This window comes from Podarcis gaigeae (assembly GCF_964106915.1).
Source record: "Podarcis gaigeae genome assembly, chromosome: 14".
NCBI classification, from domain to species: Eukaryota; Metazoa; Chordata; class Lepidosauria; order Squamata; family Lacertidae; genus Podarcis; species Podarcis gaigeae.
The window spans coordinates 26,907,908-27,115,637 of NC_139690.1; the positions used below are offsets into that span (position 1 = coordinate 26,907,908).

Genomic DNA, 207,730 nt, shown 5'->3' on the forward strand with positions numbered 1-207,730 from the left:
CCACTATGGGCGGCAGGCAGGGCTTTCCCTTTCCCTCCCTTCGAACCTGTAATGTCAGGACGAGGGTTTGGCTGGTCTGTGAGGCACAGGTTGGGCCCAGTAGCCTCCTGCCCGCCTCGCTCCCACTTTTCCCTCCAGTGGAAATGCAGTTGGCAGGGAGGGGTGCCCTTCTTAGTGCCTCTTTCCCTGTGGCTGTGGGATAGCGATGTCCCCGGTCTCCTGCCTGCTCCTGGCTGCTGCTGCTGCCCATACGGTTTCCCAGTCCATGAGGAGGATGCCCAAGGTAGGTTGCTTCTTCTCGGTCACATGTGTTATTTGGGGTGCTATCCTGGTCCTTTGCTATCCTAAAAATGTTTCGCGAGCAGTGGTGTAGCGTGGGGGGTGCAGGGGGGGCCGGCCGCACCGGGCGCAACATCTGGGGATTAGGGTTAGGGGCACAAATCCACGGGTTAGAGGGCGCAAATCCACGGGTTAGGGGGCACAAATTACTTGCCTTGCCCCGGGTGCTGACAACCCACGCTACGCCACTGTTCGCGAGGAAGGGCCAGTGAAATGTAGTTTGCTGCATTATCCTTTAACTAGTAGCAATGACTCCAAATTGCCATAGACAGTTTGGCGTACAGTGGTACCTCGGGTTACAGACCCTTCAGGTTACAGACTCCGCTAACCCAGAAAAAGTACCTTGGGTTAAGAACTTTGCTTCAGGATGAGAATAGAAATTGTCCTCCAGCAACACGGCGACAGCAGGAGGCCCCATTAGCTAAAGTGGTGCTTCAGGTTAAGAACAGTTTCAGGTTAAGAACGGACCTCTGGAATGAATTAAATATGTAACCAGAGGTAGTACTGTATTTGATTGAAACAGGTTACATTTCCATGGGCTCAAGATCATGGAATCATAGAATTGTATGATTGAGTTATGTAAAATAAGGAAGATACGTCTTTGATGTATAAAATAGATTTAATTATGGATAATAAAGCATGAAATAAATTTTAAAAAGTGTCCCCGGATTTATTGAAAAAAATCTGGTAACCATAGCCAACCCACTTTCTGCCTCAGTTCCAGCCCCCATCTATATCCCGATATTGGTACCACCTGAACCAGCTATTTTCATTCTGCTGCACAGCACCAGACCCAGATCACAGAGAACCAAATCGCCACCCAACGTCATGTGCATTGTTTACCACTAGAGGGCAGTCTTGCCCGCCTGACTATTCCCAAGTACCGCATGGTTGTTTACTTAAGATCGGGCTGGAGAGCGGAGGAGTTTTGTGCAATGTGTACCTGGCAGAGCTGGCGAAACCTTGCACAGCCCACACTCCGTCTCAAAACCTAATGAATCTTATTGGCAGGAGCAGGTTCCGTACTGATTAAAGAATGCACTACTTCGGGCATTTAAAAACAAGAAGTTTTTGTATTTTCTTGTTACAAAATTGCACGTGACATGACCAACAATATATGGGTCACTGGAAGGAGTGAAATACTGCACATATTATTCTGCAGTACATAGCAATGGTAAATGATTACAGCAAATCAGCAAAGTGAGTTCTTCAATAAATCAACTTGGGAAACACAGAGGAACAGAAGTGCTCTAATGAGTGGTGCAATTGGAGCAATTTGACCAAATTGGGTCCCTCGTGCCGCTCCTAAGGGGCCCCCACACCAGGGAAATCTAGATGGATTTTGCAGACTTTGGCTGTGAACTGGGGCCCTACCAAAAAAAAAAAAAAAATCAAGTTGCACCCTACTGCTTCAATTTGGGCCCCACTGGCTAGCCCTGAGTCCCATAGTTGCTGGGCCTGAGATGCCCTGCTCTTGCATGAAGACTTGGGTTTACAATTTTGGAAGAGGGGAGACTGCGAAAATGGGGAGAGGGCAGGTTGGCGAGGCCCCCTAGATTTAGAGGCCTGAGTTGCCCTGTCCTCACATGAAGTATTGGGTTTGCAATTTTGGGAGAGGGGAGACTGTGGCACTAGGGAGAGGGCAGGCTGGTGAGGCCCCCTAGACTTAGAGGCCCGAGTTGCCCTGGCCTTGCATGGTCTTGTGTTTGCAATTTTGGGAGAGGGGAGACTGCCCGCTGGGGAGTGGGTGGGCTGGAGAGGCCCCCTAGATTTAGAGGCCCTACTTATCCCATACATAAATACGGCACTGGGTCAAGGCGGCAGCGGCGACCCCTCAGCCACCGGCATCACTGCAGCATCAACGTCCCGTATGTGTACTGTAGTATTTATTTATTTATTTATTTAGCCACGCCCCCGCCGGCCAGCCGACCAGATTGGTCGACTCAAGGAGTGATACAGCCAGGGACTCCCTAATGGTGCCTGGGCAGGCGCTGGGGGGGGGGCACAAGAGATTGCTTTTTCAAAATTGCCTGGGGGGACGTTTGAAATCTGCGAGGGGGCTGCAAGTGACCTTCGGGCCAGACTTTGGATATGCCTGTCTTAATTGGTCCATGTCTGAAGTTTACAAATTAGAGAAGGCAAATGCTGGGGTTACTGTATATGGATTGTCTGAGCTGTAATCTCAAGTATCTCTTTAAAAAACTCCCTTCCACAGTAGCTCTATTTGTAGGCATTCCCATCACAGACATTGGCTACTACCTAGAATCTGGTATCCTCTCCAACATCATGAAGAGCTGTTGGGCTTTATAGAAGATAGGAGCCTTGGTGTTAAATACCACCCACACACAATTCCTAGCTGTTGCTGACAAAGATTTGTATGGTGGTTTTGTGCATAAATTGTCCCATTTATCCTCTTCAATGTTTATATCCCATCAGCTTTTTAGATTTTGTCGGGGCAAAACTGGTTCTTTAAAAGAGGGTTGTATGAAAGGGAAATTAATCCCTTAGTCAATATACCATCTCTTATTACTATCTTTTCATATTCTGTTAGTTTACTTTGTAGCTTCATTTTTAATCTGTGTATTTGTAAGAAATGATCTCAACTGACAGCCATGAAAACTGATTATTTTCTAAATGTGTTTGCATATTTGCTGTAGGATAGAATAGAATAGAATAGAATAGAATAGAATAGAATCATAGAGGTGGAAGAGACTCCAAGGGTCACCTAGGAGTCTCTTCCAGCTCTATGATTCTCTTCTATTCTATTTGTAAGAAAATGTCCTTTCCTATACTAATCTTTCAAGTGATCTAAATGGTGTTCTTTCCATACTTTCACATTACGTAATCTGTTTTTTAAAAATAATAATGAATGAATGAATTTATTAATACGGTCACAGACCAGTGTCAAAAAATAATAATAATAAAGGATGGTGTTATATCAGAATTATAGGTACTTATAGGCATTTACTGGCACAAGACGGACCTCAGCTCTAGGGGTAGAACATAGAATCATAGAACTGTAGAGTTGAGAGGGACCCCAAGGGTCATCTAGTCCAACCCTTGGCAATGGAGGAATCACAGCTAAAGAATCCCTGGCAGATGGCCATCCTGTTGGTTTCTGCTTCCTTCACTGAGCAGCGAAGTGCTTGTCACAAGACAATGTTTACATTCCACAGTCAAGTGCTGTTGGGTTTTCTCACGGGAAAGGAGACTGGATGTGACGTACACTGGTTTCCTGTTTTTCACTGTTCTTTGCAGTTCAGTGTGATTCTCTCCGTGCTTTAGAGGAGAGAGGATGCCTTTCTCTGCTCCGGCAGAGGGAAGATGTTTTTCTGTAAATTACCAGCTTTAAACTGTAAATAAAGTAATATAGAGCATGTTGGCACGTATTTTTCATCATTCCGCTGTGCACTGGACACTGCTTATCTCCAACATTTGGTTATGGGCCCAGAAAAACGCAGTGTTTTGAGAATGGACTCCAGAAGTCGGGCTCCTGGCAAAGGAACAAAGGAGCAAAGAATTGGAGTGCCGGCAAAGGATCGGAATGCTGAGGGCCGGATCGGACGATATCTCTGCGCGTCAAGATGATTGATGAGGTATGTGCTACTGCTCCGGGCAGCCTGCCAGCTTCTAATTAATGGCTTTATGGTTGGACTTTGAACTTTTATAGCCGGTTTTGCCGTGGCACAGGCAAAAGGCTAGAAGGATAAATTTTTCCTATGCTGGGGGAAATCGAAAGTAAAGCAGCTGCAGCAGTGTCGCAGCATGAATTTAAGACAGCAGAGAGAACTTTCACTTTTGAACTTGCCTTTGGAATGCGGTTTGAAGCAGCTGCAGATAAGCAAAGCAGATAAGCAGAGTGGCACAGGTTCACAAAGCAGAGGCTGTTTTTGAATTTGCTTTTGGATTGAAGCAGCTGTAAACAGACACAGCTTGTATGAAGCAGCCTGATTTAAAGCAGCAGAGATGACGCAGAAGGCTAATGCCAAAGTCATGATGGCTAGCTGCAGAAGGCTGGCTGATGCAAGTGGGGAATCTGATGCCAATCAGCCACATGCTCAGCTCAGAGTAGCCTGTGATACTGCCATGATTCAGAATGAAGCAGACCGCCAGGGTGATAGCTGCATGGGCAAGGGGGAGTCTTCACAGATGTCATCCCAGAGTGCAGTGGAACCACCAGATGGCGCCAAAGCTTTGAAGGCAGTGAAATGCTACACGTGTGGACGTCTAGGCCATATGAAGAGGGAATGCAGATATCCCAGGGCCAAGACAGAGCAGCGCAGCGAAAGCTCATCGCGTGGAAAAGGCCGAGGCAAAGGCAAAGGTCCGGTGTCCAGGCAGCACAAGGCAATGGTCTCACGCTTCACTCCAAAGGTTGCAGAGGTCCAGAAGACGTCTAGATCTTTCTTCGTTGTTGATTCAGCGGCGACCCACCACATGTGCAACGATAAGCGACTGTTCGTGTCTTTTACACCGCAGGAAGGTGCGATTCACCAGGCGGATGACCACACAATTCCCAGTAAAAGCTACGGAACTGTTGTTCTTCACAGTTTGGACTTATCGATACAGGATGTGCTTTATGTGCCAGATGCCAAGCATAATCTGCTCAGCGTTGGACAGCTGAATGAGCGGAAAATTGACGTTTCCTTTAAGAACAAAAGGTGCATCATCACAAAGAAAAATGATTATGTATTGCATGCTGAATATGTTGATCGTTTGTATGTTTTGTATTTTGATGATGTTGTGCAGGATGACACTTGTTGCATTGCAGGTTCTAACAAAAGTTTGCATGCAGAATGTATTCACGATTTTCATCGAAAATTTGGTCATTTGCATTTTGAGGCAGTATCTAAAATGCCTGCCTTGGTTGAAGGAATGACTATTAAACCCTGCAGGTACCACATGAAGTGCAAGGCATGCGCAGCAAACAAGGTAAAAATGGCTGCGAAAGGTAAGGTGTCTAGTAGGCAAGCTACAGAACCATACCAGGTTGTTCATGCTGATTTGGTTGGACCACTAGCGCCCTCTTTGGTGGAAACAGGTACTTCATGGTTCTCATTGATGCATTTTCCAGGTATATTTATGTGTACAATCTCAAGCAGAAATCAGAGGCTTTTCCAAGGTTCAAGGAATTCTGTGCTTGGTTGGAAAATGTGCATGGTAAGAAGATAAAAATTCTTTTCAGTGATCGCGGGGGAGAATTCACTTCTCAGCAGTTTGAAGCTTTTCTGACTGAGAAAGGAATTCAACACGATTTGTCTAGTCCTCGTTCGCCATGGCAGAATGGACTTGCGGAACGAGCAAATCAGACATTGCTTCAAGGGTTAAAAACCTTGCTGCATGATGCCAATCTTCCAGAGAGTTATTGGGCCGAAGCTCTCTCATGTTTCACTTACAGTTATAATCGCAGGTTATCTTCAGCGATTGGTTGTACCCCCTATGAGAAGATGTTTGGCAAGAAGCCATACATCAAACACATGAAAATTTTTGGTTCTGACATGTGGGTTCACTCACCACAAAACTCCAAGTTAGACAAGCGTGGATTGCATGGTATCTTTCTAGGTTATCAGAAAGGGTCTTACAGAATAATGATGACTGACTCTAAGGCAATTAAGCTCACAAGAAGTGTTGAGTACAATGCCAAGTGGGGGGAGAATGTGGGAATTTTCCAATGTTATCCTGATGACAGTGATGAGACTGAGGATAGTCAAAAGCAACCACAACAACCCACACCCACTGATGAAGGTTCTGATTCTGAGTCTGAAACTGAATCGGGTGATTCAGAGGATTTCAAGAGTGCGAAAGCCTCTATGCGACCCTCTGAAAGCTCTGATCAAGAATTAGAGGAACCATTGTTCACAATAGGTCACTTTTCTCCTAAGAAGGAAGAGGAGAGTATTGAAGACTTAAGGCTAATTCGCAGGTCACAGAGAGCCACAAAAGGCAGACCTCCAAAGAGATTTGCTGATGAGTTTGCTAAGATAGCAGTAACAGCTGTTAAAAGCTCCAAGAAGGTGTTTGAACCTTCAAGTTTCCAAGAAATCCAGGATTTGGATTCAAAGGAAGCTGAGCCATGGTTAAATGCCATGAAGGCTGAGCTTGATTCCTTGGAAAGGAACAAAACATGGGACCTTGTTCCAGTAGTTCCAGGAATGAAACTGCTTGGAAGCAAATGGGTCTTCAAAGCGAAGACTGATCAAAATGGCAAGATAGTCAGACACAAAGCCAGATTGGTAGCCAGAGGTTTTGCACAGGTACCAGGTGAAGACTATCACGAGACCTACTCACCCACCGTGAGGTATGAGAGCATTAGACTTATGCTCAAGCTAGCTGCAGAAGAGAATCTACACATTAGTCACCATGATGTGAATACAGCTTTTCTGTACGGATCTCTAGATGAATCACTTTATATGCTTCCACCTGATGGCGTACAGGTAAAACAGGGATTTGTTTGTGCTCTGAAGAAGTCCCTTTATGGTCTCAAACAAAGTGCACGGTGTTGGCACACAAAACTCACTGAAGTATTGTTTTCTCTAGGTTTTAAGCAAGGGAAAGCTGATCCATGCGTATTTGTCAAAGAGGAGGGGCAAAAGAAACTATTGTTTGTTTTATGTTGATGATCTTTTATTCTTTTGGGAAGATGTCACAATGTACAATAACGCCCTAGCTCAACTGAAAGAGCACTTTGACATAAAAGATCTTGGTGAGGTAAACAACTACCTATCTCTGGAAATAGAGAGAGATCAAGATGGTAACATTCTAGTACACCAGTCACGGAAAATTGCTGATGTGTTAAGCAAACTAAACCTGATGGATGCTAACCCTGTGGACACACCGATGACAACAGGTTATCAGGTAGATGACACTGGAGAAGCATTTTCTGACACTACACTGTACAGAAGTGTGCTAGGCAAGCTAAACTTCATTACCAGATGTTCAAGACCTGACATTGCTGTTAGCTGTAATTTGCTAAGCAGACAAGTCAACAATCCTACTGTTAAGGATTGGAAAGCTCTGAAACGCATAGCGCGGTATTTGAAAGGCACTATGCATTACAGACTGAGATTTAACAATCAAAAGTCTGGTGGTCTTGAGATATTTGCAGATGCAAGTTTTGGAAGTGACACTACAGACAGGAAAAGTACGTCTGGAGTTTGCTATAAGTACAATCAGGGTCTATTTGATTGGTCATGCAAGAAGCAAACAACAGTTAGCTTAAGTACTTGTGAAGCTGAACTGAATGCACTGTCTTATTCACTAAAGGATTGTGAATGGTTGTTACAATTGTGCAAAGACATGAAAATTCCTGTCAAATGTCCAATCCAGGTTTACCAGGACAACAAAGCATGTTTGGCTTTGCTGAATTCTGAAGGTTGTAAGCAAAGCACGAAGCACTTGCAATTGAAGTTGCAACATGCTAGGGAACGTATTCAGAAGGGACTCGTAACGGTGTCCTATATGCCAGGTAATGAAATTCCTGCTGATGTATTGTCCAAGATTGTATCAAGGGATCAACACTGTACCTATGTGCAGAAGTTGGGTTTGTACTGATATTGTACGAACACGCTGCCCAGTGATGTTCACAGAAAGGGGGAGGATGTTGGTTTCTGCTTCCTTCACTGAGCAGCGAAGTGCTTGTCACAAGACAATGTTTACATTCCACAGTCAAGTGCTGTTGGGTTTTCTCACGGGAAAGGAGACTGGATGTGACGTACACTGGTTTCCTGTTTTTCACTGTTCTTTGCAGTTCAGTGTGATTCTCTCCGTGCTTTAGAGGAGAGAGGATGCCTTTCTCTGCTCCGGCAGAGGGAAGATGTTTTTCTGTAAATTACCAGCTTTAAACTGTAAATAAAGTAATATAGAGCATGTTGGCACGTATTTTTCATCATTCCGCTGTGCACTGGACACTGCTTATCTCCAACCTCAGTTTAAGAAACTCCAATGAAAGTGAGTCCACCACTTTCTGAAGTTGTTCAGATTACATTTTCTAAGGCTTTAGGAAATTCACAGAGGATGGGCCCCTCAATGGCTATTGGTCATGAGACGTAAATGGAACCTCTTTGTTCAGATGCAGTCTACCTCTGCTTGGAGCCAAGAGCAAGAGGGGCTGCTGCTGTCATGCTGTCCTCATGAGCTTCCCGGTGGCATTTGCTTGATCTCCTTTGGAAACAGAAGGAGAAGGATGGGCATCCAACAGTTTGGATGGAGTGGGCCTCCAAGGTCTGGGACAGTTCTGTTCATTTCATTTCTCTTCTTTCCCCCTTTCATGTGCAAAGAACAGGCTCAGGAATCCAGATGTTGTGCCAGGCGCCAGATTCTGGGAAGCTTACACAAGTCAGAGCAGAGAAAGCAGAACTATCTCTGCCCTTCCTCGAGAGATAAGAGTGTCAGAACTCGCTCCTGCTGATGGTCTCCAGGCTGGCAATGGAGAAGTGGCTAATAATAATAATAATAATAATAATTTATTTATACCCCGCCCATCTGGCTGGGTTTCCCCAGCCACTCTTGGCGGCTTCCAACAGAATATTAAAATACAATAGTCTGTTATTAAAAGCTTCCCTAAACAGGGCTGCCTTCAGATGTCTTCTAAAAGTCTGGTGCCCTTTTCTCCCTGCAACGCACAATGCTGGAATGACATGGCTTTTGGCAGTGAGTTTCCTTGCGGGTGGTGCTGTGGGTTAAACCACAGAACCTAGGGCTTGCTGATCAGAAGGTCAGCAGTTCAAATCCCCGCGACGGGGTGAGCTCCCATTGCTCGGTCCCTGCTCCTGCCAACCTAGCAGTTCGAAAGCACATCAAGGTGCAAGTAGATAAATAGGTACTGCTCTAGCGGGAAGGTAAACGGCGTTTCCGTGCGCTGCTCTGGTTCGCCAGAAGTGGCTTAGTCATGCTGGCCACATGACCCGGAAGCTGTACGCCGGCTCCCTCAGCCAATAAAGCGAGATGAGCACCACAACCCCAGAGTCATCCGCGACTGGACCTAATGGTCAGGGGTCCCTTTACCTTTACCTTTTTCCTTGTGCAGGGCTAGCGAGAAGCAGAGAGCTCCATCCCTTCCCATCTCCTGATCTGTTGTCGCTTTAAACACAAACCCCGCACGCTCTCTCTCTCTCTTCCCCAAAGTGCACAGGCGTCCACACACCCACACGCCCCTTTGGAGACCCATCTCGGCTGTGTTTGTTCACCACATTCAGTTCATACTTGGCACGAGTAGAAAGGGCTCCAGAGCTTTCCTTTCAGCTCCCAAACCAAACAGGGATGAGATCTCCTTTAATCCAAAGCAGATGAGGGTGTTAATAGCCAGGGTTGTGGGAGCTGTTAAGATAAAGGCAATGGGTTCTTTCAAACAAGGTTTTGCTTTTGAGTGGGGAAACATCCTGCCTTGAGCAAAATTAGAACAGCTCCATGAATGTGGGGTGTGGGACAGACAGGGGTGTGCGTGATGCATCTGCTTTGATTCGGAAGGCAGCTGGGAGGCAGAGTGAACTAGACTGCCACAATATTCTCCTTGGGGGAAGATGGAGCCTGGAAAGGGGCTGGAAGTCAGCCGGAGACCCCAGGGTGAGGTCAAAGTCAGGATGGGAGAATCTGCCAATTTCAGTTTCTCTCACTTTCTCGTTTTTCCAATCTTAAATTCAGTTCTTCCGTTTTCTGGACCAGTTTGCAATTATTATTATTTTTTTTAAAAGGCCTCATTAAAATTCATCAAATTTCTCCTGCAGCACATGATTTATACAGTGGTACCTCAGGTTAAGTACTTAATTCGTTCCGGAGGTTCATTCTTAACCTGAAACTGTTCTTAACCTGAAGCAGCACTTTAGCTAATGGGGCCTCCTGCTGCCGCTGTGCTGCCGGAGCCTGATTTCTGTTCTTATCCTGAAGCAAAGTTCTTAACCTGAAGCACTATTTCTAGGTTAGTGGAGTCTCTAACCTAAAGCGTATGTAACCTGAAGCGTATGTAACCTGAGGTACCACTGTATATGCAATTTTGCCTAATATGCACATTTTTTGCAAAGGATTTCCCCCTAATACTATGCATGTTTGTGTTTTGTTTTTGCTAATACCGTCATACCTTGGTTCCCGAACAGCTTAGTTGCCGAACAAATCGGCTCCCGAACATCACAAACCCAGAATAAATGTTCCAGTTTGCAAACTTTTTCGGAAGTCAAATGTCTAACGCGGCTTCCATGGCTTCCGATTGAGTGCAGGAAGCTCCTGCAGCCAATCAGAAGCCGCAGCTTGGTTTTTGAATGGTTTCGGGAGTTGAACGGACTCCCGGAATGGATTAAGTTCGAGAACCAAGGTACCACTGTAGATGTGCTTATGTGCATGCTGCACCTTCCTTGGCTCTGTGCCCCATTGGGCAATTAGGCTTAACCCCCCACTCCAAAAAGAAAAAGAAAAAGCTCCCATAGCCAAGTGGGCAGCATTGGGGGGGCAGCTAGAAATGGAAACTGGGCTTAGGAAAAGGTCCCCTTCATGCAGGAACAGAGATAAAGACAGACAGACAAGCAGACAGACAGACAGACAGACAGACAGACAGAGAATATGAATACCCCCTACTCACTTTGGCCCTGTCCACATTTTTCTTTAGTCCTGCCCATTAAAAACTTTCACCCCGCCTATTCCTGGTATGTGCCTCCCAATGTCTTTCCCTTGAAGAAATAAGGCCAAAAAACATTCTCCATCCCTGGCCAATACATGCACTTTTTCTTTTCTTTCTAAAAGGAAGCTGGGATTCCTAGAAAGCCGGATTCTGTGCCCAACATCACAGTCTGTGCTACAAAACTGTATGAAACTAGAATAATCTTGGGTGGAATCTAGACACATATAAAATATGTTGTGAAAATGCTTCTTAAAAAAAAGTTTTGAAAAATATATTGAATTTGCCACAGCTCACCATCGCCATCTAGTGTCACATTTGTATAATGCACTTTACAACACACTTAAAACGTTTTATTTGCAGCTGTATAGTTGAGTCCTTAGATTAAGCTTCCCAGCCAAGAGAGCAATGAATGCTTGGAATGAGGTGCCCAGGAAAGAAAAGAAGACTGGGTGCTTGTTTGCAGAGGATGCAGTTGACATATTGCAGAAGGTAGGACCAAACTGCATCCTTTCCCCTTTGTCTTTCCAAGACCCAGCAACCCAGGCTGATGCAAAGCATGTACAAAGGAGACCTCCGCTGACAGCATTCTTCCTTGCAGAGAAGCCACAGCTCAGAGCTCTGCTTCCCCAGGAAAAAAGGCCCTGATGCTCCCAAGCCAAGCCAGACAGGCTGTCTCCAAGATCATTGATCATTAGGCCCTAATTGCTAGCATCCTCCATCGCTTCATCCTGTGCAGAAGCACTGCTGAGCAACAAGGATCTAGATGGAGAGCCGAAGTTCAAAAGTGCAAAGTGTAGCCCTGTTGGACTTTTGTTGGTGGCTGTTCGGAACAGGGAGAAAGAGGAAGAAAGAGCCACTGGTCTTCTTGCAAAGGCGGAGCAGATTTGAACCTCACTATCTTACTGCACATCTCTAAACCCTCTTTGCTGCCAATTGTAACTCAGAAGAACATAAGCAGAGCTTCGTAGATCAGGCCAATGGTCCACCTAGTCCAGCATCCTGTTCTCACAGTGGCCAACCAGATACCCCAATGGGAAACCCAAAAGCAGGATTTGAGCACAAGAGACCTCTCCCTTCCTGTGGTTTCCAGGAACAGTAATTCAGAAGCATTGCTGCCTCTGATTGTGCAGACATCATGGCTAGGAGTCATCAACAGCCCTCTCCACATATCTGTTTGCTGTTCTGGTTTTAGCCACACTGCTTCTACACCCTTTGGAATCGTCACTGTCTATGCACCAACTTTTTTGACAGGGCACCTTGATGATCTGTCATTGGCCTCTTGTAATTCTATGTTCTCTGGCTATTTCAAACTGGAGTTATGGTGACTTTTTAATTTGTTGTTGTTATTTTGTTACATTGATATCCCACCTTTCCTGCAAGGAGCTCGATAAGGTGTACGTACTTCTCCCCCCTTATTTTATCCTTAAACCCAGAGGCACCATCTAGGGGGCTGGGGGGTCAAGCCCCCCAATTTTCAAAGGGGGGCAGGCCCCCTCAATATTCCATAGCCTGCCAGGCTCCCTCAGGCCTACCTGCACTTAGCAGAAGGCTGCACTGGCTGTGAAGTACTGGGAGACACTGTGGGGACTGGCATGCCTGGCACAAGGTCACACTGGCCTGCGCAACATCTCCCGATGCAGGGACTAGTAAGGCCTAGCGTAGAGCTTTCCTTTTTATATGTATATAAAATTTTGATTAGTTTTTCAACATATCATTTTCAACAGTAATTAAACATACTTAATATCTTATACCATTTTTTTTACTTCCATCAATCACATCTGAAAATTTTCCAATCTATTCACTAAATATACATTTCTTACTTCCACAATTACATTTAACTCATAACTGATATCTCTATTCTTTCTCTACTTTGCAATGTTTCATACATCTCTCCTTACAAAACTTCTTGTAGTCCTACTAGCGTAATTTGTTGATTACAGTTGCTATTCAAATAGTTCATATATTTCTTCTAATCTTTTGTGAATCTCTGGTCCCACAGGTTTTGAATCCTTCCTGTTATTTTATCTAATTCTGCGTAGTCCATTAGAGTAGAGCTTTCCATGCTGTGTCGCGACACATTTGTGTGTGGCTGCAGTGTGTAGGTGTCATGCGAAAACTCCCCACGCTCCTCCTGGGGCTAGAAAGGGGTTAGTTTAACCTCTGGTTTGATAGTAAAACTGAACCACTGTGTCGCAAAATGATGCAAAACCAAATTACTGTGTCACAAAATTGAGCATGACTAAAAAGTGTGTCACCAGCGTGAAGTGTTTGGAAAGCTCTGGCCGAGTGGAAGCCTGCCCCAGCCTGCGCAGTGTTGGGAGATACATGTGACATCACTCGTCACATGTGTAATGTCACAAGTGCGCGCCAGGCCCCTTCAATCTTATGGGCAACCCAGTGCCTGTGCTCACAATAACAGCCCTGTGAGGTTGGTGAAGCCGAGAGGCAGTGACTGGCCCAAGGTCACCCAGTGAGCTTCATGGCCCAGTTCAAGATTTGATCCCTTGCCTCCCAAGTCCCTAGTTCATCATTCTAACCACTCAGTGGCGTAGCGTGGGGGGTGCAGGGGGGGCCGGCCGCACCGGGTGCAACATCTGGGGGGGGCGCGCTCGCACTCGAGTGCTAAAATCCACGGGTTAGGGGGGACCAATTACTTGCCTTGCCCCGGGTGCTGACAACCCACGCTACGCCACTGTAACCACTACACCACATTGACAGTCTCTCAGTGCAAAGAGGGAGGTGAAGTGCTATTGAGGCTTTCAAGGGCTCTGTGCCTCTAGTAAAGTGCTTCTTGCTTGCAGTTTTATTGCTTCGTGATGAGTATAGGAGCAAGATGAACGAGCAACAGCAGCTCTCCATTGCCTCACAGCTCCATTTTTCTCCCCAGTATTTCATTTTTTAAGGTTAAATGGTGAAGGGGAATGAGAGGAAATTAAAACCTATACACACACAAACACCCAGCAGCAACAGAAACTGACACTGGGACAAAATCAGCGGGAAAATTAGTACCCAACTGGACTGAATCTTTTACTTTAACATTGGCAGCAGACTTGACTGAGCCGCCACTCCTTCTCCCTCTCACTTCCGCCCCCAGGATGATGCCCCCGCATGGTGTCCCGGGTCCAGAGGTAAGAATGTTGGCCGGTTTGTACTGGAAGTTGTAGCCCAAATCATCTGAAGACTGAAGGAGGCTGCCCTAAGTTATGCAAGCATTGAACTTAACAACCTATAATACGAGACTGCCTCAACATTTATCACCTAGGATTTAAAAGCTGGCTTTCGAATCGCATTCCCAAAGGCCTGTTGGAAAGGCTTCAGCATGGGAATGTCTTGCATTGTTATTTTTTTTTTTGCAATTTTCTTCCTCCCTTTGGCTGTCAGTTTTGTTTCCACCCAGACAGGCATGATACAAGGAGGCAAAAAAAGCCGAGTTCCTTCCCTGCCAGAATCCTGGTATTCCGGGAATCCTGTCCAGCAACCCCGAGCTCATTTGTCGATAACGCCAAGCTGGTTCAAAGGCTCCTGGCAAGCAAAGTGCATTAGGCCACAATGACAGGAAAGGGGCCCTCGGCATCCGCTAGGAAGTCTTAAGTTATTTTGGTGGGAGAGGCAGGCACAGCCCAGGGAGGGAAGGGTCTATTTCTCCTCTAGTGTGAGCAATGGAAGGTGTGCTCCCACTTACTTTCTGCAGGGTTCCCAGTCTCTAGGGCAAGTGCGCAACTGGTTGATTTATTCAGCGAGTTGCATACACACATCCCTCTTTGGCCTTTGGGTAATGCAGTGCTGATTTGCTTATTTATTTAATATCTATTCCAACCTCTTTCTCTAAGGAGCTCAAGGTGGTGTATGTGGTTGTCCCCCTCCCCATTTAATCCCCACACAGCAACAACCCTGTTAGGTAAATTAGGCTGAGAGAAGCAGAGACTGGCCCAAAGTCTTCCAGTGAGATTCATGGATGGGATAGCTCAGTCAATAGAGCATCAGACTCCTGATCTCAAGGTCATGGGTTTGAGCCCCTTGTGGGAGAAAAGATTCCCACATTGCAGGGAATCAATTCTATGATTCTATGGCCAAGTGGGGCATTTGAGCTCTGGTCTCTCCCAGGTCCTACTCTAACCACCACACCACAATGGCTTTCTATCCATTAAAGCAAATGGAGCCCTGCCCCACCAACCTCAGCCAAATCACCACCTGCCTGCCTTCTTACTTATTATTATAATTAAACTCTTTCAACATGTAACATCATACAAGCCAGCATTTAGACAATACGTGTAAAATAACACCCAAATAACCTAATGTTCTTATCCCAGACTAAGGAAGGCGATAAACAGTTTATGTGAACCCAAAAGTTTTATAATGTGAGTCCTCTGTTTTCTTTTTTAGCCATGTACTAAATAAAACTGTTCCGATCAATTACAAAGAGTATTTGTGCTTTAAACCTTGTGCCAATTTTATTTTATTATTCAGTTTTCCCACAAATGCAATTTTGCCGTATTTTTGTTGCACCAGTTTGTCAGAGAAGCCCAATCTAAGTTCTTCCAGGATCCCGTCATAATAAGCCTGCCTGTTAGCAGAAGAGAATTTATTTGAGGTTTGAGTTGCAGGTTAATATGGTTTCTGGTGAAAGAGTTTAGGAGCAACAGCTCTGGACATTTAGAAACATTGTGTTGAGTAATTGCTTTTATGTGGACAAATACTTCCTCCCAGAATAATCAGTCTGGGGAGTGGCCCTGTCTGCCAGCTTCTTCCTCCTCCTTAGTCTCAAGTGTTGTAGAACTCAAGGATGGGGGCAAAACCAGAATTAGTTGAGTCCTCCTGTCGTTGACTCTGGCGCCACCTACTGTTGGGCTCCTTGCCTTCTGTCCTGTCAATGGACATCAGCTACCACTACCATATCTTGTAGGTTTTTATCTTGTTTCAAAAACCTGTTTCACTGGAGGGCAGGAGAGGGGCAGAAAAAAATGCATGTGCAGATAGCATAAGAAGGGAAGCTTCCCTCAAATCACTCCAGGTATTTGGCCTCCTTATCGGCAAGCAAAACATTAATGAGAACCGCTGCTAGATCTCTCTTTTCTGCGGTAAAGAAGCGAAAAGAGATTCTGCAAGTTTAATCCTAGCTGCACTGTTTTTCTCTTTCCCGTTTTAACCCGTTTCTGTTAGAATTTTTTTTTTGCATTTTGTTGTTTGTTCATTTATTTATCTATACAATTTATATAGTGCTTACCTACAATAGTCTCTAAGCGGTTTACATGATACAATCCAAAAATAATAATAATAACAAATCAAAACTATAAAAGCAAACATTAATTATTTGGTAGGCGCCGGAAGCCCAATAGGGAGGCAGCCTGCCTGATATCAGCTGGAAGGAGGTTGCATATAATTAATGGACCTATGAATGTGCATTACACAAGAACAGCCTTGGTCAACCTGGCACCCTCCAAGTGTTCTGAACTACAACTTCCATCAGCCCAGAGTTGTAGTCCAGAACATCAAGAGGCCACAAGGTTGGGGAAGGATGTGGAGGAACCTAAGAAGTTAGCTGCTGGATCAGGCCAGTGGCCCACGTAGTTCAGCACCCTGTTCTCATAGTGGACAAGCAGATGCCACAATGGGAAGCCTATAAGCAGAACCTGAAGTTGCAACAGCAGTGAGTATCTTATTTTCCCTTCTTTTAATAATTTCAATGGGGGGGGGGTACCACCTGACCTTGCTATGCCACTGGCAGTGTTTTCGCCACTTGATTGACTCCCTGCCCCCCAAGGGAGCTTAAGACAATGATGCCACTTATCAGGTGCTAAGGTTATATGTTTATAGGGAAGTGAAGGCCTGACCACCTTTCTCTTTGCCTGTTCCCATTTTACAGGTGGTAAAAGAAGGTCCGAGATTGGCGACCTAACCAAGCGCACAGGCAGACTTCTTGGCAGAGCAGTGCTTGAAGCTGGCTTCCCAGATCCAAGCTGAACATACTCTCAGTTTCATTTTTGGTTTTACCCCAGAGGCACACACAGCGGGAACTGCTTTCCACATGTCCCAAGGAGGAGGACTATATCCGCAAACACTTCCCCTGAGGCACAATTTCAAGCTGAGAGCCGGAAATGGCTGGGGCAGCTAATTTTTCACCCTCTCCATTTAATTGCTGCAAGACAAGTAGAAGTTCAGGAAGTGAAGCAAGGGCTTTGAATGATTGGGAAAGCTTGGCCTGCTGCCATTTGTCCACAGGGAAGAACTCTGGCTCAGTCACAGAGCACCTGCTATGCAGGCAGAAGGTCGCAGGTTCAATTCCCAGCAACATCTCCAGGTAGCACTGGGGAAATAATTATATTTGAAACTGTGGCAAGCCACTGCCTGTCAGAATAGGTGTACCAGTGGTCTGGTTTGGTATGGGAAACAGACAGCATCACAGGTATAAAAAGTGATTTATAATACGATTTGGAAAAACCAAGCAAGAAGTCTCAGTGAGATCTGTGGCAGCCAACTGAAAGGAACTATCCAGTTTTATTTCTGATGGAGCGTGAAACAGGATGTAGTCCAGGATATCTCATCTAACATTTCATATAGAATGGAATAGAATTGTATACATAGAATTGTAGATTTGGGAGGGACCACAAGGGTGGTCCAGTCCAACTCCCTGCAATGCAGGAATCACAGCTAAAGATTCCCTGACAGATGGCCATCCAACCTCTGATTAAAAACCTCCAGTGAAGGAGAGTCCATAACCTTCTGAGGGCGTCCATTCCACTGTCAAACAACCCTTACTGTAAGAGAGGTCTTCCTAGTGTCTAGTCACAATCTTCTTTCTTGTTAATTGAATCCCTTGGTTTGGGTCCTGCCCTCTGGAGCAGAAGAAAAGAAGCTCGCTCCATCTTCCATGTGACAGCCCTTCAGATGTTGGGAGATGGCTCTCATTTCACCTCTCAGGCTTCTCTTCTCCAGGCTAAACATGCCCAAGTCAACCCTTCCTCATAAGGCTGGGTTTCCAGATCCTTGATCATCTTGGTTGCCCTCCTATGTACAGACGTTTGAGATGTTTGGAGAAACTGTCACACAAACTGTGGCGTTCATATGCACACAGACACACAAACATTTTATATGTGGCCTTAAATTCTTCGCTTTATTTTTCAAAATATGTTCTCATTGCTTTGGGAGGCTCCTGAGGTCTTGTCTATTGTTTCTCATATGCCTGGGGACCTTCTCACTTGTTTTTGTTGGCTCAGTGTAAGGCAAGCTTCCTGTGTTCCTTTGTCATGTAGATATCAAACGCATGGCAGTCCCTGCCTGAAGGACATAAGCAGAGCCTGCTGGATCAGACAGATGGCCCATCTAGTCCAGCATCCTGTTCTCACAGGGGCCATCCAGATGTTTATGGGAAACCCATAAGGCTAAGCAGCACAGAAGCACCAGAGCCCTCTACCCTCCTGTGGTTGCCAGCAAGTGGTATACGGAAGCAATACTAGAGCATAGCCTTCTGGCTACTAGCCATTGATAGCCTCCTCCTCCATGAATTTGTCCAATCTCTTTAAAGCCTTCTAAGTTGGTAGCCATCACTGCCTCCTTTGGAGCGAGTTCTATACTTTAGCTCTGTGGTATATGAAGAAGTCCTTTCTTTTATCTGTCCTGAATCTTACAATATTCAGTTTTATTGGATATCCATGAGTTCTGGTGTTATGGAGAGAGGAAGAACAACTCCAGCTGCGCCGTGCATGATTTTATAAAGTTCTATCACGCCACCTCTTTGCTCACCTTTTCTCCAAGCTATAAAATCCCAAACTCTGCAACATTTCCCCTTAGGGGAGTTGCTCCATCCCTTCCATCCTAGCCAGTGTGGTGTAGTGGTTAAGAGTGGTAGTCTCGTAATCTGGGGAACCGGGTTCGCGTCTCTGCTCCTCCACATGCAGCTGCTGGGTGACCTTGGGCCAGTCACCCTTCTCTGAAGTCTCTCAGCCCCACTCACCTCACAGAGTGTTTGTTGTGGGGGAGGAAGGGAAAGGAGAATGTTAGCCGCTTTGAGGCTCCTTCGGGTAGTGATAAAGCGGGATATCAAATCCAAACTCTTCTTCTTCTTTGATCATTTTTGTTTGCCCTTTCCTCAACTTTTTCTAACTCTGCAACATCCTTTTGGAAGTGAGGTGTCCAGAGCTGTGCATAGTATTCTATGTGCTCTCACACCATATAGTTGCATAACGGCATTATGATGTCAGCAGTTTTGTTTTCGATTCCTTTCCAAAGATCCCCTACCATGGGATTTGCCTTGATAGGAAAGCTGGCCATCCCAGAGCAAGAGACGGGACTTTCCAAATGGGCAGACAGGAATGCTTGGCTGCTCAGGCCTCGGGTCCACAACACTTCAGTAAGCCAGGTGGCCAATGAATGCCTGGAGGCAAGGGTGTCTTCCACCTGGGCTTGCAAGTTACACAGCCAAATATTGCAGGATGCGAAGGACATTTTCCAACAGAAGGTAAAGTGGTCCCCAAATCGGACCTGAATGCAAATCCTAGGAGACAGACAGACAGACAGAAGAATGACACTCATCTAACCATTCAGAAGCAGCAGAGGCTTTGCTAGGAACTTCTCAGGGCAGAAGCCTCTAGACGAGGGGTCAGCAACCTTTTTCAGCCGTGGGCCGGTCCACCATCCCTCAGACCATGTGGGGGCCCGGACTATATTTTGAAAAAAACCAAACTGAACGAATTCCTATGCCCCACAAATAACCCAGAGATGGATTTTAAATAAAAGGACACATTCTACTCATGTAAAAACACGCTGATTCCCAGACCATCCATGGGCCGGATTGAGAAGGTGATTGGGCCGCATCCGGCCCCTGGGCCTTAGGTTGCCGACCCCTGCTCTAGACATCAACGTACATAAGCACTTCCATTATATGCTAATTCATACGTACAGAACCAAAGTTTAGAATTTAAATGTCAAAGAAGGCAAACGGGCTAATTCTCCATCCAGCTTAATTCTTCAATTAATTTGCACCCCAGATTAGTTCCTCTTAGGTGCCCCAAACCCTCTCAATTAGCTTCCCAACAGATTCTGTTCCAAATGAATTCAATTCCTGTTGCCCCCAGTAACCATTAATTACCGTTCATTAGTCCTATTCATTCCCCACCCCCACCCCAATATTTCAAGAAAAAGTCACCTTGAAGCAATTCATTTCCCAAACTAAAACCCTACCCAGTAAACCTCTCCCCCCAATCTAAAAGCAAGTTCCTTTGACTTTCCCACCCAAAAACAGTCAGGGCACTTACAAAAAAGATGTAAGATACAACCCTCTTAAGCCCATTCCTAGCAATGTTCCTGAGAGGCAGCCCTGACCTGGATATTAAGACGGGCACGGATCAAATTGATCACCTGGCATGGCCCCCACGCTTTGAGAATCTCAGCAGCAGAGGCCACTGAGGTTTCCCTCTAAGCTTCTCCACAGATACTGGTAAATCCAATTAGAGGGCCATAAGAGGGAGCTATAGGCAGCCCCCTTCTCCCCTCTGGCAGCCAAGGTGCTGGAGACCCACATTGCTTTGCAAAGGGGAGTTTAGTGCAATGCAGTCCGAGGAGATTTGGTGTCACTGCAGATTTCTGCTCAGGCGTGGTTGTCTGGCTTGCCAGGAGGGGACACACAGCAGATGCCAAAAACAGGATTAATTTCAGCAGCGGCGGCAGCAGCAACAGCAACATGCTTAAAAGTGCAGCTCAGGACTCCTAATCTGCACACACAGTCCTGGCTGGGTTTCATCATTCCTGCGAGGCTACAACAGCAGCCTTCCCCAGCCTGGTGCCCTCCAGATGTTCTGGACTCCAATTCCCATCAGACCCAACTGTAGGATGGTGGGGCTGATGGGGGAGGCAAAGCAATCCCATCGAAACATTAAAACACCCTCAGTTAAAATGTGCACCAAAACATGCCTGTCTAAACAGCACAACAGGTAAGACAACAATTTAAGCAGGTGGTTTGAGCCAGAAAACGAAAGGGATGTTTACCTAAACAGGTGCATCTTCAAGGGTCCGTGGAATGCCAATACTGATGGGGACTTTCCTATTTCAGCAAGGAAAGCATTCTGCATAACTGGTGCCACCACATTTTTGCAATTGATTTTACTTTCTAGTAGGCAACATTTCCAGGTTGATGAGCCCCATCTGCCCCTCATTAAAGTGAGGACCAAATTATTTTACAGTGGTACCTCGGGTTAAGTACTTAATTCGTTCCGGAGGTCCGTTCTTAACCTGAAACTGTTCTTAACCTGAAGCACCACTTTAGCTAACGGGGCCTCCTGCTGCTGCCGCGCCGCCAGAGCACGATTTCTGTTCTCATCCTGAAGCAAAGTTCTTAACCTGAAGCACTATTTCTGAGTTAGTGGAGTCTGTAACCTGAAGCGTATGTAACCTGAGGTACCACTGTACTCCTTTTTTATTTCTTCGTTTATTTTTTTCCCCTCCCCCTCTTTCTTTCTGAATATTGCTTTATAGATGTATAAATAATGTTTATGTGTATATGTATGAAATTTGTTCTGTATTTCTTTTCTTATTTTATATTCTTTTTTTTGTATTCAATAAAATTATTTTTTAAAAAATAAATAAATAAATAAATAAATAAATAAATAAACTGAGGACCACATCAGTTTTCTCTCCAATCTCTAACTAAGGCCCCTGTATCTTCGTGTATCAGGTTCACCAGTTCTTGAAATATTGAGGATAATGGGAAGTGCCGCATGGTGGAGCCACTGCATGTCCATTGTTATCGTCACAACAACCCTGTGAGGTAGGTTAGGTTGAGAGAATGTGATTGCCCCACGGTCATCTAGTGAGTGTCATGGCCAAACGGGGATTTGAACCCTGGTCTCCCCAGTCCAGGTTCAGCACTCTAACCACTACATCTCTGGTTCCTGCCCCTGACTCCATCCCCAAAGTGGTCTCAGTCCCACTGTGCCAAACACAATGCAATGCAAGCTCCCCTTTCTGAAGATCACAAACCCATCATGGCTTTCACAAAAAGAGTTGTCATCATCTGATATTTCTTTCTTCCCCCACCGAAAAAGAAAGACAAGAAAGTAGTTTTCTTGGCGTTCCTTCCCTATCAGGTCCAGGCAGATTTTATGAAATGCCTCAGCTCAGCAAGGATACACTTGGATCGTCTCCTTATGGAAAAAATACCCCTTTGTTTGCTGGCAAACTGAGGAGGGATTGAACGGACAGACAGAAAGGATTTAATTTTATTATTTTCTGTCCTCAGGCACTTCAGAATTTAGCACTGACAGTAAAAATAATAAAACCATTGTTCGTTTTTATCAGAGGTATTTGTAAATAGATTGGCAATTGCCAGCAATCGCTATTCCAGACAATGTTCATTTATCAAGATAAGAAAAAGAAGCCTAGGAACTGCTCACTTTACAATCGCTCATAGTTGACCTGGCGTGGCCTTGAATGTACTGGCTGGATCCTAACAGAAAGGGCATCAAGATAGCTGATACCATGAGCCAGTGTGATGGTAGCAGTTAGGGTAGTCCAACACATCAAGTTGCATGTAGCCCTCAAGGCCTTTTTTGGCAGCCCTCAACAACGATGGTGGCCCCATCTGACTTCTCCAGTAGCAGGGGCAGCTGAGCAAAGGTTCTCCCTGTGTTACTCACCACTGCTCAGCAGGGTCCAGGATCTCCCAGCCCAGCTGGTGGAACAGCAGTCCCAGCTTTGACCTCAAAGCTACCTTGCCAATGATCCGTCTCTGCAAACATCCTGCAAGGTGCCAATGGAGTAATTGAGCTCCACCAGGTGCCGCCCGGAAGGGACGCACATCACATTCCCCGGCGGAACTGATGCTCTGATAACGTGCAACAAAGAACACAGCTTGTACTTTTCTAAAGTTGGCACGAGTGATTCCTCCAAGTTTTTCTCGGGCTTGCTATCTTGCAAACTCAAGAGGCCCTCTCCTCTCTCAGTCCATGACTTTGGAGCCTTACAGAGATGTCAAGTTGAACAGTGGGTTCGACAGCCAGTTATCCCTGGACCAGAAAAGTTTGGCCATATTGTTCATGCATTGGCTACTTCAAGGCTGGATTACTGCAATGTGCTCTACGTGGGGCTTCCCTTGCGCTTGATCTGGAAACTGCAGTTAGTGCAGAATGCTGCAACGTGACTGCTGATAGGACTGAGATCTGTGCTCAGAGATCTGCACTGGTTGGCAGTTTGCTACCAAGTTCAAGGTCTTATAATTAGTGTATAAAGCCCTTAATAACTTGGGACCAGTTTACCTACGAGATCTCCTTACCCCAAATATGCCCCCTCAACCGCTTCTACTGATGGAACTAGCCCTGTTGCAGGTGCCACATAATACCCTTCCTGTTTTTGTAACAACTCAATCATTCTCAAGCTTTGGAACTCCTTGCCACTTGATGTCAGGCAGGCACCTTCACTGGACACTTCTTGGCACCTACTAAAAACATTTCTGTATAGCAAGCCAACTGAGATACTTAGAAATTTGGTGCGACTTTTAATCTTCTTTTCTATAGTCTATTGTTATTTTAACTTTTTGGAAGGCTTTAATCATTGATGTTGATTCTTCTCTAAAATTATATTATTGGTTTATCCTTTTTGGAAACCGCTTCGAGGTTTTGTGTTGTTTTACAATAAGCAGTGCGTAAATTTTATGAAAAAAATAAAATAATATAAAACAAATGCTCAGAAACAAAAGCTTCAGGAAGTGACTGTCTGGAGTGAGCAGAACTCCTCGGGGCCCTTCTACCATTTGCAAGCCATTCAGGTCTGAACCTAAAAAGAGAGAAGCTAGATTAGACTAAGGATTTGATGCCCTTTTCTGAGATCCTGGTTGCAATACAGTGCCTGGGAGAGATGCACCAGCAGAGGGCAAAAAGCCACACAACCCCACTGTTTGTTCCAGCATTGACTTTTCAGAGGTGTACAATACCTGTCCATGGAGGTTCCATTGATCTGCAGCTTGGCTCCCTCCAGATGTTTCAAAGCAGAACACCCATCAGACCCAGCCAGAGACGGCATATAGCAGCCTCCAGATGTTTTGTGCTGCATGCTGGCTGGGGCTCATAGGAGCTGAAGTTGAGAACAGCTGGAGGGCAGTGTATTGAGGGAGGCTGCTATAGATAATGCCTTCTCCATGACTGTGTCCATTTCTAATCAGACCACAAGAACATGCATGTGTAGTCAAGGCTGGGAGGCTTGCCAGCTTTTAAAGTATCGCACCAGGACCTAGGAAGCTAGGGTTCAAATTCCCGCTCACTGGGTGACTTTAAGGCCAGTCACTGCCTCTCAGCCTAGCCTACCTCACAAGGTTGTTGTGGGGATTAAATGAGAAGGGGTGAGCTATGTGACCACCCTGAGGTCCTTGGAAAAAAAGGTGGGATATAAAGGTGACATATAAATGCAACAAACAAGCAACGCCCCGCCCTCCCGGCTCCAGGATTGGGGGAGCAGATGTGCCCAACCTTGGCACTGAAACTTGTGGGTGTCTTGTTCCTTCCGCCCTCCCTCTCTGAAACTGCATCGGTTTATTCTTCCATCCAGCTGCATCGACCAAGGGCAGTCTGGGCCTTTGTGGCAAGCCTTTGAAGAGCATCCTCAAATCCCTCTGCCCAGATATTTGGTCCATCAAGAGTTAAGAGGAGGGTGTCGCAGGGGAGGCTGAATGTCGACCCCCGCCCTCCTGGGCTGCTGCTGCTTCTGCTCTCCCCCTGGAGTTTCATTTTGCTGGTTTCTCTCTCTCTCTCCGCTCCCCCCCCCCCCGCTTGGCTCTTTCCCCCTTTTCTTTCTTCCTGCCTCTCTTCCTGCAGAGGAGGCTCCGTCCCTTAGTACACAGTCGGACAGAATCACACACACACACCCCGGAATAAACTAAGGGCAGCTTAACCAGATTGTGCCAAAGGGGAGGGGAGGGGGGAGGGGTGGTCCTTTGCTCTTCCTGTAACCACTGACGCTGATTCCTCTGCAGGGGAAAATCCAGAGGCGGTTTCTCCGAGCCACCCCGCCCGCGTGCGCTCTCTCTCTCTCTCTTTCTCTCTCTCTCTCTCTCTCTCTCTCAGGAGGGGGGGAATAGCAGCGCCCTCCCGCTTCCCCGCTTGCCTGCTGGAGAGCTGCCTCACTCCTCCTAGACAACTTTCTGCATGACTGTCTCTAAGGTAAGGACCTGCCTTCCCTTGCCTCGGCTGTCATCCAGAGGTGGTGGTCAGGGTGGGGGGGGCTCTCTCCGTCAGCTCAGCGCCCGTTGCTGGGGTCCTCCCGGCGGCTGCCTGCCCGGGCTGGGGGTCCCTAGCAGAGGCGCCTTCCCGGCTGTAGACCGGCCTCCAGGTCCAGTCCTTTTCGCAGAGCTGGCATTGGGTGCCTCGTGATTTTCTGCAGCTCCCTTTTTCGCGAGGTGGTGTTTTTTTTTAAAAAAAACTGCAAAATCGGGAAGGATCTTTGGCCAGTTTTTCAAGGAAAGGCCCCCGAGTGTGAGCAAGCGAGGTGGTGTCGGTTAGGCTTCCTTGCACCAGCAGAGCTTTGCGAGCGCCTTTGCACAGGGGGAGATTGTGCAGTAGATATACTGCATTTTTAACCCTTTCGGAAGCGGCCAGCGTGCCCGCTCCACAGTGGCGGCAGCTGTTGCCCGGTGTGGTACGTGCGTTTTTGCATTGTGCAAGACTTCGTTGCTGCTCTCTCCGTTTGGCTTCCCGTGGTTGCTGTGACACGTCCCGCTTTGGCTTCGCATTAGCCCAGCAAGGGAAGGGAAAGCTCCCAGCTCTCCAAGTTCTGCTTCTGACGGAGATCCAGCGCGTTTTTCCCATTCCTGGGAGGGCGTTTTTGTAATATAAAAGCCTTCTGGGTAGGGTGCTTGGGGAGCCCTACAGGTGGCTGTTGGGGAAGGAAGTCTAATGGGGGGGGGCATGGAAGAGAGAGGGCAAGGGAGTTTGCCCTGGGATGGAGCAGCCTCTCACAGTTTAAACTAGCCTTGCCCAATCCTCCTGCTTCATTGGCACAAGTGTAAAACCTGCTCAGCTTTACATGCCAGTCAAATGATTAACTGCAGATACTTGGAGGTGAGTTCAAAATCCAGCCTTCCTGAGTTATAACCAGGGAGTCCCCTTGACCTCAGTTGATCAAAACTGCAAAATGGGATCATTCAGGGTTCTTATGACCTACGCAAGGATTGTATATCAGCACATTGAGTCCCAAAATATCTTAAGCAGTAACCAGTAGTTTCAAGGATGGTTCTGAGTTACTTTTAAATGTGTTTCATGTTGCTGTACTCTATCTTGATGTTTTGTGAGAGATCAGTATAGAAATACTTCTATAAATAAAGACGAATAGTGCATCCCTCAAAATCTGAGGGTTCTTGGAGTCAGTTCCCTTAACCTGGAAGAGTTTGCCCACACGTGTGGAATGAGAAAGCAGGGAAGGGAATTTGAAGGGAGATGACCCAGAGGTCCCTGCTTTCTGGAGATACTTTGCAAGGCTATACCATACAAAGGAGCCAGCTTTACTGTTTCAGTCTTGGGGATTTTTTATCACTTTCTTTGAGAGCGTGTGGTCTCTCCTCTCTGTTTATCAGGCTGAAAATTCCCTTTTCCTCACAAGTGAAAAGTTTTGCTTGGTGCTTCGGTCTGACTGTTTACTGGGGTCTGTGGCTTCTGTTCCAACGTGATATGAGAGAGGCCAGGTTAGCTGGGGAATTAGACAAAGCTCTCTCAAATTTGACAACCTTTACAGTGTCAGCAACCCTCCGGCCTCGTGCTAACTCTAGGAACACCTACTGAATTTAGTAGTTTTGTAGTCTTGTCTTCCGTTTTGCAGAGCTCTGCCCTTGCAAGTTGAAGGCCCTGCAAATCAGTACCCAGCAAGGGACTAAAAAGCAGCTGTTGGAAGTTAAAATCAGCTACTAGCCTGCCACGTGCTCTGGAAAAGTGTTTTGCACATGCACAGAGGCCTCTGTAGCTCAGGAAGAGGGAACCTATCCCTTTTCATTCCTTTGCATTTCTACCCACACAGCATCACCGATTCTCAAGGTGTGACACACTGCTGGATGTTCTCAGCTGGGCAATACTTTTTGTTGCCACGAGACACAGTGCAAGTGGGCAGGTATTGTAGAACAGGGGAAGCATTCATCTGTGATCCCATCATGTCCAGGTTCCTTCAGCATCTTTTCTGTATATGAGAGACAAGGTGAACCTGGATGTTAGGGCTGCCTGAGTCATACGTTCTGCCCACGCCCTGCTTCTTTTAATCTAAGTAGGGAACCTGCGACACACCCTGCTGGCCAGCCTCAGTCTGGTGCCCTCCAGATATTTGGAACTACAACTCCCAACAGCCCCACCCATCATGGGTCCTGTGGCTGATGAGAGCTGTAGTCCAGAACATCTGGAGGGCACCAGCTATGGGGAGGTGGTGCCATGCCTGCCATTGCAGACATTTTATGCTGCTGCTGCACTATCCATTCAATGAGGTTTCTGCAGGTGAACTTCCTGGGCAGCTGTGCTCAGCGTTTCACGGTCCTGTAATGAAGCAATCTTAGACTTCTCTGCAAATGAAGGCCTTGTTTCCTTTCCAGCGAAGCTTCCATTTACAATACAGTAGGCCTGCAGCTTACACAGGGGTTACATTTGGAGATCATACCTGAAGCCAAAATTGCATATAGTCAAAACCTACTGGGTTCAATGGCGGGTGGGATTGCCAAAGTCATTTTCGTTTTCATTTTGCTACCCTCATAAAGTTAAATGCATGCAAATTGCGGGCATAGTGTACCAATATGAACCCCCTCAGGAGAAATTTAACAGTTTGGCTTCTAAGTATTTACTTTTTTCATTTATTTTTTTAAAGAGTTTACCCTGCCCATGTTCTTTCTTTCTTTCTTTCTTTCTTTCTTTCTTTCTTTCTTTCTTTCTTTCTTTCTTAAGTGCTTTGCAAGCATTAACTACTTCCTCTCTGGTCAGATCATCTGTGGGCATATTTTCTTGTTCTTTGGGCCCAAAGGTGATCCTTGCATTTACCACAATCCCATTACTCCTCACATCTAATCCAAACATTAAAATGTAAGAACTGAAGCTTTTTCTGAAGTGTGATGAAAGCACTCGCTTTAATCCACACATCTTTATCTTCTACGCTTTGGTATCTGTTAAATTCCTTAAGCTGAGCAAATTATTATCTTTCACTTCCTTGGGTTAATTTTGACAGTTACTGCTGGTCTGGTCATATGCATGTTTACTTAGGAGCAAGTCCCACTGCTACATAGGATGTATGGCATTCTTAAGGGGCTAAAAAGCACAGCACTTCTGCAGTCAAATGAGTGTGTAGTTTAGTATCAGGCACACAAGGTGACTCCACCTTGGAATCTTTATTTTCACTTTAAAAAACACACCAAGTTTCTAGACCTTATGATTGAGGACAAAACTTAAAAATGGGTGAGCAATATCCAGAGAAGTCAAAGAATCTAGAAAGAAGCTTAGCAGGTTCTGGAGTGGGGAAGCCTTTTAACACTTTATAAAGCTCTTTCCTCCTCCCTAGCAGAGAACACCTGAGAGGTGACCACACCGAGTTAAAACTGTTAAGATGTCACCTATGATTAATCCTACCTTGACCTGGTACTGATAGCACACAGAGGCTAAAAATAAGAGGGCAACTTAGAATCTCTCAACAGAGAGGGTACTTCTATTGATGAAGCTCATTAGAAGAAATCTCCCAAGTTAAAAATGGAAACAGCCCTGGGAGATTGTCACCTAAACTGGCAGTGTGTGTGTGTTTGATGGTGAGCAGGGTTTACAAGACGAGCAAAACAGCCAGATTATTAGTAAAAACAATTAAAACATTTAAAAAAACCTTAAACTAGCAATAAACTAAAAACAAATCCGCGTTCTAAATATCTGGGTAGGCTTGTCTAAACAAAAATGTTTTCAGTAGGTGCCAAAAAGAGTCCGGTGAAGGCACCTACCTGATGTCAAGAGGCAGGGAGTTCCAAAGTGTAGGTGCTTCCACATTGATTTCTTGCAATGGAGAAAGGGTAGGGAAGGGAAGCTCATACCCTCCAACATTTCTCTGTTGAAAATAGGGAGGTTCTATTTAATAATAATAATAGTTTTATTTATAACCCGCCCATCTGCTTAGGGACTCATCTGCTTAGGGACGCGGGTGGCACTGTGGGTTAAACCACAGAGCCTAGGGCTTGCCGATCAGAAGGTTGGCGGTTCGAATCCCCGCAACGGGGTAAGCTCCTGTTGCTCGGTCCCAGCTCCTGCCAACCTAGCAGTTCGAAAGCACGTCAAAGTGCAAGTACTGTAGATAAATAGGTACCGCTCCGGCGGGAAGGTAAACAGCGTTTCCGTGTGCAGCTCTGGTTTGCCAGAAGCGACTTAGTCATGCTGGCCACATGACCCGGAAGCTGTCTGTGGACAAACGCTGGCTCCCTTGGCCAATAAAGCGAGATGAGCGCCCCAACCCCAGAGTCGGTCACTACTGGACCTAATGGTCAGGGGTCCCTTTACCTTTACCAGCTGCTCCAGCCACTCTGGGCGGCTTCCAACATATATTAAAACATTAAAAACTTCCCTATACAGGGCTGCCTTCATGTGTCTTTTAAAGGTTGTATAGTTACTTATCTCCTTGACTTGGGGGTCGCATAACTCCATACCCTCCAACATTTCTCTGGTGAAAATAGGGACATCCCAAGAAGATGTGGGACATTCCAGGATCAAATCAGAAACTAGGACAGCTTCTGTAAATCTAGGACTGTGCCTTGGAACACCTGGAGGGTCTGGGAGCTTCGGGGTTCACAAAACGCCTATCCTAGACTTTGCCTTTTCAGTGCTGGGGTTCAGCCACTGGTACAGATGAAACCGACTTCCGATTGGTCACTGCAAGAACAGGATGATGAACTAGCTAGGACTCCTTTGGCCTGATCCTGCATTCAGGCTCTTCTAATATTCTTGTTCTGGGGGAAAGGGGCACCAATTGCTCTTCCCCAGTCAGCAAAATGAGCCAGCTCACGAGCTGCAGGGAGACCCACCCAGGGATGACGTCCTACAAAGCAGAGTAGGAACGGTGATTTATCAGAAATAGGAAGAAGTGCTCTACCTGGTTTGATACTGGGGTGGGGGGGCAGGGGAAGGCATCCCATGTGGGTAGGAAATGCATCCAGAGAAGCTGGATGTGCTCCCTAAAATGTGCCCCACTAGTGGCATTAATCCATCAATGTTTAACTACTCATTGATCCATTAAAACTGCACCGTCAAAAGACCTAAATGGCATCCCAGTCTTTGGAACACCAACTTTCCCCTTTCCTCTTCTTATTTTATAAGATGGGCATGTATGGAGAAAGGCGTTTTTCCAGTGCATAGTTAAACTGTGGAACTCACTGCCACAGGAGGCAGTGATGACCACCAATCTAGATGGCTTTAAGAGGATTAAATAAATTCATGGAGGAGAGGGCTATTGATGGCTACCATCCATGATAGCTATGCTCTGCCTCTGCAATTGGAGGCAGTGATGCTTCTGAAAACCAGTTGCTGGAAACCACAGGAGGGGAGGGTGATCTTGTGCTCGAATCCTGCTTGTCAGTCTCCCAGAGGAGGCATCTGGTTGGCCACTGTGAGAAGAGGATGCCTGACTAGATGGGCCACTGGCCTGATCCAGTAGGCTCTTCTTATGTTCTTGTAGTGGGGAACCATGGTTTGCTCACTGACCCAAAGCTGTCAATGGGAAGGACCATGGCTCATTGGTAGAGCATCTGCTTGCATGCAAAAGATCCTGGGTTCAAACTCCTGCACTTCCAGGGAAGGCTGGGAGAAACCCCTGTCTGAAATCCCAGAGAGCTGCTGCCAGTCAGTGTAGACAATACTGAGCTAGATGGACCAATGATCTATCACACCCTACATATTGCAGTGAGCAGAACAGTGGAATGGGAAGCAATGGGGTTACTTTTCGTTCTTGTACGGGGGGGGGGGACCCAAATACACAAGACTGAGGCAGAAATGTATGGAGCGCCTTCTGGGCAAATTAAGATAGCTGGCAGAGGTATGTGTGGATGAACCAGTTTCTCTGAGTTTCTTCTTTTTCCAGTTCATTTCACACCATTTCTGTATTAACAAACTTCTTAAGACAGTGTTTTTATATGCATTTCTCCACCCTACGCATTTTTGCAAGCAATGTACTTTCCTCCCCACCATGAATACTTGCATTTTTTGTGCAAACTTTCTTCTAAAGACAGTTCCCCTGATCTGCCACTCCCTAACACTTTCAGAAGTCTGTAGGAGAAGTGAGGTCCAGCCTTTTGCTTATTTGCATAAGGGGTGCACCATATATTGAATCTCTCTTTCAGAAGGAAGGAGAGGGAGTTAGTCCTTCAGGACCTGCAAAGCAGCCTGCATAACAGCTCTGAAAACTCAGTCGTCCTGCACCCATCCCAGAGCCCACCCATTACTCCACCACTCTGCTTACTTCCCTGATTCCTCCTGGCAGCTTGCTTGCACTTCTGGCTTTGTGACTGGGTGTAGTGAGATACCTTATAAACAGAAAAGTCAGTTAAAGTAAAGGTAAAGGGACCCTTGACCATTAGGTCCAGTCGCAATAAAGCAGTGCTCATCTCGCTTTATTGGCCGAGGGAGCTGGCGTACAGCTTCTGGGTCATGTGGCCAGCTTGACTAAGCCGCTTCTGGTGAACCAGAGCAGCGCACGGAAACGCCGTTTACCTTCCCGCCGGAGTGATACCTATTTATCTACTTGCACTTTGATATGCTTTCGAACTGCTAGGTTGGCAGGAGCAGCGACCAAGCAACGGGAACTCACCTCGTTGTGGGGATTCGAATCGCCGACCTTCTGATCGGCAAGTCCTAGGTTCTGTGGTTTAACCCACAGAGCCACCCGCGTGCCAGAAAAGTCAGTTACCATACAGTAAATTTCAGCTGGTGCTTCTATAAAGCTCTACATCTGTGCCAGCTTTGGAAAGTTTGCATCCTAAGCTTTGGATGGGCAATTGAACTTCTCTGGCTGATATTTCTAACAACTAGCCCAGACTCCAGTCCCCATCAGCCCCAGCATCATATGGTCCAAAACATCTGGAAGGCACCAGGAGGGTAGAATAGTCACTTCTCCAGAGTTTCCGTAGCTACGTTCTCACATTTGCATCACATCTTCCGTACCTGGCTTTTATATTCCAATGTTGTGTCTGCCAAGAGGAGTTTGAGAGGATTGGGTGCACATCACCTGTGCCTTGTAGACTGAAAAACCAGAGCAAGGCAGCTTATTAGGGCATCCCAGCAGACCTAATGTGGACATGGCCAGATTTGCGCACAGCAACCCTTCTGTACAAAATAGTACACCCTTCTTCTTCTTATTTGCCCATCATATATCCGTACATATCTCAGTTGTCTGAGGGGATGGCTCTGAGCTTGGGGGACCTGGTACAGTTCTCCACTCGTTGCCCCTCTTTCATCAGTCCTGACTGACCCATTGTAACTTGTCAAATAATAGGCACAGTGTCTCCCTCCCATTCAGGCTGATCAGGCCTTTTCCTACACAGCCTTTGGGCATGGGGGTGGGGTGGACAAAGATCTCTGGGTAATCCTGCACCTTTCAAGTATGTTGAGAAGGATATACTCCAAGGACCCCTCCAGACTAGTGGGTGGGTTTTTTTGGGGGTGGAGTCCGCAGCATGTCATTGTTGACGTTCTTCCTCCTTCCTTGGAGGTTTTTTAACAGAAGTTGGTCATCTGTCATGGATGCTTTAGCTGAGATTCCTGCATTGGAGGGGGCTGGACTAAATGGCCCTTGGGGTCTCTTCCAACTGCAATTCTATGATTGAATAAGAGGGCATCTGGGGTGGGTTTATACTGGACCATCCACACATCAATCCACTTTACTGGTAGCTATGTGATCTTTCCCCATTGTTACCATGTTATTGCCATCTTGCACTGTAGTGTAACAAAAGTGGGACAACAGACAAACTGCAGAACATTTGTAGCATATAAATTGATAGGGTGGAAATCTGGAACTATACTTGACGATCAGATAACGTTGATAGTCTTCACTTGGACTTCGTTATTTCAGCTCATGAGCAGCTATTTATTCTACATGCCTACTTTATACTTTTGCTTTTCATATTTTAATTTTCATTTGTTGTTATAATTTTTCTTTGTTTTATATACATTATAAAATGAAATAATTATAATAATTATTCCTCCTCGCTGCCCACTCCCCCACCCCCTGTTACAGGATTTTAGCAGGGAACTATGGGATGTGCACTGAACGGAAACAAAGCTGTGTGTCTGCCCTGAATCTTTTGCAGGCACAACTAGTATTGAAAGCAGGATCATGTTCTCACATCCTCAATACTGTCATGAGCACAAATCATCATTGAACACACTATAAAAAGGATGCCAGGAGGAGAGGCCCTGATTCAGCGAGCGTTTGGTCCTCCTTACACCTTCCTGAATAGAATATTTCATGGGAAATGATGCTGTCTCTTTCCCTCAGTCTGTCCAGACTTTGTTATAAGCTGCTTTGTGTAGAAATGGTGGAGAGGGCGGGAAGACAACACCAATTGGGGACGAACAGGTCTTTCTAAACCTCAAGTGAAGAGAACAGAAAATGGATTCAGACTAGCAGATGTCAGTTTCTAGCTTCTGCACATAACTGATGCAAGCTAAGGGTACATTCCATGCAGGAGACTGCATGAAGTCATGTGTTGTCATGGGTAATGGGCATGCATGTACATCTCTCCCAGTGCGTCTTCCAAGCCTCTAAATTGCTGGTAGAGTTTCTGTGTATCTGTTGTTTTCTGCTCAGCTGCCCACGGAAAGGGAGAAAGGCTGGCCCAGTTAGATTCTCCAGGTGTTTGGGGAGGGTTCACATGGGACTGACCGCCATAAACGTAACTCTGTCCTGCTTATTTTCTCCTTCTTTAAAGTGGCTTGTAAATGGAACATAGTGATGGGCCTTTGTTGAGCTGAAGTGTTTCATTTCTCAAGCAATTTTGAATGCACATGTTCTGCTGTGAAACTGACGATGAGTGGATGTGAAGTTCCACTAAGATCAGCCTTCCTCTACCTACTGCCTTCCAGATGTGCTGGGCTACAACTCCCTTCAGCCCCAGCCAACATGGGAGTTGCCTGGGAGTTGTAGTCCAACATATCTGGAAGGCAGCCAGTGGGGGGGATGCCTGCCCTAAAAGTACAGTGCAAGTGTATTCATTAAATGAGGAATAGTTTGTGGATGTACCCTGAACAGCGATCCGGGTTCCAGCTCTCTGTTGCCAGCCCAAAACAAACGCTTTGCATGATCAGTTGCAGCAGCTGTAAGCTGATGTATGAGTGGCAGATGTGATAAGAACATATGAAGTTCCCGGCTGGATCAGACTATTGGGGGCTCATGTGGTCCAGCATCCTGTTCTCATAGTGGTCAACCAGATGCCCCAATGGGAAGCCTTCAACTGGGACCTGAACCCAAGAGCCCTCTCCCCTCTGTGGTTTCCAGCTAGTGGCATTCAGAAGCATTGTTGCCTCCAACCAAGCAGGCAGAGCACAGTAGCCCTTGATAACCTTTTCCTCCATAAATTGGTCTAATCCGCTTTTAAACCCATCACTACCTCCTGTGGGAGAGGGCTCCGTATAACGGTGTACTACTGCATGAAGATGTCCTTTCTTTTATATCTCCTGAATTTCCCAATGTTCATCTTGACAGTAAGAGCTGTTCGACAGTGGAATTTGCTGCCAAGGAGTGTGGTGGGGTCTCCTTCTTTGGTGGTCTTTAAGCAGAGGCTTGACAACCATATGTCAGGAGTGCTCTGATGGTGTTTCCTGCTTGGCAGGGGGTTGGACTCAATGGCCCTTGTGGTCTCTTCCAACTCTATGATTCTATGATTCTATGATCTTCATTGGATACCCACGAGTTCCAGTGTTATGAAAGGAGGAAGAAAACCTTTCTCTAGCTACTCTCTCCATGCCATGCATAATTTCATATGTGTCTATCATGTCACCTCTTACTTACCTTCCCTCTAAACTAAAAAATAAAGGCCCAAACTGCAACCTTCCCTTCTTAGGGGAGAGTCCATCTCCTTGATCTTTCGGTTGCCCTTTTCTGAACTTTTCCAAACTCAACAATATCCTTTTTGAGGTGAGGCGACCAGAACCGTACACAGTATCCCAAATAGCAACCCAGTCAGATGGGTGGGTTATAAGAAATATTATTATTATTATTAATCATTTTTATTAAAATTTCTGTTTTACTCATTTAAACATCCTTAAAATATCAATGATTTCTCTTCTCCTTCCATGGTTCATTTTGCATATCATGAATCCCTGCATATTTAACATAAAGTAAACCATTCAGCATTCCATTATTACATCCATCAAAACTTATTTACACTGTGGAATTTATCTTAATGCTGCCAACATTTTCAAGTGTACACAATTTCCCTCCATATATTCAATAAACATTTTCCAGTCTTTTCTAAACGTATGTATGGGTGAGTAATAATAATAATAATAATAATAATAATAATGTATACATAGCATTGTATAATAGCATTCAGATACTGGCAGTTTTATTTTCAATTCCTTTTGTAAATATCCCCAGCATGGAATTTGACATTTTCACTGGGTGGACATCTTCATCAAGCTATGGACTATGACCCCGAGGCCTTGTTCCTGACTTGGGGCTGGGAATCCCATTTCTCCCATTTTTATTTTGGTAGTTGCCGCTTCTGACACACCTATTTTGAAGGAAGCTCTCCAGCAAGTCTGTTGGCCATCTCTATCCTGTTGCCCCGGCAGCGATTCTGCTTGCCAGACTGAGTCTTTCTGAGGGATCTTTGGAGCAGCAGATCGTTGGCGCAGTTTGTCAAACCACTTCTATTTAAAAAGAGAAAGGAAGGGAGAAGCTCCTCAAAGGAAAAGGCCATTTTTCTTCCTGCTCACACCGCCTGGTGCTCAGCTGCTAAACATATCAAGGCAGCAGTTGTTCTGGGTTCAGCGTGGGGCTCACCAGCCCTAAGCTGGGCCTCTAGAAGATTCTTCTTATCCGTGGTCTACCATTGACACTTGAGCTGAATAATGACCGACTCCTGTTGAGGCACACAATAAATACACAAACAGAAGCAAACTTGGATGTTAAATTTGGGAGAGGCAGTGCTTGGCTGAAATCGCAGAGCTGTTTGTATAGTGCAGTCATTCACAGGCTGGGTTCCGTTCAGCCGGAAAAGATGCTCTTTGTAATACTAGCCAATGTTTTAACTGTACAGAGCGAATGTCGGTAGAGACCAGGATAAGGCGGGTCTGTACTCAGCCTCTTTGTCTGCAGTACAGTTGCCAGCATCTGTGAAGCAGGGGGTTGGTTGAGCATGCAAAATGCTGGCTTCTCCTGTTACCAAACCATTGGCTCATCTGTCCTGTATGGCCACACTCACACCAAACATTTAAAGCGCTATGGTACCACTCCAAACAGCCATGGCTTCGTCCAAGAATTGTGGGAGCTGTAGTTTGTTAAGGGTGCTGTTAGGACGCCCTGTTCCCCTCCCCAAACTACAATTCCCAGTCAGAGGAGCCACCTCCTAAGGCCCCGAGGTCCCTTCACACACCCCCATAAAATATCTGAGGGGGCTGGCTCGCCCTCAAAGTTGATGAGCATTGCCATTCAAATAGGGTGTCTGTGTGCCGCATCTTGTGATGGATTATACGGGATGGGCCTTACCTGCCACTCCCCTATGTTATTTATGTTTGACACCCCTGCCCACAGTGGTTTAACAATCAATCCTTCTTTCCATAGAACTCTGGGAATTGTAGCTTTGGGAGGGGAATAAGGGTGTCCTAAGAACTCTCAGCATCCTTAACAAACAACAGAACCCAGAATTCTTTGAGGGAAGCCATGATTGTTTCAAAGGATATCATAGTGCTTTAAATATATGGTGTTCATGTGGCCTAAATGCAGTATGTCCTGCTGGGGCTGATGGGAGTTGTAGTCAAAAACATCTGGAGGGCACCAGGTTGGGGAAGGCTGAAATATCCAGACTTGCAGGGGGCGGGGTCTCTAGGGTCATTCCTACCACCTGTTACCTGAATACTGAACCAAGGCTTTCTACTTGCAAAGTGCATAGTTAAACTATGGAACTTAAACCCACAAGAAACAGTGATAGCCATCAACCTAATAAAGGTAAAGGTAAAGGGACCCCTGACCATTAGGTCCAGTCGTGGCCGACTCTGGGGTTGCAGCGCTCATCTCGCTTTACTGGCCGAGGGAGCCGGCGTACAGCTTCTGGGTCATGTGGCCAGCAGGACTAAGCCGCTTCTGGCAAACCAGAGCAGCGCACAGAAACGCCATTTACCTTCCCACCGGAATGGTACCTATTTATCTACTTGCACTTTGACGTGCTTTCGAACTGCTAGGTTGGCAGGAGCTGGGACCGAGCAACAGGAGCTCACCCCGTCACGGGTATTCGAACCTTGACCTTATGATCCCCAAGTCCTAGGTTCTGTGGTTTAATCCACAGCGCCACCTGCGTCCCTCCAGCCATCAACCTAGATGGCTTTAAAAGAGGATTCGTGGAGGAGAGGGCTATCAATGGCTCCTAGCCACGATTATGCTCTGCATCCACACTTGGAGGCATTAGTGCTTTTGAAAACCGGTTGCTGGAAATGACAGGAGGGGAGAGTGCTCTTGTGCTCAAATTCTGCTTACAGGTTTCCCGAATCCCAGAGGCCTCTGGCTGACTCCTGTGAGAACAGTGTGGTGGACTGGATGGGCCATTGGCCTGACCCAGCACACTCTTCTTATGTTCTTAAAGCAAATGCTCTGTCCTTAACTGTGGCTCCTCCTCAGTAGCAGGGGACCCTGTTTGTGTGTGTGTGTGTGCGCGCACATCAGGCCACTCTCTGGACCTCCTGGCGCATCTCTTGCAAATGCATCATCAGCCTTGCTGCTGAAGGCAAAATTAAATCAATGAGTAGTTGATGTGCATTTGTGTGCGTGCGCATGAGGTGTGTTACCATAGGAACTGGGTTGCAGAGCACCCTAATTAACTCTGTCATGAACCTCATGCAACAAGGTTAGGAGGGCAGTTGCCGCAGGGGGGTGGGCAGGAGATACATGGTCTGCAGCACAAATGGGGGGGGGGGTAGCCTTGCCCAGATAGGTCTTGTGGGAGGGGGAGATTCCTGGCCTTCTGATGCTCACTGTTCCTGCTAGAAATAATGCTCTGTCTTTGATGTCTTTATTTTCCCACATTTCTTCCAACACGGAACTCGAAGCAGCGTATACATTTCTATATTTCCATGTTTGCATTTCAGTTTCCCCCTATTTATTGCATTCCTGTCCCACTTTTTCCTCCTGTGAGTTCATTTGCAGTTCTCTTCCTCCCACCCTCATTCTATGCTCACAAGAACCCTGTGAGGTAGAATAGGGTGAGAAGGGTCAGCTGGCTCAAAATACCATCACCCAGGGAGCTTCACGGCTCCCATTGGGATTTGAACCAGGGCCCCAGAGTCCAGCACTCAAACCACCATTTAAAAGGGGAGGGGGAATGGAAATGAAAATTGCAAGAAAGGAGATTCTGACTAAACAGTAGGAAGAACTTCCTGGCGGTAAAAACTGCTGGATTTCCGAAAGGCAGAGCTTTGTCCTGGATCTTCGGCAAGTCAATTGAAATTGTATATTTTTGGGGTTTCCTAAAAATAACTCAATACCTTTCGGGGTGTCCTGGTTTTTACTTTTTTGAAATATGGCAACCCTAAGTGGGATGGACTCCCTCAGAAGGTGGTGGACTCTACTTCATTGGAGGGTTTTCAACAGAGGTTGAATTCTACAATTGTGTGATGCAGGCCTGTTTGCTCATTTCCAATGGGCCCTACATGGACTGCATGTCTTCAGGGTGAAGCTGGAGAATGCTTGCCAGGATGTTTGTTTCGCAAGCCCTGCAGCAGAGCTGGCTGCTTCTGCCCGTAGACTGGCAATGGAAGTGGCACCCACACCCTGAGCCCGTATCATAGCCAGCTTGGCACAGGAAGTGGGGAATCTGTCCACTGGGTGCCAGCAGAGTGATGGAACCAGCCTCATCAAAATGGGCATCAGTGCCTTGGTGTATTAAGAAAACAATAGAAACATCTGCCCCCTCAATAAAAGGGGGGAAAGCCCACTATGCAGTTGTCCTTTTCCTGCTCCTTTTTGAGTTCCTAAACAGGGCTGCTGCTTCCCCATCCCCCCACAATCTTCGTATTACATTAAGGATTCGAATATCTTGAGTTGGAAAGTAAGCCTATTTGGCTACATCCAAATGCATTTGTAAAAATGTAGATGTAGCACATTCTTGTATGTTCAGGGATAGTTTCAGCCCTGCATGCACACCATTCATTTAAATCACACGGCTTTAAGGAGGATATTGACAAGCCGGAACGTGTGCAGAGGCGGGTGACCAAGATGATCAAGGGTCTAGAAGCCAAGCCTTGTGAGGAACAGTGGAGGGACTTGGGGATGTTTGGCTTGAGAGAAGAGAATGATCTCCGTCTTCAAATATCCAAAGGGTTGTCACATGGAAGATGGAGCAAGTTTGTTGCCTACTGCTACAAATGGTGGGACCTGAACCAAAGGGTTCAAATGACAAGAAAGGAAATTCTGACAGACCTTTCTGACAGAGCCATTTGTCAGTCAAATGGAGTACCTTGGAAGGTGGTGCACTCTCCCTCACTGGAGGTTGTTAAGCAGAGATTGAATGGCCATCTGCATTGCAGGGGGTTGCACTAGATGATATCAGATGCAGGAAACCACAGTGAGGGGAGAGAGGTCTTGTGTTTGAATCTCGCACACATCATGTTGGCCACTGTAAGAACAGGATGCTGGACTTGATGGGCCATTGGCCTGATCCAGCACACTCTTCTTATGTTCTTAGTTTTTAAAAATCCCACTATTCAGCCGGAAAAGGTTCTCAAGTAGCTTACAGATATCCATGAGAGAGAGCCTACCCTCAATCTATTTGAGATTGCTTATCTCAAGATGATACGTATCCAGTACTAATATTTGCCTTCTAATATTCCCTCTGGAGTGAAACATTAAAGAGGGAACTGGGTAACTTACAAAGCAGAATAACAAACCAGAGCCAGCCTCCTGCAATGAGGATCTTGTTGTTTTCTTTTAATATTTAAATGGTTGCAGATCATGAAAGAAACACACATCAGCCTGGCCAAAGGACTTTGCACCCTTATAAACCTGCATAGTTCCCCTCTGCCAAAAGAAACAGAAAAGTGAATTTCACAAAGACAGGATAACTACGGTAGTCAGTATCAGCCCATGACCGGGGAGGCTAGTTCCTTAGGCCCATGAAGGCCCATGGATGGTATCTGACATTTGCCCAGGAATTGGGGCCTCTCTCTCTCAGGCTGAAGGAGGAGGGAGGGAGCTTGAGAATAATATTTTCCACCATCTCTGTCTCAAGCTGTATACATGTTTTATTGTATAAAAGGCAGAAGGATTACAGTGAACTGCTGGAGGTGTAAATGCCTGTCAGAATTTGAAAAGCTGGTCTGACTGCATCAAGTTCATAAATTTTGTGGAATTAATTAAACTAAACAGTTTTAATTGGGTTTTGAACAAATGTTGAATTAATTGTTTGAAATTTCATTGTGTTTTTATCTTCCTTAGTGGGTCGTGCAAAATGCTATTCTGAATAATGCTATTTGTAGAGTAGGGGAAACTAGGGAACCCAACGGGCGGTGATCCGAAAGTTTGCTCCTTCTGAATCTATTGCCCTTTAGTTCTGTGTAGACCCTGAATTCCAGCCTGATGAGAGAAAGAAATCCCCCCTCTGCACTGTTCATGACTATGGACCTCTTTAGTTGTATTTTTTCCTAATCTAGAAAGGTGCCACGCTTAGATCAGCCTTTGCCAACCTGGTGCCTTCCAGATGTTTTGGACTACAGGTCTCCTGAGCCCCAGCCTGCATGACCATGCGCTTATCTGCCCCAGCATCATGTGACTGGTGGGATTATAGCCAGCGTTCAAAACTCCTATTGTTCTAGGTGCATTTTGCGACAGGGAATTTCATTAGGGCGAGCAGTTTCTGAGCTCTGGGTGCAGTACTGCGCCTAAGATTTCAGATTAAAACTGCAGAGTGGAAGGAAAGGAGGACCTTTTTCTACCTCCCCACTTCCAGCTCCTCTCTGAAGATTGGAGAAGAGACCCTCTTAAGAATAATAGGGGGGGTGGGCAGGGGAAGGACTAGACCATGTGAAAAATGAACATAATATTTTAGCTGCAGTTCATTCATTTTCAGCTTTGTATTCTTGTTATAAAAAGGCGCGCTTGTTCCGTTGTTGCACCCATAACCTAGGTTTAAGGTGCCATTTAGCTCCTAGCTTTCATATCTCAGTTTCTAACACAGATTATAGTGCAAAATACCTGGAGGACATGAGCTTTGCTTAACCAATAGTTTGCTGGACCCTGGGGGTCGACATCTTCTGCTTGCTCTGCCCTAGAATTGCTGTCGGGTCATCCTGAAACCTTCGCAATCTGTTTTCACAGGTTGATCTTTCAAAGGACATCACAGCTGCACTGGGGGTCTCTTCATTTTCCTTGTGGGGTGGTGTACATGATGCTGGTGGCCTCAGGGCTCTGTCTGGGGGCAGGGCGGGTTTCTACAGCAGATAGAGGGGGCAGTTGCATCAGGTCCACCCAGAGAGTCGGTTCCCTTTGCCCAGGCATCTCCCATCTGTCGTTCAAGGTCGCAGCATCAGATGGTGGAGACGCGGGCATTGTTGCGCAGACTGCAGAGCCAGCTTGGCGTGGGTAGAGTCACGTCGGCTTCCTGCCGACAGAGCATCTGGCTGTCTGTCACATCAGGAATGGTGGGGGTTTCCTCCCCCTCCTCCTCTGCTGGGGCACTGGAGGCTGCCAAAGGATGCTTAATTGCTAAAAGGAGATACATTGCAGCTCAGCGCTGTCTGGAAACAACAGAATACTCCACCCTGCAATCTCTGCTGTGTGATGACTCTCTCTGCTTACTCTGTGGTATTGGAGAAAGACCTTTGAAGCTCTCTACAAGGCCCCTTTCCATCCATTCATATCCTCCAGAGTTCAAAGACCCTGGTAAGCCCAGGAACTGGAACCCCACTGCCCCAGACCAGGCAGGTATAACCAACCTGTGTCCTACAGTTGTCATTGGACCACAACTTTCACCACCCCTGACCATTCATTGGGGCTGATGGGAGAGAGGCCCCTTCCAGAGGACCTGTTTATTGAGCATCCATCCTGATTTGCTTGTGGGAAGGTTAGAAGATACTGTAGCCAGCAAATTTCATCCCATACTTTCCAATGCATTGACCTGCCCCATTGCTTAGTGAAAAAAGTCGGATATTTTGAGGAAGACTTCAGTGTAGATGTTGATCCCTGTGACACGCTTAAGCAACTTTAGCTGTGATTCCTACATTGCAGGGGGTTGAACTTAATGACCCTTGGGATCCCTTTGTTGATCACACCTTCCAACTCTACAGTTCTATGTTTCTATAAGGGCCAGCTGGCAAGCTATGTTTTGTTTTGTTGTTTTGTTTTGTTTTAAAGGTAAAGGTACCCCTGCCCGTACGGGCCAGTCTTGCCAGACTCTAGGGTTGTGCGCCCATCTCACTTAAGAGGCCGGGGGCTGTCTGGAGACACTTCCGGGTCACGTGGCCAGCGTGACAAGCTGCATCTGGCGAGCCAGCGCAGCACACGGAAACGTGTTTTGTTTTGGAGGGGGACAAATCCAGTAGCCCTGAGCTGTGTCTCTTTCCACACTAGCCCTCCATTACTCATCTCTCTTAAGTTCCAGTCACAACCTGAATTCAATAAACGCAGATAAGCCATCGGTTTGCCGCCACCTCCCCTGGGCTTTTGCTGCTGCTTCCCTCTCCGCTCCATCAGCTCCCGCCCCACCCCTCCACCCCCCACCCCCGATGGCAATGAGATAATCCTTCTGGAACGTCTGCCCTGCCCGCCATGTCAAGCCAAGTGAAACAACAACACACACACTTTTTATTCGATTTCTTACCCCCCCCCCCCCACCGCCTTCCCTGTTCCCTGATCAGCTTATAACATAAGCATGGGACAAAAGCAGGCTAAAAGGAGCTTTTCACAATCAGTATGAATGCAAGTCCCGCCACCCATTGAGCGATGGACGAAGTGGGCAACAATCTGCCCTGCCTGGCAATGGGAGAGGACCCATGACTTGTTGCTGGCTCCAAATCTAGTCAGAGGGAAAATGTCTCCATGGGAGAGCTGTGCCAGTTTGGGGAGGAGGGCCAGTTATTGGCCTGGAAGGTGGCGGTTTTGCGGTGAATTTCTCCCTCAAACATAAGGCAAATTGGAAGACTTTGCTCCGAAACCTGGCTGGCTGGCATGCATGCCCCCTTGCTCTTCCACTTCACGGAGCTCCATGGGAATGGAGAATCGCCCTTTTCCCACCCTGAGAATATTATCCTTTGTCCACACGGGTTGGTGAGAATTCCTGTTGCCTGCCAGCTGAGGCCTTTGTATACTTAGGTCTTTTCAAACCAGGTTTTTTTATCTCTCTTCAGCGCAGCCACAGTGAAGTGAGGCTGACAGAATTCAGAGCATCCCAAAGCCAGGCGTGTTTGGTGCCTCGCCCAATACAAAAGGTCAAAGTGACTTGGATTTATGAAGCCAACCTGTGCACTACTTTTTCCCATTGATGACAGCAAAATTTGACAGAGATGGGGGGGGGGGATAATAGCTTGCCTTTCATACCCTCTTTTTCGATCTTTACATCCTTATGTACACCAGTGTGGTTTAGTGGTTAGCACACCAGACTAGGACCTGGGAGAGATCAGGGTTTGAATCCCCACCTGGCCATGAAGTTCACTAGATGACCTTGGGCCAGGCACTGCCTTTTTGTCAGGAGTGTGTGCCGGAGCCAGGCCCTGAGACCAGCAGGACTTTGCAGGACTGGGGCCTTCCTAAGTTTGTTCTGAAGAGGCAAGGCGTGGCCGCACAGGTGAGGCCAATTCATAACTCACAGCACCTGGTGGAAAGAGCTGGGAAGGGATATAAGGTCAGCATTTCCCTTCGGCTCTTTGCCACAGCCACACATTCCCTGCCTTGGGCTCCTTGACCCTCAGACCCTTGACTTCATGACTCCTTGCTTCCTGACCCTTGGGCCCTTGGCTTCTTGACTCCTGGCTCTCTGACCCTCAGACTCTGGGCTTCCTGACTCCTGGCTTCATGGTCTCCCATTCCTGCTCCCACTCCACCATCTTGCCCCCGGTCCCGACATCCCCAGCCAGGACTTCAATTGCCCGTGAACCGGACTGTGACACTTTTGGCCTGATCTACCTCACAGGGTTGTGAGAATTAGGTGAGAAGGGGAAGGACAATGGACACTGCAGTGGCCTCCTTGGAGAAAAGGGTGGGATACAAATGCCATAAAGAAATAAAATGAATAAGGTTCTAGAATAAGGGCAACCACTTCAGTAGGGTTGGACAACATCTTTGTCCTGTCAGTATGGTCCGAGAAGGTGCAGACAATACAGCCAAGCTTGACAGCGACTGAGGGGAGTTGTAATCCAGTATACCAGGAGACCAACAGGTTAAGAACAGAAGAAAAGTCTGCTGGATCAGGCCAGTTGTCCATGTAGTCTAGCATCCTGTTCTCACAGTGGCCAACCAGAGGCCTGTGGGAAGCCCTCAAGCAAGATTCGAGCCCAAGAAGCCTCTCCCCTCCTGTGGTTTCCAGCAACTGGTATTCAGAATCATACTGCCTCCAACAGTAGCCCTCAATATTTCCTGCATGAATTTGTCCAATCTTTTTTAAAGCCATCCAAGCAGCTGGCAGGCATCACTGCCTCCTGTGGGAGTGAGTTCCACAGATTAACTATGGACTGTGTAAAGGCTTTCCTTTCTCCGTTTTGAATCTTCCACCATTCAGCTTCATTTATGCCCAGAACCTGTTCTCCATCCACAGAGCCAGTTTGGTGTAGTGGTTAAGAGTGGTAGTCTCGTAATCTGGGGAACCGGGTTCGCGTCTCCGCTCCTCCACATGCAGCTGCTGGGTGACCTTGGGCCAGTCACACTTCTCTGAAGTCTCTCAGCCTCACTCACCTCACAGAGTGTTTGTTGTGGGGGAGGAAGGGAAAGGAGAATGTTAGCCGCTTTGAGACTCCTTCAGGTAGTGATAAAGCGGGATCTCAAATCCAAACTCTCATGTTCTCTATGCCACGCATATATATTTTTTTAAAAAAATTAATACTTTTATTTTGCTTTAAACAAATACAGATAAATATAAACAACCAAAATTACAAAAGAAAAATCAATAATGATAATAATAATAATAATAATAATAATAATAATAATAATAATAATAATAGAAAAAAGCTTAAAAACTGCAAAAAAATATCAAAGTACATGGCACAGAACATAAGCCATTATGGGAAAGAAAAAAGGAAAAAGGAAAAGGAAAGAAGGAGGGGGGGGGGAGAGAGAGAAAGGGAAAAAAGAAGAAAAAAAGAGGAAGATGAGCCAAAACACAAGAAGGCTCATCTATTGTATGCTTCCGTCAAGGTCACAACAGATCATTATTCTTATCAATTCTCTCTATCTGCATTCCATAGAATCCCTCATCTTGGTATCAGGGAACATTTCCCTATGCCATGCATAATTTTATAAACTTCCATCATGACAACTCTTACTTACAAGCTTTTCTCTGAGCAAAAATATGTCCCAAACGCTGCAGGCTTTCCTCAGGGGGGAGTCACTCCATTCCCTTGATCGTTTTGGTTGTCCTTTTCAGAATCTTTTCTAACTCTGCAATATCCTTTTTGAGGTGAAGTGAGACAAATGGCCACGCTTGGCTGGGACTGAAGGGAGTTGTGGTCCAATATATCAGGGAAAGGCTGTTTTAAACTCCAGCCCAGTTCTGAACTGGCTTCAAGATATTGTCTGCTTCCATGTTAGGACTCATTAGTGCTGCTGAGCTACTCATAGAATCATAAATTGTAGGCTTGGAAGGCACTCAAAGGGTTATCTAGTTCAACCGCCTGCAATGCAGGAATCACAACTAAAGAATTTTGGCGGCCCACTGCAAATGTCTTCAACCCCAGCAGTTTCACATGGCAATTAATGTAGTTCTCTGTCCCCCATCAAAATTTGGAAATGTCCTTTGCACAAGATGCAAATATATATATTTGTTCAGAAGTCCCATTCAGCCATGTCAATGCAACATTTCTTGCTGTTACTACTTCTTCTTTTTTTAAAAGTGGCTAATTGGTTTCTTCCTGTTCATTTGCCTTGTTGTGGTCTTCCTGACTTGCTGCTAATTAGTCAGTTTCTCTTCCTTGCTCAGGATAGGGGACCTTAATTACTGGTTTCCTCTTTGCAGCCAGAACAATTGCTTGCTAATTCAATGTATTCTATTTTGTAAAATTGCACTCATTTAAAGGGGGGGGGGGACGCTGCTGCAAGGAAGAAGCAAATAATTAAAGCTAACACCCCACCCCCATGGAACAGGAACTGACTAATAAGGGAAATTCGGAAATGCCACAACAATTGCATAAGAAGCAACTAAATATCTAACTTAATGGAAAGGGGTAAGCAGAGACCTACTAATTAAAGTCCTGAAAAGTCTCAATAGCAATTTGGGCAGATAATTGTGTTTGAATTAAAATAATACAATCGCCACTATCCAGGTCAGGAAAGTGATGAAAAGTCAATGTGGGAAAAGAGCGATGTGCAGGGATTGGTAGAGATGTCTAGTTCAGATAACAACCTTGAGTTAGGTTAAGAAGAAATGTCACTAGATCCAGGGGCAGTCCACATTTATATTGGTCTATTCTGACCTCTTTTTCTGAATGGTGACATGGACCATTCACAACGTAAAGATATTCTTCACAACTGTGAGCAGGGCAGCGGGGTGGGGTAAGTGAAGACAAACATATATATTGTTGTTCACTCCTGCTCCTGCTCAGGCTGCTGGGGAAAAGCAACTTGGTTCCCGGAATTCATTCTGATTGTGCAGAGAAAATATGACTGATAGAATTCTATAGGATGTGGTATTAGTGTGCGAAAACAGTCAAGATCCAGTGATCCTCAGGCATGCATCTCCAGATGACGAAGATGTCAGGTGCCATCCTGGTGCCCAGGCAGCTTCACTTGTTTGCAAGGGGTCAATAGGTAAAGGTAAAGGGACACCTGACCATTAGGTCCAGTCATGGCCGACTCTGGGGTTGCAGCGCTCATCTCACTTCCGGGTCATGTGGCCAGCATGACTAAGCCGCTTATGGCGAAACCAGAGCAGTGCACGGAAACGCCGTTTACCTTCCTGCCAGAGCAGTACCTATTTATCTTTCACTTTGACGTGCTTTCAAACTGCTAGGTTGGCAGGAGCAGGGACCGAGCAACGGGAGCTCACCACATCACAGGGATTTGAACCACCGACCTTCTGATCGGCAAGTCCTAGGCTCTGTGGTTTAACCCACAACGCCACCCGCGTCCCTAAGGGGTCAATAGTCAGATGCAAAATCCACCTGGTGCCTAGCTAATTTCGAACACTGCTTTTCACTATACTGTGGTCTATTAAGTCAGCCCTCCACAGCTGCAGGGGCAGGAGGCAAAAAAACCTGGTTCAGCCCTAGCCAGCAGCACTCCCTTGGCCAGAAGAAAGGTGGTGATGGGCTTTTTTCTACTGGAAGCAGTTGAGCTGTCTGCAGCTGCACCCTCATCCTCATAAGGAGCAATATCTATGACACGCAATAGTGCAGTGCATAATTATTATTATTATTATTATTATTATTATTATTATTATTATTATTATTTATATCCTGCCCATCTGGCTGGGTTCCCCCAGCCACCCTTGGTGGCTCTCAACAGAATACCAACAACAACAATAAAAAAGCAATAAAATGTCAAACATGAAAAACTTCCCTAAACAGGGCTGCCTTCAGATGTCTTCTAAAAGTCAGATAGTTGTTTATTTCCTTGACATCTGATGGGAGGGCATTCCACAAGGTGGGTGCCACCACCAAGAAGGCCCCCTGCCTGGTTCCCTGTAGCTTCCCTTTTCGCAATAAAACAAGATATGCCTACACATTGCCTTGAAACAGCTGTATAGAAGGCAATTAATAAATCAGTGATCATGGTGATAATGACAGTAGTAAGCATCTGAAGCAGCATGATCTTAAACTGTCAGTTACACCCTCAGGATGGAGTAGCACCCTCTTACACCAGGACAGCAAAATGGAACAGGAAAAGAAAACCCCCTGCTCTTGTGACCCCCATGTGCAAGTGGGACTCTGCCAGCACAAAGGAGGGAATCAGGTAGAGCTGGAATGTGTGGGAGACAGAGTGGATTTCTGACTGCCTCCTCCCGAAGGTGACCAAATGCTACGCTGTTCTATTCTGAGTGATGGCCACAACAATCTGAGGGTTTTAGCTCAATCAGGAGGTTCATGGCATACTTTGAGGGCCCAGCAAAGCAGAGTCAGGTGAGACAGAGGACAAAGCCCAGATTTCTGTGAGGCTGAGCAAGGTTAGGCCAGGCACAGTCCAGCTTCTTCTGATGAAGCAAGGTAACTACTGTAAAGCAAGGCAGGTATTTAGGATGCAGGTAGCACCCTGGACAGCTCCAGAAAGAGCTCAAGCCCAAGACTCCTAAGAGCAAGTCTCAGATATTGCTTCAGCAACACACGCTCCCAGATTGAGCCTTAAACAGAGCTGAAGTTACCCTCTGGTCAGCTAAAGAGATGTGGCCTGCTTCAATACCTGTTGACTCTTAAGGATGCAGAGAAGCAGGAATTCCACTGGGGTTTCTGTGCTTGGCTCCTTGGGAATCTCTTGTGCTGGAGCTAATGGGACCACAGAGGACATCCAGGGCCATGTCTGATGGCCATACACTCTCCCAGTTAGATACCTCCTCTGCATCCACAGCCTCTTCTTCTGAAGATGGTGAGTTGGACTGCAGGGCTATGGCATATAACCTCATTGGAGGTTTTTAGAAAGAGGTCAGAGATTCTTCAGATGTGATTTCTGCATTGTGGGGCAGGGGCTCTTGTGCTTGGGTCCTGCTGGCAGGTTTCCTGCAGGTATCTCATTGGCCATGTGAGAATAAGATGCTGGACTACATCGAGTCTAACAGGGGTTTAAAACAATGCCAAAATCTGCCAGCTCATTTGCCCAAAGCTGAAAATGGGGTGAGCTTAGATGCAATGAGCAAATATTCCTTTCCCGGCTGCTTTCAATTCGGTCAATTCCAGGATTGATTTGGTACCTGCCTGTGGCTTTATTAACTTGCAAAAGCATGATAAATGTTCTGTTCCTCTCCATTTTGTAAGCTGCACAGCTTTTAAAGCCGGAAGGAGGGCTTCGTAAGCTGTGCTTTCTGCAAGTCTGTGTGCCTGAGAACTAGAGAGAGACCCGTGCTGTTCTGAGGTTGCTAATGGTTCCAGTTCTGGTGGTTCTTTCTGCCGGAATTGCTTCCCAACCTGTTTGAAAAGGGAAGTGGGTGGCAGTGGTGCACAATTACAACACTGAAGTAGTTGCTGAAAAGCTGTCTCTCACCCAGGATAATAATGCAGTAGGATTGAGAGCGATTTCTGCCTGCTGGGAGGCAGAGCTGGCTCCGCAGGCTCCTTAAGAGCTTGCAGGCTTTGGCTTCGCTTCCCTGCCGATAAATCTGATTCAGCTAATGTGACATTTCCCTACAAAATGGCATTTGACAAGGTAGGGTGGGGCTCATTCAACACAGCATATATTGGTTGGGCTGTTCATGTCTTGGGCAAGTGCTTCTCCATGGGCCCTGCTCACTTACTGGGTCTACCTTCCTACCACCATTATCTCTACCTTCTCTTCTTCCTCATCACTGCTGTCGCTTGCTTGTCAGCCAGGCAGATGATCAAGGAGTGAACAAGCAGGGGCACCTCTTGCTCATATGATCTGGGCTAAGCCTGGTTGTCAAAAAGAAAGTTTTTGATTGGCCTGGCCTCCAAGCAGCCCTGGTCCCACAGTCTCCGTGCCCTTCCCAATTTTTTTATTAAATAACCTCTGTTGTTGTTTGGTTGGAGGGAGGTTTTGTAGGGGTTGCAGCCTGCTTTGTATGTGTGTGTTATTTTTTGCGACGGTGCAGGCATTTTGTCTGCTGCTCAAGGAGTGTCTCTGGGTATTGTCAGTTTTTCTTCTCTGAAATAGTTACTTTGTGGTGCCCACGACATTTTCTTAGGTTTCCAAATATGTGCCTAGGCCTAAAAAGTTTGCTGTAGTAGGAAGCCATGCCAGCATCTCTGTTGTTGTTGCAGCAGTTCTTCTAATCTAGAGGTCCTTGTGCCAAGATTTGTCTGTACTTGCAGCCTGCTTTAATTGGAAGCACAAGGCATTGATTGGTCCCAATTATTTTCGGTGGTGTTTGGAAGGTCTCCCCTTCCAGGGAACACTGGAGAGAAGCTGGCTACTCTTTAGAACATGAATTCCCCTGTTCTACACCTTCCTTCCTTTTCACACAGGATGCCATTGGTATAAGAAAGAGCAAAGGAAAGAAAATGCCGTCAGGCTGAACACAGAGGCTGTCGCCTGCTGAGGATGCAAAAGCATCCTCTGTGCTTTAAAAAGCAGCTTCTGCTCCCAAGAACTTGCAACCGACCTGAACCCTAGAGGGGCCTTTTGGGGTTTCATCAGTGCAAGGGCTTTTCACAAGGGGGATTTTTTTATATATAAAAAACAACAACCAAAAACTCACAGGGTTTTATGAACTCACTAAGCTGTTTGGCAGCTGGGTCCAGACAATGAAATACTTATAGACGGTTGCCCAGCTTTGGACCAGGAGAGCATCTGGGCCTTAGGCTAATGAGCCTTAGCCGTGTCTTGTCTTAAGGCTGGAGTTCGGTCTGAATGACCCACTGTCTCCAACCCCCAACCCTATAATCCAGTTAATAGAATTGGGTGGCTAGGAAAATGCCCAACATGTGTACATTCTCCCCTACCTTGCAATGCCGATAATCACAGAATCATATAATTGTAGAGTTGGAAGGGATCACAAGGGTCATCTAGTCCAGCTGCCTGCAATGCAGGAATATTTTGCCCAACATGGGGCTTGAACCCATGACTGTGAGATTAAGAGTCTCATGCTCTACTGTCTGAGATGTACCAGGGGCATCATCAACACTCAGGATTAGCTGTCACCATCTAGTTCTCTGTAATTTTCTGTTTTTTCTTGCCTTAATGTGTGTATATATACTGTTGTTTTAGGCTTTTTAAATGCTTTAGTAACCTGTTGTTTGCCTTTTGGACTGTACACTGCTTTTGGAAATATTAAGCAATTTGTAAATGCCTACACACACACACAGGGGACACGGATGGCACTGTGGGTTAAACCACAGAGCCTAGGACTTGCCAATCAGAAGGTCGGCGGTTCGAATCCCCACGATGGGGTGAGTTCCTGTTGCTCGGTCCCTGCTCCTGCCAACCTAGCAGTTCGAAAGCACGTCAAAGTGCAAGTAGATAAATAGGTACTGCTCCGGCAGGAAGGTAAACGGTGTTTCCGTGCGCTGCTCTGGTTTGCCAGAAGCGGCTTAGTCATGCTGGCCACATGCTCGGAAGCTGTACCCGGCCAATAAAGCGAGATGAGCGCCGCAACCCCAGAGTCGGCCACGACTAGACCTAATGGTCAGGGGTCCCTTTACCTTTACACACACACACACACACACACACACACACACACAAAGAGAGAGATGAGAAATGATAGGTGATAGATAGATGATAGAGATACATCTCTAGAAAGAGCTGCCTGTCTTCCACTCCAGCAGTGGTCTAGTGGAACAGGGACTTATTTCATAGCATGAGCCATGATGTCATCTCCTGAGATGCTCCTTGCCAATCTTCTGCATGCCAAGTGAATAAACTTTTCTCAAAGAGAAACCCGTCAGATAGGCTCTGCAGAGAAAGAGGCAGGTTACATCAGAAGGAAAGGCTCAGGGCTCAAATGGCAATGGCCACTTTTTGTTTTAAAAATCCCATTGTCCCTTTATGACAACCAACCAGGATGTCCTAAGCATTGGGGTCTGCCAAAACGCAAACGGTAAACAATCAAAACTTCTAAAATCAATTCCAGGACAGACACAGACCGGGCAAGATCTCTCTTCTTCTTCCTGCTGGAAGAAGAAGGTCTTCAGTAGGTGCCAAAAATACAAAGGGAGCCTGTGTGGTGTAGTGGTTAGAGTGTTGGACTAGGACCTCAAATTCCCCACTCAGCCATAAAGCTCAGTGGGTGTGACCTTGGGCCAGTCACTGCCTCTCAGCCAAACCTACCTCACAGGGTTGTTGTGGGGATCAAACGAGGAGGGGGAGGAACCATGCATGCCACCTTGAGTCCCTTGGAGAAAAAGGTGGGATATAAATGTTGTTTAGTCGTTTAGTCGTGTCCGACTCTTCATGACCCCATGGACCAGAGCACGCCAGGCACTCCTGTCTTCCACTGCCTCCCACAGTTTGGTCAGACTCATGTTTGTAGCTTCGAGAACACTGTCCAACCATCTCGTCCTCTGTTGTCCCCTTCTCCTTGTGCCCTCCATCTTTTCCAACATCAGGGTCTTTTCCAGGGATTCTTCTCTTCTCATGAGGTGGCCAAAGTATTGGAGCCTCAGCTTCATGACCTGTCTTTCCAGTGAGCACTCAGGGCTGGTTTCCTTCAGAATGGATAGGTTTGATCTTCTTGCAGTCCATGGGACTCTCACACAATGAAATAATAAACAGAGGTGGAGCCCGCCTAATATTTAATGGGAGGAAATCGCAAAGGGTAGGAGGTGCCATAACGCAAAAAAAACACTATGGCATTTTGTCCAGGACAGGTACTATCTGTGCTGTGTGAGTATTTAAGACCTCAGTGGCTGTGGTGTTGTGAATGTTACCCAGGAAACAACTGTGGGACGGCATGCCTCACCCCATCCCTCTTGGTCACTCTCTGCTGAACATCACAGCAAACGTGACTTTTGCAAGGGAGAGTTATTGACCACCCCCACCGCCTCCATTGGCTTAGCGGGTCAATCGATATCCCCCAATGTCACTCAGAGACGAGGCTGACCTTCCTCTTGAATAGAAAGTGGCTGGGATCCATTTCCATGGCCTGCGCGGGAGATGCCCTCCAAACTTGTCAAGCCCTCTCCTCTGCAGACCCAGATAGACCTCTCAGACTCAAACGCCCCCCTTGGTTCAACGGAGCCAGGCTCTGCTTTCAGTCCCCCTCCCTCTCTTGCCTTAGGAATCGGATTGCAGGCCCTTTGCTTGCCTTGCAAGGAAGGCCTGCCCATTGCTGGGGCCGCCCTTGCGGGAAAGCACTCTGTCTGGCGCAATGAATAATTGAAGCGGTATAGATTCCTTAAAGTGCTTTTCTGGAGGGTGGGGAGGCGTTTGTGGCAAGGTGGCAGCCGCCTGGCTCTTTCTGCCTGAAAGGTTTCGGTGGAGAGCACCGCAGTGCTTCGTGCTGTCTGTCCCACAGGCTGGAAGGTGAGCTGCCTGCCTGTTTAAAACGGGCAGATGCTCCGAGTTTCTTTTTTAAGTTACCTTCCCAGACAAATCCAGCAGCTGCAGTGTGTCCCCAGGGCTATGGTTCTGTCAATATCCAAAGCCACCACACACACACCCCGACTAGTGTGTTATTGTGGGTTTCTTGTACAACATGTTCCTGACACAATAACAGTGCATTAGCAGTGGATTTATTCTGCTTTATTAGTTGATCTCTGATGTTTCCCCAGTTATGCTACCATGTCATTGCTGTCTGGAAGGGCTATCAAAAGTCAGCCAACCCCCACCCACCCTCAGAAAATGTTCAGTATGCAAAGTTTCATATAATTGTAGAATTATAGAGCTGGAAGGGACCCTGAGGATCTAGGGTCCAATCCAGTGCAAGAATATGCAGTTGTCCCTCCACAGTTGAGACAGCAACGCTTCTGAATCTCAGGCGCTGGAAGCCGCAGGATGGAAGATAATTGAGTTTGAATCCTGTGTTTGTGCCCAGCAGCGTAGCAACGCTTTCAGCGTCTCCTGCTGTCCTGCAGTGTCCGTGTCGCCCAGCAACCCCCCTGCAGCCCAGCAACCCCCAGGCCACCCCACGGTCCCCTGTGGCACCTGGTGCACCCCTCCCCTCCCAGGCCTTCCTACTCTACTGCTTGCTCCTTTCCCACAGGCATCTGGTTGGCCACTGTGAGAAAAGGATGCTAGACTCAATGGGCCATGGGCCTGATTCAGCAGGGCTTGTCACATGTTCTTAAGGGGAATCAGGCCTGCTGGGACAACTCCCAACAGCTGCAGCTCTTGCCAAGCTGAACAGAAGAAGCTGCCTTGGACAGAGTCAGATCCTTGCATCAGCCAGCAGCTCATTGTCTCCATGTTCAAAGCTCTCCAGAAAAGAAAAACTTCTCTCTCAAACGTGTGGTGTATTCACAGTCCTCCCCATTGCCCTCTCCACCTTCCTTTGGTCATCCAGAAGGCTGAAGAATGCAGTGTGTGCAACAATATAATCTGCGCCAGCGTTTCCTTGTTGGCAAGAAGGAAATGGTAAGAAAGCATCAGCTGGAGAGAGAGAATAAGTGTTGTAAGGCCACAAACATCCCTTAATTAACATTCCTGAGTTCTGAGGTGTTTCTTCGGAGACAAATCACGCTGGACTCTTTCTCTCTCTTTGGTCCAAGCCAAAAATAAGCCAAGATCCCAGAAAAGAAGGTCTTGCGATGTGCCTTCAATGTGGAAAGCGGCTGTTTCTCTTGGGAAATGGAGAAGGGGCAAAAAGGACAGAAGCGACTCCCAAGCTCACCAGAAAGTCTGCCTGGAAAACTCAGTGCAAGGAGGCAAGGGATAAATTGTACTATCATGCCACCTCCAGAACATCCACATATTATCAGAAATATGTTTATTGGGACTGAAAAGCCCCCAAAGCCGACCAGGTACCAGATGGCAATTCTTAAAATATAAATGGGTGTTGATATAATCTCATTCCATTGAAAGAATCCATGGAAACCTTCTCTGTTGGGGTTGTGGGGAAGTTGGGGGCCTTGAAGTGAAACAACAAAATCTTATAAAAGGGAGTAAGATTACACTATGAGCTGTGAGTGGAGATAGATGACGCTGAGTCTGTTCTAGTTGTGGGATCTTAGGTTGCCTCCAAACTGGCACTGTTTTGCAGGAAACACTCAAGCACATACCAGAAATGTGTGTGGGGGGGTGTACAATCAAAGTGGGGGTGGCACAAATTGATTTCTTTAAACAATCCAATTCTTTAAAAAATCCCAGACTTTTTGCAGAGAACAGTGAGGGGGCAATGCACTGAAAAGTGTGGGATGAACAGGTGATTGATGAGAAGATTTATAAAGAAATCGGAATGAATGCCCATCGTCATAAATCAAATGAAGAGGAATGCTCAATAAAGATAGGACATTGTCTAATCTCAACGTAAGCTTTGTGAAAGCAAATCAAGATGAACGATGCCCAAGAAACAGGCTGTCTAAAGAAACCCTCAGCAAAATGATCTTTGAGGTGGCTCTCCCACCTTTCCCCCTACCATATACCGTATTTTTCACTCTATAAGACACACCAGACCACAAGACGCACCTAGTTTTTGGAGGAGGAAAACAAGAAAAAAAATATTCTGAATCTCAGAAGCCAGAACAGTTGCACAGTGAAAGCAGCAATCCCTCTTGCTGTTCTGGCTTCTGGTATAGCTGTGCAGCATGCATTCGCTCCATAAGACGCACACACATTTCCCCTTACTTTTTAGGAGGGAAAAAGTGAGTCTTATAGAGCAATAAATACAGTATTTCACCCTGTACATAGATCAGCCTTCTCCAGCCTGGTGTTTTAGACTACAATTCCCAGACACCATGACTGAGGAATGCTGCTAAAGAGTAAACAGCTTGCTCTGGGTGTGTGCAACTGCCACATTCTGTACTGGGTGCCAAAATACATTTCTCATCATTTGTAAGTTTCTAGTCCTTAATGACACTGGGAAAATGAGCTGGAGAAAGTGTGGACAATGCCTGTTGAGCTCTTGGGGCTGTGCAGACTTGATTCTGTTCAGCTTCTTGACCTTTCTAATATTTAGCAGAAATAAGCTATGCATAATTTTTTTTTTAATGCATTTGCTTCATATGCATAAACTCTTCAGGTTGCACAATCAGAGGCTTTTCTTGGCGTGCATTTTGGACGTGCAGAAAGTGAATCAGTCCAGCCCTGCCTCACAAGTGGCCAAGAATCCTGGTGGGGAGGTGGCAACAGGCAGAACTGGAAGGCTTCTATGGAGTTCTGCCTTCAGGCTCCTTGCTGTACATTCATATTTTTCTTATATAACGGGGTGGCACCGGAGAGAACAGCTTAGAAATCTGCCAGTGTGATGGAGCTCCTTTGTCCTCAGGCCCCTGCTGACTCACTGATGACAACTGACTTAAGTGCCCTACTTCATAAAACTCCTCTGTGTCAAGTAAGGACAGCTTCGTCCCAGGATGGTCTTGCTGATGCATGGTGTGATTGGGGAAATGTTTGCAGCTGAAACATAGCCGGCAAGGAAGCTCCCACTTTTGCATCCTTCTGGCCACCAGAGAGTGCCTCAGAATCTCAGTTACTTTGGAACAGAATTTGAGATTTTTTAATTTAAAAAATGCAGACCTGACACGCCCAAGGGCATGTGAAGAAACAAAGTACAGCTCCCATATTTGCAAAGAAAGGAGCATTTTAGCAGATGCAACTTGCTGTGGATGGGTAAGAAATGTGATTGGGTTGCTTTGTTCTATAATTTCCAGCCTTCCTTTCCAAATTAAGCTATTTTTATGATGATTTGCAACAGTGGATACAAGCCCTGTATTGTTTCTAGCAAATGGAAGACTCAAGACCAGACCTTATACTCTGGCTTCCCAGACTGCACCCTGACCCCAGCTGCTGGTAAAAAAGGAGTTCCAGGAATTGCTTACTCACAAGTAGGCAACTTACTCAAGAGTCACATGACAGCTCTGGGCTGGAAGGTGCATTTCGTGCCATCACTCTGGTGCCTGCCATCACTCTGGTGCCTGCGTTCTTGAAGCTCCAAGGCTTCTTCAGCAGATTTCCTGCTAGAGGGATCTCCAGGGGATCCTCAGCACTGGTCCAAGTGGAAGCTCTGCCTGCTCCCCAAGGCCTTTGACCTGTAGAGTGTCTGGTTTGTCCTCCATGGACTCAACAATAAATGTGGAAAGTATCTAGAGGTCTTAGTAGATCACAAGCTTAACTTGAGCCAACATTGTGGTGCAACAGCAAAGAAAACTAATGTGATTCTAGGCTGCATCATCAGAATAGTGACCAGATCAAGGGAAGTCATGGTTTCATTCTATTCTGCCTTGGTTAGACCACACCTGCAGTAATAGGTCCAGTTCTATGCACCACAATTTAAGAAGGATATTGACAAGCTGGAACATGTATAGAAGAGGGCAACCAAGATGATCAAGAGTCTGAAATCTCAGTCTTATGAAGAACTGTTGAGGGAGTTGGGTATGCTTCGCTTGCATAAGAGAAGATTGAGATGGATATGGGAACCATTTTCAAATCTCTGAAGGGCTGTCACATGGAAAATAGGGCAAGCTGCTCCAGAGGGTAGGACCCAAACCAATGGACTCAAAGGTGGTGAACTCTCCTTTATTGGAGGTTTTTAAGCAGAGGTTGGTGACCACCTGCTTGAGATTCTTTAGCTGTGATTCCTGCATTGCAAGGGTTACTCTTGTGGTTCTTTCTAACTCTACAATTCTATGATTCTATTACTTGGTGTCTGGCATCAGGTCAGGTCGAGGCATGACAGGCAGGTGGCAAACCATGAATGGCCTGGGCAGAGCCATGTTCCATTCACTTTGGGAGTGCAACAGTTTTACAAGGCAATGTGGATGAAGTTGCTGAATGATGAGCAACTTGTGTTCATTACCCCTTCTCCTCATGATAAGTTGCTTGTTTTCTGGGCAAGGAGGGGGCCTGTGTTGGCTCCAGAGTTCTTGTAATATAGGCCAGGTGTTTCAGCACCATGGAGAGCTCTGAGGGAGCCACTTGGCTCCAGCAGGGCCTAGAGGACCAGAGCCTCTGCCTCCCATCTGTTGCTCCTAAACTCCACCTACTTTGTGAGATTAGCAATCCTTAATGAACCAACCCTCTGGTCTACAGATGGGCATTTCTTCTGTGCTTCCTGGCCTTCCACCTGGCACGTATCCTGTGTCATGGAGTAGACTAAGAGACCAATGGATTCAAATGACAAGAAAGGAGATTCTAACTCACCATGAGGAAGAACTTCCTAACGTTAAGTGCTGTTTGATAGTGGAACAAGCTCCCTCAGAAAGCAATGGACTCTCTTTCAATTGAAGCTTTTAGTTAGAGGTTCAATAACCACCTGTCAGGAATTATTTAGCTGTGATTCCTGCATTGCTCCTGAGTTGGAGGAGAGTTGCAGTCCCTTCCAACTCTACAATTCTGTGATTTTGTGAACATGAAGAAGCTGCTGATCTGGAGTCAGGTGTTTCCATAGCTCTTTGGGCAGCTGACCTTCCTCCCAAAAAACACAGACACACATATACACACTCCAAGGACTTAACTGGATGGAGGTGGTCATTGGAATCCCTGGTGTTACACTGCCAATGTGACTTTCTTCAAGAGTCTCTACCACCACCTCTGACACCACCAGGTTAGTTTTAGAAACTTGATTCCTGCCACCAAAGAGCTGGGAAAACTGTGAGTCAGCTCAGACCTTTGAGCACGGAAAGCTGAACAAAACAGGCTGTCAGAATTTGAGCTACTTCATATGCAAGGCAAAGGAGGAAGCAGAGGAAATGGCTTTTGATATTATAATTTTTCTGAATGTGGATAAGACAGGCTTGGAATGCGCACCATTCATGAGGCTGGATTCAGCAAAATCAGGGGATAAATAGTGCTACATTACAATGGACTTAAGGTCTTTGACATGCAGTTAGCCTGCACCTAGACACAGTAGTTTATAAAAATGGTAAAGATTTGACTCAGAAATATCACTATGGCGTAGAACTGGCTCTGCTCCCTTACACTATCGGTAATTCAACGAAATCTTTCTTTGTTGACTTCATCAGGCGAGTGATAAATGGATAGAAGAAGAGAGCAATATATTCTCCCTTGTCACTTCCCAAGTGATGTTGCATAAATTAATATGTTTCTGCATATCCATAATAAACAAATGCAGAAGGCATGGAAGTCTGCCAGTCTTTCAGGTGCCACAAGCTCTATTGTTTAAACTCCATGTGGATTATCATTATTTTGAAAGTACCTAACAGTCTCCTAAGAGGTCATTAGTGATTTTAATTTTAAAAGTGATTAAAGTGCAATGACTGCCTAAGTCCTCTGTTGTGAGTGTACAAGCAGTGTGTACTCTGGACTACCCCCTCCCCCCAAAAAAAACCCTTATTTTTGTTGTTGTTGCCAAGATCCTGAGAATTTTCTGAAAAGCCTAAATTGTGAACCCAAATATTTCGCAGGTTAGAAGCAAATCAGTACAGATTGTCTTATCTTTCCTCATTTATCCTGGAGTCTCCTGGAGTCTTGGCAAGGCAAAACTGAAGCCGCCATCAATCTCTTCCACCTCCTCTCGCTTCTGACCTTTGGGTTTCAAGCTTACCTCTTCCCCCATATGGATTAGGACCTTGCTGAGTTCTATACTGATTGTACTGACTTTGGGGATTTCACAAAGCAGTTGCAGCACTTGAAGGCACAGCCATTGTGTGGGTTTGTGCATGGACTTGGATGGAGGCAGCTCTTCCTTTCGGCAATTCTTTTTACCATGGTAGGTGGGTGTGTTGGAATCATGAGTCACTCCCCAAAGTCTTGGAAACTGCTGGCTCGATGTGTGAGAGCCTCTGTCCTGAGACTCTCACATGACGCCAAGAACCCTTTTTGTGCAGGATGAACTTTCTTCCCATTCAGCCCCTAAAAGAGCCATTCATCTCTGGGTGCTCCAAGGGGCTGAGTCTCCTGCTGTTTCTGCCATACTGAGCAGCCTTCCAGGGGACCCGGTGCAAAAGTCACATCCAGCTGCAGCTGCAATCTTGCCTTTCCCAGCTTATGGCAGGCGCAGAAGCTTCAGAGTTGTTTACAGGAAATACAGAGGGGCGCGGAAGGGCCCCCTCTCCCCAACCCCCCTCCCTCCCCTTTCTCCCTGCTCTGACAAATTCACATGGGTTGCATATGGATGACTTCCGCTCTTTAGAATGGAAATCTGGGAGAGAGCTTGGCTGGGTGACCAAGTGCGTGGCTGTGTATGTGTAGATGAGAACACACATAATAAAAAGAGGGAATGAACTGCAGGCTCCTTGCTATCAGCTTTGTAGGTCAAGTGGGTGCATTGGCCAGCATTCTGAATATATATATTCAGAATACATACGCGGGTGGCGCTGTGATGCAAACCACTGAGCTTTGGGTTTGCCGATTGGAAGGTCGGTGGTTCAAATCCCCGTGCCAGGGTAAGCTCCCGTTGTTTGGTCCCAGCTCCTGCCAAACTAGCAGTTTGAAAGCACATCAAAGTGCAAGTAGATAAATAGGTACCACTCTGGCGGGAAGGTAAACGGCGTTTCTGTGCACTGCTCTGGTTTCGCCAGAAGCGGCTTAGTCATGCTGGCCACATGACCCAGAAAAACTGCCTGCAGACAAACGGACGGACGTCGGCTCCTTCAGCCAGCAAAGCGAGATGAGCGCTGAAACCCCAGTGTCGTTCGTGACTGGACTTAACTGTCAGGGGTCCTTTACCTTTATATATATATAATTGTGAATTCCACCCCATACCAACTGCCTTGAGGTACATCTTTGTGAGAAGAAAAGTCTATGGAGTAAACCCTTCACAAACCCAGAACCAAGTCCGTAAGATGGTTAGACGGCATCTTGTACGCCTCCTCCTGACAATGCCTGCAGACAAGTTGGTGCCAAACGTATTGCTCTGCTTTCCTTTGGACCACATCAGTGAGGCTGAGAGGGAGATCTTGTTGTCTGGGTAGCCCGGGACCTCCATACATACTGCTCAGCCTTGCACTCCATTGTTTCTCAAGACAGACTGATGCCAATAACAGTTACACCCCACCCCAATCTCATTGACAGCCAAACAGATCTTGCTTCCCCATTGGATCCAGCAAAGAGCAAGCATGTCTCTGCATCTCCTGCTTCCAGCTCACTCACTCACACCACTTTGGCTATTATTCTCCTACTGGTAGTTATATAAGGATGGTGGTGGTGGAAGAAATGCCCTCCCATTAGCCTGGATGGTACTATCCCCTAGTTTTAGCTCTTGCAACCTAGCTCACTATTTTGCGGTGCTGAAGAGGACTCTGAAGTAGCCAGTTAAGATCTTACATTGTCTTACAAAGAGTGAACTCCCTCCCTCCATGCATCTGGTGGGCTTGTTGTTCTTGGCAGACATGCAGGCTTGCTCTCTGGTGGGCAGCCGAGCTGTGAGTTTCAGCAGGATGTGAAGTCTGGTTTATTCTCTCCAGAGGCCGGGATCTGGCTGACACTAGATTCCCATAGACCAGAGGTTGGGAACCTCAAGCTCTGGGGGCCAAATGCAGCACTTCAGGACTCCCTATCCGGCCCAGGCTTCCCAGGCTATGCCCCTCACAGGCCCTGTGCTGCACACTCCTTGGGGGCATTTGGCTTGACTGGGGAGTGTCCTTGAACTCTGATACAATCCCCCTGGCTTGCCTGGATGACGGCTGCAGATGTCTGTGCAGGGCTGAAATATGAGTCCCACCTGTTGCTTGACCTCCTTTTTGCCTCCAGCCACACCCACTATTGACTCTGGCATGTGGCCCCTAGGAAGGAATGTGTCCCTTGGCTCCACGCCCCTGAGACAGGCTGTGGTCTGACCTTTATGGCATTACTATATTTTTTGTTCCATAAGACGCACCTGACCATAAGACGCACCTAGTTTTTAGAGGAGGAAAACAAAGGGGGGAAAATCTGAACGAAACAGTGGATGTATGATTTTTGTGGTTCATGCTGTGACCACAGACATGTGAGTTTGGAGTAGCCCAATGCAAAAATCCTGAGGATCCATGTGAATCCGTGCTTTGTAACCACATTTTTGCGCCATTGCGGCTCCAGGCAACTGTGGGTGGGTGATTTTTTGGTGCAGGCTATAGCCATGGACATGCTATGTGATCTGATGGTGAATTTGAGGTGACCCAATGTAAAAATCCTGAGGATCCATGGGCTTTTACCTCCCCCTCCCAGGCAGCCTTCTTTATTGCTAGCGTCCCTTATCTCCCTCCCCGATCGCTTACTAATCAGCTGCTTTCCTTTCAACACCCCCTTCCCTCTTGTTTTGCCTTAGTGTCTTTTCCTTAGCTGGAGCAGTTTTTTTGCTCCTCCTTTTCTTCTAATTTCTCTCCTCATTGCTTAAGCCTTCCTGTCTTCTCTCCTTGCAAGTTTGCTATCTTTACCTCCTCCCTCCCAGGCAGCCTCCTTTATTGCTAGTGTCCCTTATCTTGCTCCTGTTCGCTTGCCAATCAGTGGCTTTGTTTCAACACCCACTTCCCTCTTTCCAAAAAAAAAGAAGCAGCATGATCTTCATTTTGCCCCTGGGCAATTCAGCTCCAGGGACCACAGATTCACACCATAAGACGCACAGACATTTCCCCTTACTTTTTAGGAAGAAAAAAGTGCGTCTTATGGAGTGAAAAATACGGCATTAAGGGTGCCTAGGTGCCAAAACGGGGGGTGTACTTCTGTATCTTGTTGGGTCTCCCTTTCTGTTTTAAGTGTGGGAGCCTGAGGCACCACTCATAAAAGGTGACATTGCTATAACCCCCCCAAAAAACCCTCTATGTTTTCCCCTTTGCAGATGTCATGGCGGCCGCAGTATCGCAGCTCCAAGTTTCGAAACGTCTATGGCAAAGTGGCCAACCGAGAGCACTGCTTTGACGGGATCCCAATCACCAAGAATGTCCATGACAACCACTTCTGTGCGGTGAATACGAAGTTCCTTGCCATAGTAACGGAAAGTGCCGGAGGGGGCTCCTTTCTTGTCATTCCAGTGGAACAAGTAAGCGACTCTTTGTTTGATTATGATCAGCAGCGTCACATGCCACCACAATCTCCCAGTGCTGAGAGACTCTAGGGTTTCCAAAAGCTTACCACTGTCCTGTTTCCTTGGAAGGAAGGTCAGAGGAGATTGTGGGGTCTTCAGGATAGTTGATTTCATTTACTCATATATACAACCTTAGCTTCAGATGGAGGGGCTCACGGAATTAGCACCTCAACAGATCTTGCAGCTTTGGATCCAGCACTGAACAAGCAGGTCTCTGTGTCTCCAGCTTCCAGCCTACTTCCAGTTTAGCTCTCTCACACCTCACTGGTTAGTGTTCTCCTAGCTAGTAGCTAGGTGAGGGAGTGGAAGAAAGGCACATCCGCTTCCCCTCTGGCACACAGCAGCCTCTTTGGTTATGCTAATCCGTTTAACTAGTCAGCCACAATCTTTGCCAAACAAAAGGAATGGTTTGCCAACTTTGCTTCCATATATTCTACCCCCACAAGTATAGGATCCCATGAATTGGAAGGGATTTAGGGCATCATCCAGACCAGACGTAGGCAAACTCCGGCCCTCCAGATGTTTGGGACTACAATCCCCATCATCCCTAGCTAACAGGACCAGTGGTCAGGGATGATTGGAATTGTAGTCCCAAACATCTGGAGGGTTGTAGTTTGCCTATGCCTGATCCCCCCCCCCTGCATGCATATCATCATCATCATCATCATTATTGCTCAACAAGCTTATGTTAACCCCAGTTTATTGTCCTTCCAACATGGGGGAGGGACTTTCTTTGTTTTGCCTTCTGTTCTCCAGCTGCTGCCAACGGCAACTCAAATGGAGAATCTTTCTGCATGGGAAAAAGTGGAACCAGCATCTTGAAAACGTAAAACATTGGGGTGGGGGAGGGGGAATGTTTCACCCCCACATTTTCCTGCAAATGATTGCATGTGTTGACTTTGCCCTGTGGGATTTCCCTAAGATGCTTGTGTGGATTTTAAAAATTAAACATGAAAGTCTGGGTTATAAAATTTTAAACACCGAGTAATTTTAAACCGACTTCCTGGAAATGGGCCTCAGGGAGGATGCAGGGGCACCTGTCAGTCACGTTTATTTATGGTCCAAGGCTCTCAGGCAATGCTATAATAATTGCTATAGGGTTCAGGGTGTGGCTACAGCTTAGATGGATAGAAATGGGCTTGATTCCCTTTCCATGGAAAGGTGTTGGAGAGAGATTGATGCTGTGAACCAGCATTGCATTCACCCACAATCAATAGTGTGTGTATGTGTGTGAGAGAGACACAGGGGCGGGGGGGGGGGGAGAAAGAGAGAGAGATCCCTAACCCCAGAGCTGATAATCCCATCAGACTCTACTGGCTGGTCTGAATCTATAAACAGCCAGATATAGCCCTGGTGGGGATGTTCTTTATCTCATTTCAGCTGGGATTGTGCACCTTTCCAGGTGCCCTGCTTATCAAACATGCATCCTGACCTGTTTGCAAAACATTTCCAGGGAAATTCGATGATGTCAGCTATTCATTGAGCATATAGCCTCATTTATTTGAACAGAGATTACACAATGTTACATTGACAGTGCATTTCCCCATCACTTCCCCTATCATAAAACATTGTGTGTGTGTGTGTGTGTGTGTGTGTGTGAGAGAGAGAGAGAGAGAGAGAGAGAGAGAGAGAGAGAGAATGGCTTTGTTGCCCCAGAGTGCCAAATCAGCTTTACAACCTAAATTTGCTGGAGACCAGGGTTCAAATCATTACTTGGCCATGAAACTCACTGAGTGACCTTTGGGGGTTGTTGTGGGGATTCAAGAAAAAGGGGAAGAAAACCCTGTGCTCCACCTTTAGCATCTTGGAGAAAAAGGTGAGCTTTCAATGCAATCAATCAATCAATCAATCAATCAATCAAGCCCTCTGTTGCACAGAGTTTTTGCCAGTGCAACTGCTGTTGTGCAACATTAAAGCTCACCCTTCCATTTGTGTTAGCAGACAGAGAATTCTGGATTAAGTTCATGTTCTGGAAGCACCTAATATCTTTGCCACGGCATTAGCAATCAGTTATCCACCTGGTCTTCCATTGTCTGTGACCAACAGCCATCACAATGTAATACACAAAAACAATACAGTCCAAGAGTTGGGGTCCTCCAGATGGCCTTTCTCTTCAGATTTCATCCTGTTTTACATGCACAAAGTTTCGGTGGCAGTTAGATCATATCCAGCCTTCAGAGAGTATTTGTTCCGATTTGTTTGCAGGGAGGTTATATGGCAATGAACATTTGTCCTGCATTCATTCTGATTTCCTTGCAGGTGTTTATGCCTTGTCAATGGCCATTCATTCAACCTGCATTTTTCAAAGCATTTCCCGAGCCATAAAAATCTTTTGTGTGGATTAGAACACCTTATTCCACTTTAAACCTGGAAACCAGAAGTTCCAATATGTGACTGAATCACTCCCACAGAACACAGAGTCTGGAGGTAACCTATGTTAAACATGTCACATTTCAGAAATGCAAATGGTCAAAACATGGAATTGTAAAGCTTTCCTCCCAATTTGTTTAGGGCTTAGAACAATCCTCCTGGCAGTCAACATGGATTTGCATAAAAAGCAGTCCATAACTTTCTCACTGCTGGTGTATGTGAAGCTACCCTACAGGCAGCAAACCAATCTACATTCATAGAGTCATAGAATTGTAGAGCTGGAAGGAACACAAAGGGTCAGCCAGTTCAAGCCCCTGCACTGCAGAAAGTAGCCAGCAGCCATCTAATTTTGAAATCAGCTGAATGTCCACCTAAATAATTCTGGGATGAATGCATTACTTTAAATCAGCCATGCTAGCTAGGGCCTGATGAGCATTCTAGTCCAGGGGTAGGCAACCTAAGGCCTGGGGGCCGGATCTGGCCCGATCGCCTTCTAAATCTGGCCAACGGACCGTCCGGATATCAGTGTCTTTTTACATGAGTAGAATGTGTGATTTTATTTAAAATGCATCTCTAGGTTATTTGTGGGGCTTGCTTGGTGTTTTTACATGAGTAGAATATGTGCTTTTATTTAAAATGCATCTATGGGTTATTTGTGGGCCATAGGAATTGGTTCATTTCCCCCCAAAAGATATAGTCCAGCCCACCACATGGTCTGAGGGACGGTGGACTGAAAAAGGTTGCTGACCCCTGTTCTAGTCCAATGCATCTGGAGGGCACCAGGTTGAAGAAGGCTGGTGTCCTCTGTCCCTGCAGCCCCTGCCTGCATGAACTTTTAATTCCACCTGAGACAGATTTGAAATTGGATTGTGCTTGCCCACCACTGTCCATAAAATCATACTGATGGGCTGCCAGACTCTGCCCCTAACCCCACCCACCCATGTACAGGGAGTGGCCTTATGTGCATCTGTGAAATGGTGGAGGGAACAAGGTATTTGAACTCACTTGGAGAAGGGCCATAGTTCTGTGCAAAGTCCCAGATTCAATCATTGGTACTTCTAGGTAGAGCTAGGAATGTCTTGTGCTTCGAACCCCAAACAGCCATTGCCCGTCTGTGTAGACGGTACTGAGCTATTTGGAGCAACGGGTCTGACTTGGTATATATAATGCAGCTTCCTAGGTTTCTAGTTGCTGGAGCTAGATAAAATCAGGGGCGCACCTTGCTGCATTTGCATAATTAACAGGTGGGTTGGGAGAACAAAGAAGGATTGGATTCGTTTCTTTGCAATCAGCTGGAGTCTTTTGAAATGAACAGACCCCTAATTAATATGCTTCTATATTTAGCAGAAATAAATTGAGGTAGCCTAGAAACTACCGAGAGCAGCCGCTAAAGTCCTTGCTGCGATATTCTGGCGAGCTTTTATTAAAATGTCTTTCTTCCCCCTCATCCAGTACATTGCCTTCTCTCGGGGGACATATGTTCCCCTGCTGGCAGATCAGAAATCTTAGCTACTTATGATAAAAACCTGCTTCCCTGTTCTTACTGGAAGCCAGAAAAACTCCCACTCAGCAGACTGCAAGGCAGCTATTGGGGGGGGGGGGAAGCCCCACATGAGAAGTTTGGGGGAGAAGATGCGAGCTGCAAGAGACCTACCGATTCCTTAACCTAGAAACGGCCAGGATCAAGAGCGAGAAGAAGGGAGATTGGGAATCTACTGCAGTAGATTGCTGAGCATTTCAGTTTTCAGGCAGGATCCACTTTCATAGCTGGAAATTCAGGTTGCAGAATGTTAGGTGATTGGGAGGCTAAACGTTAGAATGTAAGAGAAGCTTGCTGGGTCAGGTGAAAGGGAGCCCAATTAGTCCAACATCCTGTTCTCACAGTGGCCAACCAAATTTGCCTGTGGGAAACCCACAAGCAGGATCTGAGCACAGCCCTGTTTAGGGAAGTTTTTAAAACTGATGTTTTAATGTATTTTTAACCTTCTGTTGGAAGCTGCCCAGAGTGGCTGGGGAAACCCAGTTGAATGGGCAGGGTAGAAATAATAAATTGTTGTTGGTTGTTGTTGTTGGTGGTGGTGCTGGACCATAAAGAAGGCTGATCGCCGAAGAATTGATGCTTTTGAATTATGGTGCTGGAGGAGACCCTTGAGAGTCCGATGGACTGCAAGAAGATCAAACCTCTCCATTCTTAAGGAAATCAGCCCTGAGTGCTCACTGGAAGGACAGGTCGTGAAGCTGAGGCTCCAATACTTTGGCCACCTCATGAGAAGAGAAGACTCCCTGGAAAAGACCCTGATGTTGGGAAAGATGAAGGGCACAAGGAGAAGGGGACAACAGAGGACGAGATGGTTGGACAGTGTTCTCAAAGCTACAAACATGAGTCTGACGAAACTGCAGGAGGCAGTGGAAGACAGAAGTGCCTGGCGTGCTCTGGTCCTTGGGGTCACGAAGAGTCAGACACGACTAAACGACTAAACAACAACAACAAGGTTTCTGGCAACTGGTATTCAGAAGCATTCAGGAGGCAGAGCATAGCCATCATGGCCAATAGCCACTGAAAGTCTTTTCCATGAATCTGTGCAATCCTCTTTTGAAGCCATCCAAGTTGCTAGCCACCACTGTTCCCTGCAGAAGTGAGTTCCATAGTTTAACCCTGCAGAGATTTCCTGCAACAAACCTGACTCCCCCTCCCTCCAATTGGCATTTGGGAAAGTGATGCAAAACTGTGCAGCGAAGTGTAGAATGGCACTTGCTTTGATGCAACCTCATCTAACCTGCCCCGCAAGCAGACCAGAACGAATGCTGATGAAATCGTCGGTGTCATCTCATCTCCCTGCAAAGAAAGCAGTGTGTGCATCCCCATTTACCAGCATCCATGGCGCTCCCACCACTGGTTACATTAGCTGCAGTCCATATCTACCTTGTATCTATCCTGTCCTTTCTTATAAAATGCTCTGTTTTCATGTTTTCCCCACCCCAAAACCCCCCAGCTTTGATCTGAATTGAGGAAAAGAATGGCCTGTCTGCATGTTAGGTTGGTAAAGTGTACATAGCCCAATTCCGGTTGAATGCTCAGTGAGTCTCAACTGCCCAACAGCAGCAATAAGGAAACAAATTTGCTCACCTGTATTAGACTGCTGAAATTAGGGGCGAACAGGAGTGGAGTTCTGTCTTAAAGGGTATGAGCTCAGTTCAGTTCTGATCAGCAAAAGAGACTTCTCCTGTACAGAAAGTGCTAGGAGGCATCCCTGTTCTTTAATTCTATCTGTAAGCCTTTTTGCACCTGGCTCAGGGTTGTACCATCGTAGAGTGCTGGGCTAAAACACAGCAAATCAGACAAGCGCTTCGGCTAAGAGCATGAGAAGACATTCGCTATGAATTTCCCAAGGAGTAAAGGATGTATGAGGAGAAAATACTCTCCTGGGTTGTAACTGTTTAAGCCCAGAGGGATTTCATTAGAACATAAGAAGAGTCTGCAGGATTGGACCAGTGGCCCATCTCGTCCAGCATCCTGTTCTCATGGCGGCCAAGCAGGGACTTGTGGGAAACCAGGAAGCAGGATTTGAGCACAAGAGCCCTCTCTCCCCTGCTGTGGTTTCCAGCAACTGGTCGTCAGAAGCATTGTTACCTCCAACTTTGGAGATAGAGCGTTGGCATCCTGGCAAGTAGCCATCGATAACCCTCTCCTCCATGAATTTATCCAATCCTCTTCTAAAGCCAACTAGATTGGTGGTCATCCCTGCCACCTGAGATTTGGATCCTTTGCCTAGAATCAGATGGAAAAGACACCTCAGTGAAATTATACGGTGGGAACTCAAGACACCATCTTCCCCAAGAGAAGGCTGAACAACCAGAAGTCACTGTTCTGTCTTCTGATGGTGGCACTGAAATTAGCAAGCTGCATCAGCGGTGAGGAAATGAGGCCAGCGAGAAAGAGAGAGGCAGCGTACTCGTTGAGATCTCGTAACTTGAGATTTCAGGCAGGCAGCAGAGTGGGGGCAGCAGTGGCAGGGAAGTGTAAGCAGGGTGCCCCCTCAAGCTCAGCAGTGCCCCCTCCATTTCCTAAGAATAAAGGCCCATTTCATTCCCCCAATTAGCTCCCCCGATGAACCTCTTCCTAAGCTGCCGCCTTTAATTGGGTTGACTACAGATGGAGGGAAGTACAATCAGCGTTCTAATTGTGAGACGCAGCTTGATTCCGATTAATATTCCAAAAACAAGGTACATGAGCTGCAATCGGGAGTGACTCTCCTGTCTCTTTGCCACTGAATCTCAAATCCAGAGTCATTAATATAGCACTTTAGCATCTTTTGTTGTTAACCCCTTGTGGTCAGAACAGAGCATCCATCTTGATCATCAAGATGTCCCACATCTCTGGTTTATGCATTTTTTCATACTTGCCAATATCATCTCCGGGGGGTTGATGTGGACTGGGTTAATGAAGGCGCTTGACTGGACACACTGAGCAAGCATCTTTGACTATTTGTACATGGAGACGACATCACACAATGCTCATGCAGATCTCCATAGGGATCCAAACACAAAAGAACCAAACTTGTCGGCCCTTCGCTTTAAAAGCAAACTATAGGTTCACTGTGCAATTTGTTGCCCCAATGCAGAGTTTGGTTCTAGGCTACATTCCCAGAAAGTGTACCATTTAGGGGTTCTGGAGCAGTGCTTGTAAACACTTAGAACCGTAGTATTGTAGAGTTGGAAGGGATCCCAAGGGTCATCTAGTCCAACCCCCTGCAATGCAGGAATCTCAGCTAAAGCATCCATGACAATCCAGTATCCTGTTTTCACAGGCGTCAGCCAGATGCCACAGATTTAGAGGGCATCTCATACCTGGAGAAGAATGTTTCTTTTGATTCAGCCTTTGACATTTCTATCTCCTCAGAAGTCACAGGACCAGAGGAGTCCATAATGCCAGCACCTTTCCAGTCTTAAGGCATTATAGACACCAGCTCAGATGCCATAATAGATGCAGGTAATTCCTTTGTAGCAGGACAGCCAGTCAAAAGAGGCATGATAATAGCCGTTGATTGTACAAGTCCTTCCTTGATGTGCTTATTTGTTCGATGGCTTCATCAGGGGTTACCATGATTTCAAAGGCAGAAGTGACGTCCAGGGAGAATTTCTGAAAGGTGGCGCTTTGTCCTGTACCTTAGGCAAGTCAATTCAAAAACCATATTTCTGTAAAAATAAAAAGCCAAATAATTTCAGGTTTTCCTTAAAAAGACTCAGCAATTTTGGGGTCTTCCTAAAAAGAGCTCAACAACTTTCAAGGTGTCCTGGCGCAACTTTTTGAAATATGGCAACCCTAGCTTCATGCTTGAATTTTCATTTTGTGGTTAACACCAGGAAAGTCTAATGGTGGAAAGTGTTCTACTGGTGCCCAGCTGAGTCACTGGAGAAGAGATGGCTTTGCGTGCAGACTATGTTCTTGGCTTGAGGCGAGCTAATTACGTTCCATCGTGGTGGGGAAAATAGGAGGGAGGGAAGGGCTGTTGCTGAGAGGCAGGCCAGCTGCTTTGCATGCAGAAGGTCCAACAGCATCTCAGGGACTGAATCTGGGAGTGTCCCCTCCCCGAAATCCTGGGCAGCCACATGTCTAGTCAGCGTGGACATTACATAGCTAGATGAACTGGTGGTCTCTGTATAAATAAGCTCCCTCTGTTTCTGATGTGTATCCTATCAGCTTTAACATGCTTGCTCCTTGCCTCTGAACAAAACCTCCAGCCCCTCTTTTCAGAGACACGTTGATTCACTGCTTGGCTCACGTGCCCTGAAGGTCGTAATTGCCCCACAAATTCAGATCCTGGAATCAGCATTTTGGAGCCATGGAGAGATTTGAAAGGATCCTGCAATTATCTATGTACTCTCTGTGGACTGTTTGACCTCTTCCATCCTGTTTTAATGTGTAGGCAGTGCTATTAATAACACACCCAGATGGGATTATATTTGCAGCAAGCTGAGTCAAATTTGGTGCAACGAAGAAGTCGTGTGCCCCCTTCCAGTCTTGAACATTCCGTATCTCACTTTTAAAACAGTTTTTTTTATTAAAAAAAAATGCATTTTATATCCCACCTTTTTCCTCCAAGGAACTCAAGATAGCATACGTGGTTCTCCCCTTCCTCATTTAATCCCCACAATGACCCTGGGAGGTAGGCTACGCTGAGAGGCAGTGACTGGTCCAAAGTCACCCAGCAAGCTTCATGGCTGAGTGGGGATTTGAACCCCAGTCTAACGCTCTAACCACTATGCCACACTAGCATGATACAAGCTGCTTTACGCATGGCATTCAAGCAGCAGGTGCTACTCTTGCCCTTCTGACTGCAAAAGCAAAGTGGAATATGTCAGTTGACCCCCATGTCAGAAGGCCAGACAAACTGAAACGAGTCTGTTAGCCGTGGTTACTGAATTGTGGGGGGTTAGACTAGTTGCCCCTTCAGCTCCCTTCTAAGTCCATGGTTCTATGAGTCATGTCACCACTGAAAGGTGCAGCAGTTCTTCTTTAGTCTCACAGATAAGAAAAACAAAGATAAGAACTGTTGGAAGAGACCCCAAGGATCATCTCGTCCAACCTACTTCACGGAAGAAGAAGAAGAGTTTGGATTTGATATCCCGCTTTATCACTACCCAAAGGAGTCTCAAAGCGGCTAACATTCTCCTTTCCCTTCCTCCCCCACAACAAACACTCTGTGAGGTGAGTGGGGCTGAGAGACTTCAGAGAAGGGTGACTGGCCCAAGGTCACCCAGCAGCTGCATGTGGAGGAGCAGAGACGCGAACCCGGTTCCCCAGATTACGAGTCTACCGCTCTTAACCACTACACCATGCTGGCTCTCAGGAATATGCAGCTGTCCTGTATGGGGATCGAAACCTGCAACCTTTTCAGCACTACTCTCTAACCAACAGAGCTATCCAGGCTGTCAAAGGCGAGAAGGACTGGGGAAATTAGGATATTTTGGGCAGCAGCATGCAAAGAGAAACAGGGTCTGCCTTGAGCATGTAGGCTGAATGACTGACAAGTGGGGATCCATTTGGATAATTGACGTCCACCCACGCAAGCAGCTCAGCGCTAGGAGCTGGAGGCAGAGGGGCATTTTTTGACCACATTTTGTAGTGTGTAAAATGTGCCATCTGGGTAAGAGAGGAGGATTGCTTTAACTTCGCAAGGTATGGCTCGTCTGCGCCAAGTGATGTCAAAGATAATTTTGTGTGCGTCCAATGAGGGTTTCCATAGCAACATTTAGAGGGATGGAGTGGGTACCCAGAATGGTTGTCATTATGGAAAGAAAGAGAAGAAGAAAACCTGGCTGCTAAGTGAGAGCATTTTGTTTTTAACCGTTTTAGTCTCCTTCCCATACAAAGGGAGGGGGGAACCCTAAGCTGTGGTTAATGTGATGTACAAACCATCACTGAAGAAACATAATGCCTTACAGGGGGTCACTAATGTCTTTGGCCCCAAGGTCACATTTGGAATTTGGAGAGTGGCCATGGGCACCACCCTCTCCAATTCCTTCTCCAACACAGCACCCTCACGAGGTCATGTTCTCTCGCAGATTCAAAGAGAGGAAGCACAATCCACCGACTCAGCTTCTCTAAGAAGCCTGGGCAGAAGTTAGAGCCAACAGAGTTTGCTTGGTTTTACATGAGATTATTCTCCCCTCCTAAGAGGCGACATGATAGCTATCTTCAGATACACAGAAGCTTGTTTTCTGCTTCTCCAAAAGAGAAGATCTAAGCCAACAGATTCAAATGACAAAGAAAAGAGATTCTGACTAAACATTCGGAAGAATTTCCGGAGGGTGCAAGCTGCTCAGCGGTGGAATGGATGACCTCGGAAGGAGGTGGACTCTCCTTAGTCAGAGGTTTTTAGGTAGAGATTAGGTGGTCATCTGTCAAGGATTCTTTAGCTGTGATTCCTGCATTGCGGACGCAGGTTGCGCTGTGGGTTAAACCAAAGAGCCTAGTGCGGTTGGCGGTTCAAATCCCCGTGATCGGGTGAGCTCCCATTGCTCGGTCCCTGCTCCTGCCAACCTAGCAGTTCGAAAGCATGTCAAAGTGCAAGTAGATAAATAGGCTCTGCTCCGGCGGGAAGGTAAATGGCATTTCCGTGAGCTGCTCTGGTTCACCAGAAGTAGCTTAGTCATGCTGGCCACATGACCCGGAAGCTGTATGTTGGCTCCCCCGGCCAATAAGGTGAGATGAGCACCGCAACCCCAGAGTCGGCCATGACTGGACCTAATGGTAAGGGGTCCCTTTACCTTTACCTTACCTGCATTGCAGGGGGTTGGACTAGATGACCCTCAGGATCCCTTCCAATTCTATAGTTCTATGATCTGCCTGAGATGTCATGTGATCCAGAGCCTTGGGCCTCTGGCTGTGTCAGGCTGGCCAAGTGGGTTTCCGGGGGGGGGGCAGGGATACCACTCCTTTGTGCTGGGATGGGCATGACCGTTCCCGTAGGGCGAGGAAGGCTCTTCCTCTGCTCTTCCTGCTGGAGCCATTCCTCTAATTTGACAAAGGCCAATTGTTCCCAGCACAGCTGCTGAAGAAATGAAGCTCTATCTCGTATCACTGCTGTAGCTCCATAGAAAAAGAGGCTACAAGTTTAGAAGATGTTTTACATACACTGCTCCCCTCAATCACTAAATTCCAGGGGGGAAATGATTTTAAAGCCTTTTTGAAAAGCTAAAGTGCTCTTCGTCAACTTGGTGCCTGCCAGATGTTTGGTGCTACAATTCTTATCAGCCCCAGATGGATGGGAGTTCCAGCCCAAAGCATCCAGGGGGATATTTTAAACTTGAAAGCAAAGTTCCAAATTTGAACTTCTCCAAATTTTGCAACAGAGTTCTCTAGCCAACCAAGGTGTTCAAAGGTGTATATACGTAAGAATATATGCAAGAAATCCATATATTCACGGAAATAGCATGCAAAGTTGCATTATATTAGGAGCCAATCCTTTGTAAAAATGTGTGCATCCATCCAAATTGCACAAAACATGCACATTGGGAGAAGTTTGCTGATGAATTTTCATAAGGACCTCTTTTTTAAAAGGGGGGAGGGGAAACAGAGGTGGAGAAGCAGAGAACTGAATTTCAGATTTGCAGAAAAACAGAGAAACAGCAAAAATCTGAAATGGAGAGCTCTGACCAATTCCTAACCCTACCCCCTCCCTTTTAAATATCCCATATCAAGATCCCTCTCCTTTTAATCATATTTCCTGAGAGAGGCTTGGGCACAAGTGTCCAAATTTAGCAACGCACACAAACACCAACCCAGCTTGACATTCCAAGAGGAAGAACTGCATGTCCAGGAAAGCAAGAAATAGAAATGGTCTGAAATGCAGCAAGGGGGTGTGGCTAGTGAAGACACACCCTCTTTCCTTCTTGCGCTGTCTCTGTAGTGCCTGCACAATCGAAGGGCTTGTTCTGCACGAAATGGTCCACAGCAATTCCTCCTGGGTGTGCCAAGGAAGTCAGCCTGATATGTTCCATGAGCTTCAGTTTCCGTCGCCTGCTGCCATTGGCCTCCTTCTGTTGCTGCTATGGCCCTAAGAGAATAGGAGAAGAGAAACAGAACATAGGAAGATCCCTGCTCGATCAGGCCTCTGGGGGCCATCCAGTCCAGCATCTTTTTCTCACAGTGCCGGCCGGGTGCCTCAATGGGGAGCCCATAAGCAGTGGCGGAGGAACCCTCTCTGGCACCCGGGGCGGGACGCCGAGGGGTGGGACGAACTGCCCGGTGATGCACGTGTGACATCCATATGGACTGTGCATGTGCGGCAGCCCGTGCACTCCGTAGAGGATGCCACACATGCACAGTCCGTACAGGCTGCTGCTCATGCACGCCATCCATATGGGCTGCCGCTTGCATGGTGACCGTACGGGCTGCTGCGCGAGTGGGATCCCATATGGACTGTGCATGTGCGGCATCCCATACAGACTGTGCATGTGCTGCATCCTGTATGGAGTGCGCACACACGGCAGCCAGTACGGATGTCCGTATGGATGGCGCACGAGAGCGGCAGCCCCCACACTGACTGCACGCGCCCTCGGCCACTCTACAGCTGGGGGGAGGCAGGGGCCATGTTCCATGAGCTTCAGTTTACATTGCCTGCTGTTTGGTCTGAATACCACACAATATTTTATTCATTTAGATATACATTTGTTCTTTACTTATTCTGTCTGAAAGCACAACTAGCATTTTTAAATGGGCACAAACTGCTTCAGGAACATTCCCCGGAATGGAATGATGTCGTAGACAGCAACCAACCTATGTTGTACACAGCCAACCTTGGCTGAAAATTTGCTGAGCTGCTTTTCTCTACACTTGACAGGTTGGGGTCCTGCCCACTTGTCAGGGTTGTCCCATCCCGGGGGGAGCTAAAGGGCTGGTCATCTAGGCCAAGAAGCTTGCCTGATTGCCCCCATTTGCAGCCTGATGCAACAAACCCACTTTTGTTTTTTAAGGACTATCTGTGGTTCGGAAGGGGACAGGGAAATAAATGCACTGGAAAGTGTGGGGTGAAGGAATTATTAACATGAAGATGGATCAGAATGAATGTCCAATATGCACCTCTTCATAAGCTTTGTACAGGCAAACCAGGTTGGATACCCAGTAAACTAGCCTGGAGGATCCCTTTGTGTTTTCTCTGGCCCTGATTCTGCTGCTCTCTGCAAGGAGAAGCTTAGACTCCTCAGTCAACTACTTCCTCCTGTGTCCCTTTGCCAGGCTCTGCAGTGAAGTTTTCTTCCAAGGCAGTAGCAAGGCAGCTGCAGAGCATCTTGAGAAGCAGGAGGGAAGGAACAGATGGATGTAGGCTGCTGCTCTCATTTCTGATGGACAACAGTCATGAAAGAGCAAAAAGGTCTCCCCCCTTTGCAGCTGCACTTGGAGCTCAGTGGATGTCTGGAAAATAATGTGCAGAATTTCAGGGTTGCTGGAAGCCAGGTGGCGATGGTTTGCTGCTTTCCGGCATAGGCTCCCTCTGGCCCTACTGATCTGGTACTGCAGGAAAGAGGCTCACAGGAGACTCTGGTGTTTGAATCAGGGATCAGAGCCTCCAAATATACAATGCTGCAGTCTGAAAGCGGCACACTAACTACAAGACAAATGATGAATGACTGCAGAGCATCTGCTTTGCATGCTGAAAGTGGGAGATCTCTGACTAAATCCCACTGCTAGTCAGCACAGAAACTACATGGTAGACAATGCTGAGCTGGTGTACCAAAGGATCTATTCAGTAGGAGATCATTTCCTCTATCCTTAAGCAATCATAAGAACATAAGAAAAGTAGCCCATCTCATCCAGCATCCTGTTCTCACAGTGCCCAACCAAACGTCTGTGCGAAACCCACAAGCAGAATGTGAGCGCAAGAGGTCTCTCCCCTCCTGAAGCTTCCAGCAACGGGTGTTGAAAAGCATTGCTGCATCTGATCATGGAAGCAGAGTATATAACCATCCTGGCTAGCAGCCATGGACAGCCCTCTCCTCCTTGCATTTATCTAATCTTCCTGTAAAGCCATTTAGGTTAGTGGCCATCGCTTCTTCCTGTGGGGGTGAGTTCCATCGTTTAGCCATGCGCTGCATAAAGAAGGACTTTATTTGATGTGCCCTGAAATCTCCCAGCATGCATCATCATCACTGGATGTCTGCAAGTTCTAGTATTAAATTAAACTTCAATACAAAGTGCTTGGTTTTCTCTCGTGGGGCTTCCATTCGTGGGTCATCATCTCCTACCCCTAATAAAATGGAATTAGCTTGTTAAGGGAGTGAGCAACAAAGGGGAAAGAAGGTCACGGAAATATTGCCAAATGTTTTCCTGCAACGATGCAGTCAAAGGAACTTGTTTAATCCTTTAAAAGCAAGCTGAATTCTGCACCAGGGAGCCAATGTCTCATGTCCACTGCACCCTTGGGGACCCGTGGTGTCCACACCGGCCTGCCCTTGTCATTCTGGAGTGACTCCCAAACCAAAACATCTCTGAGAGAAACAAGCATTTTCAAGAGGTTGGGGGCCCTCTTGGCCAGAGCTTGTATTTAGGTTGCTTGGCAGCAGACCTGACAGGCCACATGGTAGACGGGCTAATCTCTCGCCCCTTATCTCTGCTCCCCCATCTGCCAGGCATGTCCTCCTGTGTGACCTTGAATGCATCATTTTAGGGGAAGGGAGTGGGAAGGGGTGCAGAGAATGAAAAGTGCAGACATGCTCAGCTAGCAACTGTTTTAGCCTTTGCTGGCCTCTGCTGCATTTTCCTGCACTAGAGCAGGCATAGGCAAACTCCAGCCCTCCAGATGTCTGGGACTACAATTCCCATCATCCCTGACCACTGGTCCTATTGGCTAGGGATGATGGGAATTGTAGTCCCAAACATCTGGAGGGCCGGAGTTTGCCTATGCCTGCACTAGAGTGAAAAATGAGGCCAGCCATCAGCCTCTCTCTCTTTTCACCAGCAAGGCTGGAAACTGGCAGAACCTCCATGCCCAGGGACACTCTACCTCTAAATACCAAATAATGGGGAACAACAATTGGGAGAGTGGTTGTTGAGCTCAGTTCCTGAATCCAATCGGGGGCATCTGGCTGGCCACTGTGAGAAGATGCTGGACTAGTTGGTCCACTGGACTGATCTAGCTGCAAGGCTTTTCTGATCTGTGTAAGGCTTTTGCATTTCCCACATCTGTAAGCTGGTTGAAAAGGCTGCATTCCCATGCAGCTTAAGAAAGGCAATCGCACATTTCTTCTCTTCATTCCAGCTTACCTGGTTTCTTAGGCTTGCTGGTGAAACTCATGCTTGATTCTTTGTGACTAGGCTTGGATACCCAAGAGCAAAATCCAAGGGTGAAGGGACGGCGCTGATGCATTCCCAAGACCAGGCTCCCCCAAGATTTAGACAGCAGTGGGCCCCCACCATTTCCATGCATATGGTGGAAGGGAGGAACCAGCCATTTACTAATTTACTAACTGAAAGTTTAGCCCTTGATTCAGTTTTGTGGCTGCAAGCAGGTCAGGTTCCCTTTCCAGGCAGTTTATCACCTTTCTGGTGAGAGTGATGAATCCACGACTTTTGTGGTGACGAAGACTGCATTTCACGCTAGAGACAATAACAGTAGGTTAGATTTTCTCCTGATCTTATTTTTGCAAAGATGCTTTCCTGGAAAGGCTCGATGGACCTTGACCTGCAAGTGACTTTCCCCCTTGTCTTTTTAAATAATTTTTTTAAAGCAATCTAAAAACAGGACTGTCATTCAGGATTATATGAAAACATGACTGACCTTTTCTTGAATGTAACAGGATAGCTCAGTCGGTACAGCATAAGACTCTTAATCTCAGGGTTGTGGGTTCAAGTCCCACACTGGGCAAAAGATTCCTGCATTGAAGGGGTTGGACTAGATGGCCCTCGTGGTCCCTTCCAACTCCTATGATTCCATGATGCTATGATTCAGGAACGGTACCTGTTCAGTGGCCAGATATATCCTGTCAAAAGAGTTGGTGATTCTAAGGGTGCCTGATGGCACCCTCTGCTGGTTAAAACCTTGCTTAAACTATCCTCTCAAAAATTGTTTCTCTGTATACATTGATTCAGGCAAATAATCCAGTTTAATGTGGATTAAATATCTCTTTCTCAGCTTTTGAAAATAAAGCTTTGAAATTGCTGTCACTCCAGCCTGCATAGGACTTTTCAGGACAGATAAAATAAAGTCTTTATTCACACAGCACACAGTTGGTTAGAGCATGGTGCTGATAACACCAATGTTGCAAGTTCAATCCCCGTATGGGACAGCTGCATATTCCTGCATCTCAGGGGGTTGGGCTAGATGATCCTCAGGGTCCCTTCTGACTCTATGATTCTATGTCTATGGAATTTGCTCCCACAGGAGGCAGTGATGGTCACCAGCTTGGATGGCTTTAAAACAGAGGATTAGATAAAAACTCATGGAGGAGAAAGCAGTTTGATGGCTACTAGGGACACGGGTGGCTCTGTGGTCCAAACCACAGAGCCTAGGGCTTGCTGATCAGAAGGTCGGTGGTTCGAATCCCCGCGACGGGGTGAGCTCCCGTTCCTCGGTCCCTGCTCCTGCCAACCTAGCAGTTCAAAAGCACGTCAAAGTGCAAGTAGATAAATCGGTACCACCCTGGCGGGAAGGTAAACGGCATTTCTGTGCGCTGCTCTGGTTTCTCCAGAAGCGGCTTAGTCATGCTGGCCACATGAACCGGAAGCTGTACGCTGGCTCCCTCAGCCAATAAAGCGAGATGAGAGTTGCAACCCCAGAGTCGTCTGCGACTGGACCTAACGGTCAGGGGTCTTTACCTTTACCTTTTAGCCAGGATGGCTATGTTCTCCCTCCACTGTTGGAAGCAGTGATGCTTCTGAATACCAGTTGATGGTATTCCAAGAGGGGGAATTTGTCCTGTTTGGGGACTTTCCATTCATGCATCTGGTTGGCCATTGTGAGAAGAGAAATTGTTCTCTCTGGCTTGCTTCTGTAGGGTGATTTGAGGACCCAAGCCCTGAAGAAGAGCAGAATTTAGTTCTGCAAGTGGATTAAATCTTCCAGATGCCCCAGTGGGAATCCCACAAACTCAGCGGGGGGTGGGAGGAGAGGCTTCCCTCCCTTACCTTCACAAATGGAAGTCAGAAGCATTGCGATGGGACTGGATGAGACAATAAACAGGAGGGAGAGGGAGCCATGCAATGCTGGGGAGGAGAGAGTATTCCCCATGCTCCTTGCTCCAGAATAGCTTCCTCATTTAATACCTGGCCACTGCACCACTGCTGTCACCAACTGGGCTGGCAGCTTCAAGAGGTTTATCTTGATGCACAGCAAGCCCCTGGTTATGCATTTCCAGGGAGCTTGAGCATCTGCCGCTGGCTAGGTGTAGCCCATTTTGTGGTTGCAAGAGGCAGTGTGGCGTAGTGGTTAGAGCGTTGGACTAGGACCCTGGAGACCAGAGTCCTAATCCCCACTTGGCCCTGGAGTCCTTGGGGGCCAGCCACTGCCATCCCTCAGCCTAGCCTAGCCTACCTTACAGGGTTGTTGTGCAGATGAAATGAGGAGAAGCCACCTTTAACTCCTTGGAGGAAAAGGTGGGATATGAAGGCAGTGAATAAAACAAAGTCTAGCTGTCTTAGGGGAGAATATAGATCTGTGCTGCAACAGCAGCAGGGTGGGGAATATCAGGCCAGGGAGCAAAATGCCCCCAGAGCTCTCCACCTGGCCCTCCAAATTTTCCCAAGCCACACCCCCCTCTTTGCAGGCCTTGCCCCTCACCAGCCTCACATCACACTTTCCGCAAGTGCTTTTGCCTGGCTGGAATTTGCCCTTGACTTCTGAGGGTTCCCTTTGCTTCCCTGGAAGGATGAGGGGGTAACAGGGTGTCTAGAAACTGGCTTATGGCACAAAGGTAACATAGCCATCAGTTGCTCCACCCACTTTTGCCTCTGGTCCCACCCACAACCGCCATGCGGCCCCCCCAGAAGGTTGCCTAGTACGGAATGTGTCCCTTGGGACCACAAGGCTTTCCCATCCCTGTGCTAGAGGCAGGGCCAGATTTAGGTTTGATGAGACCCTAAGCTACTGAAGGCAATGGGGTCCTTTATATGTCCACCTGTCCTTTGTCAACAACAAATTGGCACTGTTTTTTGTGTTGAATATATGCTATATGGTAATTTATGGACCTAATAGGTATCTAAAACCATTTGCACATAACAAAATATGTATTTTATCAAAGTAATTGTTGAACTGAAATTTTATTTTATTGTTTTCTACCTTATATTTTGGAAATGTACATCCTTTACATTTTTTTAGGGGCCCCAAGAGAGTGGGGCCCTAAGCTATAGCTTGTTTAGCTTATACGTAAAACCGGCACTGGCTAGAGGGAGGGTTTTGTTTTTATTTTTCGAAAAGGAGAATTGTGGGAAGTCATGTGGTTTCGCCGAGAGGGGAGAGACTATTCAGAATCCGTCCCCCTTTCCATCCACCCACCTGGTCTGGTTTCATCTCCCTGCCTGTCTGCTCTCTGCCATCAGAACAGCACACTTCTGTGTATTTATAGATGGCAAGGCGCCCATCCCTGGACGAGGGGAGCTAGGGAACTTTGAAGCAGTGAGATGTGAAGCGATGAAAGGGGAGCCGCATTAAATGAGCCTGCCAGTGAAGCAGTGTCAAAACAGGATCCCTGGCACACAGTAGAAATTACCTGCAAGTCTGCCACTATCTCCAGCGAACCTTTGAAGCTCTTGACATTGACTGAACTTCAAAGCAGCCCTATCATCGCAAGAAGACCACCTCTTCCAAATCACAATCCGGCCGCTCCTTTCACCGTGACCTTGTTGTGCCTCAGCCAACCCAACAACCTCACCTAGACTTTGTGGAAATGACCGAAAAAGAGCCCGCTCAGACACAGGACTTTAAACATTTCCAGACTTGTGGCGCATCGTCTGGATGAGACCCCAGTAATAACGACACATAAATGCTTCTAAACCGAGCACTTCCAGTGCCTTATTTGGGTCACAGATGACTCCCTGTTAACGGCAGGCAGCAGTCTTGAAACATTTGTACTTGAATTGTTGAAAAGTTTCTGATCCCAGATTCTTGCTCTGTTTTTGCAGACTGGCCGGATTGAACCAAACTACCCCAAAGTGTGCGGCCATCAGGGGAACGTGCTCGACATCAAGTGGAACCCTTTTATTGAAAACGTCATTGCATCCTGCTCTGAAGACACCTCGGTAAGTAGAAAGCAGCAGAATGTACTGCTTGTTTCAGGGGAAGGGGGTTCAAAAGGATTAGTGGAGACCCTTCAGACTGGTAGAACTTTTGCAGGCATTTTCTGCAACACGTAATTGATGCAACAAGAGTGCTTTAGTGGTGGACTCATACTGGACCGCCCATACGTTCCGCAGCATTGCTGTGTGTGGAGGGGACCACGACAAAAGCTGGGCATTAGAACGTCAGAAGAGGCTGCAGGATGAGACCAAAGGCCCATCCAGTCCAGCGTCCTGTTCTCACGGCATCCTGTTCCCAATGGGAAACCCACAAGCAGGACCTGAGCACAAGGGTACTCTGCCCCACTGTGGTTTCCAGCAACTGGTATTCAGAGGTATCGCTGCCTCCATATATAGAGGAGGAGCCATCCTGGCCAGAAGCCATTGATAGTCCTCTCTGCCATGAATTTGTCTTATTCTCTTTTAAAGCCATCTAGGTTGGTGACCATCATTGTCTCCTATGAGACCGAGCTCCATAGTTGTTTGTTGTTGGTTGGTTAGATATTGAATTTATATACCGCCCTATACCCGGAGGGACACGGGTGGCGCTGTGAGTAAAATCTCAGTGCCTAGGACTTGTCGATCCTATGGTCGGCGATTCGAATCTCCGCAGCGGGGTGAGCTTCCGTCGTTCGGTTCCAGCTCCTTCCCACCTAACAGTTCGAAAGCACTTTTAAGTGCAAGTAGATAAATAGGGACCGCTTTATAGCGGGAAGGTAAACAGCGTTTCCGTGTGCTGCGCTGGTGCTGGCTTGCCAGCTGCAGCTTCGTCACGCTGGCCACGTGACCCGGAAGTGTCTTCGGATGGCGCCGGCTCACGACCTCTAGAGCGAGATGAGCACGCAACCCTAGAGTCGGACACAACTGGCCCGTAAGGGCAGGGGTACCTTTACCTTTACCTTACCTATACCCGGAGGTCTCAGGGCGGTTCGCAGAACAAAATCAAAATATAAAACCACAAAATATATAATCAAAATAAAAACAACAACCCAGTAATCACTTCCTTTTACCTGTCCTGAATCTTCCCACATTCAGCTTCATTGGATGTCCACAAGTTCTCGTGTTATGAGAGAGGGAAAACAACTTTTCTCTATCCATTTTCTTTAGGCTATGCATAATTTTATAAATCTCTATGATATCAATTTTTCCTTGCCTTTTCTCTTAACTTGAAAGGCCCAGAGGTTGCACCCTTTAACAAACGACAGCTCCCAAAATTCATTGGGTGTTTAAAGCAGTATCACAGTGCGTTAAATGTACAATATGGGGGCTCGTCTACATGTCCTCTTCTCCCACTGCTTTCCCCCAGTGAAAATGGCTCTTTAGTGCTCATTTGGAACAAATGGCAATTCGGGTTTCCCCCAGATTGCCATTTCTTCCAATCTATTGCTAAAGAGGGAGTTTTCCCTTGGAAGGGAGTGGCCAGTGACACCTCTTTTTTTAAAGAAAGGCAACGCTAGGAAAGGATAGACTATTTCTACATTGACATATAGCTCTCACCACCAACTTTGCCTTTCAGAAGTCTCTCCCCCCCCCCCGCCACTCCAAATTCTCACCCCAAGCTCTAAGCGAGGTTTCTGTGGGGGCAGCTCATCCCATTCCATCCCTCCCTCTCTGCCTGCCTTCCTATCTGAGCTGCCTCTGCAGTTCTGGAGTCTCCTCTCGACCTTCTCAAGGTCACCTGCATCCCTGCAGCAGAGAGAAGAAGGTGGGGCTCAGAGCAAGTGGCTGGCGCAGCAGGCAAGCTGGAGTGTCTTGTGTCAAAGCAGGTTTTCAGTGCTTGAGAGCGAGAGGGAAAGAGGAGGAGGCAGAGGCAGAGGCTAGCAGCCAGCCCAGTCTGCAATACAAGGGAGCTCCTGAGTACTTTACTATGGCAGGAACAACCCTCCCTGCCCCACACACTCTCTCTCAGTGGGGTGGATGCATGCCAGGACAGGGTCAGCAAAGCCTTCTGTCTGTGCACAGAAAACTTGCATCATGGAGGGGTGGAGCCGTCAAGGGAACATTTGCATGAAGGAGTCAAAGAAGATGCTGTTGGGGTGAAGGACCCAGGGGGATTGTCTTCCCTATACATTTCTCCTGAGGGGCCAATAAGCTGTCCAGGCAGGAGGATTTTTAGAGGAGGGGCATTTCTTTAAAAAGCCACTGCCAGGTCTGATCTCCAATTTGAGATGTGCAGCCAATGCATCTGAAAATGCCTCTTTATCCCACCAGCCTTTGACAGACAAAAGTATCTTGTTTTGTGTGACCCACCTCTCTGGCTAAGTCTATCCTCTTCTCTTTTGGTTGGAACAGTTTTACTTGTTTTGCTTGCTTATAGAAATGATTCCCTTGCTTTGATATCTGCCTATGATATTGTTGTTGCAAACCCGGGACCTTCTATCCACTTGTGCTGTGTTAAGTTTTGTGGGCCGTGTTTTGTGGAACTCCCTTCCACATGGGGCCACTCTTTGCCTTGTTACCAGCCAGATGCATCTTTCTTGTCCTGTATCTGAGAATCAGAAGTATACTGCTTCTAAATGTGGAGGCTTCGTCTGCCTCCGTTATGTTTGTCGGACATAGAGGCACTTGCAAAAAGGTCCACAGCATTGCAAAAAGGTCCACAGATGTTAAAGACTGCTTCACATTTTCATGCAAATCTTCAGCCGCTGTCCGGGGCTCTGCCTCTCCCGCCCTCTCGTTTCATGATGTCATGCATCTCCGTCAGCAGAAAGTGCTTTTTATAGCCTGTGGCTGCTGCAGTTGGGAAGCCATACAGCTGCAAGGAAGCGCATCCCCTCCACAGCAGCAGCTCCTGCTTCTCCTCCAAAGACCTCAGGGACTGCAGATCTTGGCATGTTCTATATGTATCAGACATACAAAAATATGGACCCACGTACCTACGGGACCGCCTCTCCTGGTATGCCCTGTGGAGGACCTTAAGGTCCACAAATGATAACACTTTGGAGGTCCCAAGTCGCAAGGTCTCAACTAGGGCCAGGGCCTTTTCAGTACTGGCCCCAACTTGGTGGAACGCTCTGTCACAAGAAACTAGGGCCCTGCGGGACTTGACATCTTTCAGCAGGGCCTACAAGACAGAGCTGTTCCACCTGGCCTTTGGTTTGAACTCAGTCTGACCCTTATGTTTTCCCTCCCCTTATGGTTTTGATCCATGGGCTACTTTTAAAATGAGGCTGCATTTTAAATTGCATTTTAACCTGTATTTTAAATTGTTCCCCCCCCCTATTATGTTTTTATTGTAATTTTACTGGTGTTAGCCACCCTGAGCCCTGCTCTGGCCAGGGAGGGCTGGGTATAAATAATATTTATTATTATTATTATTATTATTATTATTATTATTATTATTATTATATTAAGGAGCTCTGTCCTTAATCTGCAAGTTGACAACAACTCCATTCAGCTTCATACTGGTAACAGAAGCTGGTGTGGTGGAAACGCTAAAGAAGGGCAAATGCCAAGATTCAACAGCTTCTCCAGGTAGAGCTGACAAAGACCCCTGCCTAAATTCCTGGACAGCCGCTGCTGCCAATGAGGGCAGACATTCCTGAGCCAGGAGGACCAATATAGGAAGGCAGCTTCCTATACTTATGTGTGTTAAGGGGACAGTGGTGGCTCAGCGACAGAGCCTCTGTCTTGCAGGCAGAAGGCCCCCCAGTTGAATCTCCAATGGTATCTCCATGTAGGGCTTGCCTGAAATGTTGGAATGCCTTCCCATCAGATGTCAAGGAGATAAACAACTACAATACTTGAATAAGCCATTTGAAGGCAGCCCTGTATCAGGAAGTTTTTAATGTTTGACGTTTTATTATGTTTTTATATGTACTGGAAGCTGCAACCCAGCCAGATGGGCTGGTAATAATAATAATAATAATAATAATAATAATAATAATAATAATAATAATGCCACTGCCAGTGCTGACAATGCTTAGCAGGTTCTTGGGTTCCCATGCTTCTAACAAGGCTGTGATGCTTTATGGTTTCCATTTTTCATTCTTCGTTTATGTTTGTTTACTATGCTTGCCATTTTTGGTTAATAATAATAGTAATAAAGTATGGTGTGAGTGTGGCCCATGGGTCCTGAGACATTTTTAAAACATCTTTACTGTAGCAGAATGTTTCAGGGGGGTGTGTGTACTGTATAACAAACCTACTTCATCCAGGCAAGCCGCTGAGTTGACAAAGACACCCTCCTCACAGCATCCTTTTGCTCTCCTGTCCTTCAAGGTTCGGATATGGGAAATTCCAGACGGAGGACTGAAGCGCAACATGATGGAGGCGGTCCTGGAGTTGTACGGGCACAGCCGGCGTGTCGGCCTTGTTGAGTGGCACCCGACCACCAATAACATCCTGTTCAGTGCCGGCTATGACTATAAGGTGAGCTGGGCAAAGAGGCCCTCATGTATGAGAGCCAGTGTGGTGTGTAGTGGTGCATTGGTGTAGGACCTGGGAGACCAGGGTTCGAATCTCCACTCTGCCTTGAAGCTTGCTGGGTGCCCTTGGGCCAGTTGCTGCCTCTCAGCCTAGCCTACCTCACAGGGTTGTTGTTGTTGTTGGGACTAAATGAGGAGGAGAAGAACCATGGAGAAAAAGGTGGGGTATGAACGCAACAGTAAGCAAAACATTGCAGCCAGTGAGAGAGAGTTTGGATTTGATATCCCGCTTTATCACTACCCAGCGGAGTCTCAAAGCGGCTAACATTCTCCTTTCCCTTCCTCCCCCACAACAAACTCTCTGTGAGGTGAGTGGGGCTGAGAGACTTCAAAGAAGTGTGACTGGCCCAAGGTCACCCAGCAGCTGCATATGGAGGTGCAGATTTGCGAACCGGGTTCACCAGATTACGAGTCCACCGCTCTTAACCACTACACCACACTGGCTCTCTCCCCAGTGGTGGGAAGGCTGACCTTTGTTTTGCATTCCTGTCCTTGTTAGGTTCTCATCTGGAACCTGGACATCGGTGAGCCTGTGAAGATGATTGACTGCCACACCGACGTCATTCTCTGCATGTCCTTCAACACAGACGGGAGTTTGCTGGCCACCACTTGCAAAGACAAGAAGCTCCGCGTCATTGAGCCGCGCTCCGGCAAAGTCCTCCAGGCAAGGAGCTTCTTATAAGGGTCAAAAGAGAGAGGCGTTGGCAGAGAGCCATCATCCAACATCCTGACTGTTGTTGTTTTTTAAATCAGCTGCAGAAAGGGGTGTGCATGCCCAGTTTTTATCAGGACAACAACTCTGGGAGGAGGGGGTGCGGGATGTAGCGAAGGCAGTCAGGTGCTGTTGCGCTTGCTCGAGAGTAACCAGGCAGGACTCCGACCTGTCTTTTACAGGCTTTATTTTGGTGCAAACTATTTACAGTGAAGAGCGTCGTAAGTTCATGTCTGGCTCAATTGCTAGCAAAATCTGAGAGTGGTCGGTCCTTGTACCTCTCCCAACATAACAGTCGCGTGACCCCCAGCCTTCTCCGCCCCTCCCTGCGCTGAAACCTACTGCGCAGAATAGGCACTGGCAAAGGGGTACTTCCCTCCTCTCTAGTTTACCCAAGCTCAGTGTTGAGGCTCTCCCAAGCATCCCCTGGCTCCTGCACCTCCTCTCCACTGGAGGTGGGGCTTTCCTCCTCGCCAGAGCAGGAACTGCTTCGCAAGATTTTCGGAGGCTCCCTGTAACACAACTGCCCTTCTATCTCTCGCCTCTGAGCCGGACGGCAGTTCCCTGACAGACACCAGCCTGGATTACATTAAAAGAGAATTAGGCAGATTCAAAGAGGATCAGGCTGTCCATGCCTACTGCTAGCCACAATGGCTTTGCTCTGCCTCTGCGGTCAGAAGCAGCATGACTCTGAACACAATTGCTGGGAGGTTGCTTTGGTGCTGAGGCCCTGACTGCAGACTGGCTTTGTACTGGGACATCTGGTTGGCCGCAGCTGGACATCTAGATGGGCTACTGGTCTGATCCAGCCATCCAGACTCTTCTTATGCTTTTATGTTATTTGTTTGCATTTATTTATTTATTTCATAAAATTTATGCACCACTTGATGGCAAAAAAAGAACCTTCAAAGTAGAGCAGTTTACAAAACAGAAAGAGCAATAAAATTATCAACAAGAGGCAACAATTTAAGACCTTTGAAAAGTTAAACCAACAATGAAACTAGAAACAGATTAAAACTTCCATCAGCTTTCCTGTTTTTCCAGTCTGAATGCCCCACCAAAACAACAGTTATGCCTGCAGTGTGGATAGCAGCTTTGCGGGGGGGGGGGGGGGGGAGGGGCAATTTAGATTAAAGAAAATGCATAGGGGTGTAAGAAACTGCTCAGAAACAGAGGGGCTCCCCTGAGCAGCTTTTAGGTTGTTGTTTTTTAAGCTAATAAATTACAGATTACAATTAATTCATGTCCTGTATGTTTTGCAACCTCCACCTAAATTGCAACATCGTTGGTGTAAAAATTGCCTCCTCTCCTACTGCAGGACAAGCAAGTTGGTCCCTGTCCTTGTTGGATACGTTTTTGTTAGTAAGAATGCACAGCTCCTTCTTCCGACAATTAAGTTTCCAAAAGCAATCTTTTTATAAGCATGTGTCTATCTCCTAAGAAAGCAGCCTTTTTCCAAAAAAAATTTAAAAACTTCTTGATCTCTTGGTTAGAATATTTCCCACCCCCACCCCCCAAATGTCAACGTGCAAATTTTGACTGCAGATAAGCACAATTTCAACAGAGGGAACAGAAAGAATTCACTGTCTGCCATGTTTTTACGTCTAGCTTTAATCTTTTATTAATCACAAGTTGCATTGGATGAAATGAAAAGTGAGGCTTTTGAGTGGCGTATTTGAAAGAATGGTAAGCCAGCCTTTCCCAACCTGGTGCCCTCCTGATGTTTTGGACTACAACTCCCATAAGCCCCAACTGTCTCAGCTGGGATGGATGGTGATTGTGGTCCGAAACATCTGGAGCACAGCAGGGAAAGCTGCCTTAATCAATTGCCTACAGAAGTCTAGTGTCCAGGTCAAAGGAAGTCATAGTACTGCTCTATCCTGCCTTGGTCAGACCAAGCCTGGAGTCCTGTGTCCAGTTCTGGGTACTACAGCTTAAGAAGGATATTGAAAAGATGACCAAGGGTCTGGAAACCAAGCCTTATGAGGAATGGTTGAGGTAATTGGGTGTGTTTAGCCTGGAGAAGAGAAGATGGAGAGAGGATCTGACAGCCATCTTCAAATATCTGAAGTCTTGTCACATGGCAGTTGGAGCAAGCTTGCTTTCTGCTGCTCCAGAGGGCAGGACCCCAACCAATGAATTCAAATTACAGAAAAGGGGAGTCCTACATCAGGAAGAACTTTCTGACTTTAAGTGCCATTCAACAGTAGAATGGACTCCCACGGAAGGTGGTGGGCTCTCATTCACTGGAAGTTTTTAAGCTGCAGTTGGATGGTCATCTGTCAGGGATTCTTGATCTGTGATTCCTGCATTGAAGGGGGTTGGACTAGACTTTTGGACTAGACTTCCAACTCTGCAATTCTATGATTGATTTGAAGAGGGGAGCTGGAGGTTGCCAGGAGTGTAGCTGCCTGGCTGGGTAAATCTTGGTTGTCTTTCCAGGAGGCGAATTGTAAGAACCATCGCGTGAACCGGGTTGTCTTTTTAGGAAACATGAAGCGGCTTCTAACAACTGGAGTCTCGCGGTGGAACACGAGGCAGATTGCCCTCTGGGATCAGGTCAGGCCATGATATTTATTTACTTGTTCTGGAGGGTGGTAATGCAAGAACAGGCCTTTTCAGTGGTGGTTCCCTGTTTGCAGAATGCCCTCCTCAGGAAGGCTCGCCTGGCACCCTCATTATATATTTTAGGTGCCAGGCAAAAACTTTCCACTATAAGCAGGCCTTTGGCCTTGAACTATCTGTGACCTTTTTGATGTCATAGGGATGTTTTTGGTTTTAATATATCTGTGTGGGGTTTTTTGTTTTGTTTCGGTTGTAAGTCACTTTGTAATTTGCCACAGGCAAGAGAAAGCAACTAACAAATATAATAAATAATTATATAGTTTTAAAAATATTATTTTTTCAATCATCCCTTTTTGGGACCAAGCCCTGAGAGAAGAAACCTTTATTTATTTATATCCCAACGTTCCTCCAAGGTTCTCAAAGTGCCATACATATTTCTCCTCCCCATTTTATCCTCATAACAACACTGGGAGGTAGGTTAGGCTGAAAGGCAATGACTGGCCCAAATTTGTAGTCGAAAAGCATATTGAGGGCACCAGATTAGGGAAGGCTGGCCGCAGCTTTTTTAAAAGACACCTTTCTTCACATTTGTAATAACATTCCTAGTGTCAAGGTTATAGATGCAGCAGGTTTGAAAGCTTTTTTTTTTTAAAACCAACAAGAGTATCTTTGATTTCTGCAGGAAGATCTCGCCATGCCCTTAATAGAGGAGGAGATTGACGGGCTGTCTGGGCTCCTCTTCCCTTTCTACGATGCTGATACCCACATGCTGTACCTGGCTGGCAAGGTGAGTGGGCACAAAATGCTTATGGCATGGTGGAGTGGGCTTTGGCTACAGAATCCCAAAGGTTCTGTATCTTGCCATTAGGTACGCACTATGAACCAACGTATATTTGGAGTCACGTCATAGTCACTCCCTTGGACTAAAAAAATTAACAAACCATTTCCCTCAAAGTAGTTTTTTAAAAAGGCGTTCATCTGTTCATGTAGATGCTTAGCCAAAGCAATTTGTGTTGCTGTAGATTTAAATCTGCAGTCAAACCTCGGCTCCTGAACACATCCATTTTGGAATGTTTCAGCTCCCAAACACCGAAAACCTGGAAGTAAATGCTCTGGTTTTTGAACGTTTTTCGGAAGCCGAATGTCCAATGCGGCTTCTGCTTGAGTGCAGGGAGCTCCTGCAACCAATCAGAAGCCGCATCTCTGTTGTCGAACATTTCGGAAGCCAAACAGGCTTCCACAACGGATTATGTTCAACAACCGAGGTTTGACTGTATAAAGAGAAGATTGAGAGGCAATTTGGCAGCCAACTTCAAATATCTGAAGAGTTGTCAGATATTATAATTACTATTACTACTACTACTACTACTACTACTACTACTATTTTGCTAATATTAAGATGGAGTAAGCTTGTTTGCTGTTGCTCCAGAGGGTAGGACCTGAACTGATGGCGTCAAATTGCAAGAAAGGAGATTGCAACTCAACATTAGGAAGTACTTTTTGACAGTATGAGCTATTTGACAGTAGAATGGACTCCCTCGAAAGATGGTGGATTCTCCTTCGCTGGTGGTTTCCAAAGAGATTCTTTAGTTGTGATTCCTGCATTGCAGGGGTTGAACGAGATGACCAACTGTACACTTTTTTATTCTAAATTTTGGTCTTTTAGGGCTGAGATCCTGAGCATGCATACTCAGAAACAGGTTTTAATGAAATTAATATGCCTTGTTTCCATTCAGATGTATGAAGGACACATGCTCCATTTCCCGGCAGACCTAAAACCAGCCACCTTCTTTTCAGTAGATGTAGCTGAATCTGGGCTGACTGGAAATGGATCCATCCCAATTTGAGCACTGTGGAGATTATAGAATGTTAATCGGGGCTGCAGCCATGCCATTGTCCTTCAACCTTCAGTCCTTCTGCTAGAAAATGGAGATAAAGTCAGAATACCTCACAGGGTTGTTGTAAGCAAAAACAAGACAGCACCCAGAATCATAGAAGGGTAGAATTAGAAGGGACCCTGAGGTTCATCTAGTCCAATCCCCTGACAGAGGGCCATCCATGCTTTTAAGGGTGGGCCAAGTCAGAGTTCCTATGACAACCACCCCAACCTGGGGCCCTCCAGATGTTTTGTACTACAACTCCCCACAGCGCCTACTGGCACCACTATGTTAAACTGAGGATGATCGGAGTTGTAGGCCAAGAAACCTGGAAGGCACCAGGTTGGAGAAGGCTCTGCTATGACCTAAACTGTACAATGCTCTCTCCTTCCACCCCAATATTTCAAAAGTCCCACTAATTTACACCTCTTTCTCTTTCTCTCTCTCCCCCTAGGGAGATGGGAATATCCGCTACTATGAAATCAGTACAGAGAAGCCATACCTCACTTACCTCATGGAATTCCGTTCTCCGGCTCCACAAAAAGGCCTCGGTAAGGGGTGCTTATCGTCTGCGCTACAGCCTCAAAGGGAGGCAGCGTCTTTCCTTGGACTAGTCAGTGGCTACTAGCCACGATGGCTGTGCTCTGTCTCCACAATTGGAGACAGGCTCTGCATCAAGGCATGTGGTTGGCCACTCTGAGAACCAAATATTGGACTATTTTTGTACTGTACAGTGGTACCTCAGTTACATACGCTTCAGGTTACACACTCCACTAACCCAGAAATATTACCTCGGGTTAAGAACTTTGCTTCAGGATGTGAACAGAAATCGTGCTCTGGCGGCGCGCAGCAGCAGGAGGCCCCATTAGCTAAAGTGGTGCTTCAGGTTAAAAACAGTTTCAGGTTAAGTACGGACCTCCGGAACGAATTAAGTACTTAACCTGAGGTACCACTGTACTCTTTTTCCAGAGGCTTAGGAAGCTGAGGCAACTCTGATCTGTTTCAGTATTTTTACTTTCGGATTTTTAAAAAGTAGAGTTGTACTTTTTTCTTGATTTTTCTTTTTGTAAACCACTTTGAGGGGTTTTTTTTTATATATAACCAAGCGGCTTGTGAATTTTTATGAAATAAATCAAAGGGACATCGGCCTGATCCAGCAAGGCTCTTCTGGTGCTCTTGTGAAACCTCCAGACCTGGAGGCAGTCTATCTGGATACCTAGGTTCTTAGGGTCATTTGGTCATGGTGCAAACAAGTTGCTGGACTTGATGGGCTACTGGCTTGATCCAGAAGCTTCTTCTTATGTTATTTCATCTGTTCTGCCCTCTGTTCCCCAGCATAGTCACAGGCTCCCACACCTCCTCTAACTACTCTGCCCCTTTCTTCGGCCTCCTCCTGCAGGTCTGCTGCCTCCCTGACGCTCTCCCCAGTCCTTGCCCTCCCTACATTTCCAACATCTTGGCCTGCTCAGCCCCAGACATACTTCCCTCACTCCAAATAAAGTTCTGGCAGCCCTTGGTTCCAGTGCATGGTCTTCCCCTCAAGCCAAACCAACCCTTCCTCTTCAGTTGTGCACCGAGCCCTTTCCCCTCTGGATACGGAATGTTTATCAACATTCCCAGTACACTGGATCAGAGGGCCAGTAGCTAAGGACAGTGGATGGCACACTTTATAGAAACAGAGGTTGGTGCAAGAAGCAGGGGGTTTACCTAGCCGGGGGGGGGGGAGCAGCAGGAAGATCTCTGAGGAGATAAAATAAAAGGAAACAGAGAAAATCGTGCAGAACTGCTGTGTCACTCAGATGCCATGATAGAGGGTCGCCTTGCTACCTCTCCAAGGATTTGATTTTCTTTGTTATGTACAGGACAACAAACATCAGTTCTTCCTATTCCTTGTGTTTGTAGGAGTGATGCCAAAGCATGGCCTGGATGTCTCTGCCTGCGAGGTGTTCCGGTTCTATAAGCTCATCACGTTAAAAGGGCTGATTGAGCCCATCTCCATGATCGTGCCAAGGAGGGTGAGTAATCTGGCCCTCACAGGAAGCAGGTTTGCTCTCTAAGGCTGCCTACATGCCATACACAGGAATTCACACACACCCCAAGAACCCTGGGAACTGTAGTTTGTGAAGAATGCTGGTAACTGTAGCATGGGACGGGGAAAACTATAGTTCCCATGATTCTTTGAGGGGAGCCATGTGCTTTAAATGTGTGGTGGGACTGAGACTTTGAAGTTGGGTCCAGTTCACACAACTGTGGTTGCTTCCGGATGACCTGTTTACTGAGCATCATCCTGATTTGCTTGCGGGTCTGCTCTTACTATACATCAAGTAAGAGTTAGCTCCCATTTTGCAGGGCATTTCATTGCCACTTCCCAATTTTACTGCACAGCAACACCAAATCAGCACTCAACAGTACAACCTGAAATTTCTTACGCTGTTAAATTCCACCTCAAACCGCGGCGGCCTTGAAGCTCCCTTGGCTGATGTGCCACCTGCAGGTGGCCTTGGCAAGTGAAAAGGAGCCATGTGGGATTTGGCAGAGGCATGGGGGCATGGGGGTTGCTGCTCTAGATCAGGTTTAAGGTGCTGGTTTTAAGCTTTAAAGCCCTATACTGCCTAGGACCCTCGTACCTACGGGACCGCCTCTCCTGGCATGTCCCACAGAGGACCTTATAGTTTTCAAACAAAAACATCTTGGAGGTCCCGGACCACAGGGAGGTTAGGCTGGCCTCAACCAGAGCCCAGGGCTTTTTCGGCCATGGCCCCGATCCGGTGGAATGCTCTGTCACAAGAGACTGGGGCCCTGTGGGACCTGACATCTTTCTGCAGGGCCTGCAAGACAGAGCTGTTCCACCAGGCCTTTGGCCAAGGCAGTCTGACCCCCTCCTTTGGTAGTCCTCATAGAGCTCTGGCCCAATGGTTGCCATTAATTTGATTCTGAATTGATTTTAGAATGAATTGATTTTAGAATGCTGTGTTACTTTTACTGTTGTTAGCCGCTCTGAGCCTGGCTTCGGCTGGGGAGGGCGGGATATAAATAAAATTATTATTATTATTGTCAGGGGTTCAGAAGGAGAGACACAGGAGGGGGAGCAAATGGAGAGTGAGGAGGAGGAGTACGAGGGGGGCGCAGGCAGTGACAGTGGCCAGAGTTATTCCACAAGCCTCTCTAGCGAATCGGAGGACTCACAGAAGGGAGCGCCGGTGGCCAGAGCAAGGGAGATTCCAAGGGAGAAACCTCAAGAGGGAGGGGCCAGCGGGGAGTCTCTGAACAGCAGCTGGAGATCAGGGCCAGCGTCTCCACCAGAGCGCAGTGGGGAGGGGGAGTCCCAGGAGTCGGGACCAGTGTCCTCACCACCAGAGGGAGGAGAGGAGTCAGGTTTGGCAACACCCACATCAGGAAGCGGGGAAACGGTCAGAAGGAAAGTCACCGGCTGGGCGCGCGCGCCAAGTTCAAATGTACAGGAGCGCGGCACAGCGGGGAGCCCGGGAAGGGAGCCAGGTCCTAAAGCCCGCCGGAGGGAGGGGCAAGACTCAGGAGGCTCCGCGTCAGAGGAGTCCAGGAAGGAGGGAACCCCAGAGGGCAGAAGGACCCAACGCAGGAAAGAGCAGCGCAAGAGGTGGAGCCGGGCTAGAATCTTAAACTGGTGTGGGTGGAGCAGTGAGTCAGAGGGGACTTAGCCGGTCTAGCGTTAAGACGTGGGCCTGCGCGCCCAGAGCTTGGAAATGGAAACTAAACTTCAATAAAGACTTTTGTATATAATATCCACTGGGCGTTGGTCCTCTGTGAGCTGGGACCTAGCGGCAGTCCTGACAGTAAGTCCCCTCTCCATTTTCACCAATTTTGCAACCTCGTGGAGTCCGGGAAAGCAGCGAGGGGTGAAGATTGGTGCTTCGCGAGCTCACGAAAAACAGGGAAATGACTACCGAAGAGAGGATAGCGAGTTTGCAAAACGCAGTGACGCAGTTGACTGCAGAAATTGCGGCTTCCAGAAAGAAAGAACAGGGAGCAGCTGCTGCCTGCCAGGATCTGCGAACCAGGTTAGAAGTGCTAAGTACACAGAGGCTACCAGCCACCAGACCAGAAGGGATTGGGCTGGGAAACAGAGGAGGGAGCCTGGTATCTCACTTCAATGGGGACCTGCAGGAGTATCCTAACTTCAGAGCAGATGTGATTTATACATTGCAGCTGCTTGACAAAGACTTTAAAAATGAGGGAGAGAAAGTGGGATTTATTATTTCGCATTTGCGGGGGGAGGCAAAATCGTGGCTGCGCAATCTATGGAGAGACAAGGATCCAGCCCTCCAAAATGCGGCTGCCTTCATTAAAGTGATGGATGCGTGTTTTTTATCTGAGATTGATGTGGATATCGCTAGGAGGGAGATTCACGGACTAAGACAAGGTAAAGCCACTGTGAGGCAATATCATTCACGTTTTTTCGGATTGGTGAATGTACTAGCCTGGGAGAAAGAATCGCCTGCCGTCAGAGACCTGTTCTGGGAGGGGTTGAGCGGAGCTGTGAAAGATGAGATCGCAAGGGGGGGAAGACCCCAAACCACCAAGGAAGTGGTGGAACGGGCACTCTCCATTGGGGTTCGGTTGGAAGGACGCCCTTGGGGCAGGGAGGAAGGGCATTTGGGACGCACGCCAGCGAGAGGACTGCCTCCCTTCCCCAAGGAGGCGGCGCGCGCTCGATCCATGCCTCCGCTGGGAGGGGGAGAGGAGCCGATGGAGATAGGTGGTGCTAAGGCTCACTCCACAGTCGGAGCCCTAACTCCGGGAGCAGTCAAGATGAAGCCTCCTAGAGGAACCAGGAAGTGCTACATCTGCGACAGTGCTCAGCATATGGCAAAAGAGTGTCCCCAGCGGTTTCACAAGCATACTGCAGCCGCAGCGACAGTAACAGACGCAATTCAGCAGAGGGAGTCGCAGCAGGAAAACTCCACTGTCTGGCTGGAGATGGCGTCTCTGGGGACCAGCCAGACAAGTCAGTGAAGCAATCCCCAGGGATCTTACAGCCCACCGACCCCCTCCCACCCAAACCAGTAGTGCAGCTCACCGCATCCCTTCAGCTCCCCAATGGGCTACTTGTGGAAATTCCCATCACCATCGACTCGGGGAGCAATGCAGATTCTATAGACATGCAGTTCCTCCAGCAACATGGCATAGCCCTTCTGCCAGCGGCGGTACCTCTGAAAGTCGTCACAGTGGACGGCAGGGAGCTACTGGGAGGGCAAGTGCTACAGCAGACGCCGCCAATGGTGATGCGCATTGGAAACCACCGTGAGGTCATCAGCTTCAACGTCACCCGCCTGTCAGACACGCCCATAGTGTTGGGAATGAGTTGGCTGGATAGGCACAGCCCGGCATTAGCTTGGTACCAGCGGCAACTGACCTTCGGCTCCTCTTACTGCGCAGAACACTGCATCCTGGCGGACTTGGAAGATGAGGGGCACGAGGATGGACCACAGCTGAACTTGGGCATGTTGCAAGCGGTGCCTAACAAATACAAGGAGTTTTTGGAGGTCTTCTGCGAGAAAGAGGCGGATAAGCTGCCACCCCACAGACCCTACGACTGCAAGATCGACCTCCTGCCCGGGGCGACGCTCCCGACGGGGAAACTGTACTCCATGTCTGAGGATGAATTGCAAGAGCTCAGGGAGTTCATAGATCACAACCTGAAGCGGGGATTCATCCGGGAGTCCAAGGCGGCAGGAGGCAGTCCCGTGTTCTTTGTAAAGAAGCGGGACACGCCCCAAAAGAGGCTGGTCGTTGATTTCCGCTTCTTGAACCTCAAGACCAAGCCCTCAGCATTCCCTATGCCCAAGATCGATGACCTGCTGGCGACGGTGAGGAAGGGTCGCATCTTTACCAAGTTGGATCTGCGCGGAGCGTACAATCTCATTCGCGTACGGGAAGGCGACGAGTGGAAAACAACCATGTTTACGCCGCTGGGCACTTATGAATACAGAGTTATGCCTTTTGGATTAAAAAATGGTTCCCACTGCTTTCAAGCCTTCATGCATCATGTCTTGGCGGGTCTCCTCTACAAGAAGTGCGTCTGCTTCCTGGATGACATCCTAATCTTCTCGGAATCGCCGGAGGCTCACGAGAGAGATGTTAGGGAAGTTCTGCAGAGGCTGCGGGAGCACAGGCTGTACGCCAAGCTGGAGAAGTGCCAGTTCGACAAGACGGAGGTGGATTTCTTGGGCTACAAACTGTCCGACAAGGGACTGGCTATGGACGGTGCCAAGGTACGTGCAGTACTGGATTGGAAGAGCCCACGCAATAGGAAGGAAGTACAGAGGTTTGTCGGTTTTGCCAACTTTTATCGCAAGTTCATCAAGGGTTTCGCCATGCAGACAGCGGCCATCACCGACACCCTCAGTTCCAAGAAGAAGAGGTTCATCTGGACGGAGCAGGCAGAGCAGTCCTTTCAGAAGCTCAAGCAGCTCTTCGCTTCCGAAGAGAACCTACTGCACGTAAATCCCAGCAGGCCCATGAGAGTGGAGACGGACGCCTCAGACAGGGCCGTGGGAGCCGTTCTGTTGCAGCAAGACCACCAGGGGGACTGGAGGCCGTGCGCTTTCTACTCCAGAAAACTCAGCAAAGCGGAGCAGAACTACACCATTTGGGACAGGGAGTTGCTGGCCATACATGCAGCCTTCAAGGCGTGGCGGCACTTCCTCGTCGGAGCCAAGCACACGGTGCAGGTCCGCACAGACCATAAGAACTTGGAGTACTGGCGCACGGCGAGGTTCCTGAACCAGCGACACATCCGCTGGGCGGAGTTCTTTGCAGATTTCGACTTCAGAATTGAGTACATCCCAGGAAACAGCAACGTCTTGGCGGACGCGCTGTCCAGAAAACCGCAGTATCTGGAGGCAGAGGCACCGGCGGCGGCCAAGCACATTTTCACACCACAGGCGTGGGCATGCGCGTCAGCCACGGTGGACCTGGACGCGGTGCGCCGCGCGCTGCAAACGGACTCGTTCGCCCGAGCCAAGATGGAGGAGGTGTGCAGTGGCAAGGCGAGGGGCGACGAATTCCAAGTGCGAGACGGCCTGCTCCTACGCAAGGGAGTCCTCTACGTACCAGGAGACAGCCTCCGCGCGAAGGTCCTGCAACAGCTGCACGACGCGCCCAGCGCGGGGCACTTCGGCAAGGAGAAGACGGTGGACTTAGTAGCCAGAGACTTTTGGTGGCCTAAGATGCGGGGGGATGTCGCGGACTATGTCAATAGGTGCGACACCTGCCAAAGGGCTAAGCCTGTGCACCAGCCGCCGGCGGGCCTGTTGGAACCGCTACAGACACCGTTCGTACCGTGGGAGAGGGTAGCCCTGGACTTTGTCACAGATCTACCCAGCTCAAGGGGCAAGACGGCAGTGCTCATGGTAGTGGACCTGTTCACCAAGATGGCCCACTTCATTCCGTGCGCGAAGGTGGCCACGGCCGAGCAGACCGCTAAGATGTTCATAGACCACGTGTTCAAGGTGCACGGCCTACCACGGTCTATTTTGTCCGACCGGGGGCGCCAGTTCATCTCCAACTTCTGGCAAAAGCTGATGGGATTCCTGAACGTCAAGGTCAGCCTGGCGTCGGCGAGACACCCGCAAACTAACGGGCAGGCGGAAAGGGTCAACGCCATCATGCAGCAGTACCTGAGATGCTACGCGAACCAGCAGCCATCGACCTGGGTGGACTATCTACCGTTGGCCGAGTTTGCCTACAACAACACGAAGCACGGGTCCACGGGGGTGACCCCATTTTTTGCCAACTACGGGAGGCATCCCAGAACCTTCCCGGGTCTGGACACAGTGCGGGAGGGGGAGCCACAGGGAGCAGAGGAAGTGGCAGCGGAGTTGCAGGAGATCCACGAGCAGCTCAGGAGGCAGTTAGAGTTGGCAAAACAGGCTTACAAAGTGCAGGCAGATCGACACAGGAGGGTTGGGGAGGACATCCAGGTGGGAGACTGGGTCTGGTTGGCAGCACAAGCAGTTCCAGCCAGATCGTTAGCCAAGAAGAAACTAGGGCACAAGCAGCTAGGGCCTTACCAAGTAGAGGCGCAGATCAACCCAGTGGCCTTCCGGTTGACACTCCCGGAGGGTTCCAGAATGCACCCGGTCTTTCATAGATCAGTGCTCACGCCCTACAGAGAGCCCCACAGGTTTCAAGCACCGGGGAAGGCGCCAGACCCGCTCAGAGAAGCGCCCAAAAAAGGGGGGTCGCCGAAAGGGGAGCCACTTAATGAAGCCACTGAGATTTTAGACTCAAGGTGGGGGGAGGACGGGATTGAATATCTTCTCGCCACGGAGGACACCCCGGCCAGCGCCAACAGGTGGGTGCCGGATTACGCAGTGGAAGAGCAGTTGCTCAAGGAAGAATTCCACACACTTTTCCCGCACAAGCCTATGCCGGCGGGCTTTTTCGAGGATTGTTTGTTCACACCCACACTCTCGGCCAGCACTTTCCGGGGTTTCTCGTCAGCTGAGGACTCGGCTCCGGGAGGCAGCTCTCCGGAGGGATCACTTTCAGGTTTTGGCACGGGGGGATCTTATTGGTGGGAAGACCAACCCGAAGTGGGCTGGCGCAGAGACATGCCGAAGGGGCCCTGGGAGGTGGACCCCCATCAAACAACAGGGGGAGGAGGGCTCTTGGGTGATTTGGGGTCGAGCGCAGATTTCGAGCACACCGCGCAGGAGATGGAAGCGGAGGAGGTCGTCGTCGACGAGCCCATGGGGGACTTCCCGGACTTATCTCGATGGTTGCAAGCCTCAGGGGACGAGCTGTATCCTGGACTCACCCCTACAACAATGGAGCACCCGGAACCCGCACCGGAAGAGGGGGAGGGGGGAAGGGGGGGCTTCGAGGGGGGGATGGATGTCAGGGGTTCAGAAGGAGAGACACAGGAGGGGGAGCAAATGGAGAGTGAGGAGGAGGAGTACGAGGGGGGCGCAGGCAGTGACAGTGGCCAGAGTTATTCCACAAGCCTCTCTAGCGAATCGGAGGACTCACAGAAGGGAGCGCCGGTGGCCAGAGCAAGGGAGATTCCAAGGGAGAAACCTCAAGAGGGAGGGGCCAGCGGGGAGTCTCTGAACAGCAGCTGGAGATCAGGGCCAGCGTCTCCACCAGAGCGCAGTGGGGAGGGGGAGTCCCAGGAGTCGGGACCAGTGTCCTCACCACCAGAGGGAGGAGAGGAGTCAGGTTTGGCAACACCCACATCAGGAAGCGGGGAAACGGTCAGAAGGAAAGTCACCGGCTGGGCGCGCGCGCCAAGTTCAAATGTACAGGAGCGCGGCACAGCGGGGAGCCCGGGAAGGGAGCCAGGTCCTAAAGCCCGCCGGAGGGAGGGGCAAGACTCAGGAGGCTCCGCGTCAGAGGAGTCCAGGAAGGAGGGAACCCCAGAGGGCAGAAGGACCCAACGCAGGAAAGAGCAGCGCAAGAGGTGGAGCCGGGCTAGAATCTTAAACTGGTGTGGGTGGAGCAGTGAGTCAGAGGGGACTTAGCCGGTCTAGCGTTAAGACGTGGGCCTGCGCGCCCAGAGCTTGGAAATGGAAACTAAACTTCAATAAAGACTTTTGTATATAATATCCACTGGGCGTTGGTCCTCTGTGAGCTGGGACCTAGCGGCAGTCCTGACAATTATTATTATTATTATTATTATTATTATTATTATTATTATTATCATTACTGGGTCCCAGGTGGGAGAAGTCTGCTCTGCCTCAAACTATGGAACTTGCTTCCACAGGAGGCAGTGACGGCTACCAGCTTGGATGGTTTTAAAAGAGGATTAGACAAAGGGGAGGGCTATCGATGGCTACCAGCCCTGATAGCTACTAGACACGATGGCTATCCTCTGCCTCCATGGTTGGGGGCAGTAAACACATCTGAATACCTGTTGCTGGCTTCCCTCATCCATCTGGTTGGCCCCTGTGAGAACAGGATGCTGGACTAGACGGGCCATTGGCCTGATCCAGCAGACTCTCCTTGGGTTCTTATGCCTTAAAACATGTTGACCTTGTGCACAAGCTCTTTTTTTTTTTTGCATCAGTGTGTGCTCAGATGCAGGAGTGCCAACATGGCCCCGCAACCGTGGGTGCCCGTTGGCTCCCACTACGTTTCCGAGCACAATTCAAAGTGTTGGTGCTGACCTTTAAAGCCCTAAACGGCCTTGGTCCTGAAGGAGCGTCTCCATCCCCATCGTTCTGCCCAGACACTGAGGTCTAGCGCCGAGGGCCTTCTGGAGGTTCCCTCACTGCAAGAAGCCAAGTTACAGGGAACCAGGCAGAGAGCCTTCTCAGTAGTGGCACCCGTCCTTTGGAACGCCCTCCCACCAGATGTCAAAGAGAAGAACAACTACCACACTTTTAGAAAACATCTGAAGGCAGCCCTGTTTAGGGAAGCTTTTAATGTTTAACAGACCACTGTATTTTAATACTTTGTTGGAAGCCGCCCAGGGTTGCTGGGGAGATCCAGCCAGATACGCGGGGTATGTATGTATGTATGAATGAATAAATAAATAAATACACACCCAAATTTGTGGGTGTCCTGTTCCTTCATGGGGAATTTTGTGGGTGCTCAGGCAACCCAGAGCCCCAGGGAGTTGGCACTTGGTGTTGTAAAGGAAGGTTGCGATTCTGTCCCATTATTTCCGCACAAAGCCCCACAGGTCCATTCCCCTCACTCGTAGTCATTTTTCTCCACGCTCCACAAGCCCAAATGCCTTCTATTAAGCCTCTCCTGCCTTGATTGCCTCTCCTTTCAGACCGCAAACACACCGAGCTCCCTGCTGCATGGGTTCTTTTTCTGCAGCAGCGTGGAGCCAGATCTTCGGGGCAACAGGGATGTGCTTGAGAATGCTCTAATGCAACCTTCATCCCAAACTGCAATCCGACAAATGGTTAACCTGCTATGTTGCAATGCTTATGACTTCGCTTGGCTCAGAGAATGAGCCAAAAGTTTGTGCTGCTCCTGAGATAAATGTCCGCTCCTCGTTTTGGGGATGGGGGGGGAGTATGTTGAGTAGTTTAATTACTGCCATAGCATCAAAAATCTTTTTGATTTTTTGGGGGGGGGGGGGCAAAATGGAACTTAGTGGCTCGCAGACGGGGTTAAACCAGTAGTTACCCAAATGGGCAGTACCACCCTTGGGGGGGGGGGGCAATGAGGCCCCAAGAGGCAAGGATGCAGAAGGGGGGCACTGGAAGTGGGGCCTTCCAAACACATTGATTGCTAATTTATGGTTGACAGGGCTAGAACATGGAACAAAAAAACTTCCTTGTTTTGTATTTAAGGTTTTACTGCTTCTATCACTTTTAAATTGGGGTGAGGGGACTGATGATGAAATGATAATGATAATACTAATAATAATAATAATACCCTGCCCATCTGGCTGGGTTTCCTCAGCCACTTTGGGCAGTTTACGATTATGGAACCAAGGGGGTAGGTGCCCCAAATGGTTCGGGAACCACTGTTAAATGATTGTTTGCAACTGGGTCATTGCTGGTGTGTGTGTTACTTACTGAATTTTTCTTGGGAAAGATAAATCTAGATTATATTTGGTGGGGGGGGGGGATACAGGTTGGTATGCTGTACTGTTTTTAACACTTGATTGGGAGCTGCCCAGAGTGGCTGGGGAAACTCAGCCAGATGGGCAGGGTATAAATAATAAATTATTAGTAGTAGTATGCTGATGCCAGCAGCATTATGTGTTTGCTGCCTGCCTGGGGGCACCCTTCCCAGAACACCACCACCGCTCTGGAAGTCCTTTACTAATTATTTCAAATATGCTGTTTCTCTTCCTTCTGCATTCTAGTCGGAAACATACCAGGAAGATATTTACCCAATGACTCCAGGAACAGAGCCTGCTCTCACACCGGATGAATGGCTGAGTGGAACGAACCGGGGTAAATGCACTAGCTCTGCAATTTTGTGATGTGCAACCTGGTGGAAAATCAAACACCACCTAGGTTTTAAAAAGAAAAACAACTTTTAAAGTGGCCAGAAATTTGACTTCAAGCAAAACATGGCTAACACTGCTTGAAATCCCTAATATTTCCAAATATTGAAGTCTGGGCATTTACCATTTCAACATCTGGAAATGGTGAAGACTAAGTGATGCTCTCTTGTTTCTCTCCCCAGTGAAATCAACTGAAATGCTGGACCTGTCCCATCTCCTTGCCATATTAAAATATAGAATGAGGAATGTGTTAAAGCAATTGAGAATCTAACTGAAGAGCCAGTCTATTCAAAGCCTTATAGAGCTAGGTAGATCTCTGTAGGACCCATTTTGTCACCTGGGCACACCTGAGGTTGAACCACTTTCAGACCAGCAGTCCTGGTGGCACTAAAGCTCAAAAAAGGGCAGGCTCTTTTGGAAAGCTGGCATAGTGGCAGAGTAACAAAGGTGCCTGGGTTTCCCCAGCTTCAGAACCCTGATATTTGCAGTAGCTTCGATTGCACCTCTGAGATTATGGGCTGCTTCACTGCCACGCCAACGCAACCTCTTGGATTGTGTGTGATGTTCAGCAGGAGTTTCACAGGCGCTGCAGAGTAAAATGCAGCTTCACAAAGTTCCAGCACATTGTCCCAAATACAGAACACAAATGTTTGGTCCTTTAGCTAAAATAGGTAAAGGTAAAGGGACCCCTGACCATTAGATCCAGTCATGACTGACTCTGGGGTTGCGGCGCTCATCTCGCTTTATTGGCCGAGGGAGCCAGCGCACAGCTTCCAGGTCATGTGGCCAGCATGACTAAGCTGCTTCTGGCGAACCAGAGCAGCGCACGGAAATGCCACTTACCTTCCTGCTGGATTGGTACCTATTTATCTACTTGCACTTGATGTGCTTTCGAACTGCTAGGTTGGCAGGAGCAGGGACTGAGCAATGGGAGCTCACCCCATTGCGGGGATTCGAACCGCCGACCTTCTGATTGGCAAGTCCTAGGCTCTGTGGTTTAACCCACAGCGCCACCCGTGTCCCGGTTTTAGCTAACATAGGGTAGATTATTTGCTCGTTTCCAAAAAGTGTCTCTCTAGCCCTTTGGTTTAGCATTTGTTGTCTCTTGTTTTCTTTCTTTCTTAGATCCCATATTGATGTCTTTAAAGGAAGGCTATAAGAAAGCATCAAAAGTTGTTTTTAAGGCACCGATGAGAGAGAAGAAGAGTGTTGTTGTTAATGGGATCGACCTCTTAGAAAACGTGCCCCCCAGAACAGAGAATGAGGTAAGGAAAAAACAGCTACCCTCTGTCCAGATTGAGAGTTGTCATCATTAGGCCTGGGCAATGTATCCCATATGTTGCCCAGAACCAGTATGAGGGGCAGACCATGATGGCGGCTTTGCTTGGAGGTTAGCAAAGCCAGAAAAGCATCGGGGCTCCCTCAGCTGGGGGGTGGGAGCACTTTAACAGGCTTTTCTCTCCCTCTCTCATAATACTAGAACCCAGTGTGGTCATTCACAGAAGCTGAATGTTGGTAGGATTCGGCACAGACAAAAGAAAATACTTATATACACACACACCACACAGTTGAAACTGTGGAATTTGCTGCCACAGGTGGTAGTGAGGACCAGCTTTAAAAGAGATAAATTCATGGAGGACATACCTATCAACAATTACTAGTCATGATGGCTATTTACTCCTCTTATTGAAGGCAGGATGCATCTGATTCTGCAGATCATAAGTAGGAAAGTACTGTTGCATTCATGTCCTGCTTCCAGGCTTCCCATATGAATCTAGCTGGCAACTGTGGGAAAAGGATGCTGAATGATATGAGCCTTTGGCAGGGGTTTTTTTTGTACATGGCCCCCACAAATACTTGCCAGCTATGATATATCAAAGTACCATAATTTTTTCGAGAGTCAATATGGTACATTGGTCAGAGTGTCAGAAAAACAGGGTTCAAATCCCCACTCAGCCAGGAAGCTTGCTAGGTGACCTTGGGCCAATCGCTGCCTCTCAGACTAGCCTACCTCACAGGGTTGTTGCTTGGATGAAAAGATGGGATAATTAGTATTAGTACTGTATTAGTATTAGTAGTAGTAGTATTAATACCCTGCCCATCTGGCTGGGTTTCCTCATTAAACATTAAAAGCTTCCCTAAACAAGGCTGCCTTCAGATGTCTTCTAAAAGTCTGGTAGTTGTTTTTCTCTTTGACATCTGGTGGGAGGGTATTCCACAGGGCGGGTGCCAATACCGAGAAGGCCCTCTGCCTGGTTCCCTGTAACTTGACTTCTCGCAGCGAGGGAACTGCCAGAAGGCCCTTGGCGCTGGACCTCAGTGTCCAGGCAGAACGATGGGGGTTCATAAATAAATGAAGCAACAACACAATACGGAGGCCAACTCTTTCTCTCTCTTCCTCAACTTCAAGCTTCTCCGAATGTTCTTCCGGCAACAAGATGAGATCCGGCGGTTGAAAGCTGAGCTCTCGCAGAAGGACATCAAAATCCGACAGCTACAGCTGGAGCTGAAAAACTTGCGCAACAGCCCGAAGAACAATGAACTCTAAAGGACATTTTCTAAACAAGCTCTTTGTTTATACCCACTCTTTTAATTTTACTGTATCCACTTAACACACGATATGAGCCAGAGACCCCCATGGCCAGCCCCCAGGGAGCTCACCCGCTAACTGGAACTGTGTCCTTCTGTGGTCATTTCCTAGCACTAAAAGAAAGACGTGTTGTCTGTATGATGTTAACTGAGAAAACTACTGCATGAAACAAGCAAAGGGACCCATGTAGAGCCCGAGCTTCCCTTGGAGGAAGTAGAGGAGTCAATGCGTTTCCTGATGCTGCCAAGTCACGGGATTAGCTAAACGGGGCATTCGGTTTTCCATTCCATCCTTGAGCAGGAATGAAAAGGGAATTCTGCATGCCCCGCAGGAAGCAATGGCATTGATTAGTATTATTAATATTCTTTTTCTTTCCTATGCAAAGTGTGACTGACAATGCACACTGGATACAAAACTGGAATTCAGGTCCATGAAACTGGAAGGTACATGGGAGACCTGGACATTAATTCACCCCCTTCTCCCAGGAAGTTCCCCGCAATGTGCCGCGCAAGCAAAAGAGCAGAACCCCCAGGATCCCTTTAATGCTGCAGCGGATGTTGGGGGTTAAGGTCATGCACAGCTTTCTCAGTATTCCTTAAAAAAATGCCATTCCCCACCTCCCCACCCCATAGCCACTGGCATCATTTGTACTGTGGGGCCAGCTCTGCTTCAGCCATAGCCCAGTGGTTTTTCTATGCATCAACCCCTTGGTTGTTGTCCTATCGAAACAGGTGGCGCCAGTTTATAAGGGATACCCGCTCTTTGTATCTCTGTTTCCTAACCATTAATCCCAAGCCTTCACATATTATAGAACTTCGTATTTTCTCCTAGAATCATAGAATTGGAAGGGACACACACACCCCAGGAGTCATCTGGTCTAATCCCCTGCAATGCAGGAATCACATCTGAAGAATCCCTGGCAGATGGTCACCCAATCTCTGTTTAGAAACCTCCTATGAAGGAGAGTCCACCACCTTCTGAGGTGGTCCATTCCACTGTCTTAAACAGCTCTTGCTGTCAGATAGTGGTTATTAACACATGCCGTGACACGGGACTGCAAGGAAGGAGGAAATCTTGAAGGCAGGAGGTCCCGCTGTGGACGGATGCTGAGGTTCAGGCTGCAAGATGCTTCAGTCTGGCTGGATCCTACCAACATCTTCTGATGCATTTGCTAGCTCAGTTCTCTGCTGCTGCCAGTGAAGCTGTGCCCTAGGCCGAACCATTGGTGACTGCTGCGAGGCAGCAAAGGGAGGGACCAGTCCCCAAACCTCACTTTTATATGCTGGGGGACGGTGAGGTGTTGCTGCTAACACCACCCAAATGCAAGGTTGCCCAATGGGTGCTTGCTGCAAAAGGGGTACTGTGAGTCACACAGCAACTGGGACCTTCAGGGTGCTGGCTGTCATGCCCCTGTTGAGATTTATAGGTAAGAAGACTGGCCCCCCAAAAGGTTCCCATGCAATGAGCCCCTAGCATCACCTAGCAATCTGCCTTCCTACAGTCATCCGCTCCAAATTGGTCCATGGTCTGAAGAAAGAGCCCCAGGGAACTGGGTCCTGGAGACGGATATTCTAGAAGGTAAATCTATCCTGAATTTGGAATCACAGGTAGAGCCTCCTGCCAATGGAGTGTGCCGAAAGCATTTCACTTCCTTGCTAGCCATTAATGAAAATGGGACTTGCCACTATGGGTTTTAGTAAATGATGTGGGGGAAGTCCAAGTGGCAGTAAGATTGCTTCAGTATTTAGTTAGGGGCATTCCCTTCCTTCTGAAGACAATTGCCTTGCTGAGAAATTAGGAACGGGTAGTTTTCGCTTTGGAGTCCTGACTGCTAACATTCCCCTGCAGGGGGTGAAGAGACAGGATCCCGTGACTGAAATTCCTTTGCCCCCAGTCAACTATCCTGGAATAAGTTCACCATTGTGGTCTTGAGTGCAGGAACCCTATGATGAGGAGCTATCATGTATCTGGACCCTAGAATGGGAGGATAAAAAATAGGTGAGCCATTATGTCTGCAACACAGGGATAATTTGGGACACGGGTGGCACTGTGGGTTAAACCACTGAGCCTCTGGGGGTTGCCGCTTGAAAGGTTGGCGGTTCGAATCCCAGCGACGGGGTGAGCTTCCATTGCTCCGTCCCTGCTCCTACCAACCTAGCAGTTCAAAAGCACTTCAAGTGCAAGTAGATAAATAGGTACTGCTCCGGCGGGAAGGTAAATGGTGTTTCTGTGCGCTGCTCTGGTTTTGCCAGAAGCGGCTTAGTCATGCTGGCCACATGACCCAGAAGCTGTACACCGGCTCTCTCAGCCAGTAAAGCGAGATGAACGTTGTAACCCCAGAGTCGTCCGTAACTGGACCTAATAGTCAGGGGTCCCTTTACCTTTATGGGGATAATATATTAGGGCCTACCTTACGATTGATTTCACAGAGTTTGAGGCAACTAGAACACTCAGAAAGTGCTACGGTATATAGAATTGCTATGTTTAAATACATACATACGAGATTTGACTTCTGGGGCCAGAACTGGTAAAAAAAAAATGGCCTCTGAAAATGCCAACACCTGCAACTTGGTCCAAGATGATCCTCAGAGCTAGACTCAAGGTAGATCCAGTTCCGGGGGTCATATTTGAACATTTTGGATTGTTGGCCGCAAGAAATCATGTGTCTACCAAGACTGTCTTGAAACCACCCCGAATTTGTCCATGGCCACTGCCAACTGGATGTAGCAAATGTTCTGCAAAGCTGTTGTGGCCGTAGAATGAGCCGATCGAAAGGGTGAGGCTTTAGGTTGTAATACATCACCCACCTCAAGTTCCCTCTTGGATGCAGTGGCATCCAAGTCCTGCCGAATTCTTTCTGCATCTGTCGGCTGAAATCTAGACCCGAGTTGCTAGAGGTTCTGCACAGTGCTCATTCATGTGTGTGTGCCCCCCACCACACACATGCTTTAACCGCCAAGCACCATCCAAAAAGACAGGTGTGCTTTCTCTCCACCCGCCCCTCACATACTTCCCCATGTTCCCCCACCACACCACCAATGTTTACATTGTGTTCTGTGCCTAACGCTGACCCCACCCTGCTCCATTTCAGTGTTCTCTCACTCGCTTATTATTTATGCTGCCATAAAAATAGTGACAAAATAAAAAAAAAATTACCAAGATACCAAAACCAAATTTGGTGGTAAAGTCTCCCTTTGCCTTCGGTGGGAAGCTGGTCCTGAGCGATGGGGCTGGGGCAGGGGTAAAGAATCGTGTAGGGATGATCATGATGAATCTCTAAAGCAGCGTTTCCCAAACTTGGGTCTCCAGCTGTTTTTGGACTACAATTCCCATCATCCCTGACTGCTGGTCCTGCTAGGTAGGGATGATGGGAGTTGTAGTCCAAAAAAACTGAACAACAGCCAGTCCCAACTTTGGGAAACACTGCTCTAAAGCAACTTCTCTCTACACCTGCTGTCCTACAATTCCCATTGTTTCATGGCCGTGCTGTCTGGGAGTTGCAGTTCAAAACACCTGCAGGACAGCAGGCTAGAGAAGAGGCCTCTATAAAGTTTTGAATCCTCAAATACGAGTGTCTTGTAGAGTAAGGCTGGCTATTTCCTTTGCACACATTATATGCACACATGCACCAGGTCAAAATCCTATTTTGAGAAAGCTGCCTGAGTTAGGCGCCATAAAGTCAAACACCTTTATGGAGTCTCTTGTACCTTCGCAATACTCTAGGGATTACTTTACCTTGGCATGGAAAATGAATCTGCATCACCCTGCCGATTCAGACCGAAAAGGTCTGTCCCATGGAGATGGGACAATTGTTCCGCGGCATCTGGCACTTGAGAGGTATCATCCTTCTGTACGTGGGGGATCCTATTAGGCTGTCGTGATTTCTTTTGAAATAATGCACTAAGTGTTGCTAACAATGAATCAGAATGAGCTTCTTCAAAAAATGAAAACAGAAAAACACCCGTCTTTACAAGCGAGGAATGGATTCCGACGTGGCCCGTTTTACAGCAATAAGCCACAGGGGGAAAAAATTGTATAAAAAGATTTATTGAAATTCATCAATGACAAACAAGACATAAAACTGAAAAAGTTTGGCTCTTTGGGGAGCAAGAGGGAAGGTTGCAATATTCTTTTTTTTTTTTTTTTTTTTGCTTTTGTCTTTTATACACAGGTGAGATATTGACTAGGAAATACAAGTCACTTCTAACTATCTTTTTAAAGAGGGATATGAAATTAAAACTGTACATTCAACTAGGAATGTTGCACAGTCAATTTAAATGACTTCGCAACATGGTAAGAAAATACAACTTTTGCAATTAGCATTCCGTGCTTGAGTGTACGAAAGGAAACCAGCCTAGGCTAGACATGCGGCATTGTCCGTCCCCCCCCCCCTCCAGTATTTAAAGGTTTGTAAAAATCTTCAAGAGTATTACAGAGCACAAGTGGAAACAGATTCTCATTCACTTATCATTAAGGAGGTGTTAATATATCTATATATATAATATTTTACAGACCAAAATAGTACACACCTTAGTTAAAAGGGTTCAAACATTTTCTTTTTTATTACAACTGTCAGATTCATTTCACCAGTTAACTCAGGAAATTAGGAACACTTTTTATATATTTTTTTATATATATTTCAATGACTGCCGTTGACAGAGAACTTTTCCATATACCTGAAATAAAGAAAGGGCACAACTCAAGGGGAAGAATCCATGTCTGCCCGGCCATCTCCAAATCAAGGAAGATTCCCCTCAGGGGGTGGTTTGTGCTCTAAAAAATAATAACAACAAGTATGGGGGAAACCCACAACGGAAGATTTGCAAAGTCACCACCCCAAACCAAATTAAATGGTGGTAAAGGGCCAGGAGTCAGGGAAAGAGATTACGTATTTGGTCACTATTTACAAACAGCGAAAGTAAAAAGATACCTACAGGAAGTGGAGGAAATAGTGTGTGAGTGTGTGTGTGTGTGTGTGTGTGTTTTCCTGGGAACGGCAGCCATTCACAAACAGGCAACAAAGAAAAACACTTTTAACAAGATGCTGCTTGCACCCCCGCTGCTGTGGCTGGAATGCTTTCACTGCAAAAAATTGCTGCATCCAGAAGAAGTAGAATAAAAAATGCTCAGAGAGTGGCAAAAGCCATTCTCAGGACCCCAAAGATCTCACTTTTCAGATCACCTTTGCATCACATGTGGAAATTTACTCGCTCGTCTTTTCAAAAACAAAACAAAACTCAAGTTGTGTCCAGAATGATCCACTCCAAGAAACAAATTTACCACTTGCTTTATATTTGTTATTGCATTAACAGGAACTAATAATGGGCACAAAAGGAAATTATTCAGGAACAAAAAGTAGAGTGGCAGGTTGTTGTTGTTGTTTTTTAAAAATGATATTTTAATTCCTTCGCCCACCCAATTATGCATCTCCCGCTCGATCCCACAGCAACGTTACACTCCGGGGAGGGGGGGAGGGGTAAAATACAGGGTAGAAACAGTCAAATCACAGTAGGAAATTTATTCCCCACCCCCTCCCCACAACAGATTATTTTGAGTTTAATCATCTTCATCTTCTTCTCCTTCATCATCAGGTTCTCGTTTTCTCTTCTGTCCTTTTTCTTCTTCTGTGGAAAGAAATTAAAGGCCGTGTTATGGTTTTCCCAAGTGAGAGACCTAACGCCTCCCAGGCCCCATGGTTTTGGCACTTGTTCCATTGCAGGGATATTTTTGGCAAGCGCATTGAGCCGGCATGTTGAAGAAGCAGCACTGTAAAATTCTCCTTTCTGTGCCAGAGCATGGAATGACCTTGTTCCACATCAAATCCAGCACAGCTCAGGTCTGTGCTGGTCTTCGCATCTGAAGCAGGAAAACCTGAGCAGCAACTAGAGGGTCAGTCAGAGGGCAGACTGAGGGTGGAGGGCCAACAAATCCCAAATGCCGTCTACCAGCAGTGTCTCAGCAACCCACACTCAGATCCAACTACTGAAGGGCCAAATAGTGATGCACAGGCAGCTCTTCATCTCAGGGCTTTCGCACCCTAAGGGTCCAGAGCAGTTTACATAAACTAAACAATCACGTACAAAATAATCAACAAACAAAAACATAGAACAGCTAACAACAATTCCATACAGGAAAGGCAAGTAAAAAATTCTATTTCATTTCCAAAGGCCAGGATAAATAAAACCAACCAAAGGCACCAAGCGTCGACACAGATAACACACCTTTATGGGAGGGGAGTGCCACAGTTTGGGTGCCACCAGAAAGAAGACCCCATCGTCCTGTCTACCAAACGCTTATTATTAAAAAACAACTCTGCACCACATGAAGTATGTGCAAAGAATAAAAACATCTGCACAAAAATGATTTATCATTTGTCAAACAGCCACAACCGGCATGAGGAAGCCAGCAGCCTCTCTGCAGGGCTTGGGGGGAAACTGCACAGAAAGATCCGAAGTCAAGAATTTTGAAGGAATCTCTGTGAAAAGAGCCTCCATGTGAAATATCTCAAAATCTTATCACACTGCAGTCATGGATTTTCCTCCATGTGGCATTTTCTATCTCTTATTGGGCACAATGGCAGGAATGGGCTATTCAGACTCTAAGCTTGCGTTGCTGTAACCCTTTGCCATTCACAAGGAGGTGATTATTTTTCCTGTTTCAGTTCTGCGCTTACCAGCTTCTTCTTCCTCCTCTTCATCATCTACTTCACCATCGTTGAACCCTTCTTCATCCTCCTGTGGGAAAGAAAGCGGAAAATGCATGCTTTGTCCTTGTACAGAACTTTTTCAAGCTGGCAAAGCTATTGGGAAATACTGTAGAGATTTCAAAGGGGAGGGAAAGAATCCACAATGGTTCAGCAGTGAGACTCTCAGCTATATCCTCGCCCCTCCAAAATGACATTCTTACCTCATCTTCCCCGCTTACATCCTCCTCTTCTCCTTCCTCTTCTTCATCCTCATCTTCCTCATCTTCTACTACCTGAGCATCTTCATCATATTCCTCTTCTGCAAAAAGCAAGCAAGGTCACAAGGTCGATTTGCTGCAAGGACCTACTGGGGAGCAGTGCGGGTCTGCTTGAGAGCAGTTTGCCATCAAGTCTTCCTGCAGCCTGACATGCGCAAGCTGAGTAGGAAAAGCATTTCCTGGGCATGGCGATAGTCGCGGTGGGGAAAGATGCCACCTGCTTGATTTCTGCCTGCCAGGCTCACGATAAAATTCACAGGAGCTCCAGCCAAGTAAAGCCAAGTGGCAGCCGGAGGTCCTTCTCGTGCCAAGAGTTGGTGTAATTGATGGGAGCTAGGAAAAGACCGTGATGCTGCAGAATCAGGCTTTCTGCTCTTGTGACCTGATGCACCACAGCACTCACTGTCATGGGATGTGGCAAACCTCAGGCTCTTGTGGTACTTGAATGGGGAGGGGGGAGGGGCTAAGATACAAGAATGATAAAGAGCTAAAGTAGGCGACGCCGCAGAAATTCAAAGGGAGCATCTGAAAAAGCGATGTGCAGCTCACGAGGCTAAGGGGACTGAGGTAAATCTGGAGAATGAGGAGGAAAAGGTCTGTATCAGTGGCTATTCTCCATGACAGCTTAAGTGGAGCCTCTAAACGGCAGGTGTGAGCAACAACCAGCAAAAATGGATCATTGCCCTGACTTTCTGGGGAGCTTCCCAGAGGCATCTGCCTGCTGCTGTTGGACACAGACTAGTCAACGAGATGGATAGTTTCTGTCCAATCCAGAAAGTCTGTTCTTATATTTTACCAACCTTTTTCGGGATAAAACTAGAGTGCTGTTAAAGTACTGAGCTGCAGCAAATTTTGCCAAAGGTTCTTAATATAGAAACAACACAAGGACATTTGTTTCTACTCTTGGGAAACTCCACTAACAAGACAGAGGTAAGGAACAAAGTGACCTACCATCTTCCTCCTCCTCATCGTCATCAAAGCCTTCCGCATTGCCCTCAGCATCTGAATCGGGGGCCTCTTTATCATCCCGGTCATATCCATCGAGATACGTGAGTTGTGGGAGGAGTTTGAAGACGTTGTCTCTGTAGTCGTTCAAGTTAGTTACCTCGCAATTGAAAAGATCTAAACTCTTCAGGTTTTCTAACTTTTCCTGAAAGGCAAATGAAGGGTTTCACCTATCAGAATCAAATCTTCCCAAAGACCAAAGCTCACAAAGTATGTATTAAAAAGCAAATATGCTCCCAGAACAGGAAGGAAGGTCTTCTAGCTGACACATCAGGAGACACCTAGGAAATTTAAGCCCCTACAGAGACCAGGATGAGCTTGGTTGGGCTCTGGGAGGCTTGAGAAGGAAGGGTCCCAAATCTCTCAGACACATGGAAAGAGAAATAAACTTGCTGTGTCACCTGTGGCTGCCCTGAGAATTCAAAGCCTCACTCAAAGCAAGAGACCTTGCTTCTGGGCAATGTGCAACATCAACCCTTCAAAGGACCACCAGAGGGAGCTGTGGAAACAACTCTGCATGTCAATCAACAGCAAAAGGGAGCAAAAAGGCGGCAGCAGTAGCCGCAGCCAGATTTGCACCACTTCTGGAATTTTAAGAAGGCTCCCTCAGCTGTTGGGTTCAGAGGGTAGCAAACATTTTACTGGCTAATAAAATGATGGGAGGAAGGAGAACTTCAGCCCATCAGCTCTGGAATCAAGGGCCTGACATCTACTGCATCAAGGACCTGACACAACTCTACTGTTTTCTTGTTTTGTTTTTCACAAGCTTCATTTTGTGTTTGTTTTTAGTTGTAAGTCCCCCCCCCGGGGGGGGGAAAGCACCATATAAATGCAGCAAACAAAGTGCAGCAGCAGCAGCAGGTGGAGAAGAAATTCTGATAGTGTAGTGATGTTTGGGGGCTATGAGGGTGAACTACTGCTCAGATCTGGTCTTGGCCATAAACAGCTCATGCAGCCACAGGCAACCCTCCCTCCCTGCACCCAAGTTACAGGGCCCTGGCAAGGATGACTGACAGAATGTACGGTGTTAAATCTCTTGCAATGCACCACACACTATTCCATCCCCTTCCCTGTGTCACTAGCAGGCACACACACTCTACTGCTGAAGAGCCACCAGGAAACAAGAAAGGCAAATATGACAGGACGATCCTGGAAGCAGCAATGGCAAAAAGTAGACCAGGAACACCACTGGATGGATGAGGAAGTGGCCACTCATTGCTAGGCATTCCTGAGAGACAAACTCTGATGGGGATGGGCTAGAGAGCCACTGAAACAAAACTGGGTGGGCAAAGAGGTCATGGGGTGTAAGGTTTGGGCACCCACAATGCCAAGCAGGAGAGGAGAAACGGGCAGGAGGCACCCAAGAGGACCAATTGTTTTGTTGCTGTTATTTATAGTCCCACCTTTCCGTCAATGCAAACATTGTCCCCCTCCCCACTTTGACCCCCACAACAATTTGGTGAAGTGGGTTAGGCCAAGGACAGTGATGGGCCCCAAGTCAACTTCATGGCTGAGTGGTGGTGATTTTAAGCCGGAGGTGCCTCAGTTCCAGTCCAATACTCTGGTGACCACATCTGCGCCAGCGCCCCAAATGCAGCAGGCAAGGAAAGCCCCACCATGAATCATAGGCATTAGTGTGCGCCATGGCATCAAAAGCTGGCCTCAAGTGGCTCTCTGACAGCTTTGCACCGACTTACCAGAGGTTCTATTGTACTGAGATCCTTTATTTTGTTGCCACTTAGGTTTAGGTGTGTGAGGTTCGGACATTTTCCTGCCAATACTTCCAGTCCTCCTGAGATTCTATTGTCGCTTAACTCGAGCTGAGGGCAAAAAATATATATAAATGGTCCACACATTTTGCAGTTTTCAGGATTCAATCACATTTTAAAGTTTGGGGCTTTAAATGGCTCTGTGGAATGGCTTGCACTAACCTGAATTGCCTGGGGACAGCATAGACAGCAGAGGTGGGGGGGTGCCTCTCTGTCTGGCCCTTTGAACTCTCCTCAGGCCACGCCTCTCAAAGGCCCTGCTTAACACCGGAAGGTTTTTGCCTGGCTGGAATGTGCCCTTGCATAGGATGTGTATGAGTGTGTGTAGAAACAAGCCTACTATACAATACAGCTTTTGTTGCTCCACTCGCTTTTGCCTCTGGCCCCACCCACCACTGACATGTGGCCCTTGGAAAGTTTCCCAGAGAGGACTCTGACTATCAGGCTACAAAAGAAACCCAACCCTTGTTGTGGAGAGAGAAAATATAGTAGAGGACCTGAAGGACACAAACAGAGAGAAGGGAAGCAGAGGAAGAGCTCCCACCAGTGAAAACACTGAAGGAACTATTAAGACATGTAGGAAAAGATCCAGGAGGACAGCATCATGGAGATCCAGGGCATAAGGAGGCAAGCCAGGAGCAAGGGGTGGAGGGAATCAACTGTGTCAAAGGCAGCAGAAAGTCAAGAGGAACGTAGCACCTTTAGATCTTGCAATTATTTTTGAGACTGTAGAGTCAGCGGCGTTCAGGGGGCAGAACCCAGACTGGAGGGTGTCAAGAGCAGAGGTGAGGCAATAGGAGTAAGCAGCACGTGCACCAGGAGTTTGAGGGTAAGAGGTGGAAGGGAGAGGCACTTGGGAGAGTAAGGACGGGCCAAGGGAAACTGCAGGATGTTTAAGCATCATGGGGGAGAAGGGAAAAGCTGTATATGTGGAGGAGGGATAATGGTGCTGGAGAGGACAACTCCAAAAAGGGAGGAGATCACGGAAGCATGTGCTGAGAGGGGTTACCGGGCAGTCAACTCATCAAGCAATAACGGAAAGCAAAGAGGGAGGTGCAGGATGAAGGGCAGCCGAAAGAGGAGAGGCAGCAAGTAATCAGAGCTGCTGGTTTCCATTTCAGCACTGAATAAGGAGGAAAAGTCTTGGGCAGGGAGCAAGAAGGGGGTGGGGTGGGACGTGCATCAAAAGGAGGAAGACGGGAAGTGAAAATTCCTGCAGCTGGTGTGAATCAGAGAGGCAAAATGGTGCTGCTTGGGCAGGTAGACAGCAGATAAAGATGCAGAGGAGAATATGGGAACTTCTAATGGGCAAAGTTGGTCCCCTCTTTAGTTCTCCACAGGTAACTCAGCTTCACAAGGCCATTGAGAGAGGTATCAAACGGAGGGAATGAGCTAGGAGGGCTGAAAGGGGCAAAGAAAAACGCTGGGAAAGGGTTAAGGAAGTCAAGAGCAGATGAGACAGATGAAGCAAAGGTGCAAACACAGGAGTCTGGCAGGTATGGGGAAGAAGGGATACTGCAGGGAAGGCCACTGGATCAATAGATTGGAGGTCAGGGAAGGAGCACAAGGCAGAGCATAGTGGACAAGGTGCCGTGCTGAAAGGGAGCAGGGGATGAGTTGAGAGAGGGAATTTTACAGCAGACACAGCGGAGCACTTGGTGAAGGCAAGAGCAAAGGAGTGTCCAGGACAGGGCAGGAGAGAATCAGCCCAGAGGCAAAGATGGATGGAAGAGGCAGAGGAGGAGGAGATGAGAAGCAGTTGGGTCAAGGGAGTTTATGCTGAAAAGATTAAGGAGGAAAGAGTCGGCAATGTCAGAGATGAAGTTTAAGCATTAGGAACTCTTATTATGTAGAAATATGTGTCTTACTATTAATAACTTAAAATAAAACGCCACAACTTTGCTTTGCTCTTTTGCCACAAGGAAATCTAAACATCTGATGTAAAAGTTCCTCTTTGGCAAACTCATTCCATGCTTTAATAACAATGCCTTTCTTTTCTTTTTAAATAAAGACATCTACCTACCTTCTTAAGCTTGTTTAACTTTGGTAAGTTTGCAACTGAGGTGAGGCCTACGTTGATTGTACTTAAGAATTCGAGCTCTTCAAATTCATCTGTCAGACCTTCAATTTTGCCTTCATTTGATCTACAGTTGTCGAGAACAAGTTCTTTAACCTGCAGATAAAAATTAACAACAAAAATATTAAGTTAAATTATATTTAGTTGCAACCACCACCTTAAGCGAACATACAAGCTGTTTCGAGGCAAACTGCAACAGCACTTCAAGAATTATTGGTCTGTTTACCATAAAAAGCTACTAGGAAATCTCTCTCCATCTATTAAGCTAGATTACACTGTAGATCAACAAATGACTTGGCCCATTGACTCTTCTTTTACACTCACTCTATAGATTTCAGGATACTAGCTACCTTACAGAAGGAGACAACTCGCTATTTATGTACACTATGGTATAAAAATGAATAGAGAGATTGAAAGAGCCAGTAAGTGCAGTCGGCAGCCTGTTGGAAGTGGACTCAAATCCTCGCTCATCTGTGAAACAGGTGTCCTTGAACCAGTCACTCACTCGGCCTAGCCTACCTCACTGAGTTGTTGTGAGGATAAAATGGAGTTCATCTGCAAATATGCTGCTCTAAGCTCTGTGAATCAAACACACCTTCCCACAGCTGAATTGCTCCCGGCCCTCTAATTACACCAGAGTAAAACTATGACCCTAAACACACCAAAATCAATAGGGCATGCCTACAAATAAACGTTATGCATTTTAATGCCGCATCTAAGCAAAAACTGTTTCTTTGTAAATGCTGTACGTTTCTATAAAACTGCACCTTTAATTTTTTCCAGGAGTGACTGTTCTTAAGGTCCTCAATCTAATATAGTATGAATCAATTGCAGGTGGTGGGAGAGAGGAACATCCTACCACCAGGAAAGAAGCAACAGGCAGTGTTAGCATCACTCCAAAGCCTGAGCGTGCCCGATATCCTCATCATTCTGACATGCATCTTCAGCTGGTTTCATTTGGCAGATTTGATATGGAGCTTTTTTATTCTTGTAACTTTAACAGTGCCTAGCTAGGCCCCTGTGTGACCTCAGTAAGAATACCCCCAAGATCAGCACACAGCTGATCAAGACTGTTGTCTATCTGACCATATGCTGCCAGCTTCTGCTCAAGATAACAAAGAAGAAGGCTTAAGCAACTGATGTCGATAGTAGTGTGTGTGTGTGTGTGTGTGTGTGTGTGTGTGTGTGTGTGTGTGTGGAATTAAGAGCCTCAGAGGAATACAGCATCTTTTAGCAAAGACAAGGAGGGGAGAGAACCCTAAAGCAAAATGCACCTGCCACAGCCCCACTCCTTCCTCCACCTAGGCTAGGGAAGGTGAACCAGCCGCACCCCTCCAGATGTTGTTGGACCCCAGACCATTGGCCGTGCTGGTTGAGGCTGATGGGAGTTGGGAGACCAACAACATCTGGAGGGTGACAGTTGGTTCCCCCACCCGTCCTAGACTGACACAGTACCTACAGTGGTACCTCTGGTTAAGTACTTAATTCGTTCCAGAGGACTGTTCTTAACCTGAAGCACCACTTTAGCTAATGGGGCCTCCTGCTGCTGCCACGCCGCCAGAGCATGATTTCTGTTCTCATCCCGAAGCAAAGTTCTTAACCCAAGGTACTATTTCTGGGTTAGCAGCATCTGGACCTTGAAGCGTCTGTAACCCGAGGTACCACTGTATTAGAATCATAGAACTGTAGAGTTGGAAGGGGTGCAAAGGGTCATCTAGTCCAACACTTTCAATACAGGAATCTCTACTAAAGCAGCCATGGCATGCAGCCATCCAACCTCTGCTTAAAAACCTCCAAGGAAGAGAGTCCACCACGTCTCATGGGAGTCTGTTCAAACAGCTCTTACCAGTGCTTTTTTTCTATAAAAAAAATTGTTTAGGGGTACTCTCATTTTCCTACTCATATTGAAATACTGCCCCTCAATGAGGCCAAACCTAGATTCACAAAATACTTAGGGGTATGTGTACCCCTGCGCCCCCCTAGGGAAAAAAGCACTGGCTCTTACTGTCAGAAAGTTCTTCCTGGTGTTTAGTTGGAATCTTTTTCTTGTAACTTGAAGTCATTGGTTCGGATTCTACCGTCCAGAGCAAACAGGTTTGTGCCTTCTTCCATCTGACATCCCTATTTGAAGATGGCTCTCATATCTCCTCTCCGTCTCCTCTTTACCAGGCTAAACTCCCTCCACCATTCCTCTTAAAGCTTGGTTTCCAGACGCTTAATCTTCTTGGTTGCCCTCATTTGCACACGCTCCATCTTGTCAATATCCTTCTTATATTGTCGCACCCAGAAATGGACACTATACTCCAGGTGTGATCTGACATTAATATTCAAAGAGAGAAAAGCAGCCACGAGCTATGTCTGCAACTGTATCTTGATCCTCTATTATGCCTTACTACTTATATAAAAATGTATCTGCCATAACTATAAAAGATCCCGTTCTTCCATTATTATTATTATTATTATTATTAACCCCACCTTCTTCCCCTGACAGGGACTCAAGGCAGCTTAAAGCCATACTTTCACTTCCACAATAATTGCTTGGAAAGGACAGTTAAGCACATGTACTGGGGTTTTTCAGGATGGCCCATATCCAACCATGTGGAAATATCATTCTATGCACAAGAAATCTGCCATCAAATATAATTTAATTTTCTCCACCATTTAATATATTTTATATTAATTGTTTAATAAATTTGCCCAAGATACTCACTTCTGGGCAACTTTCTGGGCGCTATGTACCAGTGTTGGGTGGGGCTAGAGGGGAAAGTGGGCAGGGCAACAAGTATAAATTCTACCTTTGAACAGTAGGCTAGTTTCATCACGCTCACACCCCCTCCCTGCCCTCCATCCAAGCAAGCAAGCAAGAGACAGGATCAGATGTCAGTCTCTTTCCAGCCAGGTAAAAGTGCTCAAGGGGGAGATGGAGCAGGAGTTGCCTGGAAGTGGGTGTGTGGCTTTTTCATAGAGTGCCAAGGAACACAGACAGCCTGAGGTTTCCCACCCATTTTGATGGTTTAAAAGCCCCAGTGAAATTTGATGGCTGCTTAAAAAGTTTTTGGTTTTTTTATCATGTCCCCTTATCACGGGTCCTTCTCCAAATGATACATTCTGTTCCTTAAAACTGCCCTCAGGTGGTTTTGTGCTAGTTGCATTGAGGGCAGCTGAAACAGGCCTTTGCAACTTATTACAAAAGTGCACAGTGAGAAGAGCAGAGATCTCTAGTCAGCTTCTCTGCCTCCGCTTAAAGCACAGATCACCACACCCCTGCACTGCTGACGAATCCTGGCACCCCACAGCTTTGCTCTTCACTGAACCCAAAACTGCTTTCCAAACTGGTTTCTCTGGATCTTCCTTGCAATATGCCCCTCAGCTTCCTCCTTGGAGTTTGCTTTTGAAGGTTGCTGCTACTTGTCCCAGGAAGATCCCTGTTGTTACTGTTCTGCATCAACTAAGTGCTTCACATCGCAAAAGATCCTCCTTTTATAGCATGGGGAGGAATGAAATATGGGGCCACTCTCTAATACACACTCCTCCCTACATGAATGGCTTGCTGATAAGCCATCTGAATCTACCCACTGACCTTGCATGCCTGAGCCCAGCTGTGGTCCTGCAGTGCATTTCAGCCTAACCTTCCATATCGCCATCGCCCAGGGCCCAACATCCTGGCTATGATCTTGCATGAGAAGAGATTCGTTGTGGATTCAAAATGGCATTCTTTGCAATATATATATTTGGCCAGTGTAAGTATCTACACAAATAAATCAAACACCAGGGAGCTTTCTGTTCTTCCAGCCTCCTGGAATGGAGGCTTTGACTGGCCCTCCTAGCTTACAGAAGCCCCAGCAACTGACAACCAGGGTAGTTCAGTTGGCAGAGCATCCGACTATGACTGAGAACTAAGTTCAAACCTGCCTCTATCTGCTCTCATTGGGGGCCCTCGTTCTATCTCTCTGTGTGTCTAACCCATCTCACAAAGGGGACAGGGAGGAACTAGGCTCCTTGGAAGAAGGGTGCAACAGCAATTTAATAAACAAAATGGCATTTATTGTAATTTCCAGAAGGGTAACAGGGTTAGCCTATTGCAGAAAAAACAGCCAGAGACCTTAGAAGGGAGCACATTTATTATGCCCTAGGGTTTTGTGGGCTCAGGTCCATGAAACCTTTTGCCATAATATCTGTGTGAGAATTTAAGGTGTGGTGAGCCTCTAGTCCAAAACAGGAGGACTACCTTCAATGGCTAATTCACAGATGTGGACTTCCCATAAAAGTCTTCTTAGGCACCCTCCCTCTTCTCCCAGCCCAAATTAGGGAGGGAGGAGGTGGGGAGACAAAAGAAATCTCCAACGGTCTTGGTGCAACCTCAAAGCTGGCTTCACAACCACAGAGGGGATCCTCTGTTACTGGACAATCCACAGCTGTTATTTTGGGATGCCTGTAGCTTCCTTAATTTATGTCGAGTAGGAGGCACTATGTCTCTGAATCCCAGTTGCTGGTGTTTACAAAGAGGGAGAGCGCTGCTGTTGCACTCTTGTCCTGTTTTGAGGGCTTCCCATAGGTATTTAGTCAGTCACAGTGTGAGAACAGGGTGTTGGACTAGATAAGCCTTTGGCCTGAACTAGCAGGACTCTTCTTATGCCAAATTATGACTTTATTACAGATGGGATAGCTCAGCTGGTTGCTCTGGCACAGCTCTCATTCATGTCAAGGGATTTGTGCAGGTGTGCTATTTAGTACCAGACAGGGCACATAAAAGGGCATGTTGGGTTTTTTGAAAACATCATTGTGACCCATAAATAGTACCGTTAAGTAGAACAATGGGTGGAAACCTAGGAGTCATCGAATAAGAGGTTAGCACACTGAGGTACAGGGTCCCTCACATGAAAAACACCAGGCCAGTGACTGAAAAAAAAGTTGAACGAAAAACAATGCAGAACTAAGGTCAGGACCTGTTTGAAGGCCTCCCAGAGGCATCTAGTTGACCACTGTAAGAATAGGATGCTGGATTACATGGACCTTCGGCCTGATCCAACAGCCAGCTTCATGTTGCTCAGATGTCAGGTAGTAGACCAGAGAAAAACATATGGGGTGTGGGTGGGTGACTATGAAGATGTCACCAGAATATAGTTCACCATTAGGCAGTTTATAAGGAGGAGATGGAGGTGTACCTCCTTCTTCTCCATACAAAGCCAGCAGGTTATTATACTTCTAAAAAAATAGTGAATCCACCGTTTGCCTTTTCAGACAGTCTAACCTCTGTTCAACAATTACAATGAACAAACATGTTCTGAAATTGCCTCTGTGGTGTTCCCTCTGCAGGAACAGATACCTTCAGCACTGCTTACCTGGCTTGCAATGTGGAAATCACATCAGATAAAAACAAGCGGCGGCAGCAGCAGCAAAGAATTACATCTTGCAGGAATACTCTCCCTACAGAGTACCAAAGGAACCCCTCCCATCAAAGGCAGGCAGGCAGGCAGGCAGAGCCTCTGGGAGCCAGATGGCTGAAGAACTGCATTAAGCAAAGCCAGCACCTCCTTGCTGTCTCAGCAAAAGGAAGGTTATTGGAGAGAAACTGAACAGCAAAAGCATGTGGGCAAGGACTGAGCTCCCTGCTAAAGCACAGAAGTGCCTAGTACACATAATTGTATACTTAGGAGCCATCAACCACTCAACTGCCCTCCCTAGCAAGTGGCACGAGATCCTCCTTGTTGCACCAATATTTCCCCCCACCCTTTTCTCATCCTCTATTACAGCCAAGCTGGGGCTGAAGTCCAGCCAACTCTTCTCCACCAACCAGGCAACAGGCTCCCAGGATTTATCATACCAGATTTTGGGATGTGGAAAGAAAAGCGAAAAGCCACAAAGCTGCAAGATCAGATACTTTAAAAAACAACAAAATGTCTGAACAAATAAAATAGTGCAATTTTTAAAAATACAGTAGAGGTTGGATGGCCATCTGTCATGAATGCTTTAGCTAAGACTCCTGCATTGCAGGGGGTTGACTAGATGACCCTTGGGACCCCTTCCAACTCTACAAATCTACAATCATCCCATATTTCCAGGCTCACTCTTCTTCAGGGGATCAGCTACAACTGATCTCTTGGCACCCCTTCTTCTCAAAGTTTCCAGCTGGAATACAGAAGACCTGCAACTAATTGTTGCAGTGTCCTCCTGTTCGGTGTCCCAGTCAGTCAGTCATGCCCTTCGCCACAATACTCCATTCCATTAGCCCTCCACCCAGTTTTCAACCCCTCTACTCACATCTGACAGTAAGGGAAAGGACTGGGATCTTGTTTCTGTTATTACACAGAGCTTCAGACATGCTGCTGCAAGCCCATCATAAGTAAAACACCAGGCTGAAAATCCTCTAGCCCAGTTCCAAATGAATGAGGGCCTCTCCCCATGCACCTTGAAGATTATCCCCACCCCCCAGCACTCCTCTCCAGTTCCAGGCTCAGGTAGGTGGGGCTCATCTTGCTGCCCAGGGTGAGTTAGATTTCTTGCTCCTTGATTTTGCCATGAAATAAATAGCTTAAAAAATGGACTGCAATAGTCTTGCCCTCTATACCTATGTAAACGAACGTCTGTTGTGAACCAACAGGATTACCAGATCTCAAAAGTAACCGGCTGTGTTACAGCATAGGTAAGCATGCATGTAGTTTTTCCAATAAAGCCAACTCCTGTTTACAGAGACCCATGGAATATTGAGACAAGTGCAGAAACAAAAGAAAATTCTGCTAAATTAAACATTTCAGTTAAATGGGTCATATAGAATTGAAATTCACCAGGTCCAGGGCATAAGGAGTTAACATGAAAAACATCATATGGCAGCCTTCCCCAGCCTAGTGCCCTCCAGATATGTTAAACTACAATCCCCATCAGTCCCAGCCAGCACAGCTGTATTATGTTGGGCTGATGGAGCTGTAGTCCAAAACATCTGGTGGGCACCAGGTTGGGAAAGACTGGCATATGATACACCAGGTTAAAACCATCAACTTTGCCCTGGACACAATCCACTGGGCTCTCCTGCTGTAGCTAAGCTCCCATTCATATAAGGCAAGAGAACAGAAGCCCCAACAGAGGATTTGTTTGATTTTTAATGGACTCGGCTTGCATAATTTCAATCCTTGTAAAAAGAAAAAAAGAAAACCACCAGCAGCAACCCAATAAACCATACAGACTATTCCAAATACATCACCCTCAACAAAAAAATTATTGGAAGTTAATTTGTCTTGCTTTGGACACATTTGTAACCTATTTCCAAGCAAGCGTCTTTAATAAAACAAATCCAAATGCTTGGCTAGAACTTCATGAATAGTAAATATTCAAATGTCTAGCAAAAACCTAATGAATAGTAAATGAACAAAAGGTAGTTAGGTATAAAGCCACTTTTATACATGTCTGGAATGCCACACTATAAATAAATTCACTATATTCCAATGAATCAGCTAGATTAACAATACTTTCATTGTAACTGAGACATTTTTAAATAGATGATTATCTTTTCCATGACAAAATGTACCTATCTAGAAGTAATCTGATATTATTTTAAGAAATTGCAGAATACTGTGAAATTCTCATGATAAAATTATGTGGTCCCATGGCTAAAATTCTAGTTTTAAGGTATCATTGTTGTGGAAGACAGTAGCCAAACCTTCTACAAGAAATCCTTTAAGCAGCAGGCTCTGCTAGGGGACATAAAGTCTAAAGAATTCCCCCACTTATTTCTCTTCAGCAATAACTAGGATAGAGTGTAAATGAAAGTTTTGCAGCATTGCCTTCTCTTAAGGTGGGACTGTTGACAATCAATTGCTTTTTCGAAAGGAAAGGAGCTCCACGGTTCTTACTGGTAACTCAAATACAATAAAGTAAAAACCCAGAGCCTGTATTTTTGCCGCCAAAGAGAAAAGGAACCTTCCTGTCTCCCTAGGAAAGATGGCCTTGACTCTGCCTTCCCACATCTTCCACAATTCAAAGAAAATCCACTGACAACGGACGGTAGGAACGACTGTAGAATCTACAGGGCAGGAGCCCCAGACAGGCCCCCTCCCCAGATAGGATGGAAGGCCCTCGCTGCGTTTCGCCACAGCCCACCCTTCCTCCCGACCCAAATATTGTCTCTGTCGGGAAGCACTTTAAAATGACTGGCTGATTCCAAAAAGCCCCCCCCCCCTTCCCGCCAACAGCAAGCAGATGGGAAATTCCTGGGCCCCCGAAAGCAAGATCGTCCTTCAAACTACACCCCGCCCCGCAATCACCTTGGGTGCAACTTCCGTAATGCTTGTGCAAACCTCCTTTTCCTGGCCGTTTTGCCCGTCTAAACGGCGCGCCTCTCCCCCTCCCGCGTCAGTGACACCAGTGACAAAATGGCAGCCCCTGGAAGCTGGCAGTCATGTTCGGCTCGCTCGCACGCACGCACGGCGGAGGGAGGCAGGCGGGCGGCTGCCCCCTTTGGCTCCGAGGCGGCTAAGCGCCACCGTCCATCCCCCCACCCCGTCCGTTCCCGTGATCGGAGCCCAAGCGTGCGCACGGGGGGGGGGAGGAGGGCGCGGGGTGGGTGGAGGCGCTTCCCTGCTTCTCTCTCTCTCGCTCGCTCTGCTGCTCCCGCCGCCCGGGAAGGAAAAGGTAACCTTCTGCCTATGAATTATGCACCGCGCGCAGAGATTCCTGCGGGCGGGCGCCGCGATCCACAGACACTCCCCCGCCCAGCTTAAGAACGAGCATGTCCCCCCCCCCCATATTTTTTTGTTTTGTTTTCTAGGCGTCCGTGCAGATTGCGTTCTCCTCCTCCTCCTCCTCCTCGCGCGGATCCAGAGGGCTCCTCCGCTTCCCAGCCCAGCCTCTTCTCTCCTTTGCAGTTCGACGGGGGGAAAGATGGCGCCGTGTCCTACTTCGGAGTGTGTGTGGCCAGCGCCAGCTAGGAGACCCAAGTTAGGCAGAGGCTTTCCGCGGGGCGGAGGCAGAGAGAGAGAGAGAGAGACACCGAGGAGTGCGCTCTTCCGACGGAGCTCCCGACCCACAAGCAAGGCGGCTCCGGCGTCCCCACGAGCGCACACACAAAACACGCCCGCGGCCAGAGACGCGTCTGCCCGCACAAGCCTTAGTCAACACCCGCGACGGAGAGAGAGGGAGAAACAGAACTGCGCCGGTGTGTGGTCCATAAAAAGCGCCCCCCCTTTCCAGACTTCTTTCTTTTAAAGTTTAAAGAGCACGTTACATAAATCTGCAGGTCAGGTTCTTGCGCTTGTCTAGGGGCCCGAAATCGCAGAGAGCTGCAGCTGCTGCTGCTGCTTCCGAGGCAAGGGGTAGTAAGGGACATGGGGGCGAAAGGAGGCAGGTGACAGATCCATTTCCCCCACTACCGCCACCAGCACGGTGGAACCAAACTGCGTTATGATTTTAAAACCTTACGTAAATGCCCCCACCCCCGCGTTAGCGGAGGAAAACATCTTTAAAGAGGGTGGGGTTGGGGAGGGGGGGGGCACTTGCTTCCCCAGACACAGGCGAGTTCTTGCAAAAGAATGGGAGGGGGAGATGAGAGCTCGCACTCCGGTTCCGAAGCCATCGTCTTTACGCAGAGTAGAAGCCACCCAAATCTCTCCCCACGAAGACCAGCCTTCGAAACGGGCAACCTTAATTTCTCCTTGGGCGGCGGGGCGGGAAGGATGCAGCGCCTCAAGTTCTCTCTCTCCCCCCCCCCGCCCCAACCTTACACAGGCTGAAGTGTTTTCTTCTGTTGCAAATAGGCACGGGGGGGGGGGGGAACGGAGCCCTAGAAATCACCCGGGCGAGGCTGGGAGACTTTACAAAATGCAGCTCCCAACCTCTTCCTCGCTCGGACAAAGTTTCAGCTTTATTTAGAGGCAGAAGCAGAACAACATCCCAAGTCCAGCCCCGAGGAAAAGGGGGGTAACTCAACCAGTCAGCAACCCCCGCTTCCTTTCGCCCGCCTTTTTGTGTATCTTGTGTTTGCGTGAGGATGGTGGCTCCATCAGGGGCTGCTTCGGCCGCCAGCTTCTTTGCCCTCTTCGCTATATCGGAGGGTTTAAGCCCCCCACTCATCTTCCAACCCTTGTATTGAATGCAAACTCCCCCTACCCTCCCAAAAACTATGCCTGAGCTTCGCAACATCTGGGGAGGGGAGGATGAGAGGGAGAGAGAAAGGGCGCGTTCATGAGGACTACAAAGTTGCAAATATGGCTCCCCAGTCACCCTCGCCTGATCCGCTGCGAAGAGGCAATGAAAACTGGTGATCGCCCCCCAAGTCGCTCGCAGACCCCCCCCCCAACCTGCCCGGCTCCAGAACCTGATCCTAGCAAACTCCTCCAGTCCCCTCGGAGCGCAGCGCCAACTCGACAAGCCATTATTATGCCGAGGCTTTTGCGACGCGCTTTCCCGGGGCGCTATTTTCCCTGCCACCCGGGCAACCAAACGCGAAGGAGACTTGCCTTGGAAACCGGGTTAATTTTTCTTAACCCCCCCCCCCGCCCCATCTTTGGTCAGACTCGAACGCGTGAGCTTTTGCCCCCCCCCCCATGTGGGTACACACACAGCCACGCGCGCGCACACATACACACCGTGGGCACCTCAAGGGCAGCAAAAGCACCCACGACGGCAGCTGGCACAGACGGCGCCCACCTCTCCCCACGGCGAGCGCGCCCCCTTACTCCTGATGTATTGGCTCTCTTTTTTGCAAGCTGCCCCCGTACCAACACCTTCTCACAAAGCCCCCCGCCCCACATTACAAAAATAAAATAAAAATCTCCTTGCACAGGCTTACGTCGGAGGGCGTCCTGTTCCGCAGCTCTAAGTGGATCCTTTTCTTCATGTCCATGTCCCTGATTCAGCAGGAGGCTCGCTCCGTCTCGCTGCGCTGCGCTCGGCTCCCTCTTTTGTATTGACACCAATGGAGCAAGCCAGGGACCCCCCCTCCCGCCCCCCCGACCAAAGCCAGCGCGCGAGGCAAGAGGGACTTTGAGCGCTCAACCAGCTCCGCTCGGAATCCCCCAACGCGGCCAACAAGCGCGCACACTAACCTGATAACTGCGGGGGCGGGCGCTTGCCGAAAAAAAGCTCCTCCGTTACGGACGTGCGCGAGAGCCAACCGGAGTTCGGGGAGCGCACACGCGATCCAATGGGGAGCGACCAAGGGCGGCGGGGGCCAATGGGAGAGTGCGGCACGGTCGGCCAAGGAGGACAGCCCGGTTGGGAACCAGCGAGCTGAGGCGCAGTCGGGACTAGCCGCGGAAGGCGACGGGTGGAAGAGCTGTCGGAGGCTGGATTCGACGAGCGAGCAAGCGAGGAGGGGGCCTTTCCCGCGCCGGGGTGTGCGTGTGCGCGCATTTGCGAGGACGGTCGGGGAGGAGGACCAGCAATGGGGAGGGGCTGTTAAGCAGAAATGTGTGCGGTGGGGTCTGTATCAAAAAGTGGGTTAATGGTGGGTGGGTAGGGGCACTGCTGACCCTGAGATGAAAGGGGTGGGGATAGAAGGGAGGGACGGAGGGAGGGAAGAGGCTGGGTTTCGATGGGAGCGCTTAAAGGTTGTGGGGCTGTAGAAATGGGATGGGCGAAGTTGTGGGTCTGCGTTAAGGGTTAGGAAATGAACGGATTCAGGGAGGGAGCGAGGTTGGTTTGGATTTGGAAGGAGGGCTGTCTGGGAGTCATTATGGGATGGGAAGAGGATATAAGTGATCTGGGAATTATTTAAAGCTTAGGAAGCATAGGTCGTAATTTCTAATGCATGAAGCCTGTACTTTAGAGCAGCGGGTGCTCTGAAATTGAAAAGACGAGGCTAGATCCAGAATGGGGCTGGGAGTTGACAGGTTAGAATTTTTGGCAGGGGAAATAGTTCAGGGAGGTGTGTTGTGAAATGGGTTGCTCTGTTGAAAAGAGTTGAAGGAAATTAGATAGAAGACTGAGAGTTTCTTGAGGGGGGGATCATTGTGATGGGGAACAGCTGGACAAATCCTAGCTCCATATTGCCCTAGCATCTAGAAATGTGGCACTGTCTCCTAGAAATAGAAACACTTCTTTTCCAGTTGTAGGGTGGGTGTGGCTCCTGAAATGAGAGGGCTGGCTTTGAATACAGGAGTCAAGAGGGAAATGATGAGTAGAAAGAAAGCTTGCAAGAAAGCGACAGTCTTCCCCAAGATAACAATAATTGCTGTCAAATGTTGATAGTTTTCATGGAATAAAAACTATCTCAGAAAGAAGAGGTGGGGGACACTTGTTCTTTCTGTCTGATGAGGATAGGAAAAGAAGCAATAGTAGTCAACTACAAAAAAGGTAGAGCATATGTTTAAAGATTAGGCGGTCCCCTTATATGAATAGTTCAGCAATGGTGTAAGCAAGGGAATGTGAGGAAAAGGCGTGTTTTAAAGTTGCTGGTGGTATTATACAGTCAGCAGCACTGTTGGGTATGCAGGAACTGTGCCTTGAAGTGATGCAAGTAGGTCTAGGCAGAATTCCTATTGGGCAATGAGCAACAGTATTGGAAGGTGTTTGTTAAAGTTAGGGCTGAATGTAGGGCTGGTACTTTGAAATAAAATAATGCATGCCAGGACTGGGTTGTTTACATTGAGGGAGAATTTGGGGGCTGTCAAATGGGAATTGCTGCAAGAGAGCTGTATCTCAACTATGGTGTCTGATACAATAATTTTTGCAAGTTCCTTTCCCCTGCATTTCCAGCTAGGGACAAAAAGAAGGCAGAATCCATCAGAAGAAATTTTGAAGCAACAGAAGGGGTGTACTCCGATGTGACTGCATTTCCTCCCCTAATATCCAGGCTTGTTTGAAAAGAGGTGTGGTTGGTTTGGGAGGGTTGTCTTTTGTTGGCACCCTTGCTGTTGGCCTATCTTGTTACACTTCTGCTTTCCAAGCAGTGTCACACGCCTCTTCCCTTTCATTGCACCTCTTGTACTACTCCCCAGAGTGAAGAAGAGATCTTTTGGTAATCACTGGGGTATTTATAAAAGGAATGCTTGGTACTTGCAAGCTCACTTTCTTTGGAGGACTTCCAGGGCTTCAAGCTGCAGGATCAGAAAGAAAGTCCATGTGGGAATGCTATTTAAACAGGGTCATACTGTTATGTTAATTGCTCTTGTCACAGTGACGAACCTTCAGGTATGGACTTGTGTCTCTTCTCCTTCCTCCCAAAGCTTGAAATCTTGCTCTTGGTCCTCCCAAGCAGCGAGGAGCCTAATCAAGCATGATAAACTAGGGTGCTAAGTTGGATTTCTTCTTGAAATCTTCTTGAGTTTCATAGGTTTAAAAGATTGTAATGGATTTTAGTGGAGGGCTGACTTTCTATATTTTCACATGTGATAATTCAGGGAAGATTGGCAGGATGCAATTCACCCTTCAATGATACCTCTAAAGAACCAAATAAGTTGCATCAGTGTTCTTAAGTTGGTCTCTTTTAATTGTCAATATCAGCATATTCCAGTGGTAAAAGGTAAAGGTAAAGGTACCCCTGCCCGTACGGGCCAGTCTTGACAGACTCTGGGGTTGTGCGCCCATCTCACTTAAGAGGCCAGGGGCCAGCGCTGTCCGGAGACACTTCCGGGTCACGTGGCCAGCGTGACATCGCTGCTCTGGCGAGCCAGAGCTGCACATGGAAACGCCGTTTACCTTCCCGCTAGTAAGCGGTCCCTATTTATCTACTTGCACCCGGGGGTGCTTTCGAACTGCTAGGTTGGCAGGCGCTGGGACCGAGCAACGGGAGCGCACCCCACCGCGGGGATTCGAACCGCCGACCTTTCGATCGGCAAGCCCTAGGCGCTGAGGCTTTTACCCACAGCGCCACCCGCGTCCCGATATTCCAGTGGTAGAACTGTTTTAAAGTTGAATGGTTCAGTCATCATAAAGTGACTTTGGTATTCCAGCATTCTCCTTTTCAAGTAGTGCATCAGGAGAGGTCTGCTGAGCTGTCTGGCTATTTTAACTGGAATTGGCATAGTCAACAAGTCAAGGGAGGGATTTTCTGTAAGACTTCCTAAAGATCAGTTGACTATGGACCATATCTTTTATCTAGTCTTGTAGAGAGATCAGGGGAAGGTCAGCTGGAAGGAAAAAAAACATAAGCCACAAGGACATGTGGAGTTTGTTGGCATTTTTAAAAGCCCCATGAGTGAGCTTCAAGAACCATGAAATACACAGCACTTGAGCTCAAACATTTACTTTGCATTACAAAGCGAGAGTAAGAGAGGTGACAGCCATGATTCTGGGGCCAACTGATTAGATGACAAGCAACTGCTAATATTTCTGCCTAGCCTCAGTGCTTGGGAACCCAAGCTGTAGTGCACGATCACTCGCATTACTGCTGCTCTTTCTCAGTTTTCAGTATGCAACGTGCTTTATAGTCTTCAACTGTTAGGACTAAAGATTCAAGTACCCACAAAATTTAAGTCTTAAAGGAGGATGGTATCTGGCATTGAATCTCTGAAAAATGTTAGCATAAATTAAGCACTTGCAGAGCTGTAGGCATTCTTGTCTTCCTCCCCGCCCCCGCTTTTCTGTTTTTTGCAGGTATGGGGAAAACAGTGATCAGAAGATCACTGTTTTGCAAGCCTTGTACAATTTCATAAGGTTCTGCTGTTTTGCCTCTACAACCAGCACTGCGAAATAACAGCTTTTTGTAAAAGTGTGATCACACCAAAGTTCAGTGAGAAATACAAATGGAAATGGTTGTTCTCTCCCTTGCTGCAGGAACCCCTGTTATTCCAAAGGGAATTAAAAGCACATACTTCTTACTTTTTTTGGCACTCCCTCCCCCACTGGAACATAAGTGACTTCAAATGAAAGTGTATGTACTTTTTCACAACCGTTAATGCATTTCAGGCTGTTGCAAGAGGATAAAGGGAAGAGCTTGTTTTCTAAACTAAGCTGGACTGAGGCAACAGAATGGGTAACATAGTGTGGCATAGGGCAACTTTACATGACAACTGTGCATTTTTTTCATAAAAAGCAAAAAAATGTACAGCATAGTGACCATTTTCAGATATGGAGCATTTGATATTGCACATGTGTGCACGTGCACAGCCAATTGAAGTACTTCTATTAGAGCATGGTGTAATCTATTTTCCTTTTTGTATTAAATTTTAAAATTGTGTTTTTAAATTAAGGGTTCTAAACAAAATATCTTAAGATTCTAATGCGCTATAATTGGACTGAAAGACAAGAAATATATCAGTTTCCTGATTCCATCTGAAAGTTTAATACAATGCTCTTTTCAGATTCAGGGCAAATGACATGTTTTCTAACTTTTAGCAAGCAGCTTGTGGGTATAAGCCACTATCCTCCAGCTTCCATTTCAGTGGGGCGTGTGGAGGTCTCCTGGTTTGCTTTTGGTGAATGTACTCCTATCTGCTGTTGTATTAGGGCAGCCTTTACTATGCTGGTTGGGGCTGATGGAAGCTATAGTCTAAAACAGTGTTTCCCATACTTGGGCCTCCAGCTGTTTTTTGGACTACAATTCCCATCATCCCTAGTTAGCAGGACCAGTGGTCAGGGATGATGGGAATTGTAGTTCAAAAACAGCTAGAAACCAAAGTGTGGGAAACACTAGTCTAAAACATGGAGGGCACCAGGTTATTGTTCAGGCATTATCTGAGGCCCTTCTTTGTGTGCCTCAGTGGGAGGTCTAGAGGGTGGCAACATGAGAATGGGCAATTTCAGTGGTGGCTTTCATGGAATGCTTGACCCAGGGAGGCTTGCCTGGCACCATCATTACATATATTTAGTCACCAGGCAAAAGCACTGCTTATTAATCAGGCCTTTAGCTTTTAACATGGCCTTTCTGCATGGGTGGTATGTTTTAATATGGGTTGTTTTATTTTTGTTTTTGCTGGTTTTAATGTATTTATGTATTATTATTTTTTTGCTTAAAATATTGTATGTCTTTGCTGTGGTAAAAAAAGCAACTAAGTGTCAATAATAATAATAATAATAATAATAATAGACAAGCACCACTACTGCTTGTCACCCTTACTGGTGCTCATGGTGCAGCATCCTTTCTGTGATGGCAGCACTCTCATTTCAGAAAAGTCTGTCAAACCAGCTCAGTTTTTATCACCAACTTTGGTGTTAACATGGAAGTGGCCTTTCAAGGAGGATGATCTGATGTTGTGTTTGCTGCTTTGTCTTTCTATTGTTATAGGGTTGCTGTTTAAGTATTATCATTGCTATATGCAATATAAGGTGTCTAGAACAAAAATTATTTCTACACAAAGAATGAAAGCTTTGTAAGATAACACTAAATACTTCATCAAACAAAAATCTATAACAGCATACTCCTGCAAATATTTACTCAAAAGTACCACTGTGTTTGTTAAAGGACTTTCTAATGTTTTTAGAATTGCAGACTAAGTATCTTGAAATACCTGTACTTGTTTATTAGCAGAGATGCATGTGTCATTCAGACTTCATTTAAAGTTGGTTTTTTTCTTCCCTCTTATTTTTACAATCCCAGTTAATTTTGAAAATTACACTATTTTCTGTATTTTATGAAGGCATTCTTTAATAAAAACTGTTATTGAAGAGGATAATTTGAAAGCTGTCATTATTTCAGTTGTAGTCAAAATATTACACATGAAACTATAGAATTATAGAATTATAAGGATAACCCAAAGGAAATTATGTTTAATATTGTTTGGTGAAATATTTCTATCCTGTCTCTTAGTTGAAGCCACTGTAAGAGTCTTAACATAATTTTGAAATGATAAAAAACTGAATAAAATCCAAAAGAGACTAGTGTTGTCAGCAACTATAAGATAGAGTAAAATGATCAGCTGTATGTAACCTAGAAGCCATGACAGTGGGATAAGGTGAACTGACACCATCCACCTCTATGTTGCCACCCACCATACTGCATAAGGTAGAGCGCTCCCACCCTGACCCAAAGATCTTCATATCTTGTGGGAAATGCTGCTAGGCAATTCCGGGTTTAACTAGGGTTGCCATATTTCAAAAAGTAAAAACCAGGACACCCAAAAAGTTGTTGAACTTTTATTTTTACATAAACGCAAAAAAACCTTCATTTTTTTTATTACCTTACCTAAGATCCAGGACAAAGCATGCCCCCCTCTGAAATTCTGGTAATGTATGGGAAAATCAGGACATAAGGCAGCCCTAAGTTTAACAAGACAAGCCCTTTAACTGTGCCCAGAAGCAAAGTGGCAGCTGGTGTAGCTGTTTAAGCACTAGCAGAATATGCCCTTTAACTTGTACAGTACAAGTTAGCCTAGCTGCTGGAATTTGAACCAAATGAAGTTTCCAAACAGCCTTCAAAGGCAGCTCCAGGTAGAAGGCATTGCAGTAATCTAAGATGGATGCTATCAGGAGTATGAATAACAAGCTAGGTTTTCTTTCTCCAAGAAGGTTTGCAGCTGTCATTCTAGCTCAAGCTCTTAAAATATTCTATGAGCTACAGAAGACACCAGGGCATCTGTCAGCAAAGGTGGATTAGCAAGAGCACACCCAGGCTATAAACCTGATGTTTTAAAGCAAGAATCTGTAATTTTTCAATTGGGCTGGGGTGTGGGATAGGGTTGGGCAGGCCTGGAGGCAAGTGTAGATGGAGCAATGTTAACTTTGCACAGTATGCGATATTCCTGCCACGTCAGGTTTGTAGACCCACAGACCACTCCATCAAGACAAGAAGTTGTTATAACAATTCAAGGAAATTCCAGCAAGACAAAGGCATTCAGAACCACACAGGGCCAGGAAGGGACAGATTGCAAAACAACAATGTTCTTTTCAAAGTCAAAAGCAGCATCAAAACAAAGTCACTGAAACCAAGTTAGAGGGCTGCATTGAGCTCCATAGGCTTGAGGTTACCCATCTCTACTTCAAGGAATGCAGCCTCATCCATAACATGTCAAATTCATATACTGTATCTATAGTTGTCTGGCCTGGGAGCTTCTTACCTGGCTTGAACTCAGTGTATTGGCCTTCATCCAAGAACCTGTTGAGGGCATCAACCTGAACAAGATGAAACAGAATTGTGTATCACAGGCATGTTGGTGACATTCCAAATCTTAGCACATTAATGTAGGTGTTAGAACAGTGTAGAGGACAAGATGGAGCCCCACTTTACAGGTGCTATAGATCAGAGCAGCAGACCTCCAACCCCCACCTAAAACCAATCTGAAAAGCCGTAAATGGTACTAGCCAACTAGTTCACAAGGCTACTGGTTAATGGTATTGAAAATCACCTAGAAGTCTGATATACTACCTTACTCAAATTAGGCGACTTTGCCCTGAAACAATGTGAGGCTGTGCAATAAACTTCACCTACCTTGAAAGCAATGTCCTGGACTGCTAGTGACCACTTCAGCCAGGCCAGTTGCACAAATGATGCTGCAATGGATAGGAATGATTTGGGAGGTCGAATATGGCTAATCCTTCTGAATGTGAGGAAAGGGGCTCTGGGGAACAAGGGAGGACATAAAAGGGGGGAAATGGGAAGGGGGTGGGCAGTGTGCTGAAGGGGGTAGCCTTGGAAGGGAGATCTTGGATGAAGGGGTGGGTGAGATGGGTTGGTGGTATGAGATGGAAGAAAGGGGGTTTGGGCAACCACTGCTTGTGTTTGGGGAGACAGGAATAGAGGTGAAATAAAGGATGGCAGTCAGTGAGAGGCTGGGGGTATAATGCCCTCCTGCACAGCCTTCCCCAGCATGATGTCCTCCACATGTTTCTGTACTTCCAGTTCCCATTAGCCTCGGCAAGTATGGCCAAGAGTCAGGGATGATGGACGTTCCAGTCCAAAACATCTGGAGAGCACCAGCTTAGTGGAAGCATGGCAAGACAGTGTTGTGCATGAGGAAATATGTACCAGGACGGGTGGCGCAAAGAGTGAAGATTAGCCAACCCATGGCATCTTCCAGGTGATGGGACTCCCAACCGCTCCCAGTCCCTGCCAGCAGGGCCAATGTTGCTCAGGTGGGAGTTAGAATCCAACAACATCTGAAGGGTACCGGGTTGGGGAGGAATAATTATAGAGAGGGCACAACGGGGGCAGTGTTTTGTACGTGTGTGGCGAATTAAGTCAACTGGAGGGAGGGCGAAATTCCCTCCCCTCCGCCTTATCAGGGACGGGGGTGGGGAACATGCGAGGCCTTCCAGGTGTTCGGACTCCCACCAGCAAACATCTGGGGAGCCACCCTCCTCCTGCGGTATAAAAAGGCCCTTTTAAAAGGGCGGGCGACGGTGGTGGGGTGTCCATGAGGAGGAGGTGTCCGTAGGGGAGCGCACAGGAGGCCCGCTCCTTCTCGGCCAGTTGGGAGCCAAGATATTTGGGTTCTCTGAGGGGAAGGAAGGCGGCTGAGGGGAAAACAAAGAAGAGCCCGCGCCGCCGGGCTCGGCGGGTTCCTTCCCTTCGCTCGAGGAGGAGGGGGAGGGGCGGGCGAACGGTCGACGGTTACTCTGGGGTCCCCGCCGCCGCCGTCTCCCGCCATGAGGAGCGCACGCCCGGAGGCCTAGTAGCCGCGCGCCTGTTGCGAGAATGGTGGGGCGGCGGCGGCGGCCCTGGCTCCTCCTCCCGCCGCCGCTTCTGCTGCGGGCCCTCCTCCTCCTCCTCCTCCTCGGCTTCCTGCTGCCGGGAGCACCGGCCCAGCGTGAGTGAGTTGAGGCAATGGCGAGCGCCGCCTTCGCTCGCTGCTTCTCTGGCCAAGCGTGGAGGGGACTCCCCCCCCGCACCCTGAAGAGGGAAGGGGCGCCCCCCAAATCGGCCCCCTCACCAGCTCCTGGAGCCCCTGAGTATGGCCTGCTCCTGCCGCCTCGAGGGGCTGCCTGGATGGGGTTAATAGCCACAACGAGGATGTTGGCACCTTAAAGCCTGATAGTTGTTATTATATCAGGTTCTAGTCCTCCGCAGAGGGGACCTATCATTAGCTTCAGTGGGTCTGAGACGGGCTTGCCTTGGCTATTACAACCCTTTATTATTAACAATCACGAGGTATTAGTTTTTAAGATGCCACAAGACTTGCTGCTCTATTTTTATTCCCCCGGGAAGATGAGCAGGGTTACTCCTCTGGAAATGATTTCACTTTCTGATGTGCTTCTCACTCAGTGTACGGTGTACGGTATGTGTGTATACTGTATATTGTCGGCATCCATCAGTCTCGAGATAAAATGGAGTGCACCTCCGGAGGTGAAGTCAAACCACTGTGATAGTAGCACTGAAGTGATATCCTCGAGGCACAAGCATGGGCAGTGTGTGTGGAGGTCCTGGGCTGTCCAAACAACAAGATCCCTCTCTGCCTCACTTTCGTGTTCCAAAGGAAAGCAGAGCAATTCCTTTGGCATCAACTGTGCTGTAACAGTTGCTGGAAGGAAGCGAACAAAACACCATCCAACTGCCCTTGGATCGCCACTCTGGATTTGTGAAGGGTTTACTCCTTCAGCCTTTTCATGTCCTAAAGATGTCCCAAAAAGCAGCAGAGGTTTAGGATTCCTTCTGCTAGATAAGCTACCTTCCCAGGCTCATGAGCCTTGTATGCCTCCTTCCAGCAACTCCTGTAGCCAAGCTGGTGCCAAATGCATTGCTTTCCTTTGGACCACATCAGCGAGGCTGAGAGCGGGGTCTTGTTGTCTGGGCAGCCCAGGACCTCCATACACACTGCTTAGGCTTGCGCCCTGAGGAGGTCACTTCAGTGCGCCCAACACAGTGGTTTGACATCACCTCTAGAGGCACACTCCATTGTGTCTGAAGACAGACGGATGCCAGCAATATCCATAATTCTCCTGAATAATCTTGACCACCTTAAAAGGCCTAGAAAAGGGCAGGAATGATAGTTAGCATTTATATAAATGGGAACCCAATGCCCAATTAATGTGAGTGTGCAGTTCTCTCTCTCTCTCGAGAGTGTTGGGCATTGGATTTCCACTTATATAAATGCTAGCTATCATTCCTGCGCTGGAATTATTTTACATTTTTAAATGTATGTTGTCAATCAGTATTATGTATGCAGGCTTCCTCTAAAGAAGTAAGCCTCTTTCTGTGGTCCCTATATCAGAGATAACTAGCCTTTGATTTCCACCCAGGTATTGCAGAGGATTTTGTGTGTGTGTGTTATTAACACCATGTAGTATCATTGCCACCTCCTAGAATTTATGGACTACTAGTTATTTGCTTCAGCAGTGCTGCAAAAAAGTTTAACAGAAGGAGCCACATCAATAGGGTGACTGTGATCAAGTATAGTCATTGGTACCAATTACTCTTAAGAGCATATATACCTTTGCCTTCCTGTTGTTATTTAAATGAAACACTTTTTGTGTTGCAAACCACCTTACCAGTCAGCAAAAAGCAAGTGATTAAGAGAGACAGGGACAGAATATAAACATTTTCAAAAATTTCAGGGAGCATAAACAGTCATCCATTTGACAATCCAAATACATCTTGAAAGAAAGTAGGTTTTCACAATACTTCAGCAGAGAAGTCCTTCCCCCTGTGTGGTGGTGTTGTTTAGTCGTTTAGTCGTGTCGGACTCTTCGTGACCCCATGGACCAGAGCACACCAGGCACTCCTGTCGTGTGTTAGTAAAACACAATTCAGATGTTCAAGGGGTGAGAAGAGCCTCTCCTTCAGATATTCAAGAGCAAGCAGGCTTATAGTAGAGGAGATGGTTTACATCATTTAATTAATGGAAAACAGATAACTAATTTCTCTAAAGAATCCTGGGAACCATAGTTTGCTAAGGATGCTGGGAATTTTAGCTTTTGTGATGGGTAAACTATAGCTCCCAGGATTCTTTGGGGAAGTCATGTGCTATAAATGTATGGCATGTATGAAGTCACAGTCCAGTTCTGTGCTTAAGTTTTCTTTTAAGTATTTTTCAGCTCTTTACCTTTATGAATTGTAGCTAATAAGCTTTACACCAGGTGCCAAATATGTCTGCTTCCATAGCAGCTCTAAAATTTTCCTACTATTGAAAGATGCTTAAGCCAGAATAGATACAAGAGTCTCCAAAGAAGTACCATAACTGTGGACCTACAGTAGGAAAAAGCCTCTCTATATTCCCTAGTGTTTGAAATTGGTTGGTTTGACTATTGTTACATAGTGGTCAAGAGCCTTAACAACAACAACAACAACAACAACAACAACAACAACAACAACAACAACAACAACAATGTTATTATTTGTACCCTGTCCATCTGACTGGGTTGCCCCAGCCACTCTGGGCAGCTTCCAGCATATAAGATGGAAAGTGAAGTACAGTAAAGGGAAAGGGGGAAATACAAAAAACCGGGGAATCCCTTTCTTTAACCTTTTTTTTAAAATGGGGATACTCCCTCTGTCTTCCTATTGTAGTACGTACTCAAACTTGGTGAAATTGGTTGGTTATACCATACATTCAGTTCTGCATATAGATAAATAGATACTGCCGATATATTTTTTGACTTTTTTGACATTTGTTAATTTAAGAGTTTTTTAAAAAGAATTTGCCTCCCCTTTCAGCATATAAAATGACTTTCTAGACTAGAAAGATGGACAGGAAGGTTGAATGTCAAGTTGCAGCCGATCAGGCTGTTCATCCAACATTATTTGTTATTCCATAGCAGTTTGTGAGAAATTTTCAAAGATGACAGCTAAGTACCAATCAATTTTCTTGACAACCCAGGTCATCTTCGCTTTCTTCCGTTTGCATTTGTCCCCCAGAGGCAGCAAAATACAAGGCAGCCACCAGAGACTTCCTGTTTTCTAAATTTGTGTGTGTGTGTGTGTGTGTGTGTGTGTGTAACTCTCCTCTTCCCCCATCTTTTCCCTTCTTCATTGATGTGCATATGTGTGTGAGAGAGATGGAGGGAAGAAGAAGTTTTCTTTTTCTTCACAGAGTATTTTATGAACTTCACAGACAAAATAATCTAGATTTGATACCTATTTTGCTTTCATTGGCCTAAAACTTTTGAGCATATTTCATTACCTTTCAAAGTTCTAAATACCCTTTTATAATTTTGTGCATGCTGAATATGTTCACCATGTTTGTATGTGTCACTATGATGTGTATGTGTGAGTGTTTAGAGCCTGTTGCAGGATGGATGTTGGTTAACGGATTGAGGATGAATCCCGACAAGACAGAGTACTGTTTTAGGGGGGATGGGGGTGGGGGACTCCCTGGCCCTGAAAGGGGTAACTGTGCCCTTGAAGGACCAGGTGCACAGCCTGGGACTCATAGCTGTCCATGGAGGCGCAGGTCAATTCTTTGTTGAGGGCAGCTATCTACCAGTTCCATCTGGTATGCCAGCTGAGACCCTACCTGCCTGTGCACTGTCTCGCCAGAGTGGTACATGCTCTGGTTATCTGACTACTGCAATGCACTGTACATGGGGCTACCTTTGAAGGTGACTCGGAAACTACAACTAATCCAGAATGCAGCAGCTAAACTGGTGACTGGGAGTGACCACTGGGACCACATAACACTGGTCATAAATGATCTACACTGGATCCCAGTACATTTCTGAGCACAATTAAAAGTGTTTAAACCCTAGTATACTTGAAGGAGCATCTGCACCCCCATCGTTCAGCCTGGACACTGAGGTCTACCTCTGAGAGCCTTCTGGCAGTTCCCTCTCTACAAGAAGTGAAGTTACAGGGAGCCAGGCAGAGGGCCTTCTCAGTAGTGACACACTCCCTATGGAGGGAGATAAAGAACTACACAACTTTTAGAAGACATCAGAAGGCAGCCCTGTATCGGGAAGTTTTTAATGTTTGATGTTATATTAAGTTTTTATATGAGTTGGAAGCCACCCAGAGTGGCTGGGGCAGCCCAGCCTAATAGAGTGGGGTAATTAATAATTATAAAGAAAGATTCAGAACGTAGCTGGACATCAAACCACAATATCTGTGTAATCAGTTCATATATTAAAATTATTTTCTAAAGTTTCTTATGGCAATATTGTTCAGTAATTGTTTTTTTTGAAAAAAAAGTAACAACAACAACATCCCAAAGACTTTGGACCACATATTAAAAAATGATGTGTTTGGCCTCTTTGTGAGTATTATCATTGTAAAATTAATCAAAATGTGGTGAAAACTCTGGTGTTTAATTTTATTTTCTTTTTTTTAGGTGTGCATCATACTTTTGACAATATTAAAGAAATGCAGGTAACATTAATTTTAGTATTTGGAGAAATGGCTTTGGTCTGTCCATGAAGACTTTCTGGAAACTTCAAGTCATCTCAAATTCATCTCTCAGGGTTTTGTCTGGGACCAGCTGATGGGTTGACATTACACTGTCAGCTTCACTTTGTCCTTTTTTTCTGGGCATAATGCAAAACTCTGGCTTTGTCCTTTACAGCAAGAAAAAGCTGGTGGGGTTGGGGGAAGCACCTAAAGTGAACAAAAAAAAAGGAGAACAGGCCCTGGTGCTCACTAGTAAAAAACTTTATTTTATCTCAGTGCATTTCAGAGTGAAACACTCCTTCATGAGATTTAAAAGCTTGCAAGGTCCTAAAATTCAGAAACATCTCATTCTTAAAATCTGAACAGCACAAAAACCAGCTTGATAATGTGGTATCAGAAAAGTGTATTCTATATATACATCTATGTAATCTCTGCAAACTTTTCAAGCTTCTAAGGAGGAGTTGGATCATTCTGAAATGCGTTGAACTACAATTCAGAGTTTTGTACCTTTGAGCCTCAGAGCTTGTTCTCCCTTATGCTTTGATATTTAAAGCCCTTAGCAAACTAGGAACTGAGTATTTTAGGAACCTTACTCTTCCTGTACAGATATGCCTGGAAACTTCCATGTCTGAGACCCTTTTCTCAATGAAATGTAGGCACAAGGACAATTTTGATGAGGTTGTCCAGATTGACTAACTGACGGGTAATTTGTTGCTCACATTGAGGCAAGTTTTTTAAAAAATCAAGTTTTGCCCCCCAGTTCCAATCCTTAGAGGATGTGTTAATTGGCTGTTCCTTCTTAATAATTCCTGCTGTTTTTGCTGTTGTAATTTATTGTGCCATTTTATGAGAAGCTGCACCTGCTGTAATTCCCTCTTCTATGCAACTATGAAAAGTGCAGGAGTCCTGACTTCTCTTTTTCCTGGGAACCCTAGTTCAGGATGTGGCAGAGAGGTTGTCTGGGAGTGAAGGAAGGCAAGGTGTCTGTGAGGCAAGGTACCGGTAATTCAGATTGCCTTAGGGCTGTTGAGGGCTCTTCCATGCTCCCAGCTGTGGTGAGATTTTCCACAAGGTGTCATGCCTCTCCCTCTGAAGAAGTCTCCCTGGGGTTTTAATTGGGCAGGATCCTGACACCTGGCCATAGTTTTTATTTTCTTCCTGTGCTAAATATGTTGATATCAATTACACCCCGGCACATAGGGCTTATTTGGACATATGCCAAATGATGGGAAATCTTGCTGTTGCAGTGAAGTAACAGTCATCTGGGAATGACTAGGGTTCTTACTTATTTTGCAGATCGCTCTGAACCCAACTATGACTGTGCAGATTTCATCAGAGACAGCAGACAATCTTCAAGCTCTAGGTAAGCACTCATCTTTTACTTTTCCACAACCCCTTTGAAAATCCTTGCTACAGAATCATTTTGAAAGGTCCATTTCAGAGAAGCCAGTCACTAGAGAAATGGATCATTGTCTCTGTTTCCATGTTCTAAAACAAGGAACATCAGTTCTAGGCAGAACAAGACCTATGACCCAACGCTGTGCAACACATGGGTTGTGGTTTGCTGCAGTGTAGAGTGGGCCTTAGAAACTGTTGCACTTATAGAGTAGGAGAAAGTGAGCAAGAAATGGGTCCATTTGTGGTTTACATGACCTCACTTTCTGCTTTACAGAACCTTCTCATATATTTGAAGTGGAAACAACAAACGAAGAAGAGAAGACTTTGAATAACCTTGTAGGCCTTTTGCAAGATATGGTGAAAAATATTCCAACAGCATCAGCGCAAGCACAAACACCAAAACCAACAGAAACAGCAACTATTGTAATATCCCACAAAGAGCCTTCCCACACAGAGCCTTCTCCATCTGAAGCAGTGGGCACAGTTTTGCTAAACCTGAATCCAAAGACTGAGGGAATACAAGTAGAGTCGTTGGAAACAGTTGCCCTGACCAGTGAAAATACCCCAACTACCTCAACAGCATTTTGGGACCTCCGAAATGACGCAGGTGCATCAGTCGTTTTACATTCTGATATAGTCACTCCGGAAGGAAATCCTGAAGAACAAACTGAGACAAGTGTATTTTATTCTTCTGAAACTACTCCAGATCAATCACTGGCCAGTGTGTCATTTTTGTTGGAAACAGATACTACCACACAAAAAGCTATGACTTTTGATCAGCTAACAAATGGAGCTTTGGCAAGTCTGGTGGAGTCTCTAAGGAATGTGAGAAAAATGCATGTGAAACTAACTCATACCAGTAATGAATCAAAACACAGTGAAACTGCTGTGACACAATCCCCAGAGAAGTCTGTAAGTGCAGAAATCTTGGAGTTGATTGACAGACTCATTGAAACCATTAAGAATGCACCTAGCGCAGTTATAGAAGATCCAGCTCTCAATACCTATCTTGGAAAAGCAGAGAGCTACCTAAAAAGTGCTCTGGAACTAGCGGGTGAAGCAGAGAAGAGGTTGGGAAAGGGAAAAGCAGAGGAGGTGGTGGAAGTAGTGATTCCTTCCACAGGGTCTGAGAATGTGACAGTGGTGATTCCTTCCTCAGAGTCCGAGAAGGTGACAGTGGTGATTCCTCACACAGAGTCTGAGAACGTGCCAGTGGTGATTCCTCACACAGAGTCTGAAAAAGTGACAGTGGTGATTCCTCACACAGAGCCTGAAAAGAAGGTGGAAGCACAGGGTCCTCCCTTGGGCCAGGAGTGGGTGGAGACAGAGAAGAAGGTGGAAGTAGTGCTTCCTCCCTTGCCATCAGAAACTGTGCCCGTATCGACAGTGGCAGTCCAGTTGCCTGCATCTCCACCTGAGTCTGTAGCAGAAAAGGCAGAAGAGGCACAAATGGAAATGGGGAAGTTAAAAGCATTCATTAACTTGCTGTATGGTTTTAGTCCCCACCTAACTGCATATGCTCAGAATTCGGCCAATAAAAAAGTTGGTGAGGACATTGTTGATAGAGCAATGGCAGTCCTTCATGCCATAAAAAGCATTTTCTGTGGAAATCCTGAAGGGCAAAGCAAACTGATGTTGCAGCAGTTGTTAAAGGAAGACATGGAGCTTGTAAGACAAGCCATGAAGGAAAAAAGAGTCTCTTAAGAAGACACATTTGTTTCTTGGTTAGGGTAGATATTTTTCATCCGTTATGTATCACTAGAGATCAGTTTTGTTGTTTGTAAGAGCCATTTACATATATACATATATATCCATCGTTTGTAGCCCTTTCCAAATCTAGAATTAAATGCTTATTTTTCAATATTTTTGTTTTCATTTTTCATCCTCAGCTTGAATTGATATTCAGGGTACTCACTGTGGAGTGTGAGTTTATATTTAAGATAATTTAAGTCACCAGTTAAGGTTTAATGTGAAAGGTTATTCAAGGGACCTTGAGTGTGAGTTTATATTTAAGATAATTTAAGTCACCAGTTAAGGTTTAATGTGAAAGGTTATTCAAGGGACCACCTGAGTTAAGGCACAAGATTATTACAGAAGCTGGTTTTCACCGGAGAAAGGAGTATATGTACTTCTTTTAAATGTCCTTTCCCCTCCCATGTCTAAAATAATGTTTTACAGTGCAATCCTGTGCATGTTTAATTGATTGCTTTTTAACATGTTTTTAAGCTGTTTCTATTCTAGTTGTAAGCCACCTTGAGTCCCAACAGGAGATAAGGCAGGTTATGATGATGACAACAGCAGCAGCAGCAGCAGCAGCAGCAGCAGCAGCAGCAGAATATAAGGCACTTCTTGCCTTCAGAGGTCACCATAGCAGTGTGGTGGTGATGTTATAAAAAGAGTTTTCTCAATGGATCAGACAAGGGCCATGTAGTCCAGCACCCTGATCTAGCATTGACCAGATACGCCAGGAAGCTCACAAGTGTTTTTGATGGTAATGACCATTTCTTGTTGCTTGCCCCTTGTGTTTGGAAGTGAGGTATTTTGCCTCTATAGATGTAGGCTCCATTTTTTAGCTTTACTAGCCAAGAGTCGTTGATAGATCCAGTCTCTGTGGATTGGCCTCATGGTTTCGTTTCGTTTCTAAATAATGTTGCTAGTGGTCTTTCAGCAAAAATCCCTGTAAGAACTGTGTGTTATATGAAGATGGTAGACAAGAGTGGAAGGAGGATATGAAAACTAACAAAATGTAGCACAAAGGCAATAAAATTCCAGAAGAATTAAATATTCCTGGCAGTAATGGAAGAGCTATATGATCCCTCTCCCCCCAAAATTGTCTATGATCATGTGGAATTCTGATTGTTTAAATTCTTTCTGCTTTGTTACTCAAATGAATAGTGGAAACAAATAGATTTAAATAGGTTACAGTTTGTCCTACTACTTACAAAAGGTTTCATGGACAAGAAGAGGCTAGTCATGCTTTTGTTTCTGCATACAGCTAGTCATCAACACCTGTTTCTGGGTTGTTGCCTAAATTAGAGCAGCCTTCTCTGTCTTGTTCAGAGTGCAGTCTGACTTGACTGTTCATCAGCAAAGAAGATACTAAATTTTGCATCTCAACAAATGGCATTTTCAGTATTCAAGTATGTTTAAAAAGTATGTTTAAAAATACTTTTTGTACCATAGGATCTCTTATGGTACACTAGGTTGCATCTTTTTTTATACTGAGTTAGAAAGTGCAAGAGATTCTGTAAACTGCTGGGAGGGGAAAGAAGTCTGAGGAGCTAGACAAAGAAGTCTCTGGGACAGACGTTGCAGGTAACACACAGCTTTTTTTTGTCTACCCCTGAAGTGTGTGGCTTGACTAGCTTGCATGAGTCTTCTGGAGTTACTCATTTTTATGGTCTCTTTATGCTCTCTGCTTTGATGTATATCATCATGTGAATTGCTAGATAAATCTGAGGCAAGGATGTGTGTGCTGATCAATGAATTGTCCTTCCTCTGGGCAAGGAGGTTAAATTAAACGACCCTTTGGTCCCTACCCATCCTGTGATTTGGGTGAGGTACATCATGAAAATCTCATTTCATGATGTTTAAGGATGGTGGTTATTTTTGCCAAGGGAAGTGGATCATTACTTGGCCATGAGTGTTAACAGTCATGCTCAGCTGAAAGAGAACAAACTTATTTGAGACTTAAGTCAATGATACTGCATAAAATGGCATTCACGGTAACAGTCCTCCCCTGAATAATGTGATTTCCATCAAACTGCAGTCTGACAAAAAGAGAGCAAGGTGAATGTGTGCACATATTTCTGCAGTGTTTTTCAGTGTGCACAGAGCTATAATTTTTATAGCCACAGCAATCTTCCAAGGTAGGTTACATTGAGGCCCAGACTGACTACTCAGTGCATTTCATGACAGTAAACCTGCTTCTCTCGTGCCACAACAAATCAACACTTGCCATATTATACCACTGATGGCTCTAATCTGGTTAAGTAAAATACACATAAACAATTTCTCATTCAGGCTGGGCTTTACCTTCCAAAACAGGCAGCTTAGCTCTCTCACACATTATAGCATCTTTTCTGCATCAAAAAGAGAAAAAGATAAGTAGCTTCATTGCTGTTACCTGGTTTTGACATTCCCATAGCAACCCACCTCCAACTTTGGTGTCACAAGCTCACCCATCATCTGTTGCTTTACAAGCAGGATTCTGTTCAAAGATGAGTAAAAAGGCTGTGACATGAATGGGACATATTTTCCTGTGTGTTTCTGACAGCTAGAAAATAAAGGCACAGCATGACTCAGGTTGTGTGGACATGATCCAATCTTGCAAAGGTTAGGTACTTTAATTAATGTAAAGAAAAGACAGGTGTCATCACAATCAGCTGCATTTTAAATATAATGCAGCAATAAATAGCCAATCTCAAGCTGAGGATAACGCAGAAGAAAAATTTGTCATGAGATGAGAATCTTGATACTTAAACAAACAGGCAGAGGTTTAACCAAATTGGTTGGCTCAAATCTATGCAATAGGTAATAATACAGCTGCTTCTCTTAGCTATCACAGTGCCAAGCAAGAAGATGGTGTATTTGTTTAGTTGCTCACAGATAAGGCACCAAATAGTGTGATGATTTGGCACTAGCGTCACTGTCACTGAAAGTAACAAAGGGTTCAGATCTGTAAGGGAAGACTTGTGAAGTTCACTAAATGTGGCATCCACTTTTAAGTCCATGGGGCTTTAAGCACTCATGTGAGCAACTTCAACTGAGCCAAGGAACTGGTGCAGCTTTTTTGGAACAGAAATTACATGAGTTCTAAATGGAATTCGTTGGTGGCTGTATTTTGGCTCAGTTGAAGTTTCTGAGTCACCTTCAAGGGCAGTCCCACGTAGAGTACATCCCAATAATTCAGTCTGTAACCTACCAGAGCATGGAGTAGAATGGCCAAATAATTGCTGTCCAAAAGGGGACATGGATGGCAAACCAGGCAGAGCTGGAAATAAGCCACCAAGGCCACCTGAGCCACTAGTGACAATGTTGCATCCAGGAATATCACCAACCTACTGGTCTGCTCCTTCCGAGAGTGTGCAGCCCATAGGACAATTCCCATGGCACTAAGCAATAGCTCCTCATAACAGCTTTCTTAAAAAAACTGCCTTGAAATTAGGAGCAGAACCACTGCAATACAGTGCCCCCAACCTCCACATCCCAGAGCCACTCCAGAAAGATACCATGGTCAGTGTATCAAAAGGTGTGAAGAGGCCAATGAGAATAAGCAGGATCCCGCTCTCCCCACCTCTCTTGATGAAAGTCATCAACCTGGTAAGCCTGATACGGACAGCTTAAACATAAAAAATTACAGACCTATCTCATTCCTGAACAATGATTATAATATTTTTGCGGGAATAATGGCAGACAGACTCAAAAATTGCTTAAAAGATGTCATACATAAAGACCAAGCCGGATTCCTCCCAAATAGACAGTTAAAGGATAATGTCAGACATATTATAAATATCATAGAATACCTAGATGTTAAAAATGAAATACCGGTGGCCTTACTGTTTATAGACGCAGAAAAAGCGTTCGATAACGTTTCATGGCAGTTTTTGTTAAAGTCTATGGAGGAAATGGGAATAGAGGGCAACTTCATAAAAGGCATAAAGGTGATCTACTCTAACCAAACAGCTAAATTAATTGTTAACAACAATCTGACAGACACATTTAGCATTATGAAAGGAACAAGACAAGGTTGCCCTCTCTCCCCTTTACTATTCATAATGGTTCTAGAGGTCATAGCGAATAAGGTGAGAGACACACCAGAGATACGGGGCATTAAAGTTGGAACAAAGGAATATAAGTTGAAAGCTTATGTGGATGACCTAGTGTTATCGTTAGAAGAACCACAAATAAGCGCCGGTAAAGTTTTGGAACAATTAGATGAATTTGGCAAAGTATCAGGTTTCAAACTAAATAAAACAAAGACTAAAATGTTGGTGAAAAATATAGATAGGAATACAAAAGAGAACATAGAACAGGAATGTGGAATTAAGATCTCAAAAAAAATCAAATACTTAGGTATTTGGTTAACTTCAAAAAATATCAATCTAATTAGCGATAATTATACACCTATGTGGAAAGAGATTAAAAAAGATCTGGATATATGGAATAGGCTAAAACTTTCATGGTCTGGAAGGATGGCGGCAATCAAAATGAATATCCTGCCAAAAATGCTGTTCTTATTTCAAACCATCCCAGTAATTAGGGGATCCGCGATCTTTAAAGAATGGCAAAAAAGTCTTTCAAAATTTACATGGCAGGCAAAGAGGCCAAGAATTAAATTTCAAATACTAACAGATAGGAAAGAAAGAGGGGGCTTTGCCGTACCAAACCTAACATTATACTATGAGGCTTCCAGCCTGTGTTGGCTTAAAGAATGGATTACTCTGGAGAATTTAGATCTGTTAGATCTAGAAGGCTTTAACAATAGATATGGTTGGCATGCTTACTTGTGGCTAAATAAAGGGAAGGTCCATAAAGGATTCTCCAATCATATTTTCAGAGGAGCACTGCTTGGAATTTGGAAAAAAAATATAAGAAACTTCTAGAAAAGAACACTCGGTGGTTATCCCCAACAGATATCTTAACAATAAAAAAGGTAAACATGGAAGCGAAAAGGCTAACATATGAAGACATATTGATTAAAGCGGAAAAAGGTTGGAAGATCAAATCATATGATGAACTGAAAGATAGACTAACAGGTTGGTTGCAATACCATCAGATAAATGCACTTTGGAATGAGGACAAAAAATTGGGGATGAACGAGAAAAAATCTAGATACCAGACAGAAGTATTAGAAGGGAAAACTAAACTGTTAGCTAAGATGTATAATTTGTTGTTAGAATGGGACACAAAAGATGAAGTAGTAAAGGAGGTAATGATAAAATGGGCAGTGGACGTGGGACATAATATAAAGTACGAAAAGTGGGAGAGGTTATGGAACAGAGGAATGAAATTCACAGTGTGTGCAACACTAAGGGAAAATTTAGAGAAAATGATGTATCGATGGTATATCACACCGGTAAAATTGGATAAAATGTATAAAAGCGGAAATAAAATGTGTTGGAGGTGTAAACAAAAGGAGGGAGATTTTTACCACATGTGGTGGGCGTGTGACGAAATCAAAAAAAATTGGGAGCTCATATATAATGAATTTTAAAAAATCTTTAGGTATATTTTTTCAAAAAAAAAAAGAGGCATTCCTCTTAGGAATAATTGGAGATGAAATTAAAAGAAAAGACCAAAATTTATTTCAGTACGCGACAACAGCAGCTAGGATATTGATAGCTCAAAAATGGAAATCAGTTGAGATTCCCACGATCACAGATTGGCAAACAAAATTATTTGAATATGCAGAATCAGCAAGAATGACAAACAAAATCAGACATCAAAAAGAAATAAAGTTTACTGAAGAGTGGAGTAAATTTGTGACGTATATTGAAATAAATTGTGGTAAATTAAAAACTACAGCAGGTCTAACATAATCCTTGTTATGCGTAAATTTTGAAAATGGAAACTGCAGGAGAAGAAAAAATGTAAGAAAACCGTAGCAGGATAGGAGGGAGGTCAAAATGCCTGTTAACGCAGTGTAAATAAGTGGATGATACTAAACATTGATTGATAAGAGTGTTTACTGTTTATTTTTATATGCCCTTTTTTCTTCTGTTATATGTTTTTTGCTTGTGTGGAAATCTCAATAAAAAAGCAAATAAAAAGAAAAAAAGAGAAAAAAAGAAAGTCATCAACCTGGTAAAATGAGACACAATCTTCTCAGTCTCTTGAGATAAGTATGACTTCCAGGGAAGCACTCCAGGTACAAATGAAGGGCCATAACTCACCTCAAAAGCAGATTTCAGAGTATGTTTAGTTTACTATTCTGTTTTTACCAGCATGTGGATGCCATTCATATTTTCTGCCTACTATACTTTCTGGCAATAAAATCTTTGTTGTCACTAGGGTGCAATATCTAATTGCTCACAAAACACTGAATGACTTTCTTTTTTAACTAACATGTTCTGCCATACCTGAGATGGTTCCTTCACATTACTTACAATGCAAAGTTCAGATCAGAAATCTTAACAATCAGCCCAAAGTTGACTGCAAAAAAATAAGAAGAAGAAATTAATGGTCCTGCTGGTTTCCAATTTCTTAGCACCATGAACTTAGATGATGACACAAAGTGGCTCGAGTGGGTAGCCAAACAGTTTGAAAGTATCGCCGGGGAAGATAAAGAGATCGACCTGGAAGAATTCAAAGCTGCTCTCAAGGTGAAGGAGGCAAGTTTTGTCAAATGGGGTAGGAAACCCAATTGGGCTGAGGATTGTGACAATGCAATGTTTTTGCTTGGAACGGCCCCTGTGTGAGGAAATACTATGAAGATATTTGGCTTCACCCCTTTTTTGGGAGGGAATTTGTGCATATAGATTTGTTCATGCGTACCTGGAGATGCTTAATTGGGAATGGTGTGCAGAAGAAGGGTGGCTGATGGAGACTAGGAGGTCATGGGCAGAGAAGGAGGGTGCTGAAGAGCAAAATCAGCAGGGCGGGGGGAGAATGCTGGCATCAGTAGGGACTGAAAAAGTAATGTTGAAGATTGGGGGATTTGGGGTTAGGTCAGAGTGGGGGGCCCGTTTTTCAGAACCTATTTTTAATAACCAGCCAGATCTCCCTTTATCTGAAAGTCCCCAGTTCACTAATATTTCAAGTACTCAATTGCTTCTATTCCCATAATACTGAAGCAAGTAATAAAGACTAGTGAGAAATTGGAGGGTGTGTGTGTGTGATTTCCACTCCTGGATTAACCCCCGCCCCCCAGTTGACTTTGCAAACATTTTCGCCCTCTCCTATAGTCCTTTTTCGCTGAGCGTTTCTTTGCTTTGTTTGACTTGGATGGAAGCGGCACCATCAGTTTGGACGAGCTGCTGGAGGCCTTGAAGCTGCTGGTACATGGGAGTGAAACAGACAAACTCCGGTTCCTCTTCCAAGTTTATGATGTGGACGGTAAAATTCCAAAACAGCACCCTTGTTCACTTGCATTTTGTCAAAACAATATCACTGTTCTGCTCAGCATTGGCACTTTAGGGCAATAACTACCAATGCTCCTGGTTGGTCCATTCACATGGAATGGTAAATGACTACAGCAATGTTTTATTATCAGATCAGTAATGTTTTTGTAACAGACATGAATGTAGCTTTTATTTTGGTGCAGAACTTTATTTCTGTTTTAGTGCTAGTATAACTTGATTACATCTCACTGTATCGTGAAATAAGTCTTCAGAAATTGTATCAAATTGTGGGCTATGAAATATGTTGGAGCATTTACAAAGCTAGCCCAGCATGTCCAAATCCATTGTGTTGGTTGTTTGTGCATAAAATAATGCATAAAATAATGGTTATGAAAAAGTCCTCAGGGTTTTTTTTAGAGGCAAGAATATTCTAGTTAAAAGTGATTTCATATTTGTGTGTGTGAGTGTGTCGTTGTTGGGCTTGCCTTTGTCACTACTGCCCATTCACACCACTGCTTGCACACCTGGAAGCAACAGGTGAATAGGCAGCAACAGGAAGGAAAGGGAAGCAAGAAAAACGAGGATACCCCATGCCTCTCTGGGCCTCAGACAAGCTCTGCATGGGCCTGTGTTGTGGTAATCCAACCTAGAGGCTCCAACTGCCTTAAATCTTGCCTGTTGCAGATTTATTTGATGCCGACTGGAGATCCTCTTCCACTGTAGGCAGTGGGTCCATTGAACCTGAAGAATTGCGCACGGTCTTGGAGTCATGCCTGAAGGAGAGTTCAATATCTTTGCCAGAGAAGAAATTAGATGACCTCACGTTAGCCCTTTTCGAATCGGCTGACTCTGACAACAGTGGGTCCATCACCTTTGAGGAGCTCAGGGAGGAACTGGAGCGCTTCCCAGAGGTCATGGAGAACTTAACCATAAGGTATTTCCTCTTCCACCTCCTAATCCAACTTTTCTCAACCCACCTAATGCCCTCCAGATGTTTTGGAGAAGTCCCACCACTCCTAGCATCATACTGGCTGGGGTCCATGGGAGTTGTGGCATTAAAACAGCTGGAGAGCACCAGGTTGGGGAAGACTGTATCCTGTAACCCCAAATTACCCCCTGAAAATGCTGCTTCACTGTCCTCCAGCAGCAGTAAGGCGGCACCGGGGCTCCTTCATCCTCAGTTCCATCTTACAATTCCTTCTGCCACTTACAGGAGGATCCATCCCATCAAACCAACACCTTCTTATTTTTAATTTTTTTAAAATTTACATCCCGCCTAAATTTCAAAAGAAACTTGAAGCCGGTAACAAATCCAGCCAACACAATGATATTGACATATATAAGAATCCCCGTTAAAACACCCAGCATGAGATTAAAACAGTAACACAAAACACCAAAACTACTGTAACATATTCCAAAACAGCCATCACAAACAAACATCAAAGAGAAATAAGAGAAAGACAGAAATGTTATCTGAAGGCCTTCTTAAAACAGAAACTCTTTTTTTTACCAGCTGCCTAAAATTATGCTGGGGCAGGGCCTGACACGCCTCGCTTTTCTTAATTTCTCTAGTTTTAGAAAGTTGTGCACCCATCAGACCAAAAGCTTGGGCCAAAGAGCCTGGGAAATACCAGCAGCAGAAGCAGAAAGAAGGTGGTGGTGTCAGGTTTCAGTTGCCATCTCTGCAGGCTGGGTGGCTGGGGCTCGTGAGAGTTGTACCTGCAAGCAGCTGGAGGGCACCATGTTGGGGAAGGCTGCTTTGAACCATTGACTCAGCCTAGACAGGTCATTTTCATTGGCAGCCTCAGAAATATTTTCCCCTTTGACACCTTGAAATGTTCTTGCCAGCAGCACCTGGGGTTTAGAAATAATTACCCACCCCTGCTTGCTTGCTTCCTAGGCAAAGAAACTCGCTCTGGGAGCCTCTTTGAAGGAAAGTTGCACCCTTTTCCCTCAGCCGCAGCTGCCTGCATTCTCTTGGGGATGAGCTGCATTCCCCTGCTATGTTTCAGCTCCGCGTAATTGGAACTCTTGAGCCTGCTGCCGCTGCTGTCAGCTGTCATTGCGGCGGAAATCTGCTGCGGCTTGCAACACTGGGGCAGAGAGGACTTCGGTTTCCTTAGCAGATGAAAAACAGCCAAAGCATCTTGTGGCACCCTAAAGATTAACGCATTTATTCCCGCAGAAGCTTTCATGGATGAGAGCCTGTTTCATCAGATGTGCTTGGCTGTGGGTTCTGCCCAGCGAAAGATGCCACGATAAATTGGTTCCCATCTTTTAAAGGTGCCCCAAGTCTCTCTCGCTGATTTCGTTGCAGAAAAAAACTAGAGCAGCTGTCCCTCTGGAATTCACAAAGGATCAATGGTCGGAAGGAGAAAACTCCCTTTGGAAAAAGAGAAGGGCTGTATCTTTGTCTCTAGCTGCTTCCATGTTGGAGCCCTCTAGCGCTGCTGAGGTGTTGCTTTTCTGCAGTTAACCAGAACCAAAATAAAAACTTAGTATAGCGCCATATTATCTAACAGTAACCTCTCCTGTGGCCAAGACGGGTCCTTTACTTACTCATAAGCAAGCCCCATTTATCATGGATTCTCAGCATCACGATTTGAGTGTTTTGTCCTTGCAGGTTCAGCCTGTTTTGTTGTTGGCTCCTGAGAGAGAGCCAGAGGGAAATTAGCAATGAATCGCCTCTCTGAGCTATAGCCTCCGTGTCAGTTTCTTTTTCCAAAGCAGTGTCATGCCTATCCGTGACCTGGTGCCAGATGTGGAGTCATCGGAAGACAAACCAGACACCCCACAGGTCAATGACCTTGAGGAGCAGGCAGGTTCCCCTATAGGGGTCCCCTGGGTTGATACCTGCTGAAACTGTAAGAGGAGAATGGCAGCACCAAAAGCTCCAGTTCCAAGCCAAAGTGCAACGGCATAGCATGCATCTATGGGCCCAGTGTGGGTAAGGAATCCTCTTTTAAGGCATCCCTGAAACTCACTCAGTACCATAAGTAGCTGCCAGGGTGATGTCTAGGATGCCAAAGTATGTAAGGTCATCCTCTTGAGCCTTCTAGTTGCTGGAAGCAACACAGGTCTCTGGCTCCTTGCTCCTGAGTCTAGTTCCTTCTCTTTATACCATGCCTAAACTCCCTGTCATGCTAAATGTTAGACTGCTGCCTGACCTGACCCCTGGATCATATTTTGGACCTAAACTGCTTGACCTTGGTTTGTCCAGACCGCAATACACCTGCAATCCTGCTTAAGGCAACTAGGACCCAACCCCGGCTGGGCTGCACTGGAACATGGCAGTCCTGTGGCTAGAGAGACCAATATGGGAGAGACATGTTTTGTTGCAACTGGGGCAGATGAAGGCATCTGGGTTTGCTGCTGCAGATGCACCATGGCGTTTCTCCTCTCTGTGCTCTTCCCAGCAGTCATTCCTCCTCTGGTCACTGCTTGAGGATATATGATCTGTCTCCAGGCACTGCAGTCGTCCACAAGGCAGTGTTGATGTTGCCAGCTTTCATATCACATTTGCAGACATATTTGTAGCACAGAGCTGGTCTGCCAATGGACCTGGTGCCTGAAGCCAGCTCCCTGTAGAGCATGTTCTACCATCTTCCGTTCTGTGGATGGCAAATGACAAAATAGCAGTGAACGTCACGGTTAAAGAAATAGGAATGTGTGGAAGCTCACGAGCTGACCGATCACACACGTGGAAAAGCTGAATCTGAAATATCTGCCTGAAATACAATAAAGCCTACATCTGGAAGCGAAGTATGTCAGTTCCAGAGAGGTGCCAAGGCAGAACCAACCTCTACCTATTGCTTTACTTGAGAATTCCACAGGGCTTAGACAAAGTCCAATGGACTTTTCTTTGCTTTGAGCATGTGGCAAGGACTAAGTCATGCCAAATCTGGGGTCTGCTGTCCAGTTTGGTGCTTTACTTGTCAAGCAATTCTTGGGCATCACACAATGGCTTCTCCAGTCTAAAAGAGGCACGACAGGCTGCAGCAAGAGGTTCTATCGAGCAGATCCTGCATCTTCTGAAATTTCCTTATGTGATAGCAGTCCTCTGGTACTCGAGTGAACCAGCAGGTGGCTCTGTGTGATCACGGAGGCTAGAAGCACATGCTGTTCACAGAAGCCAGACCCCCCCCCCCCCCAGCTATCATGCTCCAGTATCTGAATACATATTGCCTCACCCATGACAGAAACATCCGCCCATTGGCCATTCTTTAAGTCAGCCCACATATTCTTGTTCCCATAAGCCACAGTTCAGCTGCACCATGTAACAAAGCTTTAGAACAGCAGCGGCAGAAAACTCGTGCAAGTGAGACAAGCCACATGCTATGTAGGAAAGTACATTTCCCTCTGTGCTTTTCCAGTTCACCTGCCAATCTGCCCCTGGGAGAAACTACAGTGGTACCTCGGGTTAAGAACTTAATTCGTTCTGGAGGTCCGTTCTTAACCTGAAACTCTTCTTAACCTGAGGTACCACTTTAGCTAATGGGGCCTCCCACTGCTGCCATGCCGCCAATGCACGATTTCTGTTCTCATCCTGAAGCAAAGTTCATAACCCGAGGTACTATTTCTGGGTTAGCAGAGTCTGTAACCTGAAGCGTCTGTAACCTGAAGCGTCTGTAACCCAAGGTACCACTGTATTTTCTAACCCCCAAATGGCAATCAGTCATCCTGGGAGGTTGAAGAAAACAACTCAATAACAGTGGTTGTGTCACACCATACGTTGAAAGCACATGGCTTTCCCCAAAGAATTCTGGGAACTGTTGTTTGTTAAGGATGCTGGGAAGTATAGCTTCTGAGGGGGTAAACTACAGTTCTTGGAATTCTTGGGGTGGAGGGAGTCATGTGCTTTCAAACAGAGGGGAGAATGTTGTCAGATGTCTCCTCTAAAGAGCCTGTGGGAAAGCAAAACGTTGGTCAAAAAAGACCACAAATATCAGGTCTATTTCTTGGTATATTTAGGAACCTAAATAGCCTGTTGGATCCAGCATCCAGCCCGTCTGGTCCAGCATCCTGACTCTCACAGTGATCAACCAGATGCCTGTGGGAAACCTGCAAGCAGGATTCGATCACAAGAGCCCTCTCTCCTCCTATGGTTTCCAGTCCTGCCCTCTGCCCCATCCTTTATCCCACCAGCCCCAGTAGGCAGCAGCTGCCACTGTATAATAATATGCAGTATACTGCTGATGAGCTCAGGGTTATGCAAGCTATGTAGCCCAAACAGGTCTACTGAGAACCCCAAGGTTTGTAGACACTTAAAAATATTTACAAAGAAAACCTAAGAGGCCCCCTCCAAAAAAGAAAGAAAGAAAACTCAGTTCAATTAAGGTTTCACTTGTGGTTTATAGAGTCCTGAGAGCTCTATTTGCATTCATGGGTTGAAAGCAAGGCTTACATTCTAGTGAGCGATTAAAAGAGCAACTGTTTGCAGTATGATATGTGCATCGGGGAGAGATGCTCTCCTGAAACTTTTGTGAACTGCTGAGTATTGCTCAGCTGGAAGGTGTATGCTTAATTAGGGCGTGTTCAATTTTCCAGCTTACAAATTCCGAAAATAACTTGGGAACTCAAAAGATGTTTTGCTTAAATCAATATAATTTATTTTTGCTTGGTAAGTAAGATGTGTGAAAAATTGCACAGAAGCCTTTAAAAAAAAAGATTGCCAAGTACTTGCAGATATGTTATATATTATTAGTATTAGTATTATTCAATAGTATTATATTATTATTAAGCATTACCTGACATTTTCAGAATGCAGGCTTTAAATTATTTAGTTTTCAGAAAGCAGTTTATGTGCTTATTCATCAGACATAGACTTACCAAGCTGCATGTTGTCCAGTCACATCAATCATGGCAGATTCGTATTCCTCACACCCCAAACCATATTTTTAAGACCACTCCCTGAAGAAATTTGCAAAAATTAAGTTTCACCCCCTATAACCAGGGAGAGGGCCTTCTTGGTAGTGGCTATCAGATGTTAAGGAAATAAACAACTACCTGACTTTTAGAAGACATCTGAAGGCAGCCCTGTTTAGGAAGGTTTTTAATGTTTGATGTATTTATTGTGTTTTTAATATTCTATTGGGAGCCGCCCAGAGTGGCTGGGGAAAGCCAACCAGATGGGCAGGGTATAAATTATTATTATTATTATTATTATTATTATTATTATTATTATTATTATTTTATATGGCATGCTTCATGGTCTCTTCTCTCTGGGTCTCTCTCTCTCCCTTCTCGCAGTGCTGCAAGCTGGTTAAAGCCCCCCACTGCTCTCAGGAAGAGCCACGCCCCACGCTACCTGCGCCCAGCCTATTGGCACAACAACAGGAGCAAGCTTCTCTTCCTGGGCAGCTACCTGTGTGTGAACATCGTCCTCTTCACCTTTGCGGCCTTGAAGCATGTTGACTCTGGCCCCTGGATCATGCTGGCCAAAGGCTGCGGTCAGTGCCTGAACTTCAACTGTGCATTTATAGTGGTGAGTAACATGATGTATTCATTATGTAGTGAATGTGTTAAGTGTACAGAAGTGGCCATGGTGGGTCAGAGCAGAGGTCCGGCGAAAAGACGGCACAAGAACAAGTTAATTCTCTCTGTTTGTATTCTATGCTGCTCCTCTAAGGCTAATAAAAACCCACGGTCTCCAATAAGTAACTCAGGTGATGAGTATCAGCAAGATCTGAGCCACAGTAGGGCTACTGAGAAACAGGAGGGCAATATTGGCCATGCTGGGGAGAACCTCAAGGTTTACCAAAGTACAGTAAGTCTTTAAAATATTTTTTAACCCATTGAGGACTGAAGTTACTCAATAAGTTGAGTGTTAGTTGGAAAAACAAAAACAAAAGAAGAAAAGGTTGGGGAATGCAATGGAGTGTCTTGGAGAAGGGCATGGCTGGCTCAACCACCATGATACTCCATTCCATACCACCACCACCACCAGAACTGTATAAAGAAACACTTTGTTGCAGGCCCCCTTATTGATTTCTGTCATCAAATCTCACCTGTTGCTGCTTAGGTGTGCTTTGAATGTTTGAAATAAATAGATTTGCCTACCCAGCATTCTGTGTCTGACAATGCCCAATTCACAAGCATCCTTGGCAGCCATCCTTGATTTTGTCCAGGCTCTGGAAGATGCTCATAGCCAAGAAGTGGAACACAAGCTTTGCATGCATAGATTCAATTCCCTGGCATCTTTAAATGGCTGGGAAAGCACATGGGCTTTGTTTTTCAGCCAGAACTCACCAGAAGTGAGTTTCATCACCTCTTTGGTGTGTTGTGTCACCTCTGTAGCTTTGCGGCACTTTGGCACATTGCTTTGTGTTGCGTGATGGAGGCTGTGTGCGGGGGTGGTGTGGCATAGGGTGGCGGTAGTGTGGTGGGTGCTCCCCTAAAAGAAGCTCAACAAGTTCTGTCACCTCTTTTTCTAGAAAAAAAGCCCTGGAAGCTGTATCCCTGGTGCTGCAAAGAGCCACAGCCAGTCAGGCTATACAGCTAAAACAGGCTTCCTCAACCTTGGCCTTCCAGATGTTTCAAGACTACAATTCCCATCATCCCTGACCACTGGTCCTGCTAGCTAGGGATCATGGGAGCTGTAGACCAAAAACATCTGGAGGGCCGAAGTTGAGGAAGCCTGAGCTAGAAGGACTAAACTTTTGACTCAGTATAAATCCATTTCATATGCTTGTGGAGCACTGTCCTTTTAGAAGCATGCCTGGTGCAAACATGTGGCCCTTCAACTAACTTCTGCAGCTATTTTCTCACCCCTTGAAGGTGCTGATGTTGCGCCGATGTTTGACCTGGTTACGGGCTACCTGGGTAGCCAGACTTCTGCCTCTAGACCAGAATGTCATTCTGCACCAGTTAATGGGCTATGCAGTGGCTGTTCTAACAGCAGTTCACACAGGGGCCCATGTGGCCAACTTTGGTAAGTGACAGTTTTCTAATTATTTATTTTAAATATTTTTATACTGCCTTTCAATCCTACCATGCCTCCTTTTAAGTAACAGGTAGGCCTGGGGAGGGGGGGGGGCGCTCTGTGGACTTTTCACTTCCACCATAAGGACATAGGGAGAACAATAATTTTAGCCACACATGGGCCGCTCTCCTGTGTTTTCCCTGTGGTGCTTGCATCTTTTTTTAGGCTACAGAAAAACTGACTTTTTTAAAGAGTCCAATAGCACGATCTCCACAGGTGTAAATGACTTAGCACTAATCTCCCCCCTTTTTAAAAAAAAAAAAAAGAAGTGTGGTTTTTACATGTGCAGCGATGTCTATTGCCATGAATATCCACATAGGCACACTTGAACTACTGCCTTTGCCCATGGTGTTATTTTATCAGCATGTTGCTTCCCCCCCCCCTAATCAGGATTTTAATTTGCACTAAAACACCTATTTTTAAAAACTGAAATATTCACACACAATAGTGCGTAAATCAGAAATGTGTGAGGTTTTTTGCATACATTAATGTATCATTGTGTGTTATTTCTAAAGGCTGCCTGATCTGGCATTTCTGGATGGTACCATTTTATCATCTCGTTCGCCCACTCCAATTCTCCAAGTTCCTTTAAAACTCTTTGAAACATCTGTTTAAAGTTTTTGAAGCAAATTTGCCATAGTAGTTAAATAAAAATGTGCTTTAGCGCATACTTGGACAGTTGTTTAAAATCAAATTGTTTAAAGGTCTAAAAGATGCATGTTCTGGTCCTTCTCCAACACCTTGCTCCTTGCTCACATGCTTTGATGTGGGCGGAACGGATCAGGATGTTCACATACAAAAAGCGCTATCTGCTTGAAGAAAGTGTGTGCACTCCCTACATTCCCTGCCTACACAAACCGACATACTGTCTGCTCCAACATGCTAGGGGCTTATGGGAGTTGTAGTCCAACTCTCATCTGGATGATACAAGGTTGTCTTAGAGCTTCATGGTTCATATCATCCTCATCATCATCCTCATATAATAATAATTTATTATTTATACCCCGCCCATCTGGCTGGGCTTCCCCAGCCACTCTGGGCAGCTTCCAACAAAATATTAAAATACAGTAATGCATCAAACATTAAAAGCTTCCCTAAACAGGGCTGCCTTCAGATGTCTTCTAAAAGTCTGGTAGTTGTTGTTCTCTTTGACATCTGGTGGGAGGGCATTCCAGAGGGCAGGTGCCACTACCGAGAAGGCCCTCTGCCTGGTTCCCTGTAACTTGGCTTCTCGCAGTGAGGGAACCGCCAGAAGGCCCTTGGCGCTAGACCTCAGTGTCCGGGTAGAACGATAGGGGTGGAGACGCTCCTTCAGATATACTGGACCGAGGCCGTTTAGGGCTTTAAAAGTCAGCACCAACACTGAAGTGTGCTTGGAAATGTACAGAATGCCGTTATTGCGGTGCTAGTCCACTACACGACTTGATTTCTCTTAGTGGAGGTCTTTCTCTCTCCCCTGTAGTGAGAATGTCTCAGATCAAAGGCACTTACCAGCTTTGGGAATATCTCTTCACCACCCGGCCTGGGATTGGCTGGATTTATGGAACTGCCTCCCTCACGGGCCTCATGCTGCAGCTCCTCATCGCCCTTATGCTGGTGTGCTCTAGTACTTTCGTCCGCAAGGGTGGCCATTTTGAGGTGATTGCTTGACTTCTTCCTCCTTCCTGTTGCTTACGTCATTTGCCTTGCGAGTCAAGTAACTCCCAAGTGTCAGTGATCTCTTTTGAGCTTTGCTTATTTTAAATTATCGATGTGCTCTTCGTTCCATTTTAACTTCGGACTCATCCACATTTCCACTTGTCCAGTGGAAACTTCAATCCACAAGGAAAAAACGATTGACATTTGAACTGATTCAGTGGGTTTTCCCGGGAAAAGTGGTGGGACAAGCAGAAGTGTAGACAAGCCCTTAATCGTTCAAAACACCTCCTTGCTCTCTTGAATAAGTAAGATGCCCTTCTTTGTCACCAGCAGGTCTTCTACTGGACTCACCTTTCTTACATCATCATTTGGGCTTTGTTAATTGCCCACGGTCCTAACTTTTGGAAGTGGTTTGTGGTGCCTGGATTTCTTTTCCTCTTAGAGAAGATCTTCGGTGTTGCCATGTCACACGTTGGAGGACTATACATAGTGGAAATCAACCTCTTGCCCTCAAAGGTTTGCTTCCCAAACAATGATGAATTAAAAGGGGAAATGTTTGAAAATACCTAATTTTCCGAACAGAGTAGAAGTGGAAGTGAGGTGGCTTGAGCATCTGATTTGATTTCCCCGAGCTTACAAAGTGTTCTGATTTGTTCTGTCAATCCCAGAGTTTTCCATGCATTTTTAACATCAAATTTCTTACCCCAGAAATTCATAGCATCCTAAAATTGCAGAGTTAGGATGGACTCCAAGGGTCATCTAGTCCAACCCTCTGCAAAGCAGGAATCACAGCTAAAGAATCCCTGACAGGTGGCCATCCACCCTCTGATTAAAAACCTCAAATGAAGGAGAGTTCACCCCCTTCCAAGGTAGTACATTTCACTGTCAAACAGCTACTACCGTCAGAAAGTTATTTCTAAGGTTTAATCAGAATCTCATTTATGGTCAGGTTGTACCTTGTAGAGCAGGAGAAAACAAGCTTGCTCCATCTGTCATGTGAATGCCTGTTCAGATATTTGAAGAGGGCACTCATATCACCTCTCATCCTTCTCTTCTCCAGGCTAAACATACCTAACTCCCTCAATTGTTCCTCATAATAACAATCATTCTGAATAGAATTATTTTTAAATGGATTTGCAGTGCAAGAGCACCAAATCCACTGTAAGGCTGTATGCGTACCATACATTTAAAGCACATGACGTCTCCCAGAGAATGCTGGCAATTGCAGTTTACTCCTCACGGAGCTACAATTCCCAGCACCCTTTACAAACTACAGCTCCCAAGATTCTTTGAGGGGGAGTCATGCACTTGGAATGCAAAGAACATGTGCAGCCTCATTGTGCAACCTAAATTTGGGGACATGTGACAGAATCCCAACCCTCTAAATAGTGACCATCTGGAAGCCTCCTATGAGCTGGGCATTGTGCTTCCAGGTCATATGCAAACAAGTTGTTGCCGATCTTTCTCTTTTGGATCCAGGTGACTCATCTGGTGATCAAGAGACCTCCGTTTTTCCACTACAAACCTGGTGACTACGTGTACCTGAATATCCCAGTCATAGCCAAGTATGAATGGCATCCATTCACCATCAGCAGTGCTCCAGAGCAACCAGGTAGATCCCAAGCCAGCTGGAAAGGGCATCAAACAGCACGAACCAACCTGGTGCCCTGCAGGTGTCATGGGAACGGTTGCACTCAGGTCCTGCATGCGTGTTTCGCATTGAGGCACCTGGTTGGCCACTGTGAGGACAAAGCATTGGACTAGATGGATCCACCGGCTTGATCCAGCAGCCAGGCTATTCTTGTGTTCGTCTTCTTATTTTTTCCCCAATTTATATACTGCCCTATACTCGGGGGTCTCAGGGCAGTTCACAGAATAAAATCAAGATATAAAACCACACAATACCTAATAAAAATAAAAACAGCAACCCAGTATCCTTCCACACACAACCTCCCCACATACATTTTTAAAGGGCATAGGATGTAAATCGGATAAACCAAATGCCTGGTTAAAAAGGAACGTTTTTGCCTGGAGCCTAAAGGTGTATAATGAAGGCGCCAGGCGAACTTCCCTGGGGAGAGCATTCCACAGATGGGGAGCCACTGCAGAGAAGGCCCTGCTCTTGTGTTGCCACCCTCCGGACCTCTCAAGGAGGCAGCACATGAAGGAGGGCCTCAGAAGATGATCTTAGGGTCATATGGAAAGAGGTGGTCCTTGAGGTATTGCAGTCCTGAGCCATTTAAGGCTTTATAGGTTAAAACCAGCACTTATGCCAAGTCTTCCTATCAGTCCCAACCAGCACTGCCAGAAGCTATAGTCGAAAAAATCTGGAGGGTATCAGGTTGGCGAAGGATGGTGTAAAAACCTTGATATGTAATTCATCTGGTCCCACTGTCTGTCATGCCAGGAAGGAAGAGTCCCATGCTATTGTCCCAGAGCAGCAACTCAGGGCTGTACAGATCTACTGAAGCAACCCACATCAATGCTGCGATAGATTTCTCTCTGCAGAAATATTGATAAAGTCACTTCTCTCGCTAATCCCCTTCTTGTGACCCAGGCTTGATATTCCCATTGGTTTGTATGTGTTATGAAATTAACATTGGTCCTGTTCCTACTCTTTTCAAAATCAAGTTTGCAATATTCCAAAAGGCTTGCAAAGCTCCGATCAGGCTCAGGACGTTTCAGGTATAATCCCTTTCCTGGTGTCTCCAGCCCACGCTGGAGACCTCATCCTTGAGGCTGCTCTAAGTAAGTGGTGAGTTCCTGCCTCTTAATTTGGGAAAGGTGGCCTTGATCTACTTCTTGCTATGAGGTGGGTTAGCTCCTGGCTCTTGGCTCAGTTTAAGGAGGATGGCTAAGGATGCTTGTGTTCCTCACTGGGTAACCTTCTGCTTTCTCTCCAAAGGGACCATCTGGCTGCATATACGGTCCCTGGGACAGTGGACCAACAGGCTATATGAATATTTCTGGAATCAACAGGAGTGTCATGACCACAGGTCCGAATGGCTGGACAGAAAGGCAAAGGCAAAGAAGAAGAGCAGGTCCCAGAAATGGGTGCAGGTTTGCGATTAAAACAACAATTCAGTAACCATGACTGTGGGGTCTTCAGTGGCATTTTAAAAATATTAATGGGTTGATTCTAAGTTAAATTCTTTGGCATTGCACTGGATGCATACGGTACTGGAGGGTTATAGGGTGGGGGCAGAGGCAAAGCTGAGGCTCTGGGCATGCTTGGACATTCATTGCATAGAGAAATTATTTCCGTATGGAGCAAGGTCTTTTGTGGGGAGGGGGGGTTACAATTTGTGTAGGCAGAATACTGAGCACAACCCATCACTGACTCACCCAGCCCATGTCAACTTGTGGACAGCAACACAGAGCTGAAGCAAAGCCAAGAGGGCCGCAGGTCAGATCCTGCAGCTCACCATGAACTTTTGTTCCAGAAATGTCTCTTTGGCTCCTCTGACCTGGACCAGCCTGTGGCCAGCAGTTCCGATGAGATGGTTGAAATCTTATCTTACATGCCCATCAGGCATCCCAGCTGGGAGACTGCGAGTGTCGGAGCAGCCAGCCAGTGCAAGGAGGGAAACACGCAACCCAGAAGAGGAAAGGTCTGGCTTCTCCTGGCAAATATGTGTACATTCCATCCTTGATAGATCTGCCCCTCTCCCCCACAGAAAGGCACACTTCAGCTCTTGCTATATGGCAAGGAATCCAGAGGCTGTGCGTTTAGTTTCCTTCAGGAGTGAGGCTACAGGAGGCTTAGGCACTTTCTTGAATCTTGACAATTGTGCAAGGAGAACAGAGCAGAAGCAAACAGACTCCTAAGACAGACATGAAAATTTTCACCAGTTCCCCTGTGCTCCCAGGCAAGCATCTATATAGCACTAAACTCACAGCTCTATTCCTCTGTTTCTGAATGAAAAAAGTTCAGCTTCTTTCATCTCTCCTTGAAGAGTGCTGGTTTCAGACTTGCAGGTAAATTGCCCTCTTAAGGAAACTTGCACAGTCATTAGAGAACATCAGCACTGTGAACTGGCAGGGTATATTGTTGGTGTGCTTTTCTGTTTTTTAGTCTGTGTGTGTGTGTGTGTGTGTTTCCTTATTCTTTGTTAAATAAGAATTAAAAAATTTAAAAAGAGATAGGGGAAAATGAGAAAGCAAAAGAAACAATAATTTACAGTGCCATCCATCCCTAAATAGGCTCTTTTTCTAATGGGATATGGTGGACCTTTTGCTAACAATAACATATTTGTTAACAGATTTCTGGCAGGCTTAGTGAGAATCAGAGACTCTGTAACATCAAGGTAAGATCTGCTGCTGCTCTATGAAATGCCTTGAGCACCCACAAGCAGGCCAGGTTCTGTACAGAGTTTAGAAGCATCCCTTCCCCAGAGACATGGGGGGCGGGTGCAGGAGGGAGCAACCAGGTATCAGGAGAAAGCTCAGAATGTATCAAGTAGCTGAGTACAGAAGTCAAATTTTGTAAGGCTTAATAAAGGGGCAGGCAGGCACTTGAAGAAAAAAGAGGTGGGAATGTGCCCTGGGCAGAGACAGAAGCATATTAGTACCTCCAACACCACAGTTTGTCTTAGTGTGTCTCAGGTGATGCTAAGCTAAAATGTGGGAGAGGGCTTTGGGACAACGTTCCCCCTCTTAAAAAGATGTCCCCTCACTTTTGATGCAGTTTAAATCTCTCTCTCAGAGTGAGAGGAAAGTGAAAGCTTTGCTTGCCCTCCATTCTGTCACGTAGCCAAGTCTAAATAGGCTATATCTGGTGCTGCGGTGACATCATGTTCGTTACACAATCCCTGATGGGCTGGGATCATGCAGAGAAGAAGCCCCTCCAAGAGAAAACTTGGCAGCAAGACAGCAACCAACAGGAAAAGTGATGGCCACAAAGAGGCATCCCAGAAGGGAGGGACAGTGGCAGTTAGCGGCAATGGCAAGGGGAGCGAATCCCTAGGCTAGCCAGGCCCAAATGCAGGCCAGGGTTCTGAACTCCCACAGTTGTGAATTCTTCCTTATCACTAAGAAGATTGTTCACTGAAAGCTCAGTTAACTCCTCTGCGGTCCCGAAGGATAAATCGTAACATAACAAGCCAGATTTACCACGAACAGGATCAAATCAGTGTCGTGCCATTACTTCCCTAGTGCTACATCGATGGTCCTTATGGGACTCCCACTCGAAGGATCTTCACATCAGAGCATGCCGTTCTGATAGGAGCAGGAATTGGGATTACACCCTTTGCCTCCATTTTGCAAAGCATCATGTTCAGGTTGGTCTGCTGCAGATTAGAATCAATTCTTTTGTCAAAGTTGCAGAACCTGCATTCCCACCCCCCTTTCCAAAATGTGCAATCTTTTATTTGATCAACATCTTCTGCAAGGGTGAGGAAACCTTTTCAGTCTGAGAGCTGTATTCTTGCATGGGTACCTCCTGAGGGTCAGGGCAAAAGCGGGTGTGTCTGTACCCTTGTAAAAGGTAAAGGTACCCCTGCCCGTACGGGCCAGTCTTGACAGACTCTGGGGTTGTGCGCCCATCTCACTTAAGAGGCCAGGGGCCAGCGCTGTCCGGAGACACTTCCGGGTCACGTGGCCAGCGTGACATCGCTGCTCTGGCGAGCCAGAGCTGCACACGGAAACGCCGTTTACCTTCCCGCTACTAAGCGGTCCCTATTTATCTACTTGCACCCGGGGGTGCTTTCGAACTGCTAGGTTGGCAGGCGCTGGGACCGAGCAACGGGAGCGCACCCCGCTGCGGGGATTCGAACCGCCGACCTTTCGATCGGCAAGCCCTAGGCGCTGAGGCTTTTACCCACAGCGCCACCCGCATCCCTCTGTACCCTTGTACAGAAGACTAAATTCCAGCCACAAAAATGGCAAAGGTCACTGCAGATGATGCATCTCTACAGTCTTCATCCAGGTAACCAAGAAGGATTATTGCAGGTCAAGGACGCATTCCAGCCTTCCCTAAACATTCAGGAAGTGTAGCTCTGGGGAGGAAGTGTGGCTTACTGAGAATCTTCATGGATAAATAGAGAGATCTGCCTTTGGTTCTTGGAGGTCTGCATCCCACCCCAAACCTCCCAGCCTGAGGTTAACCACCCCTGGTCTACTGCCAGAAAGGCAGTATGATTCAAAACCTTGTCTACTTCTTGTAAACCAATACACGCAACTTTTAAAAATGGTTGCAACTTTTTTAAAAATCTCCATTGAACTTTCCAAGTAATAAGCAACAGCCATTCCTGGTTGTATTTGTTAATGCCAGCTGCTAAGAAAGGCTGGCGATTCTCTGCTCACCTCAGAAGATACCCTATAATTTTTCTTTCTTTCTTTCTAGACACCATATGCGAAAGCAAACCTCTTCTAGCCAGGAAAACATGAAACTCCTGAAGGTGAGGTGGTGTCCTCAGCTGTGGCTTGGACGTTTGTGCAGAAAAGCATTTTTTTGCTACAAAAACAATGAACAGCAGTAGCAGTAAGTAAAACCTTCTTGTCTTTAGGTTGACTTTATCTGGATCAACAGAGACCAAAAGTCATTTGAATGGTTTGTAAGCCTGCTGACCCAGCTGGAAATCAATCAGGCTGAAGAAGACCCTAGCAGTAGGTGACCAATTTTTGTCCTTGTCTTTCTTTAACCGTGACCCAAACTGAACACCATCCTCAAGAAGATGAACCAGAATGATGCCCCCTGAGGCTTCCAAACCTAAACCGTGGGTTGGATATATTTTGATGGGAAAACTGGACTTAACTCACACATGAACCATCCTAACCCCCCCCCCAGCATCCTTTATCTCTCCCTCCCTCGCTCCCTCCCCCCCCCTCTCTCTCTCTCTCTCTCTCACACACACACACACACACACACCTTCTCTTAGTGGGGTACCAGAAAACCTGAACTGGCTCAAAACACAGAATTTCTCCAGGCTTTTCCTTGTTGAAATTAATGTAAAAAAACCACACATGCAAAATACCATGTTTCAGTTGACCTCTCAATATGATTTCAAAGAAATGTGTGATGGATCATTGAGGGGGGGGGGCTGTGCAAGGTATGCCCACTGCCTGCCACCACCAATGCTCCTGGCAGCCATGCCACCAGCATGTTCAGCATGCATGAGAAGGTGGCACTCTGTGTGTGTACCAACGAACCAGCACAGAATTTCTCCACATGCGGTAAGTTCCTGGGCCAACCAGAGTGGTGCATCTAGTTATCTCCTGCTTTGACACTGCAATGCGCTCTACGTGGGGCTACCTTTGAAGGTGAACCAGAAACAACAGTTAATCTGGAACGTGGCAGCTAGACTGGTGACTGGGAGCGGCCGCCGAGACCATATAACACCGCTCTTGAAAGACCTACATTGGCTCCCAGTACATTTCCAAGCACAATTCAAAGTGTTGGTGCTGACCTTTAAAGCCCTAAAGGGCCTCGGTCCAGTATACCTGAAGGAGCGTCTCCACCCTCATTGTTTAGCCCGGACACTGAGATCCAGCTCTGAGCGCCTTCTGGCAGTTCCCTCACTGCAAGAAGTGAGGTTACAGGGAACTTGGTGGAGGGCCTTCTCAGCAGTGGTGCCTGCCCTGTGGAACGCCCTCCCACCAGATGTCAAGGAAATAAACAACTACCTGACTTTTAGAAGACATCTGAAGGCAGCCCTGTTTAGGGAAGTTTTTAATGTTTGATGTTTTATCGTGTTTTAAATATTCTGGTGGGAGCTGTGCAGAGTGGCTGGGGAAACCCAGCCAGATGGGCGGGGTTGTTGTTAGTGTTATTATTATTATTATTATTATTATTATTATTATTATTATTACCACCAGGACCTTGCCCACCTCTTATGTGGAGGAGTTTTATGCACATATATGTTGCCCTGCCCGTGCAGAGCCACATCTCATGAGGGCCAAAGATGGGAAGGGGCTATAGCTCAGTAGAAGAGCCCCTGCTTTGTAGTCCCTGGTGGCATCTCCAGGTAGGGCTGGGAGAGGTTTCCTGAAGCCCTGGAGAGCCACTGCTGCCAGTCAGTGTAGACAATACTGAGCTATATGGACCCAAGGTTCTCAGTCCGTATAAAGCAGTTTCCTCTGTTCCTATGCAGCTGGTGGGTTGAGGTAAGGGTCACGAACTCCTGAACCCCCCGCTTCAGATATCTTTCCATGTTCCTTCTGATGTGCAGACCGCTTCTTGGAGATGCACTTGTACATGACCTCTGCGCTTGGCAAGAATGACATGAAGGCTATTGGCCTGCAGATGGCGTTAGATCTCCTAGCCAAAAAGGAGAAGAAAGACTCCATCACGGGCCTCAAGACAAGAACCCAGCCGGGGCGCCCAGATTGGAACAAGGTAGACTTCACAAAGCTACTTTTAACATAATTGACAACACCTCCCCCCCCCAAAAAAAAACCCGGTGCCCCATGTACGTATTTAAGCTGCAGCTCCCACCAGTCCCTGACACCAAAACAGCTGAATGGCACAAGGCTGGGAAGACTGATTCCCAAGCATCCTTGTGGCTGTGGTGTGAGCTGCTTTTCAAGAACAGATTCTAAGTCAGTATTTCAGCCTGCTCAGTGGGTTCCCTTCGGCCAGGCAGCCTCAGCCTAACTGACCCCACAGAATTGTTGTGAAAATAAAATGGAGGTGGGCAGAACCTTTGGAGGAAGGGCAGAATAAAAATGCATTTTTTTTATTTAAAAAATGCATTTGAGATGTATCGGGGGAGCCCAAGGCGAGGCCAGCACCTTCTTCTGAAGCTTGAAAAGAGAGTTGTTAGATTTCTGTCTTGTATCTCTTTCCGGTACCCCCAGCTCTTTCAGAAACTAGCGAAAGAAAACAAAGGGAAGGTCCATGTCTTCTTCTGTGGCTCTCCAGCTCTTGCCAAGGTCATCAAAGCTCATTGCGAACAGTTCAACTTCCAGTTCTTCAAGGAGCACTTTTGAGCAGCATCCCTGGGCCATCCTGGACTGCGATGTTAAGGCTGCAAGTTATGCGTGAGTTAAGTAGGCAATGTGATTTGTGGAAGAAAACATTTGTGGAATAGTTCACCAAGACCCCCAGCCATTTTCAAGTGGTCCTTAGAAATGTTTTTGATAACTGTTGTCCTAGGGCTACTTTGTGAATCAACCCTTCCTCTGTGTTTGAATGGGCCAAACTACACATTGTGGTTAATCATGTAATTTGCCATTGAATAAAAAGACATTTCTTTCTGAAATAGCCAGCGTGAAAGGCAGTTGTCTGGATTGGGAGGGAGGTCAGTTGTCTGGATTGGGGAGGGGAGGGGGCTTGAACACTTTGTTCCCTGCTGTGGTCCCAATCTGGATCCCTCTACATACACACACCCCTGGGTTCTGGCCCTTTCTCTTCTCTCTTGCAACTGTATGCAAGAAGGAGGAGAAGGGAACGTCTCCTGCACAGTCACCATTGCAATGGGAAAGGACAGTGGGGAAAGCTCAGCTGAGCAGACTCCTTCGAGGCAGAAGAACATGTTCAGTTCAGGGTGAGGAACAGCAGTTGCACTGGCTTGGGATGCTTTTGCCAGCTGCATAGCACAACCCGCCCCAGAATTCCTTGCAATGACACAGAAGACACTCCCAGCTCACACATGCATGCCTGGCTCATTTGAGCGCGTGCACCCCCCCAATATTGCCATTCTATTTTTTTTAAAATAATATTTATTAAAGTTTTAAAGGTTACAAAAAGAAAAAATAGAAAACACCATATTAAACAGAAACAAAACAACACATCACAATAAGAAAAAAGAAAAAAAGAAAAAGAAAAGAAAAAAACAGAAAAATACAAACAATTAAAAAACACAGCGAATCTTCCCATAACTTATCTTTCATTTGCTTGTTTCCTTGACCTCCTCACACCTCCCTTTTTTGTATTCTAGTTCGGTTAGCTATTTCAGCAAATCCTTTCCATCTTTTCCAATTTTTGTCCTGTAATTTATCTTAAACTAATGTAACTTTACTTTCCCTCCTTTCACCAATTCACAATCTATTTTTTCTTAATCCTTTCTAACATTTCTGCTAAAACCACATAACTTCATTCCAACATCCTTCTAACATTCATTAATTTTGCAATATTTCTGTAAATAATCTTTAAATTTCTTCCAATCTTCTTCCACTGACTCTTCTCCCTGGTCTCGGATTCTGCTAGTAATTTCCGCCAGTTCCATGTAGTCCATCACCTTCATCTGCCCAATATTGCCACTCTAAGGCCCTGCTCTCTGTGTCTCAAAATCTGCTTTATGATGCCTGCAGGGCCAACATCAAGCACATTTTACCCATTTCTTGAGCAGATTTTGAGAAGCCCCTGCCCCCTGCTTTCCTGGAGTAGACTGCATTTCCACCATCGTCAAAGAGTAGTCAAGAAGAGCTCCATCAACTTGGTGCCATGGGCTCCCTATTTCCTATCCTTTCCTGGGAGAGAAAATATCCCCCTTCCTTCTTCCAGGAAGCGCTCCTCCAAGGGGCAGGCGATGATTCCAGCTGTTACCTGCTATCCCAGGCAGGCTTGGACTGGCAAAAGGAATGAAGAAATGCCAGAGGAGGAGGAGGAGGAGGGCAGTGTCTGTTTGTTGAGGCCTGGAAAGCAAGAGCTGCCTAGGGGCGAGCCAGGACAACCTTTCTTCTTCCTCCTCCTCCACCTCTACCAGTGTTTGACAGACATAGCTGCCCTCATTTTAAGTTAATAAACAAGAGATTCTTGCTCAGTGAGTGTAATCCTTGTAATAAACAAAAATCTGCCCTTATTCCCTTATGGGGGACACAAGAGCCTTTACAGAGTCCTTTGTAGGTTCTCAATCGGTCAGAGAAAATAACAGAGGCCAACCAGAGAATATTGACAAGCAAAGCAGCTCATAAGCCTGATCTTTATTGAACTGTTGCAACAGGGTGCCCCCTTCACACGCAGGAGGAGGAGGAGGACCCAGAACAAAGGTGTGCCTGCCCTTATATAGACATTTTAAATTGCCTGCCCTGGAGTCCAAGGCAACCCCCAGATACATCATACCTACATCACAGAAAGGGCAGTCTACAACAGAAATGTGAGCGTGTAGTTTATCTCCTGTCTGGCAGACCTGTTAATGGTCACTTGATTGGATACCCTGGGGAGCCTGGCCAGTCTTTTGTAATGACAAATACTTAGTTCCTGAGCCAGGTCACAGGCTCACCCTATTCATACACAGACATACCCTTAAGACAGGATTTGTGAATGAAAAGACAATGGGGAGGCTTTTCCATTTCCTTCCACCTTGCAGAGAAATATTTGAGGTCAATTTGGGAGTCAAAATCATTTCAGGGCTGTTTTCCTGTGCTGCTTCAGACATGTGGTTTATATATTTATGTACGTGTTTGCTTGGTACATTTATGAACATTTATTACACAAGACCTTAACTTTTTTTATTTCATCCTGAAGCCACTGTCTCGTGTGGGCTTGGCTGGCAATGGTGCCCCCACCACCCAAGCTGCTTTCTGGGCAGGTTAGCTCCACATTTCCCCCACACCACCCAAAGACAATTTCATCTTTCCAGCTTATCTGCTTCTATTTGCCCAGCGCTGGCATCACATACTGGGTAAGACACTGGGAGGCAAATCGGGAAAGTGCCTGGTTCAAGTCTTTCCTTAGCTGTGACAGCACCAAGTGGCCTGGGCCAAACCACCCCTCCCACCTTGCAGCCTTGGCCTTCCTTTCTGTAATACAGGGGAAATAGAGATGGATAGCAAGTGATGGCAGCAAGGTACTGGATGTGAAACACTTTGAACATTTGAAAGTGCCATATAAATGCAAAATACTTTTTAAATAGACTTTTTAAGCACAAATGCCCCCCAAAGTGGTTCACAACCATTTACAATACAAATCCATGAATTCCAAAATAAAATAAACATTTAAAGTATTCAAAGTGCACATTACCAGCATAATATACAATTAAAATTTACCAATCAGCCCCCCTCAAAATACTGTATTTTGGAAAAACCGAGGTTTTAAGAGCTGTTTAAACTCAAATTATTATTTCCCTGTGCCCCTTCCCACCTGCTCAAAATGTAAAAATGTTCAAAGTGTGTTTTAGCCCCCCTACATTTTAAAGCCCTCTGTCAACATTAATTTTCTTCGCCAACAGAGGGAGCCAGCACCTCACCATCAAAAATATCCCTCCTTTAGCGAGAATTCATGTGGCTCAATCAGCAGATGTATGAGTAATTGGAAGGAGATTTCGCTTCCAACCACTCACTTAATATAAAGCATACAATCCAGGGATTTTCACAGCTACTTTCACAGCATAAGAAGCAATTCTTCTGCAGAAGCAGATTGTGATTCCCCCCACCCCCAAAAAAAGCAGGGGGTGCAGAAAAGTGCCTTATTCCAGGTCAGACAGTCCATCTTGTCTGCCACTTTTACCTGTTCTTCCCATATTCCCATTGCAAGCAGCTGCCAGGGCTGGACTTTGATGGCTGCTGCTAGCACAAATCAGATTCCGTCCAGCTGTGCCAAACTTTCCAAGGAAGTACCAACATCTCTCTTTGTGAGCCACAGAACAAAGCGGGAGTCTTCTCTGCTTTTTGGTCAAGTTAGCCAACCTTGACCACAGTCTCTTCCGGCCAAGGGATCCATCCTGCCCTGCCTTCTTAGTTCAGAGGCCTCATATACCATGGCAGAAAAACCACAGGAACAGCTGGTTTCTGTGGGTCATAGGAGTAGTCAGGGGGGCATCCCCCCATCAACTAAATAAAGAAAATACTTAACTAAAAGTAGAAATTGTAGAAAGATTTTTCTGGGCACGGGGTCAAAAGAAAGTACAGTCATATCATGGAAGTCCAATGGAATCCGTTCCGGAAATCCGTTCAACTTCCAAAACCAAAGTGCAGCTTCTGATTGGCTGCAGGAAGCTCCTGCAGCCAATCACAAGCTGTGGAAGCCCCATTGGACGTTTGGGTTCCAAAGAACGTTCACAAACCAGAACACTCACTTACGGGTTTGCGGCATTCGGGAGCCAAAACGTCCAAGTACCAAGGCGTTTGGGATCCAAGGTACAACTGTAATTTAAAACAACTGTTGTTAAGACATTTCATTCTGAATCTGCTAGATAGAGCCAGACAGAGGATGCTGGCAGGTGGGTGTCCTGCCCCCTTCTAACATAAATCCCAGCTACGCCCATGGCAGCTGTTTGTACTGTAATTAAATTGGTGTTAAAGGGTAAAGATAAAGGGACCCCTGACTGTTAGGTCCAGTCGTGTCTGACTCTGGGGTTGCAGCTCATCTCACTTTATTGTCTAAGCCGCTTCTGGTGAACCAGAGCAGCACACGGAAACGTCGTTTACCTTCCTGCCGGAGTGATACCTATTTATCTACTTGCACTTTGACGTGTTTTTGAACTGCTAGGTTGGCAGGAGCAGGGACCGAGCAACAGGAGTTCACCCCGTTGCGGTGATCGGCAAGCCCTAGGCTCTGTGGTTTAACCCACAGTGTCACCCGCATCCTAAATTGGTGTTAGAGTTAGATTAAATATCCTCCACTAAGAATCCTGTGACTCTGGAGGTAAAAAGAGGTTCAATGGCCTTGAGAAACTTAACTTGGATTTCACAATCTCTTTGGGAGAATGGCCCTTTGCATCACCAAAGAGATGGTCAAGTACAAGTGATGTGTTGCCACAGAAACTGAATAGCTGGAGATTCTTCTGGAAGGGGAAGCATATTTTTCTTCTTCCCTCAGTCCCCTTTCTGGAGGCGATGTCCTCAAGATGCCTCCTGTTTGCAGGGCAGTCTTGAAACTGGGCCTGAGAGACACACAACAAGAGGCTTGACTTGCTTTTGATAAGAATCCTTGCTCGTCCCCCAAGAACACTAATGGGAGCAGGGATCAACTGGAGTGTTGACACTGTGAAACTTCCGTCCTCTGCTGAGCTTGTATAAATGGGTATATAAACTTCAAATCACAGAAATCTGCATTTCTGTCCAGAAGTCTGTTGGGTCGTATGCAAAGCCTACCTCACCTGTGGCCTTGCTGGCTGCTAGCTGTGGGAGAGAGAGAAAAGGGGGAGCTTGCATTAGAATGCAAAACCCACAGACATTTTACATGAAAGATTTGTGATCAGAAACAGGGTCCAGACCTCTCAGTTTCCATGCAGACTTCTCTGCAGGGTGCATTTCATTGCAAAGAAAATAGTGGGTGGCTGGGCAAAGGGGTGGTGGAGGAGAGCTGGCCTAATCTTTGCTTTCGCTTGCTTTTTTAAAAAAAGAATTAAATAAAAATAAAACGAAGGCATCCACCCACCATATTCAGGAGAGCAACTCAGTAACATGGGCACAGAAAGCAGGGGCTCGGGGACTCTGGCTTCTCTGGCTGAGGTTCTCTCTTTATTATCAATTGCCCACAAGGGACCGATTGCATCCCTACACAAATACTCCTGCTAAACCACATTTCCCGGCAGATTTATATGCCGTTTTTATGATGGGCCTGTGCAATATGCTGACTCCTCTGTTTGCAGGGAGGGGGCAGAAAATCATTCGGAGGAGACATTTATTTTATGGCAAAATCAGCCATGAGTAAAAATAAAAAGGGGGAGTTTGCATGCGTACATGTATATCGAATAAACTGAAAATGAAAAGCGTGCAAGGGGGAATGTGGTACAACCCGAACCTGCCCATCATGCTCCATTTGCCACACCAAGGGATACATGACTTCTGCTAATGGGCACATCCTTGTTGGTTCGCAGTAGCTCTGCTTGGCAGGGCCTCCTTGGAGTGGAACGAAGGTGGAATATCTATTGACAACCAGAGAGAGAGAGATGGGCTTTTTAAGAACATAAAGAAAGCCCTGCTGGATTGGTCCAAAGGCCCATTATTGTAACTCACTCTACGTGGGGCTGCCCTTGAGACTGACCCAGAAACTCCAGCGGGTGCAGAATGCCGCGGCGAGACTCCTTACGGGGTCCTCGCTGCGGGATCACATTCACCCGGTGCTATACCAGCTGCACTGGCTCCCGGTGGAGTACAGGATCAGGTTTGAGGTGCTGGTTTTAACCTTTAAAGCCCTATACGGTCTAGGAACCTCATACCTACAGGACTGCCTCTCCTGGTATGTCCCACGGAGGACCTTACGGTTTTCAAACAAAAACATTTTGGAGGTCCTGGGTCACAGGGAGGTTAGGCTGGCCTCAACCAGAGCCAGGGCCTTTTCGGCTGTGGCCCCGATCTGGTGGAACGCTCTGTCGCAAGAGACTGGGGCCCTGCGGGACCTGACATCTTTCCGCAGGGCCTGCAAGACAGAGCTGTTCCACCAGGCCTTTGGCCAAGGCACAGTCTGACCCCCTCCTTCGGTAATCCTCATAGAACTCTAGCCCAATGGTTGCCATGAATTTGATTTTGAATTGATTTTAGAATGAATTGATTTTAGAATGCATTTCAATTAATTTGATTGTGATTTTATGTAAACTGTGTTACTTTTATTGTTGTTAGCTGCTCTGAGCCCGGCTTTGGCTGGGGAGGGTGGGATATAAATAAATTATTATTATTATTATTATTTATTTAGTTCAGCATCCTGTTCTTTCAGTGGCCAGCCAGATGCCCCAATGGGAAGCCTTCAGGCAGGACCTGAGCACAAGGGCACTCTCCCCTCTTGTGCTGCTCTGCAACTGGTGTTCAGAGGCAGAATACCGCCAACAGTGGAGGGAGAACATAGCCATGATGGCTAGCAGCCAATGAGAACCCTCTCCTTCACTAATACATATGTCCAGTCATCTTCTAAAGGCATCCAGGTTGGTGGTCATCACTGCCTCCTGTGGCAGCGAGTTCCATAGTTTAACTATGCACGGCATGAAGAAGTCCTTCCTTTTGTCTGTCCTGAATCTTTCAGCAGTTTTTATTATTTGGTATCTTTTTTTAAAGTTATTGACATTAATACTTTACAGTGGTACCTCAGGTTACATACGCTTCAGGTTACAGACGCTTCAGGTTACAGACGCTTCAGGTTACAGACTCTGCTAACCCAGAAATAGTACCTTGGGTTAAGAACTTTGCTTCAGGATGAGAACAGAAACCGTGGTCTGGCGGCGCAGAGACAGCAGGAGGCCCCATTAGCTAAAGTGGTACCTTAGGTTAAGAACAGTTTCAGGTTAAGAACGGACCTCCAGAACGAATTAAGTTCTTAACCCGAGGTACCACTGTACATTCATCACATTGCCAGTTCTTCCATCATCATCATCAGGTGGTTTTTTTTTAGAAAAATGAAAAGTAAACTCAAATGGCTTACAATGCAATGCAAAAATTAAAACCACTACAAAACTAAAATAAAATAAAAGCCTAAAATCATTCATATACCCTCCCTGCCCATCCTAAAGGAGGCTGCAGTATTTTAAACTCTCCAAGTTAAAGGCCAAAGCCTTGGCTGAAAAGAAATGTTTTCACCTGGCACCCAAAATGTTCAGCTGAGGGTCACTGAGAGATGAAATACTGAGGGATGTACATTCATGTGTGAACAAGAATCTTCAGGAAACCTAGCTAACGAAAGGTTTTTGCCCTGGTGACGGTCATGGGCAGAGGAGCTCATCTTGCTACTCTCCCCAAGACACACCTGGGGCCGCGGTGGAGACATTTATGTCTGCCTGCAACAATCCTCCCTGTTTTCCTGGGCTCTGTGCAGGCAGATAAAGTAGGGCGAAAACCTGATGCTTGAAACCGGCTGGCATTTCTTAAGGCTCTCCACGTACATCTGGCTCCAGTGACGCATCCGTCTTCTTCGATTGCTTCCCATTCTTGCTCACAGGGGAGCCCTGCTCTGTTCCTAGGATGGTAATTGGCAAAGCAGTGTGTGTGTGTGTGTGTGTGTGTGTGTGTGTGTGTGTGTGTGTGTGATGGGATGCCACGTGCATGGATTTGTCTGCCCCTTTCATCTCCAGAAGAACTGAAAAGTCCTTCCGCTCAACACACTCACAGCAGCAGCAGCAGCAGCAAGATGGGAAGGAGCAGTAAGAGGCCTTTTCCTTGCCGCACAAAATAGTGTTACATGTCACACCAATTGCCAAGTGGTAGGAGACTCCAGGGCTTCCAGACTCAGGGTTCTGTTTCCTTGGAATGAAGGTCAGCGGAGACTGTCGTGTCTTTAGGAAATATGGGCTGGACCTAGACACATCAAAAAAGGTGTTTCAAGAAAACGCGTTGCAAACCTCAAAGTGGGAAATCACGTTGGCAAAAGACGGGACTCCACGGCGCCATCTGGTGTTACGGTGTTATAACGCATATAAAGCAGTTTTTGTTTACTAATGTAGCTGAGTCCCCAGTTTTGTTTACACATATATACAACCTGAGAATAAGATGGAGGGAGCTCCCAGTGTTAACACCCCTACAGATCTTGCTTCTTCTTTAGTTGCAGCTTTGGATCCAGCACAAAGCAAGCATGTCTCTTGTGTATCCAGCTTCCAGCCTGCTTCCAGCTCGGCTCACATACTCTGCCTCTCCTACCTACTATTGTTCTTCTACCTAGCAGCTAGGTTCATGGAGTCACAATGCCATTTACCTTTCCCACTTTCTTAGTTAATGCTGTTATTGTTTTGTTGTTTATTGTATTATTTTATAAATTGGCTATAAAATAAAATCTAATAAAAATATTTTTTTAAAAAAAGGTCACTTAAGTGGAAAACCCGCTCTTTAGTGCTAAATCAGATCAAACATCGGTCCGGATAAAATCCAAATTGCCATTTGCTCCGATCTAAAGCTAAGGAGCAGGGAAAGGAGTGGGGCAAGGGGGAAACTTCTTGAACCCGTGCCTAGAAACCGTGAGACAAGAGGAAATATGAATGAGCCCTGACTGGAAGCAGAGACACTTTTGCAGGCACAAACAGTATTGGAAGCTTATACAGTGGAACCTCGGGTTACATACGCTTCAGGTTACATACGCTTCAGGTTACAGACTCCGCTAACCCAGAAAGAGTACCTCGGGTTAAGAACTTTGCTTCAGGATGAGAACAGAAATCGTGCTCCGGTGGCACGGCAGCAGCAGGAGGCCCCATTAGCTAAAGTGGTGCTTCAGGTTAAGAACAGTTTCAGGTTAAGAACGGACCTTCGGAATGAATTAAGTACTTAACCAGAGGTACCACTGTAACCATTCCAATATCACAATTCATGAGCACAAATAATCATGAATGCACAATGAACAGAACATCTTGGGTCCCCATGTCTGGTCTTTACTGAGCATTTGTTTTGATTTTTTTGCAAGACAACAATCATTCACCCAACTTTCATCCTGCTTCGCTTGTAGGGTGTTCTTACAACTTCCTGCTATCAGTTTGTTCTTCCCACACTTTCCAGTTCATTTCCCTATCTCTTTCCAAACCACAACAAGACGGACTCTCTTTAAAAGCGGCTCTGGGCCTATCTATATCACAGCTTAATGTAGGTTATGAAGCCCTTTAATTCCCCCTCGTCCATGCGGCATTCTCCTCCAGCTACACCGCTTCCCTGAATCTGGAGATTCTTGATGTAATCAATGTCGCTCCCCTATTTGGATTTTCACTAGGGTGACAGAGCGCTTTAATCTGTAATTGCACAAACCTAAATTCCATGATACACACTTGAATCCTGCAAACTAACAAGAGCCTGGAGGCACCATAACATTTGCTCTCCAGTCCTAACAGAAGCTTCGTGGTGAAATATCTGCATACAGAGGTCCCAGGTTCTATCCACAGCCTCTCCAGGTAAGGCTGCCAGGAGATAGGTAAAGGTAAAGGGACCCCTGACCATTAGGTCCAGTCGTGACCAACTCTGGGGTTGCGGCACTCATCTCGCTTTATTGGCTGTGGAAGCCGACATACAGCTTCCGGGTCATGTGGCTAGCATGACCAAGCCGCTTCTGGCAAACCAGAGCAGCACACGGAAACGCCGTTTACCTTCCCGCTGGAGCGGTACCTATTTATCTACTTGCACTTTGATGTGCTTTCGAACTGCTAGGTTGGCAGGAGCAGGGACCGAGCAACGGGAGCTCACCCCGTTGCGGAGATTCGAACCGCCGACCTTCTGATCGGCAAGACCTAGGTTCTGCGATATTCCTGCCTGAAACCCTAGAGAGCCACTGCCAGTCAGTGTAGACGAGAATGAGCCAAATGGACCAAGGATTTGACCCAGGATAAAGCACTTCCCTTTGTTCCTACTTGCCTAAAGTTAAGCTGAGATTTCAACCGGGGCTGTCCAGCTTATCGCCCCTGGTCTTTGTCACAGCATTCTACACCATGCTATAGGCATATTTAACCATTTACATATCCAGCCCTGAGTATTTACGGTGTGCACAAACTTCTAACAATTTCCAGATCTCCAGGAGGGAGCAGTGGGAGGTGGGATCTGTCTCCATCCATCAGTCATATTTTGCCGGTGGGCCAGGAGGCACTCCCTGACAGGCTGTTGTGATGTGAGGAAGATGTGAGTTGTCGCTCCACAGACACAGCTGGGGGCAGATGAAGGCAGTGAGCTAAGTGGCTGATGCATAATTGATGCTAATTGATCTGCCGGCCTCCAAAGGGCCGCAGATGCAATGCAAGGCCAGGCAGAGCAGCAGGGTCTGGGCTCACCTCCCTGCTCTGCAGCTGCAGCTCCCAGCCTTCTGAGCATGCTCCAGGGAGGGCCTGCAAAAGAGCATTGTGCCATAGCTTCTTTGGGGGGGGGGGGGAGTGTTCAGACAGGAGTGCATTCCAGCTGCCGTGCTTTATTTAAGAATACAGAAGGCTGCCTTCTACCAAGTCAAACCACTTGCCCGTCTATTTCTAATTTTGCATTTAGATTCCACCTTTTTTCTTTCCTCCAAGGAGCATACATGGTTCTCCCCCACCTCACTTTAAAAAAAAAATAATATTAAATTTTTCATTTTAACAATCCAATGAAAACCACATTAAAACATTCCAAATTATCATACAATCAAAAAAGCCAAATAATCATGCCAAATTATATATCTTTGGGTGGCTTCCCATGCTCTGAAGTTCAGGGAGTGCTGATCTAATAGTGTATTGCATCCCTTAATTAGTCCAATAGTCCCAATGAATATTTCTGATGTTGATCTTTCATTTATTTTTAATAGCCTCTGAGTTCGTTTAACAAGCGGGTTAGTCCTTTGTAGTTCTGTGTGAAATATTTTAATTTTCTTCTTCTTCATTTTCCTGTTGTAATCCAGTGTTCTCATCTACTTTCACTCCTCCACCTCATTTAATCCCCACAACAACCCTGTGAGGTAGGTTTGGGTGACAGGTAGGGACTGACCCAAGAGCTTCCTGGCCAAGTGGGGATTCGAACCTGGTCTTTCCCAGGTCCTCGTCACTCTAACCACTATATCACATCTAGCTCAACACTGATTTCAGCCAAGGAGTCCTAGCTGGAGATGCTGCCCAGGGGTGAACCTGGCACCTCCCACATACAAAGCAGATGCTAAGCCACCAAGCTATGACCCTTCCCTTTCATTTATGAAGCTTTATTTCCCTTGAGAAAATGTCACCCTCCAAATGGGAATGAAGGACACACACAGAGTCTTCATCTGCAGCTTATGAGAGAGGAACTGCACTTCTCGTGTCAGAAGCTTTCACAGGCTGGAGGGAGTCTACTTGGTGAGAGGCTTTATGTGTTGGACTCAGCTGGCAGGGACAACAGGGCACCTGCAACTCCCATTAGCTCCAGACAGCACAGCTGGTGCATCCAGATGCTCTGAGGGCTGAGGTGTGTTTGTGTGTGGAATGGATGGAGAAACCCATATCACATGCAAAAAAAGACTTTGCCTGGAGACAAATGGTCTGTGTTTACTTTCAGAGAGTTGAGAGTCCTTTGAAAGAGGGATCCTTCTACAGTGGTACCTCAGGTTACGTACGCTTCAGGTTACATACGCTTCAGGTTACAGACTCTGCTAACCCAGAAATAGTGCTTCAGGTTAAGAACTTTGCTTTAGGATAAGAACAGAAATTGTGCTCCGGCGGCGTGGCGGCAGCAGGAGGCCCCCATTAGCTAAAGTGGTGCTTCAGGTTAAGAACAGTTTCAGGTTAAGAATGGACCTCTGGAACGAATTAAGTACTTAACCCGAGGTACCACTGTACTTAGATGTGGGTAGACTAAGCAAACAGGTCCGGCAGGTTTCTGTAAGGCTTCAAAGGCCTGTAAAGCCACTTCCGGGCCTGCCCCAGGAGGTGGGGTTGCGGGCTTCACGCCCCACCCACGCGAGCGGGGGCTGGCCCCAGCCCCCGCGAGAGTAGGGGAATCCCTGTCGGGCCCGCCCCCCCCAGCCAGCCAATCAGCTGGTCGGCGGGGGGGGGGCGTGGCTTGCCCTATTTATGGCCGGCGCGGAGGGGGCTCGCCCTCTTTTCGCCGGCTCGCCCCCCACGTTTTGGAGGTTTGTATACTTTGTGGCAGGTTTCTGTGCTGGTTTACTAACTTGGTTTCTCTAGTTTATTTTACAGGCTTGGGTTGCGGTTTCTCCTGGTTGCTTCAATCGCGCTACTCAGAACTCCGTCCAGCTGTCCCTGCCGGAGGGATTGTCGGCTGCTCACGTCCTACCGCTTTATTGCTGTTTAGGCAGGGTTACCGGGCTTATCTAGCGTTGCGAGCGCCTCTTCATTCAGCTTCCCGATTTCTTCTGGAGGATTATTCTGAGCTTCCACCGCTTGGCATCCACTGGTACCTGCGGGACCCCGGCAGCCGCCAGCCAGCTGGTTATTTTGCGCACCCTCCCTCCTGCATCTTCCTCCTTCTCTCCGGCTCCCGCGGAGAGCCAAGGGAGCAAAAAACAAACAAACAAACAAAAAAAATCGCTCGGAGTCTGCGCTCCGCTCCAGCGGCACATCGCCAGGGTTATTGGGGGGGCTTATTCTCATAGGTCTCCTGCCTCATTCATCGTCTTCGGAAGCCCATCGCAGCAGCGTGTGCTGCCCAGCTCGCGTGCATTACAGCTTGGGCGACTTGCAGCGAATCAGAAGCCGGCAGGGGTAAAGTACTGAGATCGGGTGGAGCGGGATCACACCTTTCCCGCTTGCTTGGGGACCAGTTTGGGCTTCTATCGCAAAGGGGGAGCTATAGCAAAGGGGGGGGGGTATAGAGGAGCCACTTAAAGGTTTAGCTTTAATCTTTATTCAGTACGGTCGATTAATTAGAGTTTAAGTTAGCGGGTGCCTTTGACTTCCAGTCCTAGGGGCGCGTGGGGGTCCCGGTTTGCGCCTGGGTTTCCCTCCCTGCTGCTGCACCTCCCGCTGTTGGGTCTCCCTGTTGCTGCGTCTCCTCGTTGTTACGTTTGTTGCTTTGCAGTGCCTTTCAGAAGCCTTCTGCTAGTATTTGCACATTGAGTTGCCTTTGTGGGGAGAGCTGTGGCTTTTGGGGGGCTTGTTGATTTTCACCGCTAAAGGCCACCACCAGGAGACCGTGCTGCGTTGCTAGGCAACGGGAAAGCTTTCGGCCGCCATTTTGGTTTGATCACGCGGCCTTAAGGCGGCAGCCATTTTAGGAGAGGCAAGCCACGGCTGAGGAACCGCACTGCGTTGCTAAGCTGCGTTGCTAAGCAACGGTAAAGCTTTCGGCCGCCATTTTGGTTGACCACGTGGCCTTGAGGCGGCAGCCATTTTAGGAGAGGCAAGCCGCGTGTGAGCTAAGCCTTCCGTGGGTCCTTATTTTGGCTCTTTGATTAGAATAAACATAGCAACAGAGCCCGGAGCTTAGGTAGCCCTACCGCCAGCTCCTTTATTTAAGGCGCAATTTATTTCTGGCAGAACAGCAACTTGCATTCAGTCGGTTGATTAGGCGCTGCATAAGGCAATTCAGTCGTCACTCCTTTGCTGCCTTATCACTTTGACTGTTTTATTACTTCATTTAACTTTGCTGGTATTACTGTTATTGCCTTAAATTGCCGTGATTGGCCTTATTTTACTTCAAATAAGGTTAATTTGTTTTAATATTAAGTAGAGCCATTTTCCTTGGTAATTTTACTTTACTTCTCTATACTTGGATTTATTTCTTGGGATTTGACCTAACCTTGATTGCTTCCACGTTGCTGATATTACTTTATTTAAGGTGCTTGCCTTGGGTAAGCGTAATTAATTCAAGTGCTTCATTTGGCAATAAATCAATAGTGTGCCTCCACTCATTTAGGTAGTAATTTAAATAATTCAGAGCTAAGTTTAAGGTTATCTAGGCCTGATCTGCTTTGCAAACTGCTGTAAGGGTATAACTCAATTTCCCTACCTTCCTCCCTTGAGTGCTAATTGGTTAATTGGTTAAATAAAATAATATAAATAATATAAAATAAAAATAAGAAACCACTAATTTTATATCAGTTAGAGCAATACCAGCGCTGACAGTACTGAGCTAATACCATTTTACTTGAAGCAAACACAACCGCTTGGGCTGTCATTTGGTTTTTTCTCTTGTGCTAAGTCCGTCCAGTGCAGCCAATACTGAACTATAGTACAGGCCCCTGCTTGTTTGTTTGCTCACGCATAACTAATAAGCTTCTTGCTTCTGATTGGGTAACCCAGGGCGTTGAGTGAAGATATGTCGGCACAGGGTAATCAGGTAAATGACGTTGTACCTGGGGGGAACCAGGGGGAGTCTCAACCATTTATTATTCCTAGTAACCCTCAGGCTTTGGCCCAGTTTTTCACTGCCTTTCAGGAGTTTTACAATCTAAGGTCTGCAGGCCAAGCGGCACCCGCGCCAGGGGCAGCAACTCCAACGGCAATCACGACAGCGCCTTCAGCGGGAATCGGGTCGCCAATGACAACGGCAGCAGGACCTTCAGCGCCATCTGCGCCAATAGCATTTTCCCAGGATTACATTGAAGATTCTCAACTCAAGGAGGTAGTACTTCCCGGTACTTCTGCATCCACAGTGGCTGTGTTGACTGCGGCAAAAAAGGCTGCAGGTCGGCTTAAGAAAAACACCGGCTCTCAAAAGTCGGCCTCCTCAGGCAAGTCGAGGGGAGGCCAGAGGGGAGCCGGGAAGGGCAAGGCTAGCGCCCAGGGCTCCAAGGCTACTAACCCTAAAAAGGACCCAGGTGTGCCTAGTCTCTTTCAGATTCCTCCCCTGCAGTCGGCGCCGGTCGAGGTCGTGTCAGAATCAACTTCAGATGAAGAAGAGCACGATCGGCAGGCGGTACAGGCAAACAACGCTCCGGGACAGGCCCCCCCTGAGGTCCCTTCGGGAAAGAGGAAAGAAAAAAGGAAGCACACGGCCAAGAAGAGCAAGAAGAGCAGGCGGTCGGAATCCGAGGACGACTCAGGTACTTCTTCCTCATCCGATTCTGATAGCGATGCGCCTAGGGAGGAGTATTGGGGCCACGGGGAGGATTCCGTGGGTCTTCCCGCATGGGCACATGAACGGAGGGCCAACTCCTATCGTAAGACCTTCAATGGGACCCTGGAATGGAAGGATGGCTCCCTGGTGCCCGATGTAAAAACCTCCACTCACTTGTCCACAGATTTCATTGTGGGCAACCACTTATCCCAAAGGAAAAGAGATAAAATCCTCAATGGGGATTATATTGACATATTCAGATTGTTGCCCCCTGCAAAACTAACAGGTAAAGGTGAAAAGAGGCGCAGTTACGGGAAGCGCAGGTACAGAACGCCAAGGGTCGAGCGTACCTTCGACAATTGGCTCAATGGGTTCCAGGTGTTCATAGGTGTGGTCAGCGCCGCTTATCCTAAACGGGCGATGCATTTGATTGCATACTTGGCCCATGTGAGGAGGGCGCGGGAATTAGCCGGTGATATTGCTGCCCTGAATTATGACGAAGATTTTCGTAGAAATGCTTCCTTGCTATCCTCCACTCGCTGGGACCTGAGGGACCAAAATATTTGGTCGGATCATGTGGGCCCCTTTGTGGAAAAGAAGTACCAGGATCCATCTAAATCTTGGAGGACCGTCGCCAAGCAGAAGCGTCTATGTTGGGAATTTAATAAAGGGGTTTGTGCGAGACCGGCCTGTAAGTACAGTCACGAATGTGAAAGATGTTCGGGTAATCACCCATCTACTGCCTGCATTAAAGGGAGGCAGCCCTTTCGGGGTGGAAGGGGCTCTTTCAATCAGGGTCCCAGAGGTGGCCAGGGAGCCTCTTTCGGATCTCAAGGGAACAGGCAGTAACCTTAATTTGGCATTGGCCTATTCCCCCATCAAGCTGGCCCCGTTAAAAAACCTTTTAGACAGCTACCCCAACAGGACAGCAGCAGGGTACCTATGGGAGGGCTTTAGTACTGGTTTCAGAATCCCGGTTGCGTTTCCACCCAACTCGGGCGATCCCCCTAATCAGAAGTCAGTCAGGGAGATGCCGGAGGTTGCCCGTAAGAAAATTAACAAAGAAATCAAAGCAGGTAGGGTAGCCGGCCCCTTTTTAGCCCCTCCAATCATTGGCCTTCATGTATCCCCTTTAGGCATAGTCCCCAAGAAAGCGCCGGGCGAGTTTCGCATGATTCACAACCTTTCCTACCCAAAGGGAGGGTCTGTCAATGATGCGATACCGCAGGAGCTTTGTACAGTGAGATACGCCACCTTTGACCAAGCGGTCAAAGTCATTCGCAAATTTGGAAGGGGCGCTTGGTTGGCAAAATGTGACATTGAGTCGGCCTTTCGGCTCCTGCCAGTGCACCCGGAAGATTTCCGGTGGCTCGGATTCAAATTTGAGGGGGCTTATTTTGTGGACAAAGCTATGCCCATGGGTTGCTCAGTGGCCTGCGCAGCCTTTGAGGCATTCAGTACCTTCCTGGACTGGGCCCTTCGCTTTAGAACTGGCACGGAAGGTGTGTCGCACTACTTGGATGATTTTATCCTCGTAGCTGATAGCAGACATAGGTGTGCAGAGCTTCTCAAAGCTTTCATATCATTAGCAGGGGAGCTAGGAGTTCCCCTAGCCGACGACAAAACAGAGGGCCCAGCAACAACCATGGTCTACTTAGGCATCGAGTTGGACACTGTAGCGCAGACCTCAAAACTCCCCAGAGAGAAACTGGTGGCACTTGGTGACCTTATTCGGCAACTCCTCCCCCTTAAAAAAGTTACACTTAGGCAGATACAATCACTTCTTGGTCATTTAAATTTCGCCTGCCGGGTAGTTTCCCCTGGCCGTCCTTTCTGTAGCCGCCTCGCGAAGCTGTCGGCAGGCCTGCGTTCCCCTCATCATAGGATTCGGCTTTCTAAGGAAGTAAAATCTGATCTACAAATTTGGTTGAAGTTCCTCGAGAACTACAACGGTATTTCCCTATGGCAAGAGAACTTGTCACTGCAGGTGGACTTTCAAGTGCATTCGGACGCGTCAGGCTCCCTCGGGTTTGGCGTTTACTTTAAAGGGCAATGGTGTGCCCAGCGTTGGCCTGAAGCATGGAGGGGAGGGCCCATTACCAGGGATCTAACCTTCCTAGAATTCTTCCCAATTGTAGTGGCAGTCCACTTATGGTCAGAGGTTTTCAGCAACCATAGGGTTTGCTTCCACACCGACAACCAGGCGGTAGTAGCAGTCCTCACTAGGCAGGCCGCGCATTCCTCAAGAGTTGGTGCCCTTCTGCGTTCCTTTGTTCTCCGCTGTTTAGAACTTAATATCCACTTTCCCGCCAAATTTGTGCCTGGTGTTAACAATGATATCGCGGATGCCCTATCTCGTTTTCAGATGGACCGCTTCTGCTCGTTAGCACCGGATGCTCAGTTACTACCTCAGCCCTTCCCGGAACAGCTGTGGAGACTTGGGGACCAGAGTCCTGGGAACCAGAAGTGATTCAGGGAGTATTAGCTTCATTGGCGCCCTCCACGTTGAGATCTTATAAGAAGGCGTGGTCGGATTTCTTAAAGTTCCGGGCAAAATCCAGCGCCGCCAGGAGCAACGCCCCTCCCGTTAGGTCTGAGGTCTTGTCCTATTTAGTGCACTTAAAACGCCTGGGACGTGCCCCAAAAACCCTCAACCTACAGGCCGCAGCAATTTCTTTCTTTTGCAAAGCGTTATTTTCGTCAGATCCATGTGCTGAATTTGTCATACGAAAGTCTCTAGAAGGTTGGCGTAGACTGCAGCCCCCAGCCCGGGACTTGAGGAGGCCTATTTCTTTTGACATACTTTTCCAAATCCATAAAAGGTTGAGAACGGTCTGTTGGTCAAAGTATGAGGCACGCCTGTTTTCAGCAGCATACTCCATCGCCTTTTTCGGGGCGATGCGTGTGGGTGAGGTGGTTTTTGAGGATGGTCAGCTTGGCTCCTCCCGGGGCTTACTGTTGAGTGACATCACACTTTCACGCGAAGATTTGATTGTACGGATTCGCAGTTCCAAGACAGACCAGTTCGGGAGGGGGGCTCTGGTCCGGCTTCTGGCAACAGGGGAACTAGGCCCGTGTCCGGTTAAGGACACCAGACGCTTCTTGTCTATGAGACCTAACATGGTGGGGCCTCTTTTGATCCATGCGGACGGTGTACCCCTGACGCGGCACCAGTTCACCAGGGTCATGCGCTTAACTCTTAAAGCATGTGGCTTCCCACCGGCAGATTTCGCAGCGCACTCCTTTAGGATTGGAGCGGCCACCTTGGCAATGCACCTGGGCCTTACGGCCGAGAGGATTAAGGATCTAGGCCGCTGGAAATCGGACGCATACAAACGCTATCTAAGAAAGAATTTATAATTTCCCAGTTGGGGGTTCACTGACCATGGCCCATTCTTTTGATTTCTTGCAGGAAATATGGGAGTGCGCGTCTGGTTAATCGGGCACAGCATCGTGCATTGGGCCAGGGTCCGCGCCATCAATTCCGGTCTTGGGCCGCGACTGGGCTTGCCTGATGGCATCACAATATCTTGGATCTCGCGGAGGGGAATGCGTTGGGCTGAGATGTTGCCCGCATTTAAGACCAGAGTCGCGAGAGAGGGCCCCCCGGATGCTTTATTGATACAATTGGGTGAAAACGACCTGGCCTATAGAAAGGCGGTCGATTTGCAGTGGCACATATTCGGTGACCTGGAGGAGCTTAAGTCCACTTACCCAAACCTCACAATCATTTGGGCCTCCTTGATGGAGAGGCGGGTTTGGAGGGATTGCAGGTGCCCGATGGCTATAAATAGGGCGAGGAAAGCCGTGGATCGGGCGGTGGTGCGTAGAGTGGCAGCCCTGGGGGGAAAGGTCATACGACACCCGGGCATTCGTTTCAATGGTGAGGCCCTCTACCGGTTTGATGGCGTGCATCTGTCTGATGCAGGAAATGATATATGGCTGGAGGATATAGCTATGGGGATAAGGGATTGGTTCAGGCGTGAGAGGATTGGCGGCGAGCGTTTGCTCGTGTGGCGGTAGGCATTGGTATGAAGGGGTTAAGACGATGTGTGGGGGGGGAGGAACGCCATCACCTCCCCCCAGCGAGCGAAGGGTGGTCCGTTAAAGGACCCCGGGGGGCGTGGCCCTGTCCGAAGCCTATGGAGGTGTGGGCCAAAGGCACGCCCCAGAGCGGTGACCCGGGGGAGCTCCTAGTCGACGTGCCTCTCGGGAGTCTCCCCCGATATAAGGTTAACCCTTCCCCGTGTCTCCAGCAAATGGGCTGGAGCCGGATAGCCGTTAGGACCAATGCCTATGCCAATGCCTCTCATTCCTGAATTCAATAAAGTTGTGGCCTAATTCGCCCAATTAACCTTACATATACGGTGTCCTGAGTCTTTATTTATCCTGGTGGGGGCGGGAACTCGCCACGCAAAACTTGCTGGACCAGATAACAACAGCAGAAAAGGGGAAAGGCATTCCTGCAGGATGGACAATGCAGTGGCGTAGCGTGGGTTGTCAGCACCCGGGGCAAGGCAAGTAATTTGCACCACCTAACCCGTGGATTTTAGGTAGGGGCAGAGAGCTGCGAGTGTGAGCGCGCGCCCCAGATGTTGCGCCCGGTGCGGCCGGCCCCCCTGCACCCCCCACACTATGCCACTGGGACAATGATGCCTTTGTTCATCTTACCACTTTTGACTCTAAAAAAAAGAACAACGATTGTCTCTACTTTCCGCATCGCAATTTCCACGCATGCCTGGACGGTGACCCATTGCTGCTGCAATCCCATTTAGCACACCTCTTCCCCATTAACCTTGGCAGAGCAGCGCAGCAAAACAGCAGCTGGAACTCTCTGGAGAGCCAGCTAATGGACAAGGAAGGCAAAGGGCAATGGTTTTAACTGGGCTGCCTTTAACATTAACCTGAAGTCTTGGCTTTAAAACTTTTGCCTGGAATCACGTAGCTGTGCAGTTTCAGTTGACGGCACCCGACTCAGGGTGCTAGCATGGCTCTCGTTTCCTGTAAGGTGCCAAGGGGGCAGGATCAAACAAGGGCCTCCAGCAGCCAGCCTTTGGTGCCTCTCCACTTGCACCACCGGTAACCCTTGGGGAGGTATTTGTAATTTAGAGAAAAAGGGGACAAAGAGGAAACATAATAGAACTGTAACAAAAACTGAATGGTGTAAAGAAAAAAAGTGGAGAAACGTTTTTCTCCCTTTCTCCTAACTCCGAGAACTCATGGACTTCAAGTGAAGTTGTTCCATCTGGAAAACTGGGGGCAGATCAAATAAAGGACATGCAGCACATCTGTGGAACTCCACCCCACCCCACCCCACCCCACCCCAGTGAGGGCCACCAACTTGGATGGCTTTAAAAGAGAATTGGAAAAATTTAAGGAGGATAATAATACTGATGATGATAAATTATTTATACCCCACCCATCTGGCTGGGTTTCCCCAGCCACTCTGGGCAGCTCCCAACAGAATACAGTGGTACCTCTAGATGTGAACGGCATCCGTTCCGGAGCCCCGTACGCATCTAGAAGCAAACGTAAGCAGCGATGGCACGTCTGCGCACAAACACATCACTTTTCACCACTTCTGTGCATGCGCGTGACGTCATTTTGAGCGCATGCACATGCGCAAGTGGTGAAACCCGGAAGTAACGCACTCTGTTACTTCCGGGTTGCCGCGGAGCGCAACTCGAACACGCTCATCCTGAAGCACATTCAACCTGAGGTATGATTGTATTAATAATAACAAAGCAATAAAACATCAGACATTAAAAACGTGCCTAAACAGGGCTGCCTTCAGATGTCTTCTAAAAGTCAAATCGTTGTTTATTTCCTTGACAACTGATGGGAGGCCATTCCACAGCCACTACCAAGAAGGCCCCCTGCCTGGTTCCCTGTAACTTCTTGCAGTGAGGGAACTACCAGAAGGCCCTTGGAGCTGGACATCGGTGTCCGGGCTGAACGATGGGGGTGGAGACATTCCTTCAGGTATACTGGGCCGAGGCCGTTTAGGGCTTTAAAGGATGGGGCTATTGATGGCTACTAGCCATGATAGATAGGTTCTGCCTCAACAGCTGGAGGCAGTGATGCTCCTGAATACCAGTTGCCAGGATCTTCAGGTGAGCAGAAGGCTGTCATGTACTCATTTCCATCTTGCAGGCTTCTGGTTGGCTACTCTGAGAAAGGACCCCAGGTTTTGGACACTCCACTCCCCACTTTCTCTTCCTGTCCAGGCCTCTTCTACAATGTAAGGAAGCCATAGAGAAAGGACTGTGAATGCCTTAGACTTGACGGAAGGTCTCCCCTTCCTCTGTGGGACACCTATCCAGACTGGCTTCAGGTGCTGGATTTTTAGGTCGTTTCCCTGCACTCTGCCAACGTCCCAGAGGCTCTGGGCCAATGCACTCTCTGTGGATCAGCTGTGGGGGAGATGCATTTAGGCTCCCTCTTCCGCATCATTAGGGCGCACTGTGTGCAGCATTATGACGCATGAATGGCTTCAATTATCTGAGAAGCGACACAATGGCCCCATAAGAAATGCATGTTGCGGGTGGCGCTGCTCTGCTCCAAAGCCCCGGTGCTCTCCGCATCATATTTTATTGATAAATCAAAACAGCCAGGCTAATAATAGCCGCTCTGAAGGACGGCTTCATTCTGAGCTGCCAAACCCATCCCCAGGAATCAGCTTTGAGCCCAAGCAGTGGCACGGTCAGATTTCTAAATTTGCAATTTATATCTTCTCAGCATAGACCAATAATAGTTTCTGGGGATTTTTTTGCCCTTGAACCTAGACATTCAACCCAAAGCACCAAATAATGCATTGGTTATGGGACTCCAACATCAGTTTCACATCAGAATTGTGTATATGCAGGATGGTAGATGATGGATGGGCAAAGGACTCAGTTTGGACCACATCTGAGAAAGAACTCTAATGAAGGAATCGAGAGATCTCAGAGGAAAGCGACGAGCGGAAGCAACAGAGATCAAATGTCATTTTTTCTTCCCCTTTGGCTAATGTACTTTCTTTGCCCGCTCCATTAACTGTAAGATAGAGACATAATACAGGCTATTTAATTGAGCCTGTCAGAAAGCATTGACTTTGTCAGGTAATTCCATTATTCTCTGCTTTTCACCAATTCCAGAGAAGAGAGTTATCAAACGGTGCACAGAAAACTGCAGAGAACATCGGCTATTAGTTCACCTTCTCTGACATGCTCTAACCTGGGGCTCTCCATCAGCCCCACCCACCATTAGCAGACCTACCTGGGGCTACCTGGGAGTGGTAGCCCAAAACATCTGGAGGGCACTAGGTTGACAAAAGACAGATCTGAAACTGAGCTTTATGAGGAACAGGAGGAGGAGGTGGGCAGGAATGTTTAGCCTGAAGAAGAGAAGGCTAAGAGGATGGCTGAGAGCCATCCTCCAATATCTGAAAGGCCCTCCTCACATGGAAGATGGAACAAGCTTGTTTTCTGCTGCTCCAGAGGGGAAGATCCAAATCGGTGGGTCAAATGACAAGAAGGGAGAATCCAACTAAGCATTAGGAAGAACTTCCCAGCGGTAAGAACAGTCAAAAGGATGATCGGAGAAGGTGGTGGACTGACTCTCCTTCACTGTTTGTTTTTCAGCAGAGTTTGGATGGCCATCTGCCAGGGATCCTTTCGCTTTGATTCCTGCATTGCTGGGGATGGACTTGATGACCCTTGAGGTCCCCTCCAACGCTACAATTCTAAAGGACTCTCTAGACATTCTTTTTATTCTGCATCCATGTGTCAGGAGTCCAGGTTCCCAGCTTGATAACACAGTAAGCGTAGGTAATTAAAAAGGAGAATTTATTGCAAAAACAAACAGATAGCTCCAGACAGCTCTAACAAAGCCTCTGGCAGTATTACTCAAGATGACCCTTCTGAAGATTCCTTCCAGTGTCTACAGAATATATTGAACCAACGTCTCTTGCATCTCTTGTTTTGCTTCCTGTCTAAAAACCCTCCCATTCGCCAACTGTGTGAACTTATTGGATCTGTTCCAACCTCTTCCTGTTCTGAGCTATCTCTGAGTCTATTTGCTTGTGTTTATGCTTCCGGCGAGCTTTGGCTGTGTTCTAGCCTGCTCTCAATTACTGCCTTATCAACTTGTGCGTCAAGGTCAGGAAGAGCCAAATTCTGCAGCTGCCTGCTCTCCCCTGTCTGACTAAGCTTCTCTGTTCCTGGCTGCTTTCTGCTGTTGGCTGCAAACTTTCGCTAGGAGCTGGCTCATTCCTGACACTAGGATTATTGCTGCTCATGACGGCACAAGGCACAGTTATCCACAATCCCACTTCCAATACTGCTTGTGCCTGCAAATGTTTTGGGGCAGGCCCACTCCTTCACATCCAACCATCCCATCCCATCACCTCCTGCGGAAATCCTTTTTCCTACCACAAGTTTTCCAAGTTTTTTTTGTTTTGCCCTGCTTTTGTTACATTATAGCACTGGCACACAGCCCACACCCTCCCCTGGGGCTTCCTGGATTCACCTTGTTGGCCTCTGTAGGTCTCAAGGTGCTGACCAACCTGGAGTCACCTGGATTCTCTTGCACGAGAGCCGAGTAGGAACTCCGCAGTCGTTGCCTGGAAAGACCCTTTGCAGGAGCCTAGAGAACAAATATTCCAGGCAGCTGGGTTGGTTTTTTGTTTTTTTTTTTTGTGCTAGGCATAGTCCGTGGGAAGATAATAGGGGTTCAAATGTGTGACAGGGAGTGGGGGCTGCAGCGGGAGGGGGAAGCCAGAGCCGCTCATCTCAGTCGGTGTGCAGAGTGCGTGGGAGTCCATAATTACGCTTCTCTTTATGTGTCAGAGAAATTACAAACAACATGAAACATTTATGTCGTTGCTGACCATGATTCCCCTCGAATTTCAGAGCTCGGTGTGGGCGGCTTGGGGGTGGAATTCCAAGCAGCCAGATCTGCTGCAGATGCAACACTCAAAGCCACTTCCTAACTGTGGATGCAGGTGGAACACATTTCCCCAAACCTTCCCCAACCTGGTGCCCTCCATCCAGTGTCGTAGCAAGGGGGAGGGCCTGGGGGACGGTTGCAAAATTGTTAGGGGGTGCAAAATTCCGACACCCGGTGCGGCCTCCATACAGCTGCACGCTTCCGTCGCTAGGCTATGTTGAAAATGGCTTCGCCATACAAATCAGGAAGTGACCACTCCAGACAGTGGAAAGACTCTTCTGTTCCCATCTCTGTGGCCACAATCTCCAAAGTAACACAGGCGCCATTGGGCAATTGAATGTGCATGCCCATACTCCATCCGTTTCCCATTCTCCTATCCACCCCTCCGCATGGCCCTGGACACTGGCAACCCACGCTATGCCACTGCCTCCAGCTCTTTTGGATTACAACTGCCTGCCTCTTCCCGACTGGAGTTGGGTGGGCCCGCATCTGGCCTGCAGCCAACGAGGTACAAAATGGGGAGATGGGTTGAGGGTCCCCTGACAGGTGTCGCTTCTACTGTCATGTAACGGTGCTGGAGGTGGAGAGCTCTGGATTTGATCACAGCAGAGTGGGAGGTGGTGGCAGCATTGGGGGATTTGAACCAAGCACTCAAGCATCTTTTGTCCTGCGTCCCCAAGGCAGATCAGTTTGCAGGAGGAAGAAGCTTACGACTTGATTGGTCCTGCCTGGCAGCAGAACCCATTCAGTGACCAGAAAGATGGGACTGCAGTTCATCCTCCTAGCTGCACCAGCTGCACTTAGGAACCAATGAGTGCCTGGCTGGCTCTAGGGGTGCCTTCAGATTGTCCACCACACAACAGGAAATCCACGTGGCTCTGCCGCAGAGCGATAGCCCTTCCAGGTAGTCCTTTGACCAGAGAAGCTAATTTATCTCTGGCTTTTGTAGGTTGGACTTTCTTCATTTTATTGATGTGCCCTGTTTTTGAAACGTCGTTTCGTTGTTGGCATCCACCTGTCCTGGTGTGCTGGTTCAGGGGGGAGGTTACTGTGGGGCGAGGTCCAGGACCTGAGTCGAGGGTCGGCAGACAGTCCTCCACGGGCGAAGCGGGGTCCACAGCGAGGAGCCGGGCAAGGACAGGAACTCTGGGGGGAACCGGACAGGGTGCTGGCCGAAACAGCTCTTCAACAACGTTGCTCCCGCAACCTGGGACCGGGCTGACTGGCCTTTATCTTCTCTGAGGCCAGGGGCGGTCCCGGCCCCCAGGAGACCCGCCTCTCCTGGCCTTAAGGCGAGCACTCCTCCTGGGAGAAACCAGTTCCCTTCGCCTCTCTGCCCTGAGATCTCTGCAGTTCAGGAGAGGCTAAAGGGTTACTGGGCCCAGGGGGAGACTCACCTGCAGGCACTGAGTCCTCAACCACCTCTGGAGCCAGAGTGGAATCACCTGGTGTCTGCTCCTGAGGATCCGGCACAGGTGTAGGCGCTTCAGAATCAAGGCCCTGCCCCCTGGAGGCGGGGACTCCTGTGCAGGCTGGGATTCCTCCGGTTCAGCCTCTGAATCGGAATCCCAGGCCATCACACCTGGGAGTCAATGCAGGAGTACACCTTTGGGGGTGAAGTCAAATCGCTGGAGAGTTACGGCGCTTGCTGTGGCTATAGAGACAACAGCTGGAGCAAGCCTGGACAGTGCATTTGCAGCTGCTATCTCCCCCAATAATTTTCATTGTTTTTCATGTAAATACATATCCCGTATTTTTCTGTCTATAAGACGCCCCCATGTATAAGACGCCCCCTATTTTTGGGAACATTTAAGAAAATGGGGGGAGATGTATCCGTGTATAAGATGCCCCATAATTTTGGACATTATTTTTTAGGGGGGGAAACCTAGACTTATACATGGAAAAATACGGTAACTACAGTAACTTCCTTTTCCAACAAGCCCTTTAAGTGGGGACTATTATCATTTTTATCCCAGTCTGTACTGGACTTGAAATTGCCTTTAAATATAATTTTATTGTTTATGTTTTCTGATTCTTAAATCACTTCTGGTTATGCTTTATAGGCAGTGATTCATAAATTAAACAAACAAGCAAACACTTCTCTTCCCAATGATTTCTGCAATCCCCTTTTCAAGCATCAGAGAAGCAACAGGCTGTCCTTGGATTTCATGTCAATCTTGCTATTAAGACTGTAAATCAGAAATTAGAAAAGGCAGCTCTTGGCAGAAAGGTGCAAAGTTCTGTTTACCTGGTGCAGCCCCGTGCCAACTTCCCCCTCCCATCAATTGCAGCTCTGTTCCCATGTGCTGTGAGCCTGTGTGGTCGAGTAGGCATGCCGGGTTGAATTGGAAGGGCCTGGGTTCAAATCCTGACTCGGCAGCAAAGCTTCCATGGTGGCCTTGGGAAGCCACCCTACCTGATAGAAAGAAACGGTTGCCCACCCCAGGCTAGAGGGAGCAGTGATCTGTCTCCCAACAAGGCAGCTCCCCGGCTGATTTGCTTCATTTTGTCAGACTGCCTGTAACATAGCAACAGCTAATCGTGGGCTGGTGGCAAAGTACAAAGCTTCCTTGCATGAAAATTTTATTGCAATCAAATTGGGTTTGTCCTTCTGCCAACTCCTTCCTGGATGTGCAGCTAGCTACGTCTCTCTCTTCCACTGCCCACCCCTAACCTGCCCCCTGCTGCAGCCAATTTTTTCAGAGAAGGAGCTATAAAAGGAGGCCGTGGAGACCGCTTTAAATGCCAGTATGAAATTCTGCAAAAGATCTTAAGGTGTCCAAATGAAACATAGCAGAGCATCTACCTTGCATGCAGAAGGCCCAAGGTTCAACCTGCATCATCATCATCATCATCATTAATAATAATTTATTTATACCCTGCCCTTCTGGCTGGGTTTCCCCAGCCACTCTGGGCAGCTCCCAACAGAATACTAAAGACACAATAAAAGATCAAACATTAAAAACGTCCCGAAACATCTCTGGGTAGGGCTGGGAGAGAATCCCTACTGGCAACATTGGAGAGCTGCTGCCAGTCAGTGTGGACAATACTGAGCTAGATGGACCAATGGTCTGACTCAGTGCAAGGCAGCTCTCTCTGTTCCTTCACCGGTGTCAGTGAAGCTAAGAAACCAAAGAAACCAAAACAACGCAGGCCTAGTTATCCCAGCAACTCTTCTCAGTACGTCTTGACCCATAAAGCAGTTGCAAGGACTGAAGTTCCCCTCATCACTTTCCAAGTCTCCTCCTCCTCTCCTGGTTCCTTCCCTAGAAACCTGAGACTACGCCACCTTGTCTGTCTCTGCTCTGCCCTCTTCATACCTCTGTGGGTGCTGGGAGGCCAGGGGGGAGGGGAGTTGGTCACAGCAGGAGGGGGAGACCCCCTGGCTTCTTCAGCTGCCCGCCTCAACTCCCTCTTCTCCAGCCTCTGCTTCTGTCTCTGATTCTGGGCTTCTCTCTGCCCCAGCCTCTTCCTGCTCGCTAAACCCTGTTACCTCTTCAGCTTCCGACACCTGCCCCACCCCCAGGCTTCTCCTTCTGACCACTCATTGTTGCCCCACCACCAGTCCCCTGGCTCTGAGCCTTCTTTATCTGGAAGGTCCCATGTAATCTAGGACCCAGTGAGGACAGGACTCCAGTACAGCAAGACGGAAATACAATCCAGGCTGAAGCAGCAGCTGAAACACCCTTGTTAAAAAGGCAGCACAATGGCAGAAACCCTCCTGTCCCTATTGTCTGTGAGCTGGTGCAGCCCAGCCAAAGCTATTCCTTTGTTCGCCTGAAACTTAAATACATAATGAATTTCTCAATAAACCATATTCATTACCAGTGTGATCTCACATGACATATTCTATTACTAAGTGGTCCTGCTACATAGATATTATTCACTCAAGTGATCAATCACTGTCACCAAATTACAGGTTGCAGGGAATGAAATTAGCAAAATGAACTATGGATGTAAAATTCATTTGAAATTCAATTTAGAGGCTATATTAGCTTTCAATTAGCCTATCCAACAGTTTGAACGAGCTATTTTCCCTATTTTTTAATTTATTTATTTTTTAAAAGAAATGTCTTTAACTTTTGAAGCAAAAATTTGTTATTTGCTTTTTTGGCTTATCCTTCTGTTCGGCATATTTTTGTATTTACGCTTGGAAGGCACTGGTTTAAGCTGGCAAGTTTGAATGAAGCAAAAAGGATGTCTAGCCTTTGCATATCTTCATTATTCTGGTGCTTTGGAAGGGGAAGGAAGTCTGGGTCGGGGTCAAAAGAAGACAGTGCCACCTTTTTCCTGGATCATTGTGAGGCTGTTCTCCTGACCAAAGTGACCTTGCACTTTCCATGTCGAAACTTTAGTGTTTGCCAACACTCTAGGGCAACCTTCTGTATTCAACAGGGGTCAATAATTGCTTATGGGCTATGCATACTGTCACCAGATCCTGCATGACAGCGTTGTATTTTGCAGAATCTTGTACAGTATACCATTTCCCCAAAAATGAATTAAAAGGGTTTTTTAATAGACTGGAGGCTAAGCTGTCCAGCACTTCTCCAAATGAGATTGTCAGGTATCTCCTGCCGGTTCTCCTTATATGCATAATGGGTACAGTGGAACCTCGGTTGTCGAACGTAATCTGTTCCGGAAGACTGTTCGACTTCCGAAATGTTAGACAACTGAGGCGCAATGGGCTGTCAGCAAGTTCAATGGGGAAAATTGAGAAACGTGACTTGGAAGCCGTTCGACTTCCAAGGCATGTTCTGTTAGAGACTTCAGAATCCGGACCAGAATGGAAAAAATCCAGGCAGCAATATTTTTAAAAGAAGTTTTATTGACTTTGGTTTAGTTGTCAGACAAATAAAGCAAAGGGGTGCATTCAGCAAAAATGAGAGAATGCCCACCGTCAGTCAGATGCAGACAACTTTTATATCTTTTGGCAAAAGCACAGTCCAGCCCCTTCACCCACCCCCTTAAACATTCCCCTTTATGCATATTCATTAAAGCTCTACCAATAAACTTGGTGTTTGCCTTGTTCGGTTCCAAGCTGCATTATCCACTAGGTGGTGCTGTAAGCTTATAATCCTCTTGACCTATTTGCAATTCCTTGTAAAACCACATTGACCATCTGTGTTCTCACCGTTAGTTTTGTGGTGGGCTACATCTTCCTGTTGTTGCTCTCTTCTCGGTCTGTTTACTGGAATTGGGTCAATAGCTAGAGCAGGTGTGAAGTGCTCTGACCACACTTGCTGCATTTACAAAAATGCTGTGTGCAGGCAGAGGAGAGAAATAGTTTTTAGCTTTCAGCTTGCTCCTTATAAAATGGCTTCAGTCTGGCTCTCCAAAGTGGACCCAGGTGGACCCCTGGTCCTCACTCCTTCAGTTCAAAAATGGAAGCAATTACTTCCCGGTTTTCGGCATTCAGGTTCTGAATCATTCGGCTTCCGAGATGCTCGAAAACAGAGGTTCTGCTGTACAGTGGTATCTCGGGTTACGTACACTTCAGGTTACATACGCTTCAGGTTACAGACTCCGCTAACCCAGAAATATTACCTCGGGTTAAGAGCATTGCTTCCGCATGAGAACAGAAATCGTGCTCCAGTGACATGGTGGCAGCAGGAGGCCCCATTAGCTAAATTGGTGCTTCAGGTTAAGAACAGTTTCAGGTTAAGTACGGACCTCAGGAATGAATTAAGTTCTTAACCCGAGGTACCACTGTACTTCAAATGTCTAACTGAGGAACTTGCGGTACCTGGTCAGAAAGATCCAGGGGTCACCCCCCCTCCATGAAGGCAAGGTGGGGAGAGTTTTAGATAAGAAGCTGAACTTCTTTTTGCAGCTTGTTTCCCTCCCAAAACCAGGGGATCCAAGAAGGGATCTTCTAAGAATCTGACCAGCCTTGCTGATTCCTTGTGAGTAAACATGGACAATGTGTATGGTGAAAGGCCAGGACTGATGATGGTGGTCATGAGGAGGATGGTTTTATTTTCCTGTCTAGTTGGAATCTTCTTTCCTCTAATTTGAATCCATTGGTTTGGATCCCGCCCTCTAGAGCAGCAGAAAACAAGCTTGCTCCATCTTCCATGTGACAATCATCCAGGTATTTGACGATGGCTATCATATCACCTCTCAGTCTTCCCTTCTCCAGTCCAAACATACAATCAAGTGGATGCCCAGTGTGCAGATTTAACAGCAATGGAACCAAAATATATTTCACAGTGCTGAGAGCATCAATAATTTTTTCTTGGGGCTTCACTTCAAAAAGCCATCTGCCTCTCTTGGACCATCAACGCAGGGCAAGCTAGCTGGTTGGCCAGTTCATCTTAGAACACCAGGGATTGATTAGCTGTCTCCTTGACTTAAGTTTTGCTTCCTTGCCAACGATCCCTGTAAAATTGCGAAAGACGGCGTTGAATAAATGCAGGCCACTTAAAAGCTCCTGTCTGATGCTGGTGAGCTGGGACCTTCCACTGTCTCCGGTTATTACACGATTAGCCATGCTGTTTGAAAGGAACATCATAATATTTCGCTGAAGATCAATCCGGCCCTTCATCACTGCGCTTCTCTGCTCATTTGAATTAAGTCAGTCTCCCCCCAGCCTGGCACCCTGCGGTGCTTCAGATTACGACTCCCATCAGCCCCTGTCAACACATTGTGGAATGCTGGGTGGGATGGGAACATGGCTGTGCTGGCAGGGGCTGATGGGAGTTGAAGTCGTTTTGGAGGGTGCCAGGGGGCAGCTTCACTGGATGGAGCCTGAGTGATGTGTGATGATCATATAAAGTTTTATCAGTTGGAGAGACAAAGAGACAGTACAGCGATGACCATAAGTACATAAGAACAGCCTGATGGATCAGGCCAATGGCTCATCTAGTCCAGCATCCTGTTCTCACAGTGGCCAACCAGGTGCCCCAATGGGAAGCCAGCAAGCAGGATCTCTGCCCATGGAGGCAAAGCATAGTCATGCTGGCTGTTGTTGTTGTTTAGTCATTTAGTCGTGTCCGACTCTTCGTGACCCCATGGACCAGAGCATGCCAGGCACTCCTGTCTTCCACTGCCTCCCGCAGTTTGGTCAAACTCATGTTTGTAGCTTCGACAACACTGTCCAGCCATCTCGTCCTCTGTCATCCCCTTCTCCTTGTGCCCTTCATCTTTCCCAACATCAGGGTCTTTTCCAGGGAGTTTTCTCTTCTCATGAGGTGGCCAAAGTACTGGAGCCTCAGCTTCAGGATCTGTCCTTCCAGTGAGCACTCAGGGCTGATTTCCTTCAGAATGGATAGGTTTGATCTTCTTGCAGTCCATGGGACTGACTCTCAAGAGTCTTCTCCAGCACCATAATTCAAAAGCATCAATTCTTCGGCGATCAGCCTTCTTTATGGTCCAGCTCTCACTTCCATACATCACTACTGGGAAAACCATAGCTTTAACTATACGGACCTATCTGAAGAAGTGTGCATGCACACGAAAGCTCATACCAAGAACTGACTTAGTTGGTCTTTAAGGTGCTACTGGAAGGATTTTTTTTTATACGGACCTTTGTTGGCAAGGGCTAGTAGCCTTCAAAGTCCTCTTTTCCATTAATTTATGCAATCCTCTTTTAAAGCCATCTAGATTGGTGGCCATCACTGCCTCCTGCAGCAGAGAGTTCCATAGTTTAATGTGCTGCGTGGAAAATGACTTTCTTTTATCTGTCTGGAAGTTTTGAATACTCAGCCACAGGAGGGGAGAGTTGCTCTTGTGTTCAGGTTCTGCTTGTGGGTTTCCTACAGGTATCTGGTTGGCCACTGTGAGGACTAGATGGGTCAGCAGGCTCTTATGCTCTCATCTGTGTCCCTGGCCCAGAGTTGACATGTGCAAAACAGTGGCCCTGAATGTGTGGCACGTGCTCATGTTCTCAGGTAGGATAATAGCCAGCCTCTGAGAATAAACCACAGGCAATAGCTATTACAGAGTCCAGTTGGCTGTTAGTAGGATGGTGCTCACATCCTCCAAGGCTGGATCTAGAGACATAAAAAAAAACACGTTTCAGGAAAACGTGTTGTAAACTTCATAATGGGAAATCACACTGCAGAAAGACAGAACTCCACAGCGCCATCCGGTGTCAGAGTATTAGAATGCATTTTAAATTTTTTTAAAACAAAAACCCATTTATGTAGCTCAGTTCCAAGTCTCCCTATTTTCCAGGGACAGCCCCAAATTTACAGAAGCTGTCCCAGTTCCTGATTTGATCCTGGAATGTCCCACTTTTCTTTAGGATGCCCCTATTTTCATTTGAGGGCATGGAGTTATGTGACCCCTGAGCCACAGAGATAAGTAATTATACAACCTTTAGAAGACATCCAAAGGCAACCCTCTAAAGGGAAGTTTTAAAATGCATTGTGTGTGTGTGTATTGGAAACCACCTAGAGTGACTGGGGCAACCCAATCAGATAATAAAGTAATAATAATAATAATAATAATAATAATAATAATAATAATAATAATAGGATGTCCCTATTTTCAATGGAGAAATGTTGGAGGGTGGGCTCTTGACCGGGCATGGCATGACAAACAGAAGGCTCTTCTTTAGTGCCTGCCCCTGGCACAGCCAGCATGCAGCATGTCACCATTTATTATGTTCTGCCTTTGCAGTCCAGCCCGGGAGGGCAAAAGGGGATTCGGCATGGTATTTCTGTGTTTATTGCCGGAATAAAATATTAACTGCTCTATTATTCCTTTTATTGCTTGGCCTTGAAAGTCAGATCTTTTTTTTCCAGGCCAATCAATGGAGAGGCAGAGGCTCTTTATGGCAGCAGAATCAATTAGCAAGTCTGAAGTGTGCGGTGCCAGCCGGGAGAACCCAACAGGACTGGGCTTGGCTCCAAGCAGGCCTCTGCTCCGGAGCTGACTCCAGAGGGGGGAGAGTGTGGGGTGTCTGCATTGCCTCCCTACTGCAGCTACAAAACGCATTGAACTCGCAAAACGCAGATTTCCCTTTCAGACCCTCCAAGGAGGAGGAAGTATTATCTGCCATGCAACTCTTGGCATTGTACTGGGCAAGATGGCTTACTCTGGGGGCCTCCAGCAGAACAAGAGCCAGTCTCCGGGATATTCATTGGTTTGGAAATGAATTGTCATCCCTCATTCAGCAGCTGTTGCCTCCCCATTTCCCCCTTTGGCTAGGACAGCCAGGAGCCACCTTCCGTGGGAAGCAGACACAGGATTGCCTCTTCTGGGGTCAGTTGCCTGGAAGCACAACTCCTGCAACATGGAGAGAAAGGGGAGCCTGTCATTCCCTTCAGCTGGCATCTCTCCTGCTTCCTGGGTGTGCTCAGTGCCAGTCCTGCTTGCCAGCTGCTGCAAATCAGCTTCTTAGTGAGGCTCCCTTCCTTTCCTCTTCAGTGGTTTCAGTTGCTCAAGGACACGGGGTCTTCACTGAGCAGTGTCGGACAATCTTTTGAGAAAAAGTTTATTTCTGCCTTCCCCCAACCTGGGGATCTCCACTTATTTTGGACTAGAACTCCCATCAGCCTCAGCCAGCATGGTCATTTAAAAAAAATAAATAAATGTATTTTTATTAAAGATTTTCTTGGTTTACAAAAGTATGTGCAATGTCTCTCTCTCTCTCTCTTTTCCAAGTAACATTTTTTACAGATCAGTTTCAATTGTTGAGACATTAGGAAGAAGAGGGGGGGAAAGGTGGAGGGGCAGGAAAGGTGAGTGGGGGTGGGGTTGGGTGGCGATGTTTCTATTATACTTAATATATGTGGGGTTTTGTGTCAGCGTCGCTTAGGCAGGTTCTCTGCTATTCACTTCAAAGAACCCACCTACTTTCAGCAGCCTGAAACACCATAGCCAGACACTGGAGAGACCTGTCAGGAGTAAGCATGGACCAATGGTACCAAATAGTATGGGAAACAGCCTTACTAGAAAAATTAACCAATAAACTGAAACTGACACGGGGACAAAGAGAAGAAGACGCCTTTATGGCTCCCCTTTATCACATACACAGCCCAACAAAACAATGACAAAAATCCACCAACAGCATACAAATCAATATGGCTAACCTGATCCAAAACACCCACCCACCCCACTCACACATGAAAACAAAGGTCACCACAGCCAATCATAAACAAACAACCACACCCTAGGCCAGCATGGTCATTTGAGTCTGAGGATGTTGGAAGCTGCTCTAGAAATTGGTGGTCTGGAAGTGACTGAAGTCAATGTTTCTTCTTTGTCACACCACAAACCCTCCTGCTGACACACAGAGTCGGCGGCTGGCAACTGTTGACAACAGACCTTGCCTAAACCTTGTTGCTTCTTCAGGGTTCTTGGCAACTGGGTCTTATGTTTTGTTCCCTAACTTGGCTCTCCAGCTGTTTTTGGACTACAGCTCCCACCACCCCTAGCTAGCAAGGTCAGGGATGATGTGAACTGTAGTCTGAAAACAGCTGGAGACCCAAGTTTCGGAAATAATGCCCTATAGTCTGTGTTGTCACAGAACTGATGCTGCAAAGACTCTCGCTGTCTCTGCGTAAATTTAATCTGCACTTGTGAAATACAGTATATGCAAATTGGTGATGTGTAAGCGGGCAGGGCAGTGTTGTGGACATCTTTCAGCTGCTGAATAATGGTGCCAGAAGTGGGCTGGACTGCATCCCAGTGATCCTTTGTGTTTTCCTGGAGTGGGGTGATCGTTGGCTGATACCCCAGCTGGGCGTAATCCATGGCAGTCAATTGATGCCAACTTGATCAGCCTCTGGCAGCAGGTTGCCCAGGGAACCTGGAGGCTGCTTTGAGGGAGGGCGGGGTTTAGTTGCAAGTTGTTGAGCAGCAGAGCTTGGGGAAGTGGTGGGGGGGTCAGTGCCAGGAAAACAGTTGATACCCCTTCTCTGCTTTGCCAAACCAAGGGCAGGGACAGATGGCAATGAAGCCTGGGCTCTAGCACATTTCCTATGGCACAGAAACACCCTCTCTCTGCACAGAGGCCTCCGACCATCTCTCTGGCAATGGGGACCTTTTTAAGAAGATCCTGCTGCAAATCTGCACATCACCAAGTGATTTGTAGGTTTGGCCATCTTTGCTTAGTGTAGCAGCTTATTCCACTAGCCACAGGAGAATATCAAGAAAACAATATCATCTCCAGCTAGCTGGCTACAACCATAACTTATTATCTATGTATATCCCAACCCCCCCCCCTCCTGTACAAATAAATACAGTGGTACCTCGGGTTAAGAACTTAATTCGTTCTGGAGGTCTGTTCTTAACCTGAAACTGTTCTTAACCTGAGGTACCACTTTAGCTAATGGGGCTTCCCGCTGTTGCTGCGCCGCCGCTGCACGATTTCTGTTATCATCCTGAAGCAAAGTTCTTAACCTGAGATACTATTTCTGGGTTAGCAGCGTCTGTAACCTGAAGCATCTGTAACCCAAGGTACCACTGTATTTTGGGTGCTGCCTCAGAGATAAGAGCCAGTTTACACATTATGAAAACCAAGCCAACAGAGTCCCACCACAGTCGTGCCTCGGTTGTCAAACGCCTTGGTACTCCCGAAGGCCGCAAACACAGAAGTGAGTGTTCCGGTTTGTGAACATTTTTCGGAAGCCAAACGTCCAGCGTGGTTTCTGTGGCTTCCGACTGAGTGCAGGAAGCTCCTGCAGCCAATCAGAAGCTGCACCTTGGTTTTTGAACCGTTCTGGGAGTCAGACGGACTCCTGGAATGGATTAAGTTTGACAACCAAGGTACCAGTGGATAAGCTTGCAGGTAGTGGTGGTGAACCCTGCTGGATCCGTCCGAAGGCCTATCCAATCCAGCATCCTGTTCTGATAGTAACCAATTGGTGAGTTGTTAGGGACATAATATGAACCTGGCTGCTGGATCAGGTCCAAGGGGGTACATGAAGTCCAGGATCCTGTTCTCACAGTGGCCAACCAGATGCAGGACCTGAGCACAGGAGCACTTCTCCCCTCCTGCAGTTTCCAGCAGAGCAGAGCAGAGCCATTGTGGCGAGTAGCCATTGAAAGCCTTCTCCTCCATGAATTGGTCCACTCCTTTCTCTCCCCACCCCTTATCCTTCCATTGAGATGGGAAGAGTAAGAAGTAACTTTTAACACATTGTTAGGAGCACAGTAACTGCTCCCAAATACCATGTTTGTTTTTCCCTCTCTCCCCTCTCCTTTCAGATATACTGCTTTTGTACAGTGGTACCACAGAGCCTAGGACTTGCCAATCAGAAGGTTGGCGGTTCGAATCCCCGTGACGGGGTCAGCTCACGTTGTTTGATCCCTGCTCTAGCCAACCTAGCAGTTCGAAAGCACGTCAAAGTGCAAGTAGATAAATAGGTACC

General features: G+C 46.9%; 4 protein-coding genes and 3 long non-coding RNA genes across 15 annotated transcripts; 5 read left to right on the plus strand and 2 right to left on the minus strand.

Annotated features, from left to right (window-relative positions):
* The first annotated feature begins 24,792 nt into the window (after positions 1 to 24,792).
* CORO2B (coronin 2B) lies at positions 24,793 to 109,414 on the plus strand. Its single transcript, XM_083713204.1, has 12 exons — positions 24,793 to 25,086; positions 62,727 to 62,927; positions 81,961 to 82,077; positions 86,335 to 86,484; positions 87,040 to 87,204; positions 89,695 to 89,811; positions 90,500 to 90,604; positions 92,149 to 92,245; positions 93,597 to 93,709; positions 103,507 to 103,597; positions 104,776 to 104,915; positions 106,061 to 109,414. The coding sequence occupies exons 1-12, from the start codon at positions 25,072 to 25,074 to the stop codon at positions 106,196 to 106,198; spliced, it is 1,449 nt and encodes a 482-aa protein (XP_083569330.1). The 5' UTR covers positions 24,793 to 25,071; the 3' UTR covers positions 106,199 to 109,414.
* Positions 68,480 to 70,308, minus strand: LOC310831993. The gene is made up of 3 exons (XR_014558097.1): positions 70,191 to 70,308; positions 68,974 to 69,111; positions 68,480 to 68,662 (listed from the first exon to the last, which is right to left on the minus strand). It is a non-coding gene; the product is annotated as an uncharacterized lncRNA (long non-coding RNA).
* On the plus strand, positions 87,211 to 89,205 carry LOC310831982. Its single transcript, XR_014558086.1, has 2 exons — positions 87,211 to 87,378; positions 87,831 to 89,205. It is a non-coding gene; the product is annotated as an uncharacterized lncRNA (long non-coding RNA).
* An 853-nt stretch (positions 109,415 to 110,267) lies between the features above and the next one.
* On the minus strand, positions 110,268 to 137,621 carry ANP32A (acidic nuclear phosphoprotein 32 family member A). 5 transcript variants are annotated; one of them, XM_083713287.1, is made up of 8 exons: positions 136,350 to 137,621; positions 135,979 to 136,033; positions 118,001 to 118,150; positions 115,906 to 116,028; positions 114,155 to 114,353; positions 113,147 to 113,244; positions 112,914 to 112,974; positions 110,268 to 111,864 (listed from the first exon to the last, which is right to left on the minus strand). In XM_083713287.1, exons 2-8 carry the CDS (start codon positions 136,027 to 136,029, stop codon positions 111,797 to 111,799), a joined length of 750 nt encoding a protein of 249 aa, XP_083569413.1. In that variant the 5' UTR covers positions 136,030 to 136,033; positions 136,350 to 137,621; the 3' UTR covers positions 110,268 to 111,796. The 5 variants fall into 5 exon arrangements, with proteins under 5 accessions (XP_083569413.1, XP_083569411.1, XP_083569410.1 ...); XM_083713285.1 differs by lacking the exon at positions 136,350 to 137,621 and having other exon boundaries at positions 135,979 to 136,028; XM_083713284.1 differs by lacking the exons at positions 135,979 to 136,033; positions 136,350 to 137,621 and adding an exon at positions 128,835 to 128,976.
* Positions 126,315 to 127,276, plus strand: LOC310831960. Its single transcript, XR_014558062.1, has 2 exons — positions 126,315 to 126,679; positions 126,816 to 127,276. It is a non-coding gene; the product is annotated as an uncharacterized lncRNA (long non-coding RNA).
* Positions 128,956 to 145,430, plus strand: LOC310831908 (uncharacterized protein). Its single transcript, XM_083713209.1, has 4 exons — positions 128,956 to 129,379; positions 142,120 to 142,157; positions 143,472 to 143,538; positions 143,848 to 145,430. Exons 2-4 carry the CDS (start codon positions 142,152 to 142,154, stop codon positions 145,275 to 145,277), a joined length of 1,503 nt encoding a protein of 500 aa, XP_083569335.1. The 5' UTR covers positions 128,956 to 129,379; positions 142,120 to 142,151; the 3' UTR covers positions 145,278 to 145,430.
* A 529-nt stretch (positions 145,431 to 145,959) lies between these two features.
* LOC310831884 (NADPH oxidase 5-like) lies at positions 145,960 to 172,957 on the plus strand. 5 transcript variants are annotated; one of them, XR_014558034.1, is made up of 18 exons: positions 145,960 to 146,888; positions 151,783 to 151,897; positions 152,480 to 152,756; positions 153,359 to 153,569; positions 158,885 to 159,119; positions 160,412 to 160,565; positions 162,079 to 162,254; positions 162,588 to 162,770; positions 163,734 to 163,866; positions 165,160 to 165,314; positions 165,698 to 165,865; positions 166,517 to 166,561; positions 167,409 to 167,533; positions 168,598 to 168,652; positions 168,761 to 168,860; positions 170,423 to 170,589; positions 171,051 to 171,869; positions 172,425 to 172,957. XR_014558034.1 is itself a non-coding variant. In XM_083713134.1 (17 exons), the coding sequence occupies exons 2-17, from the start codon at positions 151,787 to 151,789 to the stop codon at positions 171,180 to 171,182; spliced, it is 2,310 nt and encodes a 769-aa protein (XP_083569260.1). In that variant the 5' UTR covers positions 145,960 to 146,888; positions 151,783 to 151,786; the 3' UTR covers positions 171,183 to 171,456. The 5 variants fall into 5 exon arrangements, 4 of the variants coding, with proteins under 4 accessions (XP_083569260.1, XP_083569262.1, XP_083569263.1 ...); XM_083713134.1 differs by lacking the exon at positions 172,425 to 172,957 and having other exon boundaries at positions 151,783 to 151,906; positions 152,480 to 152,630; positions 171,051 to 171,456; XM_083713136.1 differs by lacking the exon at positions 172,425 to 172,957 and having other exon boundaries at positions 152,480 to 152,630; positions 171,051 to 171,456.
* The last annotated feature ends 34,773 nt before the right edge of the window (positions 172,958 to 207,730 follow it).

Coding starts and splice junctions, on each gene's coding strand:
- LOC310831884 (XM_083713134.1), top strand. CDS start 151,787: ATGAACTTAGATGATGACACAAAGTGGCTCGAGTGGGTAGCCAAACAG. Junction 165,315..165,697: donor GGTCCCAGAAATGGGTGCAG/GTTTGCGATTAA, acceptor CTTTTGTTCCAG/AAATGTCTCTTTGGCTCCTC. Junction 167,534..168,597: donor TTGCAAAGCATCATGTTCAG/GTTGGTCTGCTG, acceptor CTTTCTTTCTAG/ACACCATATGCGAAAGCAAA.
- ANP32A (XM_083713283.1), bottom strand. CDS start 127,373: ATGTCCCTTACTACCCCTTGCCTCGGAAGCAGCAGCAGCAGCTGCAGC. Junction 118,151..127,271: donor AACCTGACCTGCAGATTTAT/GTAACGTGCTCT, acceptor TTTTATCTGCAG/GTTAAAGAACTTGTTCTCGA. Junction 114,354..115,905: donor TCAGTACAATAGAACCTCTG/GTAAGTCGGTGC, acceptor TTTGCCTTTCAG/GAAAAGTTAGAAAACCTGAA.
- CORO2B (XM_083713204.1), top strand. Junction 86,485..87,039: donor GTGCCGGCTATGACTATAAG/GTGAGCTGGGCA, acceptor TGTCCTTGTTAG/GTTCTCATCTGGAACCTGGA. Junction 104,916..106,060: donor CCCCCAGAACAGAGAATGAG/GTAAGGAAAAAA, acceptor CTCAACTTCAAG/CTTCTCCGAATGTTCTTCCG.
- LOC310831908 (XM_083713209.1), top strand. Junction 143,539..143,847: donor AGACAATCTTCAAGCTCTAG/GTAAGCACTCAT, acceptor TCTGCTTTACAG/AACCTTCTCATATATTTGAA.